The 288,358-nt window shown below is 39.2% G+C and overlaps 5 protein-coding genes, 1 long non-coding RNA gene and 1 pseudogene across 22 annotated transcripts; 2 read left to right on the forward strand and 5 right to left on the reverse strand.

Moving 5' to 3' along the window:
• Positions 1–3,741: 3,741 nt before the first annotated feature.
• On the reverse strand, positions 3,742–19,727 carry DUT (deoxyuridine triphosphatase). 9 transcript variants are annotated; one of them, XM_057544654.1, is made up of 8 exons: positions 19,576–19,727; positions 18,419–18,557; positions 16,340–16,431; positions 14,632–14,676; positions 9,528–9,602; positions 9,298–9,368; positions 7,284–7,354; positions 3,742–4,291 (listed from the first exon to the last, which is right to left on the reverse strand). In XM_057544654.1, exons 1-8 carry the CDS (start codon positions 19,598–19,600, stop codon positions 3,817–3,819), a joined length of 993 nt encoding a protein of 330 aa, XP_057400637.1. In that variant the 5' UTR covers positions 19,601–19,727; the 3' UTR covers positions 3,742–3,816. The 9 variants fall into 9 exon arrangements, with proteins under 9 accessions (XP_057400637.1, XP_057400638.1, XP_028019361.2 ...); XM_057544655.1 differs by having other exon boundaries at positions 19,522–19,647; XM_028163560.2 differs by lacking the exon at positions 19,576–19,727 and adding an exon at positions 19,063–19,507.
• A 22-nt stretch (positions 19,728–19,749) lies between these two features.
• On the forward strand, positions 19,750–157,339 carry LOC103000497 (uncharacterized). Of its 2 annotated transcripts, none has more exons than XR_450011.3 (8): positions 19,750–19,941; positions 39,055–39,143; positions 40,212–40,290; positions 102,967–103,131; positions 105,515–105,574; positions 119,658–119,775; positions 125,991–126,053; positions 153,356–157,339. It is a non-coding gene; the product is annotated as an uncharacterized LOC103000497 (long non-coding RNA). The 2 variants fall into 2 exon arrangements; XR_009007780.1 differs by lacking the exon at positions 153,356–157,339 and adding an exon at positions 141,503–141,593.
• SLC12A1 (solute carrier family 12 member 1) lies at positions 47,853–141,025 on the reverse strand. 6 transcript variants are annotated; one of them, XM_057544651.1, is made up of 27 exons: positions 141,007–141,025; positions 139,253–139,862; positions 128,993–129,124; positions 128,762–128,837; positions 123,349–123,444; positions 120,799–120,938; positions 119,635–119,745; positions 117,644–117,755; positions 115,561–115,688; positions 101,780–101,864; positions 98,526–98,677; positions 97,257–97,364; positions 96,815–96,938; positions 94,918–95,019; positions 92,843–92,998; positions 89,276–89,375; positions 88,387–88,498; positions 80,608–80,748; positions 77,033–77,139; positions 72,280–72,362; positions 62,857–63,000; positions 59,913–60,044; positions 59,562–59,673; positions 57,752–57,838; positions 51,321–51,456; positions 49,259–49,326; positions 47,853–48,185 (listed from the first exon to the last, which is right to left on the reverse strand). In XM_057544651.1, the coding sequence occupies exons 2-27, from the start codon at positions 139,670–139,672 to the stop codon at positions 48,050–48,052; spliced, it is 3,300 nt and encodes a 1,099-aa protein (XP_057400634.1). In that variant the 5' UTR covers positions 139,673–139,862; positions 141,007–141,025; the 3' UTR covers positions 47,853–48,049. The 6 variants fall into 6 exon arrangements, with proteins under 6 accessions (XP_057400634.1, XP_007170508.2, XP_057400632.1 ...); XM_007170446.2 differs by lacking the exons at positions 123,349–123,444; positions 141,007–141,025 and adding exons at positions 122,719–122,814; positions 140,872–140,919; XM_057544649.1 differs by lacking the exon at positions 141,007–141,025 and adding an exon at positions 140,872–140,919.
• Positions 145,440–154,332, reverse strand: CTXN2 (cortexin 2). 2 transcript variants are annotated; one of them, XM_007170447.2, is made up of 3 exons: positions 154,266–154,332; positions 153,784–153,898; positions 145,440–145,742 (listed from the first exon to the last, which is right to left on the reverse strand). In XM_007170447.2, exon 3 carries the CDS (start codon positions 145,683–145,685, stop codon positions 145,440–145,442), a length of 246 nt encoding a protein of 81 aa, XP_007170509.1. In that variant the 5' UTR covers positions 145,686–145,742; positions 153,784–153,898; positions 154,266–154,332. The 2 variants fall into 2 exon arrangements, with proteins under 2 accessions (XP_007170509.1, XP_007170510.1); XM_007170448.2 differs by lacking the exons at positions 153,784–153,898; positions 154,266–154,332 and adding an exon at positions 146,368–146,449.
• An 11,916-nt stretch (positions 157,340–169,255) lies between the features above and the next one.
• On the forward strand, positions 169,256–208,149 carry MYEF2 (myelin expression factor 2). 2 transcript variants are annotated; one of them, XM_007170449.3, is made up of 17 exons: positions 169,256–169,551; positions 174,472–174,680; positions 175,911–175,963; positions 177,184–177,191; positions 177,296–177,389; positions 181,407–181,598; positions 182,290–182,443; positions 182,983–183,032; positions 183,152–183,215; positions 186,962–187,063; positions 188,551–188,601; positions 188,898–188,966; positions 189,272–189,370; positions 189,673–189,744; positions 191,520–191,728; positions 191,808–191,859; positions 199,907–208,149. In XM_007170449.3, the coding sequence occupies exons 1-17, from the start codon at positions 169,391–169,393 to the stop codon at positions 200,068–200,070; spliced, it is 1,803 nt and encodes a 600-aa protein (XP_007170511.2). In that variant the 5' UTR covers positions 169,256–169,390; the 3' UTR covers positions 200,071–208,149. The 2 variants fall into 2 exon arrangements, with proteins under 2 accessions (XP_007170511.2, XP_007170512.2); XM_007170450.3 differs by lacking the exon at positions 189,673–189,744.
• SLC24A5 (solute carrier family 24 member 5) lies at positions 200,635–231,293 on the reverse strand. Its single transcript, XM_007170453.3, has 10 exons — positions 231,177–231,293; positions 219,071–219,221; positions 218,204–218,383; positions 208,431–208,514; positions 208,239–208,342; positions 207,792–207,892; positions 205,821–206,104; positions 203,497–203,703; positions 201,469–201,570; positions 200,635–200,957 (listed from the first exon to the last, which is right to left on the reverse strand). The coding sequence occupies exons 1-10, from the start codon at positions 231,291–231,293 to the stop codon at positions 200,635–200,637; spliced, it is 1,653 nt and encodes a 550-aa protein (XP_007170515.2).
• Positions 231,294–254,923: 23,630 nt separating this feature from the next.
• On the reverse strand, positions 254,924–256,292 carry LOC103005492 (ubiquitin-conjugating enzyme E2 R1-like; annotated as a pseudogene).
• Positions 256,293–288,358: the final 32,066 nt, after the last annotated feature.

Genomic DNA, 288,358 nt, shown 5'->3' on the forward strand with positions numbered 1-288,358 from the left:
TGGTGGTGCTGAATTCTCTTAGCTTTTGCTTGTCTGTAAATTTTTTAATTTCTCCATCACATCTGAATGAGATCCTTGATGGGTAGAGTAATCTTGGTTGTAGGTTTTTCCCTTTCATCAATTTAAATATGTCCTGCCACTCCCTTCTGGCTTGCAGAATATCTGCTGAAAGATCGGTTGTTAACCTTATGGGGATTCCCTTGTATGTTATTTGTTGTTTTTCCCTTTCTGCTTTTAATACTTTTTCTTTGTATTTAATTTTTGATAGTTTGGTTAATATGTGTCTTCGTGTGTTTCTCTTTGTAATTATCCTGTATGGGACTTTCTGTGCTTCCTGGACTTGATTAACCCTTTCCTTTCCCACATTAGGGAAGTTTTCAACTACAATCTCTTCAAATATTTTCTCAGTCCCTTTCTTTTTCTCTTCTTCTGGGTCCCCTATAATTCAAATGTTGGTGTGTTTAATGTCCCAGAGGTCTCTGAGACTGTCCTCAATTCTTCCATTCTTTTTCCTTATTCTGCTCTGCAGTAGTTATTTCCAGTATTTTTTCTTCCAGGTCACTTATCCGTTCTTCTGCCTCAGTCATTTTGCTATTGATTCCTTGTAGATAATTTTTAATTTCATTTATATTGTTGTAAGAACACTCACAAAAAGAGATAAAGAAAAAAAATATATATATCATTGCTCCCCAAGTCCACCACCTCAATTTTGGGATGGTTCGTTGTCTACTCAGGTATTCCACAGATGCAGGGTACATCAAGTTGATTGTGGAGATTTAATCTGCTGCTCCTGAGGCTGCTGGGAGAGATTTCCCTTTCTCTTCTGTTTGCATAGCTCCTGGGGTTCAGCTTTGGATTTGGCCCCGCCTCTGCATGTAGGTCACCTGTGGGCATCTGTTCTTCACCCAGACAGGATGGGATTAAAGTAGCAGCTGATTAGGGGGCTCTGGCTCACTCAGGCCGCGGGGAGTGAGGGGCATGGAATGCGGGGTGAGCCTGCGGCGGCAGAGGCCATTATGACGTTGCAGCAGCCTGAGGCATGCCGTGTGTTCTCTCAGGGAAGTTGTCCCTGGATCACGGGACCCTGGCAGTGGCGGGCTGCACAGGCTCCCGGGATGGGAGGTGTGGATAGTGACCTGTGCTTGCACACAGGCTTCTTGGTGGCTGCAGCAGCAGCCTTAACGTTTCATGCCCATCTCTGGTGTCTGCACTGATAGCCATGGCTCACTCATCTCTGGAGCTCGTTTAGGCAGTGCTCTGAATTCCCTCTCCTCACCCACCCCAAAACAGTGGTCTCCTGCCTCTTAGGCAGTTCCAGACTTTTCCCAGATTCCCTCCCAGCTAGCTGTGGCGCACTAGCCCCCTTCAGGCTGTGTTCACGCAGCCAACCCCAGTCCTCTCCCTGGGAACTGACCTTCGAAGCCCGAGCCTCAGCTCCCAGCCCCCACCCATTTCAGCCGGTGGGTGAGCAGACAAGCCTCTCGGGCTGGTGAGTGCTGGTCAGCACCAATCCTCTGTGTTTGAGTCTCTCTGCTTTGCCCTCTGCACCCCTGTTGCCGTGCTCTCCTCCATGGCTCCGAAGCTTCCCCCCCACTACCCACTGTCTCCTCCAGTGAAGGGGCTTCCTAGTGTGTGGAAACTTTTCCTCCTTCACAGCTCCCTCCCAGAGGTGCAGGTCCTGTCCCTATTATTTTGTCTTTTTTTTTCTTTTTTCTTTTGCCCTACCTAGGTATGTGGGGAGTTTCTTGCCTTTTGGGAAATCAGGTCTTCTGCCAGCGTTCAGTAGGTGTTCTGTAGTTGTTCCACATGTAGATGTATTTTTGATGTATTTGTGGGGAGCAAGGTGGTCTCCACATCTTACTCTTCCGCCATCTTGAAGGTCCGACCATTTTTTTTTTTTTAATTCACGTTCTTTTATTTATTTATTTATTTATTTATTTATGACTGTGTTGAGTCTTCGTTTCTATGTGAGGGCCTTCTCCAGTCGCGGCAAGTGGGGACCACTCTTCATCACGGTGCGCGGGCCTCTCACCATCGCGGCCTCCCCCGTTGCGGAGCACAGGCTCCAGACGCGCAGGCTCAGCAATTGTGGCTCACGGGCCCAGCCGCTCCGCGGCACGTGGGATCCTCCCAGACCAGGGCCCGAACCCGTGTCCCCTGCACCGGCAGGCAGATTCTCAACCACTGCACCACCAGGGAAGCCCCCGACCATTTTTAATATATTTTTCTTCATATACTTCTTGAGAAGATTCCCTCAGTGAAAATTTCAGTTTCATTTATATTTTTCCCTTTTCTCATTCTCTTTTCAGTAAGTAAAAGAGCAATGTCAGGGCTTCCCTGGTGGCGCAGTAGTTGAGAATCCTCCTGCAAATGCAGGGGGCACGGGTTTCCTCCCTGGTCTGGGAAGATCCCACATGCCGCTGAGCAACTAAGCCCCATGCGCTACAACTACTGAGCCTGTGCTCTAGAGCCTGTGAGCCACAACTACGAGCCCGTGTGCTGCAACTACTGAAGCCCACGTGCTTAGAGCCAGTGCTCCACAAAAAGTGAAGCCACCGCAATGAGAAGCCTGTGCACCGCAACAAAGAGTAGCCCCTGCTCACCGCAACTAGGGAAACCCTGTGCGCAGCAATGAAGACTCAACACAGCCAAACATAAATAAATTTTTAAAAAAAGAGAGCAACGTCAAAACACTGTGTACACAATCCATCCAAACGGAGATGTCTTTTCAGCAAAAGGCATTTTACTTTCACTTTTGAGAAATTGTTCCTCCCCACCTCACCTCTCTTCTCAGGATGATGATACAATACTAGAGGGTATTTCTCAGCTAAAAGGATCAGGTCAGTTACAAAAATAGTATATTTTACACTAATGAGCAGAAGATAAAATGGCTCCAAATGCCTCATCAAAGATCACAGTATTACCTTTACTTGAGTGATTACATGCCTCTTAGTGTGGATTTTGCATGTAAAGCTTTCTCTGCATCCAGGGATGCTCTCTGAATCTATAAATATTACTACAAAAATTATCGTTGAATTTTGGCCCAGATGATTTCTGTCCTCTGTAATCATCAATTCTTGTAACTGTCAATCTATCACCATTACCTTAAGGGTATATGCAGTAGAGGTTAGCAGTAGGAAAAGAAAGTTGTGAGGGTTGGGGGTTGGGGTGTGTGTGTGTTGGTGCTCTCCTAACAAGGACCACTGCTGGAGTTGAAGTGGAGAAAGAAGAGCAAATGAGAAGTTGGATCAAGTGTGATTTGGGGATGGTCAAAGCAAGAGGATCGGGGTAGGTAGGAGCCCTGCTGAGAATGGTCTGTATGGCAACTTGGACTCAGTACTCATGTAATTGTGTTAATATGTCCAAGGTCCATTAACCCCAAACACAAAACTCCAAGTACCTACATATCTCAGCCCTCTAGTCTTCTACCATTCTTTCACTGATAAGATGGAAAATGAATTTGAGGAAATAATCACTTGACATCTCCTGCCAGGTGGGATGGAGATGGTCATGTGGCAAGAAATACAGTACGTTCCCTACATACGCACGAGTTCCGTTCTGAGAGCACGTTCGTAAGTCCAATTTGTTCCTACGTCCAACAAAGTTAGCCTAGATACCCAACTAACTAACTAACAATCAGCTATACAGCAGAGGATTGTAATAGGTTTATAATACTTTTCACACAAATAATACATAAAAAACAAACACAAAAAATAAAACATTTTTAATCTTACAGTACAGTACCTTGAAAAATACAGTAGTATAGCACAACAGCTGGCACACAGGGGCTGGCATCGAGTGAACAGGCAAGAAGAGTTACTGATTGGAGGAGGGAGAGGAGGTGGGAGATGGTAGAGCTGAAGGATCGTCAGCAATAGGAGATGGAGGGCAAGATGCAATTTCACTCACGCCTGACGTTGATGGCAGAGGTTCTGGTTCCTTGCTGGATTCAATTCTATCTACCCTCTTGAAAAAACGATCCAGTGGTGTCTGGGTAGTAGCTCTTTTATTCTCGTCGTAGATGACACAGTAGCACTGGATTGCATTCTGAATGGCTGCTGCAACCTTTGTGTACCGTTCTGTGTTCAGGTCCTGTGCCTCAAAAACTAACAGTGCCTCCTCAAATAAAGAAAATCCCCTTGCCATTTCCTGCATCATGAATCTCTTTGGTTCTTCAGTTACTTCTTCTTCCTCTTGTCTCTCTTCATCCTTTCTCTGGGCCTCCAATACCTGGCACTTCTTAGCAGTACCAGCTACATCACCGCTGCTTTTATGCATGCTTCCGGACATCCTGGGCTTGAAATAAAGATACTGTACTACTGTACTCTATACAGTACTGTAAAGTACACAAAAGCAAACCACTTGTAGAGGATGCACATACGTGACAATGTACGCCAGACACGAACTAACTTACGTGATTGGACATGCAGATGCATGTTCGCATCTTTGAAAGCTTGCAACTTGAAGGTTCGTACGTAGGGGACTTACTGTACTGTGTAGGGAAGGTGCTCTGAAATCCAAATCTTGGGCCTTCCCCCACCTCTATCCCCCCATTCATTTAGGCTGCCTGTTTAAACACTAGTATGTAGCTTCCTCTACAGATAGCCACCAAGGGAAATTAACTGAAGGAGCATCAGATTAGTTTGTAGGAGTCTCCCTGATTATTTCTCTTCTGATGTATACAGCACCAAGGACAGGAGTGGATAGTGGGCCTCATTAGTGAGTGAAGCAGAACTGTCAAGGGAGAGGAAAACTGCCTAGTTTCTGCCTGGAAAGAAACTGAATGGTAATTGCTATTCAATTTGTAGTTAATTGATAATCAAAGTGCAGCCCTACATGTGAAAATGATGCTTCTCTTTGGTCATCAGTAAAAAACTGGTTTCCTTTGTAGCAGAAAGGAAGACTTGCCCTAATAAAGTGCTGCTTCCTGGTATTCCTTTGCTACCAACTGAATCTAGCTGATTGAAATAAGGCAAAGCTGAAATGAGCTCAGGAACCAAGCCTTATTAACATAGGGTTTCACTTCCTAGAAAACTGGTCCAGACCACTATTTAGGTGTTTCTATTCTGCAGTTATTCACTATTCCATCCACTTTTGTTTCATACTCTTTTCTAAACGTTGTACTTCATAATAAAACAAAGTAAAAATATTATAAAATATTTGAACTTTACATACATAACAGAGAAGATGTCTCCAATAATCCCAACCCAACAGACTGTATTGTACTCTTTCACATGGCATTTCCTTTTCTTGCTTTTTCCATATGGCATTTGCACTTTCTTTGCTTTTTTCACTGTTTTAGGCAAGTTCCATGAGTCTGCCCTATGCCACTGTTAAGGAAAAACAGCTTTTATCCTTCCTGTGTAGGGAAAAACCTAGTTCTTTCCTAACATCTTTCCTCCCTGTGAGTCTCCTTTACTACTCACAGAAAACACTTCACTTCTGGGCACCAAACGTGTGCAAGCTTTTTCCCACACCAAGCAATTCTCTGACACCAGCTGCATGTTCTACAATTTCTCAATTCTGACACTGTGTACTTGGAGATAGCCTCAGACACTGCAGGTTAAGGGCTCAGTCCCATAAGACTGACCACTCTCCCCCAGCCATCCCTCCCACCACCACTTCAGACACCAGCTGCAAGCTCAGGTTTTCACCTGTGCTTCTGACCAACTACAGAAGTTCCAAAGACCTCCTCTCCTTGGGGTCGATTAATTTGCTAGAGCAGTTCACAGAACTCAGGAAAACACTAATGTTTACTAGTTTATTATAAAAGGATATAAAAGATACAGGTGAAAATACAGATGGGAGAGGTGCAGAGGGCAAGATACGTGGGAAGGGGCACGGAGCTTCCATAACCTGTCCAGGCACACCACTCTCCCAGCGCAACCTGTGAGCTCTCTGAGCCCTATTTTTGGGGGGATTTTATGGAGGCTTCATCACGTAGGAACGATCCATGATTACTTCCAATTTCAGCCCTTCTCCCTTCACAAGAGAATGGGGCGGGGGGGGGGGGGGGGCACTGGGTGGGCACTGAAAATTCCAAGCTTCTGATCATGTCTCTGTCCGTCTTTCCAGTGACCAGCCCTCATTCAGGAGCCATCCAGGAGCCCACCCAGAGTCACCCCATTAGAACAAGACACTCCTACCACCCACAGAATTACAAGGGTTTCAGGAGCTCTGTGTCAGGAACAGAGGTCAAAGACCAATACAGAACAAGAGATGCTCCCAGTGTTCTTATCACCAGGGGGTCAGAGACCAATATCTATTTTCTGTTATCTCACAGCCATTCTCTTCTATAGATTAAATTCACTGATCCTAGCTTCAGTCCCTCAGGTCACATATGACAAGCCTAATTCCCTGAGTCTTTAGACTATAAGAACATCTATTATATCCCTGGGACCTTCTTCCACCCCCGACCCCATTCCTCCCATCCCAACAAATACACTTCTCCAGACAAAAACCAAAACTTAAGACAAAAAAAACTCTACACCAGGTCTCTCATCTATCCCCCGTGGATATCATTCTGGTCTCTAACTTTAGAGTAGCTTCAGATCTGAGCATCTTCCTTTAAGTATGGTACCAAGATGGAAACATATTCCGGGTATGAACAAACTAGAGGAAGATTTTCATTAACCATCTCTTCCATTCTATATTCTGTTTACCACTTGAAAGACTGAAGATACTGCAAAGAACATGAGCTTTGAAGCCACAGGACCTGAATTTTAATAGTGGTCATCATTAGCTGAAATGTCTCTGAGCCGATTTTTGTTATCTATTAAAAAAAGTGTTTTATCTGTTCTCCCACAAGCATGTTATGAGAAAGAAATGAGCAGTTTGTAAGTGCTTAATATAGTGGACTTAATGTTAACAGTGTAAGCTAAGACCATGTCTCTTGGTAGTCACATCATACTCTTTGTTCTTATTCAACTGTTACTATGTATTGGTCAGGGTTCAGAGAACCTGACTGGCTAGTTTAGCAGAAAAGAATTTATTTAAATTTTACTGACTTCAGAAATAATTTATACCATGACCCAGTACACACATGCACACATAAATATATAATTCAAATAATCTTCACAATATTTACCCATCTGACATGTTGTCCTCTGCAGTTTTTCTATTCAATTTTTTTTTTAATGCTAGTTATGACCCACTGAGTTGATTTCATGACTCACTAATGAATCGTGACCCATACTTACATTTCCAGAGTAATGGAAAACACTACACTGAAGGGTATTAAATGGCCTAGAGAATGACTAGAAGGACAGAAAAAAATCTCTAACCTGTGTTTCCAGGAACTGGGTGGCCAAAAGAGCTGCCAGCTCCAGAAGCATTCCATCTGTATGACCCACACCTGCAAAATGATGCCTTTTGAGTCTCACACTAGTGCATCTGATTGAAAAAGTCCTGGTGTAAAGGGATTTGGGAAATGCAGAAAAGGAAAGCACACCAAAAAGAAGGCTGCAATAGATGTTACTCAAGCTAATTCATGCTGCCGAGACTTACTCAAAGGTACTTGGTTTGGACAAACCCAGTGGCCTAAGCATACCTCTTTACATCTATTTATCCCTATTAAATTGTATATTTTCTTGGATGCAGCCTATTACTGCTACTTCAGTGAGGGAAACTCACATAACTACAGTTTACTTGATAGAATGAAATTCAGAAGAACCAACCAACTGGAAATTCCCAAGTTACATTTCCTTTCACAAACACACTTCTACCCAGTTAACCTGGGGTCTACAAAAAAGGGAGGTTAAAAAAAAAGGAAAAACCTAAAAATAAAAATAATAAGAGGATTCTCTTCTTCCCACCCTCACAAAGAATCTTAAGTTTAAAAAGATATTTTTTAGATCACTGAAGAGAAGGGAAGAATTAGGAATAATTTTAACTTCTTTTTATTGTCCTTCAGTTCAGTTCAGTAATTTGTATCTGTGAAAGAATTCAAATTTATTGAATGAAAGGCATTGCTTATGATATATAAAGCAATTAAAAAATAAGTTACTGAAGGGGTAATATATAGCGAATTAAATAATACAGGTTTGGGGGTAACTGATGTGCATTTAATTTAAAAGAAACTGCGTGAGGTCACCACACAGATTTATATAACAGTCAAATGCAGAAAAACACAAGAAAGTAAGTTTCTATGTGATCCCAACAGAGGTATCCTTTCCTTGATCATAAGAGAACCAAGTATTTTTAGAAGCTAAAACTGTTAAGTTTACAGAAGTGCAAAACATCAAAACACTTTAAGCAAAGTCTTTATTTTCAAGGAAAAAGTATATTTTCTCATTTTCTGTTCTTGGCATAAATTTTAATTATTTCCAGTGGAACCAAAACCTCCTGAACCCCTTTCAGTGTCATCTAAAACCTGAAAAGACATAAAGGTAGTAAGTAAGCCATGTAGTTAATTTCAGATCCTCTTTCAGTTCTCTCCAGCTCCAAATTTGTAAGACTTTTATTCTTGCTATACCATTGTTTCAAAAAGGAGATTACAGAAAATTAAATTTTTAAAGTGTCAGAAATTAAAATATTGAATAAGTACCAAAAAAGCTAAGGGAGCAGTAGAATTTCACAGGCTATTTCAGTGGTTTATTATCCAAAGTAATGCTGTATAAAAGCTATGGAAAACATTTCAAGAAATTCTAAGATTTTAATTTTGCCTAAAATAGGACTAGTCACATTTTCTACTACAGATGGTCCCCAACTTAGGATGGTTTGACTTATGATTTTTTGACTTTATGATGGTGCGAAAGTGATTTGCATTCGGTAAAAACTGTGCCCCAAATATTGAATTCTGACCTTTTCCTGGACTAGTGATACACGGTGTGATACTCTTGTGATGCTGGGCAATGGCAGCGAGCTGTAGCCACCAGTCAGCCATGCCATCACAAGGGTGAACCACTGATAACACAGCTGTTCTGTACTCATACAACCATTCTATTTTTCACTTTCAGCATGGTAGTCAATAAATTACATGAGATATTCAACACTTTCTTATAAAACAGGCTTTGTGTTAGATGCTTTTGTCCAACTGTAGGTTAACGTAAGCATTCTGAGCACGTTTAAGTTAGGCTAGGCTAAGCTATGACGTTCGGTAGGTTAGGTGTATTAAGTGCATTTTTCAACTTAAGATATTTTCAACTTACAATGGATTTATTGGGATGTAATCCCATTGTTCAGTCGAGGAAGATCTGTATTTAGTTACAAATACCATATTAAATCCTCAAAATTTTGTTTTTCCTTCACTGAAGATGTTACATCATTTATTCCCTATTCAGCTTTTATGATACTTACTTGAACTTCCTCTATTTCTGGGTAAAATATCCGTTCACAAATGAGCTGTGCAATTCGATCACCCTTTTTGACTTCAAAGGAAAAAAACAAAACAATTTATTACTGATATTGAGGCATTCTCTGTATCCTGCCTTGTACAGTACAATGAGAATTAGAGTAGTATGTGTTACTTAGACATACATAACTTGGAAAACTCACTGCACTTATGTGACTGCATGTATTTGACATACCTTCGAACTTTTCTTTGCCAAAATTAAACAGTACAACACCAACATTTCCTCTATAATCTTCATCTATGACACCAGCTAGAAAAAAGAAAAATAATATTAGCTTGGTTTACGGTACCAAAAGACTAAGGGTATATGATTACCTCAAAATCATTCCTAAGTAGCTCTGAGAGTTTTATCCTTACAACGAATATGTGAATCTTGCTCTGGTATTATGTAAAGCCTCAAAACTAAGAAATTACTAAAATGCAAATAAGAATTAAGAAAGTGGTCCTAATTTTCCAACCTGTCATCCTTACCTTTATGGTGACCACTATAAAATTGGGAGTAGGCACTTAGCATCTCAGACAAGTCATCCTGAATTGCTCTCTCCAATCCTACTGTCTATTTGTGGCACACCTGCCCAAAAGACTAGGAGAAAATTCTGATTTGGGTTTTAAAGGCTTCTCCTGGTAGCAACTTCCCACTAACATCCAGATTGAAATATGATTGAGTCATAAATAAAAATGTCAAAAAGCCTAAAGATCTGCAGTAGAGTAAGTCGATGTTAAGCAGCAGTCTAGCAAATATCAGAACATTCCATTTTTATAATGAAAATGGAGCTGAATCATTCAGTTCACATTCTTCTTCTCCTTTTAATTTAAGCTACCAGCCTTTCTCAGAGCATGATCTCTCAGAAGACATTAGCACATAAGCGTAATAATGAGTACACTTTTACACAGAACCGTGTGTAATTAGTACCTGTTTGAGATTATAAACACAAAGGCAGCAAATCTTTGCAGGGGACAAACTTGAGCCAGGGCCCTGCCTTGGCCCAGAAAAGTACATTTACCAGACTTGCTAGCATTTATCTTTGGGCCAAGAATCCAAAACATTTCCATAAACACAAGCACAGATAATATAGGTGCACCAGGCCTTCTCATTTCCTTTTTTAATATTGAGACATAATTCAACGGTTCTTAGCATAATCAAAGTTGTGCAAACACGATCACAATCAATTTTAGAACATTTTTATTACCACAAAAAGAAACCCCCTACCTGTTAGCAGTCACTCTCCTACCCCCTTCATCCCCCTCAGTGCCTGTCTCCTTTTATACATGTTAATTCTTTCCCCCCAGTTTGTAAAATGCTGGATAGGATTCATGTGAATCTAATTAAACGTACCTCCATGTCACATCTTACAGCTTCTTACTAACACCTCACTTCTTTAGAAAACAAAACAAAACTCTTATCAAAGAAGAGAAAAGAAAATAAAAAGAATCAGGAATTTAGCTCAATGGGCACTAATGCTGGTTGGTCAGACTCATAAATATTTGAAGGTCAACTGACAAAAATTTTTTTTTTCTTTTTTAGAACAAGGGTAAGCATCCCCTTTCAATTTTCTCATGTAGGGGTAAAAAAAAAGCAAAATTTAAAAAAGTTCCACCATGGGGAAAAATATTCAGAAAACCAACATTTTAGATTTTTCCAGTGGATTAGAGTAGAAGTTTAAATGAACCCCTGTGGTTTACGCATGAATTACTAGGGATAAGTGAAACTGAACTTAAGCACTTCTTAAAAGGTTCCTGATACAACACTTTTAAGAGTTTGAATTAAAGATAAACACATTTTTAACAGTGAGAAGGGTGAGTATAAAAGTGGCTGAAAGTGGTTCATATCATGTCTAGACTGAAGGAAACAGTATTCTTTTCTGGTTCTACAGCAATAAAACTTTGACCAATTCAAAAAATACTGAAGCCTGGCATCTTTCCCCACTGCCAGTTGATCATTAAATTAGTCCTTGATATTTATTGAAAGAATGGATATAAAAATGAGACCAGCTGTTTTCTATATTATCTAGATGTAGAAAGTTTCAGCTGCAGGAACAGTTTAGATCAGAGTTAATGAAGGAACCCCTCAGCAGCAGGTCATTCCGTGCCTCCCATGCCGGAACAAATGACCACACGAGGCCTTGGCATCTCCATGTGGGAGTGCTGAAGTACAGGCTAGCACTCATTCACCTAGAATGCATTAGATGAAGGCAATGTGGGCTGACTTCTGAACTCTTGTTTCATCACCCAAATAGTACAAATACATATGAAGTAAAGGCCAATAATGTTCCCCGACCCTCCCTCAGGTAGCCAATGTTACAATAATATATTTTACACATTTTTTTCCACCTAAAATATTATTGATATCCTTGGGGAGTAATATATCTAAAAGTCATTCTTTTAGATCCAAGATATGGAAACACAGCACCGTTATTTCTAACTATTCTCTTATGTAACATCAGACATTCAGGTCGTTTTCACATTTTTCCCATAATAATCAAGGCAGTCCTTTACATACGTTCTTGAGTATTAGTGTTTTTTATTCTCATCAAATAGTTTCAAAAAAGCACTTTCCTGGGTTGAAGGGTGTGTATATTTAAAATTTTAATGGATATCGCTAGATAACTTTGCAAAAAACGTATAGCAATTCAAATTTCTATCAGCGACATTTAAGAATGCCCATTTCCAAACTCCCTGACAGTACCAGATAGTAGCAATCTTTTAAATTCTGGCCAACCTGATGAGTAAAAAATGGTATCTCATGGCTTTATTTACATTTCCCTGATGACTAGTGAGGCCCGGCTTTTTTCCTCCTTATGTTCATCGCACATTTGCTCGTCCTCTTGTACATTTTATGATCAGTTTTGTTTTTTTCTTATCTGTTTGGATATTTAACTCTTTTTCATATGACTTGCAAGTATTTACTTGTTTACTTTATGGTATCTTCTACCATACAAAAACACTCCCTTTTGTAAAGGCCTTTGCTATGTATCTGTAAAGTAGTCCTATCACACTTACATGTTTGGGTGTCTTGAATTCTGCAAAGCCAGATTATCTACCTAGATTTTATGCTTGGCACACAAAAGTTTGAAAAGTCCTTAACTAAAAGAAATGAAGTCATTTGAAGTCAATTAAAATATATAACAAAAAAAAGGCCTTTCTTTTTTTTTAAGTATGAATGCCAGTAGTATAAAAAAAAATCTAATAGTTCTAAGTTCATTTATTACTTATTACTCAAAGGCAAACTGACCTTCAAGAAAAACACAAGACTTACTCCTTTTCTACGTAAGGGACATAAACATCAGGGATATTTCTCTTCATGAGAAAGCAGAAAGTATTTTGAAGTTATCACTGGAAAAATCATGCATTGGAACTGGCAGAGTGATTAACTGACTTCAGGCAAAAGTTTTACTGTGTCAAGACTTTGGCATGTCATTTGTTGGAAACCCTCTTTAGTGAAAACTATCCACACCTACCAGATGTGAATTCTGAACGGAATCCTGCATACTCAACTTTTCCCTTTGACCCTTATTTACAGCCTGGGATTTCTAACAACATCCCTCTTCTGAAATAAAAACTGTGGCCAACTATGATAAACTTGTGCCTAAGAGACATTTCTAAGATACTATGCATCCAAGAACACACCACAATGTGATTGTGTGAATAATACCACACCAACCACCAGGCAAACTAACTTTCCACTGCTTTTACATGAATTTTTTTCAGAGGATTGTTTTAAACAGAGCAAAAATTAGTAACAAAGTCGGAAAAAAGTTTCCATTTAAAAAATAAAAGATCTGATAAGTCCCTAAGGGACAGGAAATATTAGATACATTATCATTCAATCTTCCCATCCTTCAGGGACAAACACACTAATTTTCATTGTTACAGATGAGGAAACTGAGGCTCAGAAAAGTTAAGTAATAACTAGCTTGTTAGTCACAAAGCTGGGGCCCAAATCCTGTTGTTATTCCAAAGCTCATGTTCCTTTCACAACCCTTTGAAATTTATTTAAAAATATATACAGTCTTTTACATCCTTAAGTTATAGGCCTAAGTGACCATACTGACCTTGTAAAAGTATTTTTGAGAGTCAAGCATAACTGAACCCAGGCAATCCTCAGCCCCCAAGGTCCGTCCATCTCAGTCAAACTCTGCTCCTCCTCAGTCCCTAAGACCTACTTTTAGGCTCCCGACTTGCCCCACAGCACCATCTAGTGACACCATGGGGAGACAGCCCAGGGACAGGCCTCAGCCACATGTTAACCCCTGAAGTGCAGGTAACAGTGAGCTAATTCAGGGCAGGAGGGCAGGGCTCCACTGGTGGAGGGACGGGGCAGGGTGATTCACAGTATTTAACTGCAGTGGAAAGAACAAGGGGATTGGAATAATATGGATGGAGTCCAGTTTTTAACGTGTCAACTTGGGCTCATTTCTTTTTTTTAAAAATAAATTTATTCATTTATTTATTTTTGGCTGTGCTGGGTCATCGTTGGTGTGTGTAGGCTCTTCTCTAGTTGCGGTGAGCGGGGGTTACTCTTCATTGCGATGTGCGGGCTTCTCTTGTTGCAGAGCATGGGCCCTAGAGCGCATGGGCTTCAGTAGTTGTGGCATGTGGGCTCAGTAGTTGTGGCTCACGGGCTCTAGAGTGCAGGCTCAGTAGTTGTGGCGCACGGGCTTAGTTGCTCCGCGGCATGTGGGATCTTCCCGGACCAGGGCTCGAACCCGTATCCCCTGCATTGGCAGGCAGATTCTCAACCACTGTGCCACCAGGGAAGTCCCAACTTGGGCTCATTTCTGAGCTAGTTTCGTGGTCTGTTAAAAAGTAGCTTTGTAAAAACGGCAAGAGGTGGAGAATTTAGCATATGCACTTATCCGAGGGCCAGGATGTCTTGTTAGAGAAGCACTCACTACAGTTGCTTAAATAATGATATAAAAGCTTTTCCTTTCCTTATAATAACAAACTTCCTTCTATGAATAGAGTCATTTTTGGACTAAATGCAGATTATCACTAAACCAAGGCAAAATCCTATCTGTCAGATAGTGTCTAGCTTATTAGGAAAATAACATGCATTTCACATAATGGTCATTAAAAAATTACACATACTCAAATAGCATTTAAAACTATATCATAGTTGTAACTTCAGAGATAGAAATTTCTAAAAGGCAAGACACAACAAAAATCATTTTCTTTTCTTGATGATAAAAATAAAATTTGTCATTTGATTACTGCCTCTTAAGCAAAGACAAAGTAAGCACTTGCAAATTATTTACAGAATAAAAATGTAAATATATTACCTCCTACATCTATGAAGTGTTTTGCAGCCAAGCCAGAACGTGGAGCTACAAAACAAACAAGGAGAAATTGACTGTCTTAAGAGGGAAGGGCAATACTGAATATAATTGACAGAATTTAAGCATGTCACTCTCATCTCCTATAACATCCCTATCTTAATCTTAACCTTAGCAGATGGCTCTGAATTAAAAATGTATTTATCACATTGTATTACCAAAGTAGAAAAGAGCAGTTTAGAAAATGTTGACAAGGTTTGATTCAAAACCAAGTTAAACCACTCCAGCATGTCTTTAGGCAACTGAGGATCTATGGTGGGGAAGCTGTGGACTGCTGGAATGAACTGGGAGGTGAACAAGTGGGGACAACTGTAGACAACTCTGTCCAGACGTCTGGTCACAAAGGGAGGATGGTAGCTGGCAGGGACATGGGGCAGAGGAAGAGGACTTTTATTTTAAGGTAGGAAATCAGAGCATGTTGCAGTATGGGAACAGACATACATGGGAACATGCAGGATGGGAACATCATACTGGGAAGAAGGCAGAGAGAGAGAGAGAGAGGCATAAACGCAACCACAGAGTAGCAGAGCTTAGCCTAGAACTTGGAACTTCTACTCATAATTCAGATGCCAAAAGCCATGTTTGTATGAAACAAATGAACCAGAGTAAGAAGCTAAGTTTATACCTTATTCTTGCTGACTTGAGCATCAGACCTACCATTAATTACCCTAACTTCTAGTATTTTATTCCAGAATAACCTAAATCAGGCACTTTGTCAATAAATGCTACACCTTCCTGCCTTCACTGTTATTTCACCCCATCTCCTAACTGCCCCCCCCTCAAAATACACTAAAAATGCAGTCAGTGCTGCCAAAAAGAGATGAAGAGAGAGCTCATCTCATTTTTCTTTTAAAGGCTGAAGTATTAGCAGTTCTCTGACTCATGGCTAACAAGATTCCCCCGGGGATCACAGTTCCATTTGCTCCTTTATGTTTACTCTGAAGTTAGCAAGTAATTATGCTCTTGAAAAGAAGTTTTAAACTCTTTCTATAGTGACAACTGACTCGGGGCAGAAAAGTCAAACCTGTTGACCTGCCCTGCATTTTGTCCTCTCTTCTCCCACTGTGAGGCATTTTTCCCTCTTAGTGCACTGAAGTGCATCCCTTACCTAGCACACCCCATGAGAGGATACCCAAAGGGGGAAAGGCTAAGGGGCCTGATGTTTTCAGGGGTTAGAAACTTTACTCTCATAAGATGCCATGTGCCATTATCCTGAGCCTGCCTCTTTTTTCTTATAAAACAAATACCACCTTCACAAAGAAATCTGACTTCATATGCAATCTGATCCTTGAAGGGGGAGTTGGTGATAAGACTGGAAAAAGCACCAGTTAAAAATCACCTATACTTTCAGTTTTTCTCACAGTGAGTAGTTGTGAAAACAACCTCCTGGGCCAATGTGAGTGTGCTAAAAGCTTAAGTAAAGGAATTGAAAGAATAAAAAAAAAAGAAAGCAAAGCGATAGAGGCAAAAGTAGGTATGTAAAGGAAAGTTTTCAAATGACTGCAGTTGCCATCACAGGTGGCACGTCTTTATTTTAGGACACAGGCCGAGCAATACCCCTTCCCGCATTTATACCCCAAATGAAACTAAGATGAAAGAACGTATCACAAAGGAAGAGCCTGACAAGGAGTTACCTGTGTCTCAAATCACTTACCTACTCTCCCATAGCACCCAGAAGGAAGAGCTATCTGAATGTCTGTTTTCACAAGGGCTTTCTCCATAGGTGGTACTGTGTAATCATAGGCACTAGGAAAATAATGAAAGATAACTGGTATTTAGATATAGTAATCCTCTGTGCATTTTTTGGTGAAAGAGGTGACATGTAAATGTATTCTCCCCTGAACAAAATTTTGTTGGCAAATTGAGGTAATTATTTAGCAGGAGGGGGCTGAAAGGCAGACTTTAAAAGGTATATGCTTCACTAACATGGTATGAAAAGAGGAAAATAAAGAACCAAGAAAGAAGGGTAGATAATAGCAAATAATAGCTAACATTTATTAAGCCCTTACTGTGTGCCAGGCACAGTTCTGATTGCTTTGTATAACTCATTTTATTCTCACAACAATCCTCTAATCGTTAGGGAAAACATGTAGAAGGAAAGGAGAAAATAGATGGCCAACATAAATGGTGGTGGTGGCCAGGGGTAGGTTCAGCTGTGTTGCATCTGTTCTGGTCTTGGTAGTATACCAAGCTTACCAAGCGGTGGCCATGAACTTCACTGGCTGAGGGAGAGAGCTGACCACTGTGAACAGGCCCTGGAGATGGACACTACCGAGGAACTGATTCTCTAAGGTCCACCCACCAAATACTGCTACTTTGTTATTACTGTAGCCCTCTCCTTGATAGAAATTTAAGAGATTTTACAATAAGCAGAACTGGAAGTTACTTTTGAGCCCTTAATTAAGACTGGTAAAGTGGTGCTATATTTTTACTTCTTTCATTGGAATTTCCTCTCTTGAAATAGTTAAAACTCTAATTTATCGAAGAGATATTTCCATGTCTATTTCAGTATACAGAAAGTCACCTGTGTTAGGAGGATGCTTACAAAGTATCTTAAATCGAAGTCTCTCCTAAGACTCACAACAGCGCCCAGATATGGTGTAGCCAATGTACATCACTCTACTTTTATTCATGAAAATAAGGGACTGAACTATATCCATTTCAGCTACAACAGTCTATACCTCACTTTTCTTTTTCCTTCTTTTCTCCCACTATCATCACATACTCCTTTCTTCCCTTCTGTGGTACTTATGACTTAGACCAGTGGTTCTCACATTAGAATTATCTGGGATGCTTTAAAATAAATCCTAAGGCTTGGGACTTAGTCATGTAATCAATACCCCCTCCTCCCCAATATCACTTTTCACCTACCTTAATGGTTCTAAGAACTGGGGACAGTAGTCAAGTGGGGAAAAAAGCACTGAATTCAGGGTCAAAAATTCTACTATATTCAAGCCCTTGGGCAAGCAATTCATCTCTTCACGAACTCCCACATCTGTAAAAAGTACCACTCATCTACTTCAGGATTGTTGTTGAGTATTAAATACAATAGCACATGTGCCAGTTTTTAGTACAGGTAAAAAGTGCTGTACAAGAGAGAAGGTGGTAGTATTACCAACATCCCTGCTTTTTCATATTTGGACCCTTTTGGAAATTTCCAGTCCTTGGAGTGAACCTAAATATGGACATATAGAGAAATGTTACTAACCCTTAAAGGCAGAAACAACTTTCATTAATCTTTCTTAGCTACCTTATTACCTAAGAACCTAGGCTCCTACCGTGGCTTTTCTTTCTACTGAGCACAGCATCACTCTCAGGCCACTCCTTGAAGGCCAAAGTGGGCCTTCTTCATCTCCACTTTCCACTTAGAAAGGGCGCAGTAAATGTTGCAACATAAATAACACCTGGGCGGACATTCATTGGTACTTACCACTCCACACTCTGCCCAAATCCGTATTTAATTTATGCTAAAGAGGAAAGCTAAAATTTTCAACATTAAAAAAAGGCAGAAACCCTATATAACGCAAAAAGCGTTTGTTTCTGTACTTTTAAGCGGCTGTTTCAAGCTTTGGCAGCAGCGGGCTGGAATGTAAGCTAAGCTGAGAGCGCTATACCTCGGGAACTGGGACTTCTCCGCGAGAGGTAAGGATGACGGGACAGAAGGCGGCCCTCTCAGCCTCTTCGCCCGGGCCGGCCTTCCTCGGGGACGCGGGCGGACAGGGCGCCCACTCACCTGTATAGGTCATAGCCCGCGGCGCGCTCGGACCCCCTGGTCGGAGCGGTGGCGTGCTCCGAAAGCCGGACAAAGCGGAGCCGCATGCCGCCCTCCTCCGCAGGCCGGACCCGTTTGCTGGGGGAGATGACTTGTGCCTCTTGAGAGCAGGGCATGGCAGGGCAGAATGTGAGCACGAGGGAACAGGCGGAACAGGAGAGAGCAGGATGAGCGCAGCGCGCCAGTTCTAAACTTCCCGCCAACAACTCCCCGCCCCGCCCCCACCCCCTCGGACGAGCCCACGGTTCTGGCTGAGAGGGGAGATGGGTCTCAAATTTGGGGCTGGAAATCCTCCTCGGAAGAGATCTGGGAACAGAAAGCACTGAGCCTTTTAAAGCTTTCCAAACTCAATGCATGGATCCAAAGTTAGTGGCAGCTTCTCTGGCCTTGCCCTCACCCCAAAATAGAAAACCATTCCCCTTCCCCATGAGGAGACGCGAATGAACTCGCTCCCGCGCCGCTGGGGCTGCGGTCCCTCCCACTCCCCCCCCCACGCCCAAAGCCCAAGGGCTTCTTCGGGGACTGACTGTTGGCCTGCAGGCTCCCAGCCTCCCCACGCCGTGTCCTTCCAGCCTGGGCCCCGACATTACTGGCGCTGCGGCAACCTCGGCTCAGACTGCGGGCGCTGGTCAGCGGCCGGAGCACCGGGAGCTGCACGGCCCCCCGCGGGGTGGGATCCAGGGGCGAGCCTGGCCAGGAGAGCCCTGCGGCCTCCGTCCCCGGTCTTGCCTGGCGCGCGCCGTTAAACACAGAGCGGAGCAAAGACGGAAGGAAATGGTAGCCGAGCACTGAGCGAGGGCAGAGGGAAGTCATTTGCCCGGGTTTGGGCGCAGGTTGGCGCCGCTCCTGCAGGCGCGCGCCAAGTCTGCACCGAAAGACGCGTCCCAGTCAAATGACCTCGGAAGCAGTAACCGCCGGCGTCTGACGAGGGGCGCACGGAGGCGGCGCATCAACAGCCCTCGGGCGGGCGTAGGCCCGGGTTCTCCCGGAAAGCTGTGCACTCGGCGCGTCCTGAATCTCGCTGCTGCCTCCGGCTGCCTCTGCCTCCCTCTGTCGACCCTCACCTTTCATCTGGCGCTGGTTTTCCGAGGTCCGGACCCAGCGCTATGCCGATTTACCTGGGGCGGTGCAGCCCGCGGCCATGACTCGCCGGCTTCTAATCTCAGGGGCCCCAACAGCCACGGAACTGCATCACGATGCCCGTAACGGTCACCGCTCAGTGCTGCGCCCTAGGCGGTGGGCAAGGCAGCGAGTTCGATTTCCTTCCAACACTGAAGAGTGCAAGCTGGAGTGTTGTTTATTCTCAAAGGGGGCGGGGGACACAGTCTTGAGGATAACCACGGGGACCTCTCGGTTGAAATCCTAGCACTCTTTCGGATGACCCCACAAGAGCGCAGAGGAGGATCCCTGTGGCTGTGATTCGAACAAAGGTTCCGGGCCACACTGGTATAATTTACAGTGGAGATGAGTAAATAACTTTTCAGGTAATTGTAAATTGATTTTTCTAGGATACAAGTATCTCCACTTACCTCTGGAACTGACGCGAAAATCTCAAAACTAAATTGTAATGCATTTTGTCAAAAGAAATACAAACTATAGGGCAGTTTTAGGAAAATGACAAACAAAAATGTTAGGGAATTGTTGGGGAAGTTTTCAGACTTCCTGGCTGTGCCTTTCCTTACAGGCCCCACCTTTTCGGTCTCCTTCACTGACTCTTCCTCTTAAATGCTGGAATTCCTCTGTGCGAGGAATGATCTATTCACACTCTTCACCCATGGCTTTAAATATCTGTACTCTGAGGACTCCCCAGGTTTATACCTATAGCAAGGTGATCTGGGCCCTCTTCTTCAACCTTCTCTAGAGCCTTCTGGCTCACCCCTGTTGCTCCTGGCCACAGTGGCATTCTAACAGTTTCTAGACCCACCAGCCTTTCCTGCCTGGGAGTCTGTACACATCCTTCCTTGGTTTATGCTCCATGTGTTTCAAGTCTCACTCATCTCTGAAAGACCTTCCCTGACAAACAACTGAAGTAGCTGCCCTTTGTTTCCCTCACCACCATTTTCTAGCACACAATCAGTTTTTTTCTATTCACACCACTTGTTACTGCAATCTGTATCTCTTCTATGTATTTATTTTCTTGTTCATTGTCTATTTGCTCTAGAAGACAGAAGCTCCATGAGGGCAGGGACCAAATGTGTCTTCATTCACCATTGTATTCCTGGGGCCTAGCTTAGTGCCTGGCTCAGAATGTGCTTGATAACTACTTGTTGTATGAAGGAATGAATGATAAGAGATCTCACTGCCTATTCCATCGGGACCCTGCATATGATCTCAAAGTCTTCTGATTTTTCCATCCATTCCTTTAATTTTTAATCAAAAGTTTTCTCCATATAATGCTTTTTCAAGGTCTACACTGAAAAACATCAGTCCCTTTCCAACCCCTCCACAAATACCCTCCCTCAACTCTCCTCAGGGGCAATACTTCCAACTTTTTTTGGTTCTTTCTATTGGAATCTACCTCCTTGTTTCTAAATTATATGTTGCTATTTATTTTTTTTATGGCATAGAAATGACCTTCTGAATTAGAGTAGTTGAGGATTAAGTCTCTTAACCCCCTCTCCACCCCATTCTGCCAATAGTTTTGTAACAATTTTTTGTGTAAGTCAGCAGTTAGTATTTACTTTATCGTGACTGTTAAATATCGACTTCAGAGACAAGTAATACGTTAAGAGTATTTCATTTTTTTACACCTGTCCCCCTCAAGTTTATAACTGCCTTATTTTCCACTTTGCCTTTATTGGTGATGGTGTTTTTGATTCACCCATTGCTTGTTTTTTCCAAATGTTCCAGAGATCCTATACCTTAAACATCTATCACATCAAATGAAACACTGAAACTTAAATTCCCTATCAGTTTGAATTTTCCCTCCCTCATTCCTCTATTCTTTTGCTCTTGTCTGTGCAAGTGACCCACTAGTCCTGGTGAATAACTGTTATCGTGGGACTTCCCTTTGCCCCTATCTTATGTTGAAGCCCTGGTTTTATGGCTCTAGTATCTTCCTTTTAGTTTACTTCCTCATTTTGCTGAAGTACTTTCTCTAGTAATTTCCTAAGGAAGTTTGCATTAAAGATAGTTTGAGTCCTTGCATATCCTAAAATGTAGTGACTGTAATGACTTCCTTTACCCAGACCCACACAAAAATCTCACTTCATTCGTGAAACTTCCTTAGACCCAGTAGTGAGAGCTGCCTTATCTTTTATAACACTTACCATATCATTCATTAGCTATATACTCCCATGGTGTAATCATCTCAAGTACATGCATTTATCTTTCACATTAGTAAGAGTCATAAACTTTTATGAATGCTTCAAAGCACCTACTTCAGTATTTTACACTGGAAATGTTTTGTTTGGCTCCATATAATAGCTAACACCAAGAAAGTATTAAGCTATTTCTTCTATTGATGTGGAGACTGAAAATTATATTGTTGTCACTTTTTTTTTTTTTTAAAGGGGATGGATTATTGGGGGATATTTTTTTTTAATTAATTAATTAATTTATTTATTTATCTTTGGCTGTGTTGGGTCTTCGTTTCTGTGCGAGGGCTTTCTCTAGTTGTGGCAAGCGGGGGCCACTCTTCATCGCGGTGCGCGGGCCTCTCACTATCGTGGCCTCTCTTGTTGCGGAGCACAGGCTCCAGACGCGCAGGCTCAGTAGTTGTGGCTCACGGGCCCAGTTGCTCCGCGCCATGTGGGATCCTCCCAGACCAGGGCCCGAACCCGCGTCCCCTGCATTGGCAGGCAGACTCTCTCTCAACCACTGCGCCACCAGGGAAGCCCTGTTGTCACTTTTCATCTGAGTTTATTTTAGATTGAAAAGAGAAAAGGGAATAATCCAGCTGGAAAAGAGTAACAGTTTAGGGGTCTGAACCACTAAGCATTTAAAGAATATTCCTTATGACACTGAAATATAATTTTATATGAAAATACACCTTAAATTCAAGATACTACAGTAAAGAAGAACCAGACATGTTTATTTTGTGCTGTATATTGATCAGAATATAATTATCCTATCAGTCATGCTGATAATTTAGTTACTTAAATCTTGTGCCAGTGTGAACCTACTGAGAATGCAAGTCTGTACTTTACAAGCAAAGTTGTCCTTCCTATCTTTGCCATTTTAGGGACTTTTCTCTTTTTTTAACAAGGACACACATGGTGATTACTTTATATTCCAGGTATAGTCTAAGTGCTTTATAAATATTAACTCATTTAATCACAACAAACAGAGAAAACAAGTGTTATTACTATCCCCATTATACAGATGGGGAAACCAAAGCACAGAGAGGTCAAATAATTTGCCTAAGACCACACAGCTCACAACCAGAAAGAGATGGAGCCAAGATTCAACTTCAGGTAGTCTGGCTTCAGAGTCCTTGCACTTAGCCACTCTCTGGGTTTATATATGCCTAATGAGACTATGACAACTCTTCTTAATACTGAGCCTGGCCCTTGTTCTCCAGGTCTGGGAAAGATGTGTGTAGAAAATTAACCAGACATTCTTTTTTTTTTTTTTTAAATCCATATTTTTTTTTTAAAGAAATTCACGTTCTTATTTATTGATTGATTGATTGATTGCTGTGTTGGGTCTTCGTTTCTGTGCGAGGGCTTTCTCTAGTTGTGGCAAGTGGGGACCACTCTTCATTGCGGTGCGCAGGCCTCTCACTATCGCGGCCTCTCCCGTTGCGGAGCACAGGCTCCAGACGCGCAGGCTCAGTAGTTGTGGCTCACGGGCCTAGTCGCTCCGCGGCATGTGGGATCTTCCCAGACCAGGGCTCGAACCCGTGTCCCCTGCATTGGCAGGCAGATTCTCAACCACGGCGCCGCCTGGTTAGGGAAGCCCCTAACCAGACATTCTTCGTTTCACAGTTGACCGTGCCCTCCTTGTTGAAACATTTCTTCACGGAGACACACTCTGGTTTTCCTCCCACTTCACCTGCTGTCTCTTCTCAGTCTCTTTTCTGTCTCCTCTTCTCTTTTCAACCTTTTCTCTTGCTCAAGATAAAAAGCCTTAGAATCTTGCTTCCTCCCTTTTTCTCTCAGATCTTCCCTTATCTAAAAATAGTGTTCTTCTAAGCACCACCTAATGCTTTACCCTATTTGATTTTTCTTCATAGCACAATACTACATGAAATTATGTACATATTTATTCATTTCACTTGTATGTTTCTTCCACTAGCATGTAAACTCCATAATGGATTTAAATCTATCCTAATTTGGGATCCTTTCAGGTGTTCTCTGTTTCTTTTTACCCCTTTTGCCTTCTTTTAAATTTTATTATTTTATTATTAATTTTATTTAAATTAATATAATTATTTTATTGTTTCACTTTTCCCTCTATTTAGAAGTTTTACTCTCTGACTCTGTTGTTTCAGATAAATTAAAACATGCATGCTTAATTCATGAGTTTCAAAGGTCTAAAACTAAATTATTATCTTTCTCCTGGATAACATAAGGAACTTAGAATGCTTTAACTCCATTAATTTTTCTTTTGGCATATATACTGTTACTGTCTGGTACTTTAAACATATCTTTTTTTTTTTTTTCGTTATTTCTGAGATATACATTTTAAAGTAATAACTAGAATTATGACTTATAACATTATACCAGAACATATAAGATTTTTAGAAATTTCATGTAATGTCTGAAACATTTATATTAACATATTTCCATACAAATAACCCAAAGAAAGTTTAGTATTAGTTGTTTTTTTTGTTTGCTTGTTTTTTTTATACTGCAGGTTCTTATTAGTCATCAATTTTTTACACATCAGTGTATACATGTCAATCCCAATCGCCCAATTCAGCACACCACCATCCCCACCCCACCGCAGTTTTCCCCCCTTGGTGTCCATACGTTTCCCCCCTTGGTCTACATCTGTGTCTCAGTTTCTGCCCTGCAAACCGGTTCATCTGCACCATTTTTCTAGGTTTCACATACATGCGTTAATATACGATATTTGTTTTTCTCTTTCTGACTTACTTCACTCTGTATGACAGTCTCTAGATCCATCCACGTCTCAACAAATGACTGAATTTTGTTCCTTTTTACTGCTGAGTAATATTGCATTGTATATATGTACCTCAACTTCTTTATCCATTCATCTGTCAGTGGGCATTTAGGTTGCTTCCATGACCTGGCTATTGTAAATAGTGCTGCAATGAACATTGGGGTGCATGTGTCTTTTTGAATTATGGTTTTCTCTGGGTATATGCCCAGTAGTGGGATTGCTGGGTTATATGGTAGTTCCATTTTTAGTTTTTTAAGGAACCTCCATACTGTTCTCCATAGTGGCTGTATCAATTTACATTCCCACCAACAGTGCAAGAGTGTTCCCTTTTCTCCACACCCTCTCCAGCATTTGTTGTTTGTAGATTTTTTGATGATGCCCATTCTAACTGGTGGTGTGAGGTGATACTTCATTGTAGTTTTGATTTCCATTTCTCTAATAATTAGTGATGTTGAGCAGCTTTTCATGTGCTTCTTGGCCATCTGTATGTCTTCTTTAGAGAAATGTCTATTTAGGTCTTCTGCCCATTTTTGGATTGGGTTGTTTGTTTCTTTAATTTTGAGCTGCATGAGCTGTTTATATATTTTGGAGATTAATCCTTTGTCCGTTGATATGTTTGCAAATATTTTCTCCCATTCTGAGGGTTGCCTTTTCGTCTTGTTTATGGTTTCCTTTGCTGTGCAAAAGCTTTGAAGTTTCATTAGGTCCCATTTGTTTGTTTTTGTTTTTATTTCCATTACTCTAGGAGGTGGATTAAAAAAGATTTTGCTGTGATTTATGTCAAAGAGTGTTCTTCCTATGTTTTCCTCTAAGAGTTTTATAGTGTCCGGTCTTACATTTAGGTCTCGAATCCATTTTGAGTTTATTTTTGTGTAAGGTGTTAGGGAGTGTTCTAATTTCATTCTTTTACATGTAGCTGTCCAGTTTTCCCAGCACCACTTATTGAAGAGTCTGTCTTTTCTCCATTGTATATCTTTGCCTCCTTTGTCATAGATTAGTTGACCATAGGTGCATGCGTTTATCTTTGGGCTTTCTATCTTGTTCCATTGATCTCTGTTTCTGTTTTGTGCCAGTACCATATTGTCTTGATTACTGTAGCTTTGTAGTATAGTCTGAAGTCCAGGAGTCTGATTCCTCCAGCTCCGTTTTCTTCCCTCAAGACTGCTTTGGCTATTCAGGGTCTTTTGTGTCTCCATACAAATTTTAAGATGATTTGTTCTAGTTCCGTAAAAAATGCCATTGGTAATTTGATAGGGATTGCATTGAATCTGTAGATTGCTTTGGGTAGTATAGTCATTTTCACAATATTGATTCTTCCAATCCAAGAACATGGTATATCTCTCCATCTGTTTGTATCACCTTTACTTTCTTTCATCAGTGTCTTATAGTTTTCTGCATACAGGTCTTTTGTCTCCCTAGGTAGGTTTATTCCTAGGTAATTTATTCTTTTTGTTTCAATGGTAAATGGGAGTGTTTCCATAATTTCTCTTTCAGATTTTTCATCATTAGTGTACAGGAATGCAGGAGATTTCTGTGCATTAATTTTGTATCCAGCTACTTTACCAAATTCATTGATTAGCTCTAGTAGTTTTCTGGTAACATCTTTAGGATTCTCTATGTATAGTATCTTGTCACCTGCAAACAGTGACATCTTTACTTCTTTTTTTTCTGATTTGGATTCCTTTTATTTCTTCTTCTTCTCTGATTGCTGTAGCTACAACTTCCAAAACTCTGTTGAATAATAGTGGTGAGAGTGGACAACCTTGTCTTGTTCCTGATCTTAGAGTAAATGGTTTCAGTTTTTCACCATTAAGAAGGTTTGTCTGTATGCATGGCTTTGTTGGGTCTTCGTTTCTGTGCGAGGGCTTTCTCTAGTTGTGGCATACATACATACATACATACATAAATAAAAAGAATGTAAGCAGACAAGAATAGCATTAAAAAAAATTTTTAAAAAAAGGAAAATAATTAAAAAAAAAAAAGAAAGTTTGTCATATATGGCCTTTATTATGTTGAGGTAAGTTCCCTTTATGCCTACTTTCTGAAGGGTTTTTATCATAAATGGTTGTTGAATTTTGTTGAAAGCTTTTTATGCATCTGTTGAGATGATCATATGGTTTTTATCCTTCAATTTGTTAATATGGTGTATCACATTGATTAATTTGCGTATATTGAAGAATCCTTACATTCCTGGGATAAACCCTACTTGGTCATGGTGTGTGATCCTTTTAATGTGCTGTTGGATTCTGTTTGCTAGTATTTTGTTGAGGATATTTGCATCTATGTTCATCAGTGATATTGGCCTGTAGTTTTCTTTCTTCATGACATCTTTGTCTGGTTTTGGTATCAGGGTGATGGTGGCCTCATAGAATGAGTTTGGGAGTGTTCCTCCCTCTGCTATATTTTGGAAGAGTTTGAGAAGGATAGGTTTTAGCTCTTCTCTAAATGTTTGATAGAATTCACCTGTGAAGCCATCTGGTCCTGGGCTTTTGTTTGTTGGAAGATTTTTAATCACAGTTTCAATTTCAGTGCTTGTGATTGGTCTGTTCATATTTTCTATTTCTTCCTGGTTCAGTCTCGGAAGGTTGTGCATTTCTAAGAATTTGTCCATTTCTTCCAGGTTGCCCATTTTATTGGCACATAGTTGCTTATAGTAGTCTCTCATGATCTTTTGTATTTCTGCAGTGTCAGTTGTTACTTCTCCTTTTTAATTTCTAATTGTATTGATTTGAGTCTTCTCCCTTTTTTTCTTGATGAGTCTGGCTAATGGTTTATCAATTTTCTTTATCTTCTCAAAGAACCAGCTTTTAGCTTTATTGATCTTTGCTACTGTTTTGTTTCTATTTCATTTATTTCTGCTCTGATCTTTATGATTTCTTTCCTTCTGCTAACTTTGTGTTTTGTTTGTTCTTCTTTCTCTAGTTCCTTTAGGTGTAAGGTTAGATTGTTTACTTGAGATTTTTCTTGTGTCTTTAGGTAGGCTTGTATAGCTATAAACTTCCCTCTTAGAACTGCTTTTGCTGCATCCCATAGGTTTTGGGTCGTTGTGTTTTCATTGTCATTTGTCTCTGGGTATTTTTTGATTTCCTCTTTGATTTCTTCAGTGATCTCTTGGTTATTTAGTAACGTATTGTTTAGCCTCCATGTGTTTGTGTTTTTTACATTTTTTTTCCTGTAATTCATTTCTAATCTCATAGCGTTGTGGTCAGAAAAGATGCCTGATATGACTTCAGTTTTCTTAAACTTACTGAGGCTTGATTTGTGACCCAAGATGTGATCTATCCTGGAGAATGTTACCTTCACACTCGAGAAGAAAGTGTAATCTGCTGTTTTTGGATGGAATGTCCTATAAATATCAATTAAATCTATCGGGTCTATTGTGTCATTTAAAGCTTCTGTTCCCTTATTAGTTTTCTGTTTGGATAATCAGTCCATTGGTGTAAGTGAGATGTTAAAGTTCCCACTGTTACTGGGTTACTGTCGATTTCCTCTTTTATAGCTGTTAGCAGTTGCCTTGTGTATTGAGGTACTCCTCTGTTGGGTGCATATATATTTATAATTGTTATATCTTCTTCTTGGATTGATCCCTTGATCATTATGTATTGTCCTTCCTTGTTTCTTGTAACATTCTTTATTTTAAAGTCTATTTTATCTGATATGAGTATAGCTATTCCAGCTTTCTTTTGATTTCCATTTGCATGGAATATCTTTTTCCATCCCCTCACTTTCAGTCTGTACGTGTCCCTAGGTCTGAAGTGGGTCTCTTGTAAACAGCATATATATGGGTCTTGTTTTTGTATCCATTCAGCAAGCCTGTGTCTTTTGGTTGGAGCATTTAATCCATTCACGTTTAAGGTAATTATCGATATGTACGTTCCAATGACCATTTTCTTAATTGTTTTGGGTTTGTTTTTGTAGGTCCTCTTTCTTGTGTTTCCCACTTAGGGAAGTTCCTTTAGCATTTGTTTTAGAGCTGGTCTGTTCGTGCTGAATTCTCTTAGCTTTTGCTTGTCTGTAAAGCTTTTGATTTCTCCATCGAATCTGAATGAGATCCTTGCTGGGTAGAGTAATCTTGGTTGTAGGTTCTTCCTTTTCATCACTTTAAGTGATGCCACTCCCTTCTGGATCATGCCACTCCCTTCTGGCTTGTAGAGTTTCTGCTGAGAAATCAGCTGTTAACCTTATGGGAGTTCCCTTGTATGTTATTTGTCCTCTTTCTCTTGCTGCTTTCAATAATTTTTCTTTGTCTTTAATTTTTGCCAATTTGATTACTATGTGTCTTGGCGTGTTTCTCCTTGGGTTTATCCTGTATGGGACTTGCCGCGCTTCCTGGACTTGGGTGGCTATTTCCTTTCCCATGTTAGGGAAGTTTTCGACTATAATCTCTTCAAATATTTTCTCTGGTCCTTTCTCTCTCTCTTCTCCTTCTGGGACCCCTATAATATGAATGTTGTTGCGTTTAATGTTGTGCCAGAGGTCTCTTAGGCTGTCTTCATTTCTTTTCATTCTTTTTTCTTTAGTCTGTTCCACAGCAGTGAATTCCACCATTCTGTCTTCCAGGTCACTTATCCGTTCGTCTGCCTCAGTTATTCTGCTGTTGATTCCTTCTAGTGTAGTTTTCATTTCAGTTATTGTATTGTTCATCTCTGTTTGTTTGTTCTTTAATTCTTCTAGGTCTTTGTTAAACATTTCTTGCATCTTCTCGATCTTTGCCTCCATTCTTTTTCCGAGGTCCTGGATCATCTTCACTATCATTATTCTGAATTCTTTTTCTGGAAGGTTGCCTATCTCCACTTCATGTAGTTGTTTTTCTGGGGTTTTTTCTTGTTCCTTCATCTGGTATATAGCCCTCTGCCTTTTCATCTTGTCTGTCTTTCTGTGAATGTGGTTTTTGTTCCACAGGCTGCAGGATTGTAGTTCTTCTTGCTTCTGGTGTCTGCCCTCTGGTGGATGAGGCTATCTAAGAGGTTTGATGGGAGGGACTGGTGGTGGGTAGAGCTGCCTGTTGCTCTGGTGGGCAGAGCTCAGTAAAAGTCTAATCCACTTGACTGTTGATGGGTGGGGCTGGGTTCCCTCCCTCGTTGGTTGTTTGGCCTGAGGCAACCTAATGCTGAAGCCTACCTGGGCTCTTTGGTGGGGCTAATGACAGACTCTGGGAAGGCTCATGCCAAGGAGTACTTCCCAGAACTTCTGCTGCCAGTGTCCTTGTCTCCACGGTGAAACAGAGCCAGCCCCTGCCTCTGCAGGAGACCCTCCAACACTAGCAGGTAGGTCTGGTTCAGTCTCCCCTGGGGTCACTACTCCTTCCCCTGGGTCCCAATGCACACACTACTTTGTGTGTGCCCTCCAAGAGTGGGGTCTGTTTCCCCCAGTCCTGTCAAAGTCCTGCAATCAGTTCCCACTAGACTTCAAAATCTGATTCTCTAGGAATTCCTCCTCCTGTTGCCGGACGCCCCAGGTTGGGAAGCCTGACGTGGGGCTCAGAACCTTCACTCCAGTGGGTGGACTTCTGTGGTATAAGTGAGTCAGTCTGTGAGTCACCCACCCACCACTTATGGGATTTGATTTTACTGTGATTGCACCCCTCCTACCATCTCATTGTGGCTTCTCCTTTGTCTTTGGATGTGGGGTATCTTTTTTGGTGATTTCCAGTGTCTTCTTGTTGATGATTGTCCAGCAGCTGGTTGTGATTCTGGTGTTCTTGCAAGAGGGAGTGAGAGCACGTCCTTCTACTCTGCCATCTTGGTTCCTCCTCCTGGTATTTTAAACATATCTTTTCTTGAATCCCAATAAGCATTATTATTACTAATTTTTACAGTCATTTAAAAAAATGTTTACCCAGACTTTTATCATTTTCTTTGTTTTTCTTTCTGCACCTGAAACCTCCATCTCAGATTCCTGTCCTTTTGCTCAGGCTTCCTATGGAGAGGTTCTCCAGTAGGTGAACTTTCTCAGTTTTTGTCAGTTTAAACCAGGGGTCCCCAACCCCCAGGCCACAGACCGTTATCTGTCTGTGGCCTGTTAGGAACTGGGCCACTCAGCAGGAGGTGAGTGGTGGGCGATTGGGCGAAGCTTCATCTGTATTTATAGCCATTCCCCTGTCAGATCAGCGGTGGCATTAGATTCTCATAGGACCGCGAACCCTACTATGAACTATGCGTGTGAAGGATCTAGGTTGCGTGCTCCTTATGAGAGTCTAATGCCTGATGATCTGAGGTGGAGCTGAGGCGGTGATGCTAGCGCTGGGGAGCGGCTGCAAATACAGATTATCATTAGCAGAGAGGTTTGCACAGAGACCATAATAAATCAATTGCTTGCAGACTCACAGCAAAACCCTATCAGTGAGTGGCAAGTGAAAACAAGTTCAGGGCTCCCACTGATTCTGCATTATGGTGAGTTGTATAATTATTTCATTATATATTACAATGTACTAATAATACAAATTAAGTGCACAATAAATGTAATGTGCTTGAATCATCCCAAAACAATCCCTCCCCCCACCCCGGTCCATGGAAAAATTTTCTTCCACGAAAGCGGTCCCTTTTGCCAAAAAGGTTGGGGACCGCTGGTTTAAACAAAACTCTTGAACTCTTCTTCAGGGGTAGTTCATTCTTTGACAATCATTCAGGAATGGAAGCAGTAAGAATATTAATGGGAAAATATCATAATTCCCCATAACTGTACAATCCTGTAGCTGAATTTAGAACATCCCAACATTGGCAAAAATAGCTCATTTATCATGCCACACTTCATCTTGGCTAGAAATATGTGCAAGCCCCAAAATGGCAGAAGCCATACTTTGGGTTCTGGTACCAAAAATGTAGAAGTTCTCCTTTGTTTCAAGCCCAGAGTTTTTTACACCAAGGAAAAGCACCAGTTAGCCTGAAGTTGGTGAGTCATATGCCTAGCTTTTGTAAAAGGGCAATTATAATAAAGAAGATGGGAAAGAACTAGTATATAGGCAGATCAATTTCAGTAAAAAGTACATATGTATCACTATCTAGAAGTTCATTCTTTTAAAATTGTTTGGTCCAGAATGCCATCAAGATACCTCCTGGGATGTCTTTTGTTCCCCCAGGAGTATCTATAGCCCAATTTTAAAACACTAAACTAGCATATAGCTTGTGAAACCCACAAGAATGTTCCTACCAAGCTCTTGGGAAGAACACAAAGATCAGATAAATATATGTAGCCTTTCAGTTTCATAAAATCAGCACATGGATCTTAACCATAGAAGTAGCTCAGAAGGTTGACACTAAGGTGAGCAGCTGTTAAAAAGCAAGGAACTGGCCGATAGTCAACAAAACAAGTATTTATTGCTACAAAACTACTTTCGACTAACTCACGAATTACTGCCACAGAAGTTCAAGGGGATCAGAATAATTAATATACAAACTCAGAACTATAGTTCTCACTATGCACTGAGTACCCAATCTCTTAACATAATCGTGAAAAGCTGACTCTGAATTATGCCATTCTGTAAGGAGTACCAGAAAGTGAAAGTTCTGTAAATAACAGCCCAGAGAAGGACTATTGTTATTTCATTTTAAAGCATCATCAACTTTTCAGGAAGAAAAAAGCAGATGGCTTAAGAGCAGGGTACACGTGAGAATCATCTAGAAAGACTGGTCAAATGCACATGTCCAAACCATACTACAAACTGACTACTCGGGGTCTCCAGGGTGATTCTTGTTGCCCACACTTAGTTAAGGACCACCGCTTTAGGGAATTTATTTCTAGAGAATCTGCTGGGGTCAAGACTTGTTAGAAAGAATTTCTTCACATTTAACCAATATTATGAATTTTACCAAAATCACTGTACTCAGGATCATTTTGATAGAGATTACATTACCTTAAAAATAGAGGCAGGTCCAAGGCCTTTGTTCTTTTTTTTTTTTTTTTTTTTTAAGGATTTTCTTTTTAATTAATTAATTTATTTTTTTATTTATTTTTGTCTGTATTGGGTCTTCGGTTCGTGCGAGGGCTTTCTCCAGTTGCGGCAAGCGGGGGCCACTCTTCATCGCGGTGCGGGGACCGCTCTTCATCGCGGTGCGCGGGCCTTTCTCCATCGCGGCCCCTCCCGTTGCGGGGCACAGGCTCCAGACGCGCAGGCTCAGCAATTGTGGCTCACGGGCCCAGCTGCTCCGTGGCATGTGGGATCTTCCCAGACCAGGGCTCGAACCCGTGTCCCCTGCATTAGCAGGCAGATTCTCAACCACTGCGCCACCAGGGAAGCCCCAGGCCTTTGTTCTTAACAATAAATTTGCAATATAATTTTACTAAGAATAATTGCAGACCAGGCATCATTCAGAATATCTGCTAGTTTCTTGGTTAAGCCAAAGGGAGGCCATCAAAGCAGGTCACAAAAGGTGCTCCACCAACAGTTAAATAGGACTAAAAGGCTGAAACTTACTATAGAATGTAAAGTGAAAGTTTGAGCAGTAAGAAACGATATATTTGATAATTTTAATTGCAAGACTAGGAAAAGAGGAAAGGGTTAGGGGAAGGGATTATATGGATTAAACTGGAAAGTTGTCTGAGAACTAAGTCAGCTCTAGGCTTCTACTGTCTTTCTTGGCTCACATGATCTCTTTCAAATCATGTCTCCCTCTTTCGCCTTCGAAGAGCATCTGATTGGACTGGAAAATTAGCTATATAATATATTGTCATGTAACCATCCCTACTGACTAGCCCCCGGTTCAGAGATTAGTTGCATTGTCCACTCTGGCCAGGGTAGTAGAAATGGTTTCACCCCAGCACACTGACTGATTTTATCAGTAGGGCTGTGTAACTGGTAAATGCTGCAAGACTTTATAAACCAACCAGTGTATTCCTATTGTTCAGCATTGGTGATGAAGCCCCTGGAAAATCCTGTTGACCAGTCTCTCCAAGGACTCTTTTCAGTGCATTTTCAGCAGTATTCACTAACCTTCCACTTTGAACTTTGGCAGGTCCAGAAGAGGCACTTCAGACCTTTTGATATTTACAGGAGCTTAGTTTGAAAACATTGCCATTTGTAGGCTCTTGAACAGGGAAGTCGAATGAGTAGTGTGATAGTTGACAAGAGTTTGGTGAGTAACAGTTTCTAAGATGACCTAGAGACTTGAGAGCCTGGAGAAATTAAAAATTTTCTATTGTGCTAATCCAAGCTTGAGGTGAGGAAGACTGTCTAAGTTTTTACATTGCTGCTGTAACAAATGACCACAGCGAATTACCTTAGTGGCTTAAACAATACAAATTTATTATCTTCAGTTCTTTAGGTCTGAAGTCTGGCATGGGTCTCACAGGGCTAAAATCAAGGTGTTGGCAAGGCTGCAATCCTTTCTAGAAGCTCTAAGAGGGAACCCATTTCCTTGCCTTTTCCAGTTTCCAGAAGCTGACCACATTCCCTGCCTTGTGACCACCATCCTCTATCTTCAAAAACAGCAACAGCAGATTGAGTCCTTATGCTGCCATCTTTCTGGTTCTCTGATCATAGCTGGGAAAGTTCCTCCACTTTTAAGGAATCATGTTATTAGATTTGGCCCACCCAGATAATCCAGGATAATCCCTCTATCTCAAGGTCAGTAATCTTAATGACATCTGCAAAGTCCCTTTTGCCATATAAAGTAACATAATCACATTTTCCAGGGATCAAAGTGTACATATCTTTGGGTGCCATTACTATGTGTACCATAAAACACCTAGAACAGCTATTTTAGGCAATCAATAGGCCTTCTCTTTTAGCTGGGTTGATGGCCCATAGAGTCAGTTTGGTATGGAAACGGGGTGGAAGAGGTAAAAGAAGATATTGAGATCAAGCCTAGTCATTCGGGTAATTTCACCCCTTTTCAACCATTCTAAGATGGGTGAAAGTCTGTCTGCCTACTGCCTCTAAGAGGGCCAACCTGCTTCTCACGATAGCATGGTGTCGAGGGGAAGCTTCCAGATTTGTGATCAATAAGCCTTACAAAAGCAGGCCTGGTTTTTTTCCCAAATGTTCCCAGGGATGGGCTTATTTTCTCACATTCCCTGAGAGCACTGGTGCCTCTCCTGTTGGCTCCCAGTTACTGGAAGCCATCTGCCTTCTTCTTCTCCTCTTCCCTCACATGGGCCCCATCTCAGTCAGGCTTACTTCTTGGAGGGAGCAAATGGGACCAGGGAGCAGGATGTGGAGAATGACTGTGGAAGCAGAAGTCAATGTTGGGGCCACACTGGAACTGGTATGCTAGTGGAGACCCACTGGGTAGTTGATCTGGGTGCAGGCAAATGTTGTGGCAGTCATTCTGAGCAGAATGTGAGCACCAGAGCCTTTCTGTACCACTGGGAGTGGCTCCAGGAAAAAGGATGCCTAGCTAAGACACTGCCTCTGAGAGTTTTGATATCTTTATTTCTCAGTCTCATTGGTTGCGCCTGATTTCCTCCATGACATTAAACAACTGTTGTATGATTTTTCTGTTGGTAGCACACAATTTTTCCAAATTAAAAAAAAAAAAGACAGGAACAAAAAGGTTATGCTTTTCATCTGTGTCTGTGTAAACAAACCCAGTAATTACCATAACTCAAATTGCTGCTGAAGCTCTCCATATTTTAATGTGCACACTGTCGCTCTTGCTACTAAATCTCTGCATATATCCTGGGAAGTTAATCCTGAATTAGGAAACAGAAAAACTGATTAAAATAACATTGGGCCAAGTCCATGATTTTTATATTCATAAGATTCAAAATTTCTGTGAGGAAATGTGCAATGCAAATTGAATTACCTTCCAGAGTAATAAAAAAAAAAAAAAAGAAGGAAACCAAAACAATGGTAAAATATGGGTATCCATGCAGAGAGATGTATGAATTAGGCTTTCTGTGGTTTGCTTTGATTGTGATTCAATATTCCACTCCTCTGAAACAACCTTTACTTACCAGGCTGCATAAACTCAATTCTCTTCAGTATAAAGTGAATATTATCCAGTTTTCAAGTAGCAACATTTCCTTAAATTCTACACTTTTATCAAAAGAGGTTTTTCACTGAACTTTGAAGATAACATTATTAGTCCTTGCAAATGTTCTAATCACGGTCTTTCTTGATTGCCTTTAGGACAAAAGAGCAGTTGTAAATGTTCAAAGAAAAATCAGGAAGGTGAAAGGCCATTGTTTTTGTGCCTATTGTCATGGGGTAGGTGAAACTGAGTATTAAGGAAATAGTGTAGAAAATTCAGGTCTCCACATTTTCTTTTAATAAATTGGGCTAATTTTAACTCTCTACCACATATCTTTCTTTTTTCCCTCCATACCCACTCTTGTCCCTTTCTACCCTGTTTCCTGCCTGAGAAGGCTGACCTGTAGGAACTGAACCAATGAGCTCTCTTGCTCTCTGGCTTGCGTTTGGGTTTGGCAATAGACAGCCCCAGCAAGAGGTCAGAGGGAGAGAGGAGGGTAAGGTCAGAGTTCCCTCCACATGGCTGTGTCTCTCCGCTGAAGACCACTGCTCTTGTCATGGTTGCCCTTTCTTCCAGGCTCTGGAAACTGCTTTCTCCCCCTTTTCCTTCAGGCCTGGCACTGTTTGGTATAAGCTTCAGGGTACTGTACTCTCCTTTGTGGTTTTGGTTTCCCATATCTTGCCAAACCTTTATAAATACCCTCTTTAGTAAACACTCCTCAAATTATTCTAATTTGACTGAGCCCTGTTTCATATTTCAAACCTTACAGAGACAGAATCTGCCTCATCCAGCCCTATATCTAAATTCTTCCCATGTCCTGGGCCCACCAGGACTACTAACTGACCTTTCTACTTCTACTCTTTTTTTCCCCCCCCCCAAAGGGAACGCTATTTATTTATTTGGCTGTGTTGGGTCTTCGTTTCTGTGCGAGGGCTTTCTCTAGTTGTGGCAAGCGGGGGCCACTCTTCATCGCGGTGCGTGGGCCTCTCACTACCGCGGCCTCTCTTGTTGCGGAGCACAGGCTCCAGACGCGCAGGCTCAGTAGTTGTGGCTCACGGGCCCAGTTGCTCCGCGGCATGTGGGATCTTCCCAGACCAGGGCTCGAACCCGTGTCCCCTGCATTGGCAGGCAGACTCTCAACCACTGCGCCACCAAGGAAGCCCCATCTACTTCTACTCTTTATGGCTTGAAATCTTCTAAAAGTTTCTCATCACAAATATAATAAAGTCCAAATTCCCTACCATGGCCCAGGGGCCTGTCAGACTGTTAACATTCAACTTCATCTTGAGTCACGCTCATCTCCTAGGTTCTAGAACACACCAACTTCTCTTTTGCCTGAGGACCTTTGTCCATGTTGGTCACTCTGCCTGGGGTGCTCTGCTCCCCGTCCTTCGTATGGTTAGCACTGCCAAAGACAAAAAAAATGAGTAAGTGAGGAGATGGATTTTATTCAGGCTATTGCAATAGGGAAACACCTCAGATCTGAAGATTAGAGTACGTATTAAGTTTCTATGGTTGGTGTAACAAATCATTGCAAATTAGCAGCTTTAAACAATAGAAAGTTATCCTATTATTGTTGTGTGGGCCAGAAATCCAAAATGAATCTTACATGGCTAAAATCGAGGTGTTGGCAGGGCTGTGCTGCCTCTGGAGGGTCCAGGGGAGAATATGTTCCCTTTCTTTTTCCCACATCTAGAGCTGAATTCCTTGTCTCCTGGTCCCTTCCTCTGTCTTCAAAACCAGTGATGTAGCATCTTTTCTCTGACTCCGCTTCTCTCTGCTTCCATCACATGGCTGTCTTCTCTTTTATCTATGGTCGAGTCTCCTTCTGCGCCCCTCTTACAAGGATACTTGTGATTCTGTTTAGGGTCCAACCAGATAATCCAGGATAATTGTCCCGTCTCAAGCTCATTAATCACATCTACAAAAGCTCTTTTTCTGCATAAGGTAAGATATTCATAGATTCCAGGGATTAGGACCTGGATATCTTGTAGGGCCATTTTTCAGCCTACTACAGTGTGTCTCAGCAGAGGGGTTTGCCTTAGATTTTTATGGGGAGGAGTAGACAAGTTACAGGTGGGGTTATTTATAGTTGGGATTGTTTTTTCAATCAAAGGAAGTTTCCGTGGAACAGGAAATGCTTAGCTGGTTTCAGGGGAACAAACAATTCTAATCTTGGCTAATTATTCATGAGACAAAGAAGAAAGAGGATCTCTGTCTGACCATGTCAACAGATTCAGGTAAAAGGAGAATGGTCTGGGTTTAACCTTATCACCAGTAAAAATGGGAGCCATCTACAAATCTTTTGGGAGTCCTGAGAAAGAGTGGATAGCAAGTCTTATCTAAGCCATGTGGGGAATGGTGGTTCATTGCAGTTAGTCATTTTCTAGAACACAAAGGGGTGGGGGATTTGGGGAGAAAAAGACTGGGGAGATTTCTTAACCATCACTGTTTTCTGGGGGCATAGAAGTCAGGTAAAGTTCAACACTGTCATCACCTTCTCATCCTTAAATATATTTTCATAGATGCCCTCCCTGAACACCCTATGTAAGTACTGCCCTCTGCATTATTCTCTGTCATAGTTTCCTCTTTATTTCCTTCACAATATTTTTCACAATCCATAATTATTTTGTATACTTATTTGCTTGTCTCTCTAGACCATAAACTTTTTGAAGACAGGGAAAATGGTTGTCTTAAGAGCTTAGAACAATGTATCTTTATATCTTTACAGCCTGGCTCGTTTTTGTTGAATTGACAAAAGAAGCAATACCAGATGGCCAATAAACTCATGATAAACTGTCTAGTAATTACCTCATTGGTAGTGAAATAAATAAGGATAAAAATAACAGTGAGGTAAACAAAAGAGAGTCAGACATCGTAGGCAGCAGGACCCACATGTTCAGAGACACACAGTGGTGTGTGTGGAATGTGGGGCATGGCTGGTGTGAGATGGGACCTGAGCCTGGCAGGCTTTGGCTCCACAGTGAGTCAAAGACCAAACCTCAAAGGAGGTGGGGCTCTATACTCCTTATTCCCCTCAGTGCCTGCATTCATTCATCCTTTCAACAAATATTTTTGAATGTGTTCAGTTTGCCAGGCACTGGTCTAGACTTTGGGGACATAACAGAGAACGGACCAGACAAAAATTAGTCTGACTGTAAATAGAAGAAGTGATTAAAATAAATAGTGCTGAATGTTAAAGAGAAAAGCAGAGCAGGAAAGTGAAATGTGGAATGTAGGCTTGCAATTTAGAGAGAGTGGCCAGGGAAGGCCTCAGTGAGAATATGCTATCTGTCAGGTGTAGGATTGGGGGTGGAGGGCATGTAACCAAACTTGAAAGAAGTGATATTTGGGAGAAAGGTATTCCAGGCAGAGGGCACAGCAAGCACTCAGGTCCTGAGATGCAAACTCACCTGTAAGAAGGCTGGTGTGGTCTAAACAGAGTGACAGAGAGGGGTGCACAGTTGTAGGAGATGAGGCCACAGAGGCAAGGGGTGAGGGTTGCAGTTGTAGGGCCTTATAAGCTTTTGTAAGGACAGTGGCTTTTCCACTGAGTGAAATGGGAAACCATTGGAATAGTTTGATAAGAGGATTGACATGCTCTATTTCATTTAACAGGATTGCTTGGGCTGCTATTTTGAAATGAGACAGAAGAGGATCAAGGCCCAATGCAGGAAGACCCTTTAGGAGGCTACTCCGTGATCCAGGTGAGAGATGATGGAAATAGCACGTATCAGGGAGGTAGCAGTGGAAATGATGAGAAATGGTTAGATTCCGGATATACTCTGAAGCCACTAGAATTTGCTGATGGGTCAGATGAGAAGTGAGGGAGAGAAGTCAAGGATGACTACAAGATTTACGGCAAGGATGGGGTTGCCATTTACTGAGATTTGGAAGAATACTAAAAGAGCAGCTTTGGGAAGGAAGGTCAAGAACTCAGTTTGGGACACATTAACTCCAAGGTGCACAAGTAATACTTTTAAAAATAGAACTCATTTTGAAAATGTTCCTGTGAACATTAGGAAATTATAGAACTGGTGATCATCTCTCTCCAGTGTGCTGGTTGCGTTAGTTTAATATCTTTCAAGACCTGTTATTTCTTACTTCTCTGAACTTCTCACCTTCCCGGAGAATACTTCTACCACTTCTTTGTTGGGAGAAGTACAACAGGAAAATTAGAAAATCTAAGTATATAACTGCTTTGGAAATAACAACAGAAAAGTCTGTATGTGAAATATCTCCTTTTCCTGATCTCTTGGGCATCCAAAAGAGCAGATGAATTGAATTTGGAAGTTGAAGAAAGCCACCAGCTTTGGGGAAAGAGCTGCATCAGAACAGAGGCCCAGCTTTGGCCCCCAGGGCTCTGCAGCTGAGTCCACAGCTTGGCAGCTACCATGTCTTTCTCTAAAAAGTTGACTGCCTAGCTTTGGCCTCAGGCAACCCTGTGCTGAGAGATCTTCCAGGCAGAGAAAGAGAGCCCAGGCTCCTTGCTCCAGATGTCATTGCTTGTCACCTGCTCTGAAGTGATGACACTCATAACCTAGATCTTGGCCTTAACCTCTGAGTTCTCCTGCATCCCTCATCTTGAACTGCCCAACCTGAAAATACACTCTTTAAGTCTCGCACAAGAGCTCCATACACTCTGCTTCACTGCAGAGTCATTCCATGTAAATTAATTTTCCAGGTAACTGAAGCTTAGCTGTCCTTTGATGTCAACCATATGAAGGAAAATTTTTCTGAGGCTGAACTGTAAACATTCTTGCTTTCTTAACCAGGGCACCTAGAACAAAACTGAACTTTTGTGACGTTAGGCTGTCTCCTCACAACTTGATGATGCCTTCAGGCTCTAGTGAGGTATGTAGAGTCTGTGCCTACTACACTTACAACCTCAAACTGCTGTGTATTCGAGGCTTGTATTTTCTTTTTAAAAATGTTTTTGTTGTTTTGCTGCATCATCCCTGCTGCCATTGCTAGTTACTGCTTGATTATTTGGATGCTTCACAGACCATTTTTAACTTATTATCTGATTCCAAGCTTGGGTCTTAGTAGCTAAAATATGATCTTCAGAAATGCAAGATAGCATTTGTGGTCGACAGAATTGTAAGGTGGCCCCTTCATGTTCACACCCTGTGTAATCTCCTCCCCTTGAATCTGATCAGGACTTACGAATATGATGGGATGGCCACTCCAATGATTAGGTTACCTGTATGTTTGGCAAAGGTGAAGGGACTTTGATTATGTAAAGTCCCATAATCATTTGACTTTAAGTTAATCAGAAGGAAGATTGACCCAGGTGGGCCTGACTTAAGCAGGCAAGCCCTTTAAAAGATGATCTAGAGGTTAAGAGGTTTTCTCTCCTGTTGGCTTTGAAGAAGTAAACTACCATGGATTCTATAGCAGCAAAAAAATTAATTTGGCCAAAAACCACATGAGCTTGGAAGAGGACCCTGAGCCTCAGATAAGAACACAGCCCTGAGCAACACCTTGACTGCAGTGCTGTGAAACCCTGGGCAGAAAATCCAGCTTAAGCTATGTCTGTGCTCTCAACCCATGGAAACTGTGAGATAATAAATGGGTATTGTTTCATGCTGATAACGTTTGTGATAATTTATTATGAAGCAATAGAAAACTAATACAGTATCCTATTTGGATTTTGTATTTAAAAGGGTAAAAGCATACTGCACTTGCCATGCATGGGTTCATACAAACTTAATCACATTATTATAATTACCCCATCCTACTATGCATAATAGCAATTCTGAGTTTTATTCATCTCGGGAAATAAAACTCCAGAACCTATTAAGATTATGCTTGTCCATTCCTGAGCTTCAGCAAATAAAATATGCAGGGCTGTAGTGGAAATCCAACTCAATATTTCTTTTCTCTACTAATTTTTCTACCCAGGAGAGAATCATAAATTAGAAAAAAAAAGATCTCATGTTTTAAAAAAAAACTCAAATGGAACAAAACTAAACTTATCAGTGGCTATGTGGTGGGGTCAACTTTTTCTACGTGATATTTTAGTTACCTATATTATAAATAAGTGCAAAAAAAATCATGATAGTATAATATCTCTTATATTTTTGAGCATTTTATAAAACTTTAAAAAGTTTATTTCATACGACCTTCACAATATATGTCACTTCAAACACGAATTAAGAACTAAACACAGCCTAGCAGGCTAGTAATTTGTTTATTTATATATTCAATTTTTAAAATATTGTTTTTGAGTAATTATTATTGGTGCATAGTAAAAATCAAATCTCTCTTTCACAGCCACCTTCATTAATCTTGTTTTCCTCTCCAGAGTCAACTCTTACTGGTTTCTTGTACATTTTTCTAGAGGTATTCTCTGCAGTTACAAATAAATATTCAAACATGATGTGTTAATTTTAGTAATTTATATTTTACTAGAAATTGATATATTTCACTGGAATTTAAATAATTTACCGGAATAAAGTTTTAAAGGGTGTTCTTCTCCATAGTTGTACTCATAGTTCCTTGCTCATTTGTAAATTAGTACATTTATATTTTATCCTTCGACATTCCTTTTTTTTTTAAGCGATAGCAACAAACAGCACTTGAGCTTATCAGTTGTACTGTTTTTGTCTGTCCTGGTCTAACATTTAGTTAAGTACTTACCATAAAGTGCTCAGCCAGGTACTGTGCTCTGCTTTTAATACACACGATCTCATTTCCCTGCAACAACCCTCCAGGGTAGATCTTTTAATAATGCTCATTTTACGTATGAGAAAGTGGATTCTGCAGGAGGCCAGGTAATGAACCTTCCACTAGTAAGTGGGGAAAACTGAGACTCAACCCCTCTCTTTCTGACTCCAGAACCTCAGCTTTTAATTTTACTTCCCTGCTTTTCTTCCTTAATGTCTTCTTCATGCTTTCCTTTAATTATCTTGCACAGTTTCTAACTTCTTGAGTTGACCATTAACTTTCATTTTTCGTATTTATTAATAAATCCATTTATAGATATAAATCTACCTCTGAGCCTGCCTTATCAGCATAAACTATGTTTTGTTATGTGGAATTTGCAACGTCATTTTTGCTAAATAGTCAAAATGTGTTATTTCTTTCTTTTTTGACATGAGATATTTAGAATTTTATTTTCCCAGTGAGTAAGGTTTCTCATGTTGTTGTTTATATATTTGTAAATAATATTAGTTTTATTGTATTGTGATAAAAGCGTAATATTTCCTATTTCTACATGTTAGAATTTACTGAGTTATCTAATATATAATTTGTTTTCAAAAACATTCTATAGATTTCTAAAAGACAGTGTAGTGTTCGTGAGTGAGCACTATGGTACCTATTAAATCCATATTTTTAAAAAATGTAGTTTGAATTCTCCTATACTTGATCTGTCAAAGTTGGAGAAATAGGTGAGCTGTTTCCTAAGAAAATTGACTTTCTTAGTGACTCTCTCCTCGCTTCAAACGATTCTTGTGTTATTTATGTCAATATGATGTTATTTATTTAGATAAAGCTCCATTATTATCATAGCTATATTATGGCTATATATCTTTTATAAATATAAAAAATGATGCTCTCTTATCCCTCCTAATTCTTTTAATCTTAAACTTTGAAATTAAAATTGCCAACTCTATTCTTTTTGTTTGAATGTTTCTCTATATTTTTTTATTTTTTTGTTTTTAGCCTTTTGGATATATAATTTAGAATATTATGCTAGCAGATCAAATAGAGTTTGATTTTATTTATTTTTTATTAAATTTGAGAGTCTGTTTAAAAAGATAAACACATTTATATTTTCTGTTTATTTCTTATATGTTTGATCTGTCTTTTATTCTATTGTATGATTTCTCTTTTTTTAAATGATAATTTTTTTCTGACTTTTTGGGATTATTTTTTCCTTGTTTTTATGTTCTTTATGCATCAGAATTTACATACAATGTTTTAAATTCTGTTAGGAGACAAATTTAAGCTATTTAAAAACTGTACCCAAACCTAGAATTATCAAAATTATTAAAGCCAATGACAAAATAGTGTCCACTGGCTTTCTCTTGAGAGAAATGCTGAGTCACTAGTGCTCCTCCTGGCACTGAGGATCTGTCCTGTGAGAAAACAGACATAAAAAGAGTGGAAAGGTGAAAAGAAGAGTGGGACTTTCAAGTGGTACCAAATTTATTTCACTTATCTTTTCCTTTTTTTATATGCACAAGAATGGTATGTGATTTAAAAATCTATACCTACATAAGCCTAAAAAAAGGCATCTCAATTAATATAACAAAATGCCAAGTGATAGGATATTATGTCATAATTTAAATAGCAGAAATTTTTCTTCCTTAGTGGGACCTAAAATAGTGTGTTTAGAATGGTGTTATAGAGGAGATGAAATATTATATATTCTTTTTGAAAACACTTTTCTGCATTAAAAAAAGGGAGACTGAGATGGTTCTTTTCAGCATCAGAAATCCTAAAGAGGTAAGACCTACCAACACACCTTCCCTGGAGAGGAGATTTTGCCTGTAGACCAGGGCTGCCATGCTCTGGGGCAGCTGGTGGCCCCTTGGGAATGCCTGGGTCAGATGCTGGGCCCTGAGCACTCTTGGCTTGACCGCTTGGCTCTTACTGCAACTCATGGGGATGCCCTGATCTGTCAGCAACTGGGACATTTGAGTCACACCCAAAGAGGAATTTCTCCTGTTCTCCCCCTGGGAGTCCAGACAGATTTCATCCTTATGTCAACACGTCCCCTACATCTCTGCAGAGGAAAACATTAGAAATATCTAGGTGGACTGGCTCCAGGTGACCTGTGCAGCAATATCCAGCCAGCAAGGATCCTGTGGATGCTAAGTCTGACAACCAGCAGATGTGCTGATCTTCTGTGAATGACACCGGGACCTTCACCACATCACCTGGTTATCGTTACAATCCTCCTATTTAATTTTAGCTGAAGGCCTGGTTGATATCGACTTGCAGTGCCAGTTTAGGAACCCAGCAGCCTAAGAACAGTGAGACCCAGAGACAAGATTGTCCATCTCTGAGTTTTCTTCTCTGTACAGTATTAGGAGAATTGTGCATTGAGGGCTGATTTTCTCTTTGGCTCAGCCTCTATTGCTGGCACATATCTTTCTGGTGCCTTTCAAGGACACCTATGAGATGCTCCACTGCAATACCCATGTCTGCTTTGAGTGCTCACCAAGCATACCATTTGGCCTCTCCGGACAGCCATTTCTGAATATTCTCAGTATCCAACAAAAGGGATCCTACCCAGTGCTGCACTCTGTCTGTCATACCTTCAGCTTCTTACCTTCACCTGCACACTTGGGGGAGGGGTTAGTGGAATTCTCCCAGGGTCTCCTGGAACTATTTCCTGTGACATGTTGGATTTTTCTCAGGAGCATTTGTTGCAAGCTGACCTTTTCTAGCTTTCATCAATCTCATCCCATGTAAACTCCAGCTTGATTGTATTTCTAAAAATATTATCATGTGAATGGCATCCTTCCTTAGTTTCCTGCCATGATGCAGAACTTTCCTATTTGTATGTCTCTTTGGTCATTTCAGAAAGGATCTGATAGGCAATGGAGAAAGAGAAATAGATGTCTTTGCTCTAGTTGTGTGTTTTGTTTTGTTTTTAACAGAAATCTGGTCATTTTGCATTTAGAGTGTCTGCAGGATATACAAAGAGAAACACCATGAAAATTAGTGATTGAATATATGGAACTGAGACTTAGGGGAGCTCTGTGTTAGAAATATAAATTTGGGAGGCATCAGCCCATGGTGGGAGTCAAGTCACAGGAACAGGGAAGACTGCCTAAAGCAGGAGTTCCAAAATCTTGTGGATCATCAGAATATACAGATTCCTTGGTCCTTCTTCCATAGATTCTAATTTAGTAGGCTTATGATTGTCCTCAAGAATCTATAATCTTTTTTTTTAAAGCTTCCATTGAAAGAGCTCTAAACTTGAGTACTGAGGGAAGAAGTTGTAAGGCAATGCTCCCAGTGTGGTCTTCCTTACATAAGAAAGTTTTACGTCTATATGTACCTGGCTATGTTGTAGGGATGGTGGCAGGGTCATCAACTGAAAAAGTGATGAAGATTTTGAAAAGTCATTGTGAGAAAAGGGTAGGGATGCTGATGAGACACATGTACAAAGTGAGGGGACAGAGAAAGCTGGACATCAATGAGCATGAATGTGTAACCTTCTCCTTCTTGCTCAGCAACCTGAGTATAGACATAGAGATAGTAGGAGGTTGGGTTAATAGAGTTGGGGAGGTCAAAAGACAAGGACAGGACACTGAGGACTACAAAAATTTGTTGGCATCTGACCATAGCCCCCATCCTTTCAATTTTCTGCTACCCTAAACTATTCCCAATACAGCTGCTCTTGACCTCAAGATCACCAGTCCCTTACTACCACCCATCCCCGTTTTTCTCGGTCCACGTTCTCCTCCTTTGTTAACCTGGGACCCAAGGGACATCCCTTCAGTCACTCTTTTGCCAATAACCCTCAAAATATTAAATAACTAGTTTAAGGTAATACCACTAATAAATGGTGAGACTGAGACTTGAACTTAGGCCAGCCTGAGTGTTTGTTTGTTTGTTTGTTTTTTGACCAATACTTTATATCACCCCTGCAGTTGGCATGGTGATACCCCACCCAGACCCTGTTTAATGAAGGACTTATTGCCACAGCATCTGGGAGTGCTGTCAGCAGACAGACTTCAGCTGTCAGGCCCTTTGGTATGCCTCACCTGCAGAGAGTTGCCTCATCCAAGTTCACACTCCTTCCTGGGCCACCCACCTCCAATGACCGATAAGTGTGGGAGTATACAGTCCTGGCCCTCTCAGCCCTTCTTGGGACTACTCGGAAGGGACATTCTATCTCCAGAGCTCCCTGTGAGGTCACTGAGACTGTCCTTGGGACTGCATCACAGCTCACCTTTCCCTCACCCTTCCACAGGTGTTGATCCCAAGGGCACTCCTTAATAACCATGCTCCACGCTAAACTCTCTCCGAGTCTGCTTCCTAAGAGACCTAACATAACAGCTTCTTCAAGAAATGAGAGCCAGAATTTACTGTTATAGAAGTCATATGACTTTTTACCTTTTCCAGAGACCCTATCAAGTGTTTTAGGGAAGTGTCAGATCCAGATGAAGCCGGGTGCTCCTTGCCCTGGTCACCAGGATGGCATCTAGCCATTTGGATTTCAGGTACATAGGGCTCAAGAGAGAGGGCTAATCCAGGCCTCAGTTAAGTCCAATGGTGTCAGATTTGGAATAGGGATATCCTTCTTAAGCTTCGCTATTTCCCTTTTCCCTCCCTAGTCATCCTTCTGAGGCCAGAGTCTGGCCTGGAAGACTAATCTTGAATCCCAGCTTTAAACAACCTGCAGATGAGGCAACCGATTGAAAATTTCAGGCTCACATCTGATACACCATTGCACTGTGATTTTAGTGACTGAAAGGTAAAAACATGACCTAGGCCAGAGCAAATGAATTTGAGTGGTTTTATTTCAGGTTGATTTTTCCCCCTCATATTTTATCAGTTAGAATAAACAGTCATAATATGTTAGGAAAAAAAATAATCAAGCCATCCATCAGAAAAAAAATGTTGGTTGTTTTTTAATATGATTAAGTATTATAGGAACACTAACAAATGAAAAAAAATCGATACTTGTATATTCCAAATTTGCAAGTTTCTCCACTTCACATTTTAATTATTCTTTTAAATCTATACAATCACTATGTAAAGTAACTAAATATATGATTCAGGATATATTTCTTTATAACAGAAAATGTGTGGTATTTGGTTTTCAATTAAACATCTATGAAGACTTCATCTGTGCTACCCACTTAATTAGAAAAAAATATGCAAAGTAATACCATGCTGGAAATGTCTAAATAGGGAAAGCAACTAAAATTTACATATTAAGGATGGAATATATTGCATTTAATTGGAATATGTTGCCTCCTAATCCAGCTAATATATTTTTCAGTCAGCCCCAAATTGAAGCCATATGTTATCAGCGATCACTCAGATCACTCTAAGTATATAATCTGTGTTATATTAAATAACCTTATTTAGGTAACTGCTTTAAACATTGTGTAGAAGCAAGTACTTCTTAAAGGTTTCAGTTATTGATTTTCAAATCTTCTTTGTAGGTATAAGCTTCTCAGAAGGCCAAGCATAATCACGTTTCCTGCCCAGTTGGTCTTTTCCTTTGATAACCACCCATGGTTACGATACCAGCCTGTCAATAGTCATTTAATGAGAAACTGCTGGGGGCTGAAGCCTCTACCAGGGCCTAGAAGCAAACAAAAGATTAGGTGTGCCTGGAAAAGCTTACAATAAATTGGTGGTTTTCATGGGCATAAGCCAGCATGGGTTTGCTTAATTTTCTTGTTTTTCAACAGCAATGACAAGATGTTTTTCTAGGAGTAGCATTGGCTTTGACACCCCCTTAAGCTGATAGAAAAAAAAGAATAGCTCCTATTAAGTAATAATAAAAAAAATGACAAAGTTTACTTGGTCTCCAGAGGTTTGCATATCCACAGATCAGATTTATAACATGAAGTACTGAAACATGTCTCCTACGTATTCATACATTAAGTTAAAATGTGTTCTAATCCTTTATCTTTTAAGAATAAAATGTCAGGACATTTTTGTGATTTCCTCTAACTAGTAAGACAGGAGGGAGGTTCTTCGTGAGGATTTCCAACCAAGCCATGTACAACCAATCTGATATAGATCCTTTTCTTGCCACTGGAAGGCTCCTGACAGCATGGAAGAAAAATAAAGAACAAACGTGACAATTAGTACAGGCAGTAACATGGAAGAAAATAAAGAACAAACGTGACAATTAGTACAGGCAGTAACATCACTAGTTATCTGAGCTATGTAATAACAAGTGGCCTGAACCTTTTATGTGCCTCCCCGACAAAATGAAAGCATGGAAATTATTTTGAATATAGATATTAAATTGATATATTTCTCAGATAATATAAATATCTACAAACCAGAAAAATAGGCTTGGGCATTGTAGGGTAGAGGCAAAGCATACATATAATAAATTTTCACTCTTTAAATAGAAAATGTGATCAACCAATACCTCTCCCCATTTTTGGAAAAAATGATTTTTTCTAATAGTTTAAAGCTATTATATTTGGGAGAAACAGTTATTTGAGCCCTACCACCCAATTCAGGAGAACAATCTATGTCTTAAATGGATAGTCCTCCAGTGTAGACCTTGTTTGAAGACATACTTACCTTTGTACATAGGAGTCAGTTCATGAGGTATAAATGTGAAATTGTTGGTTTCCATGTTTAGCAATGAATCTTTAGGTAAACATTCATATTTTCAGCAGGTACACCCCTAACATTTGTGGAGTGGAGGGCAAAGAGTGGAAATGGAAAAGCCCACTCCTTTTTCTCCTGCCCTGGCCTCTTCCCCCATGGTAAAGAGCCTTGCAAACATGCTGTGGACTCCATACCTCAGGAGCAGCTATCTAGGGAAGGGGCCTGGGAACCTTGGTAGCCAACTTGGGGCTAATTAGGCAGGGAATTCCAGGGTCAGGTTCCCTGGAACCTGGGAGGAGCCAGGGTTCTAGATGGGCATTCACTATGCCCCTGGCCCTTTGGGTGGGGAACACCTGGTGGAAAGTCCAAATGGAGCCCTCTAAAGCCCATGGGCCTCAATTGTCAGTGTCTCAGGGTGGCCTTTATCTTCCCTCGCTGCCTAAAATCCCACATGTTCCAAATTTAACTTTCCACCTGAATAGTTGTGAGCTTTTAAATTCACAACTAAGGTTTCTCTGTAACAATCTTAAATGTCTGCAATGATACTTACAGGACTATGAGATTAGCAGCTCTTGAGTGCTCCTGTAAGAGTTCGTTCAGTCGAACTTGGCGGTAACTCTGTGGACAACATTCAGATTTTGTTGAGGGCAGTTTTGCCAGAATTATGAATGAGAATTTATCTTCTTACCTCAAATTATGGACAAGTAGAAAAACCTCATTTAAAAGAATTACAGTTATTTCATTCAGGTTTGGAAACTTAACGGTGTTTTTAAAACTCATGGGAAATTTTAGAAACATAAAGAATAAGACCATTGTGCTATAGTGGCTTATTAAATTCTAGAAGAATAAAACAAACAAGCAACATGGATAACGGTAAAAAGAAGATAAGAATGGCCAGCGCTGGGGAACAGGTTTGCAGCTGAAGGAAACTAACCTAATCTTGATACTAATTTGATATCCTAAGAACATAGGTTATACCCTAGTCTATCCTTATTTAAGCTCTTTGATTTTTACCAGCACAGGGGACTGGTTTCAATGAAAGAGTCACCAAAAGACACATTTGGAAAAATAACTACATTAACTATTTTGCAGTGATGAGAGTAATATTATTACATTTCACTGGTTCAGAAACCAAGGTTTAGATAAGTGATTTGCTCAATTATATGAAAACTTTTTGTTAGAACTGGGAAGTTTATCACACACAGAGCTTATGATTCTTAGCTCAGTATTTTTCCACTAAATTTGAAAGGCTTTTAGTATCTCCTGCTCTAATTTGTTCCAACTTCAGCTCCTAATATAATTTATTTAAATTTTGTAGTTTAGAGGTTCTTGTGGTCCTTTCCCTTGAATGTCTAATCCAATTCAGGTGTCAATTCTTCTGCCTTATTTATTTATTTTTTTTTTTAAGAAATTCACGTTCTTTTATTTATTTATTTATGACTGCGTTGAGTCTTCGTCTCTGCGCGAGGGCCCTCTCTAGTTGCGGCAAGTGGGGACCACTCCTCATCGCGGTGCGCAGGCCTCTCACCATCGCGGCCTCTCTTGTTGCGGAGCACAGGCTCCAGACGCGCAGGCTCAGTAATTGTGGCTCACGGGCCCAGTTGCTCCGTGGCATGTGGGATCTTCCCAGACCAGGGCTCGAACCCGTGTCCCCCGCATTGGCAGGCAGATTCTCAACCACTGCGCCACCAGGGAAGCCCCGCTTCTGCCTTATTTTTATGTCCCTGCCTTTTTCATCATCCTCACTATTGCAACTTCATTCAGCTCAGGCCATGTGGGTAACTCCCATTTTATTGGGTTCTCTAGAAGAGCCCACCATTTTACATCCATCCTACAAGATGTGCTGGATCCAACTTTCATATTCATTGCTCCAATTACATATTTTCTCAGATCCCTGTGTTAGTTTTTTTTTTTTTTTTTTTTTTTATTTATATTTATTTTTTTTTGGCTGTGTTGGGTCTTCATTTCTGTGCGAGGGCTTTCTCTAGTTGCGGCAAGCGGGGACCACTCTTCATCGCGGTGCGCGGGCCTCTCACTGTCGCGGCCTCTCTTGTTGCGGAGCACAAGCTCCAGACGCGCAGGCTCAGTAGTTGTGGCTCACAGGCCTAGTTGCTCTGCGGCATGTGGGATCTTCCCAGACCAGGGCTCGAACCCGTGTCCCCTGCATTGGCAGGCAGATTCTCAACCACTGCGCCACCAGGGAAGCCCCCTGTGTTAGTTTTTATAGCTAACTTTATCAGGTTAAAATTCTTTGTTATTGTGTCAAACTGTGAGTCAATCTATATTTACTTTTCATATGTATTGACTTAAATTATTTTAGACTGATGGGTCTGTCTCCTATAAAATTAAATTGGAAAGAAGACTTCACAATATGTATCAAAAACCTGTTTTTAACTTAAAAATTGATTTTATACTAAAAAATGAAAACAATTTTCTAAATCCTCATATTCAATAATATGATTGAAAAATCACTTGAAATATGGAGAAACCCTGGATCTTGAATAATGAAATTCTATAATAGATACATTACTTCTTGATCTTTAAATCAACCATTGTTTTCTTTTTCAGCTAGTTAAATAGCAAAGTAAAGGTTAAGGGAGACAAGTCCTTACCTTTTCCTTGACTGCTTCCAGCTCTGCATCTGTAATTTTCCACGGAGTTTCTCTCTTTAATTTCTCAGCGGTTGTTAAATCTTTGCAGCTTTCATGGAGACGATATGGTTCAATCATTTCTTCAAAGAATTTCCAGCTGAAATTGGAATTATAAAAGAGGCCTCACAGTGGGAAACCAACTCATTATTTCACAGATACTCTAGGTATGACTAGCTCTGCTGGCTGCAGAATCAGAGCTGAATGTCATGCAAATCTTTTAAGAATTATCTTTGCAGGGGACTTTCCGTGAGTAAAACCATGGCTATAGTAGTGCCTCCCTATCCAGGGAAATGCCTTAACGTGTGTGAGGCCTTGATAGCCTACTAGGCATTAGATCCTCAATATAAATACACAAACACACAGATAGTAATTATTCTGCAAATACATGTTCTACATAATATAGTCAAAGACACAGTTGTAACATAGACACTTCAGCCCATAAATGAGTTTTCCATCTGCTTATTTTATAGATTCTATGGGAGACATTCATGAGTTAATGTAGGAGATGAACTAGCATCCCTGAGAGTTGGATAGGGTTGCCCTCCTCACCTTTAGTCCACATGGCAACTCCCACTCATGGCAGGAGGCTGCAGGCAGGTAGGAGAATAGTAACTAAGAGGAGCAAGTAAGTGAGTTTAATGGCTGTAAAACAATTTGAATGTTTGCTGTAAATAATGTAGCCTTTGTCCTTCTGGTATCTGATGTTGCCGCCTGAGATTTTCAAATGGCTATTGTTCAGGTGCATGTTAGAGGAAAACACAAAAATCAATAATATTTTAAAATCTGAGGGCATTTTAGAGCGATTAAGAAGAAATCATTGAATAGAAAAGTAGGAGCAGTATCTCAGAGCTGTGGAACATTTTAAAAATTGCTGAAAAATCTCATTCTTGTCTTTCATGAGAATCTCATAAGACTTTTTTTTTTTTTTTTAAGTAGAGGGAAGGATTTTTTATTTAATTTATTTATTTATTTATGGCTGTGTTGGGTCTTCTTTTCTGTGCGAGGGCTTTCTCTAGTTGCGGCAAGCAGGGGCCACTCTTCATCGCGGTGCGCGGGCCTTTCACTATCGCGGCCTCTCTTGTTGTGGGGCACAGGCTCCAGACGCGCAGGCTCAGTAGTTGTGGCTCACGGGCCTAGTTGCTCCGCGACATGTGGGATCTTCCCAGACCAGGGCTCGAACCCGTGACCCCTGCATTGGCAGGCAGATTCTCAACCACTGAGCCACCAGGGAAGCCCCAGACATTTTTTTTTGATAGATTTATTTAATTAATTTATTTATTTTTGGCTGTGTTGGGTCTTCGTTGCTGTGCGCGGGCTTTTCTCTAGTTGTGGCGAGTGGGGGCTACTCTTCATTGTGGTGCGTGGGCTTCTTACTGCGGTGGCTTCTCTTGTTGTGGAGCACGAGCTCCAGGCACGTGGGCTTCCGTAGTTGTGGCTCGCGGGCTCTAGAGCACAGGCTCAGTAGTTGTGGCGCATGGGCTTAGTTGCTCCACGGCATGTGGGATCTTCCTGGACCAGGGCTCGAACCCGTGTCCCCTGCACTGGCAGGCGGATTCTCAACCACTGTGCCGCCAGGAAACCCCCAAGACTTATTTTTAAAATAGCACAAAACAAAGTTTATAATTTATAGGAGTAGTTGTCTTTACTATGCTACTGTAGGATGATCTCAAATATAAAGTTTTCTTTGGTTTTATATAATGTGGCTTACTTATAATTTAGTAACTTTGGAATGAGTGATAATTAGAATCAATGTGCTGTTAGGTTAAGAAATTAAAATATGAAGCAATGAGTTCAGTGATCTCATCAGTTGTCCTGATTTAGGATTTGTACAAAGTACAGAGATTACAAAGGAGTAGGTTGTCCCTACCAGTGTGCTTTTTTTAAGGGATTGAAGAGATACTTAATGCAGTAGATTTCTGATGCTTTGACTTATTTAGAATGGTAGACAATGACAGGGAAGGAATAAGACTGATAGGCCCTATTATTCTTTCAACCACACAATACTTTTATTTGCTATTCCTCCCAACAGTGCTGTGCTTTCAGAGACCTTGGCGGTAATCAGTGCAAAGCTGCTGGCCTAGGAGAAAAGAGCCTGGGTTCTTGCTCCAGCTCTTCCATTGTCCTCCTTGACCTGGATAGCCTTGCCTATAATAGGGGGTAAAAATGGCTGCTCAAAGCTGGCACGTGGTTGGTGTGAGTGTTAATATGATGATTTGGGTGACAGTGCTCTGAAAAGTATGAAGTGCCCTGTAAAAGCAAGGCATTCATTTTACTCAACAGCCATAGGACTGAGGTTAGCAATTGACAGTTTCTCTGTTTAAGCTCTACATATAATTATTTTGATCAGGATAAGAGTTTTCTTAGCATCTCAGCCCAGGTGCTTATTAGAAAGTGCAGTTCAAAAATAGTTTCCTAAGAAATGGAAAGTGGAAAGGCGATTGCTGGTTGTCCCCCCGGCATGCATACTATGTTTCTCCATTGTAGCTTGGGTGGGAATGACTCTATCCCCAGCATCAGCCAGTCAATACAACTCTATTCCTTCTGCCAGACTGATTGGCCAGGGTGGGCACATAACCCAGGAAAGCTTGACCAATAGACACCTTGCATTTTACTGACCACAGCAAGTGGCTCAGTGGCTTGGGTTGGTGCTACCTGAATGCAGCCAATGACCTGAGTTCAACAACTGGGGAAGAGACAAACTTTTTCTCCCACTGAACACAAATGAGCAAATATGTAGTTCTGGCTACTATGGGCAGTCATCTTGGTTTTATAAGCTAAATCAACTTTGATTGATGATTTCATAATGTAAGGTAGAGTAGAGAGAATGAAGGAGAATTAGTCCTTAATTGTAAAATTAACCGTCTAGATCAAGCTTCACCTGAAAGCCAAAATACCCTTGGATTTTTCAGTTAAGTTTGATAATAATTTCCATTATTTAAGTCACTATGAGTTAAGTTTTCTTTTCCTTGCAATTGAAGCATGCTAAGTGACACAGTAGGTTATAATGGGGCTATATTTGTTCATTTATTTTCTCTAAACTCTTACTGCTCCTTATCTATGTTTATCTTTGATTTCTTCATCCTAAGGCTCATCCCTGAGTTGGCCATTTTCCATTCTCCTAGCTTGGTGAACCAAACGTAGCTCAAGATTTCTATTTGATTCTTATTAAATCTGATCTTTCTTATAATTATTTTTTAATTCTAGAATAGTTCAAGTATTACATACTATTAAATACAAGTGAGAATTAATTTAATTAAAAAAATTAACTTATAGCTGCCCTGCCTTCCCCATCCTTGTTCCTCATAATAACGAAGTTAAAAACATTTTTTGACTGCATAAAAATTTCCCCCTAAGTTCATATAAGAGTTCTTCTCTCAAATTAATATATTTGTTGTTTTTGTGATCACACTAGCATCTTTCAACTAAATTATCTAGTTAATTGCTTCTAGTTTCTCTCTGATTTCTGTTTAAAGATTGCTGTTCTTTTGACCTATTACTTTTAATTCAGTCTATGCAATAAAAAATGAAATTTAACCACAAGAGCTTTTCAGTTTTCCCTGGCCCAATTATTTTTCTCATTAACTTTGCTTTTGTACTCCCTTTCACCCTTGCTCTACCATATTTATAGATAATATTTTTATGATAGAATGTCTCCATCAAGACTTACTCATGTTTTATGGGTAGTTGAAAGATCTATTAAAGGCAATTGAAGGGCAGTTAACATTAGCCTCCAACATGGAAATCACTGACAAACTATTTTCAATATTGTGTGAAAATAGTGACCAAGAAAGAACAGTGATCAGGAGATAGCTGTTAATGGTAGACAAGGGCTGCCTGACCAACAAGGCCCATGTGAAAGCTGAAGTTGAGACAGTGCTGTAAGCTCTGGGCCCTGGGTCTAGGGCTGCATCAGCCCAGGGGAAGAGTTCTCTTTCTCTTATTAAACCACTCAGAGGAGTTGCCTTTTAAAAATTATCACAAAGGTGCTAGGTGTGCTACCAGTGGCCATTTGTGAGATTTACTGAATGACCATCCTCTGTTCTAAAATTTACCTTCAAATATTGGAAAAGCCATTGCCAGCATTGGACATGTGGTTGTTTTATAGAGTAATAGGGCATCAGTTATAGCTGAAGACTGAAGAGAGAAGGATGGCACTTCCAGCACACCTCTTCTTGGTGGCCTTTTGTCTTCACACCAGGGTACATTCACTGCAGTTATTCTAGTAAGAATGGACTTTTTTTCCTGCATCTTCCTCAAGACCTTGAAATATCACAGAGAGAATCTCCACAATTGTGAAAACTAATTCATTTTTTTTTTTTTCCTGAGAAAGGGAAATAGATCTCTTCACTGCAGCATGTGGAGGATATGTAAGAAACACCAAATCAGAATGGTGTCTAAAGTCAAATTTAGATACCAGGACAAAGGCACAAATGCCTGGGTCCTTTGTTTCTTACGACTATGCATAGAGTTTTCTCCTTGAGAAGAGGAAACCATGGAACAAAGGTCAGGGGTAGGAAGATGAAGAGTGTCTAGCCTGTGATGGACACTCAAAGAAGGAAGAGGCATGGTTAGTAAAAGAGATACATCGGCATCCTCAGTGATAGGACAGAAAGGATGGGTATGCAGCAGGTGACCACGGCAGCTGGGCAGAGACTAGCACAAAAGAGAGGGAAGGAAACAGGAACTTGGGTAGAGAAAACCATATTGATGGATAAAGAGGCAAAGGATATAGAAACAAATTAATCAGCAAGCACAGACAGTCCTTAGCTGCTGATAAGACAAACAACAGCAAGAAGAATTCACCTACAAGAAGTAGGTGACTGATCTGTGCCCAGCACTGAGCCAGGGCTTATAGAAAATCCAAAGTCAGTAGGGGACACTGTGACTGTGCTCTAGACAACAGTAAGTGGTCCTGTACTTGCAGAGCGCTGGCAGGCTCTGGCCTGTTGCTAAGTGGCACATACTAGGGAATCACTGGACCTGCTGTGTTATGAAAGAGAATGCATTCCCACCAATTAGAGCTATAAGATGAGCCCTTTTGATCACATCACTGCAAAAGCCAAGAGGCAGCAACTTAGGAATTAAAATTCTTCAAGTGAAATGTGGAAGGCTACCAGAGGTTACCACATGACAGTTCACTTCATATCAGAATGTTAATTCCATTTACCAAGGAGGATGATAAATCTGTTCTTAATTTTTCTTAACTGTTTGTAACTGTAGAAATACAGGAATGAAAGGCATTAGTGGTATATATGATGTAAGGAAATACTACATAGTAATAATCCAGGTTAACCCTGTCAATTATAGCTTTCTTATCACAGTTAAGATGTTTCATAAAGCTGTTTTAACTGACCCATAATAACATTGGAGGAATCATGAATACCCTCAAACTATATGAAGTTCGAGGTTGCCATTTGGTCAGTAAGAATGCATCTTAAATCTGGATGATTTTCAGTTAGTTATTAAGCTCATCTGGGATAACAATGAATCAAAAGGAGGGAAGAGCAAGAAGGCTCAAGGAATATGGAATTGCAATCCATGAAGAACTGCAGGAGGAAGGAGAAATGATGGTCAACAGAAATGAGAAGAGGTCCAAGAGTCCAGCAAGGACCTAAGCCATACTGAGACCTTCGTGTCTCCCTCTACTCTAACCCTTGGAGACCCCATTCCACACCAAATCAAATGTATTAAACTGCATCTAGGTGCAACAGTAAATATGATTTTGGACTGTAAACAATGGAAAATATTTTATAATTGCTAAGTCATTGCTCTAAGTACTTTATAATTGGCTATGATTTTCAGACAATCTTCTTACACCTCTGGGGACTCCTTTTAAGATCTACCTACAAATTGTTTTCAAGTATCATGGAGTTGACAAATTTAACCATCAATGAAGTTAAAACGATGTTGTTTTGAAGACATTTAAACAATTATTTCAATGCTTTTCATTTAAAAATTTTGGAACCAATACATTTTCTTGCCAGGCTTCAGATAGTTTTAGAGACCCCCTTTAGGGGCTCTCATAGGCTTCCCATTCAGGATGCCCCACCAGTAATGTAAAAACTTACCCTGACTGCTCAGGTCAGAATTGTCTGAGCTTGTGCTTCCTGTTACTCTTGCCACCATAGAAACCAATAACATGAAGGGCAATTCTAAAATGTTAACTAAATGGTGTTTCAACAATTCTTCCTCTCAAGCTCATCTTCACCTTAAAACCTTTTCCTTCCATTAGAACGTGATAGCTCTGTGTCATGATTATTTGAAATCCCTTTTTATTATATCCTATCAGGAGTCACTGCAGTAAATCCATAACAGTTTTACCTTCTAATAATCAACACAGAAGAGGAGAGAGTACCACGAATAAACAATGGATCTTGTTAAATATTTCATACCTTTCTTTGTTTGGCTTAGTGTTGATGTCACCAATGACATGGATGTCTGCAAATTTTATCCTAAATTTGCTCAGGAGGGAAGCCATTCTGAAAATATAAGAGAGAAACACTTCATCATTGCATATTTAGCTATTTTCAATCAAAGAGTTTTGATTTCATGTCTTATTTCAGCTTAGACTTTGGACAAAGGCTTTGGTTAGTGTTTGATTTTCATTACAGTACTTGATAAATACAGATAAATGTGGACCAAGTTATTCCATTGAAGGCAAAGAGAAATTTCTGTAGGTGCAGTCACTGGAAACAGCAAACCCAGCTCTGCATTCATGTTTCAGGGAAGATAATGTGGAGCTGTCCACTCTTCCTTATCATTTGGGAAAAAGAGAGCAAGTTCCAATACTTATTGACTATTATGGATAATTTTTATAGAGTTACTGACAAACTACTGACAAACTAATAATTATTATATATTACATCATTATAGATTAAAGGTTTTTTCCCTTAGAAACTGAACATTTTGATATAATTTCAAAGTTACAAAAAAGTTACAAGAATAGTGCAAAGAAAGCTCAGATTCACCAATTGTTTATATTTTGCCCCATTTGATCTGTCATTCTCTTTTTCTCTTTTTCTATCTACATCTGTCTATCTATATATTTTTCGCTTGCTGGCTTTCTACCTCCTACCTATTTTCCATTTTAAAGTAAGTTGCAGATATCAGGCACCTTTACCTCTAAATACTTCAGTGGGTATTTCCTAAGAACAAGGACATTCTCTTTTATAAACAGAGTACAGTTTTTGAAATCAAGAAATTTAACACTGATGCCCTACTACCATCTAATCCACCAGCCATTTTCAAATTTTATCACTTGTCCCAATAAGGTACTAGAGGCTCTAAGAAAATATAAATTATTATAGACCTCATGTTAGTTTCCATTTTAGTATGACTCTCTTTACAAGGAATTAAATATTTTGAATACCTTTCTAAGAGGGGGGAGAAAATGTGAAAAACTACTGAATAAGAGCCAGTCATTATTTTGTGATTTCTGGAAGTAGCAGTTCCAGGAAGGGCTAGGACTTAGGCATGTCATGAGGGACCAAGTGCCGCCAAAGGTCATTCTCCAGATTTCCGCCAGAGACCTTTGGATGCACCACACTCTCGGCATGCTTGTTGCTCTCACAACTACAGATCAACTCTCCATGACTAAAGTAATAAGAAAGACACAGACTCACACCGTGGGACTTATTTATTTTTTTAATTAGAAGAGCTATCAACAGTCATCCATTTAAACACTTTCACACTACAAGTGAAAAACTGGGGACCCAGATATGTGCAGTGACTGTTGCGAAGTCCTGCAGCTTGTTGGTGGCAGAGTTGTGGCTTGGACCAGATGCAGTCTCTCTGTTCTCTTCTAAGTGTGCTGTGCTAGAGTGACTGCTGTGAATTAATAGGTTTGAATCTCCCAGAAGAAACTATTGGACACAAATGCCTTCAGGCTCTTCCTTTCTTGGATGCATTTATGAGTCAGAACAAAATAAACATTATACAAGATAATGATACTCTCATTCAAGATTTGAGATGAGGCTTCTGTGCCAAATGCTTGTTGGAAGCATTTGTGGAAGGGGATAAAAGGACTGAAGACAATGATTAGAAAAATTACACAGATAATTTACTGACCAGAAACAAGTAAGCTTGAGGCCTATCATGGTGACTTTGTCTTTAAATTTATTGTGCCTCAAAGATGCTTACAATTCTTAAAATTAAAGCATTAAAACAGCAAACATCCAAACACAGGAGTGATAAATTACTTACGTAATTTTTTCTTCTTCAATGCGATTGATCTTCCCTCCGACATAGATTCTTAATTTACAGTCTCTCCATTTTTTTCTGAGAGTCAAGATATAGGGGATAAGGAGTGTTAACCCTAACAACAAAAAAAGAGTAGATTATGACAAAAGAATGAGCATATCCAACTGAAAGGAAATGAGTAGCTTCATATCTTTAGTCTTTCCCACACTCATAGCTCCTGCATAATTTAAATCTTTGGAGAACACGGAAATGTTATTCTTTAACTGATATCGTTTCATATACGTTCCCATGCAGTTTGTTAAATTTATCAACATAGAAATTCTGCTCCCTAGTGTATATTCTGGAATTTTTTACCTCCATCATCAAACAACCACCAAACATCAATTGTGCCTTTTCCTTGCTTCTTTTTAAATTGGGTGCTGGCTTCCACCAGTTTCTGGTTGATCTCCCCCACATGCATCGACTGGATTGTGTTAATGCTGCTGTCTGTAATGAAAGAGAAAGTAGTACATCCATTTGTCTTTTGAGGAAAGAAGCAAAATAACTTTCTAATAAATCTCTTCAGGAAAATAGAGGAAGGGTCATGAATTTGTAAGTGTTTTTTATACTTATGGGTAAATATTGAGTCCTATCCTCCAAAAAAGGAGAGATAAAGGTCAAATTCCACAATAATTTAGAACACCTTCAATAGTTCAGAAAAACTTGATATTGATCTTATGATTACAGTTTTCATTATAAAGCAGCAGATTTTTTTTTCAGATCCTTAGTAATCTCTCTCAGAGCAGAACTATTATTCAGACAGGTAACAATGCTAAATTATCTGATACAAAAGCCAAAATATCCCGATTTTTCCAAATTTCAGGTATAACGCAACTTATATTTTCAGATGTACTTAAAAGTAGAACATGTGGTTATTGGTTTTCTAGAGATAAGCAGAAGAATCAGAAGTACTCCTTCACTAGACAATTTGTTCATTTGAGCGCAATTTTGGTGTAAATTCCATCAATGTCTGGATTATAAACGTTGCCAGGGACCATGAGCATCTTGACTCTCTATGACCCTTTGGTCCTAATGTGGGCCTGGCTTACTCTTCTGTTTTCTCTTCAAGGAATCTGTGACTCTAAGGTAAAGCCATTTGAGCTATTTGAATCTCTGTGAATGAGATGAAAAAGCCAGGAAATATGATTAAAAATACCTTTTCTTGAGTTATAGTTAAGAGTGTACATAAAGTACTTAAAAAAAATTCTTAATGCAATTTCCACCCTAACATGGACACAGCAAAAGTGTACCAGGGGACTAGGGCAGTGTTTGCTCAGAACCGTTGTTCCTATTTCCCAGTAGGGGTTTCTTTCCTACTCCATATATATTATTTCTCATTTCCACATCTTTGAAAGTTGCGACTTCATTGCTCTATTTCAAAGCGATGGTGTCAGCATAGTGCTTAGAGTAGAGCTGACAGCCTCTTCAGAGCTTCCTGTCTGATCTAAGAGGTTCTGAGGATGCTTTGTTCTGTCTTTTGTTGTTTTCATGTTTGGGCCTGTCGGTTCTGAAGCAATTATCTCATATTGTTTGTATCTCCCTAGGACCGCTAAGGGAGAAAGTTAAATATCTTTACAAAACGGACCAAACTCTGCCCCCACTGACATGCAAATCGAAGCATCCAGAGGACCGTGTATGAGTGCCTGGAGGCAGAGTTGGTCCTAACTCAGAAGAGTCGTCAGCTAACAAAGGCCTGGAGCAGTGAAGGGGCCTACTTCAGAGCTGTGTTTGAAAATTTAGGTGTTGGAAACAAAACATAACATAATCTTGCTTTTCTGAACAATGAGACATGTTGACTTTCAGAGGTGTACATTTTTGCCCAAAGTATTGCGATGCAGAAACAGCGTTCCAGAATAAATAAGTCCCACTTTCACTAATAAGGACCTTAATGCTTCCCTCCTCCCCATCAGCTAGAGAACAGTATGGGTTATGACTTCTGAATTTTCCATTGTTTTCAGATTGTACCGTTGCATAGTGCAGATTCAATGGATAGTTAATTCTTCTCATGGGTACACGAAATAATTGAAAAGGAAAGAAGATAGTAGTTAGTATCCAGATGGTCTTATTCTAATATTTACACCCTGAAAGACCTCATGTAACTCCAACTTTGGATTCAAACACATCATTTTTCTAGAAAATGTCCTTTTAAGGGGACAAAGGCACAGTAGGTTCTCCCCTAGTCCATGGAATGTTCCTGGCACCCAAGGGTACCTCTAGTGTTTGAAGAGGGGAAATGTTTGGATTTCCTATAATTCTATGTAAATATATAAAAATGTTGTATTACAGGTTAAATTTAGTCCTTGGGTCACAGTAGGAAAATAAGCAAACAGAACCAAACCTTTTCCAGGGTAGGAGACAACCTCTTTGAAGGGCCTCTTTGAAAGGTTGGCTCTTATTAACCTAGACCAGCAGCTAAGTCTCAATTTGGATCTTGCTACTTGACTTGGAGACCCTGCCAGAGAAATGATCTTTCCTGGGCCTTACACCAGTGAATGACTTCAGTAACTATATAGGATTATTTGTGCATGAAAGAAAGAAATGTTAACATTCTAATTTTCTACCAGCAGAGGTCGCTGTGGACCTCATTAAACTCAAACCGGCAGCGTTTCTGGAAAGAAAGCAATTTTCAAAAAAATCAGTTATTTGAATCACCTGTTTATTAAACTTATAACAAGGTCTCATTCTGTGGTCCTCCATTTCTGGAATGTATACTGAACATTCAGAGATAAGTGTACCATTCAGCCAAATCTGCAGGTAATTAGTGTCAATGAAGTTCCAAGTCCGGAATTCTGGTTTGTGACAGAGATGCATTTTTGAAATTAGAATTCTATCTGGATCCCTTATTTACCTGTACCCGTCGACTTTCAATCTCCTGAAACGTCTGCAAGGTGTGCGTGAGGTGTGTGGGTGTAGATAAACCAGTTTGGGGGCTGGGTCACGAATTTCTATCCCCTTTACATCTTAACTAAGAATTTTCTATTTTATGACATTCCATCTGCTTAAGCACGGTATGACTCCCAAACCAAATATTATTTTAAAACAAAGTTTTTACAGTAAGATGGTACAAAGGGGTGAATGTTGTTGATAAATGACAATAGCTTCTACCTTTTAGCCATACTATCTTCTCTTAAGGAAATATCTTTCAGTCCTTACCTACACTCAACGCCCCCAACGTCTTAGATGCTGACTACTGACCCCTATAGACACTCAAGTCGTGGCTTGTCTTGTAATCTTTCCTGTAAATTTTAAAGGTACTTACCTTTCTTGGGAGTTGGCTTAGTAATGTTCAGCTTGCCAGCTTTTTTAAACAAGCCTCTGAGGCCTCCACTTTCTTCTTCGCATTCATTATCTTTGATAGTGGCTTCCAAAGCCAGTCTCTCCTGTTCTAATTTCTCTAATTCATCTGATGAAAGAAGACAAAATCACTTACTCTGCTCAGAGCAACAAAGTTTCTAGGAACAATCTTATTAACGATTTTAATATTAAAAATGGTGTCTGTGCAATTAAATGATTATTTATACATAATATGATTTTTCTGAATGATTATTAAAATAACGTATATCACTAAATTGTATTCAGAAAGTAACAACTAGCTCAGAAAAATGACTCTATGTGTTGTTATAATACATGAAGACACTGGGTTTTTTATGTGTGAGGGCAAGGGAGGCTATTTAATGCCATCTTTATTTACTACTGGCAACACAAAATACCAGATCCACTGTAATAAGATCTTGTACACCGAAAGCTACTGATTTACTGACCTAAGCTACTGGGCCAGATATTTTACAACTGGGAGTGACAAAAATTACGGAAGTATACTGGGTGTATATCAGGCACAGAGCAATGCCTCCTGAATTGAAACATAAAACTAGAGAACAAGAATTAAGGAAAGAGAACCATATCTAATAATAAACCCTGTGGGCTCCAAGTACAAATTACAGTGAAAAATATCCACCACCAACAATTCTTTCCAAGAAGGAAAATACTTTCTGGAGTGAGTGACCAAAGCAAAAGAAATAAAAGCTGAGGTTTCTGTGTGCCTGTCAGAATCCACATTGCTGAAAAGGGCCTCATGACACTGGAGTCTGGAATAAGAGTCAAGCTGTGCCAAATGTCCTGTCCAGGGTTTAGACCTACTATCCAAGCTTTTATGTTGCGTTTAGCTGCCTTTTATCTTTTTTGGATTCTGATTGTGACGGAAAATTCCTAGCTGCTATGTAATCATTGCATCCCTCTCTGAACTTAACCTGTACTGAATCAGGGTAAATAAGACTTTAAAGGCAGTCATATGGCTGTGTTAAAGAATGATGGGCATTCTTGCTTCCAGTCGTAAGGTGGCACTCTTGTCAGAGTCCCTCATCTTCTTGCCTACTAAAGACAGAGCCTTAGAAAATGAGCCAGGTTCCGAGGAAGAGAGTAGAAAACCTAGATTCAGTGTCACGAAACACAGGTAGGGCTACTGTAAATGTCAACCCTCGGAGCCTGTTGCCTTATCTATCTGGGAAGTGAAGCTATACAAACTCTAGATTTATCAATTTTGTACTAACTAAATCTGTCAGGCCAGTCACATCCCTAGATGGTGCTGTTATTCAGCTACACAGAAGTGTCTGGCCCCTTTCCAGGTGCTAGCAATTAATCTTTTGCCAGTGGCATGAGATTTAAGGTCAAATCACCCATGTGATTTCCCCAAAGCTTCAAAGGTTCTCAAGACCAGCAAGCAGCTATAGAAAATCTAAGAAATCAGATAGATGGTATTAAAGCTTAGACAGGAGTTGCTTACCCCTGACTTTCAAAATGTGAACACAAGCTGCATTGCACTGGGGGCCATAACCTATTACAGCTCTGCTCCTGGCTTTATGTGACATTGGGCAAGTCATTTACTTTTCCTATGCCTCTGATTTCCTATCTGTGAAATGGAAAATTGTAACCCTTCGCCTTTCCCACCCTCCTAGTGTTGCAAAAAAGAATAAACAGCTCCTGAATAGTGCTTTGTTGCTCCTTAGAGAACGAAGCAATGAGTGCATTTCTATAGGCAGTGTATTGATGGAACTTCTGGAAATCGGCTTAGTCATGCAAAGCAAATCAAGTATTTTGAGAAGGCTGGGAGTTATTTTAGAATTTAATATTTATTGTACACTCTTGGGTGCCAGGGACTGTGCTGCATGTTATTCATTCCCAAACAACTCTGAGAAAGTTACTATTATTATCCTCATTTTGTAGATGAAGAAACTGAGGCTCAGAAAGTTTAAGTAATTTGTCTGATGTCACCCAGCAAATAACAGGGTTCCTGTGCAAAGAAGTCTGCTTGACTCCAAATTCTGTATGCTCTCCTCTATGAAGACCTTCTGCTGTTGGCTTATTGCTATTATTTCAGAGTTGTTTTTATTAACCTCCAACTCTTTATCCTCAGATGAACCTAAACACTCAGGCACATGGTGTAATGCCAAGTTAATTCCCCAAAACTGTGGTCCCCTCAAAATTGTCATTTTAAAGAGAAGACTCTAAGGATATGGGTACATATGTCATATGGGTACATATGACAGGCTGCATCACTCTCCTGGGTGATGGGTCACTAGCTATTACCCATTCTGTGGGTTGTTGCAGGGGTCAGCTATGGGGTCACCCGTTCTTTGCAGTCCTCTGGAAGGCACATATTTGTGAGCTGCTTTGGGGGCAACTGCAAAGGTTACACTGGCGAGGGGGTTCTTTTACTTTTCTTTTTTTAGCATACCCTGTGATTAGCCACTACTTGCCATGTTGTTTGTCCTCTAATTTGGACAAAGGAGGAAAAATAAATAAATCCTCCTTTGTAAGGATTCAGCTGGCTGAGTGAACCGGGAGCTGCTCCAATAATTTGCTCAAAGGTATGTACAGGGCAAACTGCAAAATCCCAGGCCTGAGAGACAAAACTAGACTTTGTGTGAATGAGTCAGATTCAGCAGTTCCCTCAAAGACGACAGAGACAGAGGGTGACAGAGTCAGTTCTAAAGGCTAAAATCTGCCTGCTTGAACATCTTGGATTTTCAGATCCACACGGTGGTATGACCACTCACAGTGATTTTGCAAATTCTTATTAAAGCGAATTCTTAATTATTCACTTTGTAGGTGATCTAAGGCCTCCTTCTGTGCACTCCCTCCTTTTCTCTTTTCAGTGCTAGGTAGAAGTGACATTTTGATTATCTATTCTCCTGAATTAGCTATCTGACCTACTGTTTGCCTCTGTTTGCATGAGAAATCACGAGTAGACTTTGTCCAAACATTTCTTTCAGCTGGAGTACTGGCTAGCTGACTTGCAAAAGTGTACCATTAATCACAGGAGAGATAAGTCCAGGGAGTTAGGAATGGATAGATGTAAACTGATTTCCACGAGGCTGACTGAAAACTACTCATTTCTTTACTGTTTCCACCACCACCACCATACACTGTGATGTTCAGGATTCACAATGCCCTTTCCAATAGTATTTTATTTCATCCCAGCACCAATACTGGGATGCAGGCAGAGCTAGTAGCATTCTCCTCGTTCTCCCCATTTTACTGTGAAGGAAACTTGGGTTCAGACTATTCAAGTGATTTGTCCGAGGTTGCATAGCTAGTGACTCAGGTCTTCTGTTTCCAATTCTAGTGTTCATCCTCCTACCGTCGTTCATCAGTGATATGCTCTGACTGCCAACACCTGTCTATTGAAAAAATACCCAGTATGCATTTTTTTGAAAAAACCATCCTCAAATTTCTGTCAGAGAAATTTCTGTAACACTCCATATTTCCATAATATTCTTCCTCAACCTTTATTCCACTAACTATAAGGGGGGTTGGTACAAAAGACAATGTTTGAAAGAAGTAGAGTTAATGCTACTCTATACAGAGTTATAAAAAGAGGGGCTGATAGCAGCTGATGGTACAAACTAGGCTGGAATGTGACAGAAGGTAGGACAGGTGGGATTAATCTGAAGAATGCGAGGCAAGGAAAGGGCCCCTTACCCTGGAAAGCGCCACCACCTGGGCATCTGGTGGGACTCTGAATCTTGCATATTAGTTTCATATTATATCACATTTACAAAGCCACATAGCTAGGGAGAGAGAGTAAAAGCCTGCCCTTCTCTCATGCCAAGATTAAGAGGATCCCAGAGGTTCTAATGATGGAAGAAAAAGCTTAGACTTTTAGGATCTATCAGTTGAGAGTGAGTTTCTGAGTCTTCATACTGAGCTGTATCCTCATGCAAATGCCAGAACCACTTGAACAGTAGTTTATTTTCTAGTCCTTTATAAACTGATTGCATGATAACCAACTGGAGTGACTATTTTGAAATTCAGTTTAGTTGTCAAGATTGCCTCGAATGGTCTATTTACAGTCTTTTTTTTTTTTCTTTTTTAGCAATGTCTTTTAGAAATAGGCAGGAGTCTACACATTGCATTTCAGTCTGAATCTGAAAGATAGAGAATAGTCAAATATCTGACAAGAAAAGAGAGAGCAGGGAAACCCACCGAGGAATCACGTATCCTCCAACTTCACAGCATGCTTTTTCTTTATTAATTATTAAATTATGATTCTTTCTTGATCAATCAACTCAAAGCTGTAAATGCTCACATGAATCAATGTGCCGTACCCCAGGTGAAGTCTAGTTGAATTGAAGGCAGGAAGGAATCCTGCAGTGGTTGCCTTCCAATCAAGTAATTATTTACTACACTGCCATCTGTCTTTATTTTGCTAAGCCACTCTATCAGACACAGCAGAACCCTCGTGCTCTGAGATGGTCATAAATCGTGCAGTACTTACATGGAACACTTGACCGCACTATATTGCGAATCACGTTTCATCATGTTATTTCCTACCAGTACAATTTGGACTCTATGTTGTAGTTGGCAAACTTGCTAAATACCCGTGGGAAGTGAACAATATGAAATACTGCATTTTTTTGTGTTGTCAGGCAATAAACTAATTTCTTAAGAGAAACTATCAGCCATCAGTATTGGATGAGTTGCTGCACTATACAAGTAATAATGCTATGAGCATCAATCTTATTTACATAAAAAGTTATTCTCCTCACATAAGCCTGAGACACAGTATAGAAATAATTGTCATTAGCTGGTAAATTACCTATAAAGTTGATTTCTATTCACTGCTTTATTAACTACAGTATATGGGCACTCTGAATTGCTAATATTTCCTTTAAATTATAATCTGTGATGACACTGTGGTGTCTGTTTTGGAAAAGCTATAATGATTATCATTAACATATTGTAATGCAATACTTAAGATTTATCAGGCTCTTATTAAGCCCTATATTATAGCATAATACAATGAAATGCAAGCTTATTTCTTCCAATTCAAAATCTAATATGAGGGTTGTGTCATAAATTACGTAACTTCAAAACAATGCATGGAAATGTGGGGTAAAGTTAATTTCTATCATTATGCTGTTGTTTTTCTGCATGTTCATGTATTTGTGTAACGCTGTTTTTTCATTTACTCTAGATAATTGGTACTTATAATTATTTTATTAGCATCCTACTGCATTTTCCCTTTCTTGACTAAGAAGCAAAAATATTTCAAACATCAAAGTTGATATAAATTAGATACATCCCTTGGGAAATTAAAGGGGGATGCAGTTCACTGCCAGGATTCTTTCAGAAACATGCAGAATTTGCTTGCTGTATTGCTTTATAGAACTAAATTGACGGTGCATTTTGGCAGATGGAGCAGCGAGGGGTGGGAGCTATATCACATCTTTCAGCTTGAAGAGATCAACATACAAAACAAATGCAAATGTATAATTTAATACAAATTGTATTTTGCGTTCTCATTTTTTTAGATGGAAAAACAGTACAGCACAAAAGGCCGAAAAATTAAAATAAAATGTAGAAGGTTAACAGAACAGGTCTCTTCATATTAGGTTCTTGTGATTGTCCTCGACATCATGTCTATCTCACCACAGTCAGGCAGCCTCTATGCTGCGTTTTTGAAGGAATAGCCTTGTTCCATTCCCATCTCTCGGATTTTACCACTGCTTCTCATTATGTAAGTCATTTCCTCTCTAGCTCTCCTTTTAGAAAGGTAGAATAGAGGCTTCAAACTGACATAGGTTTGAATATTAGCTCTACTAATTACTAGCACTGTGAATCTTAGGGAAGCCTCAATTTTATTAGCTGTAAAATGGGGACAATGATTGTATTTTCCTTATAAGGTAGTTGGGATGATAACTGTTACACGTGAACATGAAGCATAACACATGGCACATAATAAGTGCTCAAAAATTTGAGCTACTGTTGCTACAATGTATTAAGTTCTACTAGGAAGGAATATAAATGAATCATGAACACCATGTAGAATTAGTATATCTGACCTGGAGATATAAAGGGTCCATGAAAAAGAAAAGGGGCATAAAAAAGGAAGGCCGAAGGCACCAAAGATAACCTTTATATTGCAATTTTGCATAGGATGGACTGTACTCTCAGTTTTATTTTTTAAAGCTCTTCATACAAAATCATAGAGTATACATATCAGATAGTGGTTCTCCATCGTTTACAAGTGCTTGATTTCTAATTTCTTCTTTCTCCTCTTCCCTTGCAAGAAAAGAATTGTTGCATCACAAAAATTCACCTAATTCACTCATGTTCCCTTCTGTTAGGATGGAGACAATCGTGAAATGCCCAAATAGAATCTGAACCCATTAGGCACCTGCACTGTCAAATCTCTTGCAGGCTTTTCCTTTCTGTGAACCTATCCAGCAAAACCCTGATCCTCTTTACCCTGGAGACCAAGTGCCGCTAGAGAAAAAGCAGACAGCTAGCAAAATTGCTCCAACTACATAGAAAGAATTGAGACTATTGTGCATGATCTTCCTCAATTTACCACTCTTACAAATCCACAGACCTCTTCATCAATCCTCCCCTCTTCACTCTAATTTTAGAAGATGAAGCATTTTTCTTCTGTGTTAGGCCAACTCTTTCATTCATGCCCTTCCCTGGATTCTTCCTGTTCCTCCAGGGTCTTACTCTATGGTCATCTCTTTCTTTACCCTCATCTTCAATCTCTCCTACTCTCCTGAGCCCATCTTTTTCAGCCTGGAAACAAGCCTTTCTCCCATTCTAAGGTCTATAGGTCTCCCTGTAGGAAACCTCCTCAACCTCATTCCTCTCCTTAACTTCCAGACTTCTCATATGGTGGGCCACATCCACATTCCCTGCCTCATCATCACGTATTCTCTCCTTAACCTACTGCATTCTGGATTCTGCCAACACCGCTCTACAGAAATTGTTCTAAGATCATCTGTGCCATGTCAATTATATTTCATTTGCAATTTTACTGGTATTTTTTGCTGCATTTGGCAATGCTGATAATTCTTCTCATTCTGAGCACTCTGCTCCCGACTTCCATGACAACACAGACTCCTGGTTCCTTTACTTCTCTGGCCGCTCCTTTCCTGCTCCGCCTTGGGGACCCTTTTCCTGTGCCTTGGGGCTCTTGACTATACACACTTTTGGGGTTATATTTTCCAGTGTCACAGTTTCAGTTTTCACCTTAATTATGATGCCTCTTGTCTTAATTTGGTGGGGCTGTCATAACACATACCATAGACTGGACAGAACACAACCGAAATTTATTTTCTTGCAGTTCTGGAGACTAGAAGTCCAATGTCAAGGTGTTGGCAGGGTTGGTTTCATTCTGAGGCCTCTCTCCTTGGTTTGTAGATGGCCATCTTCTCCCTTTGTCTTCACATGATCTTTCCTCTGTGCTTGTCTGTGTCCTATCTCCTCTTTTCATAAGGACTCCATTCATATGGGATTAGGACCAAACCTACTGATCTCATTTTACCTTCCTTACTTCTTTAAAGGCCCTGTCTCTAAATACAGTCACATTCTGAGGTTAGGACCACAACATACGCATTCTGGAGGACACAATTTGACCCAAAACATCTAAATCGACATCTCCAGCTCAGATTTCTCCTTTAAGACCAGGACTGTCTAAATGCCTATTGGACAGTTCTGGTAGGATTTCCCACAGGACCTTGTTTAAAACTGAACCAGACATCTCTTCATTAAACCTGCTCTTCCTCTTGTGTTTCCCATTTCCATTGGTAGCACCACCGTTCATTGTCAGCCAAGGAGTATTTTTTCACTCCTGCCTCTCCCATACCCCACACATCCTATCAAACCTAAAATGCTGCTCTTTGTGCCTCCAAAGTACTCTGTCCTTTTCTCTCCATCCCCTGAGAGAGGCTGCTCTAGTCCAGGCTGTCACCTTCTCTGGCTTCGATTATTACAAAAATCTTTTTGATTTGTGTTTCTGTCTCTACTCTAGTCCTCTTCACGTCCGTGCCTCATGTAACTGAAAGAGTATGAGCTCTACAACTCAAATTTCACCATATTATTCCCTCACTTAAATCTCTTCAGCAGTTCCTCATTGTCTATAGAATATGGCCCACAATTTTTAATATGACAAATGAGCCTTTTAAAATCAGGATCTTATATCAGCAGCTTCATATTTCGCTATTTCACTATTGTCTGCTTCATACTTTTTTTTTTTTTTTTTTTAAGGGAGCTTCCCGGACCAGAGCTGGAACCCATGTCCCCTGCATTGGCAGGCGAATTCTTAACCACTGTGCCACCAGGGAAGCCCCATACTTTTCACTTCAGTTACACGAGTCTGCTTTCGGTTGCCCATATACCCCATTCCTCCACATTCCTGTGTCTTCACATCTTTTCTAATGCTCTCCTCTTTGCCAGGAATGCTGTTGCTCAAACTCTCATTTTTCTCTCTCCCAACATTGCCTGGTTAACTCCTACTCATGCACTAGATCTAAAATCAAAGGTAATTTCCTCCAGGAAGCCTTTTGGAGTTAAGTGCCCCTTTTCTCTTTCCCATAATACCCTATTATCACACTAACAGTACACCCATTTTCATCATGGGGCTGTGAGTGTCTTGAGATTACAGACTCTTATTAGTCTTAGTCTACCCAGCGCTGACATATACACCATGCCTGGTACACAAGAGGTACCTTTTGTTTTAGTGTCATCTTGTCAGTGGACTCTATTGTGAAGTTTAGCTAAAGAGATAAGTAATGGATTAGAGTTCTATCTTAATATTTTAGCGACTCTTTAGGTGTGTCCTTCACTCCGTACACGAGAGGATGTGTTTAAACTCTAAGACTAAACAAGTAGTATATTTATGGGAAATCCTCTACAGGGAAAAAGCAGAATCACTAAACTGAATTAGCGTTTCCGCCTCTGACTTAGATTGGTGATTCACAGCATGATACGTTCAGGCTCATTTCCATGTTAGCTACAAACGAGATTATAGACTCTTAAAAACAAAATACATGGTTTTCTGAGGAAACAATCTTCATTTTCTGAAACATCTTGCAAAAATCAATTTGGCAACTTATTTTACCAAAGGTATTTATTTTTAGTGATGCTAGCTTTGTGGTTTTGTGACGAGAAGAATAATTGATATCTGCCCCGAATGATTCTATATTTTTGGTTAGCAGGACAAAGGCCACTTGCATTAGCAATGAGGAAAACACTGGGAAAGTGTACACACCTCGTGTCAGCACAAGAACGTTAGCTGCACTGTTGGGGATTTTGTCTGTATTGGGTACTGTGCTATCCCCAGAACCTAGAACAATGCCAGGCAGGGAGTAGGTGCTCAATGAATATCTATTGGTTGAATAAAGAAAACACATACCTTGCACCTGAAGAACCTGGGAGATGTCAAACCCTTGGCTGATTCTGACTATGACAACACCAATCTCAAAATCAAACGCATCACTGAAAGTGGAAGCAAATTGGTTAGTGATTTAAATGACTCCTTTAATCCTCAAGATTTGGACTAATACTGAACTTGCTTCTAGGATTTTAATGTAATTAAACTACAAAAATTCACTTTCAAGCATAGCCAGGAGCTGATAGCCTTTTCTGTTTGTTTGTTTTCCCTTGATGTCTTTTAAAAATGTATTTTGAGTAAAGGTAACTAACTCTTATTCAAACAATACCATCAACTAGAATTTTGATTAAGATTAGAATTTTGATTATTTAAAATACTTGATTCTTTTCTAATGTAAACAAAACAATTGCTGAAATATTTAGAACAGAAGTTTCAAGGCTGCAAAGAGCCTTTGAAATTATCAGTCAAACCTCTTACCCATTGAGGAGGAATCCTACAACATTTTGGACATCAAGTTCCCAGTTAAAAACGTCTCCAGATCCTCTAGGGAACTTTTATCATTGACTTTGGAGAGACCATTTGAAGCAACACTTTTTCATGGCAACTCTATCCTGTTGAAATTGGCAGTTGTGCCTTCTCTAAACCCAACCCAATGGAATTAGATTATCTAGAAGGGAAAGAAAGCCTTGCTCTTTTAACTGTGTTCTCGCAGAACATTTTTTCTTTGCCCTTAAATATTTGGCAAACTGATTAGTACTTTGAGTTCATTTGAAATATTCTCCTTGGGAGTTCCTTTGTTCAATCGTTTATGGATTGAACGAAGCCCAAGGAACCTTTCCGTTCGGTTGTCCTTTCCCAGAAACAATGCAGTTTGTGATTGTCTCACGATACGCAAACAAGTCTCTAGCCAAAGTAAACCTGAATTTTCAAATGGTGATATAAATAAGTTCAGTATAATATGAATATCCATTCAAAATTTGAACCGTAAGTGAACTTCACTTAAAAAAATAGATCCATTCTAGCAAAAGTGCCACAAGGTAAATTTCTGATAAATCTTGTTTGAGGTGTCCTTGATTATAAAAAGTAGACAGTGTGTTCCACAAAAAATATCTGGATTCTGCGTTAGGCAGAATAATTGTGGATCCCCAAAGGCATCCACATTCTAATCCCTGGAACCTATGAATATGTTACTTTACATGGCAGAAAGGACTTTGCAGATGTGATTAGGTTAAGGACCATGAGATGGGGAGACTATCTATCCTGGATAATGTGGGTGGGCCCAGTGTAATCACAAGGGTCCTTAAAAGTGAAATTGGGAGGCAGAAGAGGAGGTCAGAATAATGTGGTGTGAGAAGGACTTGACCCATCAAGAGCTTTGCGGATGGAGGCAGGGGCCATGAGCAGTGGGCAGCCTCTAGAACCTAGAAAAGGCAAGCCCAGGAATTCTCTCCTAGAGCCTCCAGAAGGGAAAACAGCTCAGCCCACACCTTGATTCCAGCTCAGGAAGTTAGTGTCTGAGCTTTTTTATAAAATTGAAGTATAGTTGACTTACAATGTTTTATTTGTTTCTGGTGTACAGCAAAGTGATTCAGTTATATATATATATTCTTTTTCATATTCTTTTCCATTATGGTTTATTAGAGGATATTGAATATAGTTCCCTGTGCTGTCCAGTAGGACCTTGTTGTTTATCTATTTTATAAATAGTAGTTTGTATCTACTAGTACCAAACTCCTAATTTATCCCTCCCTCACCCCCTTTCCCCTTTGGTAACTAAACCTAAGTTTGTTTTCTAAGTCCATGAGTCTGTCTGTTTTGTAAATACATTCATTTGTGTCATATTTTAGATTCCACGTATGAGTGATATCATATGGTATTTGTCTTTCTCTTTCTGAGTCTCAGACTTTTAACCTATGTATTTGTAAGCTAACACATTTGTGTTGTTTTAAGTCATTAAGTTTGAGGTAATTTTTTATGGCAGACCATGGAAACTAATACAATTATTTTAATTAAAATTAAACCATACTTAAGAATATTACAGAAATTTAAAATCTTTTAGTCAAAGAAAAATGGTAAAATATTGTACTATTGTAGTGATACCCCTTTATGTTAATAATAATACTGTGCTTTACACCATAAAACAGAACAGAACGAAAAAGTTAGAAAGGGAAATACAACATGGATGTCTGATTGTCTTCCTTCTGTATTGACTGACCCCAGTGCTGTTGTAATAAAGTCATTTAACTTCACCAAACCAGCTAAGTTTTATACTATTACAAATCTGAGCCACCTTAGCACTGAACTTTATTACCAAGAAGACCAATCATTAATTTGGTATAAAAGCCAGAAGTCTCCTCAGCTTGATATTACTGGGTTTGATTATTTTGGTCCTTTGAATTTTTACAATGTTTTGGATGGTAGGGAGTTTGGAAGACGAACTCAGATAATTTTGTATCAACTGATGGACTCTTTGACTGAAGATTCACATATTTCTTCCTATTTGCTCCACCCTTTTTTGTTCCCAAAGGTGAGGACAACATTTTACTGAAGAATCTGGATGACAGAGTGTGGATCTAATGCATTTCTAAGAATGTCTAGTCAGCAACTGAGTGTGATTTAAAATATATCAAAATGCTGTTTGCTAAGCCTGGCAAAATTCTGTCCCTGATCACCTGGTTTAGCCTTAACCTACTGAACTTAGAGCACCAGCAGGAGCCAGATAGCAGCACGTGGCATCCAGCCTTATATGTTTAGGGAACACAGTTCAGGAGGATACATTTAATACATGGGTTCCCCAGGTTAAGAGGACTGTTAAGTGAATGTCTGTTTGGTCAGTAATGCATACAATTTCAGAAGATGAAAATTATTTTCTTATGCTTTTTTTTTTTTTTTAAGGAACTCCTTTATTTACTTGTTTATTTATTTATTTTTGGCTGTGTTGGGTCTTCGTTTCTGTGCGAGGGCTTTCTCTAGTTGTGGCAAGTGGGGGCCACTCTTCATCGCGGTGCGCGGGCCTCTCACTATGGCGGCCTCTCTTGTTGCGGAGCACAGGCTCCAGACGCGCAGGCTCAGTAGTTGTGGCTCACGGGCCTAGTTGCTCCGCGGCATGTGGGATCTTCCCAGACCAGGGCTCGAACCCGTGTCCCCTGCATTGGCAGGCAGATTCTCAACCACTGCGCCACCAGGGAAGCCCCCCACTATGCTTCTTTTAATAGAACTAATATTAGAATACTTTTGTTATGTTCCCTAAATCTCCCCCAAATAATGGTAAATGTGATGCTCATTCTAGCAGGGGCCGGAGGACAGATCCTGGTATAAGGAGCACTGCGTATATGCTTGCTTTGCAAGGATGAGGATTTCTTTCCTGTGTATTAAGGACTTTTAAGTGCAGCCAGACCTCTCAGCACATTCTCCACCCTGTGGTATGAAATCAGAGTGAAGTCAGAACCCAGACAGAGGAAATCTTCCATTTTCAGAGCTGTTGACACAAAAGATGGCTGTTAGGGGTAGCTAACATTGCCCCCCTTGAGACAAAGCTGGTTAAGTATGTTCAAGCCTGGAAGAAAGGCTCAATTTTCTAGAATGGTCACTGAGGACACCCTGAGCTTCTCTGTATGTGTAGAATTTGTTTTCTCTTACTCAAAAGAAGGAACCAAGCCAGGTAGTACTTTGTGTATATATATACTTTTTGGAGGTCGCATAGCATTGGGATCATTAGTTTAAACTTTGAATTCAGTTGGTCCTGGGTCAGATTTCCAGCTTTGTCACTTATAAGACTCTGTCATTTTCTGCATTTTACTTATTTATTTATTTATTTATTTATTTATTTACTTATTTATTTATTGGCTGTGTTGGGTCTTCGTTTCTGTGCGAGGGCTTTCTCTAGTTGTGGCAAGCGGGGCCACTCTTCATCGCGGTGCGCGGGCCTCTCACTGTCGCGGCCTCTCTTGTTGCGGAGCACAGGCTCCAGACGTGCAGGCTCAGTAGTTGTGGCTCACGGGCCTAGTTGCTCCGTGGCATGTGGGATCTTCCCAGACCAGAGCTCGAACCCGTGTCCCCTGCATTGGCAGGCAGATTCTCAACCACTGCGCCACCAGGGAAGCCCCATTTTACTTAATTTTAAATGTCTGTGTCTCTACTTTAAAAATGGGAACAGTACTTCCCATTTGAAGTACTTACTTCAAACGCTTCTTGTGAGAATTAAGTGGGATAATTCACGTTAAGGACATTAGCCTGGCACCGGCTAGTCTTTTAAGGATTATCATTATTATCCCTTTCCCAAGACTTCTTCAATTTTTAGATATTAGATGTCACATACCTTTTAGAACTTACTTTTTGTCTATAAACCAACACTGCTACCTCAGCAAAGGGAGAGCTGAGGCTCTGGGGTAGTGAACTCATTATCCAAGGCTCGGGATAAGACAACGACTGAATTGAGCACACCAGTCAACCGAAGATCCAAGTGTTTTGAAAGAACAATTCCTTCCTTACCTAGTTGTCCTTTGCTTTTGCTCTTATAAATAGGTTTTAAGATTGTAGCTCTTAATATTTACCTTTTTCTTTGACACCAAATTTCCCCAACCCTGCCTCCTCTGATGCTATGATTCCCTCAAGTTGTATTATGCTGGCAATGTTTTCTCACTTTGGTAAAGAATTCAGAGTACCAGGGGAATGTCTTCTTCTCAGGCAATTTATTCTGTACAACAGTGTCAGTTATGTACTGCCCTGGTTAGTGCTGTATAAACAAGAGCACGTCTTGAAAGCCATCACTTACTGTATGATTCCCACGTAGTTTTCAATCTCCGTCAGGGGAGCCTTCCTCCAGTTTTTTTTATATCCGATCACCAGAGTGTTTGGTTTCATTCTTCCTAAGCCTGAGGCCTAAACAGAGGAGATAAACACATGGGCAATCCTTACCAGGCCAGGAAACTACCACTGCAGATGAAAAATAATGTCCAAAAGAGCACTGAAGTAATGTTTGAAGATTCTGAAGATTAGATTACATTTTAGTGCATGTCCTTCATGCCTGTACTCAAGCATAAAATAGAAAGATTAGTTCTAAATCATCTCAGCCATAAATGGATTTTAGATGACAGAAATGAAGCTTTTCTAAATTAGCAGTCATTTGCATTTCTTCCGATACACTCATTAAAATGGTTCAGTAATTTAAAATCAAGTGAGGGTCGGCTTATCTGTTGGCATGCGTGTTGTAACTTAGTGGTTCAAAGCTCATTTCCACCTGCTGTATCCATAATGTCATTAGCAATAAAATCCATGTTTGGAAAGTTCTTATATAGAAGGATCGCTGAAACTTCTACTTACATTATTTATTGAAGAATAACTGAACTATGTTTCCAGAACCTAAATCTCTTACATGACAGTATCATGAATAGCCATCTTCCATATCAGAAGTTTCACTACCCCCATTAGATGACAGAATACGGCTTCCAGTTAATTAAATTTAATCCGGCAATATTGCTGAGCACCTATTAATTGCAAAGTGCTGTGTTAGGTGCTGTGAGAGAGTAGTGAGGCATATTCTTTGGCCTGAAGGAGCTTAGAATAAGGTTGAGGTGATGAGATATATAATAATTATAATTCAAGTGCAAATGCAGTAGGAAATCATATGGAAGCATAAAGGAAGAAAATTTGAATTCCAGCTAAGGATTCATGAATGGTTTCATGGGAGAGGTGGCATTTGTTTTGGATCTCGCAGGTTGGTTAGATGTTGCCAAGTAAAGGTAAGGAGAGCAGTGGAAGTGAAGGAAGGATATTCTGGGTTATGGGAAGAGTGAAACAAATGATCAGAGGGGGGTATTTTAGAGGGGACAGTAGCAAGTGGAAAGAGATAGGCATTGATGGAGGGTTCCTGAAATAAACTTTGCCTCCACCACATTTGGTGTATTGCCCTTAGAAATGTACAGGTAGCAGAACAGCACCTTAGAGCTGTCATCTGGCCCCTGGCAGATGCACGGCAGTATGGATGTAGTCTTCTCCATGACTACAATTTGGGGATGTGGTCATTGATACCATAATTTCTTTATTCAAAATGCTGTAGTTCGATTTTTTAGTTTTTTAAGGAACCTCCATACTGTTCTCCATAGTGGCTGTATCAATTAACATTCCCACCAACAGTGCAAGAGTGTTCCCTTTTCTCCACACCCTCTCCAGCATTTATTGTTTCTAGATTTTTTGATGATGGCCATTCTGACCGGTGTGAGATGATACCTCATTGTAGTTTTGATTTGCATTTCTCTAATGATTAATGATGTTGAGCATTCTTTCATGTGTCTGTTGGCCATCTGTAGAACTACCATATGACCCAGCAATCCCACTACTGGGCATATACCCTGATAAAACCATAATTCAAAAAGAGTCATGTACCAAAATGTTCATTGCAGCTCTGTTTACAATAGCCAGGACATGGAAGCAACCTAAGTGTCCATCATCAGATGAATGGATAAAGAAGATGTGGCACATATATACAATGGAATATTACTCAGCCATAAAAAGAAATGAAATGGAGGTATTTGTAATGAGGTGGATGGAGTTAGAGTCTGTCATACAGAGTGAAGTAAGTCAGAAAGGGAAAAACAAATACAGTATGCTAACACATATATACGGAATCTAAGGAAAAAAAAAAAAAAAAGGTCATGAAGAACCTAGTGGCAAGACGGGAATAAAGACACAGACCTACTAGAGAATGGACTTGAGGATATGGGGAGGGGGAGGGGTGAGATGTGACAGGGTGAGAGAGTGTCATGGACATATACACACTACCAAATGTAAAATAGATAGCTAGTGGGAAGCAGCCGCGTAGCACAGGGAGATCAGCTCGGTGCTTTGTGACCACCTAGAGGGGTGGGATAGGGAGGGTGGGAGGGAGGGAGATGCAAGAGGGAAGAGATATGGGAACATATGTATATGTATAACTGATTCACTTTGTTATAAAGCAGAAACTAACACACCATTGTAAAGCAATTATACTCCAATAAAGATGTTAAAAAAAAAAAATGCTGTAGTTGTCAGTGCTTCCCTTTAGTGCCACTCTGTCCTGCCCTTTTTGTCATGACCCCTCTGTACTCCACCATTTTTCTTTGAAGAAATTCAGGTGAACAAGCTTTATGCACTGTCGAAATTTTTTACAATTTCTTCTGGATTAGCATATGAATTGTTTTCCATACCAATGTCCTTTCACTCCCTCTTCTTATTTTGTGTCTGTCCTCTCGTTCCTAGTTGAAATTTATTATTTTACTAATCTTCCATGATAATTTTACATTAAATGTGTAACCTTCCCAACGTATTTAACCAAAGAGCTACTGAAAAGTAACTCACTACTGAAAGAAAAATCAGCATCTTGCAATGACACCTATTTCTGTGGTTTATCAAATTAAAAACAGATGAAAAGAGACTCATGGGGGTACTAGATCTTTCAGAAATGGTTTCTCTGCAGACAGAAATGCATCAAATACTCTTACTCTCCAAAATATTACAATTTAATCAACATGTTTTCTTTCTTGCCTGTACAAGCCATCAGAGTTACCTGGAAGCAATCCTGAATTTTGACACTCCTGTAGGTGGCAATTCTGAAACCTAAATACGTCATTTAGTATATGTAGAATCAGGTTTTCCCAACCATATTAAAGCCCAAATTATTAGAAAGCCAAGCCCTATAATTTCTGAGTTTCTCTTGGATTGTTTTAGGAGTCCCTGGCACTCTAAATTATGAAAATCAGAACTAGGGAAAGACTCTATATATTTATTATAGAAGGTGAGGAAAAAGGAAAGAATAAGGGAAAAAAGATGGAAGGACTGTGGGTTTTAATGTTGAACCACAGATATTATTACATTTTATTTAACATTCTGGAAATAATTTAGGAGGAGAGGGAGATTTTATGCCCGGGATCACCAGGAATTTATTTAGTCCAGTCTTGCAGCTGCCCTCACACCATTTGCAAAAGAAAAAAGGAAAAGAATGCCTGACTTGAGCATTGCTGTATTCAGTATGAGATGTAAAAATAGTTTGAAGTTTTAATAGGATCTTGAATGTCGTCAACGATCAGAACAAATTTGCATTTCAATAAGTATGGGGACAGAATATATGCTGTTGGCCAAAGGCAACCTCATTTTCCATTTCCAGTGACTCACTCATAGTTCATTGTAATAGAACCTCTCTGCTTCTGTTTTAGCTTTGCCTGTCCCCAGGAATTCAAAATGAATTCCTTAACCATCTGCATTGATCTCTGATGCTGGTCTGCCTAACTGGAGCCATTCCATTTGGGAGCTTCATTAAAATGGAGTGCTAATTGTCTTCTGCCTCTGTACTCATTCCCTCAATGCCAGCCTTACCTGAAGGAGACTTCGGACACCATCCCTGAAACAATCTGCCGCCACTGCTGCATAAAAAGCCTTGATTTTGTTTTTTATAAGCCAGGCCTGCTTTTTTGCCATGCCACTGTTCATCTCTTTAACACACAGCTTGCGCGGTCCCTGTACGACACAATCAGATATTGGTTAGAAGTCCTGCTATTATACATCACACTGCTGTTGTTTTCTAAAGGACAAAAAGAGCCAGCAATGCCCGCATTGAGTTAAGAAATGGGAAAGAGGGGAAAACACCTCAGTAAACAGGATTCACAGAAATTCAACCTTCTGGAGAGGAGCTGGGTTGCTCACATTTTTCAATTTCCATGCAGAATGTCTAGATGTATTAGCACCTACTTAATTAACTGCCTCATGTCGAAAGAAAGAGCTGAGGGCATCATGGCACATGAGAAAAATACTGAAAATGTGATTGAAGAAGTTGAGGATAAATTCACAATCAACCTTCGACTCTATAGCGAGAGCCACATTTAGGAACACCAAGGAAATCTCAGCTAGAGCCCAGTTTCAAGAAATGTGACAGCACTCCTGGGAGCCAAAATATGGTGAGTTGCAAATCCTGGCAGGAACTACCACATCTTGACAATTCGATTAGGCCCATTCATTGCTTTTTGTGTATGGTGAAGACACCTTTGTACCACTTTTCCCTGTGTAATGTTGACATACTCCTATTTGAATTAACATTTCCCACTACTCAATGAAGTTGGTGGGATTAGAAATTCACATACCTATGGCATAGGAAGAACAGATTAAGAGAGAAGGAGGCAGGTGTTGCGGCGGTAGATGAAGCATTTTATAATTTCAAGATTTGAGTTCTGGAAGCTCATTTTAATTAAGATTTCTGTTCCTGTTTCTTCTTCCTTAAATGTCCAAGCTAGCGCTAGTCTTTGCATGTTTCAAATCAATCCCAAAGGTATTTCTGATTATCTACCATGTGCCTGACAAAGGTAGAAATCTACTATTTTCCTGGAAAATTCTTTCAATTCATAGAGAGATTTGGTATCTTATTGAATTGTCTTAGATTTCTTACTAACCACCTCAGATCTTGGTAAAAAGCAGTGAACAGGACTGGAATGGGGCTTAAGATTCTGCATTTCTAACAGACTCCCAGATGACACAGATGCTGCTCGTCCTCAGATCATGCCTGGAGTTGTAGTCTTAGAGGGTCTTGGATTGGAGAGAAAGGGCGTGGTGTGTATGAAAAAGATACCAGGTTTTGTGGTCAGACAGAACTTGGGTTCTAAGTTTGGCCACTTTGGAGGTAGTTAATGATGTCTGAGCTTTGATAAGTTATTCTGGAAACGGATCAAATAGCTATCCTGCAAGGTCATCTCAAGCAGTCATGATAAACTACCTAGTATGATGTCTGGAATATAGTAAGTGCTCATCCAAAGTTGATTCTTATTATAATAAAAGAGTCCTCACAATCTTGTTGAAGTCCCAGACCTTATTCCACCACTGTGTCTGTTCTACAACAGAGCTGAAAGAGTGCTCAACTGGGAGCTAGAGTGTAGGGTTTAGATCTGGCTCTTGGCACTGTCTAGCTGATACCCTGGGTATGCCATTTGTTTTCTCTCAATGTAGGCTCTACATTTATAAGAATAAGGAAATTGTCTAGGCCATCACTGTCCAGTATGATTAGCCCTTATGCACATGTTGATATTGAGCATTTGAAATGTGACTAGTCCATACAGAGAGGTACTGGAAATGTAAAACATACACTGGACTTTGAAGCCTTAGTATGAAAAAAAGAATGTAAAATATCTCATTAATACTTTAATACTGATTGTATATTGAAATGATAATAATCTGGATGCATTGCATTTACCTGTTTCTTTTTACTTTTTTTAATTGGCTACTAGAAAATTTTAAATTACATTTGTGGCACATATTATATGTCTATTATACAACACTAGTATTCTCTGGGGTCACTTCCATTTTAACATTCTATTTAAATCGGGTCAGATTCTTTTTTGCACTTATTTTTACCAGAATGTTTTCTAGAACTTACCAACATATCAAAACAGTTTGGATAACTTACATTACAGTTAAAAAATAAGAACCTCCAATGAAGATGGAGAAGGTAAAGGCATAGGAAGGATAGTTATTAAACCAGAAGACCTAGCCTGAGGAAACATATGTCATTATAGATCATATTTTGCTCAGGGTTCTGTCAATGCATTTCAACCACTAGTCCTTCTTGGTCATCCTAGACACCATCAATTGCAAAAGAAAGAAATATTTTATTCAATGAAGCTGAATGGTAACAACAGCCATGACATAGAAGAATAACCAACAGCTAGGAAAGGTATCAGACTATGAGTATATTGAGTTGTACCACAATGACTTTGAACCCCTGGGGAAACTGGCATTTATTTAAATAAATATAGTCTAATATATATCTTTTAGTATTACAGAAATCCAAATTAAACATTAATTGTGACAGAGAGATTTACTTTAGTGCCTAAATTTGCCGTATTGAGAAGTCATAAAAATATTTCACGTAGAATCTCTCTTGGCTAAAAGCAATTATAATATCCTTGTAGCACACGTATTAATGTGAGGCAAGGCTACAATACAAATGTAGTATGGAAAAAGCAAAGTAACAGAAAGGGAAGACACACTGGAATATAATTATTCAACATTCAAATACGTCATAGTCACAAAAATGAATTTAACCACCCAATTAAAATATTATAGAGGTTAGCTCAGTTAGGATCCAAATTACGAGTATATAAGTTAATTCAGGATTTGAACAAAGAAGCTCTAAAATTTTTGTATATATTATAACTTTGACATTGATTGAGAAAGGGGTAAAGAAATTCTAATTATTTAGTCTGGAGAAGAAACTGATGTGACATTACTTCAAATAAATGAATATTATGAAAAAGAATTTGCAAAGGATTTCCAATATTATTGGGATCAAATAGAGGAATTTGGGCCAAATGCAGTGTTCTTTCCAACTCTTACATTTTAAAACATTAAGAGTCTTATTGCTCTGTCTTTGCTTTGCTTTCCTTGCCTTTCTGGTTGGAACTGTGGGAAAGAAAATTTTTCCTTTTCTGATTTGGTGCATATTTCATTTCACCGTGCATCCTAGTGCCCAGTCATAGGTCACTTCATTCTTCCCGTATTTTGTCATGTCATTATTTTATTAACGTCATGACAGAGACTTAATGACTATAAAAGAATCAATTCATCTAAAAAAAGCATTTTCTTCTAGACGGAGGTGAAAGTTGAGATTAAAAGAAGGATGACAATAGAAAAAAAAAATGGAAATTTTAATTTTCCCTGGGTTATCTATGCTTGAACTGCCCTCCATGAGCCATAGAGTTAAAAGTTGGTTGTCTTACCTGAATTTTCTAATTTTCTTAAGAGATTCTTTGAATTCAAAGAGAATTTTAGGTTTTATTAAGATATTTTGTAAATTTTCCAAAAAAAAGAGAGAGAGAGAGAGAGAAAGGGTAACAGGGTGATATCTTGTTAAAAGGGGATCTATATGAGGAAGCTGGTCAAAAGTTATTCCTTTTCTTCTTTACAGTGAGAGGGGAGAACAGGACAATCAAGGTTTAAAGAATATTAATGAGTAGGAAAACATTAATCAAAATAGATCTACATCTTGGTACACATAGGTGAAATGACTAGAAGAAAATCAATCAAACTCAGATAACATTGCCTTTGGAGACAGAGAGATCCCTGGGGCTGAGCAGCTATTAAGGGGACTTTAGCTTGATGTGCAATGGTTTATTTCACTTAAAAAGTGAGTGGAAGCATCTAAGAAAAATGCTAACTGTTGTTAATTAGGAGAAGTAGAATATGGGTGTTGTTTTATTGACTATAGTTTTGTCATATGAAATTGCCAATATTCAACAGCTTTTGACATCCAAAAATGTAAATTTCACATGATTCAACCTAATATTTTTCTTAATGCTTCAAAATAAAAAATAGAAGCAATCTAAAAAAAAAAAATCTTTATTTTTCAGCCAACACAACACAATGTACTTAATAAAAGATGCCACTGTAAACTTGAAAGCCTTTTGCAGTTTTAAGACAAAATTTAGAAAAGAAGTAAGTGTTGCATTTTCTGGCAATAATGACTTAATCTAATTGGCATTTTAAATCCCAGATCAATTGGGCCACCTTTCCGTATTTAAAGTATATTTGTTTTAATAAAAAAAAAACAACCAACCTTCCTTTAAATGCAAAACTGAGAAGTAGATGAGTGAGTGACTGCTGAAGCACGATGCCTTTTCTCTTGATGAACTGACAGTGTAATACTTTTAGAACTGAATGTAGTGTACCCAGAGAATTAAGGGTACATAAGTCCAAACTAAGTAATCTGCAATGATTGGTTTTACTATCTCTCCAGCTACTATGAATAAGTGAGGGAACTAACTGACAAAGAAAGGCAGTGTTTTTTAAGCCACGGTACATAGGGTAGAATTGGTGGCGATCACAACCCTTGACTTAATATTTGCCTGTTGCTGAGCCCACTGAACTTGCCTATGCTCAGAAATACGAGGGGATGCTAGAAGGTGGAATCCTACTCCTAGTCTTCATATGGTGAGAGGAGTGAGGCACACAAGAAAAAGAAAATTACTTACATGTTGAATATAAAGGCTCCTGGGATATAAGTATATCACTGACTTATTATAAGGTAATTTACAGGAGAAGAATAGACATTATTTTAAGTTACCAAGCTGCATTCCTTAAAAAGTATCCCCTAATTTGTCCTGATGAGGGGTCCCTCATCTGAAATCTTTAGGCTTAGTAGAATAAGGCAAGAGGTAGGAAGAGGCTCTGATGGGTGAGTGTAAGAGTTAGTTGAATAGTTGGAAGGCTACAGTGTGGGCTTGGGGCCCAGCAAAAGAATAATTCTTAATTTCAACTTCAGCAGCTTGTAGGGCTACAATGTCTAGTCCTTTAAAAATGCCTCTTTGCAGGAAATGGCAGCTGGGGGCCTGTGTTTTCTGTCTGCCCACCAGCATCGAAATGCCAGTGAGCTCTGTGCCTTGCTCCTTCCTTGTAGTGTATGGCACTTCATGTCAGCACGTCAAGGAACTGGAGGTCACCAGAGGGATGGAGCACAGAGCCTGCTGTCCGGTGATTAGTTGCGTGGGAGTGCGTATCTCACTATTCTATCCTGATCAAGCCATTGGATACCTAAGAGTCCAAGATCCAAAGTTTGGACCTGGTTTCTCTAAGAGAGGGTGTGTTAGGTTTCTGTTGAAGGGGATATATTTTCAGAATGAAAATGGCAACCATGGTATATCGAAAATATACCATAATAATGACAATATCAACAGTAACAACTAAAATTAATTGAGCATTTACTATTTGACAGACACTGAGCTGACTACTAGAAAGCTTATCTTACAGATTTCTCACAACCCTGTAACAAACGTAGGTGCTATCATCATCATATCATCATCATCATCATCATTATTGTGCCCATTTTATACCTGAGAAAACTGAGGCATAGGGAGACTAAATTATGGGCTCAAGGGACTCACAGCTAATAAGTGGCAAAACAGTGATTCAGAACTTGACTGTGTGTCTCAAAAGTCCATGAGCATGAACTTCCTAGAGTTAAAAATTAAATTGTTATCTCTCAACATCATTGTTACCATTTAACCTTTGCCACAAGGTTGGCCTAACCACCAACCGCTATGCTTTTGGGGAAAAAAATTTAATGGTAGGTCGACTTCCGCTACATCCCCTTCCATCTGTTTCTTTGCAAAGATGATTGACAACAGAGCATGGAGTTGAAAAATGCTGACAGCATCTGCAGCCCCAGGAGCTCACAGAGGGTAGCTAACTGGAAAGTCAGTAACTGATACAGTAACTATTTTCTGTCCCCAAGAGAACCTCAGCACCTGGGAGCAAGGCTCTTGGGCCTTACTCAGAGGGACCAGCATAGTGATGTATAAAGTGGTCCAATATACATGTCAAACAACCAGGGCCATTAGAGATACAGACCTAAGTACCTATTTCACATGAAATGATATTCCAGAATCATACTGTTTTATTATAGTTAAAACAGCAAAGGGTTAATTTAAAGTAATATCTCATCTCTATAAAAAGACCTTTTCTCCCTTGCTAATATATGACTGTTTATACTCCAAGTTCATTTCTCCTGTCCTAAAGATATTTTATTGCCTGCTAAACTAAGTTTTCTCTAAATTGCCAGAGAAGAAAAGCCCCCCAAACTGCTTATTCCATCAAAACTGGCTCCTGTGTTTTATTGGCCAAAATGAAATCCACTAATCCAGGGCACCAAAGATGAGAGAAGGGTTCTTGACAAGATTTTAAAAAATCCTCTGGAGTCACTGTTGGTCATTACTTAACCTGTCAATCTTATGTAGTCAGTAGGATTCCCTCTACCCACTACGGGATTATTACATTGAGTTATATTGTTTGAGTGATTATCATATAAGCACTGAGAGGAAAGAGAATATGACCAGCTTGCTTCATATTGCATTTTAGAGTATTGCCAAGTGTAAAAAGATGCTTAAGTGCTGGTCATGATGACATGTGGTGAATTAACCCCTGCATCATTGCACAGTCGGCTGGCCGCAGGGTTACGCAGCTTCCTGACAGCCCTATTCCCCAGCAAGTATTGGAAGTTTAGGGAGTGGTACCTGATTCTGACAGCACTCTCAGGGATACAAGTCTGCTAAGGCTTTCTCCTCATACTGTAACACAGAGCACAATTGGGTGACTTGGACCGATATGCTGGCTCTGCCTCTTTCTTGTCATGTGACCCTGTGCATAATTTAATTTTCCTGAATCTCACTTTTCTAATCAGTATAGTGAGAACAGGGCTTCTTTTCCTCTCTGCCTCACTAGCCTGTTATGTAGATTGAAATAAGAAAAACTGTAGGAAAATACTTTGAAGAATAGGTAAGTACGATAATAATACACTGGCATTGTTGAGGATTTTGAGTGGTATGTGTGCATGAGAGAGAGAGAGAAACAGGGAGACACATACACAGAGAGAGAGCACGTGAGAGCACACTGTGCGAATACAAGTAGAAGTAGCTGGTTTGGAGAATTTAGACTTATTATTTTGTTATAATTTTAATGCTTTCTCCTCACTTTATAGATTGGTGATTGGTCAGTAATTATGGTTAAATGTTTAGCATCTACTTTGAATACCTCCTGGGAAAACCACAAATAAGTTATCATTAGTCTACCACATACTTCCTGAACAAAAAAGGAACTCATTCAGCTCTGAGTATTTATCTAAGGCATGGAGAACTTGGTTTAACTCCCTAGATATCTGTAGTGTCATTAAGTTTATCCAAATATTTAATCTAGATTCTACATGCTTTCATTTAAGGCCATTCTGTCTGGCTCTCTCCTCATCAGTTAATCTATATAATAGTGCTCTCTGGCTCTATCCTTTCTATTCTATCCTTTCATATTTCTGGGAACAGTTATCACCCCAAATAATTTCATTTTATTTCTGAGCCAATTCTCTTTTCCTTGACTCAAAGACCATCATTTAGAAATATTTATCACTTTTAGTTGGTCTCTTGTGAAATCTGAAACACATTGTATCCACTCATTTAAATTCAGGATCACGGGCCCTTGCTAGTCCTTGTTATATGAATCAAGGAAAAGCGTCCTTGTCCAAACTGCCTTGCCATTCTCCAATCACTGTGTGTACCTGTTAGGCTCATCTAAAAGAACACAAGTGAGCAGGGAGGAAAAAGCACCTTCAGGGGAGGAAGTGGCTCTTACCACAAAGACTTCACAGCAGATGCAAAGGCCACTGTTCTTGGTAAAGGCGTGAGTTATATCCAAGAGAGCAGGTCTTGTCATGGGTCCCCCTGTTAAGACAATGCACTGGGGCCTGGAAGTGGAGAAGAAAAGATGTGAGAACTGGCCATGGCAAGAAGCCTGTGAGCCCAGAACCACCCCAATGGAATGGACTGGTACAGAAGGTTTGGCAAAATGGGACAACCGCTCTCCTATTTCTTGGGTTTCTCACTAGAAGTCTTGAATCATCATGACTTCCTGCGAATCTTGCCATCTTTGCATTCTTAGTTTAGTTAGTGACAGTAAAAATGTAAAGTAAGGAAAAGGTAGTCTTGGGTTCCCCCTGTCTTTTTCCTCTGGACAATACCCTATCCCAAATCCCCAGTACAACCTGTCCTTTTCCAACCAGTATTTTCATGTTATTTTCCTTCACCCTCCTTTCAAAGCTTGTGGTTTGAGGTTCCATTCAAAATAAGATATAACTAATGAAGAACTTAGAGTGTAACTTCTCCTAAGGGAATTCAGTAAGCCACAAAGCCTTAAGCTGAATGGAGACAGCAACAATGATTAATGTGTGTGGGGATTTGGGGACATCTCTCTGAAATCATGTCACTGAGATCCCCTCTCTATCTGTTCATGGACGGTGACAGCCAGCACTATGAGAGATTATAGCTGGGGGTGAGCATAGCTCAGAGTAGAAGAAAAGAAGCACTCATTCATAGGAGGTGCTGTCGTGAAAATGCGGCAGTTTTGTAAGACTGCCTATCTTAGAATATATCCATAAAGCGTGTAACTAGTGCATTGGTCTCCCGTAGAGGAAAGCTACTTCTAATGTGAAATAACACCAGGATGCCTGAGAAGCCAGTTTTACCTGAAATTTTTCACGTGGTCTTCCACTGTAGTTAGTTCCAGAGCATTGTCTAAAGCACTCACATAGGAAAGAGCCTGTGTGGAGGAGCCCCAGTTCACATCTGTGGACGAAGGAGAAATCTGGCATAAAAGCACCCAGCTTCCCTCTGTATACTGTGAATATTTTTATAAGCCACCCCCTTCTATGATTTTCCTTGGCTATGTCAGCAGTGACGAACACCCAAATAAGAGAAAACATAATGTAGTATTTCCTAGAAAGAGAAGTGTGTCCTTCTATGAACACTTTGTAAATTCTTAGAAGTGAGACCTCTCTTTCCAGCTAAGGATCAGACTTTAGAGCTGCAGCCTAAGAAACCTTACTCGGTGGAATAGGCTGTGTTATAACCACATTGCAGGCAGATAGATTTGGGAAAATGGTCAGCCCCTGAATAAATTCAAGAGGTCTTCACAAATTCTTAAACTGAAAAGAAAAGAGGCATTTCTGCATACATAAGACAGTGTGCAGTAATCTTTATATTTGAATCATGAAACTGAATAGCTCGGGAATTCTTACTTCCAGGTGTCCATGAAGAGGGTCAATCTTTAGCAAGCATTTTAGTTTAATTTTTTTAGGACCTAATCTTCATAACAAGGGAGGTAAGCACTGCCATGTCCTGACTTAAATTTAAAAAATTAAATATTAGATGGATCCTCTAAATTTTATAAGAAGTCCCTGATGGGAATGTACAGATTCATCCCAGATGGCAGACAGAACCATCTCCTCAGTCTTGCTCAGAATAGCCAGGAAAATGATGAGATATAATTATCTGGAGATAAAGAAGATTAATATTGATTGTGTTGACTATGCACTGGGCATTTAGCATAGCTTAGGTTCTTTCATTCTTTTAAAAGCCCTATTAATCAATTGGATATTTATATGCAAAAAAATCAGCCTTGAGCCATTCCTCACACTACAAAAATTAACTCAAAATGGATGAGACATAAATTAAAAATTTAAAGCATTAAAACTTTCAGAAGAAGTTTGTAACCTTGGATTAGGGAAAGATAGATTAGAAGCAAAAAGCCCAACCATAAAAGAAAAACATGATAAATTAGACTTTATAAGAATTAAGAATGTCTGCTCTTCAAAAAAAAACTGTAAGGAAAATGAAAAAACAAGTCACAGACCTGCAGAAAACATTTGCAAAACATGTACTGCTAAAGGATTTGCATCTAGAATATATAAAGAGGTCTTACCACTGAATAATAAGAAAACAAACAACTCAAAAAATGGGCAAAAGATTTAAACAGACACTTGACAAAAGAAGATATGTGGATGGCAAATAAGATGTTTGACATCATTAGTCATCGGGAAAATGCAGACCAAACCACACCGATTAGAATTTTTTTTAAAAAAATCAACTGACAGTAATAAGTGCTACCAAGGATGCAGAGCAAATAGGACTTCCATTCACTGCTGTTAGGAATGGAAAATGATACTGCTACTTTGGAAAACAGTTTGGCAGTTTCTCATAAAGTTATGTGTACACTTATTATATAATCATAAATCCCACTCCTAGAGAAACGAAAACATATGTCCACATAAAGCCCTGTGTGTGAATGTTTATAGCAGTTTTAGATATAATCACCCCAAGCTGGAAACAACCCAAAGGTCCATCAAAGGTGAATACATTTTTTTAAAAATTGAGATATATTCATACAATGGAATACTACTCAACAACAAAAAGGAACAAAATACTTTTACCTGCAACAACATGGATGAATCTAAAAACCTCATGTTAAGTGAAAGAAAGCATACACAAAGGCTACACACTATTTTATATGGTTCTGCATAATACTCTGGAAAAGACAAAGCTATAGGAACAGAAATCAGAAAAGTTGTTGCTAGGGGCTAAGTTGGGGGGAAGAGATTGCGCAGAATCTTTTAGCAATGACGGAAACGTCCTCTATCTTGATTGTGGTGTTGGTTACAAGACTGGGTAAGTTTGTTACAACTTACAGACTGTACATCTAAAGGGGGTTAATATTACCATACATAAATTATACCTGATGTTAAAAATGGATAAAGTGATAAAGAAAAGCAACAAAAGCACACCCTCCAAAGTAGTTACTACCTTCTCTATTTTACTTGTGGAGTAATGGTAAGGAGAGTGTGAGGATGGCTCAGGGCCTGTCTGGCCCCTGAGACTGGACCTCTGAGTACTGCACTCCTTAATCTCTAGCCTCTCCCAGCTTCAATCCATCCTTCTCACTGGTTCTAGAGGCAACATCCAAAGTTCATATCCAACTGAATGATCTATGGCAGCTTCTTGCTGCTCCATATTCTTTAGCACGACACTTAAGTTTGTTTATCTGGCCCAACCTACCCTTCCAGGCTCACCTTCAGGCCCCTTCTCCTCAGCACCCGAGGACTCCATCGTGGTAAAGGCCTTGGAGCTTCCTAAATATGCCACATACTTGCATGCTTCCTAACTTCACTCACACTTTTTCTTCTGCCTAGAATAACCTCCCCTGGCTCTATCTGATTAACCCATCCTAGTCTCTTGCCTTTTTTTTAAAAAGTAGCTTGTGTGTTCATTCAACAAATATTTATAAGTGCCTACTGAGTGCTTGACCCTGGGAACAAAAGCCATGAACCAGGGAAGTTTTCTTTTCTTTTCTTTTATAAATTTATTTACTTTATTTATTTATTTTTTTGGCTATGTTGGGTCTTCATTGCTGCACGTGGGCTTTCTCTAGTTGTGGCGAGTGGGGGCTGCTCTTCGTTTCAGTGCGCAGGCTTCTCATTGTGGTGGCTTCTCGTTGCGGAGCACGGGCTCTAGGCGTGTGGGCTTCTGTAGTTGTGGCTCACGGGCTCAGTAGTTGTGGCTCACAGGCTCAGTAGTTGTGGCTCGTGGGCTCTAGAGCACAGGCTCAGTAGTTGTGGCGCATGGGCTTAGTTGCTCCGCGGCATGTGGGATCTTCCTGGACCAGGGCTCGAACCTGTGTCACCTGCATTGGCAGGCGGATTCTTAACCGCTGTGCCACCAGGGAAGCCCAGGGAAGTTTTCTTGTACATCTCTACTCACAGTTAGTCATTTCTTCTCCTTTTCTGAGTAACTTGTTCATGTCACTCTCACGGTGCTTGCTATATTGTAGTATAGTTAATTGCTTATGTGTAAGACTGTGCTTCCTGAGGACAGGGACTATATCTCATTTATCAGGACTTTAGAAGGTGATATAGTGGACAGCTTGTGGGGTTTGGTATCATACACACTCTAGTTAAAATATCAGCTCCATCCCATCCTGACGGTTACCTCAGCGAGTGGTCATCTCTTTGAACTCCAGTTTCTTCATCTGTAAAATGGGACTAATAGTACCTAATATACAGCACTATTGTGAGGATTAAATGCGTACATTTAAGGTGCTCAACGAGTTTAACTATTGTTATCATAGTACATTATATTATTAATATCCACCATACACATGGCACACCTAAACACATAGAAGCTGCCAAATAAACATCTGTGGAGTGAATGGATAGTTAGAGAGTTCTTAGGAGACCCCCTGCAATACAATCTTATCTTACCTGGCTTCTTGTAAGTCACATAGATATAGAGGAAGAACTCAATGACATAGGTGATGACAGCTGCCCACCAGTTGATGACAAACATGACTGCACAGCACAAAATAGCTCCAAAAAGAGATACCCACATGTTGTAAATACCGTATGCAGGTCTCCATCCTGAAATTTAAAAAAAAATCTATGTGCCCAAGAAAAGCTTCCACACTATCACCATCATACCACTGTGTATTATTAGACTGTAGGTAACATGGTTTCTTTCCTAGCATAAAAATCAGAACTTTTACGTCAAGTTCCTAACTCTATTATTTGTTTTCTGTGATCTTGGTCCCTGGCCTATGAAGGTGTAATTACACCAAATAAGAAAGCTGTGAAATGTAGAAAATGTGTCAATCATAGCCCCTCTGCACTTCCTGCATGCCAGGATGTCTTCCCAAACAACGAATCCCTAAGCGTCTGATATCTATGCCATCAAGAGTTGAAAGGAGGCAGGAGAGATGGAAAGAGTGGGGAGTAGCTGGTGGCGGGGGCGGGTGCTTGGGGGATGAACACCTTGGTGGCTCAAGAAAGAGAAGGTTAAGACAATAGGCTTATTGTTCCCATGGGGAAGGCAGAGCAGTCATCAAAAGTCAATCCACTGACTTCGTGCTAGCTCTTCTTTTACTCTAAGAGTATCGTGCTTGCCCTTTCAGAAATAATAATCTATGGCAAAAGAGGGAGAAATTTTTCTGTAATGGCTTCTTAAACGTGATGCATTAATTTATCATGCATTTTGCAAAGAAAATATTTCTCACCATTCATATATGCATGGGGGTTTCCGTGTTCTATTAGTTCCCTGAAATGAAAGAAGCTGGGAGACAGTATGGTCAGGATAAAGGAGCTCTGATTTGAACGGCACATTTGGTCTACGGGTAAAGCATATTTTAAATTTGGAGTTGCCAAAACACAACAGAACTTTCCGTCTTCAGGAGCAATTTCCAAAGTGGCCACAAGATGGAAATAGCACTTCAAGAACATCACTGGAAATGCCTTTATTTTTCTCAGTCTGACTCGTGTGTGTGTGTGTGTGTGTGTGTGTGTGTGTTTCTGTGTTTTTCTGTTTTTCCTCTTTTCCTCCTTCCTTTCCACTCTTACCCCTGCCAACCTCAGTTACTTCACTTTGTTTTTTAAAAATGAACACAACATGGTATGGCAGCACACATTTCTATGATCTGCTGTATTCCCTGACTAGAACCTTCTGTTCTCTATTTAAAACAAGGCAACAAAACAGAAACAAAAATTCTTCAGTTATCTTCTGGAGCCTAGTGGCCTTGAGTGGATGAGGCTCTCCTTCCATGTATGTTTTGTCATATTTGCAGCAGGTTTTCCAAAGGAGGTTTGAGTTCCTGGCAGACCCTAATAAAGTGAAGATGTGTTTATATCCTTGATAAAAGTCCTTGTAGTGAAGAACTTTCTGAGGGCTGATAAAGACAAGTCTCTATTCTGGTGGAAAGGCAGAAGAAAATTAGAATTTCTTCTAACTGGCCAGTGGAAGCAAAGAAGAGGTGAGGGGTGACAAAGATAGGGCAAGGTTCTTTGGTGTGAAATTTTGCACCACTTTAAACAACAGTGTGAGGAGTGTAGGGATGTCACCAGCTTCAATGTGAATTTGCACTGACTGCACTCAGCAGGCAATTATGGGAACTATCATCCTTCTCTTCTGCACCATGGGCAGGAAACAAATTGATAGTAAGGAAGTTGCAAATACATACATTCATTCCACTTCTGTGGTCACTTTCACCCTGGAAATAAATGGTGGTGTTTTTCTATTGCTGAAATAAATGTGGTTTCTCTTGCAATGAATAATTTATTGCTGCAGGAGAAAATTGACTTTATGGTTGGTCAAAAAGGCCATTGCTCAAATGATTCTTTTTCTATTTCAGAAGTCATCCCCCAACTTACCAAAATAAAGTGAATTACACCACCCACTAGGATATAAGGAAACATATAAACACAGATCAGGCACGTTTCACTGACTTATTTCATTTTATTGAGACAAACTGTTTGCTTAGATTTATTTTAGTTTTGAAAAGTCAACTTACCTGGAGATTTGGCATAAGAGGCATGAAAGCAGGAGAAATTAATAAGTGCGTATGAGGCCAGGAAAAAGTTGGAGATGATGGGAGCAATGGTATTCAGTTCCGCTGTGAACGAAGCAGAATTGAGTATGTACATATGAGTGATGAGACCAGGGGCTGAACAGCTGTTATAGCCTGGAAGCTTGACTTTATTTGGAAATTGAAAGCATAGCTAGCATCTATCAAAGTTTAAGAAGTTAGTGATTTTTCTTTGGGGCTGCACTCATTTACAAATATATTTTCAGCCAGGGTTTCTATAAAGTAAGAAACGAGAAAACTTACCAATCAAAAAATATAGACAATCAAGACCTCTACCTACAGAAGATTCGAGTGGGAGTGGATAGAGTATTTGGAGACCAGGCAGATGACAAACTCCCCTGTAGCTATTTCAGAGGTACCAAACATAGTGTTCTTTATCTGCTTTGTATACAATCAAAAGGTTCTGCAGGGTGACAGGTTAGTTAAATACCAGTGCACCAGAATCATCTAATTGGATACATCTCTGCATATACCCAGCTTGCTCTCTCTGACTTTCAGAATTTTTGTTAGTCATTTGTACGTTTCTACATCTCTAGAGAATTCTACCTCTCAAGGCTTGCCAAAAAAAGTTTTACCTCAGTATCTAAATGTCCAATATGGTTGAATCCTAGCTGGGTTGTTTACTCTATGATATAAAAATAATTTAGAGACATTCTCATTTATCTGAAAATCAGACAGCTATCAACCTCAGTGATGCAAATGTAGGTGGCAGCTGGGTGTGAATCTAGAACACGGACGCCAGCAAGAAAGTAGGCAAAAATAGCTGCCACGAAGCTGGCGCCAGGAAGCTAAGCTACAGCGTTCTGGAAGAGTGACCTTTGAGAGTATTATTTAATTTATACGATTTTTAAAATTTTGGGCTATTTGATCACTTAAATGCAGTCTAGGACAATAATTTGAAGTCTTAAAGTTTAAATTACACAATTGAAACATATCTACACATAATCACTTTTTTACTTAATTTTAAAAAATGTTAACACACATAGATTTAAAAAAAAATAAACAGAAGAGTGATTATGTGTAGATATAGAGAGTCACTTCCTGAGTTTATGTGATGAGGAGGAGCCCCCATTGTTTGGCACCGCTGCTGAATCTGGCTCTGCCTGTCTATGCGTAGGTACCATCATCCTTGCCTTTTGCTTCTTCTCCTCTCATGTGCTCACCCACAGTCGTGGTACCCTAGGGAGGAGTGAGGAATGTGCGAGCTAACTATGATGCATGTGCCTCTCCAGGATTGTGTAGCTATTTCTATACTGCTTAGGGAGGAGCAGCCGAGATTATTGCTTAAGGAGAAAGAGCTGAGCTAAGTGGTTCTCAGACCTTAGTGGTCTGTGAATTTCAGAAACTTGTAAGAATCAGATTCCTTTATCACCAGAGATTCTAACTCTGGCCTTGGGCCTAACGAATCCGCACTTTAACAAACCCACAGGTGATTTTCATTCTGACACAGGTGGTCAACAGACCACATTTTGAGAGCAGACACTTCACCTCTCCTGCTGGCTGTCAGGAGATGTAAAGACAGGTGGCAGCTGGGGGACACTGTGGGATTAGACAATATTGGGTGGGTTGGAGGAAGGCTTCGGTTGCATTTGGTTGGATGGATTTCCCACATTCAGATTCAAAGAAGAGATTAAAGTCCAAAGCCCACCTCAAGTCCTCAAAGGCCCTCCACACACAGGATTTCTCATTTCCTTCTTAGACAGACTCCAGTATTCCCAAATGGGGTATTAAACATAAAACAGGTAATGTCTCGAGCTCAAAGGAAAACCCTATGAGTAATCAGAATTCTTTGGCTTTCAGTAAGAACAAGAAAACTACAAACCAATAAGAATGAACGCCATGGCTATAACAAAAGTGAGAAGGTATCCTCTCAGGGGCTCATTGTTTTTCCCATATCCCTTTGCAAAGAACTGCAGGGCTTTGTAGATGTTGTCCTTGCACAGAGCCTAATGGAAAAGAAGAGGAGAAATTCGTCATTTATATCTATGCACAGTCATTTTCCCTGGGTGATTCTAACAAGATTTGGGGAAAGACGAAGTGATACATAATATGAAGCACAAGTTAACACTGCAGTTTATCATTCTTTATATTATTTGAATTGATCTTGACTATGTGGCAGACATAGCATTGGAGCCAGGTGCAAACATTAAACTGCTTCAGAAAGTGATGGAAAATGATTGCTGGTGAGAATGGATATTTCAGCTTGATCCATGTTCAGTGGCAACAGAAGGAGGGAGGAGCACATGCTCTTGTGCCTTTGTCACCTGGAAAACTTTGGGTGCGCTGACGAGGGAGGCCAGGGCCGAGGAGAGTGTTGCAGAAAAGATGCCAGCAGTGATAAGGGGGCCAAACCCTGACACCATGCTCATGACCTTGAGGAGAGAGGTTCAAGTTAGGCGACTCAGCCAACAGAGACTAAAACAAAAAAAATTTAAGCCAAAATTTTATGCACATGCTTCCCTTTCCACTTTCTGTGATTTGGAATCTCTTTAATAAGCTATTTGTTTCTAATCATATATTTTTTCCCCTGCTTCATTCTCAAGTTCTTAATAATTGTTTTTTCCAAAATGGAAATGGCTTTGTTATTGTTTGTTCTTTTTTTTTTTTAAATAAAAATAATAAATGCTCACCACAATACATCCAGAAGATACTGTAAAGAATAAACAGGGAAATGATTTCAAGGATTTTGACAACATTTTCCCCCTCTGTCCTTTCTGGGCATCTGTTTCTTGGACAATGGGAAACTCTATTCAGCAGAAAGTGGTATTTTAATAAGGTTTGGGGAGGGACCCAGCTGTTTACCAATCTTTTTAAAGGCATTAGCCTTTCTTGTTCTTCCTGCACATAGAGGCTTTTCAAACCTTTGCTTTTTCTGTGCTCATTAAACATAATTTTAGATCTGAGACATGATGAGATTCTATCAATTTAAGTCATATTTTGGAATAATGACTTCAGCTGAGTTAATTTCTCTTTGTTGGTTGTTAAACTAGATGAATGAAGCCTTCACGATAAATTTGCTTCTCCCTCTGCTCACCAATCATTCAGACAAATTAATATGTTTTAAGTTCCACAGTTTCCCCAACTTCCCTTGTTCCTTCCCCCTCACTTACCTCCCCGCAACTGCCACTCACAGTTTCCCTCTTGGCCTTGTCCTCCACACACTCCAGGACCACAACAGAGGCTTTTCCTAAGCTGAAGCCCAGGCATGAAATGCATTCCTAGTGCTAGCTAATCAAAGTCTCTCCATCTCCCCACCAGGAAATCTTACACAATTGATTGGAAGATGCATAATGGCGGTGGTAATCTTTCCCTGGTGACGCAATTCATACAACTGCCTGTTCTCTCCCCACCACAGTGAGTGTAACCACATAATGAATGCCTGTATGACTCCCTTTGCTCCCACACGAATTGTTCCTTGCTGAATTCGAATCAGTCAATAACCAATCTGTTGCGGAGTCAGAAGTTTCATTATACATGATGTTCTAAAAATGGAAGCAGTATCAATAAACATTATTATTTTCTGAGGTTCGAACCTGGAAATTGTTCATCAGCCCATACTGACATGGTTCATGTCGACATCTTGAGAAGTCGTAGCCTAACCCACAGGCTGCTGAACCATTGCAGTTCATCCCAGAAATGACGGTGTCATTCATGCTCCCAGTGGCATCTCGGACCACACAGGCCCCTGGGAAAACAACGAAGCCTTGTCATTTCTTTACATGAAGGGTTCTGCTCCCTTAAGGTTTTTCTTCTGAAAACACACTTAGTTTACTTTGACCTATCCTGTCTTCATTGTCAACACTTCCTCTGACTGGTACCTGGAAGTTCGCATCCTCTGAGGCCTGGGAGTGACCCCTATCTCTAAGAGGTTGCCGCTTCCCCTGCCTTGGGTAGTTTAAGTCCTAGCTTTTTGCCTGCCTCTGGAAGACACTTGGGATTGAGACTCCCTTCCTTTCAGCAGTGCTTTGCACATAGTATTGATTCAATTCAAATTTCTGGGTTAGTGCTACTGATTGGGAGTTTTTCAGATAGAAGAATTTATTTTCTCATCTGTGAGAGAACCAAGGGATGACATTACTGAATTCTAGTGATTAGGAGAACTGAGCTCTTATTTTCAACTAATGATTTTCCTTGCCTAACTTTTTTAAACCATTATAATTTTACTTATACAATTTTAATGGTTTAAATGATACAGAAAATACTTTGAGATAAAATATTAAGAGTTCCTAGGTAATATTCATGGTCAAATAATATCCTATCAAATACTTATCTCAGTCTATCCTATTATTTTTATACATTTGGGTATTTCTGTTATTTTCCATTACAAACAATCCTATGAACATCTTTGCACATAAAATCTTTCTTCTGTAATTCGAAGCATTTCTCTAGGATAGATTCCCTAAAATGAGTTATGAACTTTTTAAAGATTCTTGATATATATTTTAATCACTGACTGTTATTATTAATTTTTCTAACTGTAATCTCTGCCATTATGTATTTGATTGGATTATTGAAAGGTATGAATATAGGTGTGAGATATAGATATAGATATAGATATAGATATATAGATATATATAAACTTTTCTGAACTCCCTGAAGGATAAATACTTTGCAAACTAAATGCCAGTCAATGAAACTGTTCATTTGGCTTTTCAGTCTCCAGGCAGGGTGAGTTCTCATTCCTTGCTAATTATTTTAAGAGACGTCCCAGCAACAGATACTAATGGGAACCCTCAATTATAGTCATGGAATTCCTGCTCTTTGAATCTGGGAAAGACTTAAAGCTTGTAGAATCTTTTAGTTGAAAGAGCCATTTAAAATAATCAGTGCAGGAATCCTTTTTATATAGCCCTGAGAAGTGGCCTGCCAGCCTCTGCTTAAGTACTTTAAAGTATGGATGTTGGTTACCAAGCAAAACGATCCATTTCAGATTTTACCTTTTTGCATTGTTCATTTATGTTGAGCTGACTTTTTAAAATCATGTGTTTTAACTTCTGCATAGTAGAACTCCCCAAATTCCTATGAAGCCAAGCCATGAACCATTATTTGCTCTAATGACAGGCCAGGGACCCCATGACTATCCTTTTCTTACCCTGGAAAAAGTATAGAAACACAGATTTTTCTACCCATAAGAAGCAATAAAGGAGAAGAATCTCTGAAGTCAGGTCTATTCCTTTACTCATTTCTTCCTCCTTACTTTGTGTGAGAAAGAAAAACCATTTGGGAAATTTAGGTGATTTCAATGTCATTGAAAAATGTTTCCATTTCCTAAAGCACTGGAATAAAATCTCTTTGCATGTAACTAAACTTGGAAATGTCACAACAATACAATTAACAACATTATCCAATTTCTTGAAATAAGAGACAGTGAGAGAAGAAAGAACCTAAGTTAATTGTTTTGTTTTTTTCTAAAGAATCCAACTCCAGATAGATGTACTTTCTCCGTTTCCTTTGTAGTAAGCAGAGGACAATTCGGGTGTGCCCTTTTGGATGGCCATCTGGGCTTCCACAGTGGCCCAGCCTGGAGCTGTACTCCTGAGCGTGCACAGAAAAGTTCTTCTCTGAATGTTCCGCATTCCTTCCTCTCCAATAATGGCATAAGCTTGAGGTGACCCCCAGCCAGGAGGAGGTGTGGCTGCAGGCAGCACGTGGAACAAAAGTCAGCTTAAGAACGGCAGGCGTGACAGACTCTAGGTCCATCCACCTCACTACAGATAACTCAATTTTGTTTCTTTTTATGGCTGAGTAATAAGACTGTCATACAGAGTGAAGTAAGTCAGAAAGAGAAAAACAAATACCGTATGCTAACACATATATATGGAATCTAAAAAAAAAGAAAAAGGTTCTGAAGAACCTAGGGGCAGGACAGGAGTAAAGATGAAGACGTAGAGAATGGACTTAAGGACACGGGGAGGGAGAAGGGTAAGCTGGGAAGAACTGAGAGGGTGGCATGGACATATGTACACTACCAAATGTAAAATAGATAGCTAGTGGGAAGCAGCCACATAGCACAGGGAGATCAGCTCGGTGCTTTGTGACCACCTAGAGGGGTGGGATAGGGAGGGTGGGAGGGAGACGCGAGAGGGAGGGGATATGGGGATATATGTATATGTATAGCTGATTCACTTTGTTATAAAGCAGAAACTAACACACCATTGTAAAGCAGTTATACTCCAATAAAAATGTTAAAAAAATAAAATAAAATAAAATAAATTTTAAAAAAAGAACAGCAGGCAAATCCACATATTTTATGCTCACTGAGCAATGTGGGGGCTGGCTGCCCACACTGCTGGCAGCTGGGTCTAGTCTGATTGCCTGCCAATTGGTGACAGTGGCATTTCCATATTAGGGACAGCAGTGCAAGGAGGAGACACAGTCATCAATTCTGTATCTTGTGTACTTTCCTAAGGCTTTCGTCATTGTTGTTTTGTTTTTTGGGCTTCTTTTCTCTTACTCTGTTCTCACCTGCCTCCTAAAGGCAAGGGAGGAGGGTGCTGGAAATGGTGGCTTCCTTGGCAGTGGAAATATCACCTAGAGCAGCAAAATGGGATCCTTTCTGTGTTCGGGTAGAATGACAATCTGATTACCTCTACTCTATCCCTGACCCAGAGACACCTGTGTTACAGCTTAATTGCATTCAAACTCCTAGAGCATCCAAGAAGGGAATTAAAATTGTTACCTATTTAAAAAATTTCAACTTAACGTTCCATGGAAAGCCCACTTGACATGAAAAACAACTGGACCCCTTGTAATTCTGGCATTCTGACACCAGAGACACACAACTTACCTACACAAATAGCAACTCCTATGTAGGCGACGGTGGTGATGAAGATGGCCAGCATGGTCCCTCTGGGGATAGCATCTTGGGGATCCTTTGAAAAAATAATGTGGAGGAATGAGGAGATAGAGTGGAATAAGAAACAGACATCACTTGGACTTAGTTCTGTATTTTGAAAATTTTAGGCTACCCTTCCTGAGGCAAGGTCTAAAGAAAAAATCAAGCAAATGGCAAAGTGGTGAGCTCCAGTTCTTTTTGGACAAAGACAGGGTGTTTAGAGAGAATAAAGAAATCTCTATAACTTTGTGCTGAACAGAAGAGATTTATAACTGTCCAGGAGGGAGTTTTTATAGAAAAGTAGACTAGTTAGTTCACCACTGCCTTCCCCTCCCCTTTATCTCCTGTGAATTTCATGCAGATGTATCAGACCTTAAAGTATTAGGGGGGACACACAAACATACCCGGCACATTGACGATATCTGTGTGTGTATTTGTTTTGTACTAAGCTTAGGCTTACTTAAAAAAAATTACTTTTGACTGAGCAAAAAGATGATCTGCTAAATTCTCCAATCCTTCAAATCTCCCATTTGGAATCTAGTTCAGGAATAACTACAATGGGAGATATTGATTTCCATAAGCAGGCATAAAGAAAGAGGCAAATTTAAGCTTATACCAGAAAATGGGCTTTTCTCTTGCCCATAAATATATATAAATTCACTGAGCTGAGCTCACATCATATATAATATACCACTTTATATCCTATTTTGGGGGCTAAATCATATAATAATCAATTTCCAAGCAGCATAACTTCTAAATAATAGAATTCAACTTAACAGGGATTATTAAATAGAGATTTCAGTGCATTCATTGCTTATAAAAGACAGTGCTGGCATATAGTAGGGGTCAATAAATACCGAATTGAAGAAAGCACAATCTCAGTAGACATCAGTTCCCCCACCAGAGGACATGAGACCCATCGATACAAGTGAGCAATCAATGCAGTCAAAGTCTGAGTTTTGTGTTTTGTTAACTTAAATCTGCTGATCAAATCCATCAGAAAAATCAACTCATGGTGAATGCAGACGCAACCTGACAGCTGGAAATGTTAACTAAACCAAGCAAATCTGCCCCCACAGGGGAGTAAGCCAGCCCTACGGAGCCACTCTGTAATCACTCATTCCTTCCCATCCTTGTAGGGATATCTGCACACGTGGTTTGTTCTGATACAGACATATCCAACCTCTTCATTCCAAACAACTGTCTCCAAAAGAGAATGTGGCAAGTGTGTGTAACTGAGTAGCACACAGAAGGAAGAAGAAGGCAACCGTGGCTGAAAGCGACCCCACTCAATCTCATTCATGGTATGTTCAAATTTTATTTTATTGATTAAGGATTTCTTGGGATCTGAGTGAAATGTGAAGAATTGATATAAGTGGGAAGAAAGGCAATATATATAAGGGAAAGAGGTATGAAGATGGACAGCAGTCTTATACCTAAAACACAAAAACTTAGTTTATATTTAGAACTATCTGCTACAAGCTCTAAATTTACTTATTTAGGACTTACATGAGGGTCAAACTTGACCTGATATAAATCGGAATGCCAGTATCTTAATGTCTGGTCATATACTCACGTTGTCTGCTCTGGATACATTTCCCCTAGACAGGGCTCAGGACGTAGATCCTTAGTTTTCACTCTAAATGTTAATTTTCGTCCCTTAAGCAGTAACCCAAAAGCTCACCTTCCTTCACCTTTCTTTATTAAATATTTTATTTTTTTCCTTAGGACAGAATGCAGTCTACTAGATTGCTGCTGGTTGAGTGTCAACCATATCCTAATCTTACATCTCTGAAACTGCGTCTTAACTGTCCTGATTAGACCTGGGTACCTCCCAAATCTTCTCCCAGGCACATATTTACAGATCATCAATACTGTGTTAACAAATAGAAGGTTCAGGATGGGAGCCTTGTAGCATCCCCTTGTGCTAATGCTTGTTAACTGTCACTGGCAGCCTGAAGAGCCATCTTGAGAAGGATTCTGAGGCTATGAGCAGAGGTAGAGTCTTGCATATCCCCATAGTGTAGAAACAATACATGTTTCCTAAATTGAACTGAATCTATTATGTTCTAGTTTCACTCTCAGAAAGAAATATTATCTGTAAGTTCTGAAGTTTCCTTGCCACTTCCCAACACGTGGTCACCTCTCAGTCCTTAACATGCTTGACCACTCTGGCTTTTGATCATGTTAATTACTACTTCTCATAGCATTCTTCTCTCTTGACTTTCTCTGTCTTGGGTTCACCTACCTCTTAGCTCTTTCTTTTTCTTCTCTGTGGACTCCTTTTCTACCATTTATATTTTGAATATCCCCTGGGTGCTACCTTGGTCTGCTTCTCTCCTCCTTCTTACCCAGACCTGGACGGACTTATCCATGCCATGGCTTCCAGTCCTGGCCTAGTTTCTTTCCAGAGCTCCAGACTCGTACTTGTAGCTGCCCATTAGACATCTCACCTCTGATGTCCTTCTGCCATTTCAACCCCAATGGCCAAATCTGAGCCTCTATTCACCATGGAATCAATTCACTAGGTTACTAGTCAGCATGAAAAGAATACAGTAGAATAGAACTGATGTGAAAATATCGGAAGACATCATTTGTAATAAAGTATTGAACTGTTTGGAGAAATTTTTGCAGGTAGGCACTTGGTTGTGATATATAATGTTTTCTTACAGCAGATCATAGTAAAAAAAAAAAGCATCCCTTCCATTTCCTCTCCTAACTCTAACAAAAGCTGACCACTTTGATCCATATTCCCTGCCATGGCCTTAATTCAGGCTCATGTCATCTCTTATCCAGACTACTGTGATATCCTCTAACTGATCTTCTGCCTCTGGTCTCCCTACCTATCAACCCCCACCCTCTAATCCATCCCTCACAAGCTGCTAGCAAACGCTTTAAAATGAGTATCTAATCATGGTACTCTCTGATCTAACTTCCTTAGTGTCTCTAACTAGTTGTGGGATAATATCCAAACTCCGCTGTCCGTAGTTTAAAGGATTTCTGAGTTCTACATAACAGTATACAGTAGTGTATGTGCTAAAAGTTAAACTTAATTGTAAAATCACCCAAGTATTTTTAAATAGAAAAAATGCAACTTTTTACAACAATACTATGACCACGTGTGCCCTAAAAATCATGATAGGACATCTTTACATGTAAACTCATTTTCTTTACAATGTAAACTCAAAATCAGAGGTTTCTCGGTACAGATTGATAGATAAATAAAATTCTTTACTAATACAGCAATCCTAAATCAAGTTAGCACTTATCTTGGGAGAAAGGAATTCTAAGCCTTGCCTTTTTTTTAGATTGGGATATCCTCTAGTTCTTTGCTTACTCCCAGAGTGCCTAGGACACATAGAAGTTCCTTTATAAATATGTTTATTAATATATTGATGAAAAGATTTTACTTGCATACCCCACTCCACACATAAAATAATTTCCATCAGCAGCATCTTTCTCTGAGCCTTTTTACAGTCCTTGTTTTCTGTTCCAAATGTCCCTCCCTTCTTTGTCCTATTGATGAACTCCTATTCATCACTTCAAATCTGGATTGAATGTCCCCTCCTCTGAAAGACTTCCCTTACTTCTCTGGGGACAGGCAGTTACTGTTTCATATTTCCCTTGCACAAGATTTTTTTCTTGTTTTTTTATGACTCATATAGAGTTAATCTGTCTCTCTCTTAGACCATGAGCTCCTTGAGAGAAGGATCAAGCAAGCTCTTCTTTGCTCCTCTGGTGCCTGGTGTAAGTAATAAGTGTTGGTTGAGCTGAACTGACTACTAAGCATCTAATAATAAAAACTTGTTTCTGAGGAGTCTAAAGAAAGCACAATATTCTTTAATTTAAATGTGGTCTTACAGTATACAGAAATGTATATCAGTGACCTCTGATACTTTTCCAAATCTGAGAAACCAGAAGCTCAACGTCCAGAGCTAAATTTTGCTAAGCAGTACTACTTACAACTTGAATCATTTTGAACAAGTTACTTAATTTTTCTGAGCCTCAGCATACTCTTTTTTTATGCCATATCTCTGCTCAAGAATTTACCGTGGAGAGACCTTCAAGATGGCAGAGGATTAAGACATGGAGATCACCTTCCTCCCCATAAATACATCAGAAATACATCTACACGTGGAACTGCTCCTACAGAACACCTACTGAACGCTGGCAGAAGACCTCAGACCTCCCAAAAGGCAAGAAACTCCCCACGTACCTGGGTAGGGCAAAAGAAAAAACAGAGACAAAAGAATAGGGACCGAACCTGCACCTCGGGGAGGGAGCTGTGAAGGAGGAAAAGTTTCCACACACTAGGAAGCCCCTTCACTGGGGGAGACGAGGTGGGGGAGGTGGGGTGGGAGGGAAGCTTCGGAGCCACGGAGGAGAGCACAGCAACAGGGGTGCGGAGGAGAGATTCCCGCACAGAGGATCGGTGCTGACCATCACTCACCAGGCCGAGAGGCATGTCTGCTCCCCCGCTGGGGCAGGTGGGGGCTGGGAGCTGAGGCTCGGGCTTCGGAGGTCAGATCCCAGGGAGAGGACTGGGGTTGGCTGCGTGAACACAGCCTGAAGGGGGCTAGTGTGCCACAGCTAGCCAGGAGGGAGTCCAAGAAAAAGTCTGGAACTGCCGAAGAGGCAAGACACTTGCCTCAGCTATCAGCGCAGACCCCAGAGAAGGGCATGAAACGCTAAGGCTGCTGCTGCAGCCACCAAGAAGTCTGTGTGCAAGCACAGGTCACTCTCCACACCTCCCCTCCCGGGAGCCTGTACAGCCCGCCACTGCCAGGGTCCCGTGATTCAGGGACAACTTCCCCAGGAGAACACACGGCATTCCTCACACTGTTGCAATGTCATGCCAGCCTCTGCTGCCTCAGGCTCGCCCGGCATTCCATACCCACCCCCGGTCTGAGTGAGCCAGAGCCCCCTAATCAGCTGCTCCTTTAACCCCGTCCTGTCTGGGTGAAGAACAGACGCTCTCAGGCAACCTACACGCAGAGGCAGAGCCAAATCCAAAGCTGAACCCCAGGAGCTGTGCAAACAAAGAAGAGAAAGGGAAATCTCTCCCAGCAGCCTCAGGAGCAGTGGATTAAATCTCCACAATGAACTTGATGTACCCTGCGTCTGTGGAATACCTGAATAGACAATGAATCATCCCAAAATTGAGGCAGTGGACATTGGGAGCAACTGTACATGTGGGGTTTGCTTTCTGCACCTAATTTGTTTCTGGTTTTATGTTTATCTTAGTGTAGTATTTAGAGCTTATTATCATTGGTAGATTTGTTTATTGATTTGGTTGCTCCCTCCCCCCTTTTTAAAATATATATATATATATATATATATATATATATATATTTCCTTTTTCTCTTTTTGTGAGTGTGTATGTGTATGCTTCTTTGTGTGAGTTTGTCTGTATAGCTTTGCTTTTACCACTTTTCCTAGGGTTCTGTCTGTCCGTTTTTGTTTTTTTTTATTACTTTAATTTTTTTTTTATTTTTAATTTTTAAAATTTTTATTTCAATAACTTTATTTTCCTTCCTTTCTGTCTTCCTTCCTTGCTCCCTCCCTTCCTTCCTTCCTTCTTTCTTTCTTTCCTTCTTTCTTTCATTCTTTCTTTCTTCCTTCCTTCCTTCTTTCTTTCCTTCTTTCTTTCCTTTCTTTCTCTTTCTCTTTCTTTATTTTTCTTTCTTTCTCTCTTTCTTTTTTCTTTCTCTCTTTCTTTCTTTCTTTCTCTCTTTCTTCTCTTTCTTTTTCTTTCTTTTTCTCTCTTTCTCTCTTTCTTTCCCTCTCTTTCTCTTTTTCTCTTTCTCTCTCTTTCTCTCTTTCTCTCTTTCTCTCTCTCTCTCTTTCTTTCTTTCTTTCTTTCTTTCTCTCTCCCTTATCTTCTGGGCTGTGTGGCTGACAGGGTCTTGGTGCTCCGGCCGGGTGTCAAGCCTGTGCCTCTGAGGTGGGAGAGCCAAGTTCAGGACATTGGTCCACCAGAGACCTCCCAGCCCCACGTAATATCAATCGGCGAGAGCTCTCCCAGAGATCTCCGTCTCAATGCTAAAACCCAGTTCCACTCAATGACCAGCAAGCTCCAGTGCTGGACACCCTATGCCAAACAACTAGCAAGACAGGAACACAACCCCACCCATTAACAGAGAGGCTGCCTAAAATCATAATAAGGTCACAGACACCCCAAAACACACCACCAGGCGTGGTCCTGCCTACCAGAAAGACAAGATCCAGCCTCATCCACCAGAACACAGGCACCAGTCCCCTCCACCAGGAAGCCTACACAACACACTGAAGCAACCTTAGCCACTGCGGGCAGACACCAAAAACAACGGGAACTATGAACATGCAGCCTGCAAAAAGGAGACCCCAAACACAGTAAGTTAAGCAAAATGAGAAGAAAGAGAAACACACAGCAGATGAAGGAGCAAGGTAAAAACCCACCAGACCAAACAAATGAAGAGGAAATAGGCAGTCTACCTGAAAAAGAATTCAGAGCAATGATAGTAAAGATGATCCAAAATCTTGGAAATGGAATGGAAAAAATACAAGAAACATTTAACAAGGACCTAGAAGAACTAAAGAGCAAACAAACAATGATAAACAACACAATAACTGAAATTAACAATTCCCTAGAAGGAATTAAGAGCAGAATAACTGAGGCAGAAGAACGGACAAGTGACCTGCAAGATAAAATAGTGGAAATAACTACCGCAGAGCAGAATAAAGAAGAAAGAATAAAAAGAATTGAGGACAGTCTCAGAGACTTCTGGGACAACATTAAACACACCAACATTCGAATTATAGGGGTCCCAGAAGAAGAAGAGAAAAAGAAAGGGACTGAGAAAATACTTGAAGAGATTATAGTTGAAAACTTCCCTAATGTGGGAAAGGAAAGGGTTAATCAAGTCCAGGAAGTGCAGAACGTGCCATACAGGATAAATGCAAAGAGAAACACATGAAGACACATATTAATCAAACTATCAAAAATTAAATACAAAGAAAAAATATTAAAAGCAGAAAGGGAGGGCTTCCCTGGTGGCGCAGTGGTTGAGAATCTGCCTGCTAATGCAGGGGACACGGGTTCGAGCCCTGGTCTGGGAAGATCCCACATGCCACGGAGCAGCTGGGCCCGTGAGCCACAACTACTGAGCCTGCGCGTCTGGAGCCTGTGCCCCGCAACGGGAGGGGCCGCAATAGTGAAAGGCCCGCGCACCGCGATGAAGAGCGGTCCCCACACCGCGATGAAGAGTGGCCCCCACTTGCCGCAACTAGAGAAAGCCCTCGCACGAACCGAAGACCCAACACAGCCAAAAATAAATAAATAAATAAATAAAGTAGCTATAAAATTAAAAAAAAAAAAAAAAAAGCAGAAAGGGAAAAACAACAACTAACATACAAGGGAATCCCCATAAGGTTAACAGTTGATCTTTCAGCAGAAACTCTGCAAGCCAGAAGGGAGTGGCAGGACATATTTAACGTGATGAAAGGGAAAATCCTACAACCAAGATTACTCTACCCAGCAAGGATCTCATTCAGATTCAACAGAGAAACTAAAACCTTTACAGACAAGCAAAAGCTAAGAGAATTCAGCACCACCAAACCAGCTTTACAACAAATGCTAAAGGAACTTCTCTAGGCAGGACACACAAGAGAAGGAAAAGACCTACAATAACAAACCCAAAACAATTAAGAAAATGGTAATAGGAACATACATATCGATAATTACCTTACATGTAAATGGATTAAATGCTCCAACAAAAAGACATAGATGGGCTGAATGGATACAAAAACAAGACCCATATATATGCTGTCTACAAGAGACCCACTTGAGACCTAGGGATACATACAGACTGAAAGTGAGGGGATGGAAAAAGATATTCCATGCAAATAGAAATCAAAAGAAAACTGGAGTAGCAATTCTCATATCAGACAAAATAGACTTTAAAATAAATACTATTACAAGAGACAAAGACGGACACAACATAATGATCAAGGGATCAATCCAAGTAGAAGATATAACAATTGTAAATATTTATGCATCCAACGTAGGAGCACCTCAATACATAAGACAAATGCTAACAGCCATAAAAGGGGAAATTGAGAGTAACACAGCCATAGTAGGGGACTTTAACACCCCGCTTGCACCAATGGACAGATCATCCAAAATGAAAATAAATAAGGAAACACAAGCTTTAAATGATACATTAAACAAGATGGACTTAATTGATATTTATAGGACATTTCATCCAAAAACAACAGAATACACGTTCTTCTCAAGTGCTCATGGAACATTCTCCAGGTTAGATCATATCTTGGGTCACATATCAAGCCTGGGTAAATTTAAGAAAATTGAAATCACATCAAGTATCTTTTCCGACCGCAACGCTCTGAGACTAGATATCAATTACAGGAAAAAATCTGTAAAAAATACAAACACATGGAGGCTACACAATATGCTACTAAATAACCAAGAGATCACTGAAGAAGTCAAAGAGGAAATCAAAAAATACCTAGACACAAATGACAATGAAAACATGATATGACCCAAAACCTATGGGATGCAGCAAAAGCAGTTCCAAGAGTGGTTTATACTAATACAATCCTACCTCAAGAAACAAGAAACATCTCAAATAAACAACCTAAACTTACACCTAAAGCAATTAGAGAAAGAAGAACAAAAAAACCCCAAAGTTAGCAGAAGGAAAGAAATCATAAAGATCAGATCAGAAATAAATGAAAAAGAAATGAAGGAAACGATAGCAAAGATCAAGAAAACTAAAAGCTGGTTCTTTGAGAAGATAAACAAAATTGATAAACCATTAGCCAGACTCATGAAGAAAAAAAGGGAGAAGACTCAAATCAATAGAATTAGAAATGAAAAACAAGTAACAACTGACACTGCAGTAATACAGAGGATCATGAGAAATTACTACAAGCAACTCTATGTCAATAAAATGGACAACCTGGAAGAAATGGAAAAATTCTGAGAAAACCACACCTTCTGAGACTGAACCAGGAAGAAGTAGAATACATAAACAAACCAATCACAACCACTGAAATTGAGACTGTGATTAAAAATCTTCCAACAAACAAAAGCCCAGGACCAGATGGCTTCACAGGTGAATTCTATCAAACATTTAGAGAAGAACTAACACCTATCCTTCTCAAACTCTTCCAAAATATAGCAGATGGAAGAACACTCCCAAGCTCATTCTATGAGGCCACCATCACCCTGATACCAAAACCAGACAAAGATTTCGCAAAGAAAGAAAACTGCAGGCCAATATCACTGATGAACATAGATGCAAAAATCCTCAACAAAATACTAGCAAACAGAATCCAACAGCACATTAAAAGGATCATACACCATGATCAAGTGGGGTTTATCCCAGGAATGCAAGGATTCTTCAATATATGCAAATCAATCAATGTGAAGGAGAAAAACCACATGATCATCTCAATAGATGCAGAAAAAGCTTTTGACAAAATTCAACACCCATTTATGATAGAAACCCTCCAGAAAGTAGGCATAGAGGGAGTTTACCTCAACATAATAAAGGCCATATGTGACAAACCCACAGCCAGCATTGTTCTCAATGCTGAAAAACTGAAACCATTTCCTCTAAGATCAGGAACAAGACAAAGTTGCCCACTCTCACCACTATTATTCAACATAGTTTTGGAAGATTTAACCACAGCAATCAGAGAAGAAAAAGAAATAAAAGGAATCCAAATCAGAAAAGAAGAAGTAAAGCTGTCACTGTTTGCAGATGACATGATACTATACATAGAGAATCCTAAAGATGCTATCAGAAAACTACTAGAGCTAATCAATGAATTTGGTAAAGTAGCAGGATACAAAATTAATGCACAGAAATCTCTTGCATTCCTATACATTAATGATGAAAAATCTGAAAGAGAAATTAAGGAAACACTCCCATTTAACACTGTAACAAAAAGAATAAAATACCTAGGAATAAACCTACCTAAGGGGAAAAAAGACGTGTATGCAGAAAACTATAAGACACTGATGAAAGAAATTAAAGATGATACCAACAGATGGAGAGATATACCATGTTCTTGGATTGGAAGAATCAACATTGTGAAAATGACTATACCACCCAAAGCAATCTACAGATTCAGTGCAATCATTATCAAACCACCAATGGCATTCTTCACAGAACTAGAACAAAAAATTTCACAATTTGTATGGAAACCACAAGACCCCGAATAGCCAAAGTAGTCTTGAGAAAGAGAAATGGAGCTGGAGGAATCAGGCTTCTGGACTTCAGACTCTTATAAAGCTACAGTCATCAAGACAGTATGGTCCTGGCACAAAAACAGAAATATAGATCAATGGAACAGGATAGAAAGCCCAGAGATAAACCCACACACATATGGTCACCTTATCTTTGATAAAGGAGGCAAGAGTATACAATGGAGAAAAGACAGCCTCTTCAATAAGTGGTGCTGGGAAAACTGGACAGCTACATGGAAAAGAATGAAAGTAGAACACTCCCTAACACCATACACAAAAATAAACTCAAAATGGATTAAAGATCTAAATGTAAGGCAAGGCACTATAAAACTTTTAGAGGAAAACATAGGCAGAACAGTCTATGACATAAATCACAGCAAGATCCTTTTTGACCCACCTCCTAGAGAAATGGAAATAGAAACAAAAATAAACAAATGGGACCTAATGAAACTTAAAAGCTTTTGCACAGCAAAGGAAACCATAAACAAGATGAAAAGACAACCCTCAGAACGGGAGAAAATATTTGCAAATGAAGCAACTGAAAAAGGATTGATCTCCAAAATTTACAAGCAGCTCATGAAGCGCAATATCAAAAAAACAAACAACCCAATCCAAAAATGGGCAGAAGACCTAAATAGACATTTCTCCAAAGACGATATACAGATTGCCAACAAACACATGAAAGGATGCTAAACATCACTAATCATTAGAGAAATGCAAATCAAAGGTACAATGAGGTATCACCTCATACCAGTCAGAATGCCATCATCAAAAAATCTACAAACAATAACTGCTGGAGAGTGTGTGGAGAAAAGGGAACCCTCTTGCACTTTTGGTGGGAATGTAAACTGATACAGCCACTATGGAGAACAGTATGGAGGTTCCTTAAAAAACTAAAAATAGAACTACCATACAACCCATCAATCCCACTACTGGGCATATACCCTGAGAAAACCATAACTCAAAAAGAGTCATGTACCACAATGTTCATTGCAGCTCTATTTACAATAGCCAGGACATGGAAGCAACCTAAGTGTCCATCAACAGGTGAATGGATGAAGAAGATGTGGCACATATATACAATGGAATATTACTCAGCCATAAAAAGAAATGAAATTGAGTTATTTGTAGTGAGGTGGATGGACCTAGAGTCTGTCATACATAGTGAAGTTAAGTCAGAAAGAGGAAAACAAATACAGCTAACACATATATATGGAATCTAAAAAAAGAAAATAATAATAATGGTTCTGAAGAACCTAGGGGCAGAACAAGAATAAAGATGCAGACGTAGTGAATGGACTTGAGGACACGGGGAGGGGGAAGGGTAAGCTGGGACAAAGTGAGAGAGGCATGGACATATATACACTACCAAATGTAAAATAGATAGCTAGTAGGAAGCAGCCGCATAGCACAGGGAGATCAGCTCGGTGCTTTGTGACCACCTAGAGGGGAGGGATAGGGAGGGTGGGAGGGAGACGAAAGAGAGAGGAGATATGGGGATATATGTATATGTATAGCTGATTCACTTTGTTATACAGCAGAAACTAACACACCATTGTAAAGCAATTATACTCCAATAAAGATGTTAAAAAAAACAAAAAGAATTTACTATGGCACTGCAGTCCTTAATATAACAAATCTAAATGCCTTTATTCATTCACTCAATAAATATTTTCTGAAGCTTTCCTATCTCCAAGGACATAGCAGTGAACAAATCCAAAGGCAAAGTCCCCACTTTCATGGAATTATATTGGAGGGTAAGCCTCTCTCGCTCAGGTCCCTTCCACAGCCTTTCTCCTTACCTTATAAGGTTACCCAGCCCGTCAAGACTTCTCCAGTTGAATCGTGCGAGACTCCTTACTGTCCCACAGTTTTCCCATTCCTGTCTGTTCTTTTGTTTTTTCTGCCTGGAATACCCTTATATTTTCTGACCTGTTGTCAGTATCCAGCCTTTGCTTTTAGTTCCTGCTCAAAAGTTACTTTGTTGAGAAAATCATCCCTAATGTAATTATTTCTTCATTATTTTTATTTCATAATGAACTTGAACAATGCATTCAGTTTTCATTTATACCTATCTCCTCATGACTCTTGCAAATATTTCTTGTCTTCCAAAGTTGATTATAAACTTATTGAGGTAAAACCTGTGTCTTCTACTTTTTTTCACGTGTGGTAGAGACTATTTATTGTCCTGTAATATACATTTTCACCTTCCTCCTTTTAATACTAGAACCCCCTAAAATTTTATCTGGTGACATAGTTGTCCAAGTAGAGATTACATTTCCCAGTCTTCTTTGCAACGAGTTAAGGTCACAGAGACTAAATTCCGGTCAATGGAATGTCAACAGAAGTGATTGTTTGCCCTCTACTTCCTTATCCCCCTTCCTATGGACTGGAATGTGATCTTGGAAGTGATCAGTCATCTTGGACCTTGAAGATGAGGGCAAACCCCAAGGGAATGGTAATACAAGAGAGGTCATCTGGGTTTTCTGGGCTACCTTTTGGAGCAGACCTTTCTTATTCCGGTAGATGGCCTATGGCCTTGAATTTTTATGCACTAGGAAAACAAACTTCTGTCTTAATTAGGTCACTGTTCTTGGCCTTTTATAAAACATTGAAACTAATAACCTAACTAATACAATGCTCCTTACACTACTTAACATAGAATATTATGAGTAGACTGCTAAATAAATACCTATTAAGTGAGTGCATGTACCTCTGAATTTAATGACATAAGTATTCAGTAATAAAGTGATTTGGTTTTGGTTTTGTTTTTTCTTGAATATTCAGTTCATTATGTGTTTAAAAGAGAAAGGGTGGTTCTGATATATTTTTTAAATAAATTTATTTATTTATTTTTGGCTGCATTGGGTCTTTGTTACTGTGCGAGGGCTTTCTCTAGTTGCAGCGAGCGGGGGCTACTCTTCATTGCGGCACGCAGGCTTCTCATTGCGGTGGCTTCTCTTGTTGCTGAGCACAGGCTCTAGGCACATGGGCTTCAGTAGTTGTGGCATGTGGGCTCAGTAGTTGTGGCTCATGGGCTCTAGAGCGAAGGCTCAGTAGTTGTGGCGCACAGGCTTAGTTGCTCCGTGGCATGTGGATCTCCCGGAACAGGGGTCGAACCCATGTCCCCTACATTGGCAGGAGGATTCTTAACCACTGTGCCACCAGGGAAGCCCAGTTCTGATATTTTTTTTCACTGAATTATATTCATTTTGTTGGAAATATGACACACTGTCAATATACTCTGTCCTTCTGATATCACTGAATAAGACTTTTGGAAGAACTATCTGGAATAGGATAGTTTGGCAGTAAAATGTGTCATTAAAGTGAGAAGTTTTAAATAAATAGGAAACCTTGCAGAAATCTTACAGTTTTGAAATCTATAGAGAAACATGGTCACTGTTGATGTCTGTAGCTCCTTGTCCTGTCCAAGTGCACCATTACCTCGCAGGATTACAAAGCAGAGGAAACAACATACCTCCAAATCTCCCGAGATATTGGCACCAGCAAGAATCCCAGTTGCTGCTGGGAAAAAAATGGCAAAGACAGAGAAGAAGCCTTCACCTTTTGTGAAGCTTGGCCCAAAGTTTTCTGCAAATATTGATGCTGCAACACAAATAATGAGAAAATTATCATGTAGACTTTCTTCACAGGTAGGAGATAAAGTTACATTTGGCTTTTATAGCCCTAAATGCAAAGTGTTCCTATAATCTAAATGGAATGAGCTTGAAGATATTGGTGTACTCCTGATGAACCTCATGTGAATATTTGCCAAGAGTCAAAATACATGTCAGAAGGTTTTAGATCTCTAGGACATACCCTGAAAAATCAATAATTTTCATGCAAACAGAGACCCATGCTGTCTAACTTCTTTGAATCTAGAAGATTGTAAAGAAGGAAATGGAAAATTCTCTCATGACCCTACTGGCATACTCACAAATATACCACACAACATTGCCCCACACACATACAGCTACATTCTCACATATATATGCACCTTAATCAGCACACTGCTTTTCTATGCCTTTTTAAAAAAAATTATAGGAGAAACTTGTGGGTGAGGCTGTCTTACGGTTTTTTTTACTAATGTTCTAACCTCCCTGCCCCTGTCTCTAGAGTTGGATCTTAGATCCTTATACCAAATTCTCATGTATAGGAGACTATATATATATATTCTCTCTTTATATATAATATATATATATGAAGAGAGAGAGAGAGGAGCTTTGGTCATAAAATAATAATATCCCACAGGTTGTCACCAAATTATTTAAATGAAAAGGAAACAGGGACTTCCCTGGTGGCACAGTGGTTAAGAATCCGCCTGCCAATGCAGAGGACATGGGTTTGAGCCCTGGTCTGGGAAGATCCCACATGCCGCAGAGCAGCTAAGCCTGTGCACCATGAGCACTACTGAGCCTGTGCTCTAGAGCCCACGAGCCACAACTACTGAGCCCACAGGCTGCAACTACTGAAGGCCGTGCGCTCTAGGGCCTGTGCTCAGCAACAAGAGAAGCCACCACAGTGATAAGCCTGCGCACTGCAATGAAGAGTAGCTCCTGCTTGCTGCAACTAGAGAAAGCCCGCATGCAGCAACAATGACCCAATGCAGCCAAAAAATAATTAATTTTTTAAAAAAGAAAAAAATTAAAATATAGAAAAGGAACAATGTAGAAGAAAAACAGAAAGAAAAACAAAGAAAGAAAAGGAAGGAAGAAAAATATGAACAAAAGAATCTAGGATGATGCAAAAATAAGGAAAAAATTTAAAACATAAAAATTACAGCAGGAGCTGGAAAAAGGGAAAAGAATCAAAAGGAAAAGGATTTGCAAAGCAAACAAGACAATTCTACAAAGAAAAAGAATCAGGAAGAAAGAAGTGATGTGATATAAAAAGGGAACAAATACTGACAACTGAGTAAATAATGAAGGGAAATGTAAAAAACCCTCAGCAGTGGTTTCTTGAGTAAGCTAGAGTGGAAAGATAGGAAAGAGTGGATAGGCAGAGTAGAATAGAAGAGAGAAGTCAAAATTTATGCCCAGTGCCATGCCATTATCACAGATGCTATATCTACAATCTTTTATGCTTGAAAACCTGACAGTGATGCTCAACTAGGTAACGCTATAAGAAAGCAAGGGACAAAATTCTAGCAGGAAGAAAAAAATGACTGTGTTTGACTTCAGTGCTCTCAGTGGTTGGACACATTGTCTGAGCTATGCTCTCTTTCTTGTACACGCACTCCACTTCTACTATTTGACAGAGACAACAATGTGTCCAGAACTTTAAGGTTTTCAAAGCACTTTAACATCTGCTATCTTACTTGCTTTTCAAAATCCCTTTAGGAAGTTGTTATCATCACCCCCACCCTGGCAGGAAAATCTGAGAAGCAATCATGGCAGTTTGCAGCAGGATTGAGACTCACTCTGGTTCTCCTGACTCCAACCCCAGGCTCTTCCCTGGATCACACTGGGATTCCAATGGCTGGGGTAGGAATCATGGGGATGGTGATGGGGGCAGGCAATGGAGAATCATTTATTGCAGAGCAAGTTATTTGTCGTATGTACCTTGGTAATTAAAGAAACCTCTGGACTTTTTGTCGTTGTTGGATGGAATGACAGTTCCAATGAAGAAGTTTACAATAGCAATGAGGAGAATGATCAGAAGAATCACTTGAGCCTGGAATGACAAAGTAACAGGAGGTCAAATTAGATTTATTCAATGACTTTTTACATAATTATAAAAGTTATAAGTGCCCACTGAAGAAAGACCCTATCTAATAATTCCAGTTAAGATTCTACTATCCAAAGTAGGTAATAAGTTATGTTCTCATAAAACGGCATCTTAATGAGCCTTATTTGGCCTGAGTATAGATGTTACACTTTCAATGGGTGCATGTGCTTGGGCACTTGAAGGTGACATTTCAAGAGCATTTCAAGTACTAAGTGGGTAACTTAGTGCAGTGTTCCTAAGAATATAAATGGAGCCAAAAGACTGAACACTGATAGAGTTGGTTTCTTTCCTAGGCAGAGCACCTATGGACTCCTCCCCTTCCCAGTAATAACTGCAGAAGGAGTATGAGAACACAGAATGATGCATAGAATTCCCATGATGCCTAGTGCACTTGACGTTGGGCTACCATACCAGTGTGTGCCCAGCATAAGCGGTCTGCAAGGTTGACCAGCCAAATCACTGTTGTTTAGTCCATCTGACATTTCATAGAGGTTACTGGCTTGGCATTCCCATATCCTGTTCCCTCTGATGGAAACACACTTTTCCCTGTACTTTGCAAAACTGTATCTTTCCTTTCATCCATTATGTATTAGTTACCTCCTCAGAGAGGCCTTTCTTGATCACTGAATCTAAACAATAACAGCTAATGTTCACAGAGGGCTTACAATACAACAGATGCACATCTAACTTTACCAATATTCTTTCAGGTAAATAATACCACCCACAACTGTATGAAGTAGGTAATACTGCTATCATCATTTTAAAGATAAAGAAACTGAGAAACAGAGAGGTGAAGTAATTTACTAAAGGTCATATAGACATAAACCAGGTTCAACTCCACTCTAACTACAGAGCTGGAGCTCTAAATTCTACCTTCTACTGTCATGAAACTACATTGCCTCCCTGGGGGAATAATCTAACGTATGTTCCCCCGTTATGTTCTATCTCAGTGCCCTGTTTATTTACTTTATAGCACTTTCACAATTTACCATTCCATATTTACTTGTTTATGTGCTTGTTTATTACTCAGCTCCCCGTAGACCATATGCTCAACTATGGCAGGGATTGTGCCTGTGTGGGTCACAACTGAACATATGGTGCCTAGCAGAATGCCCAGCACATGATAAGCACTTTGTCAATTTTTGTTTAATGTATGAATACATAATCTGGAAATAAATGCCAGGTGGGAATGTTTCCTATTGCCTTATGCAAGTGGGAGGCTTTTGCTATCTTTCCATTTCTGGTGACCACTTGATGTCTAGTTACTGCACCTCCAGGCACATAGGAACATAGGAGTTTCAATTGTACTAGTCACTGTAGAGAGTTACAAAGCAAGCAAAAGACATGCTCTCCATCATTCAGAAATTTACTAACTGATTTACTAATAGTTAAATCCAGATATTCTCTAGTTCCAGGGCTTCTGATGCCATCAAATTTGCTGCTGGAGTACTGGATTTCAGAGGGGAATGATAGTTTCTGCCTGTTATTTTCTCCCAACACACTTGCCATTTCTTGTGGGCTTCAGCACTCACAGCCAGCTTGGAAGGGGATACCAGGGTGTGAAGATGGCAGTAATCTTGTTGGCTGTGTTACTGTGACTATAGCATAAAGGACAAAGCACAGGCCTGATCACATGAGCTGTGAGTTACGACTGCCTGGACTTCGTGCTTTGAGGGCTTGGTGTTCCACCAAGCACTGACCTGGCTCCTTTTATCATAGAAAGTAATAATAGCAATTCTTTTTGAATATGGAGTTCCTTCTATTCCTGCAATTTGTTCGGGAAGCTGACTAGCAGTTGTTGGTAATATCATCTTGAGAAATTCACCTTTGCTTCCCATTCCATTCCAGCTACTGAAATTCCCAAAAGAATCACCACTGTGATGGAGCCTATTATCCGGATGTCATTGGTTGGATCCACCATCATCGAATTACTCTCCTGGAACAAAAAAAAAAAATCACTAAAATGGTTAGAAGCTTTTTTTGCCTATATGTCTTATTGTAGAATTTAACAGTAAGAAGAGATACCATGCACTAATGTCTGGGGCTACACAGGATAATGGAAAAATGAAATGCTCATAAATTGGAGAAGATAAAGAGTCTAATATTATTTTTTCCTGTAATAATAGGCCTTTGATAGCCAAGGTTAGGAGTTACAAATTTTAGGGATTCATTCTAGGCACAGCTTTTAAATCTACTGTAACACTAAGTAAAATTATGGGTACATACAGATATCATGTTTTGTTTCAGAAGAATGACTAGTTATTTTTATGTGTCAAGGGGAATCTTAGAAGAATAAAAATGAGTGGTTTCCAATGTGAATATCAAAAAAAAATAAGTGCTACTCGATTAAAGAACAAACTATGAACTATATAATCCACTCATTTATTCCATCTAATTTTCAAATAGAGGTACCAGTTGAATTCAGTGTCTGCCATCACTACCATGAAAGGAGGACCAGAAGTTAGCTCATATTCTAGCTAGTTAATGTGTTCACATATATACCATCCAGATGGGGCACCTAAACTAAAAAAGGCCCAGTTTCCTGCAGTGAGTTCTTCTAATGTTTGAACTTTTTTTCCCTTTGGAAATCTATAACCATAATAGTAATATTGCTGCTGACAATAATTCCCATTATCTTTTCTTTCATATTTTACACTGTATTTCATATACATGATTTCATTTGATCTGTACCACATTTCTGTGAAAGACATAAACAATATTATTAGCCCATACTATAGATTTGAAAAACAAGGTTCAGATGAACAGAGGGACTGGTCCAAAATCTCTCAGCTGGTAAGTGTGAGAGCCAGGACTCTGAGCCAGTTCTGATGCCAAGCCTAGGGCTCCTTCAACTATATTCAGCTTCCACATTCTGCAGAATAAATCTGTTTCCTCTCATCTTGCTATAATGATATCCCCTAGTGCCCTGAAAAAGCAAAATAAACCAAATTATCTTGCTTGGCTGAAGAAAAGAAAAGTTTTTAATTACCTTAAGAAGATCTACCACAGTCTCAGCAAATCCCACCACATACATAGCAACAGCCACTGCATTGGCAAAAGCAAAGATCAAGCCTATAGACCCACCAAACTCGGGCCCTAAGCTTCTGGAAATAAGGTAGTAGGCCCCACCTGAAACAAGAAATGAACATGCTTTACATTGAGGAACTTTTAGAGGATTTAGTTTATATGACCAAATAATTTTGAATGTCTGAGAACATTTAAAATACTAATTATTCTAATAAAAATATTATAAATCCTAGTAATTTTAGAAATCTTGTTCACTGTAATGAATAACTTAGCCCTGCCTTATGTTCTGTATATAATCTACAATAGAACTAATCTGACTAAATAAAATCCAATTTATTGAAACCTATAATACACAAATGCTACTAATAAGAATACAGCAAACTTTACCCCACAAATTCTTTGTCTTTTAAAAAACTTCATTGAAGAGTTCAAATTAATAATGTAACTGAAGTAAAATTTCATATCTGAAATTTCCAGGAACAGGCAGGCCCAGGCAGAAAATGAAGTGGATAAAGTTTATCATTGTCGTTCTAACTTCCTTTCTGGTATAATTTCTGGTACACATTTATTACATTAAAAAGGTACCTGTAAAGTGCTATGGATTATCCGCTCTATAAATCAGACTTAGTTTTGATGTTTTTAGCTCAAGAAGGCATGGTTATTGCCAAATACCCATATGTGTATGGGTGTGGCAAATGGGAATTACGGTAGGGAGGGCCTGGAACGATTGTTTCTCCCTTGGACCTTGAAAAGAAGGTTCTGCTCATGGCTGTATACTTCTGGGCACGGGAAAGACTGAGCCAGAATAGTTAACTACCTCAGGAGTTCTGAGAGCATGTTACTGAAGGTTAAAATGACTAGATGTTGAAAGGCCTAGATAACTAACTAGATGTTATCACGGACCATAGTGAATCAATGACTTCCTACACTGAGCTAGCCTTAGAAGTAGACAGAATTGGTAAAGGAATGACACTGAACACACATATCTACAACCAAAATTATCTTTCACTGAAAAGTTTTCACTGTTTCCTCCACTATAGTAACTCCTTTGGGTTAAGACGACAGCATCCTCTCTAAAAATGTAAACTTTTATTTGGGTGGGGCAAATCCCCATTACTTTCTTTGTCCTGATTACATTAAATCAGTTAGCAGCAAGTTACTAGGCTTGGTCAAAATGAGAGACAGGCAGGAGCTGTGAGAGGAGCAGTTTTGTAGGTAGGATGGTGTTTTAGAAGGCCCTGGGTAGGGAGATCTGGATAAGGTGCCCAAGTAGAGACCCCAGGAGCCAAAACAGAATTGGAGGGGGAAGAAAGGAAGCTAGAAGAACAATGAGACAAACTTCAACCTCTCATTCTCTGCCCAGGCCCACTTGTTCCTGGATGATTTGAAAGTAACTCTTTGTTTTATTTGTTTGTATTTTCTTTTTAAGAATCTTCTCAAGCTTATTGGCCATTAGGAGCATAGTGCTGGGGTGAACTCTGAAGGCTCACTGAGTAGGAAGAGTCAGCAGTGTCAGCTGGGGTGCTGGAGAAGACCCCTTCTGAGGGGCCCTGAGAGAGAGCCAGTGGGGTCCGTCCAAGGCACAAAGAAACCGTTTATTTCACTCTAATACTCTATGCTTTCTTTCTGGACACCTGGTCATTCTCTACTTCATAAACATGTTTAATCACAGGAAGTGGGCCAAAAAAATCTTTTCTGGAGATCTCTTAATTTTAGTTGAAAAGAATCATGCCTTGCTATTTAAATTTTGGATTATTTTGTTTTGTTTTAGGGCTTCTGGGGACTAAGTATCAATGTACAAATTTTACTTCCAACATTAAACCAACTCTAGACATTACTGCATAATCAAAGCTTATAGCCATAAGTACATGAATTGGCTTACCTCCTCTTACTACTCCATTTGTGCAAATAGCGGACATAGAAATACCTGTGAGTGTTGTCACTACCACACTCAGGCCAATGATGATGACTCCAAGACCTGAAAAATCCCCCAAGAAAGGTGTTTGGCTCCAGTACTTCAAGAAGTCACCAGTACTTCAGGAGGCAGCAGTCTGAATCTTGTCAAGGAAGGAACAGTCTCCCTATGAAAAACCTGAAACGTTCTAAAAGATCCCATTCCATCTAGGTCTAGGAAGGTCTAGGAAGCACCTGAAATGTACTAAACTTTAAAACTGAAGCTGTGTCGAGAAGTCATTTTCCAAGAAACACCAGCAAGAGGTGTGCAGTAGCCTGAAAAATAAAGCATTTACCCAAGGAATTTGAGCATCTGGAAATCATGACCTGCAACGTGCCAGAGAGGACCATTAGAAAAGAGACCATAGCTGACGAGAGTAGACCAGGACTATACACACAGTACCTTGTGTTTCCTTCTGTGTCCAGCTCATCCACATAGTTAGCCAGGCTTCAGGAACGTTGGGCTACTTTCTTGTTCCCACCAAAAAGAAGTATAATAAAAAGTTTTTGCCTACCCGTAGGAAGTGATGAGAGCATTTAGATATCTTAGAAATTTTACCTCCACGAACAAACCCGTTAGTTGCTATTGCAGAAGTTGACAACCCAGTAATAGAAGTTACCATGGTGGAAAGAAGAATTATGATAACTCCAAGACCTGTTAGCAATGAAAGACAGAAGATATTACATTTTACTTTTCTTCCTTGGATTCCCTATTGCTGCAAACTATACTGCTTTGAATTTAAGTGTTCACATCCAAGCCTTGGGCCCCAATGGAGTTCCTTCGTGCTAAGGAGAAACGGGTTTGCCTGGCGTAAAGACCAAGTTGGAAAACTGCTCGTTATGATGAAGGATGGTTTCCAAAAGCAAACACAATCTAAAATGCAGCCCTGGAAAGGAAAAGTTGACTTACGCTGGTGTCCTGGGAGAGAAACTACCCTGGCTGCGAAAAGAGAAAACATAACATTTGACCTTCTCTCTTGCTGGAGAGGAACCTGAATGAGAAAGTTGGAGGTTTGACAAAGGTTAAATCCTTCTCCATTTTTCTTGCGTCTCTTTTTGCCTGGCAGGGGGGGAAAAAAAAGGAACCAACTTGGATTACCTTTGAAAACACTCCAGAAAGGTCAGTGGTGAGCTATTTGAGCCTGTGTTGCCTTTACCTTACAAATGATCATGCGGGTCACAGGTTTAATTACCTCCTCTGACATATCCATTTGTAGCAATAGCAGAGGTGGATAAACCAGTGATAGCAGTCACTGTCACGGCTAAGCCGATGATAATCACACCAAGACCTCAGTTGAGAGAGGAAAAATAAAGGCAATTAAATGGTGGAATAACCCATTAGATCATTTACATAAAAGCCAGCACGTCTAGAGTAATCACCAAAGGACCATATCTGAGTTTAACAAGTTGGTCTGGAAATCACCACAGAGTAAATGCCTAGCATTGAAGTTTTCTGCCTGAAGTAGCACAGATCCAAGAAACTCAAGACCTAAGATGTGCAGTGCAAAGTTTCACAGAACCGAACAACGATGGCTGGTCAAAATTCAACATGAACCTCACTATTTATGAAGTTCCAGACACCCATAAACATAATAATTGGTCTGAACAATCCCAAGCTGTTAATATTACTAGAGTGTAGATGTTCATCCTTCCAGGGAACTATCTTTTTATGTATATTTGATTGTGTAGGAGTGGAAAATTACATATAGTATAGAAAATTGTTCATCTGGCAGATGAGTAAAGTAGAAAGAATCAAATCAAACTGCATTTACTTACTGGCTATGTGAACTCTGGCAAGTTACCTATTTTCTGAGCCAAAAATGACAATGAAATTAGAAAGAATGTGCGTGTAAAGTGGCCGTGTATAAAGAAAGTAGTGGCATGTATAAAGACAGAATGCATGTGTAAAGTAAAGTAGCATAGTGCATAGAACACAGTACATAATCAATGGCATTGCTTTTTGATCAAATCCACAATAGTCATAACAGCTGTTGTTTATTAGAAGCCAACTATATATCCAGCTGTGCTAGGCGGTATGTGAAATGCAAGGAAAAATAAAAATGAAAAAAGCTGCCCTCAAGGATCTTATGGTTCAGAATCATTTATTATGAGAGGGAGAAAGTAGACCAGAATTCGGAGGAAGGCAAGGCTGCTTTCAGTTTCAGGAAATACACAGCTAGGAGGACACTGAAGGGTAGCAGAATATGCTGTCCCAAAATTTGCCGCTTTAGCATAAGGATTATTTTGAGCTAAAGACAGTTGAAAAGAAGAAGATACCTCTTATTTGCCTAAAGGCAGGACATAAATTTGTAATGGTGTCTTCTCTTTCCTCTATACGGGGGACAGTTAATCAGCTAGAGACTGGAGACAGCTGGAGATGGTACTAGAGGAAATTACATAGACTTTACTAACTAGCCCTTATCTTCCATTAGTTCCCCCATGTATTTGCCTTCCCACAATGTGCCACTCTAGAAACTCAGTCTTTTCCTTTGTCTTGTTACTTCTCTAAAAATGTGTTGTTCTGTTAAGATGCTTGTATAAGCCCAAGTTCTAACCACCCCTTTGAGTTACTCAGTGCTGAAGATTCCCATGTACATGCACGATGCACATGTTAATAAACTTCTGATTGTTTTTCTCTTGTTAATCTGTATGTTGTCAGTCTACTTTACAGGGCCCTAGCCAATGAGCCTAAGATGAGTAGAGGGAAAACAGTTTTTCCTCCCCTACATTACCCTCCTCAGGGGAGATCAACCTCAAATTCAGGGAGAACTTGTAGGCACTGAAGTCACCCTGGCTCCAGCCAGAATGTGCTTGCCTAGGTCTGTTTGGTGTGTTCCTTGACATAAAGTGAATGCTTCATAATTGTTGTTGATAGCCTCGCTTGTTCCAAGGATGATAAGAAGGGCAGTTAGCCAAGAGAGGCTGTGATCTCTCTGACCATGCCCTAGAACAAGGGGAAGTGGAAGGAAGTTAAGGACAGAAATGGGAATGAGGTATTGGAAGCTGGCTCTTTTGATGCCTCCAGTTATATCCTGGCTCTAGCAGAAGTTTCTAGGCTATTTTACAGTTAAAGTGCAGTAGGAAGAGGCTAACCATGGGTATGAGGTGCAAACTTACACTGTATTGGTTTGGCCCCTATAGATTCCTAAACATTTGGTGTCGTAAGAAATGCTTGCACTAAATTCTTTGTATCTTTTGCAGGGATCCTGTGGTGAGCATCGCCTCTACATCACTGTGCAGTTTCAAGTCTGTGTGCCAGTAAAGGTGACTTCTTTTTTTTTTTTTTTTTTTTGCACTTCATTTTAACTCTTGACTTTATTTTGAGGAAGTTTGATACCAAATGTTTAGCTCACCCCAGCAACAGTAGAGAACCAAATAGTTTGCATTTCACGACATTAAACCTACTCTGACTTTTATTATTTCCCTACCCCTTATATTCCCTTTGCCTTTATTTTCCAAACAATTCTTAATTTATCCTTTGGCATCATATATATTTCTGTAAACCATTTAAAATCCTGGAACAAAGTTGCATGCATTTAAACAGCAAGGGATTTGCTTCCCTCTCACAATCAAACATAAAATCCCAGGGCAAAAAGCAGCTTAGAAAACATTCAGTTCATAGTTTTCTCAAACTTCAGTCCTTGAACCAACTGCTTCAGGAAATGCCTGGGGTGCTTATTAAAAATGCCCAGACTTACTGACTTTGGATCTGTCCAAGTGAATCCCAGGATCCTGCAGTTTTGTAACTATCTTCCCAGGTAATTCTTATGCACCCCACAGTCTGAAGATTATTGTTGAGCTACCCTCAGCCAATCTCAATCTGTGTCTGCCTGTTCAGCAAGGTTCTTTAGCTTTATCTTCAAAGAATTGTTTGGGAAACAATTAATCCAGCTCCCTAATTTTCAGATGAGACAGTGAAACGCACCAAATATAAATGACTTGCTTCAGGTCATACTTGCTTTTCATGCCCTTCTTCCTTGCTTGATGTTTAAGTTTATTGGATACCATCATGCCCCAGCCAAGGTGGTCAAGACAGAGAACAACTAGATGGCATTATCAGCTCATTCTACCAATTGCTTTTGGGGACAAGGCAGCCAGAACTTATAGCCCCAGATGGTTACCCAAGGACTGTAGCTACCATTACTCCTGGCTACAGCTTCCTTCTGGCTTTTTTCCCAGGGTCTGAGCTTGAAAGTGTATTCAGGTATCTTCCCCAGGCTACCCCCAAAGCCAGAAGGGGGTACTGCTTGTACTTGTTTGTCTTCTTTCCCAGTAAAAGGGACCCAATTTGGACCCAGATGGTGACTTAATCAACTCATTCAGCTTTAAGTTCGTGACAAAGTCCAGTAAAACTGAGTAAGGGTGATAGCAAGTTTCTACTACTCACTAAAGTCTATTTTCTCAGAATAAAAACAAAAACAAAAAAAACCCTCCATTCAAAGGAAAACCCACTGGACACCCATTGAGGTAGAGCTCTACTCTTTTCTGAAGTTGGATTTGACTACTTAAATAACAGATCCTTATTAAAACAATACTGATGTTTGAAAGTATAATAAACAGTTTAGCAGAAGATAGAATTCTTCATATTCTACAATTTTGCAATAAACATGAAACTGGGTTGACTGTGAAGAATAATGTAAGATCTGATTAAAGGTCAGATTATTACCCAAACATATGGATTTTAAATAAGTTGCATTAAAAAGAATCACTCCTGCCCTGGGCTACACTCACACCTCCAAACAAAGTAATGTTTCCTGATGCTCTCAATAAGTTACTAAACTGCGCTTAAAAAACTAATTTTGCATGAAACCCTGGAGCAATAACTTGGCAATATTAAGATGCAGATTTTCCATGGAATAGCATGTACTTATTTTGGACCCTGAGGCTGTAAGTGTTCATTTGATATGCATCATAAAGCCAGCAAGAAGCCCTTTGTCAGGAACCCAGCAGTTGCCAAACACACAACAAGGAAAAACTATGGGAACTGGTTCCAGCTCTTTCTTTTTCGCATTAAGTCTTCTGGTGATTCTGAATCTGTTTTGAGGAGCGAAGGCAATAAATAATGACCAAGTACCTTTTAAATGTGAATTGAGATACATTTTGGAGTAGAATCTGAAAGCACATCTGAACGTCTGTGTTCTTGATACTAATGATTTATAGGTGTGCCCCCCACAAAGTGAACCTATAATGTATTTTCCATATATAGAGTAGAACATCATTAATTTTTATCACATTGAATCAGAAACTTTGATATAATTCAAATAAATTTTTATATAAATTTTAGTAGTATACTCGCAATAAAAATATTTGCCACAGGAAACAATACATTAAATAAAATACAATATTTAAAAACATTAAATAAGCACTCAAAATAATTTCAACATCATCCATTTCCATTTAGAAAATTTATCAATAGCTATATACATTATCTTAGTCTTTTTACCTATCTTTTTTTAAGCTTCTATCTGGCAATAGTTTATTAACCTTTGTTTTCTTACTACTTGTACCTGCAAGTAACACTATTTTCTCTGGAAAATGTTCAACAATTCAGCATTTTTATTAGTCAAGTCACAGTTTCACCAGTTTTCCCACAAGTTATTTTTGTTTAGTGATGTTTTGCTAATAATCGTAAGGGGGAATACTCTGATGAATGTCAGTATGTCCCAAAATATGAATACTATTATTTAAAATGAATGTATCTCTATATACTTGTACACCTAAAACTCTATGAAAAGATGAAATATTTACTTGAGCATTTATCTGGCTGGCAAGCTGGAAAATTCCAGTCTCCCAGGAGTTAACACTTTACCTGTCTTCTCTGACAAACAATGTCAAAGAGGCAAAGTAAAAGAGCCCAAGTGCAGATTAATTCTGTGATCTTCATCTCACGTTCAGCGTTAATGGTGAAAACAAGTTGCTTATTGAGTTTTTAATTTACACTGAAAACTACATAGGAGGGAAAAAGTGCTTACCGATCCCAGCTTCTCCAACAATCCAGGAGAGGCGAATGAAGAGCATGACACCCCAGATGTTCAGCATACATCTTACCTGTGGGTTGAGGGAGCATGGAAAATGACATGAGAAGTGACGGTGGGGCAACACCCAGCCATCCTTGTAACTCTAGTGTTCAGGCCTTATTAACACTTAGTCCACTAGGACATTGAACAGATAGTTTCCATTTGTAAACACAGGAGCTTTCTCACCAGCACACCTTTCACCCATCCAAACTTCACGACACCGGCTTGATCTTCTTCCTTGTTTTCAGCTTGTTCATCACCAGGCATCCCATCACCGTTGGCAACCATGTCAGCTGAACCCGGGGCCACTGATACATTCTGCATTTTTACAGATAGCAAAACATGGTATTTGGTGAACACATGGTTCCATAAAACTTCCAGAGGCAAATCAAAACAATTGACATAAAACTTGAGAAAAAAAACAAACATATTCCAGTCATTTTAATAAGATGATTATTTTTTGCCCTGGGAGTTTATGCGTTCATTTTGTGGGTGATTTTAGGCACCACCGAGACTGTGAGGATGGTAAAGGAAACTGGGCAGTTCTTCTACTGTTGAGAATATTACCTTAGGAGAAAACCATGGGATTTGGATAAATTTAGAATACAAAAAGATCAAAAGAGAGAAGAGGGAATGCAAGGTGGGGAGGAAAGCTTATCAAGAGTGAATGAGGGTCTTTTAGAAGGCAAGGTAAGAGGGCCAGAAAGTTAACCTTCCTCACTAATGCAGTGTTTGGCCTTCTTTCCATTAACCTCCCTGGGCTTCATTTTATCCATCTAAAAAAAATGATAACAAAACTTCTCCACTCACGTCAGAGTATCTTTAAGAAGATTCAATAGAAGTAACACATAGAAGTGTTTTCTTTAAAAAAAAAAAAGTTTAGAGTATTCTTAAAATACTCTAGAGAGTTGTTTGTTCTTAACTTGAGAGAAATTCAAGTTGGTTACTTGGGTAACCAATGTAATATAATGTGATAAGAGTTATTGTATGTGAACTGAATTGGAGGAAGATGGTGGTATGGGTTATTTCTCAGTACCAAGGGCCTGCCATTCAGCAGGCCATTGATAAACAGTATTGAATTGAAGGTCACCCGATCTCTACCACTTAAAAGCAGATGACCTAGCTTCTTTTAATCCATTCTTGCCTCCTATTTCTTTTTCTTCCTTCCTTATTGGGTATTCCATTTCTCACTGTTTCCTCTGTGCAGGCCAGATTAAATAAGAGACAGAAAGGGAATGAATCCCAAGTCAGATCATCTTACTATTTTCTGACAGCATTAGGAAAAATTTGAATGGCATAGGAAACTGAAATTAAAAGTTAAAATTTAGTTTTGAATTACCTGAGAAATATCTTAATCTTAAGCATCCTCAGTCCCTATTTATGCAGATAATTGAAAGCTGACATCATATAGTCATATTAATGGAAGATATGGATAAACAAAGTCCATAGAAACTGAGGCTGAACTGGGCAGAAACTGGTGATTTATAGCAGCCACAAATGCAAGTCATGCATGTAATTCAAAATTTTTCAGTAGGTACTTCAAAAACAGTAAAAAGAAATTAGTGAAATAACTTGGGGTCAGATATGGATCCTTACATTAAAAAATACATTTCATTTTTGTAGAGTATCATATTTCCCATATTTATAATATAAATATTCATTAGCAGTAGGGGCACCCCACCTTGTAGGAGGGACCTGAATTACAGACTATTTTAATAATATACTTTACTTAATAGATCTGTATGAAATATTATGTCAGCATATGGTCATTATAAAAATATTGATGATATATTGTACATTCTTTTTTTCCATACTGTGTCTTTGGAATCCAGTGTGTGTTTTACACTGATAGTACATCTCAATTTGTACTAACCATGTTTCAAGTACTCAATAGCCACATGTGGCTAGAGTTATCATATTGGATCCTCACATGTCTATACAATACAGTCAATTACAGATGGATGAAATATTTGAGGTTCTTCTCCAGTCAATTAAAAATTATATTTTTCTCTGAAAGGATTCTACATTCATAAGGCAGCTGAGTAGTTCAAATGTAACTTTTATTTTGCATAACTGGAAAAATCAATGAGAGCAAGGAATTGAGGAATGTGTTAAAATACTCATGAATGTTAAAGAGATTACTTGGTCAGGAGATTCATTTATTTGATTTGATTTGAGAAAAACTTTTAAAATTGTCAATATTCTAGTTAATCAAGATCCCATGGCCAGGGCTTCCCTGGTGGCGCAGTGGTTAAGAATCCGCCTGCCAATGCAGGGGACACGGGTTCGAGCCCTGATCTGGGAAGATCCCACATGCCATGGAGCAACCAAGCCTGTGCGCCACAACTACTGAAACCTGTGCGCCCAGAGCCCGTGCTCTGTAACAAGAGAAGCCACCGCAATGAGAAGCCCACGCACCACAACCAAGAATAGCCCCTGCTCGCCACAACTACAGAAAGCCCGCGCGCAGCAACGAAGACCCAACGCAGCCAAAAATAAATAAATTAAAAAAAAAAAAGATCCCGTGGCCAGACCATCAGCGGCTACTCAATCAAGGAGAAGGCAATTTCCTTTTTCTGGGTTAATTGGGGAGTCCATGAGACAGAGCTTTAGTCACTCACTTTTTAAAGGCAATCTTGGGAATAAAACCCATGTTTCCTGATTAAGCCTGAACTTGAGGGTTTGGTCCAGGAAACTACTCTGCTCTCTGATGAATTCTGATGGTAACTTTGATCCTTAGATCTGGGTTGATGAGAATACCAATGATTGTAAAAAAAACAAAAAACAAACAAACAAAACAATATCTTACAATGTAGGCTAAAGAATAAATGGGATATTTTAAATTTCTCCTTAAGTGAACATTTCTATCTAATGGATACCCTTCTGGTTACAGTTTAACAGTTCTTCAGTTTATCACTGGGACATCACAATGTGAAGCAAAAATAATATTCTATGAGGGCATGTCAAGGAAATCATTATATATAGAAATTAGTAAGGCAATAATTTTCTGAATTATTAAAAAATAGAGTCACTGGGCTTCCCTGGTGGCGCAGTGGTTGAGAATCTGCCTGCCAATGCAGGGGACACGGGTTCGAGCCCTGGTCTGGGAAGATCCCACATGCCACGGAGCAGCTGGGCCCGTGAGCCACAACTACTGAGCCTGTGCGTCTGGAGCCTGTGCTCCACAATAAGAGAGGCTGTGATAGTGAGAGGCCCGCGCACCGCGATGACGAGTGGCCCCCGCTTGCCGCAACTAGAGAAAGCCCTCACAGAAACGAAGACCCAACACAGCCAAAAAATACATAAATAAATAAATATTTAAAAAAAAAAAAATAGAGTCACTGTAGGATTTTCAACTCTCTCTTAGGTAATATGTTCAACCTGCTAGAGTTTCAAAGTTTTAAATATATTTATAACACAGAGGGGAATAATCCCTCGAATGTATATTTCTTCCATTGACAATAAAGGTCTGATGGTAAATTTATAAGTACAGAATCCATTTCCATTCCTTGCTCTCATGTGGGAGCTGAAAAATCTCTGCACCATATAGACTAGGAGACTTGGAATCTAGTTTTGACAATGCAGTTAATTCAGCGCTTGACCTCCAGCAAGTTACTTTACCTTTCCTGGATACTGCCAGTGAGGATAAATCCAGTGGGTTTTCTGAAAATCTTCCTTTGAAGTAGTTTACTCTAAGGCAAAATCATTTCTCTATGCTTGCCATCTCCCTCTTCTAACATGTCAAAGCAAAACTTGGTTTCACTCTTTAATAAATGCCTCCTTTGTAAGCCCAAACAGCAATTATAAAGTTAACTTATCATCAAAGTACGGAAGGAGACTTCAGGTCGAGGGTTTGTGGGGACTTCATGGCTGTGAGCTATAACCGGTGGCTGGCAGACTCCTGGCTGGTGCATGTTCTTGGGACCAAAGTCTCAAAGACTAAAAGTTTTATGACTGCTACCTGAAACCAGTTTTTTCCATCATGCTTTGAATTAATTTGTCTGTTCACACTCCATTACCATATATGATGACCCACAACCTTTCATAAATGCATTTTAAATTGCATAGCTGTAGGGACTGATTATTTATTTACCAAGAGTTTTACCTGTGCATTAAGTATTCAGAGAAAGTAAAATAAAGTATGTTAGAAAGAAAGAAAGAAAGAAAGAAAGAAAGAAAGAAAAGTTTGATAAAGGACTTTCCCCCCTCCAATATTGATGAACTAGTAAAGATGCAATCACATGCAGTTTAAGTAAATTCCTAATGGATTTTTCTAGAAGATGAAAGATTAAATTATTTTATTTAGTATAAAATATGTGATTTTTCAGACCCCAGAAAAATGACAAATGCCTTTCTAGCTTTCATCAAAGAAGAAAAAAACACATATCTTTATTCTTTAAGTTCTAAAGAGATAATATTTGCTATGATATATGTTTTCAACTTTTCAGCCTTTAATCTCAGGATGGTGGAAATCTTAGACCATCAAAGAGGACTAGTTCCATAAATATGTAGGCCTAGGTGATTCCCTCCCCATTGTTTTAAAGTTTCTTTTACTATTGAAATATTTAAACATATGCAATAGTAGGGAGAATAATATATCTCATGTACCCATCATTCAGCTTCAACAATTATTGACATATTGCCAATATTATTCCACTTAAACTTCTCACACCCCTGCCACTGAATAATTTTAAAACCAATCCCAGTAAGGACCAGATAATTCCTAAGGTTCATTTCAGAATGAAAAATATGTAATTCTAATCATATTTCCATATCTTATTGATCAATATTATTATGTTTATACATTGCTATCCCTTTATGGTAAAGGGGAGTATTTTAAATTATGAAAATGAGAGGGATTTTTTTCTTTTTTTTTTTAATTTTTATTTATTTATTTATGGCTGTGTTGGATCTTAGTTTCTGTGCGAGGGCTTCCTCTAGTTGTGGCAAGCGGGGGCCACTCTTCATCGCGGTGCGCGGGCCTCTCACTCTCGCGGCCTCTCCTGTTGCGGCGCACAGGCTCCAGACGCGCAGGCTCAGTAATTACGGCTCACGGGCCCAGCTGCTCTGTGGCATGTGGGATCTTCCCAGACCAGGGCTCGAACCCGTGTCCCCTGCATCGGCAGGCAGACTCTCAACCACTGCGCCACCAGGGAAGCCCCGGGATTTTTTTTCTTGTTTTAAAAGTTACTATACACCATGCCACCAGTGGTCACACTTTATAATCACAGTATTTTTATTATATCTGAAAACACATAGCTCACACACAAATTGACTTGTATTTTTGAAAGCTGAAGCCAAAAGGTAGCTATGTATAATAAACCAGCATGAGAAAATAAAATTAAAAGATTCTTAACATTTTCCAAGTGCACCTTTAAGGGAACTCCCATTCTATTCACCACCTATCACTGAACTAGTTATAATGTGAAGTTAATCATTTTTTGTTTTTTGTTTTGTTTCCACAGATTAGTTTAATAGTGCAAGCTCCCAGGGGAACTGGTCTTGGGTACTAAGAAAACTGTAACAAGTATTGAAATGAATCCTTAGTTGCAGAGTTTCATTCTAACAAATATTTTAAAGGTACCTTCTGGTCATCACTGGCCTTCAGAGCATTTATTGCCTATTTTATCTGGCTGTCATTAAATTAGTGATTATTTATAAATTTGGATATCCCCAATTTTAATGCAAAAGTTCCAAATTTGAACTTTGAAGCGCTTTAGAAAAGATTATTTTCTAGAGAAAGCATTTGTAGATTTTTGTTTGTTCTTTTACAGAAGATAAGCACTTATACATTGATTTATGTGGTTTAATGTTTGTTAACTTGATTATATGTCCTTTACTTCTACCCATAACTATGGCTTTTGACTTATAAAATAAAATCCTAGAGAGTAAGGTCAAATCTCTTTAACTCATTTTATAGAGTAGGTCTTGTAAATAAGTGGCTAGTAAATGCTTTTGATAATGACAATGAAAATGACTGAGACCTACAATTAATTCTGTAGGAGAAGCAGCGTGGTCTCTTGCCACAGTGCCTCCAACAGGGAAGAAACTAGGATCTCCTGCCCAGCCCATCATGACTGAGTTGAGATTTCTTCCTTGTGCATGAGTTCTACCATTTTCTATAGCTGTCGAATGAGCTGAGGCAAAGTTCTGTGGGAGAGTAGGCTGAGGGTGGAAAATAGTGACAAAAAGCTTGGACTCTGGAGTCATGCAGCCATGGGTTCACCTTATTACCCATGTGACCTTGGCTTCCTGACCTTGGAAATTTACTGACTTCTTTAAGTCTTTATTTTCTCTTCTTAAAGAGCCTTAGGATTTTATAAAAGCTTCCCCATCTTTAAAATAGCAGTAATAGTAGTACCTACCTTGAAGGGTTGTCGTAGGATTGAGTGAGAATTTGTCAAGTGTGAGTGCAATGTCTGACACATAAAAATTTCTCAGTAAAATTTTTGTTATTATTATACCGAGTCACTCTTTTTTTTTTTTTTTTGGCCTCGCAGATTGTGGGATCTTAGTTCCGCAACCGGGGATTGAACCCGAGGCAGTGTAACTGCCGAGTCCTAACCACTGGACCACCAGGGAATTCCCCGAGTCACTCTTAATGCTTTTATTTACACATTATTTTTAGTTGCTAACGGCCTAAAGACCCAAATGTGAAGTCATTCCATTGTTTTTGTTTTAATTCAGTTTCTATGCAATTGGCTTATTAAAAATAATAATATTTACATCTTAATTTTCATAGTATTTTATACTTTTCATAGACAGTTTATTTCAATGACATGAGAACAATAACTTTAATTGAAAGGCTGTATATTTTCCTCAATCCTTTGTAATTGTATTTTTCTGAAATGCCAACAACAATGGTGGTAGTAAGGCTTAAAAACAGTTCCCTTTTCATTAGCCCTGTAGTTAGGAATTGTGTATAAAAAGGTGGGCACAAGAATTAGGTTGGATACTAAAAGAATTATTTTTACAAAGTAGAAATACTAGATTTTTTTTTGCCAGATGTCTAATAATCTTTATGCATGTTTTGATGTGGAAAGATCTCCAAAGTATGTGGTATAATGAAAACAGCAGAGTGCAGGACAATATTGTAAAATATGTCCCAATACTTGTTTGAAAAAAATACAGACAAAAAGTTAGACAGATAGGCCTATATGCTTGTATAGGCGTAGAAAATTTCTGGAAGGATTTATAAGAAACTCTCAGTAATAATTGCCTTTGAGAGAATAACTGAAGGTTTACTTTAGATAAGAGACATTTCAGTATATATTTTTTAGTACTTGTTAAATAATTTTTCAGTGTGTATTTTACTTTTTAAATAAAATTTAAAATAAAAATTATCTGGTATAAAAATTACCATGACCATCATGAATAATCATTCATTGAGTTTCTACCCATTATAGGTAATGTGCTAGACTTCGTCTGCATATAAACTAATATTCACAAGCATCCTGCAAGATCAAAGTTAGGTAGCTTGTACAGTACTGCAAGTAAGGGATGGAGTCATTTTTTTCTGATTTTAACCAGAGCTTCCAGAAATCTGTAATTCATGGCCACCAGTATAGGCATTTAGCTCTTTACTACATAGAAAATGAAAAGGATTTCTTCACTATGATCTCAAATCACTGGGATTACAAATTCTGTCAGTATCTATCACTCCTAGAGTTTTATTTAATGTAGAGACTTAAAATAATGTCTTTCAAACCGAGTTTTCATTTTACCTCTTAGGACAAACTTGTCATATAATTTTTTTTTCCAACTTGGAAGCTATAACCAGGATTTTCACAAAATTCAACTGATTTCTGACTAAATTTGTTCTGCCACTTAGTATGAATGTACCATTCCTACATGACTTTTAAAGCATTATATTAGGGATACAAAAAATATCTCCTAACTTATGTCAATTATTTTCTACTCTTACATTACTTAAGTAAACACTATCATTTTTTTGTATACAAAATCAGTGACATGTCTGAGTATTATTGTACAATGTTTGTTCTATTGATCATTTCTAGTTGTGCTTTGAGGAACTACCATAAAACTGTCAAGGGCCACAAGGAGGTGGCAGCATAGCTACATTATACTGCAGGTCTTCATCTTTTATTTGGGAGATGGGGGGAAAGCAGGGGGAATAGCAGAATCAAATTCACTAGCAAGGAAGAAATGAATTGAAGAAGGCCCAGACTGTTAATGTCTGAAGGAGAGTACAGAAGTAGAACATGTGGAATAAGTGCTCACAGGCTCAGCGACACTAGAATGGTCCTGGCTGTGGGAATGTGCCCATTGCAGATTCCATGGTTATATACCGATTCTGCTCCCAATTTGGTTATGTGGATAGTTCTGCATGATTTAATCAAGGTGAAGTACACAGAAAGAATAACTAAATTACTTGTTCAGAATTACTTGTTCAGAATAACCATACTTGTTCAAACTATACTTGTTCTCAATTCAGGGCATTGAGACTAAACCTAATTTTTAATGTATTTAACTTGCCATTCCTTCATATCTGAGAGAAAAAAATACTGTAAGTTAATGTTAAGTCCTTAGTCTCATTTTATCTTTTCAAAAATAATATGATATCCCAAACAGCCATCAAAACTGTCAAACGCAGCTATTGCATTCCTCCCGTTTAGTCATTCAGATGGTTTTCTAACAGCAGTGCCCTCAGAGCTTTTCTCCCCTTATATAAAGATTTACATAAACCGTGACTTTAGAAATTACAAATCAGCTGCTTTCCTCTCTCTAGAATATCAGTCCTAACAACAATGTGAGTTGACACCATTTCCTTTTTAATAGAATTAAAATTTTATTTTCTTTTGTTGTAAATTGGGGAAGGAAGTGAGAATATTTAAATTTTGATTGCAATTTTAACAAAGGATGCAGCTTTAAAAATTAATGAGGTAGGGTACCGTGGAATAAAATTTCAGGTCTATGAAGACTTTGGCTCATCTACCTCTTCAGAATAAATTGAAGTCTCTTCATAATGTTCTAAATTTCTCTTTCTGCCCTCCTCATATCTTGATATCTTGGAAACTCCTTGTGCCTTCTTCTCTCAACCTTCTTTTCCCTCTTTTCCTTCTCCCTTCCCCTTTTCTCACGTAGAAAAGGAAAGTGACACTTTAACTCCAGGAACTTCACATTGCCCCGCTTCTCAACAGTCTTCCTGGGGGCTGCCTTTTTGTCTGAAATCACTACATTGCTAACTTCTTTTGATTAAAGCAGCAGGTATCCCAGATAAAATCTAAATCTTAACGTCTATAAAGAAAGCAGCCATTTGGCAGAGTGCTGCTAATACAGTACACAGCACAAATAAGGCTTGGTGTAGAGAGGGGTAAAGAAACAGGGCATGGCTCCCTGTCTGGAAGTCGCTCAGTCTTCAGTGGTAGGACCCAGAGTCAGGGACCCTGAGCAGCCAAGGGGAACAGGTTATGGAGAGAAGTTTTCTTGTGGAAAGAAGGATGAGCAGAAACTAAAGGGAGCTTTTCACCTTTACTAGCATCTTTCATGAGAGCAGTATTCCGAGAATTCCCAGAGGGGGCAATCATTTAATTAAAAAATTGTTGAATGAATGAATAAATAGGAAAGGAATTGTTCCACTCATTTTTTTTCCTTACCTTAAAACCTGGGCAAGAGTAGACTGCATTTAGATATGAGACAACTAATTATTCTTCTTAGCAAGTAATTATATTCCATAAAGAATGCTATTCATTCCAAACTGTGGTCCAGCAGAACAGGAAAATAAAGTGCATCAACATATTTTAGAGCAAGTTACCGAAGAAGAAATCTACTAAGCTTATAAATGATTTGCTACAAGATTAGAAAAAGTGCTGCCTCATGCTTCTAGCAGATTGGGAACCCTGGCTATATTCCTTAAATAATGAAAAGTGTAGCCACTTCTGCTGCTTCTGTACTTTAGTTACTTTTATATGCTTAAGTGCCTTCAGGAGCCTCAGGCAAGGTTTTGAAGAAGGGGTAAAATGCTGAATCTTATAAATCGCTTCTCTCTCTTTAAAGAGTATAAAAAAATACCCATGTGCACTAAAGGCTGGTACAACAGTGTTAACTACAGCAAACACCAGTGACTTTTTTTTTTTTTTTTTACAACTGGTGTGGAGGCATTAATACTAAGGTGAAACCAGCTTAGTATTCAGTTTGATATGTTTAACCAAGTGTGAATTGAATAGCCTATAATTGTAAACAAGATAGCACATATTGCCTAACTTTCAGAATTAACTTTTTAGTTCTCTGTCCTCAGTCAGCAAACATTTGAGAAGCACTTTTGTCTATCTTCTGTTTATTGGGAACTAGGGACAGATGTGTAAGTAAGATGGACGGTTTGCAATAGACCTCTTCACCGGACACTTTTATATTTATAGTGTTCGTAAGGAGCAAGAGATCACCTGAAGGAGTAAGGAGGATACTTTCCTGTACCTTTAAGCTTACCTTTGCCAGTTGCTCGTGAATCTCAAGCAGGCTGGGCCGGTTGACCTTGGGCCCACTAACGCTGCCCGTGTTGCGATAGTACTCGATCTTGGGAACGGCATCCATGGTGTTGTGGCCAAAGGTTTGTAGGTAGTATGTGTTTGTGTGAGAATCGTAAGCATGAAAACTGGCATCTGTTTTAGCAGTTTCTCCAGTTTGGAGGAAGTTGTCATAGCGGTCCTGATTCCCAGGTCTAAAGCTGATTCTGAATCTGTTCTGGCCTTCATCCCCAAAAGAGGTTTCCTCATAATGTGGGGGGTCGGCGTTGTCATTCACAGCCACACTGCTCTCATGGCTCTCATTTATGACATTAACTTGAAAGCGATTGGTATTACCGGGCGCGGAATCCAGAAATACATTGGAAGAGTTGTTCAGTGACATCTTCCAAAACGGATTTTTTGAACTAAGCTGTCTGCTTTACGGTTGTTTAAAAAGAGTCTATAGCTTTCCTCCTCAAAACAAACACTAATGTGTTTACATTAGGGAGCTCCTGGCTTTTGTTCCAGAAGAACTCAATAAATAGATTCTTGATATATTGTCTCCTATACAAGCTTCAGAATGTTCTTCAAAGCTGTCATTGAAAAAGAAAATTAGACTTGTTCCAGATAATATAAATATATTTAAGCAGGGTTGGGGGGTATGAGGGAACAGTTTTCTTTCGTAAGACATACGATTTTAAATTCATTTCCTTAAAAATTACCTGTCCAGGAACCTTAGTTACCTGGGCAGTTAAATCCCATAATAAATAACTGGGGACCTGCTTCAGCAAACAGAATTTCCAATGGAGTCATTAAAATGTTACCTGCGTTTGTAGTATTTGCTTGTACTCAGTGCGATTGGATTCAATATGACTTTAGAAAAGATATAACTCTACCAGCTGAATAGGGTAAGAGCTGATGAGAATATTCTCAGCCTGAAACAGAGTTCATTGACAGTACTAAATGTGGACACTGCCAAGTATTTTGTGATTGATATTAATATATATTATATAATGAATACATTTAAAAAATATTTTTTAAACTTCTAAAACATACATTCTTGTCAGGTTATAAATATACATCCTGTCAAGATGTCTCTGAATTCTTGGGTCTTTTACTAGCCTTCAAAATGTTTCATTTGTTCATACATTTGTTTGTTTAACAAATGCTATTATGGAACCTTAAAAAAAATAGGAGTATTCAGGGTAAGGAAATAAATCTCAGTCCTTGATAAAGTTGTATGCTATATTTAGGTAGAATAATTATGCTCTACTGATGCCCTTTAAAGAAATGTTCTAGTCTTCAAGAGGTTTTTATTTGACTGTCAGATAGACTACATAATCATTTTCACAATCCACGATATAAGCCCATCTTAGAACATTCTTTCATCAGAATAATATCTCTTTATTGATACCTTAAAATTTGGCTTTTCAAAGAAAGTTCTACAAAGATAGATAAATACAAAAAATAAACAAAAAAACCCAGAAAACCTTGCTTCTCACCAGCAGTTATTAAAGCTATTTCTTTGAATTAAAAAAAAAAAAATCTCAACTTCAAGTCTCAAATAATCATTCCTGGAGAAATTATAAGTGAAACTATTACCTCTTTAGTTTTTATGGACCCTCTCACTTCTCTTCATTACCCTTGACATCCTCACCTTTACTCCACTCCTCAGAATCTACTTTATGACATAATGTTAAGTATGATTTTTACCCTGCCCAGAAATGTTTAACTTACCACCCAGGAGCCTTTTCAGGAAGCATAACCTACTTCAGCATCACCCAGGCATATATGCAGCACTTAGCTTTCACCCCCAAACCTTAGGCCTCTTCTTATTGGTTAAAATCTTCCTTGAAAAAGATGACGAGAAATGATTGGCCTGGATTAATACTGTAAGCCCCACCCAGCCATTAGCACAGAAGAACGTTAAGTACTACATCAGCTAGTAACCAGGAGTAAACCATTAATCCTTTTAGACAGGAAGACAAAGTTTCTTTAATTCATAAGGGGAGCAATCATCCAACAAAATATGAGCAGTGCTTCAGTCTGAGGCTAAATAAATTGAATCTCGCCATCTCATTTCACATGATTCCTAGTGACCTCCTATTGTTCAGGATATGCAGCAAAATATAGGCCTCCAGAGATAATTTCTATACTTTGTAACTAGACAGTGGTATTTGAGATTATTTTATCTTGCTTATCGCAGATATTATCTTGATTCTTCTCTGCACAGGAAGTGAGCAGATTGAGAGTATGATCAATGATTTATTGAAAATATTTCTACGTAATGGGAAAACTCTTTCAAGCAGAAATCAAACTATGGGTAAGTTTTCCAGCGGCACTGCTAAATGACCTTTTTGCCTCCACCTGGCAAAACGTTTTTATCAAAACTGGTTTTTGAGTTTTGTTGAGGGTAAGGTTTTGCTCAAATCTGTGAGGTGGTGATTATTAAGACAGCACAAACAATTCCTCTGTGCAGGTTCTGTCACTGGTTTTCAATCGGGATGACTGAAGGAGTCCTCCTCATGTTTTATTAGAAACTATTCAAGTGATTTCCAGTTGCCTGAGCAGCAGAGTTGTGGTGTAATACAGACATGAGGAGCAAGTCTCTGGGGTCAGCATGCTTGATTCACATCCTGGCCCTGCCACTTCCTATCTATGTGAACACTGGTTAGTTAGTCTCTTTGTGCCTTTCACTTTCTCATCTGTAAAATCAGTTGTGAATAATGCTGTGTTGTAGACTCATTGTGAGGGTTAAATGAGTTAATTTGTATAAAGGGTTAATGTGCTAATTTTAGAAAGCACCGGTTTGTACTTAGTGCTTGCTTTTACTATATCGGCAATATTTACAAGTTACTGATAACTTTTGCATCCAAGATTCTGGGGTGAATCAATAGAGATTGGTATAGGTACTATGCCTGTTAAAACAGGGGGAAAGGTAGGTTGGTGAACAGATAGCAGATTATAGAAAGGAGTCTGGAGATACCTCAGTAAAACCCCTCAGAGGCTCTTAGTCAGGTAACTGTCATGCTAATCAGTCAGGCTGATGTCATGAGGCTGTATCAGAAATTGAGACAGAATTACAGGTACCTATAACTCATTTTGCTCTTAAAAGGCCACTGGTACAAGGCATTTATCTGTTCAAGAAAGGGTTCTGACTTTCCATATGGTAGGTGTAGGGAGTAGTCTCATTTCAGACTCACCACCAGCTGGGTGGTGCTGGTTATTTAGATCAGCTAAGATGAGGCTGGGACTCAAAACAAGTCTATTCACCGGCCTTGTAGAGGAACTGGGAACTTACTTGCAGTTATTTCTGCCACTTCTAGTCTCCCTTTCCTTCAACTGTTCCCTCAACTCTGGTCCTCTTTCAGGAGCCCATCTATTTATTCCTCAACCTTTTCCCTCTACCAAAGACTATGAATGCCTCTGATAGCCATCAATTTCCTCTTTCCTTGCTGACTGACTACTTGACTATAGTGTAGGGTGAATTGGTTTTGGTCTTAGTCTTACATCAACTAGACATTTTCTTTCTAAGCTTTTTATCTCTAACTGTGAAATGAAAGTCTTTGTTCTCTATTAAGGGGATTCAGACATTCTGGAGCAGATGGGAGATGGTTTGGGGTATATGGATGAAATTATTACACCATCCATAAACCAACCTTGAAAGGCCTTTCAGACAGGTGGGTAAGGTAACAGGGGGAAACTGTCTGGAGGTACTGTCTATCTTTTCTCTTGTCCTCCTTGACAGGGCTCTTGGGAAAAGGCAGCTAGGGGATAATCTGACTATGACATTGGACATCTATTCCTAGAAGGGTTAGCATTTCATGAAATTTCCATGTTCTCCATGCTATAACCATCCTTTATATCTCACATTTTTTCTAGCTCTAAAAATACCGATTCTAACCTCTCCGTCCCCTCCCCTTTCCCCCAGGAAGTCTAAGGTACACAATAGGCCATGAATAAATGCTATAAATGAAGACACTTTTGGTTAAAAGAATTTCTCTTTAGTAGGATTAGAAATAATATTAAGGTGGGGTTGATGATATCTGAAAAGCTTATGGGTGTTGAACTTTCAGAAACAATGCTCATACTTCACAAAGTTTTCTTATCTTTGGTTTTTGGGGTCTTTTTTCTTTTTGAGATAAAGATGGGGCCTTGTTAACATCACAGGTCTAGTCACCAAAATGGAAGGTCTTGTTGGGTGTCTTCCTTGGGAGACAAATGGGAGCATCTGGTACTTGGGCACATATCTTAGTGAGTACTTCAAAAGCCGGGGTCACAAAGGAGATGACTAGCATCATGGACATTTACAGCTTTCAGTGTGTCCCGTTGACTTGGCTCAATGAGCTGTTCTTGGACCAAATTACAAACTGGCTACAAGGTATCCCAGGCTGACACTCCAGTACCTACTGGGGTTCAAAGAGTCTCCTTAAGGTGTGAGTTTGGTCCAGAAGATCCATAGCCAACACAGATGTGTTCTAAATCTACTAGGAGATGAAAAGTGTCAGGGACTCTCACTGAGACAGCTGGCTGTGGAGTGCCTTAGACCTGAGCAATAATCATATTTGTAAGATATGTAGAAATGTTGTGGACAGTGTGTGGGAGTATAGCATGATATTTACAAACAATGACTATGATTTTGATGAGAGTATAATTCCTAATACAATCACTCCCTAATTTGGTGACCTTGGGAAGTTACTTAATCTCTCTCAGCTTCAGTTCCTTATCTGTGAAATTGAGCTAATAAAATGGAAATAGTAGTACCAAACTCAAAGGATTGATAACAGTATCAAATTTCATAATAAATGGAAAGCACCTAATTTAGTGCTAACTCTCAGTACATATTAATCCTTTTTTTTTTTTTTTTTGGTGTGTTTGGCAGTTCTGTGTTCTCAAGTGACACAAATATTTTTGTATTTATTTATCTCCTGGTATATTCCTCCATTCAGTTACAGAGAGTCAGAATTTTGTAGTTGGAAAAAATTTTAGAATTATATGATTCTATTTTTTTTTAATTTATCACCTGAAGAGAATGAAAACTGGAGAGGCTGAATAACTTACACTGAGCCATTACTTCTTAAGGTTTGATAATCTCTTTAACAATTACCAACAAGGATAATAAATAATGATAGCAAGTTATGTTTAAACCGTGTTTTCTGGTTTTCAAATTACTTTCCCACTCATTATATGTAACTTGGTCCTCCCAACACTTTTGTAAAACATGCAGGATAGGTTTCTTTATCCTTGTTTTGCAGATATGGAACTTAAGTTCCCATTAGGTAACTTTCTAGGTCATATTGCTTTTTCTTGGCTAGGCAACATTAGAATTCAAATCTCAGAGTTTAGGCTCCTAAACTGAAAAACTTTTCATGACGTCTTAAAAATCCTCATTCATCTCAGATCCCTGGGTTTCCAGGTATATTTGTAGAGCTCATAGGGAACTAGAATTAAAAGGGCTGTTAAAAATCCTCTGGTTAGCGTCCTCAATGAAGTCTACAGAGATAAGATGACTTGGCCAAGGTTGATAGCTCTATTGGTGGCAAAGTGGAGACTGGACTTCTTGTTTCTTGTTTCCACCAGGTCATGATGAAAATTCCCTTTTTAATGCTATTTATAAAAGGAGAAGAGGAGGGGGTATCAGTATGATCCCAAGCTAGGGGATTTTATTGCAAGAGATCCTAGAAGGAGAAGAAATAGAAGGGTCAAATTGTGACATTTGGGGAACTTTATGGCCTATGGTTGCTTGTAGGGTTTGTGTGCACATTGTGGACCTATGGCTATTATTAGGAAAATCATATTCTATTTATTCTTTGGACTGAGGGGTCCTTATCTTTGACACCTAATTCTCTAGAGCAAGGGGGCCAGAGTCAGGAATATGGAGAGAGTGTCTGGGTGTTGCATAGGGGCAGATGCAGGAAGAATAAAGACATTATATGTGGCTGGAATTATCCTTATGCTCTATTCATTAGAAACCTCAATGTGAGGACAGAGGAAAGTGAGGAACCCCAACAATGGTTTATCACTTACACAGCATGGTGGATAAATTAACCATACACGTTTATTGAATTCAGTGAATGAAATGATCTTCCTCCAGCACGCTGAAGGAAATTACAGTTGTGTCCATCATGTGCCCCAGTGGTATAACCCTAAAAACTATAAAGCTGGAACACTCAGGCAAGTGCATATTCAAATGTCCCTTTATCAAACTCTTCAACTTCACCTTCCCATGTAGAGGAAGGCATGCTACTATATGGGTCTAACAGGATTTTGAAGCATCTGATGATAAGAAGTCCCAAGAAGATACACAAAATCCCAACAAAAGCGAAGCCAGTTTTTTGCTCCAGAGTCAACGAGAAAGCTGACACTTCACTGACACTCATCTTAGCTGAAGAGTTGCCACAGTAGGTACTACTCATTATTCACTGTCACATCATTTTGGCTCTTCAGAATTCCTGCTGGAGTCACCTCTTGGCCTAGATACAAAATTGGACTCAGTTTAGTTTTATCCATACATGGTATTAGGTAGGTAATTGTTTTGTAAAATCTGGCAGTTTTCAAACTCTCTTGACTTAACTCACAAAAGATGTATGAAAACATTATCAGATATGGATCAGGATCAAATTAGTATTGGAGATGCTACTTCTATTATAGTAATTAAAGAATTGCCTTTGTGGACACACAAAACTATACCTATGCACACTAAATATAAAATCAAGTATGAAGGGGAATAGTCAAATAATTAACCCTAAAAGCATTTGATTCATTGTGAGATGGTTAAGTCATTGCTTCTTTGACCCAAGTTGTCATCTAATTTTCATTTCATTTTTGTATGTATCAATAAAACTATCAATAATTATAGGGTGTAAGCTGGTCAAGCTCTCTAAAGTCCGTGTTTTAAGGTCTATCTCCAATGCCATTTTGTCTGATAGGTTCTGATCCTTTTAAATAGGTGTAATATCTTCTTTCTTTTTCACTCCCCTCCTTAGCTTTTAGACTTATGTTCTTGTATTTTCTTTTCCACTACCACTTCATACACTAAATGCTAATTTCTTAAAAAGAGAAATTGTGTTTTTAAAATTATGTTAGAAAGAGCAGTACCCAACATAGTAGCTTGCAAGTAACAAGCTGCGGTAGTTGTGGACCATTAACCATCTCACCACCATCTCCATTGGCTCTCACACCCTAAATAGACATAAAATCCAAGTTAAACAGCATGTTTTCTGTGAAATTCAGCTGCAAGTCAAGCTCCCCAGACCCCTTGCCAACCAGATTCCCACTATCTCTAAGCTCCTACTATATTGAGAGTCTAAAACTACAGCAAAAGTGTTCAAAAAGTGTGTGTTGAATTGAAGCAAAATAGATTTTTCCACTTGCTGTCTTAAAGTTAATTAAATTAACTAATGAAAAATCAAGATTAGTTAATTAAATGGTTACTAACCCACAGCTGCCCTTCTTGAGAGGACTGTCACCAAAAAGCTTGTCATCCAATAACTGAGAATAATAGACTGCTGGTGTTTTTGTCTTTGTTGTTGCTTCTTTTGATACTTTTAAGAACTGTGTTTATTAAAATGACTGACCCTTCAGGTTCTTTGGGGTTCAATTTTCAGAAAACAACTGAGACAGAACAAGGAATGGGAGGTAAGGAGTGGAGAAAGGGAGTGATTAATAAGAACAAGCCTTGTAGCTTTCAAAATTGTTCACCAACTTATACTTGAGTTAATATCAAACAATATTTATTTCATACTGGTTTGGATTACAAAAGAGCTCTGTCTTCAAACCTTAAGTGTTAGAAATATTCAGTACATTGTGGGATATGCTGGTTATTTGACTTTTTTGTTTAATAGAAGGAAAAAATGTTGTTTCAACCCCATTTGTTGAATTTCTTTACACCAAATCATTTTTCTACCCTAATAAGTATGGTATACTGAATATATTTTAAGTTTTAAAAATGTCAGATCACTTAAGTGTTTCAGAGTGATTTTTCTGAAGATTGAGCTCTTGTTGTACAATTTATCCTGTAGAAAGTAGGGGAGATTGGACTGAATATCTAATGACCTTGGGACTTAATTAGAACTTTTTTTTTCTGACCAAATCTTTAGTTTTATTGCTTTTTCATTTAAAGGTCTTTTGTTGAGATTCATACACCCTCTGGTTCATTTTTTTAATGGGTGGACAAACTGAAAAGAAGGATATTTCTACATGGAGATGCTGGATCAACTATTTGACTGATTCAGCCAAGTAACTTGTTGAATATTTTTTTTTCACAAGGGCCATGACCTTGCTAGGCTATACCATTTGACTATTTCCTGGGACATGTAGGTAAGAAGAGGCAATAAGCCTGGTTTACTGGTGGACACAGTAAACGAACTCCCTTCAGTGAAGGACTTGTTGCCCAGCACGTGGGAGGGCTACCAGCAGATAATCTTCAGCTGCTAGCTCCTTCCTTGGATTGCCTCAATAGCAGAGAGCTGCCTCTCTGTAACCCAAGGTTAACCCAAGGTTACTTCGCTTCCAACAGCAGACAGTTTTCAATGACTGATTAATGTGAAAATAAAAAGGCCTGGCCATCTTGAACTCTGAAGAACCATTCTAGGGAGGGAGATGCAAGAGGGAGGAGATATGGGAATATATGTATATGTATAGCTGATTCACTTTGTAATAAAGCAGAAACTAACACACCATTGTAAAGAAATTATACTCCAATAAAGATGTTAAAAATAAATAAATAAATAAATAAATAAATACGTAAAAAAAAAAAAAAAAAAAAAGAACCATTCTAGCTCTAGCGTTCATCATGGGGAAACCAAAAATCAAGGCTGTTCTTTCATCACAGTTCAAATTCTGCCCACTCCTGCTTAACTCCCCACTCTTCCACAGGTGTTGAGCCCAAGGGCACTACTCAGTAAACATCCTGCACACTACTCTCTGTCTCAGAGTCTGGTTTCTGAGGAACCTAACCTGCAACAATTGGTATCACTATAATTAAAACATCTGGGCAGTTTTAATGATCTGTGCATTTTTCAGCTAGTTCATTTTGCCACCATGCAGAAATAGCCTAAACTGAGTATAGTTATGATATTAGCTAAATTTATTTACATGTTTTTTAAAATCATGAAGTAGACATGTACACAGGGTCATAACTGATCATTAGAAGACTTAAGTCAGTTGGCTCTTAGCTTGTGATTAATCCACTAGACTCTGTTATTCTTTTAAAAACCCACCAACTGACCAAACAAACCAAAAGAGACATTTTCTAGCTGTAGCAACAAAACACGCAACTCATTTTTCACTATTAAATTAAAACAAGGTATTTTCCTACTTAGGGATACAAAATCCCTTAAATTTTATATTACTATTTGTCTAACGTGTGGCAGACATATGTTGTATGTCTGTCATACGTTAAAACACAGCATAATGTTTTGTTCCTAGAGTCTTAGGCAATCTGTGAATTGAATTACTTATTTTAATGGAAAAATAACTACTCCTCAAGCAGTTACCACAGTTTCTGGCATGTTGTAGGTATTTAATAAATATTTGAATTGAATTAAACTAAATTTATTGAAATATATAATTTTTGATGAATAAAGTTCTGGTTTTAAAAAATCTAATTTTTAAAATTCAGAAAACATATTTAAAATGAAATGAACAAGAAAACTTTGATTTAAAAAATATCAGCTTTGAAGATACACATTAAAATTCAGCAGCTCATTCAGAGTTCAATATTTTTGGTTTTTTAAAATAATTGATTAATATAGCATTCCCAGAAAGACTCACATGATTTGTAATATTCAAAGGTAGGGAAAGTAGATCTTTTCTATCAGCCTTGTTAGTTCCCTTTTATTATCTATGGAAAGGTATGTAGCCATCATATTATTTTGGCGTTTACTACCAGGAAGTAGATAGTTAAATTTTGTATTCAATCAGAATGCCTTTGTTAGCTTAAGACTTCTGGTATAATTATCCCTTCTTCCCCTGACTTTGCCTTCTTTATTACTTGGCTGCTCTGGTTACCCTTCGCTAAGAAGGGTAAGATGCTTCAAAGATACTTAGCTAAGATACTTCAAGAGCTTTTGCAATTGGGTAGAAGTACAAACCATGAATGGATATATGGAGCCACTGTTAGTAAATGAATAAAGTCACCATTTTTTATACTGTCTTGGAAGAACAGATAAATGGTTGTCTCGTGGCTAGTTTATAAGCCCTCTTTGGCTATCTATTGTTGGTACCAATATAAATGAAATGCAGGACAAAAACTGGGAGCTGAATGAGGTTAAGGTATTATATAATAATGATTATAGCAATTACATTTTAGTTATTCATTCATCCAGTATATATATTGAATATCTGCTCCATGTCAGCACTGTTTTTGGTCCTGGATTATAATGATGAACTACAGAACAATGTGCGCCTGCCATAATGAATGGAGGAGGAGACAGACTCAATTATTTTTAAAATTGTCTATCTATCTATCTATCTATTATATATCAGGTAGTCATAAATGCTACGAAAGAAAGCAAGCAAGTTAAGAGGAAAGAAAATGATAATGAATAAAGGGCACTTCTTTAATTAAAGAAATCAGCAAAGGCTTCCCTAGGGAGATGACATTTGACTTGAAGTCTGAATGATGTCAAGAAGGGAGCCATGAAAATATCTGGAGGAAGAGCATTGAAGTTTGAGGAAACAGTCATTGCAAAGGCTTTGAGATGAGAAGATTTCATACACAATATGTTCAGGTAAAGAAATTGACCAATAACACGTTAAACTCCCTACTTGTACAAGATGGTTTAATGGTATCAGTTGACAAAGAAAAGGCAGAAGTACTTAATCTACTTCTGTCTTTTTAACCCATGTAGAATGCTCTTTAGAAATGACCCCAAAATCAAACAATAAAAGGAGACAAGAAAGTAGTAGAATAACGTTTAGCTGCATTAGATGAGTTAAAACTCCCAGGATAAGATGATTTATAACTTGATGAGCAAAAACCTTTGAGAAATACCTGACCATGAGAGTGCTGCCAGAAGTATGGCCTTGGACAGACAAAGTCTCAATTTTCAGAAAGAGCAATGGGAAATTGTGAAAATTATATATTGGTAAATTGGAATTAATCTTTGTTACAAATCCATAATTAATTATATTAATTAATTAACATTAATTTAAATGCTAATTTGTTAGCACTTAAGAAGTCACTAAAAGTTAAGATGAGGTTAATAAGAAGTAATGCCAAATTCACTTCTTTTTTGGAAAGTTTACTACTAACATGGAATATCAGGGAAATAACATCGACATGGTTTAGTTGATGCAAATAGCACAGCAATGCATTTAACAGTCTCCCATGATATCTTTTTTGGGGAAGATGGTGAGATATGCCTGGATAATATTATTTTTATGTAGAGTCATAGTTCACTGAAGTATCCTAATAAAAATTGGGCTCTGTAATCATAGAGACAGCTCTCTAATGTAGTATCACAAAGGTCTAACTCTATCTACATCCTCTTCAGTGTTTTTGAACAGTAACTAGGTTGAAGACATTGAAGTGATGATTATTAAATTTGACACAAGTCAGGTCTGAAAACTATAAGTTAGCTCACAGAATCAAGATTCAAGACAATTCTGATGACTGGAATTCTGGATTGAAACCTGAACATAAAATTTAATTTAAAAAAATTTTAATAGAAACACTTCTCAAGTCCCATATTTAAGTGGGAGGGAGGGCGATACACCAAACTTAGATGGGGGACACTTGACCTGGAAGTTCATGTGAACAGATGTTTTATTAATATCTTAAAAGGAAGAACTTAGACTTTTATATTCATCTTAAAATTCTACCTTACACCAAAGGTGAAAACAAAATACAAGCCAAGGAGAACACCTGAAAGGGTAGTACTCAAATGATGAAAAAAAAAAGTCTGGCTATTGCTGCAGGCATTGTGTCCACACAAGCAAATAAGTAAAAAGCTAAGCAATTGCCTAACAACATGTTCAGAAAATAGATACCCTTGGGAATTTAAGCCATATATGTAGTGGTTAAAATACCAGTATTTCAGGCCTAAATTTTTCAAATATTTGCCCAAACTTTCCATTTTGCTTGCTCTATTAAATGAACGACTTGTCTCATTTCAACACCGAGTCTAATGTTTTTGAGAATATACTGCTTAAGTGTGCTGAGCTTTGCACCTTTCAATTAATATAGAGCATAATATAAGAGTAATAACAAAATATTAAGAATCAATAGAGGTCTTCAGATACAACACTGATTTCTTCATAATTAATAAGGTATCCAAAATTACTCGACAGCTGTGGATAAAAGATACATTTCTTTCACTTTCTCTAATCTCTGGAACAGAAGCAAAAAAAAAAAAAAATTAGCAGGTTCTGCAAAACAGACTTTTTTTTTTTTCTTAATACTTTTTTTTTTTTTTGGATTTATTTATTTTTGGCTGTGTTGGGTCTTCGTTTCTGTGCGAGGGCTTTCTCTAGTTGCAGCAAGCGGGGGCCACTCTTCATCGCGGTGCGCGGGCCTCTCACTATCGCGGCCTCTCTTGTTGGGAGCACAGGCTCCAGACGCGCAGGCTCAGTAGTTGTGGCTCACGGGCCTAGTTGCTACGCGGCACGTGGGATCCTCCCAGACCAGGGCTTGAACCCGTGTCCCCTGCACTGGCAGGCAGACCCTCAACAACTGCGCCACCAGGGAAGTCCCAAAACAAACATTTTAATGCCTACCTCAAAGGGAAAATATCATCTTAATATCCTGTTTATAGGGAAATAGAAAATGAAAGAAATATGGGAGAATTTAGACCATGAAGTTACAAAACTAAATAAACCCTTATGAGAAAAAAAATTTGAGAATAAAGAAATGAATTTTCAAAATAAGAGTAGAGTGTAAAATTATGTGGTAAAAGTTATCTTTAATATGCTCTGCCACAAAAAATGGGTAAAATTATCAACATTGTACAGTTTAAATATCAGTGTCTATGTGTGTTTTATGATTGAAGTATTTAAGTATATTTCTGTAGTACTACTGCAAATGATAAAATATTACCTCAAGCCGTGTTAACTGGAATCAATGTTTAGGTATTCTAGAAATGAGAAAATGAGTTGAAAGCACATTATTTCCTTCATGGCAATTGTCAGGAACTGGGATTTCTAAGTCAGGAACTGGGATTTCTAAGTTCTGATGAGTCATAGGATTGGGCCAAGGGTATACCTGTAGATGCCAATAGGCCCAAATCTCACTGAGCTGCTTTGTAGTTAGTAACCAATAAATAAGCAAGAACAGTCTTTCTATGACCAGTCATACAAATCATACTATTGTAAGTAGTCAAGCAAAGATAACAGTATTTTTACACCTGATTTATAGACTTTCATATACATGAATGTTATATGCGATTTTTTTTTCTGTGAAATAAGTTTATTGATTGGATATATAAAAATTTACTTTTCAGAAACATATAGTCATTTAATCATGCAACAATGTGTAACTGCAGAAACCAACATTGAAAAGTATGTGCCTATTAAAAAAAATTCCTGTATTTTATTTTAATAACAGGTTTTTTTCTCCTGTTTATTCATCTGTTAATAATATTCCAAACAATATATCTAAAATAACTATTATAGTGGAATATGGTGTTCTAGATGAAAACTATTATGATACTGGTCATTAGATATAATAATCTCTAATGCTAATAATATGAACATTCATAATTTAATGAAATGAGACATATAGGAAAACCCAAGCTTAAAAAATAATGAATTCTCCCATATACACACCCCTTCAAATATCGATTATTAAATCCCATTAAAAGAGGAAAAAGAAGCATTATTGAGGCCACATCTGCACAGAGCTAGTTAGTAATTTGGAATGGAATATGTTGGAATCAAAGGAAAACCTTAAATAACAAACCCAGATGTCTTCATCATGATGAAGTGCATAAATTTCAGGCCTCCCCAGGAATCCAAAACCTTGAGATATGCCAAAATCAACCTCCCCCCAACCTTTCAGATTTCAACCTTTAGAGAATTTCCCTCTTAAGAGAATCTTTGAATGGCTCCTCAAGGACTCTGACATTCCTTTTTTTTTTTTTCCCAGAAGCACTGGAAACCTGGTTTGAAAATTCTCAAAATGTCTCACTAGAGAAACCTGGACTGTCATTATCATTCTGCCTTGTTTGTCTCCAGTTCTCTTTGGACATATTAAACTTAAGAAGCATAGAAACCACCTACCAAACATTATGGAAGAAACATCAGCAAGCACACAGCACATCCACTTTTTTTTTTTTCTTTCCTTTTGTCAGCAGCATCAGCAGAAACATGAGGGCTCTTTCTTCTTTAGAATTTGAACTCAGCAGACCTACACACTCCTTCCCCCTCTCCTCCCTCCCCACCTCCTTTCCTGCTCCCCAGCTTCAGAAATACAAGAAAAGGAGACATGCTTTTCATCTGGACCTGCACTAGAATCCTGTCGGTTAATGCGAAGGGTAGGGGGAGAAAGTTACTCCGCAGGGAGAGGCGTCTCACCGTCCATGCTTGTTGCCATGGAGTTGAAATCCAGCGAGTAGATTTAAGTGTTGGCAGGTTTGTCTGTGTTCGCTGATCGGTTCGGTAACAGTGTAAAAGACGTGTCCTGGGGAACCTGCGTGGAGTCACAGTACCGCGGTTAGCGCTTTACCGGCCTACGTGTGTAAATGTCTGTATCTGTCAGTGAGGGACAGAAGACGTGGGCGCCCGCGAAGTACGTGTGCGCGCGCGAGTATATTTGCAGGAAAATGTGCACGGATCTCTTCCATGTGGCAGTGTGTAAATATTTGCGCGCGCGTGTGCGTATGTGAGGGCGTCTGACCGTGTGTGTCTGTGAGAGAGAGAAGCGGTGGGAAGTGAGAGGGGTTAGGGAACCGGCCACGGCAGCAACAGGCTCCATAGTCTTCAGCTCTGCAAAAAAATTTAAAAAGGCTCATTTTCACTCATATCACACTTGCAGGTTAGCAATCGGAGTTCATCACCTGTTTGTCTTTCTAAGGCAGTGGAGGTGTTAATTAATGTATTGTTAAAATACTTGTTTTCCTCTTCTGTCTGCATCAGTAGCTGTGCCGCGGGCATTTTGTTGTGCTCGGTGACTGCAGTCTCAGTCGAGGAGTAGGCAATAAATTCCTACGTCTTTCTTCTCATCCTATAAAGGAAAGACGTGGGTGACGGGTGTATTGGTTTAACTGGGGACCGCATGCGTCATTTGGAGTTATTTTTCCCTACCCTTCGCCTTGCCTATGCAAACCCAACAGCATCCCCTCCTCTTCTTAGGAGTAGGTGCCTAGGCGCTGTCCGTAGTGCTGAAACGTTGCGTAGTATGACCTAGCTCCCACAGACGAGCTGCAAGACAGCAAGCGAGGAACCCTCCGATAAAGCCCACAGGAAGTTGTGAGACACGTTTTCTGAACGGTGTTGAATATTTAGAAACCAAACCTAAACCACATTGAAAGCAAAACAAAACAAAACAAAGACAGGCAAACAAACTCAGTTGTAAGGTTCCGGTTCTATTCATCTTTGGATACTATATCCAGAACCTACAAGTTGCAAACACTTGTAGATTCCTTTAAAACTTAATCATTACTTTATGAATTATTAACTATTCAGAGATTGGGAAAAGTGTAGATGCAGAATTAGGTCATTATTCATGTAAAAAAATGCTGAAAACAAGTAAAAGTGTGCTATAGTTCAATAATAAAGTGAAGACAAACTTTATGTTCATTTAGCGTATTTACTAAATTAGGAAATTTCATGGTCTTACAAAAAATGCACGATGTATGACTGTGAGTTCATACAAGACTATACTCAAAAAAACTTACTCTTTTTCATTTAAAACTATTAAACACCCTATAATATAGGCCCACCAAGGAAGAGAGTGGAAGAAGTGTCTTCTTCTGGGAACATGTTCATTGCCATGGTTTTATTGACTCTTTTTTTTAAGCTTGCTAAGGGCCACATCCATTTTTGGTACTATATACTAGAGCAGTGCTTCTTGAAATTGAATGTGAATCCCCTGGGGATCTTGTTAAAATGCAGGTTCTCATTCAGTAAGTGTGAGATTGGGTCTTAGATTCTGAATTTCTAACAACATCCCAGGTGATTCCAGAGGTTGCTGGTCTCAGGACTAAACTTAAAATAACAAGGTTCTAGAGATACTGTGTTCTGGCCATGCAGTCACCCACAGAGTATGCAAAAGGAGGTCATTATCTTTCATCTATTATTCTCTGTATGTTTCTAGACTGTTGCAAGGATATGCTATTCAAATAAGTTCAGAGATTAACCATTTTATTTGCACAGTATTAACAAACTGTTTATGAATTTATCATTTGATTGACTTTGACATTGTCTAGACACATGCTACAGTTTGCTTCACTCTATATTTCCATACTATGATCTGCAATCACCCATTCTCTTTGCAAGCCAAGCTTAAGAAAGCAGAAACAAGTTACGTGATTCTACTACTGGTATATGGGCCCCACTCCAAGAATTTGTTATCATGATTGAAGACTTAAACTTGTCATTTTATGACTTTAAATATGGTTCTGTAGTAAATGCTCATGATACTGATTTTAAAAATTTAGACATTATAGATCTAATTCTCACCCAGTTTAGAAAGTGGAAGAGGACCATTGTTTCACAGACCTTTTGAATGAAATCTGATCTGTCATATCATTGACATAATACATTTATACTTAGATTTTGAAGAAATCATCCTCTGGATGATTTTCTGATTTTTAAAAAAATCCATACCTACATCAGTTGTACAGTGCTTTCAGTTAATGCTTTTGAGTTGATGCCAAAGGAAAGTTTTGACTATAAATTAGGTTCCTTGGTGTTAGCTGGTGCATGACCTTGACCTTTTTCAAGCTATATGAACAGTGGTGATGTTCTGGAAAGTCTGCAAAGTGGTTCATTCAGGAAAGTGTAATGGATTAAACATCAATTATGTTCCACTTCCTTTGCTATATGCTGGGATACAAAGATGAATGAGATTTGGTCTCTGCCCTTGATGAGGTATTTTGCAAAACAACATGGCAGATTCTACAAAGTTCTATAGAAGCACAGAGATTAATAATGTATGTTTTATTCTCCATTGCCAAAGAAGTGATGAAGAATAGCAAAATAGAAAAACCCAGGTGTATTTAAAATACAGGTGTATTTCAGGTCATTGCCAATGTCTGCTGCCCAACTTTTAATTACAAATTGTTGAAAGATATGATATATATGAACACTTTCCTAAAGCACATATGGTTAACCTGTACTTCTGGATTGTCTATGATTTATTTTCAGAGGAATCCAAATTATTAGAAAGGTAAATATATGGGTGGCATTGGTTAGACCTCCTCCCAAATTAATTGCCTTTACTATGCATTGACTTTACACTTACAGCTTATATGCAAGTATTTTATATAAAGCAATCCTTAGCTTACACAGCCTGCTCTATGTCTGGTATGCGATTGTTACTAAAGACTTGCCCAACACATCCTTTACTATTCCTAATATGACATCCCTCCAAAAACATTTCTCTCAATACCAGTTTCATGAATTGAACTCTCACACCCCTCCTCTTCACTTAAATCATCCCAAGGTAGGTGGTGTGTTCTCTTCTTATATACAGTATATATCCTGTAGCTGATCACATGTGCCTTTTCTTTTAGTTACCAGGGACGTCAGGGTCAAATTAATAGCTAAAAATTAGTAACTGTGTAAGATCTTCAGGCCTCTGTATGTGTGTTCTTTCTTTATTGCCTTGAATACTGCAATTTTGTTTGCTCAGGTATTGGTATATTATTTTCTTTTAATTATCTGTTTTAATGTGTGTCCTCATATAAATGTCCTCATGGAATCAGAAATGGAGTAAATAAATTAAAAAATAAGTAAATAAGTAAATATTTTCTCTACTTTTTGGCAAAAAAATGTTGACTACTGGGTGAATATATATGGTTGTTTTACAAATTTGTTTTTAACAAGATATTAAGTATAGAAGAAATGATTAGTTAGCTATAAAGATAAAAATCTAATTTATTATGACTAAAAAATAAATGTTAAGTTAGTAGAAGAAAATTTCACTTTATATAACTACAGATCAACTTTATTTCAAAACACATCGTTTCCCTGTTTCTCCTTCTATACACTAAATAGTGTCCCTTGTATGACTAGGACTTTTTCTTATGTCAGCGGGCAGAAGTATTAATTATCTACCTTGTTAGAAGATGTGGTAACTATAGAAATTTAAAGAACATGACATCCCCATTCTAATGAATATACTATAGTATGAGGGTGTCACAAAGGAACCGAAAGCAAGAATTTCCTCCAACAAGTCAGCTCAGGATTCTTTTCAGAGGAAAATTTTGCTTGCTATGAATTCTACTCACCTTGATTCCAGCTGACTTCTTGCTCTCAAGTTTTCTATAGTGGGATCCTCTCTTGAACTTATTAGGCCAACATGTTACCTCCAGCTTTTCATGGAAATCTACATCTTGTCTGACTTAAGTTTGTTTATTCTTTCTGAGCGAAAATGTTTCAGAGTAGCTCTGCTTTTCTATTTGAAAAATATTGTTATTTACTCAAATATTGGATATTACAACTTTCAAATGCACAACTTAAAAAATATATTAAAGACAAATGTGAATTACTTTTGTTATAAACATTAAAAAATTAATCCAATGCTTATTTAGCTTTACGTGGTATTAGATAATTAGCTATGTCCAAAAGTCACCTGTTTGCTTTCTAAAAATACATTCCTGTTTTGGAATTTTTAGGTACTTATGCCTTATTTTCTACATAAGTGGTTTTAATCTTTTTGGAGGATTAAGAATGATTTTGAAATTTCAATAGGAAATATACGCCCTCTCCCTAAAAATATACACACGCAGATAATTTCACTCACAATTCAGAGCGTTCATGGCCACTTGGAAATCCATTTTTGTAATCCCAGAGTAATCCAAGGAATGCTTTAAAAATTTCTGCTATAAATGAATGGTCCATGGTCTCATTCTCAGTTTCACAACTAAGTGTTGACTGTCTTAAAGTCCTGTATTTTTAAAACCACCCTATTAGTTTTCTATTTTCTTTCCTCGGAGTTCTTCCTCTAGGTCATTTTACCATCTCTAGAGAGTAGCCAATGCTGAATATGCTGAAATAGGATTAGAGAGTACTGTAATAAGATGATTAAATTTGATTACAAAATGACGGTGGGATTTTTGTCAACAGTGAAGAAATTATCTAAGTAAGTGGACTCATAAGTGAATTGAGCATATGACACTTCAGTGTAGATAATGATCTAATGCAAGTCTATTTGATGAGTCCCATTGAAAATGAGATGTTATGTTTTGCTGGTAAACTTTTCTGTAAAGAAAACTGCACTAAATGTGTCAGTTCAGAGTGAACTATTTAAATGAAGTTTCATTTAATTGATTTTAATTTTACTGCCCATAAGCCTTTCATTTAGACTGTACTTCAAGTCCTTTCTATAGTTACTGTTTATAATGAGTATGATAGGGTACCTTGGGCACAATCTCCATGAATGTGTGAGCCATAACCACAGTATAATATTTAATTGGCATAAGTTATTTTGCTGGGTTAAAGAAACAGAGAAATAGAATCAGTTTATTCTGCTACAGTGTATGTTTCTGTAATATGAATCAGTTACATGTAATTGACAAAAGAATGGGGATGTCAAAAGAATGTGAAAATCGGTTGGTTTATACACGATTTTCCCCAATACATTAGTGTCTTGACTACCAAATAAAAGCAGTTTAACTCTAAGTCCACTAACAAAGCTGAATGCAGCAAGTTGTGGAGGAAAGCAGTCCTATACACACTGCTCGTTCACTCTTCCTTCTTCCTCTTGGCTCAATTTGGCCACATGCTCTGTCTTGAAAATGCATATTGAGTAATTGTTCCTGATCTTTGTGCATTTGCCCTTGTTTTCATAATTCACCCTTTCCTTACACTTTTTCATCATTCTCTCTTAATTAAAAAATTTTTTGTGGAGTTCTAGATATATTGTAATGTATATTTTAACTTGTATTTTCAACTGTGCTAGTATTTTCATTAGGTTTATAAATGTTTTTGTAGTGTTTTTGTGAAGTTTCATAGGTTTTACATTGGTTTTTCCCCAACATGATTTTTTTCCCTAAATATTGCCAGTTGTTTTTTAAATTGAATGAACTTTATGTTTTAGATAGTTTTAGGATTATATAAAAATCAAGCAGAAAGTACAGGAAGTCTGGTAACTTTCCTTCACCATTGGTGGGAATGTAAATTGGTACAGCCACTATGGAGAACAGTATGGAGGTTCCTTAAAAAACTAAAAATAGAGCTACCATATGACCCAGCAATCCCACCCCTGGGCATAGATCCAGAGAAAACCATAATTCGAAAGGATGCATGTACCCCGATGTTCACTGCAGCACTATTTACAATAGCCAAGACATGGAAGCAACCTGAATGTCCATCAACAAAGGAATGGATAAAGAAGATGTGGTACATATATACAATGGTATATTACTCAGCCATAAAAAGGAATGAAATAATGCCATTTGCAGCGAGACGGATGGACTTCGAGATTGTCATACAGAGTGAAGTAAGTCAGAAAGAGAAAGACAAATATCATATAATATTGCTTATATGTGGGATCTAGAAAAATTGTTCAGATGAACTTATTTGCAAAGCAGAAATACAGTCACATATTAGAAAACAAACTTATGGTTACCAAGGGGGGAGGGGGGGAGGAATTAGGAGATTGGGATTGACATATATATACTATATATAAAATAGATAACTAATGAGAACCTACTGTATAGCACAGAGAACTCTACTCAGTGCTCTGTGGTGACCTAAATGGGAAGGAAATCTAAAAAATAGTGGATATATGTATATATATAACTGATTACTTTGCTTTACAGCAGAAACAAACACAGCATTGTAAAGCAACTATACTCCAATAAAAAAATAAATTTAAAAAAATCACCTGACATATCATAAGTAAAAAAAAAAAGAAAGTACAGAAAGTTCCCATGTATCTCTTTCCCCCTTACCCAACAGTTTCATCTATTATTAACATCTTGCATTAGTGTGGTACATTTGTTACAATTGATGAACCAATATTGATATATTATTACTAACTAAGGTCCATAGTTTACATTAGGGTTAACTCTTTGTGTTTTACAGTTCTATATGTTTTGCCAAATGCATGTCATGTATCCAGCATTATAGTATAGTTTCACTTCTCTAAGTATTCCTTGTGCTCCACTTACTCATTCCTCCCCTTCCCCCTAACCCACCACGTTAACCCCTGGAAGCCATTGTCTCTATTATTTGCCTTTTCCAGAATGTATGTATGGAGTCATACAGACTCTTACCTTTTTCAGACTGGCTTTTTTTCATTTAACAGTAAGCATTTAAGTTTCCTCAATGATGTTTCATAGCTTGATAGCTCATTTCTTTTTATCACTTAATAATATTCCATTGCATGGATATACCATAGTTTGTTTAGCCATTCCCCTATTGAAGGACATCTTAGTTGCTTTGAATTTGGGGGAATTAAAAATAAAGATGTTATAAACATCACATGCAGGTTTTTGTATGAACATAAGTTTTCAACTCATTTTGGTAAATAAATAAGAGTGTGCTTGCTGGATTGTATGGTAAGGGTATATGTGTCTTTGTAAGAAGCTACCATGCTGACTTTCAAAGTAGCTGTACCATTTTGTATTACCACCAGCAATAAATTAGAGTTCCTGTTGCTTCACATTCCTCATCAGCATTTGGTGTTGTCAGTGTTTCAGATTTTAGCCATTTTAATAGGTATGCAGTGGTATCTAACCGCCATTTTCATTTTCGATTCTCTCATGGCAAAAGATGTTGAATATCTCATGCTGATTTTTCATCTGTATATCTTCTTTGATGAGGTGTCTGTTCAGATGGTTTCCCACTTTTTAATTGGGGGGCTTGTTTTCTTATCATTGAGTTTCAAGAGTCCTTTGTATAGTTTGGAAATATGGCCTTTATCAGATACATGTTTTGCAAAGATTTTATCCCAGTCTGAGTTTGTCTATTCATTTTCTTAAGTTGCCAGATATTTTTAGGGAATGGTTTGGAGGACATGAGTTTTTGTTTTTGTTTTCAGAAATGCATGCATTGTTAAAGAAGAAACACTTGTATACTTGATATCAGATTTCTAAAACTAAACCAGCTAAACTGAGCTCACACCTCGCATAAGCAAAGCTAAGATGAATATTTAGTGAGATTGGCAAGGCCTACAAAGGGACCTTATCTCAATACTACATAAAAGTTGGTATAAAGTAAGTTGAAGCTAGTGGCTATTGTATAAAACAGTACTTGAAACTATGAAGATTTTAAGGACAAAGTATAAACCTGATATTTTGAGGGCTGATTAATTTCAATATTTTTTACATAGTATTCTATATACACAGTAATTCTTTTTTTTTTTTTTTTGAAGTTAAGCAACTTTATTGAAAATGCACTGGAGAGCAGGGAAAGATTTTTTTTTTTAAAGGTCAAGTCTTTATTTATTTTTGGCTGCGTTGGGTCTTCGTTGCTGTGCGGGGGCTACTCTTCGTTTCAGTGCGCGGGCTTCTCATTGCGGTGGCTTCTTTTTCTGCGGCACACGGGCTCTAGGCGCTCGGGCTTCAGTAGCTGTGGCACGCGGGCTCTAGAGCGCACGGGCTTAGTTGCTCCGCGGCATGTGGACTCTTCCCGGACCAGGGCTCGAACTCGTGTGCCCTGCATTGGCAAGCGGATTCTTAACCACTGCGCCACCAGGGAAGTCCCCACAGTAATTCTTCTATGACTGCCCCAAGACTTTAGATGATGCTCAAAGCAATGAACAGTTGGGAAGAGTAAGATCTGATTTTTCAGAAATGTTTTTGGCACTAGTTTCCAGAAATACTAGGAGTCCAGATGCAGAAATCAAGGTTGAAGTAAATGGACACTTATGCAAGCCTATATTTCCTTGATGACTTTGGGACTGTCAGACAGAAATACCATGCATAATCTGAGGGATACTTTGGGAAATTCACAATTGAGATTTGTTAATGGACTCAAAAGAATAACATAAGTTACAAATGTTTTTACATATTTAACCTTATTTAGAGATGCAGGGATTCCTACGTCTAACAGACACAATGAATGGATGGATGAACAAATAAATATAGTTATTCTCTCCTTTGTTTTGGGATACCTCAGAATATATACCGAATGGCTTAGACACTGTACCAAATATTACTCACTGATACTCAGCATCATCCTCACGCTTCTTTTTTTTTTTTTAATTAAACCTTTCTTACAACACTTCTTAATTTTATTTATTTATTTATTTTTGCTGTGTTGGGTCTTAATTTCTGTGCGAGGGCTTTCTCTAGTTGCGGCGAGCGGGGGCCACTCTTCATCGCGGTACGCGGGCCTCTCACTATCGTGGCCTCTCTTGTTGCGGAGCACAGGCTCCAGACGCGCAGGCTCAGTAGTTGTGGCTCACAGGCCCAGTTGTTCCGCGGCATGTGGGATCTTCCCAGACCAGGGCTCGAACCCGTGTCCCCTGCATTGGCAGGCAGATTCTCAACCACTGCACCACCAGGGAAGCCCCATCCTCACGCTTCTAATCTCTCCCTTGTATGAGACATTTCTCAGACTCTGTTGCCAGCAGTATTCCAACCTAAATTCTACTAATGAGAGGCACTGGTATAAAATTTAAGGGGAGGGAGAGGAGAAACCACCAATCTCAGCAGAAGCAACCTTGTACGCATCAGCAAATGGTAGATGAGACGTTATGCCAGCAGCTTCTGGGCATAAGGAAGTTCTGAAACTTATCTGCTGCCACATGAAACAAAGATAACTGGTGATGGTTCCCATGATTCCTGCCCTTCCTAATTTTTCAAACCCTAGCAATAGCTCCTAGACCTTTGCTCCATCAATCCTACTAATTATTGTGTAAACCTCTGTCTTTGTGCATTAGCTCCTACATGAAATATCTACGGCTGGATCAAAAGCTTTAATTCTTTCCCTGATTGACTACCGAATAAAGCAAGAAATGAAAATCATGAAAATATACCTAGTCAACTTTGTTTATATACATCTATATGTTTATAGTTGTGCGTATATACGTATATATTTTTAGCATGTTTAAACAGTTTGTGAATTGAAATATAATGACATGAAATCACTTCAGCCTACCATTCTACAATACACCATGAAAAAAATATATCACGTTTGTATACTACTGAAAAAATATTGTTTCCAACAAAGTAGGCTCATACGCAGCCATCAGGAATGGTGTAACCCTTGTTTTAAAGGGTTGCAAAAGGGTAGAATTTTTGGATTCTGTTCAGTTTCATGAAACTGAGGTAACAGAAATCTAATGCAATGCCTAAAGGCAATGGAGGTTCTTTCTCTCCCCAAACAAGGAGTTTGGATATAGGCAGTCTAGGGCTTACACAATGGCTCTGTGAGGTCATCGGTGTTCCAGACTCCCATTTTTCTGATTTGTCATCCTTAGCTTGTGGCTCTTGTCCTCAAACCTGTTACCTCATGGTTTCAGAGGGATACTTCACCCTCTAGCCTCACAGGAAACAAGGAGGGCAAAGAACTTATTAGGAAAGATCCTTCTAGAATCCAAGTGTATTTATCCTTACAACTTCTTAGATAGAGTTGTGTCCTATGGCCACTCCCAGTATTTTAGCTGGGCATATTGCTACTAGACAAAATTGTGATTCTGTCAGTAAGAAAAAAAGGGAGACTGGATATCAGGCAGGAAACTTGTAGTGTTCTACAGCATACAGGAAAGGAACAAATAAAAACAAACGTGAATGATGTCCTCAGAGAAAATAAATTTAAAGCAGTATTTGTGTGACCACACTGTAGAGGAAACTATTCAAGCAAATTGGTTATTACAATAAAAAATTATGACCATCAGGATTAAGTTCAACTGTGCATAATAGAAAGACTCCAAATAGTAGCAAATTAATCGGGATAGAAATTTTCCTCCTATTGGAAACAAGTTTGAGGTAGGAATGTGAGCGTTGTTACTGTGGCTTCATGATGTCATCAGAGACCCTAATTCTATTTTCCTGTTCTGCCATCCTCAGTACTTAGCTTTCAGTCATAAGGTCACTTCGTGGTCCATCACATTTGCTATTGCTGCAGACATCATTTCTCCATTCCAAGCCAGCAGCAGAAGGAAGCAAGAGAGGACAAAAAGGCCATTCTTCCAGTTAAGTCAGTTCCTTCTAAGGAACCTCCTACTCAGTCCTCACAACATTTCTGCTCATACCTTAATGGCCAGAACATAGTCACGTGACCATGCACAGTGGCAAGTGAGGCTAGGAAATGTGGACTTTTGGCAGTATTCACAGTCATCTAAAATAAATTTCTATTATCAAATAAAAAGAGGAATTGGGGCTTCCCTGGTGGTGCAGTGGTTGAGAATCTGCCTGCTAATGCAGGGGACACGGGTTCGAGCCCTGTTCTGGGAAGATCCCACATGCCGCGGAGCAACTGAGCCCGTGAGCCACAACTACTGAGCCTGCGCGTCTGGAGCCTGTGCTCCGCAACAAGAGAGGCCACGATAGTGAGAGGCCCGCGCACCGCGATGAGGAGTGCCCCCGTTTGCTGCAACTAGAGAAAGCCCTCGCACAGAAACGAAGACCCAACACAGCCAAAAATAAATAAATAAATAAATAAATTTAAAATGGTGTTCTGGTGAAATACAGTTTAAAAAAAAAAAAAGGAATTGGATTATGTTAGTTATTAAGTCTATCATCACCATTTATAGGATTATATTCAAATATGCAGAACAGTGTGTGGATTGAACTTTATTATTCAACACTCCAAGAAATGTATTTTCCCTTCTAAATGTTGTCATTGAAAATTGAGAATGATATTGCTAAAAGGGGCAATTATTTAAGTTAAAAACAATATTTGCTATAAAGTAACCATTTTCATTAATACTCTTTGAGTTAGGATACCAAATTTGGAATAGTTAAAAATATTACCATACGATATCCATGGCTTTGGGCAGATGAAGCCTAATTCATGGAATTACTCAAGAGGAGGGAGTAACTATGCCTATAGGAAGGGAGGTAGGGCAGAGCTGTTGGAAATTTGCTCTTCTGATCTTCCTTTTAATGGAGTTACTGGGGTGAGATTGAGGAAAAGGCAGGGTGATTTAAGTTAAGAAATTAGAACGTGAAGAAAAATTGAGACTCAAGTAAGTAACCAGAATTACAGCAGTCTTTAGTCTCCAAAGAAAAAAACTGTCCCAATATTGCTTACAAAAATCAATAGTAAATCTGGTAATGGGCAATGACCCTAGCATTGTAAAGTGGAAAAATGAAACAATTATCTAAGGAATTCAAGCAAAACTCTTGGTATTATCTGAATTATTTGAATAATTGAGGTGAAAGTGGAATTTCTGCCTGGATTATTCAGATAATTGCTTAATTCTAAACTTCTCTTGGCTAGTAGAGAACTTTCTTCAGTATGTAATTTTAGAATGGTGAATGCTAAAAAATAGACTCCTAAGTTAAGCAGAGTAACAGAAGGAGGGAGAAGAAGAGAGAGAGAAAGGGAGAGAAAGGAAGAGAGAGACAATAAGTAGTTAATTGTCAGAATAAACCTGTTCTTTCCAGTGACAATAGCCAACATCCACTTTTTCACCATAGAATTCTATGGTGAAAAAGTAAACTATATATGGATTTCAGTATAACCTGTTATATTTTTTAAAGTTATAAATTCCTTTCTAAGTTTCAATTCTCTAAAGTTTGGAAACAGTGGCTTCAAATCCAGCCATTTCATTTTGTAAAGCCAAGTAAACTGACTTAAAAATCATAGTATACTTTTTCTTTGACTTCATATTATTGGTCTTTGCCTTCAGTTCTTTAAGGCCAATTAAAAGGATGCTAGTTGCTACTCTATTCTCTTCTTTGGTAGCAGAACCCTAGGCAGTGAGCCCAGCTGAAACATTATTTGCCCCCCTCCCTTACAGCTGGGTGTGTCGTGTGACCAAGTTCTAACCCGTGAGTTGAAGTGTTGGGTGAGATTTCTGGATAGAATTCTTCTTTTCTGAACTGCTTCTGGCCTCCAATGCGACAAGATGCCTAGATCTCCTGTAGCCATCTTGGAACATAGGGTGACCTTAAGAATGTTAGCCACACACTAGGATGGTGAAAGGTTAAGATAGAAGAAACCTGAGTTCATGGTCATTGTGGAGCTACTGTATCTGCTCTGGAATGCCTCCCTCTGCACTGTTTTTACTTAAAAGGGTAATAAGTTCTATCTTGTTTAAGACACTGTTATTTCTAGGCTCTGTTACTAGCAGGTGAACACAATTCCTAAATGATACACATATTAAAGTATTATTTGAAAATATTTTGGAATTTTAGGGTTAAGTTTCCAGATATGTATAATGGTTCTCTCTCTCTCTTTTCCGCCTTCCTTCTGCTACTCTATTACAAACACCTGTAAACACACACATTTCAATTTGTAAGAGAGAAAACTATGTGAGGTTGTATCAGTAATACATTTTGTGCAATTGCAAAGGAAGGATTTTGCAGTAGGAATTGTGAGAAGATAAAAGCTAAAGCATTAACTCGAGGATTTTTCAGTATGTGTATATGGACTAAAAAAAAGTAAATAAGGAAGGAAGGAAAATATAGAAATGGATTGTAGTGATAGGATATTAGTAAATTTTTTATTTTTTTATTTTTTTCAGGTTTAAGGTAAGTACAATATTAATAGCAAGCGAGGGAGGCGAGATCAATCTACAGAGCACTCAGACAGAATAGTAGGTATTAATCATTTTCTCTTCAGAAGCTGCCCCAATTCTCTCCATCTTTTGAGATTCAGCTCTTCTATGAAGTTCTCACGGCTCCCCCTATAGAAATTAACCTCTGCTCTTTATGCATTTATCAAGACTAGGGCTAAAGTACAGTGAGGGAGGTGTTTGTCTTAGGCACACCATTTAAGGGCTGCCAGAAAGCTCAGTAATCAAGATAAATATTTTAATGAAATATTTTAATTAGCACATTACAGCATGCAAGCCAGTTTCCTCTTTTTCTAAATAAATTTTTAATTATACTTCACATTTATCTCTATTACAGCACTCAAATAGTGCTTTTTATAAATGTTCTCTCCCAACAGAATAGGCTGTACTCATTTTTGTATTCCTCATGTGCCTACTACTTTATTTTAAGCATAAAGACCTCCTAAAAATATTAAATTGAATCTACTGAAGGATTTTGCAAGAATGTACTATATTAGAGACTGCAGGGTTAAGTTTTTATCTTAAATTCAACAATAGCCAAAGAATAACAGAGTGATGAATGTTTTCAAAGTACCTACAATTCAGTTCTATGAATATCACCTGACTTCTCTTTGACTAAAACCCTGCTCAGCCTGGAGAAAGGGAATTGTAATACTACTTTATATTCATATAGCACTCTGCCCTACATAAAGTGTTTGCTTTTAATCCTCATCTTAATCTTGCTAAGTAGGTATTATTATCCTTATTTATTATGGAAAGATTGAGAAGTTATGTGATTTGCCCAAGGAGTTACAGGCAAAAAGTGTCAGAGCTGGGGTTCTAACCCAGGTTTTTTGTGTCAAAATCCAATGCCTTTTCTGTACTCCGAATGCTAAATCTTAGGGGACTGACTGAAGAGAAACAATTCATGCAGCATCTGTAATAGCCTGTGTTGTGTTTATGAAACAATGTCAGTAGCACCCTAAACAGCAGTATTTTACCAGTTGTACTCATCATGATTAAAATTGTCCTGATTCTTATGTGTGTGTGTTTGATGAAGTAGCTCAACTCTTCTGGCATAGTATTGGATGTTTTATGGCATTTTTTAGTCCAGGGAAAAAACCTACACATTGAAATGTCAAAGAATGGGGGAAAGTGAAGAAATTATGTATTACCTGAGTGTTAGTTTCTAATACAGCTTTACTGCTAATGTGTGCATGATATTCTGCAAAACATGTAAATCATACATGTTTGCCTCTTTATGAAAAGAAAGATTTGGTAAAGTCTTTGAACTTTTAAGCTGAAGAAGTTTCTTTCAACATGAAATATTATTATAGTACTCCCAAGTTAGGAGTTAAGTTTAATGGGTTTCTTTTTCATACTTAGAGGAAAAACTCTATGACTATATTTTAAAATTCCATATGGTAATTAAATTTGTTTGAGAACCTATAACTGCTTCAAATATAATTTCCATCAGCATATAATAAACACAACCCCAAACCAAAATGTCCATTACTGGCCAACCTAGTAGAAGATTTCTTATGAAAAGTATAGTTTCTCCTCATTGATTGCTACCTGGAGAATTAAAAACTTCAGTCTTTTTGTAAGCTCATGGCGTCATTCTCAAGAACAACCAGAACTCAAAGAAATTCAAAGCCATTCATTCTGGTGAATTGCAACCTGTCATCAATAACTATTTATTGAATGTCCACAGGGTGCATAGGCATTGAAGTGGCTAGTGATTTATTTGCATTATTCAAAGGATTTCTAAGGGAAGTCTGAAGATTTGAAGACGTTTTTAAAGATGGAAAGCTGTGTGTGCTACTCTAATTTAAACTGCCCCTACACGGAATGGTTAGAATAGTCTGGGTTTCAGAACTCTAGGGATTTCGAACACCCAGAGCCGAATTTTTAAAGCGAAGACCCCATTGGGTGCCAAACGACAGATGGGGCTGGTGGTCAGAACACGGCCCCACCAGGGGCTTCTGGACAAATCAAGCCCTCCCCAGGCTGGAGCAGGGCCGACTGCGGCCGCGTCGGTCATGACCTGCCACCCCATCCCCTCCCCTCCCTCCCCTCCCCCTCCCTCCCCTCCCCCCTCTCTCCCCTCCCCCCTCTCTCCCCTCCCCTCTCCTCCCCTCCCCCCCGCACTCCCACCCCCTCCCCCCCATCAGCTCACACCATCTCCCTGTCTCCAAGCCCGACCGGTTCTCGCGAGATCCGGGCAACTGAGCGCTCGGGGCCTTTTCAAATCGGGATCCGTTACCGCTTTCCTAGCCGCCGCCATTGTGGCGCTCGGAGCCCCTCAACGCAGGCGGCGCAAGCGGAGGCCGTGGCGGTGGGATGGCCGACGCCGACAAGCCCGAGGTGCTTAGGGCAGCTGGCGACGACAGCCCGCATCGGCAGCCCGCGGAGCCGCCGGGCGAGCCTCGGCGAGAAGCTCACCCGCCCGAGCAGGAGAAGCAGCCGCCGCAGCACAGCAGCAGCTCCAATGGCGTTAAAATGTATTGTCTTTTCCTCTGGGGACCGGGACGAGGTGGGGGGGGGGGGTCGGGAAGTCGACCGGGGGGGTGCCCACGCAGGGCTGAGCCTTGGGCCGTGGGCGGCGGGAGGTGCAGGTGCAGCCGGCCCTCTCCCGGACCCTCCCCGCCCGCCCCGAAGCGGGGGATCCCGGGTGTGGGCCTGGGGTCTGGCGCCCCTCCCCTGCTTCTGGCCCAGGACCGCGAGTCACCCCTTCTTCCCTGACTTCGGCTGGAAAACCTTTAAGCAGAGCTCTGCGGCCGCCACGGTTTGCAGAAAAATGGTCCCCCTTTTAAAGGCCAGTAGCTAGTGTTCATCACTAGGGAGTAACTAGGGATGACATCATCGGACATTTTCTCTTAACGAGCGAAGACGTTTGTAAAAGGAATATCCTCCCATCTCCCCGTCCTCATTCTGAGCTTTATAAGTTCACTGTTGTTGTTTTCTAAAGTATGTATTCATTTCTTAACTGATCTATAGCAAGAGGAAGTTTAGTAATATGCTGTGAGACTGAATCCATTGTTACCCTTGAATTGCTAAGAGGTACTTTAAAAAGGGAACTGTGCGTGGTGCCTTGCTCCGCCCACCTCAACTCCCTCCCCATGTTTGTCAGCCACGCAGGCTATTTAAAAAAAAACTCAGTGCGGGATGGTAGGATCTTAATTTTGGTAAAATGGTAAAATGAGATCTTTTTTAGTTGAAGAAAACCCACTACTTTTAAGATTGCAGCTGTCATCCGTACGGATAAAGAATGTAGTCGATTCGAGTCCATAATAATGCTGTGCTCCCCTTTGTTCTTGTTATATAGGGGGAATATGAAGTCAGGCATTTGATTTGCACATGCCCAGCTCTTTAAACCTGAAGTTGAAAGTATGTTAATAATTTAGTGAAAACACTAAATTTAGTAGAAAGTGAAAGTGAACATAATGCTCACACAAAAATAGGAAAGGTAAATGTTCTTACTTTTCTTTTGTATAAAAACCTGTATAAGAACAGACCTGGACCAGTCTGTTTAAGGGTTGACTGCAGATAAGATAAGGTAGGTCTCCCAGCTGTTATGTACTCTTGCTCTCAACTGGATTTGAGTAGGATAGGCAGTATCTTCTAGGCAAAACAGAGGTGGAACCTGGTGCACTTAGTAACTGAAGACCCAGAAAGTGAATGAAGCACTTTCTACCCTGCCTGCCAAAATGTGGGCTTTCAGGGATTTGGCATCATAAATACAAATGAAAACTAGTAGAATGATAAAAGCATTTTGTTTATACCTAAATATGGGCCTGCCACCTCCTGAACAAAAAGTACAGCCTTGAATTATGGAGAGAAGCCATGCTATACTTGGGTATGATTAGTGTAATAGTCTTGGTACAGATAAAGCTGGTATCTAAACCTCCATTAGATCTAAAAGGCTCTAATCCCTTTTAAAGTCTCACTGGGGTTTAGCTAGACAAAAGAGGACAGAGGTGGGAAAAGAATCCCTTTCACTTCTGATTGAGGAAGAGGAAAATATAAGGTGAAGCAATGTTACCAGTAAATACAAATGCAGATTCTTTTCAAATTGCTTATAATTCATCTCTCTCCCTTCCTCTTTTCCCAGTTGAGTAAAGAAGCCAATTTACTATCAGGGGTTTCTTGTACTGCTTATTCCTTAAGAACATATAATGGTCTATCATGGGTCACTCACACTGAATAGCTAGGGACATTTACCTGCATCAATCTAACACCCTTTTTTTTTTTTTTTGACCCTGGGCACCAACTGGAGTAGTTTACAACCCAACACATAAACCTTGAGTTGATTCACCATATATTTTTAATGATAAGAATTCATAGAGGTGATTAAAAATTACCAAATATTGCCTTAAAATATATGTTGCTTAGAAGTGGACAGAGTGCTGTTTGTCAACAAGACTGAAATGATTTTTACTGAGGTTAATTCATAGTAATTAAGGATGGAGGCAGCTATGTCAGAGACAGCTGTGTCTTACTCCTGTTTGTATTTCCCAAGTCCTTATATTTAAAAAGGCGCAGTAAACATTTAAGAAATGCAGAAGTGAACTTATATGATCATGAAACTCATGTACAGAGGATTTATTTGTCATGTTCACATCTTTTGACAAGAAATTAAAGATGTTTCCCTAGGTCTAGTCTTTTTCCTTATGCCAAAATGGTATACTAGCTCTCCTTTTCTTAAGTGAATGGGAAGAAAAATAGCAGTATTGTTATAACTCTTTATTATTCATGTGTGACTCAGTAACACCTTGGAGCATATGGAGATTCAGAGTTACATTACGGTGGTTGTATAAAATATTAAGTATTGCAGCAAGGTGTAGTGTTTGAAGTAGAGTAGTATTTTTTATTATATTAGGAGTAAAGAATGGAACCGGGCTTGATTTTGGATCTCATAGCATTATGCTTTTTAAGTCACATATTGAAACTGTGTGTCCTCATTTGATGTTGGATACTGATTTTTCAGAGATTGATGTTAATTCGGGTAGACATAATTCAGTCTTAAGAGTAGATAATGTTTTTGTGACTTAGAATCATCACAGTCTTTATTTCAAGTACATTACAAGGGAGATTGCTTAGATGAATAGTTCTGGAATTATTACATGGAATTCTGGATATAGTGCCAATATTTTGATATTATGTAGTATCATTTTCCTATGAGTTTTCACATATATCTTTACTGTCTTTCCCATAGTGTATTTATGACTTAGAAATGAGTTCAGAAATTGAGTAATTATAGTTCACTTTCTTAATAATCAGACTACACCTCTAGCAACTAAACTGATCTACCTTCCATAGTAATCTTAATTTATGCATTGTAGATGAGCAGTTCAGCAGTATCTTTAAGATGCCACTAATTGGGGAAAACTTGAAGAAATCTCTCCCTCTGGTCATCCCTTGAGTAATAAAGAACATATCCTATATGATAACTTTACCGCTTCTTAATGGAATTGTCAGATTGTTGTAAACTTACAACATCCGTGTAAGAATAAAAGAACATAGCGAGTGATTCAGAACTTTGTGCAATTTTCACAGTTGGTTTCATCTAGGAATAAAATAGGCAGGGGAAGGTGTATTTGGATAGGGACTGTATAGATGTCTGCTCACCTGAACAGAGACTTAGTTTATTTTAAAAAACCTTCATTGAATTCAGCCTATTATGTAAATAGGTTCTTTGGGGGATTAAAAAGAAGGGTTTGTTCTTGTATCTACTGTACTCAGAAACCAGAGAAAAGTGCTCTGTGGCTTTTTGACTGCTTGCTGCCATTTATAGGAGTGCCACTCTGTTCAGACAGGTCGGTACTTGCTAGAGTTGGACAGTTGAGAAGACCACTTCCAGGCATGCTGTTTCTGATGAGGGAAGATGTTTGATAGTGAAGGTGTCCCTGTCAAGGTCTGAAGAGGTAGCAAAGCATGTTTGGCCCTAATGTGTCTTCCTTGATTTTAGCAGTTTTTCTGGCAGACAGTAGCATCATCTATGGGTTCTTAATTGACTATTAATTCAAAAATTAATATTTATCGAGCACGTTACCACGCTAGATGCCACTGACACCAATGCAGATAGTTTCTGTTCTCATAGAGTTTTACATACTATATTTATGGCTGCGTTGTTACCTGCTCAGAAAAACAGTGTCTGAAAACTTCACTATATTGTGGAACAAATGACTACAGTAAGAGGTGTGTGTGGAGCACTGCAGTGTATAGATTCCCACAGTCGCTTGGTTTAGAAGATAATATAGAGCCTGGATTATGAAGCCTGATTGGTTGTCAGAATAATCCAGAAAGCTTTAAAAGATTCAGATTCCTGGATGTCATTCCCAGAGATTTTTCTTAATATATGTTTGTGAAAAATTGCTTTAAAATCGAAGTTTTAATTAAATAGTTTTAAATTCACTAGGGTAATTAGTGACTTAAAAGAAATCTATTGTTTCTTCTGTAAAAAAAAAAAAAATTACTTTTGAAAAGTAAATTGCATTTTTAAAATGTATCTCCAGATTTTTATCTTTAGGGTTTGCTTTAAGTGTATACTTAACATGTTATAGGTGCTTGGTGGATAGCATCATATAGTTGTAATGTGATTGCAGTCTTATAAGTTAAATATTTTTCCAGTTAGGACCTCATTAAAAAGTAGATTTGTAAAATTCTGGTTCATGTTGCATTTAAGTACTGCTTCCCTTCTCCATCCCATCCCACCATTTTAGATGATACTACTAATAAAAATGGCATGATTCTATGAAGTACGCTATACTAGTTTATAGGTTAAAACACAGAAAATACTGGGCATGAAAATAGGATACCTTATCATTTTTCTATGTTGACCAAATTGGGAAGAGACAAAAATTATGAGAGTCATATGGGAGTATATAGATAAAATTATGTTTTAATTATGTTCTTAAAGCGATGGAAGAGGAACGTTCTGGGAGGAAACCATTAACCTTTAAGAGAGAAACTTTTTCTGGGTGTCATTTTGTAAATTAATTTTTGTAGAGTTCTGAATGAGGCCCAGAAAGTTAATTCCCCATTAAAGGTGGAAGTTTTAATATACTCTAGGAATAAAATCACCCATTTTACCCTCTTGTTAGGTTCTAACAACGTTTATTAAGTAGTGTGATGGGAAAAACTGGGTTTGTTTGAATGCTGCAGCTGTTTAATACAGAAAAAAAGGAGGGTTGTTAAATGAGAACTTTGGTAATATGCCCAAATCATTGCTTTGAAAAGACATTGGGTAATTTCAAAGCCAGTAGGCTGAGTCTCCAGCTGCTTTGCTGAGGTCTAACTTAGGGGAGAATTTTGTGAAGTGAAGTGATAAACATGAAATATTTATTTAACGTAGACTTACATTATGGAAGCCCCACTGAGGTTTTCTTTTTGTTGTTCTGTTTTTTGTTTTTAATTCACAGGGAGAATGATGAATCAGTCAAAGAAGAGAAATCTGAATTAAAAGAAAAATCTACAGGAAATAAGAAAGCCAACAGATTTCATCCTTATTCAAAAGACAAGAATTCAGGCACTGGAGAAAAGAAGGGTCCAAATCGTAACAGAGTTTTTATTAGCAACATCCCATATGACATGAAATGGCAAGCCATTAAAGATCTAATGAGAGAAAAAGGTAACTATTTTTGATAAACCCATTGTTGGATTATTTTCATATAGAATGAGGAGGGAGTTAAGCAAACTTATTTTTATTCCTCTTAGCCACACAGACTCAAAAAATTGATTTTTTTGACACATAAATTAATCTTTTCCTCTTCGTTCACTTGACACAATTTCATTACAAGGTAGTATGGATAAATGAAGTTTTTTTTTTTTTTTTTTGCCATTTTAGTGGGGTAGTAGCAAGCCAGCATATGCATGCCACCAAGAATTTTGTTAAAGTGATTGCTTTGTCTAGTTGAAGTTTTTATAGATTTTTAAAGGCCTATTGCATTAGGTAAGCAATACATTTAGCGTGTTAAAGTATGAATAATAAGGTCTGATTATTTTTTTTTCCAAAAGCTGTTTTGTTATTATCTTGGTGGAGTCTGGAATCTGGCTGTGGAATTCATTTTGTTTGCATTGTCATGAATGCCATGATGCTGTCTCTGCAGTTCTATATTAAAATTGCGTTACTGCTGTTGCAGTTTTGTTTTCAGAATAACCTGAAAACTTTCATTTTATATACATGGTTGATTTTGGGGAAAAATATTTTTAATACTTGATCTTGTAAAAGTTAGTTTTGTTATCTCTTGAAAAATTGAGTTTCAACAGTCCTGCAAACTATGTACTTGGTTTTGAGGCTGATCTCTTCTAATAAATAAAAAAAAATTTGCATTGGTGTATCTGTTGTAAGGTGACAACTATTTGATTGGTTTTATTCATTGACTTTATTTAGAAAGTGTGTGGCTTGCTGTGAAGCATGACTTGTAAATTTAGTTTACTGACGGCAAACAAGATTGAAGACATTCAGGTAGAAAGTCACCTTAAAACAGCTGTTGTGTGTAGGCGACCAAAGTTATTTGAAAAGTGCTAATGTTGATGTTTTTAATATGATAGGCTAAGGGACCATTTGTATGTACATGTGCATTTGTTCACCAACTATATCATGCTGGCCAAAATATGATCTGTAGCATGAATTAGGTTAATATGGTTGTTAGCTTTTTTAGAGAATGTGGATGATGTACATTTCTGAAAATTAGTTAAATTTACATAGCCATTGACAGGAGGTATGTTGGTCTGGTTTTGATTGTTGGTGAATAATAGGTGCTTTTCTGTAGAGTTGTGCACAGGTGTGCAGTAAAGCAAGATATTGGTGTTTAAATGTATTGTTTCTTGGTATCTTCCTTTTGTATGTCTTATGTAGTTGGTGAGGTTACATACGTGGAGCTCTTTAAGGATGCGGAAGGAAAATCAAGGGTAAGTGCTGTGGGCAATAATCTGCTTGAGGTTTAAAAGTTCCTCAGCAGTTTACTTTTTGTATAATACTTGTACCAGTTTTTGGAAACTTAAGTTTCATTTTGTTTTACTTTATTATGAAAGATTTGAGGCTTTATACTAGCAAGTCTGACACTTATACAAACCAAACTAGCTGCCTTGAAGGGATGGGTTTTGTAAATGCTCATAAAGGGCATTCACTTTTCTAATGCTCTAAGGTAATGCTTCTTAGCCAATAGATTTTAATATAGGATTTTTTTTGTTGTGTTTTGATGTCTTTAAGGATATTTTAAAAATCACTGAATTGATAATATTTCCTAAGAGTTCTATGAGAGGCCTATAGCTTAAAGGTGTTAATTCAGAATGTACGTTTGAAACTTGCACTGAAGAGCCTGGCAGCCTGCAGGACTATATAAAAGGCAGTGCTCTGACCAATTGTTATGAATAACATTGATGATTAAATTGACATAGAAGGAATTGGTTGATAGTAGATTTTGATTTTTAGCAAGAAAGCAATATATTGAAGAATATAATGGAAAGCTTTTTAACAATGTTTAATTATACTAGCAAAAACCAGTTGGGTGCATGAGAAATAAAAACTTTGTCATCACATTCAAATGGCACTTTGAACAGTAATATTGACAAGGAATTATTTAAAAAATGATTCTACTAATTTGTTTCTTTAGCATAGTTTTTTTTTATATATACTTACAACTGGATGCTATTAAATTGTGTGCAGCCAGTTTTGAGAACTTTGTTTAACATTAGATTAATATTTCCTATTTTGATTTTAATAAAATTGAAAAATTTACATTAAAAACTATTTGTGTACCATATATCTTTCAAAAATATTTGTAACAATGTAAAGATAGGTATTTGAGAGCCTTCAGTTACTTCCTTGAGTTACTTTTGATTGAATTTGTGGAATGACATTACTTTAGTTTTAAAGAAGAGTCATCTAAAAGTAAAAATGTGCTCCAAGCTTGTTAGATGCTAGATTCTACAATCTTAAATAGATAGATCTAAAAATTTACAGAAAATTTGTGGTCACGTGCCTGTTAGGTTCTGGAGGTCTAAAAGACAAAGAATGATTGTATTATTGATTTTTAATGATTTAAATGTTAGCATCTGCCATTAACTTCGTCTACTGATCCAGAACTTTTTTTCTTTTGCATATATTGACAAAATCTACCTGGATATAGGGTTGTGGGTAAGAATTTTCTTTTTTTAAGTATCTTAAGTCAAATTTAAACTTATGATTGGAAAAAAAATCTTAGTACATAAACATTTCCTATAAATTTTTTCCCCATTAAGTGTGGTTGAATTCAAAGATGAAGAATTTGTCAAGAAAGCACTAGAAACTATGAACAAATATGATCTTAGCGGAAGACCCTTGAATATCAAAGAGGTAAGATTTCTTATATTTGGAATAATTTAAACATTTGAATGTAAGGACATGTCTTGTTTGGATTGTCATCTAGTAAGTTTATTTATCTGATTACAGCATTTTTTTTTTAAAGGGTAGATGCTTATTAAAGCATTATACAATTGATGATAGTTTTGCTTGTACATGATTTCCTATTTGCCCTTAAGCAGTATCCTATGTATATGATTTGTTCAAAGTTATTATAAGCAGGGGTATATGATTTTAAAAAATTATAGGACACAGAAATTTAAAGATGACAAACTTAAGGTGCTGACTTTACTTGGTATAAACATTTTCAGTTTTTAGACTGTTTTAGATTTAAGAAATATTGTAGATATTCTAGTTGATAATTAAAGTTTGCTTAATAATGCAAATTCCTTATGGATTTGAATAAAATTGATATTCACTTTTAATAAAATTAACCTGAAACTATGCCAGATTAAAATTTAAGAAAAGTTATAAATCGGTTAGTGAAATTTATAACTGGAACTTGGAAACCCCTAAAGTGGAGATGTTCCCGTTGTGTGAAACAGTGTATAAATATGTTGACAAAAGAATGATCAGAAGATACATGAAAAACTGTTTACAGTTAGGTGTAATTTACCTTGGAAATGATTAGCTTGAATAGAAGTCATTTTCATGTCTTTCTTTAGTTCATATTGTTGATCTTATCTGAATAGTTGATCACAGACCACGTATGTATATATCCTTGCTAAAGTCTATAGTAAAAAATGATAGAGGATGTAACTTTGGGACCCTGAAGAGTTTCCACCAACATGGATACAAATCATTGTAGAGCAGTACTGTGAGTCACAATTTAATTTAGTATGGTATTGGTTTGAGTCCCAGCTCTATCACTTTCTAGCTGTGTGACTTAGTTGAGTTATTCTCTAAACCTTAGTAATTATAATAGTATACAGATAATACTTACCTAGTTAGCGTTTTTATGAGGATTAAATGAGATACATTTATGAGGATTAAAAAAACTCAGGCTCTGGCATCAGAGAATCTGACCCAGGGCAAATTACTTAACCTCTCTGTTTTCTTATCACTAAAATGGGTATGATACTAGAATCTATCTGATAGTGTTATGAGGACTCAAAGAGTTAATATATGTAAAACAATAAGTGTTACATATTTGTTATAATTCTATTATATAAAGCACTTAGCACAGTGCTGAAAATATTGTAACTACATAATAAATGTTAGCTGTAATAATAATTTTTTTTAACTTAAAAAAAAATTTTATTTATTTATTTTGGCTGCATTGGGTTTTTGTTGCTTTGCATGGGCTTTCTCTAGTTGTGGCTAGCGGGAGGGTTCTCTTCATTGCAGTGCACGGACTTCTTATTGCAGAGGCTTCTCTTGTTGCGGAGCACAGGCTCTAGGTGCACTGGCTTCAGTAGTTGTGGCACGTGGGCTCAGTAGTTGTGGCTCGCAGGCTCTAGCGCGCAGGCTCAGTAGTTGTGGCGCACTGGCTTAGTTGCCCTGCGGCATGTGGGATCTTCCTGGACCAGGGCTCAAACCCGTGTCCCCTGCATTAGCAGGCAGATTCTTAACCACTGCGCCACCAGGGAAGTCCCTGTATTAATAATTTTGATTGTTGTTATTCCTGCCCAAGGTGGGAGTGTTACTGGTCCTTGGTCTCTTGTTCCTGGATATGAGGTGATAATAGCTTAAAATTAAAGGCCATGCTGCCAACAAATACAGGTATCCCATGTCCCTTTATTGGAGTCAGCTTCTGAATTTCTCTAATTCTATTTGAGCCTAGGGGCTTATTCTTTCCTTTTTTTTTTTTAAATATTTTGACTGAAATGTAGAAAATCGGTAGAGAAAGTTTAGACTGTTGTAATCTGTGCCAGCCAGCCATTTATTTGGTAATTTTTATGCGTAAGCCAGGACTAGTTTTCCAGAAATATGCTGATACCCTAATAATTTCCCATAAAGGTGACATTTGTAGAACAGCCACCATTTGGGAAATTATTATTTTGAGGATTATGACTTGCTTTTTTATGATGTTTCCTATTCCTCTTCAAATGACCAGTGTTATATGGAATTCCTTGGCGGTCCAGTGGTTAGGACTCTGTGGTCTCACTGCCAAGGGCCGGGGTTCAGTTCCTAGTCGGGGAACTAAGATCCCACGAGGCGCACAGTGCGGCCGAAAAAAAAAAAAAGACAAGTATTTTAGATTCTGTGTCTTTTTTTTTTTTTTAAACTGGAAAAAAAGTTTATTGGATGCTAAAGGCCAAGCCCATATTGTTTGTGTTCTTTTAAGTTTTAGCACATTGTAGATCCTCAGTAATATTTCAGAGACCCTACAGTAGAGTTATGTGATCCAAGTTGATATAGGATACTCCCATTTTTTACTTCCTAAAGAGAGAAATGGTTGAGTTTGGCCTGGCTAAATGATGAGGTGTTCTTTATTCAGTTAACTTTTTCGGATTAATATCTCTAAAGGTCCCTGTCTTGGAATTATCTGATTTCCACATGGGTGGCTGGGGTCAGTGCTGAGAAATACTAGTTCGAGTCTAGGGATAAGTATATTTCCAATGTTCATTAACAGATATTAGAATTGCATTTTTAAATTTAATTAAGTGAGGTTTAATAGCAGTTGTAAACTTATTATAGGCCCTCTCATAGCAATAGCAGGCAATGACTGGCAGGCTGACATCTAAGGAGAAAATAGGAATAAAAATCATGCTATACAGTAGGTGGTTTTACATAATTTGTATTTTATATATGTTTTATGATATATGTGTGTTTATATTTTTGTGTGTATATATGTTTATATATATGTCATACCTAAAAAAATCAAAATATAACAATATGTTTTATTAATGTTAAGATGTGAAGGACAAACAATCTGACTATCTTAATGGTTCATGAAGCATCTTCCCTGCTATGTCCTCCTCCTTACCCATAGGTAACCACTATTCTAAGTTTGTATTTGTGCAAGATTTTGAAACCTTAGACCTGAAGCATTTATTTATTAACTTAAAGAGTTTTATAGCATTCTTCAAAACATTAATTTCTTTGCTTTTGTATTTCTTTTTATTTCTTCATGGTGATGGAGTACATTGGATGCCAGAATACCTTTACTCTTACATTCACTTCACCTTCTATTTCCCAGCCTTCCTAGAAAATTTATTAAAGTCATCCAACTTTCTTTTTATTAGTATTCCCAGATGGAGGCCAGCAGAGTAGAGTTGATGGTTACATATATCATAATCATTTGGTATTGCAGGTGATAGTCTATCTGTGTGCTTATGTGGTTTTTGTTTTCTTTTTGTACTCTGCTTACTGAGATGAGTGAGAAGTATGTTTAAGCTTGCCTTTTTTGCTTTGTTTAAAGGCAGCATATTTCTCTTAAAAGTCAATGAACTAAAGAAAACAAAAACCAAACAATGTTTAGTACCATTCTTCATACCTTTCTTTATCTCCCTTCTCCCTCCGTCTCAGATCATAATCATTGTTGAGGATGGAAAGAGTTTGGAAAGTGGATAATTGTATTTTGTTTGGGAATGAAATTTACACATTATAACAGTTCCCCTCTACCCCAGTATTCCTGGGTTTTATAACAGGCTGTTCTGCTGTTGAAAACTTTGAGTTAGTATGAATTTGGCATTACATTGGGCATATAGTGGAGAGAATAAGAGTCACAGTAAGTGTTTTGTTCCTCTTTGAGTTACGTGGATTTATGTGTGTGTGCCATATGCTTGTATACCTGTATGAGGACAGAATTAAACTAATTTCAAGTTCTTAAGTGACTTTAGTGATTGGAAAGAGGTATTTAATTGACATCCCTGGAGACTGAAATCTTTTGTCTATCCACAGGTTTTTATGGGACTGAATTCTCTGGATGAGAAAAAAGCTCACTCTTCAAGAGGGCCACTAATTTGAGCCAGTTGGGATAGCTGCTGTAGAATTTGAAGTTGTTATTTTAGTGATATAGACTTACTGATGTATCTAGTGGCATTTAACATTCACTGTATGTTATAGGATCCTGATGGAGAAAATGCTCGTAGGGCATTGCAACGAACAGGAGGATCATTTCCAGGAGGACATGTACCCGACATGGGATCGGGATTGATGAATTTACCACCTTCCATTCTCAATAATCCAAACATTCCTCCTGAGGTTATCAGTAATTTGCAGGCTGGTAGACTTGGTTCCACAATTTTTGTTGCTAATGTAAGTTTAAGCTTTACTCTAAAAAATTGCCATTCAGATATTTAGTTCTAATCATGAGATTATTTAATTAGATGAATGGGTCATAGGTTTATAGAATATTTTGCTTGTTTTTAACTAAGCAAAACAGTAATTATTGTAAACTCAAACCCAATTTAAGTCCATAAATATAAGGTCAGAGTGTAAATACAAGTATTTAGGATTTTTTAAAACAGAACTGTGGAATTTATAAACACTTAAGCAGTTCTTGAAATTATGTACTTACATTATATGTGATTTTTGTTCATATTGGTAAATGGATTTCTTTCTTTAGCTTTGATATTTGTGAATGTGCATGTTGTAGTTGGTTTGTCATTTGTTCTAAGCTCTTGAAAGTCAGTGATATCAACCATACTTTCCAAAATCTGAATTTCTGTCAGTAAAAATAGATATGAAAGTTTCAAATGTACAAAACAGGATTGAGCAGCTCTGAGAGACTGTTTTGGGAATTAAAAAAATTAAGGGTAAGGAACAATGTAGATGTAGCTTAACCATTCTTTAACAGTTTAAGATGTTTCTACGTGAATACTATTGATATACTGTTTAACAAGAATTATAGTTCTTTATATTTTTGAGAGTTTAGAAAAGATTTGTATTATTTATAAGTGGGGAGAGGAGTTAATAGGTATGTAACTTTATATAATTTTATATTAAGCTTGACTTCAAAGTTGGTTGGAAGAAGCTAAAGGAAGTGTTCAGCATAGCTGGAACTGTAAAGCGGGCAGATATTAAAGAAGACAAAGATGGCAAGAGCAGAGGAATGGGCACAGTCACTTTTGAACAAGCAATTGAAGCAGTTCAAGCAATTTGTATCCTGATTTACACTTTAGCATTATTTACTAAGGTTGAAGAAGTTTGATACCATTTTGTGGGGATTATGGAATTTAAGGTTGCCTGGCTTAGAAATGTGTATTAGAATTTGGTCTCCAGCACATAAAACCTTTACTATGTCCAAGTACTAAAGTCACTCTTAAAACTTGAATTAGCCATATTGTATAGGCCTGGTATGAACTTTTTTCTACTTTCTCTTCCTACCACAACTAATTGTATACATGCTGTTGACAGTAATGTAATTCATTGTACATTAATACAGTTGCTTTAAATGAAGCCTTGTTAATTTTCTTTTTGCAGTGGTTGAATTAAAAGATATTTATAAAATAAAACTATAAAGCAAAGAACTGAAGATTTTTGAGTATGCGGAAGAGACTAATACAAATAAGTAAAATACTAAAGATGTTTTTAAAAATATTAGAGATAGTCTGATGGTAAATATGATTATTAAAAATGTGTTTGTGTTCAAGTATAATTTCATAGTTGCCTAACTGGCTTTCCTTGACTGAACCAACAGCTATGTTCAATGGGCAGTTTTTGTTTGATAGACCTATGCATGTGAAAATGGTGAGTTCCTGTATATCACTTCAACTCTCCAACCTCTTCAGATGTTTTATCTGCTCTCTTCTATGTTACAGATCTTTTTAATTATATATTAACCATATAATAAACTTTTTTGCAATTAGGATGACAAGTCTGTCCCTCATGAAGACTACCGTTCACATGATAGTAAAACACCACAATTACCACGTAAGTAAAAGCTATTATTAGAAGTAATACAGACTATTCTTTTTCAATTTCATTATATGCTAAGCAAAACTTTATTTTTGTGCCTACTTCCCAAGTTGCCCACAGTTTGGTGTTTGGAGTTATGGAGCTAGTTTGGCATAATTGATTATATGTGACACTTTTCTTTCTTTTTGTAGTTTTTCCTGATTATAAAAGCAATATATACTAAAAAATTTGTTAAGCTCATATGTGAGGGGGAAAAAAAATCGTTTTGATTTTACCACCCATAAGTAACCTCCATTATAACATTTTTGTGCATTTCCTTCCAGTTTTTCCTTCTAGGTGTATTTTTTTACCTAGTTGAGAACTACCATATAAATAATTTTTTATTTTTTTGTTTAACAAAAGCATTATTCTATGTTAAAAAGTCTTTCCAAAATTTATTGGCTATTAATAATCTATCATATGGATGCTCCATAACTATTTCACTGTTATGTATATTTTAGGTATTTTAACATTTTCCCTTTAATCACCAATAGGGTTTTTTCTTTTTCTTTCTTTTTGTATACAAATCTTTGGTATGTTTTTGGTTATTTCCTTAAGATAGATATCTTGATGTAGATTTACAGGTTTTCAGGTATGCTCATTGATCAGTATTATCAAATTGTTTTCCAAAGGATTATAAAACAGCAATATGATGTACTTAACATCTGTCTCTCACTACCCCATGTTCAAAATGAAGATGCTTGATAGTACCTACTTCATGGGGTTGGCATGAGTATTACATGAATTAATATATAGTATATGTAAAGCACTTAGAACAGTTCTGGCATAATGTAAGCACTCAGTAAATACTATCTCGTGTTCTCTATTTCTTTGGGTTTAGTCTCTTATTTTTGTCCTAACTCCTTAGGTTGAATATGTACTTCACTAATTTGCAGCCTCTTTTTTAATACAAGTAGTTATGACTATAAATTTGGCCACTGTATACAAGTTTTGCTATAGAGTGTCTTTATTGTGATTTAATTTTTATTAAATTACCATTATGATTTCTTCCTAAGTCATATATTTTTGAATTTCCAAATGTATACATTTTTTTCTTACTAATTTCTAACTTAACAGTATGGTCATAGAAGATGGTCTCTGTGATTCCTTGGAATTAATTAATTAATTAGGACTTTGCATTGTGGCCTAATATATGATACATTTTAATAAATACTCCAGGTGTGCAGTATACTGTTCTGTATATGTCCATTAAATCAAATTTGTTAATCATTTAAATTATATCTCTGCTAGTAATTTTGTCTGCTTGTGCCATCAATTACTGAGATAAGTTTATGGTAAAATCCCCTGCTTTAATGGTGAATTTGCATATTTTTTCTTGTTTTTACTTGAACTATTTTGAGACTAATTCAGTAGGTGCATGCAGGTTTAGAACTGATATATTTTCTTAGTGAATCGAGATTTTATCATTATAGAGTGATTTCATACTTAGTAACTACCTTTAAGTCATTTGTCTAATAGTAATGTAGATACAACAGCTTTGTTTTGTTTATTCACATTTGTAGATTTATTTGGATTAATTCCCATTATCTTATTTTGTGTTTTCTTTTTCTTTTTTTTTTTTTTTTTACAAATGTTTATATTTATTTTTCTCCTGTCTTTCTCTTTTGGTTATTATCCTGGATATTTTAATATGTCTATATAATGTCTGAAGTTAATATAATTATTCTCAATAGTAGAATGACCTTTGAATGCTCTAATTCTAATCACTTTCCTACTGAATTATGTGCTATTATTGCTCAGTGTTTTAGTTATATATTGCTTTGTTTCCAGTCCCACAAATTAGGCATTATTATTACTTATCATCTGCTTTCACAGGCCCTGGCACTATTTTTTCCCCCTGAAGCATGTATTTTAAAAGCTCTTTCAATGAGTATCTGTTGTCAGTAAATTCTCTTAATTTTGGTTTGTCTATAAATGTCTTCAAAGATAGTTTCGCTGGTTATATAGTTTAAGGTACTTATTTTCTCTCAACACTTTAAAAATATTCCAGTCTACTGGCTTCTATTGTTGCTATCGAGTCAGCTATCAGTTGAACTGTCCTTTCTTTATAGATTAGCTGTGCTCTTCATGTAGCTGATTTTAAGATCTTTGTCTTTGGCATGCAGTTTTACTACAGTGTGGATGTGGATTACTGTTTATAGGGCTTTCACAATTGAGAAATTAGTTTTTTAAAATAAATTCTCGAAAATGCTCAGCTTACATGTCTTTGAATATTACCTGTTCTCCCTTTGTAGGGCAGTCCTTTCCTGCCCTTCCTTATCACTCAGGGTGTCATCTTTTAATATCCTGGTTTTATAAAGTAGGGGCTTTCGATTGACTTTTCCACTGTTAGTACTTTTCAATTTATTTAGATTTATAAATTACATTCATACTTTTATATCTGTTCTTTTCAAGATTTATGGTTTTATGTACTCTATTGAGATGTAATATGAACTCATAGACTTTAACAGAATCAGTTTGTTGTTTTAGTTAAGTTAATCATTATTAACCTCCCTATTTTTTTCCTTTCTCCCCAACCCCCCACTTCTTTTTCTCAAATTATTATAACTTGGTAAGTGGGGGCCTCTCATTTCCTATGCCTCTGCTATTACTTTCTGGTGAAAATGGGATTTCCCAGATCCATGAAGATTTTTCTTGTTCAAAGACATGAGATTGGCCTACTTTCAAAGAGGCCTCGTTCCTTTTAGTGAAGAATGATATCAGAGATGAAAATAAGAGTTTTAGGTGTAGACATGAGCATTGTTGATAGTCAAGTGTGCTATTGCTTGGAACCATTTTTAGGGACTGAGCTAAAAAAGATATTTCTTTTACCAGGTCACATTGCTCTTTCTCCAATTTAACACAACATGCTTCTGTACTCTTTTTAAAAAAACATATATAGTATATGGTTTTCTCAGCCCTTACCACTTACTAATTGCTACATTGACTAGCAAGAACTTTTAAGCCAAACTCAGATTTAGTAGAATAAAACAGTTCCCACTGTCTTTAAGTCATCAGATTATCTTCTTACAGTCTCTTTTCAGTGAACTTAGTTTAAGAGAGAAAGTAAAAAGAATACTGGATTTAGAGACAGAAAACTTGAATTCTAGTCTTAGCTTAATCACGTAGTTAAATGGCATTGTACAAGTAACTTAACAGTCTCAAAAATTACCTCATCTGTGGATAATAGATGTGAAAACCCTGTATACCATAGTATATAAATAAATTAAAATACCATATAAATATAAATAAATATATTTATTTATATAAATAAATATGTCAGTGATAAAACTAGGTAGTATAACGTTTGCTTTATTCAATGTTTTCATGTTTGTTGACTTTTTAGTTTGATTTGAACCATCTGAAAAGTAATTCCGAGGTTTTAAGAGGGTCTACAGATTCAAGCAATATTCTTATTTTCAGATATGTATGTCATTTATAAGGTGGTTCAAAATCCTCTTGGTATTTCATTACTCTTTTTCAGTATGCCTTTAACTGGGATATAAGATGGATCTGCTTCATAAAACACTTCTCATTAGTAAATGATATTATAGTGAGGCTTCAATGTGCTGCATTCCAATGAAAAGAAGAACTGGTGCTCTTATTTACAAATTTGCCAAATTTTAGAAATACTACTACAGGCATATAGCTTTAAAAAATTTTTCAGTGCCAGTTAGTTGATCATATATAAGTTGGTAATAATATTCTTATTTGTGTTTTAGGTGGTCTTGGAGGCATTGGAATGGGACTTGGTCCAGGTGGACAGCCTATTAGTGCCAGCCAGTTGAACATAGGTGGTGTAATGGGAAATTTAGGTCCAAGTGGTGAGTATTCTAACTTTATTATTTCTTTTTAAATGATACATTTGCTACATTGTAAAGCTTATATTTACTAGTTTGTAATGATATTTAAAGGACTGTAGTTTATAGTTGAATATTTAAGATGTTACTTTAGTCAGAAAAAGGAATGAAACCTTGGAGAGCAGAGAACATGAAAGAGGTTGAACAGAAGGTCAGGAGGGTTCCTCTGAGGCCAGCCACGTTACAGCTAGCCTTTTAGCACTTTGGATTTTGAATTGTCTTTAAGGTAGAAGGAGAATATTCAACATAGTCTATGCCTTGTGTATCATGGATATACAGTATTTGTGGAATGGCTGAAATACTACCATATAAGCAATTAAAATTTGAATATCTAGTTGGGAGGGTAGCTTTTCAGATAGCTGTTTGACTATTCACGTAGACTAACCTACAGTTTATCTTTGAAGATTGATTTTTAAACTTTTTGGTTTCAGAACCCTTTTATAATCTTAAAATTTGTTGACCCCAAAGTGCTTTTGTTTATGTGGTTATATTTGTCAATATTTACTGTATTAGACATTAAAACTTAGAAATTTAAAAAAATTTACATATAACAATGATAAACCCATTATGTGTTAAAATAAATGTAATTTTTAAGAAAATAAATTGTATTTTCCAATACAAAAATTAGTGAGAAGAGTGATATTATTTCACCTTTTTGTACATCTGTTTAATGTTTGGCTTAATGCAAGACAGTCATGCTCTTACATCTGCTTTTGCAATCAATTTGTTACAGTGTCATCTATCATGTAGTTTCTGGAAAATTCCACCTTATACTCATGAGAAAATGAGAGTAAAACAGTCAATATCTTAGTGTTATTTGGATAATGAAGGAGTTTCAACCTATTGAACCCTCAGAGGTCCTTAGACCATATTTTGAGAATTGCTGTTTTAATTGATGGACTAATTAATGCTATCTGGTTTCTATTTTTGTTGAGATGCTATAGTTACATTTTAAATTGTGAGGGTAGTTATGGTAATCATTATGATCTAAACAGATGGAAATCTTCTCCCTTACTCTTAGGCCCTCTACCCTCCTAAACACATACTATTTTTATTCTTTCATTTTTTACTGCTCCCTTAGCTGCCATGTTTAAAGGAGTCCTTACTTTCTGACCTGATCTCTCAATCTGCTGTAGTGATATTTGTGTGTCTGAGCTGAAAAAAAAAAATGAACGATTACCTAGTCCTAGGTATTCTCTAACTGAATGTGAGTATGACCAGTGAATTTTGTTTTCTTGTCTAATAAATATTCAAAGAGGCCTTTTTGAAGACTCATGATTAGACAACTGCTGTGGCATAGCACTTTAAACCGTCCCATCTGTGCCCTGCTGCTTCTCTAGTATTCCACTGTGATTAGACCATTGGTATCTATTTTGCTGTGTTGCATTATGTCATTCTTCAGTCATTAAAATAAGATTTACTGAAAGTACATATTGTGTATTTTATTTGAGGTATGGGAATGGATGGTCCAGGTTTTGCAGGAATGAATAGAATTGGAGGAGGTATGTATAAGCATTTGATTTTTTTGTATGTACCCATCACCATGTTTAGTAAGTTAGAAACTATGTTGAGAATTCCAAGGGAAACAAAAGTCATGGTTTATTGTTGGCTCACGTCCTAAAGGCTGCTAGCAGAAATTGAGCCTGGTACATACTTAAGGGATATGGAAGGTGATGTGTTAGGAAGCAGTTGCACAAGGTAGGGTGGATGAAGAGCTTACTGATGAGACTTAATATTTACAAAATGTACCTTTCAGCTATATAAATGACAGATCTCAAACTTAATCTTTATTCCATAGGAATTGGGTTTGGTGGTCTGGAAGCAATGAGTAGCATGGGAGGATTTGGAGGAGTTGGTCGAATGGGAGGTAGGTAAATGTATATAGTGGGATGTGTATGCTACATTTCATTTTCCCCATTATTAAAAATGTCCCCCCTTTACTTAGGAATGGATACTGTAGATGCTTTCAGAGGATGTATGGGCACCAGGGGATAGGACCAGGCAGAGCGGGACTGGGATATCTGTGGCATGTGAAGTAGGTTGGGTAAATCATGGACTTCTTGTATTGTGACTTTTGCTGTCATTACAGTTTAGTTTCAATAAGTTCCTAAATGGATTACTGTTTATTGATAATACTTGAAAAAGGGTTAATTTGTTGCATAATCTTTTCAGAGCTATACCGTGGTGCGATGACTAGTAGCATGGAGAGAGATTTTGGACGTGGTGATATTGGAATAAATCGAGGCTTTGGAGATTCCTTTGGTAGACTTGGTAGGGCTGGCTGTTTACTTCTTTTCTTTTTGCAGGTTGTATTTTTCGAAGTTTGGCTGTCTTTTTTTGTATGAAAAATTAGAAATTTATAATGTTTCGTGCAATTTATTACTTGAAGAAAAATACTTCAGAGGTTTTAATGTACTAGCTCTCTTTTTCAGTGTCTTACATATTTGAACCCTATTTGTAGAAGACTTTATACTTTTCAGTTATTGTACATCTTCTGAGAGCATAATACCTTGGGAATTTTAAACTATGATTATTTAAATTAATTAGTATATTATCTTTCCATCCTTGTTTAGGCAGTGCAATGATTGGAGGGTTTGCAGGAAGAATAGGAGCTTCTAACATGGGTCCAGTAGGATCTGGAATAAGTAGGTTTAAATTTTACTAGAATTTTACAGTAATATTTGAATACTTGCAAAAAACTTTGCAAGAGTAGTTATTGTAGTGTTGTAATACTTTGTTCTTATATGTTAATATGACTTGTCATAATTTAGAAATAAATTTTGATATTTATTGAGCTTTACTGTTTTATCACTGTTGGAAATTTCTAAACTAACTTTGAATTTTACTTCTTTGACATTTCTAAACTAACACCAGAATATGTGTTAACTGTCACCCAATTCAAGAACCTTTATTCCAACTAAAGAATCTGGGGCTTTTTCTGATCATATGTCACGAACAACATTAGCTTTAGCACCAACTCTGTTTCTTTGCTTATTCTCTATAACTGCTATTGGAGACTAGCTTATTTCATCTGTGAAAAAAAATTGTGTCTTTTGGTAAACACAGGTGAATCACCTCAGATCTAACACTTCTGGAGACCTCCTGAGGTTGAGGGCAAGGTTAAAAAAATGCTTATTTCCTTGCTTCTTAAACCTTTTCTTTGATAGAATCAAGAGTACTATTGTTGCAAAACTGGGGAATGCCAAATTTCTTCCGTCTGTTTCCACTACCACATTTTAGGCCTTATATTAAGCCTTAACACAAGGCTTAGTTTTTGGCCCGTGTTGCTTACTGAACCATGTCTATGTGAGCTCTCCATAGTTACCGACTTCCTTTAATTGATTGAAATCTCACAAATAGGAAACAAAGTCTACTTGAACTCTTCTAAGAGTGAGTTAAAAAAATCTTGTCAGCTCAAGATACTTACTTCCATTGTACCGTGCTTCTCATTTTATTCCTTCTTTTCATCATCTTTTCAGCCTTGGCCATTTACCTGTTAGTTATAACTTCCCTACCTTCCTTTTTCACCCCAGTGTTTATACTTCTGTTCCCCTAATTTTATATTTGTTATTCACAGCATGCCAATTTGAGGGTGATGTTAATTTTTAGAATGGGGATATTAGGTAGGAGAAAAAAGGATACGATTGAGAAAGAGTAGGAGTGGAATAGTTAAAGGGGACTCAACGTATAAGAGTCAAGTGGGTACAAGCTACAAGCTAGATTTTTAAGCTCTGGCTAAAGGAGTGTGATTCCAGTTTTTGTTGTTATCTCCACAAGTTCTGTATAACATAGAGACTAAAAGTTAGGTTTTTCTGTGGTTATTGAAAATCGAATTGATATGAAAAGAGCAATTGTATGCGAAACAAGATACTGAGGTGAAAGGTAAGCTAGGAAAAGAATATTATGTAGGACAGTATGATGAGAGCAACAGTTGATGTGTTGGAGTTGTAATTATTTGAATTTACCCCATATGTCTGTGTTCTAACAATTACTGAGCTTGGTATTATTAAAAGATAAAAATGAGGATGCAAACTACTATAACATTAATGAATAAAATTCATAGAAAATAAAATTGATAGAAAATTTATGTAACTTATGTTTTATGATCAGAATATAATTTTTTAGAAATGTATATGTATAATAGAATGAACAGATTCAGTTAGCCATTAACATTCAACTAACTGAATATATACAAAATTAAAATCTGTTCCTTGGAAGATTGTTATATTGTGTATATAAAATAATTTTGTTTATATATTGTCTAATTACATAAATGAATTAATTTTTCTCTCTTTCTTTCTCAAAAATGATTCTCTCCCTCCTCTTTTTCTCCTTCTTCCTCTTCCTTCTCCTTTTCCTTCTGTTTTTAAAACAAAAACACCAAACTCCCAAATCCTCCCTTCCCTTCTTGAAAATCCAGGTGGTGGAATGGGTGGCATGAACAGTGTGACTGGAGGAATGGGGATGGGACTGGATCGGATGAGTTCCAGCTTTGATAGAATGGGACCAGGTATAGGAGCTATCCTGGAAAGGAGCATCGATATGGATCGAGGATTTTTATCGGGTCCTATGGGAAGCGGAATGAGAGACAGAATAGGCTCCAAAGGCAACCAGATATTTGTCAGAAATGTAAGCAACTAAATGTAAAGTATACTTAAAATTATTTTTCTCCTTGTATATCTGTTACTAATACCTTTTTTCATTCTAGCTGCCTTTTGACTTGACTTGGCAGAAACTAAAAGAGAAATTCAGTCAGTGTGGTAAGTATGCCAATGACTGTAGATATATTGATATTGATTATGGAGGAAAAATTGATTTTAAACTTTTAAATACTGCTTAGACCTTTCTTTTCCTGTCCAGATGCTTATTCCTGGGTAGTATGACAGGTTTAATTCCACTTCAAAGAAATGAATTATTTTGCTATCCTCTGACGTACAGCAGTGCAAATTACTACTAAATAACAAGATTTAGAGTAGAGTCTGTCATTGTCTCCTGTGGATAAAGAAAGGGCTTATTTTATTACCTGATTTTTAAATGGTTACCATATCATCATTGCTTGAATTTAAAAGGATGTTTTTTATGTGGGAAATACTAACGAATGGTATATTTATTTCTTTGTTTATAATGTAGTACAGTGCTTTGTCAACATGACCCAATGAAATGCTGACATCCAAGTGATACGGAGTTAATAGATGAGACCCATTCTGCGCACTCTGTCACCTATACAATAAAGGAAACTTAGTTGATAGCGTAGAACCCACTGCCTAGAATGCCTTCTAAGGTACATTCTGGTGGCCCTTCTGTTTTTTTTATAAACTGTTCTTGGCTATAATGATACTACCTATACAACCGTAATATGTTCATTAGGTCTGTAGTTGATTAGGTGGTTTATTACTTTTAAAAGAGGGCCTTTTTTATTGTAATGATGAGAGATTTAGTGTGAGTAGAACAAAGTAACAGATTTCCTGCTAGTATTTTTTTGCTATTGCATGGTAACCCAGAGAGTATAATTATTAATAGTACAACTATGTAGGTGGGATATAATGATGAAAAATAGCTAAGTAAAAGTGGTACATTCAACCTTTGAGAGTTAATGGAAAGTTAAGAGTATTTGGAATACATCTTTAATTTCTGGAGATCATGAAGGGGATAAGTTTAGTGTTCGCCCACAAAAGTAGCCTTTGTAGCCACTGTCACAAGGGATCAAAGTGATCCTTCTGGAAACTGTTCTCTAATGTGTTCTCAGAATACTTTATACCTAACTTTCTTGTAGTAATCTGTTCACATGTTTTCTTCCCTCCCAGATGGAGGCTCTTGAGGGCAAGAACCATCATCTTTTTATTCTAGCACCTTTCGTTGCCTCTGCACATATAGTAGGAGTTTATTAAATGTTATGAATGAGTTAAGCATTCTGAAAAGATCTTCATTCATTTATTTGGTTATTTATTAAGTAAATCTACAAATATTGCATTTTTGGTAGTCTGCTCGTCATTAGGATTAGAAAGGGGAAGAAAGTAAGATATTACCCCTGCCCTCAAAGAACATACAGTGTGGATCTGTCTACAGTGTTCTAGTGGCTCCTTTTTGTTGATCATCTTTTTATTTATATTTGTTTACATTTTATTCAAAGAAGAGAAAGATAATTTTTCTTGATAAAAAAGTTGTTGTAAACAAGTCAACTAGTAAATAGTCGCTACTAAGAGAAAGCAGAATTATCAAGTTGTTTTGAGGTGTTGGTAGTCTTTGTAGGAGTAAGGAGATCTACCAGGATGAGTAAGCAGCATCTAGCCATGAATCCCATAGGCTACAGGGGAAACGAGCATATTACGGCCTTAGTGAGATCCATCAAATGAGGAGCAGTGGCAGCAAGTATAGATAATCCCTGCTGTTGTAGTTTCAGTGAAAAAGAATCTCCAGATGACATATGACTTTATTTTAAAGAGTAGAAATGAAACAAGATAAAGAACAAGGTGGGGCAAACAAATGACGTTAGTGAAAATGTGACCAATACTGAGTTGACTGTTTCCTTGTACGTAGGCAGATTTCCTTTCAAGATCAGATATGAGCAAGGCTTGCAGCAAATTTGAGGTCTTTTGGTGGGCTTGTATACTTGTTGCTGGCATTGTTTTGACAGAAGGACATCAACAATTCAAAAACATTTTTTAAAAGCAAAAACTAGTCCCCAAATCTACATTTTAAAAATCTGTACAACATTTTAGCCAATAAAATAAAGTTCTTAACTCTGTTATTTTAGCTCTATTTTTTTTTTAAAGGAATTTATGTAATTTTTAAAAAAATTAATTAATTAATTTATGGCTGTGTGTTGGGTCTTCGTTTCTGTGCGAGGGCTTTCTCTAGTTGCGGCAAGCGGGGGCCACTCTTCATCGCGGTGCGCGGGCCTCTCACTATCGCGGCCTCTCTTGTTGCAGAGCACAGGCTCCGGACGCGCAGGCTCAGCAGCTGTGGCTCACGGGCCCAGTTGCTCCGCGGCATGTGGGATCTTCCCAGACCAGGGCTCGAACCCGTGTCCCCTGCATTGGCAGGTGGATTCTCAACCACTGAACCACCAGGGAAGCCCCTTAGCTCTATTTTTATGTCCCTTTTTGATCAGTCTGTATTATCTCATGAGAGTAATGATTTTTGTTTTTGTTTTCTCAATTCTAATTGTAAAAGCTTTTGACTTTCAGATTTATATTAAGGTAATACCGTTCTAAATAATTTCCTACCATCTTCCTGTTTTTAACCTTGAACTTACCTTGATGGAAAGGAAGATAAGTTACAGTAATAATTTATAGAATTAAGTGTCCAGCTATTGGCAACTATGGAAATTATCTGGCTTGTATGAACTGAACCATCTATTTTTCTGCCACACCACTTTATTAATTTTCAAATCTTAGAGCTTTTCCTTCTTAGAATGGAAAGTTTCTTTTTAACCTGCTCCAAGCCAGTAGTGGCCCTTTTCACAGCAGAAGTCAGTTTTTTGCTGTTTTTTTAACCCCCTCAGCCCAAGGTGAGTAAGTATGTTCTCTTGGTTACTTCTTAGTAGGAGTCTAGTGGTACTCCATGCTCTCCTCTAGACAGTAACTGCTAGTAAATGGCCCATCAGCGAACCCTCTGGCTATTAAGTGTCTAGAGTGGTTAATTGTCCTTGGCGGGGCAATTACAAAGATTGAGAAAATGTTGGAGCATGAGTTATATAACCCTCAATACAACATTTCCTTAGTGGGTATAATTCAGGAAAAAATGTGTTCAGATACCCCAAATATAACAAGATGAGAAGGAAGTGAGTATAGTAAAGTAGATCTTCTTTTATTTTGCTATATGTAATTCCTCAGAATACACATTTTTAAGAAGACTGAGTGTAAATAACTGACCCATTCAGAGTTGGACCCCACATTAGTTCAGGTTGTGTTAATGAAGTCAAATAGGTGTAGTTTTTCAAACTTCCATATTGTCTATGCACTTTAACTATACTCTGGCTTAGTATGTTTTAGAACTGCAGTGCAAGGAAAGCCCATTCTTAATTATTCCTGCTATAAACCATGCCAAATATAACGTTGTTCCACAGGTTTCCGTTATTTTCATTTTTTACATCAGTATGCTACCTGTTAACTGCATAGAAAATGGAGACTTGTGGTGGACTTTATTTACTAAAACACATGGTGCTTCAAGCATGACTAGTGGACTCTAGATGAACATAACAGTAAAAATAATGCAGTAAGAGTAAAAACAATGTATGAAGAATATTCATAGATAGTCACTTTCTTTTGTTTGTAAAGAAACACTCAAACTTTGTTTTTTGTCCCCCATATCATAATTATAGTTTCTTGTAGAATATCTGATTTTGCTTTCTTGTCCTGTGGTTATGTTACAGCTGTACTTTGGAAGTAGATTTTATTAAACCATTTATTTATTTATTTATGCTTTAATTTGGTCTGTTTTTAGATATGCTTTTACATCATCATTTTGCAGAGTATACCCCACAAGATTACTTAATAGGCTGAGTTAAATAAAATAGAAAGTTTTCTTTTATTGCAGGAAAGTCATTTTTTGTAGTTAGTATATGTAACAGCAGTATCTTTGATTACTGTAATACTGATTTCTCATTGCATACTCTTTTATCTTACACTGTTGCTAAAATAGCAGCCCTATTTTGTTTTTCTTGGAATCACATAAGATCAGTAGATATTTAAGTCATTTAAGAGTCCTCGGAACATGTACAAAACCAGAGAAGTCTGATTTTAATTAATTAAAACTAAATTTTTTTCTCCTCAATTATTTATCTTTAGAAAAGAAAATATCTCAATTGGTGTTTTTATGGGATTAAGAAGAAAGTTAGAATACAACTTTCTAGTTCTATACCTAGGGGTTTTTTGGGACAATCTAACTGTGAAACAAGTATCTATAAGCCACTTTCTCTATAAACCTGAGTGTCCAAACTGTAAGAAGGTTCAAGTATCTTAGCTGATAGACCTTGTCAGCTAGAAAAGCCTTGAGATCATTGTGAGGTCAGGAATTTGGTGGTTTGAGTCATGGTTCCTAAACAGAGAGGAAATTTAAGAGAAAGAGAAACTTGTCCTGGGAGATTAACAGATTTTGCAAGAGATTATTACATATTTTCCTTTGAAGTTTTGAAGATTTCTTGCTTGAGTGAACCTTAGTATTGCTAATAAACCTATGGTGGGATACTTATGTATAAGAAAAACAGGTAAATTTAGGATAATGAAGAACCTTTAACCTTAAAAGCTCTTGAAAATTCTCCACAGTCCTCTTCAAAATCACTGTAAAGTGCTCCCATTTACCAAGGTATGCTTCTTTAATTAAACTTGCTTTTTTTTCAGGTCCCAGCATTTGAGATACTAAGAGGACTCTGGAAATTGCTCTGCATTTGTCTTTAAAGCTTTAAAAAAATATATATATAGATAGATAGTCTCCAGTTTCATTTTATGATGTTTGTTAGAAAATGTGATTTCTGTATTTTTAAAAAAATTTTTTTCTTCCAGTCTCGTTGAGATATAATCGACATATAGCACTGTATAAGTTTAAGGTGTACAGCATAATGATTTGACTCACACATATAAAATGGTTATCACAAGAAGTTCAGTGAATGTCCATCATCTCATAGATACAAAATTAAAGACATAGAAAAAAAGATTTTCCTTGTGATGAGAGCTCTTAGGATTTACTCTCTTAACAACTTTAATATGTAACACTCAGCAGTGTTAATTATATTTATCATGTTGTACATTACATCCCTAGTACTTATTTATCTTATAACTCGAAGTTTGTACCTTTTGACTCCCTTCCTCCAATTTCCCCTCTCCACTCCACCCCCGGCCTCTGGTAACTACAAAATGATCTCTTTTTTTTCTCTGAGTTTGTTTCTTTGCTTTTGAAGTATAATTGACCCACAACCCTGTGTTAGTTCCTGTTACACAATATAGTGATTTGATATTTCTGTACTTTTCAAATGATCATCACGATAAGTCTAGTTACAATATATCACCATAAAAAGATATTACACAGTTACTGACTATATTCCTCACATTGTACATTTCATACCCGTGACTCATTTATTTTGCAACTGGAAGTTTGTACCTCTTAATCTTCCTTTCCTATTTCTTTCTTCTCTCCAGCCCCCTCCACTCAAGACAGCCACCTGTTCCTTCTCTGTATAACTGTTCCTGTTTTGTTACGTTCATTTCTTTTGGTTTTTAGATTCCACATATAAGTGAAATTATACAGTATTTATCTTTCTCTGACTTATTTACTTAGCATATAATACCCTCTGGGTTCATCCATGTTGTTGCAAATGGCAAGATTTCATTCTTTTTTATGGCTGAGTAGTGCAGGCTTAGGTGGCTTCCATATCTTGGCTGTTGTAAATAGTGCTGCAGTGAACATAGGGGTGCATGTATCTTTTTTAATTAGTGTTTTTATTTTCTTTGGATAAGTACCCAGGAGGGGAATTGCTGGATCTTATGGTAGTTCTATTTTTAATTTCTTGAGGAATTGCCATACTGTTTTCTATAGTGGAAACACCAGTTTACATTCCCACTAATGGTGCACAGGGGTGTGTTTGGTTTTTTACCTGTTGTAGGTTAAAAATTTTTTGGATCTACTTTAACCATATAATAATTTCTCTGGGAATTAGTCTTTTTTATACTTTTAGAACACAGTTAAAGACTGCCTGGCTTGGGTTACAGATCATGGTTTGGTTCAGTGTGATATTTATTAACTTGAACCATTTAATTAGTATTGAGTGGGTGAGTGATTACCTATCAGTTGGTTTTAAAAAAACACAGTAATGGGGCAGGGCGGGGATGGATGAATAAACAAAAGAAGAAAAATAGGGCTTCCCTGGTGGCGCAGTGGTTGAGAGTCTGCCTGCTAATGCAGGGGACACGGGTTCGAACCCTGGTCTGGGAAGATCCCACATGCCGCGGAGCGGCTGGGCCCGTGAGCCACAATTGCTGAGCCTGCGCGTCTGGAGCCTGTGCCCCGCGACGGGAGGGGCCGCGATGGAGAGAGGCCCGCGCACCGCGATGAAGAGTGGCCCCCGCTTGCCACAACTGGAGAAAGCCCTCCCACGAACCGAAGACCCAACACAGCCAAAAATAAATAAATAAATAAATAAAATCAAGTAAAACTTTAAAAAAAAAAAAAAAAGAAGAAAAATAGTCTAGGATGTTGTAGAAATCATTCAGATCAAAATCATTCAGATCAAAATTTAAACAGGAAAAAAAAATCTTACCCATGCATTGGGATTAAAAATTCATCCCATTGCCTGGAAAGGGCTTATGCAATTTTTTGATAAGCCCTTTTTAAAATTAATTTATTTATTATTTTGGGCTGCATTGGGTCTTTGTTGCTGCACGCAGGCTTTCTCTAGTTGCGGCGAGCGGGGACTACTCTTCGTTGCAGTGCGCAGGCTTCTCATTGAGGTGGCTTCTCTTGTTGCAGAGCACGGGCTCTAGGAGTGCGGGCTTCAGTAGTTGTGGCACATGGGCTCAGTAGTTGTGGCTCGCAGTCTCTAGAGCGCAGGCTCAGTAGTTGTGGTGCACGGGCTTAGTTGCTCCACGGACTGTGGGATCTTCCTGGACCAGGGCTCGAACCCATGTCCCCTGCATTAGCAGGTGGATTTTTAACCACTGTGCCACCAGGGAAGCCCAAGCCCTTTTCTTTGCCTTCCTCCCTTTTCCTTTTTTTGTCCTTTTATAGAACTAAATACGTCTGGCTCTTTGATTTTATTGCCAGACTAAAATTAGCCCATAGTGATCTGGCAACTATAATATTCAAGGGGAGGGAAACATTATGGTAAGTAGTCACACACCTCACATCTAAATCTGTGTGAACTGGGTTATCATACATCCTTGTATGCCTGGGGATAGTCTCAATGTTTACATCTGTTATTTGTGTGTAATTATTAATAACTCTCCCTTTTACTCTCTGAAGTTTCTGGTTTGGATGATGGATTTTTATGGCCACGTATTTTGATAAATGATATTCATTTATTTCAAATACCAGTCTGTATAGAGTCAGTAGTGATATTAACTATAAACAGAACCATTGTCTGGTTTTCCTCCTCCTGGAAGCTTCTCTAAGGTTCTTCTTTGTGCTCTTATCATCACTGTTTTCTACTTTTATTGATTCAACTATACAGTATCTCGTCCATGCCTGTTTCCATAATACACTTGGTGCCACTCTTACATGTGGAGTTCAAATTGTCATATTGAATAAATGACTTTGGCACTGTGGTTGAAAAGCAGAATTAGCGGAGCTCTTTGTGGCCTGGTAAAAATTAAATTTCTGGGCAGTTGCTACTATTTTCAGGGATAAAAGAGTGAAATGGAGGATAAAAGGGAAGGAAGAGAGATTAGGGGATTGGGCATAAAAGAGCAATTGTTTTTCTAAAAATAATTTTGTTTGAATTTGTAAGTTTGTTATTAGGCATGGTGACTTGGTGTCATTTTGTGCTAGCTTACCTTATCTTGCTATAAAATTCACTTTAGAAGTAAGGATTTAACATTAAAAAATTTTTATTTTAATAAAATATTAAATCCTAAGCAAATTTATTTTGATTTCAATTTTGTATATTATAACCTGTATATATTCATTACTTTATATGAATTGCATTATATTCAGAATATAAAATGATGAGAATAATGCTTATATGATGTGCTGTTTTAAAATCATTGATGTTTTTAGCCAAGTTGTCATTTCATTGGCTATGAGAAATTTCAAACCTGTGTAGTGAAATGGAACCTGTTTAAACAGACTAGTAATTCTATAATTTTTCTTTTACAGGTCACGTAATGTTTGCAGAAATAAAAATGGAGAATGGAAAGTCAAAAGGCTGTGGAACGGTCAGATTTGACTCCCCAGAATCAGCTGAAAAAGCCTGCAGAATAATGAATGGCATAAAAATCAGTGGCAGAGAAATTGATGTTCGCTTGGATCGTAATGCATAATTTGAAACCACGGTTGGAACATTCTTACATCTGTTTTGCTGACTCTCCTAGTAAAAGTCATTTTTTAAAGTAATACTGTATGCTTACAAAAGTTGTAAAGATGAACTTTTAAAACTCCCACCAGCTTTTAACAGTATAGTGTTAATATACTGTGATTTTTGTTAATCTCAAGTTTGGATTTTTAAAGACAGCAAGTCTGGTCATTCAGTTTAAATGAATGGTTATACTATTTTTAATGAAATAAGCCATTTTCTTGTTATTTTCAGTTCTGCATAGTGGGATTTGTTTGTCCAAGTGTCCCCAGCTTTTATCAACTTATTGTAAGGTAAAACATAGATGGTTTTTTCAAAACTTCTGTTTAATATATGTAATTGTCCTTGAAAAGAAAGGGCTCAGACAAATTAGGATATGATTTTGGTTGGTTTTAAATTTTTGTTGGTGATAAAGAATTACTGTAAGTAAGTTTTAGGTTCTAAAGTTCAGAATATTTTTTATTTGACTTAAATGGAGAAATGGAGTTTTCCTTCTCTGCCCTTCCCCATCATTCACATTTTCCACATAACATTAACCACCACAGCCCCTTATTTTATTATTTCCAATAATTCCAAGTTCATACAGAACTGATAACGTTGCAAGCCCCAAGTATAATAATAGGCAGACTGCTCCCAACTTTCTGTCTAGTTTCCAGCCATTAAGGTGAACTGCTAAGAAAAGAAAAATAACTGAAATGTTGAGAAAGATGGTTATGTAAGTTAGTCCTCTACTGTTCACTTCTACAGGAGCAGATGCATTTATAAATGTAGTTTTAATAAACCATGGAACTCCCAGGCACAACATATCGAACACGTTGGATCCCACGATGTTAGACATAGCCATATCTCCCTTGCCTGTAAAAAAAAAAAAAAAAAAAAAAAAAAAGCATGTTGTTAAAATATGCACACCAATACTGTATTTTATTAATAAGCTTCATAAGAAAAAACACTGGATACTTTCTCTGTTTGTTTTGGAAAATTGTTGTATTAGAGCAAAAGTCTTAATGAATTTGTATTTTTAAATTTGGGGGGGTTAGTATTTAAAGTCTTAACATTTATTTATCTAATAATAATTATCTTTATTTATTAAACCATTTTTCAATAAGGTATGTAGATTACTTGTTGCTTTTCATTCTAACATGGTTAGTTATGATTTAATGCACATTTCAGATGAATATTACTTGGGCAATTAGATTTAGTGAAATTAATCTGCTATTAAATAGTAAATCCTTCCTCTGAGTCACTCCTTTTTTTTTCTTCGAAGTATGTTACTGAGGAAATAAATATTTTAAAGGTACCTTTGCTCAGTGTATTTCAGCCAGGCTTTTAAGAATGGGCACTGCAGCTTGAGGGACCTACTTCTTACCTTTTCTTGCAACCAACACACTTGCAATCGTGTCTGGTATGCTTGTTCCTGCTGCTAATAAAGTAAGGCCCATTACTGTATCTGGAATTTCTAATGTTTCCCCTGTAATAAACATAGATATTACAAGTTACAAATCTTACAGATTCGCTAACTGTTCTCTGCAGATATTTCAGATATTTCTTTCCTGAAACAGAAAATAGGCGTATTTAGATTTCAGAACCAATATGTATTTACTTAGATTTTAGCTACCAAAATATTGAATAATATTGGTGAATTGGTAACCCAGGTAGCACAGATTTTTAATGACAGATATCGATATTTAATACACAAAATTCTACCAAGGAGTAATTTCCCTACCTGGTATGCTTACAGACGTTTTGGCTGTCCACTGTTGTCAAGGCTGTTGCTTAAAATATGCTAATGAGATTGGTCATTTTCTCTTTTCCCTTTTAAAAACATTTGCTAAAGAGGTAAGATTTAAGCAAATCATTTGTAGCTGTTCTTAAGCTGTAAATGTGTTAACACGGTATGCATTTTTAAATTCCTACTTTAGTGACAGACCTTCGTTTAGTGTTTTCTTTGGGAAATCATAAATCTGAGGAAAACAAAATAGGATTCGGCTTGAGTCTTTCTAACTTTATGGTCCCAGTTTAATACTTCTGTTAAATCTGATGTCAGTTCAACATTTTTCATAAATGTATTCATTTTGGGAAACAGAACTAGAGGGAAGTTTTTTAAAAAAAGTAATTGTAACTGCTCTTAATATTGTAATTGAAAACTTACTTTAGAATTTTTTTTTTCTTAAAATGTTAATTAAACGAACTTCAAGTAGCATATTTATTGCATGCTTATATATTGATACTGGAATTGTAATTGGTTGTTAATTTTGTTACTGGTTTGCCAGAGTTCATATGTACATAAATAACACTAATATTTATCATCTTGGGGACTGTTCTATGATCTAGTACTTCATTTTGTTCTTTTCTTGCTTTCCTAATGTCAAATGTGATCTGTCTGAGAAAATTTAGCGTTTTAATATGCAAGCTATTGGACTTTTTCATCGTGCTCTTAAAAAAAAGTAAAAAGAAATAGAATAGCATACTATTCTAAGTCATATATTAATTTGAGAAGAGTCAGAGGTCAGCAAACTTTTTTCGAAAGGGTGAGATAGTAATTATTTTAGGCTTTGCAGGCTATATGATCTCTGCTGCAGTTACTGAGCTCTGCCAGTGTAATGTGAAGGCATCCATAGATAATATATAAATGGATGGGCATGACTGTGTTCAGTAAAACTTAACTCTCAAAAGCAGGAGACTCAGCGATTTGGGCACACAGGTGGTGGTTGGCTCATCTATGATGTAAGTCCATTCAGCTTAACCTTTCTGGGAGAAATTCCTGATTTTTTTGTTCATTGTTTATATTCAGTTTTTCCTTCTGGACTAGGAGTTCTGTGGGACTAGAGCTGCTTATGACCAAGCAGTAATAGTGAAATCTTAATCATGAAGGTAGTAGAAACCTAAAATGAAACTTTATTTTATACCCTTTTTATTCATTTCATACTACGTTTATATTCCCATATTAAAAAGCAAAATAAAATGTAATCCAGTTAAACAGTGAGTACCCGTCGTTTTCTCGAAACACTGGCACCTTGCTATATTTTTTATTATGGAATGGAATTCAATATAAAGACTATATTGTGCACCCATGCAATGTGATTTAATTATTAGCATAATAGAAAGACATTCTGTGAATTTGATTTCATTTATAACATGTACATTCCTTTGACTTGTACCCCTGGGCTGTATAACAGTGAGAATGTAGTTGACATGTGATATACAACTCACAAAACCTGAATGAGCTTGTTGGTGTATTAATATTTAATCTTTCTGTAAATAGCACTTATCTTTAGTCTTTGCTGAAAAAAAATTTGCTCTTTAACTAGACTACACTTAGTGAATATATGCTTTGTTCTTATATAAAACTGATTATTTTATTTTTAAATTGTGCTCTTATACTTAAGATACATACCAGTTATTGTGACCATCCAAACCAGGATATATGTAAATGCAGATATCCACAGTGCTGACATGAAAAAGGTTATCACAAAGTAATTTTTCCAAAACTTTCTTCTACAATCTGGTGTGGTTAGAAAAAGTAGTATAATAATGGGAAGGGATAGTACCCAAAAAATTCTTTTTAAGTCTGCTTCAGGCATGTTGAAAACACTTGGTGGATCTGTTAGGGAAAAATTAAACGATTTTGAGTTTTCTCAAGTGGCCAATTAAGTTAGAAATGTTCATTTAGAAAGCTGTATTGAAATAAATAAGCTGTATCAGTTTTTAAGAGGCATTCTAATACCTCATTACTGATATTGCTGGCAAAGAGAAACTAATTGAGACTTCAGGGCTGATGGTGTAAAATGTGATACTCAGCGTTTCTTGATTTGGGGCCTTAAATCCATCAAGATGTCTTGGGTCACTCACTAAGTATGTTAGAGACATAATGTTTATGAAGTGTCAGTTCGCCCTCTCTTGGTTTTCTACAGTGTGGATGGTCTTTAGTAACTTTTGCTTATGGGATTGACCGGGTGTCTTAACCTTAGCTATCCCCGTTGTTTCCATTTCCCAATATTGATGATACCTCCAGCCTTCCCTATGTATCACATAATGTATACTTAGGGAGTATAAGATAATTATAGCATAATCTTTTTATTAAGTGGAATATTTCTAATTCTCATTGTAAGTGACTTTAGGGGACTTGTTTCATTATTTTCTTTAATTAATTTACCAAACACAGAATTCACCACAATTCTTAGAAAGAACCTTAAGAAAATAGGCACTAGTATAGAATCTACAATGTAACTTATAAGACTTGAGTATGTTTTTTAAATTCAATTTGTTTTATTAACTTAGTGGAAGACAATATATTGGATAAAAAGGGGAATTCACTTTAAAATTGTTTAAAATTTGTATGGCATTTATAAAATACTATACCCATATATTAGGTCACATTACAACTAATGCTAGTAAAATAACTCATAAAAAATTTTTTGCCAAGCCTCAGCCAATGGGCCAGAAAGTAACAGATATAATTTTAGTGTAATAAAAAATGTTTGGACTGGTTCTTTTGAGTTTCTTGTTAACAAAATTTAACTTAGACATGTGTACCTCTTGCGCCTGAAAGACTAGAAACTATAATTTTTGTAAGAAGGGGCAAAGTCATATTTTAACTTTTTAAGGTAATAAATTAGAATAAGTTCCCTGTCTAAAGTACTAAATAAAATTTAGAATCTGTTTCTTACAACCACTTTATAAAAAAATAACCACCAAATTTGTATTTCTGGCCGTAGCTGAATTCGACTTCCTACTAAATATATTTACTTAAGTGTTTTGCTACTGCTTCAGATGACATGTTTAAAATTCAACTGTTTCCTTCCTACTTTCTTTTTTCCCACACCAGCTTTTCTTCCTTAATTCCTAGTTTTTGTAAGTGGTGTTCTCATCTTCTTAGTCATTATCAAAAGCCTCAGAATTATCTCTGCTCCCAAGTAGCCCTTCAGTTGCCTGGTCTTGGTGATGCTTCCTTTGCAATGTCTCACATCTGTTCTCTTGTATTCCCCCTGCCTTCACTTTGTCTAGACATCTGCTAAACACATCAGTTGGTTTAGTAGCCTCTTAAAGACCTCCATGTCCTTTATCCCATATTTCAGTTCTGATAATTTCTCTACTCACAAACCTGCAAACACTCTTAATCTAGCATTTAAGACTCTTTCTATCCTCTTCCTTTCTATCCACCTTTCTTCTGCTTCCATTCTGCACATTCAGTGCTCCAGTTATGTTAGTACTCGAGCAGGCCTTTTGCTCATGTTACTTCCTTGTCAGTCCATGGAATACTCTTTACTCTTATCTCTGCATCATTTACTTATGACTAATAACTAACAGCTATTGAAGTCTAGACTTCAATAGCTGTTACTTATTACTCATAAATCAGGTTGTTAGTTAAAATCTTACTATTCTACAAGGCTTAGTTTTAATGCTCCCTTCTCCGTGATAATCTTTCCTATCTAACCATCCTTATCAAATTTTATACCATCTGTCCCATTTAGGAACCACAGTTATGCTTTACTTGTTTCTCTTTACAGTACTTAAATGTTCACATTTTAGCTATTTGGGTTTTTTTTTTCCCCCCTGTAGTATTGGAAGCTTCTTTAGGGATAGGTCTGCCTCTTGATCATCCCTGAATCCCCATAGTGTTTTTTACGTAGTAAGTATATAGTACTTAATGAATTAAGTGAAATGAAATTAAGTTTTGCTAGTGAATAGACTTAACAGTGGCCAGGATGTGGTTATTACCTTCAGAAACCTGACTAAGACCATGTAAACTTATAGAAAGCTGGGAGTAGCCAGAATCTTCATGAAATATTCCACTGTCAGTTCTTGATTGCCTGCGGATGAATGGTTGATCCTCCTCTTCCCATCCCATCAGTGGCTGCTGTTCACGTCTCGCTTCCATTGCTTTGGCAAGGCAGGTGCAACAAGGACCGCACTTCTTTATAATATATTGGTTAATTTTAATGTCAAAACACAGCACCAAAACATATAATCCGTATATCAAAAGCAGTGAAGTTCCTTCATACCTATAAATTAGAGAAATTTGTGTGTTTTTCAATTAAAAATGTGAAAGTTATTTTAGAGTTAGTAGCTTTTGGGCAGTATCTGCTTAATTTTCGAATGCAGCAATAGAATGGAAATGTTCTAGATATATTTTGGTTTTGTAGATGTGTCCACCTTTGGTTTACAGCATTATTAAAAATTTATTGATGAAAGCTTGACACTGTGCTTTCTGTATTTCAAAAACAAGGATTATAAATTCATTGTCTTAATTTTTAGAATCCTTCCGAATGGCAGGCATAAAAAGTTCTTTAAACATAATAGTAATTGTAGACTTCAAAATAAAAGTGAAACTAATGAATAGTGATGGGCATTCTCCACCTCAGTTCATTGGAAGAATATAATAATTATAAGAAAATATAGTATCTTCATTTCAATTGTTCTGGTATAGAAATTTTGTGTAAAATATTCAGAATATGTTAGACTTTGGAGCTTTTCAGTTTGCTATACAGAGATTTTTTGACGATTTTAATGTAAATGAGTTTGGCTTGCATTCACAAGAAAGCAAGGATGTTCTCAAAAATAAAGTTATACCTAAGGCACTGAGAATCGTTTTCCTGTACTCTGGTTTGCTGTTTAAAGGATTTTCATTAGCGAATACCATCACATTTGAACCTTGCATCTACCTTTTATTTTATAGCCAGTGAATCTCTGCTACAGCTTGAAAGCACAGAGTTCCTGATTTCCCTAATGGGGGGGAGCGTTAGCTTGGACGCTCTCACAGTGATTGTCCGCTTACAGACAACTGCTGAGTCCCAGAAGCATCCCCATTGTAACCAACAGTCTCTCCTTGGGAGACAGGCTAGATTTCAGGATGAGGCATTTAAGACATTTGCTCCCTGCGAGGTTTAAAGCTTTTTGATAGCAGGTATTGGTGCAGCACTGCCAAATTGTAGTATTCCAGAGGGATGCCATTTACAGTGTCTCCTATTTTTCTGGTGATCTCTGGCGTTGGGCAATGTACAATCCGTATGGCTGTGTTTTACATTTCTTTATCCGTTAAGATTCCTAGTGTAGTGATAAACACCTACTTGTTAGCTGAAACGGTTACTATCTGTTCACTAAGTCACCCCCTTTTTCATTTTCTTGGAACAGCAAGGCATGGGGAGATTATAAAGAAAGCAAATAGTTTTCAATATTGAAACCTAAACGTTTTTGATTTTTAGAGGAAGAAGGCTATAGTTCCTCTTACTAAATGAACATCAGGGAGAAAGTTGGAGGAATTTAAAGGAACTTCTTTTACTTCCTTTGTCATCTTCTCCAATCTTGTGACCATGGTCACTTTTAACGGAGGAAAGGTAAACCACCCAATAGATGAAAAAGCCACCTGTTGGGGCTTTAACGGGCAAAAAAGTTGGGAGATCTTCTCAACAGGCAGTGGGGAGAAAGAAGGGTGGTAACATCCAGTGGTTAGACAAAAGAAGACTGACTTGACTAAAGAATTGCAAAGAAAGGAGAAGACCCCAACTAGCAATCGTGGTGAGGAGGTTAGCTCAGAGACCTACAGGGAAAATGTACGGAAGTGGCGGATAATTGAGAAGTGATTGAAATAACATTTTTGAAAAAAAAGAAATGTAACTAAACCATCAGAATTTTATAAAAATCCTCTCTGTAATTGTTTTACATTAAGAATAATGATTATTTCAAGCTTACCAGTAAACTTGGTTGTCAAATATTATGGCAAGAACTGCTGCTACACTAATCACGTATGCTGCACAGTCTCTGAATAGGGGCCAACATGATAGCGTTGAAACCTATAAAAATAATTTAATGTTCTCCATTACACTGTAACTTCTTCAAGTACTTGCTTAGTGCAATAATAAAATTGTTTGTATATTTGTAGCTAAATATTGTTATCTTTTGCATATTGCATAGAGAAAGGAATTTTAAGAAAAATTGTGTTTCTAAACCTAGTCTGATTTTCATAAATTTGACCAAGAGGTATTTGTGGGTTAACTTAAAATTGAATACATGTTGTTTTTCGACCGATTAATAAATTTAACTGAACACATTACTAGTGCCTTGTTTGTTCTAGACTCTGAACGGTTCTTATAATTTGTCAAGGCAATAAATTTTGTTGAATAAAGTTTTTTTACATACCACGTTAGATAGTAAGCCACAGGCTGCACAGATGCCAAGGAGATTATAAATTGCAGATCCAAGAATGGTGCTAATGCCAATATCGCCCTTTGTGATAAATACACCTATAAGCAAGACAGTAACTAAGTTAGTATTGACTTGGAGAAGATCAAATCACATGGAGTAAGAAAAAATATAAGGAGCAATATTTACCTAGGAAAGCAGTAACTAATTCAGGAGCTGAACTACCGGCTGCCATAAAAGTTGCACCGGCAACATTCTGGGACAATCCAAAGTCTGAAGACAAATGAAATTATGTTATGCCTGGTAAAGTGACAAATGAAAGAGTATGTCTTTATAACTAAATAGATATATATCAAAGCTACATCTTCACAGAAAATCACTAATATTAACTTTAGCTGGAAAATAGCCGATAGAGGCAGCATGCTAGGCATTATTTACCCTAAGTCAGAAAGTTAGTGTCAAAGTTAGAACTAAAACTCAGGTTTCCAAGGCTTTGATAGCAATCCTTGGTTGATGTTTATTGTTTGCTATATCTACTGATATTTGACAGTCTTTCCAGACTCTCAAACTCTGGTGTGCTTTGTTGAGTCCCTTTCACCTGTGGTCAGTATTTCCTTATTCTTGCCTGTGGGGACCATTACCTGTCGCTCATTCTCAGGTCCACATCAGGTTCTACTTCTCTGCTGAGACATCTACCTTTGACATTACTGATTCCTTTTGTTGTTGGCGGTGTGACAACAAAACAAAAATAGCTACAATATTTCTGCCCACATGATTTTCCAGAACCTCTCCATTCCCTATCAAAAAACCAAAATAAAACAAAAAACAAGGTGGAGTTTATGTTTACGTCATCTGAGCCTAGATGAGCCTTTGTGACTGCTTTGACTAACAGTATGGCAGAGCCGTAATATTTCTGAAGCTAGGACATAAAAGGTGACAAAACTTTCTCATGGTTTTCTCTCTCTAGGAACATTTGCTTCAGAGCCCTAAGTGATCGCATAAAAACCCTGGCTACCATCCTGGAAAGACCTTGTGAAGAGCCCACATAGAAATAGAGATCCCTGAGGAACCCCGGCTGGTTCAGCCCCCCAGTTTTGAATCTTCCCATCCCAGGCACCAGACATGTGAAGGAGGGAGTTTTTCAGATAATTCTAGTCCTCTCTTCTTACTATAGCTGCATGAGAGACCTCAAGCAAGAACCACTCAGCTGAGGCCAGTAAACCCCCAAAGCTGTGAGAGGTATGAAATGATTGTTCTTTTAAGCTACTAGTTTTGGGGTGATTTGTTAAGCAGCCATAGATAACTGGAACACCTGACTATTGTTCATTTATTTGTTATTTATCTATTGACTACCTAGTATGCCAGATGCTTTTTTTATGTGCTAGGAATGTGGCAGTAACAAAACAGACAAGTGTTTCTCATCTTCTGGAATTTAATTATAGTGAGAACAGACAGACAAGAAAACTATGTATTATGTTAGAAGGAGCAAAAGCAGGGTGGGGGGATATAAAATGTCATGGAGGAAAGATTGTAATTTTAGATTGGGTAACCAGAAAGGACTTCACTGAGGTGGTAACTTAAAGACTTCAAAGTGAGGGAGCTAACCTCGCATAGACCCAGGAGTATTCTAGGTAGATGGAGTGAGTGCAAAGGTTTTGAGGTAGAAGCTAGCCTGTGTGTTCAAGAAACAGAAAAAGACTGGAGTGTCTGGAATAAAGTGTGTGAAGGAGAGCTGTAGATGATGAGGTCAAAGGTAATAGGTGGCTAGATCATGTAAGGCCTTGTGGATCCTAGCAAGGACTTGGGCATTTATTGTGAAGAATATGGGAAGTGCTTGGAAAGACATCCACAATATTGCTTGCTGGTGATACCAGCCGCAGTCATCTTTTTTATCCCCATGAGATTGTCTGGTCTCAGAGGCCCAACCAGCTTGTTGGGCCACCTGTTAAGCCTCCATTGTGAAAAATCCTCTCAGGATAGTGGGAATTATCTGATTCAGGCCCTCTATCCTATTCCTTACTATTTTCCTTTGGTCATCTTGCTTGATGAACATCTACTTGTGGTGACTAATGAAGGGAGAGAAGTAATAATTTATGTAAGTGACATTTCATAGCATTTCTTTTACTGGTTAGAGTAATTTTACATATAAATATGTAGCATATATATAGTATATAGAATTTATACTCTTACTACAACTCTGATATGTAGTAGGACCGATTGGCCATGAAACTTAAAATAGAACAAGATGAAGCATATTGTTCTGTTATTAACTTTTTCATTTTATGTATGAAGTAAATAATATCTTATATTCATGGTATACAGTTCACTATCATATACATAATTTAATCATCTCAGCTATCCTCAGATGTGAGTGATGGTATTTCCATTTTACAGATAAAGAAACAGGTCCAGAAGGTTCAGTAACTAAAAGTTACATGGAGAGTAAGGATCTTAAATGTGAGGAGTTAGGGCATAAACCACAAGTCTATTGGTTCTAAACCCAGTGCTATTTCTGTTTCATCACAGAAACTCAATATAATATAAGAATGGCACTTAGGCCAATTATGGGGGGCAATTGAGTCATTTTCTTTCCTGCCTCATGGTACTGGTACATAACTACCACTGTTCCATTCCTTGCTAGGGGGAAAATAGCTAATGGGAGTCAGGAATAATTTGGACGTTTTCCAGCATATTCCAGAGAATGTATAAATTTAGTGATATTACCATGAATTCTCTTCTCAAATCAAACCAGGGCTAGATAATATGTGGAGGAAATTGAAAAAGAACAAAGTGCTTTATCTTGAAGTAACTGTCTAAACTTGGGGCAGCTGAAGAGTGAATGGCCAATCTTCATTTAATGCTGGCTGAAGAATGCTTCATTAGAAAAATTCAGTCTTGAGAGAGAAAGGGTGATCCATCCGGCTGCTGCAAGGTAAGAAAATAGGTGGCCCTTTTGAGCACTTTCACTCTCAAAAGGCAGTAACAATAAAGCTTGTTGCTATTCACTGGGCTCTCTTTCAGTTATGAAAAGAAAGGTTCTGTACAGATGGATGTGTAAAACTTCAAAGATATTTTAACAAGTTATATCTTAAGGTTCTAAGCATATTTTGTAAAATGGTTTATACCTTTGAACTTTAGAATCGACTGGCTTTGTCTTCACTGACCCTTGGGTAGCATTTCTCTCTGCTATAGTTTATTATTAAAGATAAATTGTTCTGGTTTCCCACCCCCCTCCCAAGAGCTATTACTTTTTTCCCTCTCTATTACTCTAAAGGAATAATCATATTTCCTTCAGGATATAGTAGAAATGTTCAAGGTGAGTTTTCTTTATAGGTTTAGATATTACATTGTTTATATAAAGTGCAACTTTATGATAATGAACTGATTACTCATCAGTAACTCATCAGACTTTTTCTTAAGCATGTTCTCTTCTCTGATACCATGTTGGAAAGTTTATAACGGTTTTTGAAAATCCTCTTCTGGAAATATAGTAGAAAGAGTTTTAAACTAAAATGGAGACCTGGCTTCTGGCCTTGCCAGTACCTTAATGTGAGACTTTAGATAAGTCATTCAGACAAGCCTTGTATTTTGCCATCTGTAAAATGGAGGGTTGGACTACACAATATTTAGGTATCTTCTAATTTTATCAATTTTTACAAAAAATATAAAATATGAATTCTATGCCTTAAGCCTCTGTACTGCTTCTTACTGTTAAATAAATTCCTTTTATAAATAAAAATCCCCTTTGTTGCTGAAAATTTAGAAAATGGAGGAGAAAACAGAGTGGGGAGGATCATTTATAATTTTAACATTGTATTTCAACCACTGCTACCGTTCTTTATGTATTTCCAGCTCTTTTCACAATGTGCGTTTAATAGAGTTACAAGAGTAGGCTATAAGCAATTTGGTGTCTTCTGGCACAATTTTGTAAAGTCCTCAGTGATAGCAAATTTTCATGCTTTGTGAATGGATTTGAATTTTGGAAGCAATTAAAAGTCATTCAGACCCAACTCTAGTGACTAGGGTGGGTAGTCATGCTGAGTAATTCTATTCAAAATGAAGTATGACAGCAAACCAATGTCTTTTATGATTTGCAAAATTGGTTCTGATATTAATTCCAAATATATTCTAGAAATGTTTTGAGTGAAGTCAGCATCATGGAAATAAATGCCTAGCCTCTCAATGCACAACTGCATGTATATGCTCTGTGGTGCTTTTAACAGTAAATAAAAACATTTGAAGTAATTTATCATCTCATATTTTGTCTGAGCTATAATGGAATAAATTCTGAAACCCTGTATAATGTTTTGAAAGGCCTGATTCCACTGAAAAAGAAAGACTCCCCCATGGCCTAATCTAACAGCTTTAATATTAATTAATTTCCATTTGCCCTAAGTCTATCATATAAAGCATATGTAAGACATTTTATCTCCAAAGCTCACAATTACCTGAGTTTTGTCTCCGTAACTTGCCCAAGGTCACATAGGTAGTAGTTGCAGAGATGGGATGGGCAGCTAGACCTTTTTGAGTTTAAAAAGCTGCTCTTTCTGTTACCCATGTAAGTGAAGAGATTAATACATAGCTTTATTATTATTATTATCATCATGATCATCATCATTGCCTGTTCCTGAATAGCATCTTGGTAATATCCAGACCACTTGGCACTTATTTAGATCCATACACCTAGGGTAGATTTAGATGCAATGCAAGGTGACCACAATATATTTATTTATATTTTAAATTTAGATTAGTTTAGATCAGAGGGAAAAGAAAAACAAAGAGGATGAAAATGCTCTTAAGAGGAGAATGAGTGCCTGTGTGGCAGGGAGGAAGCACTATTCTTAGATTCTTTGTTCTTTGGGAAGGCTTTGCCTCTGTAAATTTCATCAGGATTAAGAATCAAACAATCCCCTGAAACTGTCGGCTATCCAAATGCCATACTCACAGAATTATTCCACTCCCTTTCAATTTTATCAATTTAGAATTAATTCTACCTGGAATTAAAACTTGCCTTTCTTTCTTATTGTCTATTTCTGAAACATAAAGTAGAACATGGGCAAATATTAGCTCAAAGCAGAGTGAACAAGAATAATTTTTTAATAAAAAAGTAAATATTTTGTTTAAGTATGTTTCTGAAAACCTTACTAAGATCATTTTCACTTAAGACATGTTATACTTCAAAGGATCAACATGGTGGAGGGATTAGAATTACCAACTGAATAGCATATTAGTGTAACATTTAAAAAGAAAAGTTTCATAACTAGCTCATTGTGGACTTTGGGCTATATCAAGTGACCAGTCATTAGGGGTTCTCATTTTTCTCTCTAGTTAGCTTAGGAAAAGTTAAAGAAAGGTGATTTAAACAGTGGTTAAATAACTCTAGGAGATCCCCATTACATGTTAAAACAGTACATAAAAAGGATTTGTTTTGACTTTATACTGAACTTTTGTGTTTCTAAAAATGAACTGCTTATAGAGATGAGAGGTAATAGTCCTACTATTTGGGCTACAAGTTAATATAGTTTATATTATATATAAATGTGTTCGAAGAATCATCTTTAGTCTCTTTTCCTTTAGAACTTAAATGGATAAAAGAGAAAATAGGATTAGAGGAAGGGGGTATAGCAACAACATTTTCTTGTATTGGTTCTACATAGTTAAGATGACAGCAAAATGTCTCAGGGTATGTGCTTGCTTTTCCAGTTTTGAGGTGGGGAGGAGAGGTTGTGTGACTTTTATGATCATGAGTTGAGCAAGAAAGGGAAAGATCCTTGTTGAAAGCCTCAAGTGGTGGTGGTTCTAATGGTAATTGACAGACCAGCATATATAGCTACAGACAGAAAGAGCACTCACTTGCCTGAGTTGGGCCTGGCCAGGGCATCAGCAAGAGGCTCTGCCCTCCACCACTTCCAACTTATCCCCTGCATGGAGACTCCAGTCCTGAGCCTTTTCTAGTCTTCACCTTGCTGAAGACCCTTGTGCTAACCAAATGAACCACTGTTAGTGATTTGAGGAGGGGTTCATGGGGTGATGGGGCTGGGGTGGGCCAGGGGTGTGCCAATTCAACCATTGTATCCTAGGTTGGGACTCAGACATGTACTCCATAGAAAGTCATTGCATTATACATGATGGTTTGGTTCCACAGTACTGCACTATGACTTCATATACATCATGGACAAAATGCTTAGTTCTCAGAGTCTAATTATTGCAGGTAACCATTTATAACATTAATTTACAACCCCCAGTAGGTTGCTAAAATTCTTAACTGATTTTTTTAAGTGACTTGGTGGATTCTCACTATTTTGTAGTATACTTCCTCTGTAGTTACAGTGAGTATTTGATGTATTTTTGTGGTCAAAATTTTCAGTGCCCTTGGGAGGAAAAATACCTTTTAAAATTGTTCAAAAAGAACAGTTCTTCTGAAACAACCATATTACGGCAGCTAATCTCAAACAAGGACGTGTAAAATTATATTACACAGCAATAGAAAACATTCTTGGGTTTTGGCATTAGAGAAACCAGGGCTCTCCTGTGTTCTGGCTGTGTAGTCTTGAGAAATTATATATTCTCTCAGCCTCGGTTTTTTCATTAGTAAAACCAATCTAATAGTCCCTACTTTATAGGGTTTTTGTGAAGACTGAATATAATCATATATGTTTAATATAGAACCATGCTTGGTCTTCTATAATTGTTGTATGATAAATAACTATAATAAATACATAAATAATTAATAGCATTCCAGTACATTGTAGAATGCTAGAATGCTCTGTAAATTGTTTCGAGGATTATATTAATACTTATTAGTTGGGTGGGACTATTATAGCTTGTCAAAGAACTATGGGGAAATGTAAAGCGTTTGCAGACTTTCTGAAGTTAGTTTCTGTGGGTGTAAAGAAATTCCAGAGAAATTGTTTTTTATTGCTGATGTCCGAATTTGGATAAGACCATGCTAAGACCTTGGAAAGAGAAACGACAGAATTAATTTAGAGGCATTTAAAAATGAATCCAGCTAGCACTATTTCTATTTCATTTCATTGCCAGTATTTTCAATGCTCAAGACCGGGGTCAATTCTTAGCAGCTGAAGATTTGGCAGTGATGTGGGCATCCATCAATCACACATCCATAATAGCTACTGTGTTATACTTCAGAGCAAAGAGCGATTCACTTGAGAAATGAATGTTTGCTGATGATGTTCCAAAGTAATTCCACAAATGGCATGGTGGAAGTCATTATTATAGATATTTTATGAAGTTGCTTAATGAAGATTATTTTGAAGTAGGAATCTAATTTTTAATGGTTAAGTGGTTTCTTCTGCAGGGCCAGAAAAGTTATCTATTTATTTACCACTCCCAAGACAGGTTTTTATTTTAAAAATTCTTGATGGATTTATTCTTTGACTGAAAGAAGTCAAGTCATTGTTTGGAAATGTGAAAACAAAAAACAAACAAAAGAAAAGTGATTTGTTTGTTTGCTTTCCAGGAAGAGAAGGATTCTAAGTGGGGATATAGTACCTTGAATTTTAAATTTCTTAGTTTTACATAATTAATATGATTTAGTTTTTCTAATGAGAAGTGCGGTACTGGCACAAACATGAACAAATAGATCATTAGAATAGAGTATAGAGTTGAGAGTATAGAAAATGGATCAACTTTTGGGAAAAATAGCATTGTATCCTATAGCAAAACAAAGTCTTAGTGGAAGAAATGAAAATATTAAATATAAATAAATAAATAAATGTAAAAAAAAAAAAGAAACTCTAAGTAGAAGAAAAGATGACAATTTTTCTGACCTAGGGATAAAAAGGTATTTCTAGGTATAAAACCAAAAGGGGAATCATAAAGGAAAATATTTGTAAATTTACTTAAAAATATGTACACTTCAATGTGATAAACACATAAAATACAAAACCAAACAAACCATAAAAAGTATATCATATAAAAATTATATTAGAAAGAGTTAATACCCTTATATTTAAAAAAATCTTGGAAATCAGTAAGTAAAAGACAAATACTCCCATATTAGAACATGGGCAAAAAACACAAAAGGAAAACCACAAATTTTAATACACATATAAAATGTTCAACCTCACAAATAATAAGATAAATACAAATTTTATAAAATGACTTCCATTTGAAAGCAATTAACAAAGACATTTAAAATGATCCCACTAAGAATTATTTTTAAAAAAGATATTATTCATGGTTTTCTGGAATGGAAGCTACCACACATCGTGGAGGTTTTCGTTGGCACACGCTTTGTGAAATGCTTTTGGCAATGTATAGTATAAAGCTTAAGATATGCATAGCTCTGTATCTTTATCAGGAAATGATCAGAGAAGTTTGCAAAGATCTGATACAAGTATGGACATAACATCATTTAGAACAAAAAATTAAAACTCAAATGTCTAATAAGATTAATAATTTTAAAAATTGTGATAAATTTCTACTGGGTGCTTATTATGTATAAAAACCAGTGTTGGGTGCTCAAATCGTTTACAGAATCAGGAACTATTGTGCTGCCATGAAGAATCATGTTTTTGAAGGGTATTTAATAATATAGGGAAATGTGCATGATTAAATATTATCTTAGGAAAAGGAAACGACCTCAAATTGTATATGTAGCAAGATCTAAAAGACTGAAAGGAAATACACCACATGATAACTGTGGGGATCTCTGGATAGAAATGTAGAGGAATTTGTTTTTTCTTCTATTCTGCTTGCATTTCATCAGTCTAAGTAAAAGTATTATGTTAAAGTAATTTAATTTCTATTAAGGAAAATATCAATGTCAATGTCAAATGTAGTATCAATGTAAAACTATAAGTTAAATAATAATTATAATAAACTTACGCTGACCTGTTCTATAATTATTTTTCATTAGGGAAATAGGTGTTGAGTGCCTCTGCTATTGCCAGATCCTGTTTTAAGTCCTAAGGATACTGCTGTACTGCACTGAACAAGAGAGAAAATGACGTATTTCAGCAGGGGTTGGGGGTGGGACCATGGGAGAAGGGAGAAAGGGAGAGTTTACATTCATGCTCTTTCCCTGTGAAGAAATGCTAGCAGTGTGTGTGTGTGTGGCGGGGGGATGCTATTTCTGTGTAGTCCTGGGAGTATGCAGTGGGAAATCTAAGCCTTAACTTTGACCTTCTCTGAAGTGAGCACGCTCAACCAATTAAACTAACTAATAAGCAGGAGACAGAGACTGGAAACGCTGGCACTTTTGCTTATTTGGCATAAAACATCACTGATATCCTGATTTTAGGGACCCGTGTGCTAATGTAAGGTCTGTGCTCAGAATTCTGGGCGATATACATGATTGAAGGGGTAGAACTGAGGGGCTTGGCAGATCTTATTTCCAGAAACCAGTAACTGAGCTTAATGTTTAATTACCTGATGCCAAAGGGCACTTTACATAAGATGCAGGACTTATTTATTTATTTATTGGTTCATAAACATGAATTAGTTTCCTTACTGGTAGGAGGCTGGGAAAGGAAGAGGGAGGAGGGCGGTCCTTAACGGTATTTTTTTTATCATCTACCTTTTTAAAAAAGTTACAGAGATTTTAGAGTAAAAATGAAAAAAATTTTTGAAGTATTTGATGGCAAGTATTAGGAGTCCAGTGTATTAGGAGTATATACCAAGTGCATGTATATGAAACTTGGAACAGCTTACTAACAAACAGCTAGGCAGTACAATAGACAAACTGCAAGTTTCTGGAAATAGGCACCATAACAATAGTTGCTTTGTACTCATTTAAAGATGTTCTGCTGCACATTAACTACAAAGAAAAACCATACTCACGCCAGTCCCTCAAGATACAGGACACCACAACGCAGAAGTCAGTGTTCTGCAGCCAGTTGAGATGGACAGGATTGCTGCTGAGCTACTCCAAAGACAGCTGTATATGTGTGTGGCACTACTGTTCTGGAAAGTTGTAGAGAAGATTTCCAGCTACTTACATTCACTGATGATTTCCAAGGAGGGTAGGAAGTACTCATCACAGACAATAGACATGGCCATGAACATGTAAAGGATAATTAGGAAGTAGATTATGATGCCTCCATCTGCACGCTCCTGTTTTGTGAAAAACCCTTCAGGGAACTCCGATGATGGGGACATAACACATTGGGTGCTATTTCCTGGTAAGGGAAAGGAGGTGAAAATTTGAAGGATGTTCGAGTCACACATTCCAAGCCCACAAAGAGAAATTCCTTAAGAAAACAGGAAGTGTGGGATTAAATCACTTTTGAATATGATGTAATTGTAGATCCTTAAAAAAAAATTAGTCTTTGGGACCTGAAAGAGGTGCTTTAATGAAATAAGATAATGATAGCAGGTGAATTAAAAAGAGGAAATAACGAAATCAGTCTTCCTTGTCTGCTTCATTACTAAAAGGGAATTCTGAACCCCTTTTCCTCCTCAGTTAGAAACTGTATTTTGAAGATAAAGATTCCTAATATCTGTACAATTTCATTTTCCCATTTCAGAGCCCAAGTTGTCCGCAAAGCCCAAGGCCCACAAAGAATCATCTGCTGTTGTAGAGAGAATTTCTAGGATGAAAGAAGATTTCTTTTTCCGTGATGAAGTCTCCAACAATAAAAATCAAAGACTCCTGCTTCATGACGTCTGTGAATTATTTCAGAGCTATCTTTGAGAACTTATTCGAAGGATCAAAAGTGTTTGATAGCCTACCAAATGCTAAAACTCAGAGCAAATACAGCAGGAAGCATAAGCAAAAGTGAGTCAAGTAAGAATTTCCCTCTCTTTGTCTGTTTATCCATATGTGGCAGCAGCAGCAGGGGTAGCTGACCCCAGCGTCCACCTACCTGTAGCCCTGGGCAGCCGCTGGGGCAGGGAGGCACCTGGGGGAGGCAAGTGTGCAGTAGCCCAGAGGATGCCGAGGAGCAGGGCCCTTCTTGCCCACCGTGGGCCCCCTTTGGTCTGCATTTCTGCAGCGGTCTTTCTGCAACGTGCAGCCTTGGGAAGGGAGAAGAGGAGGATTAAGCTGGATCATGTGAGGAGTCTCCTTCCTGCCCAGTGCCCTGCCCAGGGCACATCACAGCAAGGCCAGTGGACAAGGGAGGGTGATTGGAGCCAGCCGAGCTACTCTGATCAGGAGCCCTAAGCCCCAGAGAGGCTGGAGGAGGCAGGGAGGAAGCAGACAGTCCCGTGGCCCACGGTCCCCGAGGGCAGATCCAGGCGGCTTGCTCTTTACGGAGTGATTTTATTTATTGTCTTCATCCTGGCTCTGCTTTTGACTCTCTCTAGATTTGTAAGGACCTGAGCTTATAACTGCTTCCACCTCTCTCTCCAGCCCTTGCTTCTAGAATTTGCTGGAGCTCGTGTATGTGCCTTCTTTGGCTAGGCTGTCACCCTTTTTTTTTTTTTTTTAATTATTTATTTATTTATTTTTGGCTGTGTTGGGTCTTTGTTTCTGTGCGAGGGCTTTCTCTAGTTGCGGCAAGTGGGGGCCACTCTTCATCACGGTGCGCAGGCCTCTCACTACCGCGGCCTCTCTTGTTGCGGAGCACAAGCTCCAGACGCGCAGGCTCAGTTATTGTGGCTCACGGGCCCAGTTGCTCCGCGGCATGTGGGATCTTCCCAGACCAGGGCTCGAACCCGTGTCCCCTGCATTGGCAGGCAGATTCTCAACCACTGCGCCACCAGGGAAGCCCCTGTCACCCTTTTATATTTCTGTTTTGGCCTCTCGTCCTCTCTCCAATTAGGAGGCTCCTGCAATAATCTAGTGGAGAAATGATGGTGGCTTGAACCAGAACAGTGGCAATGGGGATGGAGAGAAGTGGGCAGCTTCAAGAACTAGTAAGAGTCGTAGTGCATGGAGGCTATTTGATCATTGGTTAGCTGTGCTCTCTGCCAGAGGTTCTAAAATGCAAATTGGACAAGCCAGGGAGTGTTCAAATATAAACTACTATCCTCCCTACTCTAGCATTTACTGGGCTTGCCAAGGTGTTAGGAACTTCTGGCAGTATAGTAACATGTGGCGAATAGCACAGGCTCTGTAGCCAGACCACGTGGCTTGAGTCCTAGCATTGCTGCTTAGTACCTATATGACCTTGGGTACGTTATTTAACCTCTCTGCTCCTCTGTTTCACTCTCTGTAAAATGGGAAGGTTATAGTGCCCTCTGTTTGGGTTGTGTGAGGATTACATAAATGAATGCACGCAATCTGCTTAAAACAGCCTCTGCCCCATGGTCAATGTTATCTATCTATTGTCTATCATCTATATTATTATTATTAATGTATTACTTTTGATTAAGATAGAAGCTTCTTGGCCATTAAGGAATGTTTTAGTTTTGCAACTCTCATGGTTCCTTTGCAGAAGAAGCATAAAAATTGATGTGCTTGCTAAGTTTTAAATTTAGAAACTGCGTTTTTCTGGTGGAAAGGAGTAAGTTTGTGATCTTGAGTTGGTAAAAATTCTCAAACACTCTTTTGTTTTGCTGGGAATTGCTACCCATTATAAACCTCTCTGAAACCGTCATTTCCAGGAACTGACTATCCAGATACGTGGTGTGGTTGTGAGGCTGGGATGGTGAGTCACCAAAGTGTAGCCCAGTAACAGAGCAGATTCCCAGCAAGCAGAGTTCTGGCCGCTGACACCTGCAGGAGGTGGCGCCCTGGACCACGGGCCTTTGGCCTCAATGCCTGCAGTGCTAAGCCCCAGGGAAGAGACCACTTACCTTTGTGTAAGTGCAAGTGTCTCATGAACCTTTCCTCTCCAAAATGCAGTAGTTCAATCAATTAATAGAACTGAACATTATAAACAAACAAAATAACAGGAAAACTCAAACCCACAGTGAAAGTGAATACTTACACAATGTATGTTGTTAATCCAGGAAACAGAGCAAGTATCTGAAGATATAAGCCAATTACAATGAAACAATTCCAGTGGACTCTTGCTCATAGTAGGTACTTAATAAGCATTTGTTGATTAGACTGTAATGATTCTTGAAAACACATTCCCAGAACACACGTATACTTGTTCTGAACAAACTATCCAATAAAATATAGGTTTACCAAGAAAAGAGAATTTAGGAGGCTCATTAGATTTGCTTTATACATTTATTCTTCATTTTTCAAAAGAATCTGAAAAAACTTTATTGTAAAATAAAACAGATTTAAAAAGCCACATAAAATAAATGTATAGTTATTATATTACTATTGTTGTTACTTAGTTTTATAAGATGGACTTCCTTATAAACTCCCCAGGTCAAGAAATAGAAGTTTGCCAGCCATCCCAGAAATCCTTTCATGTGCTCCAATCCCAACTTATCCTTTTCTCTGAGAGTCACCAGTCTCCTGGCTTCTATAGCAGTCACCTCCTTGTGTGTATATTTCTAATAGTTTATCGCTCATCCCTAATTGGGGGCATGTTAAGGACACTACAGCTTAGCTGTAAAAGAAGTCGTTTAAGTCTCTTTTAGTTTATAGGTTTCCCCTACTTCTTTTTCTTTTCCCTATAATTTATCTGTTGGAAAACCCCAGGGCATTTGATCTGTAGAGTTTCCCACAGTCCTGATTTATTGATTGTGTCCTATGGTACAGCTCAATATGTTCCTCCGTTTTCTATATTTTTGTTGATTGACAGCTGGATGCAGAAGTTGTTCACACTCAGTACTGCCCCTTTGGCAAGACTAGCTCTGCATGCTCAGAATCTGCTCTGCTACTGGGCTACACTTTGGCACCACTAAGGTGGTGGTGAGGTCTTTCCTTCATAAAGCACACGGTATCTGCTTCTCTCTTTTGTGGTGATTTTAGCAGCCATTCATGCTCATTAACTAAATCTATTAATTCTTTAGAGCTTGCAAAAGAATGGCATTCTTATTCTATAATTTCTTCTTCATTTATTACTTGGAATATTTTACAGTAAGGTGATTTCTATCATCCACTTTGTGGGTACCCAGGGGTACTCAGTTTATGTAGCAATGGCAATGTATATGCTTGACTCTTCTTTATTTATCACTCCTCAAGATGTTTGACACTCTCTTTTCCTTCCCAAATAACCAATTCTATTTAAACAATTATTATGAGTTAGTGTATTTAAATATATTTGATGGGTTCCAATTGTAATTATTATCCTTTCTGAAGTTCAAATTGTCTCATCTTTAGCCAGTGGGAGCCTCTTCAAATTGACTTCTGAGAGCCTTTGTCATGATCTTAATAGTTTTGGTAGCTTTCTTACTACCTGATATTAAAAGATGTTCTGGCCCATCTTATACCTCAAACCAGCCATTTCTCCAAAATGCCTCTTTATTTTTTTAAATGGAAAGTACATCAAGACCATGACCTAAGAATCTGGGTTGCTAGGCATGCTCATTGTCTCTCTGTCTCTGTCTCACAGACACACACACACACACACACACACACACACACACTCACACACACGCACACACACACACCTCTTGATAGAATACATCATGAGTTCATACTGGTACTTCTCATTCAAGGGTCCCAGTTCTCAAGGGTCCCAGTACTTAGGGGACAATAGAATATCCAGTGCTTCGTAATTACTCATTTACTGGTGCTATTTACATATATGAGTCTCAAAATAATGATATTGATACCACCACTACTCATATAATTACTGAGAAGAGTTTTAAGATTTTGCATATGCTCTTTCCATTCGCTTTCTATTCTAAGAGCTATAGCCTATCTGCATTGCCTGAGCATATAGTCATTAAATATATTCTTTCTCCCTTTAACCCTCATCTAGTCTTGGTACTACATGTAACTACATTTTTAATGCTTGCCACCACTCTTATGTTGATGTTTCTCTAGATATTTTGATGCCCAAATCTTATATTCTAGTAGATTCTTTGGAAGGGCTCATGGGAACAATATTCCCTGAGTTCTTTCATGTTGATAACATTATTAAACTCTGAACTGTGGTTTGTACTCACAATGATAATTAAAAGAAATAAACAGATAAAGAAGCCCAGAACAAGCCATCTGTTGAAATAGCCAAGTAAGCTAACCTGTTAAAATCAGTGCAGAGGTGGCTATTGAGTTGTGATCAAGGTATAGGCTGGTAGTCATGTTTTTCTCTTGAGGAACAAAACTGTCAAAATTATCTTCTTCAGCTCTTCCTTGCTCACTGACCAGCTTCACCCTCACAGTCTTCTCCCAGATACGTGGACCTCTGCTGAGCTAGCATCTTTTATGTTTGGAATCAAAGCTTACAGTGAAGTTATGTTTACTAAGCATGAGGTACTCATGTGCACTATTCAGTGTAATTCTCCCACTAACCCTAAAGGATAGAGGAGTAGTTTTCACTGGCTGCTCAGTAGAAGTATCTGTGGCTTTTAAAATTATTGATGATTTGACACTTACCCAGACCAATTGAATCAAAATCTAGGGAGTGGCTTAGGCATGGATATTTTTAAAAATTTCCCGGGTGATTCTAGGATTGTTGAGAACTACTGGGTTGGATATTTCTACCCCTGTTTTATGGATGATAGATTGAGTCAATTGCCTAAGATCTAAGGTTACATAGTTCCAACTAAATGTCAGAGCCAGGATGCAGACAAAGGTCTGTCTAATGCTAAAGTGCAGGAACGTCCTTACCTGCTAAGCTGAACCAATTCTTCAGAATGTAATTTGCATGCGAGCGAAACCGTGCCTATCTGATTTCATCCTGCATTTCCAGTGTTCAGCACAGTGTTGGGCATGTGATAGGCATCTACTAAATATTGTTGAATGAATGAATGAATGAATGAAATAAGGAATTCCACAATGATTTTTCCTTGACAACGTCCACAGGATAAGAATACACAGCATCTTCTATAAGTTGATCCTTTTGTCCCATCCAAGTGCCATCTGCTCAGTTCCCCAAGCATTTGTCTGAAGTGTCCCCTAACCAAGGGGGCTCAGTCAGCTCTCCAGCTCCACCTGCTGGTGCTCCAAACACGCTTGCGCTTTCCAACTTCCTGTTGGAGGGAATACGGAAAACCTACAATGAGGAACCCTGTGAAATCAGTCATTTGAAAAGAGGTTTCGACTTTCCTTCATGGAATGAGAGCTAGGAATGGTGGTCAGCCCCTGCCTTTTATTATCAGCACCCCAACCCTGAAATGAAGGTTTTTGTAGGCTGCCCCAACTACTGTGAAGACAGAGGAAGGGAAAGGAAGCAGGTGGCTAAGGCTGGTCCCAGGCTCTGACTCCAGCTTGTCATTATTACCTTTTTATTTTTTAACTTTTTGTTAAAATACATAATATACCTACAGAAGAGGGCACATACTTTGCCATTGCTTTTTGCTATTTAAACAGGCAGAGTCAAGCCCCATGGGCACCCCTTAATGAGATGAGTGATTGATTGTCACCATGTTCAGCACAGCCTGAGAGAGCTGGGGTGCAGTGAGTGTTGACTGTAAGTGCATCGTCATAGGGAGCCCTCTGTGTCTCAGTTGCTGCTGTCCCGTGAGTGACTGGCTCTCGCTCAGGCTGCTTTCCTAAGAGAGTAGCCTGGGAATCCTCATGACAAGGAGCTTTCAGCTCAGTCTACTGAGCTCCTTCATTTTTTATCTCTAACCATCACAGAAGTTGCTAGCTGGGGCCATAGCCATGGCTGTGAGTGAGCAGCAATCTGCTCAATGGTTCACATATTCCCAAGGTACCTGCCGATTTTCTCACATCCTCATCCTTAGTGAGTTTATCAGCAAAAGCCCAGGGTCAAGCACTGGCTGAGAGTATGACGGAACATTTCCAGTTTCCAACCTGGTTCAGATTGGTCTCATTCACTGCTGTGTGGGTCCAACTCGGTGAAAGTTATTTAAAACATTTTGAATTCCTAGAAGGTCTTCAAAGTTTTCTCAAAAATTGTATATTTTTTTCTTTTCCTGGAGGGCGTATTCCAATTCTCTGAATACTAAGGGGGGGGGTTCGCATTTTGCAGATAAAATATGATTAAAAATAAAAAACGTTTTAGAGTGGAAATAATTTTAGAATTAGCTAAACCTGGGTTAAAGCTCCCTCCTCCGTTCTTTCTGAAACTCAATAAATGGGGATAATATCACATGCTTTTTAGGCTGTGGGATTACAGACATAGAACATAAATATTCATCCCCTTTCCCTCTGCACTGTAACTCCATGAGAGCACGTTCTATGTCGCCAGAACTTGGCAGAGTGTTTAGTGCTCAGTGAAATTGAATACACTGGGCAGGCCATGAGCTGGGGAAAAAAATAAATAGATAAGGGATTTTCATTAGCTATATTTACCAAAAAATGGAATTTTGCTTTTAGCCTGCATTTTGATCCTTGTTCCACCCACTTCATTTGTGCTAGCCTTACTCTGTCTTTGTTCTCAGGGTTTAGATAGAAAAGCCTTCTGAAGTGTTTCAGTACTTGGTGGTTTAATGAGTGATCTGGAAAAGGGCCTGCCCCAACCAGGCTTTGTCGTTTTCTCTTCTAGCTCTATTTCATTGGGGTGTTCTGAGGGGGTGGCAAGTGAGACAAGAGGAGGAGGGACCCTGACTCAAACGTGCTGGAGTGAGGAGCTTTAGTTTCTTCACTTTAATATAATAAACCCCCTCAGGGTCTGAGCTAGCATCATCATTCTTCCTTAGTCTGCTCTGTGAAGGCTGCCACCCCTATGTAGGGAGATGGATGCCTCCTTACTCTAAATAATCGGTACAAAGGCATTCATCAGGGATTCTTCCAAATTTGCTGGGCTTAGAGTTTCTCCCCTAGGCTTGGAACTCAAGAGCCCTAGAGCTCATAAGGACAGAACATAAGAGAATCTGGTCTTGAAGAGGGAACTCCAGTAAGTGCTCCGTATTTCTCTCCATACTGGGATAGGCTATACACATCACCTCATGTGCTTCGAAGTCCTTCCTTAGCAAGTAGAGGTGGGAGTGGTCATAGCTCTGCCACTGTTGTTGTCGTGGAGGGTATGGAGCTAGAGGAGATGCGGGGGAGTTGACCAAGAGGATTGACCACTGTCATACCAGTAGCTTGTACTCCATGCCCATGCAGGCCAGGGTTGTTGTTGGTACTGTGACTGTGGTCATTCTTTGTAAAGACCTGCAGGCGTGGCTGGCACAAGTCTCTGTGAAAAGGATGCTTGCTTTCCAGACTGCGGGGCTACTCAGTCTGCTGTGTCTTTGGCTGGATACTCCCAAAGAACTAGAACTATGTTACTTTTTTCTAGAACCTAAGGACACACATATTTCACCTCTTGCCCTTCTCTCCCGCTTTTTCCAGTTCTTCCCCAAACCGGAAGTTCCCTGTAGGAGACATGGACGTGTACCTCCCAGATACCCCTCGAGGGAGGACTTGTTGCCCCAGCATGGGGGGTGCTGTCAGCAGATGGCCTGCAGCTTAGCCCCTTCAGGGACTGCCTGAGCTGCAGAGTCTCCTCACCTGAGATCACACCGTTCCCAGGGCAGCCCACGTCTAAGTAAGGCAGGGGTGTAGAAGCCCAGCCATTTGAGTCCCAAGCAGACCACTCTGACAGGCAGTGCTCATTTCAGAGCTCCCCACTGGTTGGACCAAGGCTTCATTGGACCTGCCTTGAAGTTCAGCTTCTTTAACTTCCAAATCCTGCTTCCTCCCTTTCCTCTCACAGGTGCTGAGCCCCAGTAAACATTTTATACCCCAAACGCCATCTAAATGACAGCTTCAGAGAACCCTACCTGTGACAGGCCCTAGACTACCTGATAGCTTGGTAGAGTTTTATGCTCAGAACTCCAAACTTTACCCTTGATACGTGAACAGTGAGTTGTAGATTTGAGAAAATGCCTTTCTCCTTCAACAAATCTTGGCTTTCAAAAATGTTGTCGTCCATGGATAGAAAAAAACAGATTGAATTTGAAACTCAAAGTAAAGGAATAACTCCTTTGTTTTAGACTGTGTGTACCCTTTTCTTGAAGCAATGAATGCCACTGATTCCATGGGCAGGTTTCTGGAAAATTTCTAAAGGTTGCATTGTATGCAGCCCATTTTCCTTCCAACTTAATCTTAGTGAAAGATACTGCCCTGGTTGTCATCCATGATTCCTACTTCTCCCATCCCCTGCCACCTCTGTCAATCACCAAGTCCAGATAACTCTTTCTCCTAAACATCTCTTGGGTCAACACACTCCTTTCCATATCCATTGCTACCATCATCTGTTGCCCAGACTTCTATAGTAGCCTCCTGACAACGGTATCATCTCTCTGGCCACCAGCTGTCCTTCCAACACCTGTGTGTCAAGTGGGCAGTTGAATATAGGAGTGCATAGCTCAGAGGTGCAGCCCGGTAGAGGAAGAGGAGCCAGCAGGTGAGTTTCAGAAAGAGGGTCACTGAGGCAAGAGGGAAAACCAAAGGAATGTGGTATTCCCAGAGCAGAAGATGGGCAGTTTTAATTGAGGACTGGTTAGAGGTTAAGGTGAAATACAAAACACAGAGCAGAGAGATCATGGGTGATTTTAAGAGGGAAGTTTCACTGGAGTCCTATGGGTAGAAGTAAAGCTGGAATAAACCATGAGAAGGAAAAAAGCGGAGGGTTTTTGTTTGTTTTACTGTATGTGAAAGAGAAATTGAGGAGCTGGAGGGGAATATTGGATGGGGGAATTGGGGTTTTGTTTGTGTGTTTTTACCATGGGACATTCTATAGCATGTTTGTGCATTGATGGGGATGATCCAAAAACAAGCACGAATTGAAAATGCAGCAAAGAGAAGGGAATCCTTGAGAAGGTGCTGGCGTTAGGGTTCTAGGGCTCCAGAGGGTAGATGGGCTTTTGTTGGAGAAGCTCTGCTTCCTCCATTGAAACAAGAGAAATGGAGGAGATGGATATAGATTCACAGATTAGGTGGGGAAGAGGATACATAAATTCTTATCTGATGGTTTCTATTTTTTAGTCACAAAGAACATTTTAAAAATCATGTTTAATTCATATTTGAGGAAGGTTTGAGAAGAGAAACTGTAGACTTTATGAAATAATCTTCATGATATTGGAAAAGCTAATTTACCAGGCAACCATAAGAGGAATGTTGAGTGTTTTGTTCAGGTTTTTGATCATGAATTTAAAGTGAAACTGGTCACCTATATTTTGTGTGTGTGTTTATCCTCCAGTAATATTCTAGTTTTAAAATGCAAGTGTGGATAAACTGGACTCCATCAGGCATGTTTTGTTCCAAGCAAGTGTTGACAGATGAGAGAGGTATAAAGGAGGAGAGGAAATTTTCAAGGAGGTGATTATAAATTATAGACTATGTGGTCTAAATGAATAAGAAAGAAAATAAAAAGAGGGGACTGACTGGTGGGTGATGAGAACATGGCTGATGGTTTGGGGATGTCAGTGAGGTTAAAAAATCATGAGGAGATCGGGTTTTCAGAAGCAGATTTGGAGGTGGTGCTGATTGCAGTAATAACCAGGTAGTGTGTGGTAATAAGACTAGATCGGCTGTAGTAAAGTGGAGGAAAAAGCAACTGGAAATGAGAAGGTCAGGGAGCTGGAAATCCAGAGTTTGGATGTCCTCTCATCTTGCACACATCTCAGCGTTTTGTTGTTGGTGGTCTATCTTTCCAACAAGTATGTTACTCTCTGAAGGAAGGGACGACGTTTGTCTTGTCAGTACTTCCTCCCTAATGCCCAGCATGGTACCTGACCCATAAAATACTCAATAAATATTTACTGAATGAACAAATAAGTCTATTATTTTAAAAAATTCTAAAAGTTATTCCCGGATTGAGAGGTGCATCCTGGGACACCACTGTCTCGACTCCTCATGGACCACTTTTTGTGAGCGGCCTTGTGGGTAATGACATTTACTACTGCTGTGGATGCTGTGAGAAGCACTCCTGTTTAATTCTCCATGGTATTTAGTATAGGGGCTTGCTGAGGAAGTAATTCACTCCCTTACGCATTATTCCCTCCATTAAGACCCACAAGGGAAATTTTTTCTAGGATTTCATTGCTTGGAAGACCTGTGACTCTCCTGAGTGAACAGACAGTTTGTGAGTCTCCTAAGCAAATATGTTTTCCTCTTTGCTCTGCCCATTACAGCCAGATGTGTGGCTGAGGCTCAACTTCAGCAAGTATGCAGGAAGATATGGCATCTGTTTGTTATGAATTATTTTACCCTTTGCTTTATCTGATTATCTTTTCCTGGTTTCCTCATCTTGGTGATTTCTTCTCATGTTTTTGTTTCTATTCTGGAATCTTTCTTGAATATTTAATGCTAGAGTGTTTTCCCAAGGTTCAGTCAGATAAAGTTTTCTCTTGACCACTTCAACTGGTGCAAACTTCTGGTGATCATGTCGAAAGCAAGCCTGTTATAAACTATAATAGTGAAGATTCAGATTAGGTCCATTTATAAACAGTACGCGTTTCTGAGGATTTATTGAGCTAATTTGAGTTAAGCTTAGAATTTCTACAATATATAATATTCAACGTGTCATCTGTCTTGGACAATACCAGGTACAAAATTGTTTACGAAAAAGTAAACACATTTCTGAAGATTTATCAGTTAAATCAAAGGCTCCTATCTGAGCCTTTATTAATTTAATTGAGGAATTTTACGAATTTTTGATATATATTTGCTTAATCAAATAATTTAAGAAGCGTAAAAAGAACTGAATCACGTCTAAAGACTCTGGGAGCCTTATAAGAAAGGCAAATGTGGTACTAAAGCAGAGATCCAGATGACACATATGGACAGAGGCCACTGCGGGAGGAGAAGAATAAATGGAAATGAGAAGACGAGTGAAACTCTATAGGACTAACCTCATGGGAACACTGAACACAAAGATGTACACACTGTAAAGGGAATGAAAGGGAAAAACAGAGGAAACAGGTTACAGCTGTGAGCTTTGCAGTACACCATAGTGGAGAGTCATTAAATACATTAAGCCCATTAAATACTGTCATTGTGGGAAACTGTATTCCAGAACACTCGTTGACACCTATTGTATTTTATAAGAGCTGCTTTCCTCAGATGGAGATGCGAAGCTGGCAGGACAGAGAAGGAGCGCAGCTCAGCAAGGGTGATCACACAGTGGGGCGGAGACCAGACCACTGCATGTATTTGTTGGGGACAACTGAATGCTTCTTTCTCTAAAGTTTGATCACTAGTCTCATTAAGTGTTGTGTATGAGAAGAATGAGATTGTTAATTGTGTTTGCCGTGAAATATATGAGTAAGCAAATAAAACACATTAAAAATTTATCGACAACTGTAAAAATATTCCAGAATGATGTAACTTATGTTGGTACAGCTAGTTTTACATATTTTTGTAAACTACCTAAAATCCTTTTTTGGGAGAAGCTGGGTTATTCATTAAAGAATATAAAACAGGACTACATAAAGTCATATTGCCACTATTGATTTTAAAAAATGACCCTAGGGATGGAATGTTTATTTATTAGTGTTATTAAAACTTCTAGTTATCATAGACTGTGAGCTTCTACTATGCTAAGCGATATGCTAGACAATTTTTGTGCATTTAATCCCCATAGCAATCCGATGATGGGTACAATCACTATTCCCATTCAGTCATTCAGCAAGTATTTATTGAGTTCCTAATATGTGCTGGCGACTTTTCTAGAGTGAGTGAGACAAAGACCTTGTTTTCTTGGAGCTTCCCTACTAATGGAGGACAATGAACAAATACTAACAGAATATAGATAGTCATAAATGCCAGGAGGCATCTAAAGCTAGACGAGGGGATGGAGAGTGGCAGGAAGTACCATTTTTGAGTGGTCTAGAAGGGCTTCTCTCAGGAGAAGACATTTGAGAAGAGACTTGTATACAGTGAGAGAGTGAGCCATTTTATAAAAGAGGTATCAAAAACTCAAAAAAGGCTAAGTAACTTAACTTGTCAAGGGTCACAGAGAAAATGGCTGAGCTGATTTGAAGCCTGGGGTATCAAACTCCGGAAGCTTCGCTTTCAGCCGTCATACCTCATGCCTCAAAGTTCTGGGCTAATCTCACTGCAGGCCTCGAGGGCAGTTTTGAAGGTAGGATCTCAGCTCCTGGAATTCCAGCTTCCCACATCAGGGTTTGCCGCTCCCCGAGGCTCAGTGGCAGCCCTGCTCTGGCCACGGCCATTTGGCGAGGCTACAGTTTCATGGCAAAAAGAGAAACAGATCTTTGATTAAAATCTATCGAAGAACAGCTGGGAATCTAATTTTCACAGTTTTGCTGTGTGGAAATTAGCAGGAGGGGAGTGTCCTTGGGAACTGCGTGTGCAGTGTTAGCACCTTCTAAAGCGTTACCTGATGTACCTGCAGATGTTCACACGGCTTGAGGGAAATTCACATTGGGCCCTTGCCTGAGTCCTGTGAGATAAAGCTGATAGTAGTAGAAATACATTTCCCCCTTTAATCCCCTCTCGTTTATTTTCCCTGTCATGCTGTAGTCACTGCTGGAAGGGCGTGCAAAGACTCTGTCCCATTACACTTACCAGACCAGCTTCGCTCAACTAGAATCGCTGGAACCCTCCCTTCTCTCCCTGGAACCCTCAGCGTGGATGGCAGATAGTCCCTGGCTGGTCCCATGGCACTGTGTGTATGGGCTGGGTTTAATCCCTCTCTTTCCCAGTCCAAGAATGGGAACTAGTAGTAGGTGCGTGTTCTTAAGAAGGAGGGAAGAGCATACTCTTGAGAGGAGCCTGGATCTGGGATAAATCCCGGAAGAAACCCTGGCACCTAGATGTGCAAAATAACAGTCTTCAAGTTGATGTAGATTTGAGTAAATCTCTGAAGTTTTTGGAGGTGTCACAGATGGACTCAGAAGAATTGTAACCTGTGCTCTTATCGAGTACTTATTAAAAGCACCTTGGCTATGCACATCACAGTTCTTAATCCAGGAAATATAGAGAGCACACAGTCTCATGGGAGGGACAGACATGAAGAAGATTATCGCATGATGGTGTAAGACAGGCAGAAACGGGGTGACGTGGGAAAAACAAAGACTGACTTTGGTTGGGGGGGGAATCCCAAAAAAGATTCACAGAGAAAGTGCTATTGGGGTTGGGCCTTGAAGGACGAGAATAATTTGCCACAGGAGATAGAAAAGGAGGGTGATATTCTAAGGTAGAGGGGATAGCATGTCCAAAGACACAGAATTCAGAAGTGACCTGGCTCCCTCGGGAAACAGCAAGCGGGCAGGAAGACGCTCCTGCAGGAACCGGTGGAGGGATGGCTAGAGAGGAAGCTGGGCCACATGAAGGGCCTTCGGTTCCCAGCCAGGGGTCCGGGGCCTTTTTCTCTCCCGTTGTGGAATGGAACCATATATTTTGGAACAGAGGGGACCTTAGAGAACATCTAGTTGATAAAGAAACTGAGACTCACACGGTGACTAGATTAAACTACATACTTAAAAATAGAACATGATTTAAGAGTTCATTGCCAAATGAGCATCTCCTGAAGATTTTTGTTTTGATTGAACACATGTATATTACTTATCAACATATTTTGTTTCTCAGGTATGCTCGTTTGCAAATGATGGACAATGTGTTGTTAGGGCTTCAGATTCTGACAGCCGTAAGAAGTTGGGTCTGTCAGTGCATTTACTGCACAGCATTAAGATTAATGCTTGGGACACGCACCCACACCATGCAGGTGGGAGTATAAGTTGGAACAGCTCTTCTGAAGGGCAGTTTTGTACATCAAAACAACTATGAAATCTGAACAGCATGACCTCAGATTCCTTTTTAAAGAATTTCTCTGAAGGGACTGGCCAGAAATGCGTCTAGAGTATATTCATTCATTGTAGCATTGTTTATAATGTCAAAAAACTGGAGATAACCTACATTTTCTAATAAATTATGGTATAATGGAGTGCTCCATCAGTATTTAAATGACTAAATAGAAATTTGTTTACATAAAAGTATATTCCTAAATGAAAAAATAGGTTACAGAATAGCATGTACAATGACCCTAATCTTGTAAAAATTAGATATGTAGTCTACTTATGTGTACATATGAAAAAAAGTCTGGAAAAATTTATACCAGGATGTCAATAGTGGTTATTACTGGGTGGTAGGATAATAGGCAATTCTTAATTTCTACTATTGGCTTACCCATATAACTTCTAGGTTTTTTGGTTTCACAATGAACAAGCATTACTTGATGACTTGCATAATAAAAAGTTACACATTATTTCCCCACGTGTGTGCAGACTGATTGTTTGCCTGTTTACCACACCTGTTTAAGACTCTTTGGTTGTTTCATCCAGGTCTGTTTGCCCAACAATTAGGGAAAATGAAAAAGAAGCTTGGGGACAGTATATTATGGCTGGAAAACTTCTGCCTGTGTAGGTTGTGTCTGAGATGGGAAAGATAAGCTAGGTTTATCTTCACTCCTTTTTGGAAAGCACAAATCTTTAGGTTAAGCACGGCTGGCCGACTTCCAGAATCCATTTCCTTAGCAACTGAGTAGCGTGATAAATTGGATAAATGCATCTGATATTTTTCAAATTGTCTATGTTGTGCAAAAGTCTCACCCGGACACCTGGATCCCCTTTCAAAAACTGTGATTTTTCATATTCTGCACATAGAGATGGAAATAATCTTGGGTTAAGCCAGTCCTCTTAGGGGGCATTGCTTATTTTGTTTTGTCCACTTATTTGGACTCTGGTGTTCAAGTGTGCATCGTCCAAATCTAGTGTCTGTTTCTAACACTTTTAGAAAGGATTCTGTACCTTGGGTTTTATGAAGATGGTAAATGTATTGTGGAGAATGAACTGAACCACCATTCAGTGTTCTTATGTATAGACTGTAAGCTGCAAAGGAAAGATATATAGCAGATTCTGCCCTTTTCTTTTTTCCCTCCTCCCTAAGGAACTTGGAGATAACTTTTTACTAGACTAGCTCTGGTCCAAGCTGGTGTCTTTTCTGCCTGTCTCATGTTCCTCTTATCTGAAAAGCTCCCATCTGCCCTGGGATATCTGCATCTTGCTCTTGCCTTTATTACAGAGTCTTTATTTATGGCAGAATAAAGGACTGATGTATCAACTGGTGTGAGTTTTCCAATTTTTTCTCCTCCTTCCCTGTTTCAGACGGGAAACAAGGTTGTTCTTATTTCTTTACCTTGGAAACTTTTGCAGGGCAGAGAGAAGCTGCTTGAGGTCCAAAACTCTTCGAACGTGTTTTAAAATCTTGAGCTCGTCACAGAAATGGTGTTGGGTGTTCTGGAGAAGAGAGATGCAGAGGGAGCATCTCAAGGACAAGGTAAGAGCAGGGAAATCCCAGGTATTAAGAAGGTCTGGAGGCTGGTTTATCTGGAGAGCAGTTGGGACCCATGCTCTGCTCCCAGTAGAGCTCTGGGACAGGCAAGACTTCTGAGGTAAAGGTCACTGGAGCACCTAAGCAGGATGGGCATGGGCTCTCTGCTTTGAGCAGTCAGACTTCAAGGGATCATGTGGACATAAATCTTGAATACGAAAGCGGAAATCATTAGAGAAATAAGGACTTGCCCCTACTTTCTGGGTTCCTTGTAAATCTTCCAAATACTGTAGGGGAAAGAAGCTGGAATAAAGTCTGAGAGGCATTGTATCTACAGCCCTGAATGACATGTGCTTTGAGGTATGCTTAAGCTGATGAGAAGAAAATGCTCTTTCTGGCCGTGCTGTCACTGGCTCTGAGTCCATCAGATGTACTTTTTAGAAGACCTTGTTTCCCTTCGATATTTCTCCAACATGCTGCCTATGGTTCGTAAGATTTCTGAGTTTTGTGGCTCTAAGAAGAGATGGATTAGACTGCTGCATTCCCTTTGTAAAGATGAGCAATTTGGGGGCCAGAAGCTGAATTTTTAAGGACTGTGGTTAGTAAGGAGGTTTGCATCCCTTTGTGTGAAAAAGTCACTTCCAGGTTGGAGCTAAGAATAGATAACCAATCTTTGTAGCTTCATGAGATTTCCTATTTCACATTATTGAACATCAGATCAGCCCTCTCCTCCGTAGCAGCTCCAGCTGTAATTGTTTCTCTATGCTTAGGAGCAGGTAATCCATCTTAGTTGCACTATTAAAAACTATGCCATTGATTATTTCTTGGTTTGTGTCATGGTTTCTGAGGCTGTGGTGATATAAAGTCACTGTAAGTTTGGATCTCTAATCGCTGTTGCTCATGCATCAAATGGGGCTGTTGATGCAGGCTGGAGCAATAAGGATGACACAACGTGAAAATGAACACGGATGACAAGCTACGGATGACAAGCTGCGGATGAGCAATAGAGGCGGCAGCCCTGACCTCAGGTTTCTGACAGCCCAGTGGAAAAGTTAGAGCATGGTCACCAAGACCTGTAACACACAAATAACCTAAAACAAGGCAGGAATTAATAAAGGCCAGAATCAAGTTACAAGGCATTATGGGCATTTAAAAAAGAAGGGAGTGTTTGTTCCTGGATGAAGTATTTGTAGAACAGTTTTGAATGATGTGTAGGATTTGTGTAGGCAGAAGGGAAAAGGTAATTCATATGTCTATTTTTGGTGAAGTATTGCAACTAAACTCTGTGGATTTGGTTCTTAAGTCACAGGCTACACAATCCGCCATATGCCATATTTTTCAACCATATCTTAAACTTGAGTTTGGGGTAGATTGGAACAAGGTAAAATCATGTTTCATATCCTTTTAGGAGAGCTTTAATTCCACTTCCTTTTTCCTTTTCTCTCCTTTTAACTGAAGATTTAACGGAGCCAATGGTGTAAATTCAGGCATTCTCCAGAGATGAGGGATGACTAGGGACGAGGGGAGGTTTGGGACCTCCTTTATCCCACACTGGCCCTCGCTATTCTGCCTGTGCTTAAGAGCAGTATCGGAGTAGAGCAGAGGAGGAGATATTAAAGGGTCCATGTCTCCAGGTTGTTCAGATATAAATTGCTGGATACCAAACATGGGAAAGACCCGAGGCAGAATGAGCCAGCGAAACGTGGGGAACAGTGATCGACAGAAATGTGCTTTCCACGCACAGATCGGATCATCAATGAGGCCATGGCGAAATGGAGAAGCACCTAGATAGGAAAGTCTTCAGATATAATAGTGCCAAGTCCAGTTGTTGTATTACAATATAATTATAATAGCTAATATTTATTGAGCACTCACTTGCTGCCAAGCTCTTGACGTGCATTGTCTAATTTACTCCACGTAACTACCCCATAAGAGAGATACAACTAACTGTTCTTCCTATTTTACAGATGAGGAAACTCAGGCAGAAAAGTTAAGACGATTGGCTAAGGTGGATTAGCTAGGAGCTAGTGGAGCATTTCAGTCTGGCTCTTGAGCCTCAAAGCATAATTCTTAGCCACACTGACTGTCTGATTTCAGGGGAGCAGAGACGGAGTGTGTAGAGAGAATTTCTGCTGGTGCTCGCAGTGTGCCAGTGGGTAATGGAGGTGTTGCTGGCTTTACTTGCATCATCAGAGATCATTTAAGGGACGTTATTAAAAACAAAAGCAACGGTTGTACTCACAGAATTCATGTCTCCCATTTCCTCAGATGTTTTCTCTTTTATCCTCTGCCATCAATCGGGTGGTGGCTAGATAGTGGCATTCTTGAAAAGCGTCAATAACGAATTAAAATAGCTTTTTGATGAGGGGCTTCCCTGGTGGCGCAGTGGTTGAGAATCCGCCTGCCAATGCAGGGGACACGGATTCGCGCCCTGGTCTGGGAAGATCCCACATACCGCGGAGCAACTGGGCCCGTGAGCCACAACTACTGAGCCCGCGCGTCTGGAGCCTGTGCTCCGGAACAAGAGAGGCCGCGATAGTGAGAGGCCCGCGCACCGCGATGAAGAGTGGCCCCCGCTCGCCGCAACTAGAGAAAGCCCTCGCACAGAAACGAAGACCCAACACAGCCAAAAATAAATATAAATAAATAAATAAATAAATAATTTAAAATGCAATAAAATTTTAAAAAAAGTGTAAGAGAGATGCTGAAGATTCAAATATAAATCCAGGTTAAAAAAAATAGCTTTTGATGGAAAAACTATAAAAGAGCAACACTCTTAACAGCTCACCTGAAATTGACTGAAGAGAGCAAATGAAACAAATTTGCAGCATGTTATATTTTGCTCGTTTCGTTTCTGAAAAATAAATAAGCCAATAAACTCTACTATTGAAGATTGCTGGCTGTGTATGTAGAGTTACAGGACTGTAATAATTATTCACCAATCAGGCAACATGAGTTTGCATTCCTAAACATGGCTTTGCTTCTCAGACACATATTTGTATAATTCCTTGGCTTCCTGTAGGAAGTGATGCTGAACCTATCTCTTATGTTCAATTGTTATTTACAAGTTCACAACCAGTTCTAGACTCTACCTCTAATACTAGAAAAGAGGAAACATTTCTAAGAGAACTTTCAAATTTTCATCTCCAACAAAGTTGTGGCACAGATACATTGGAATTAATTGGATATTTAACCTTATGCCCTCCTGGAGTTGGCATGCACTATTTTCTAGGACCCCGGTGTAGTGGATCTGTTAAGGGCATATATAACCTTAAAAAAAAACACACAAAAAAACCCTTATTTATGTTTTGGTGAAAAGGCAACGCATGCACCCAGCACAAAATACAAAAGGTGTTAATCATATAGCTTGAAAATTAAGCGTCCCCCAGCCCCATCCCCTGGCCACAGAGATTACTGTTTTCCTTTCTCGTGTCACATGACATCTTGATTCAGATAATTTGATATGAGAATAGTTTGACTTGACTGAAAAACAATTAAACTTTTATCTTTAAAGAAATTACCAAATAATAGTCATGCACAAAGCATCACTGCACTCCTCACATCCTCCTTTAAAACCAGTTCTTTCTTTACCACAACTCTACTGCTCACCCCATTAAGGGTGAGACAAGGGCAAAGGAGGGCGTAAGCGATACTGTGAGGCTTAGGGAGGGGCAAGGGCGAAGGGGAGTCAAATCCAGGTAGGATGAGAGATGGAGTAAGAACCCGGACTGTGTGTTGTGCAGATTAACTTTTAAAATGCACCTTTTAAAACTCAAATCGTCTGGTTCATAATGTTGTGCTTTATGTAAGTAAAGCTTTAGTGACCGCCCTCAGGTGAGCTTGGAACCTGACCGGGATATTTGGTTAGTCAACACAACAGGAGTTCGTGATGTAGCCCTGATGGTGAGTAGGCAGGTGTTATACTCGTCCCAGCCTCTTGTCACCAGTGGGCTCGGGCTGCACCCACCCTTTAAGCAGCGTGAACGGGGGAGGTAGGAGGCTGTTGTCGGATGCGTTCCCAGAATTCCCTGAAGCTCTTCCATGCCCACAGGCTATGAATGTTTTTGTAACATTTGCTCTTATCCTCCCCACCAAAAAAAAAAACACCCCAAAACAGTTTACCATCACTTCTAGTTCTGATTCATTACAATGTAGCATAGAGGAAGTAAATATATATATTTATATATATACATAAATACATATATATAACCGTAACCCTAACCTTCACCCTAGCCCTAACCTATGTGTGTGTGTGTGTGAATATGTGTATATATATATATACATATACATATATATATATTTTATATATATATGTGTGTGTGTGTGTGTATGTGTGTGTATATATATATATATATATATATATATATATATATATATATAGCTCGTTGCCTTTTCCAGCAGGACAAGAGAAGATGGAAGTATAGGTAGGGGACTAGCACGAGCCAAGGCATGGAGAAGTGACAGCCCCTGTGTTTGGGTGATGGGCAGTGGAGGCTGTGGCTAGAGTGTGGGTGAGGAGCACAGAGTGGCCCATGTCTCTAGAGGAAGCTTGGGCTGCATTATGCACGGCCTTGTATGACATGAGGAGCCTTGGGCCATTTGAATTCACAGAGTGGTCACGGTTCAGAATGACCTCTTTGGTCACAGCGTGGAGGGTGGCTTGGAGAGAGAAACCAGAGTTGTCAGTTTCTACCACGCATCCTGGCTAGCAGTCCTAAATGCTACTGTACCAAGAATGCAGGAATATGCTTAAAGCAAATCCTTCATCATATCCTCACCAGAGACATGAGGAATCTGAAAGCCAATTGTTGTCTTATGTATCGGGCTTTGCGAGAAGTGTATCCAGCCATCTGGCTCACTCTTTGGACACTAGCTGGTTTCATTACCATCTGTTTGGGGGTTGGAACTCAGATACTTTGGCCTTCTCCATCATGTCTCAGTTGTTTATGTTTTTCAGATCCCTGAGTTAAGAACTTAAGTTAATCTCTGTGATTGGGCAGGTCAAGATTGTCAGTTTTCAGGTGGATGTACCATGTCCCAAATAGGCTGGAAACATGCTTGTGCAATAATGTAGGCACAACAGCAATGGCAAAGGCCAAGGTGAGATTTCCAGTATTGGAGCTTGGCAGCATAGCTAACTCACTCCTTCAGAGCTGTGCTCGTGTGACCCAGCCCCACCCAGCAGGGCATGTGAGGACGGTGGGCCATGGACATGGCTGAGTGGTTCCTTAATGGTGAGTACAGGTGGGTAATATGGAGTGATGAGGAGAAATGCTAGGAGAACATGCTCCAGAAGAATTTCAAGAGGAGCAACACAAATAAAAAATGATGAGTGAGAAGCTATAAGAGCACAGTAAGCCAGCTCGCAGCACTCAGTGTGGCCCATCAAACTAACCACAGACATCTCCGGATGACCTACTGTGTGCTTGATACACAAGACAGAGGTGGGGGAGAGTAAGATATGCTTTCTGCCATCAAGCATCTCTCCATCTTAGGGGGAAGCAGAATAGGTGGTGGATACATGAGATGGTTTCTCCCTCAGAGCTTCCAGAAAGAAACAATCGTACCAACACCTTGATTTTGGACTTCTGGCCTCCTGAACTTTGAGACAATAAATTTCTGTTGTTTTAAGCACCTACTTTATGGTAATTTGTTACCATAGGAAACTAATATATAGATAAACTCCACAGTGGCACAGCCTCATTTCCCAGTAGAAATCAGGGTCTGACGTCCCACTGAGAAAAGGTTAGAATGTTCGCGATGCCAGGCACATGACAGCTTTGCATGCGTGGGCCCTGTGGAGGACCAGAGAAGGGGAAAAAAAGGCTTCAATATGAGGCTTCCAAGGGGACACCACATACAGAATTCAATGGCAAACAGCACATTGAAAGTAAGTGCAACATATATGGTAGGAAAATAAGGGTTAATTTCCTTATATGAAAAGCTGCTATCAAAATATCAATAAGGAAAAGATAAATACCCTTTAGAAAAGTCAGGAAAGTTGAGAAACAATCAATATACAAAGGAAAAATGGCAAATGACTAATGTATCACCACCTGGATGACCTGGGCTCATTGTGCATCCTGCCTCCTCTTAAACTGGTACTCAAGATTTGCTCTTTCCAGTGTGTCCCAAAGATGCACGTTCAGGACCCGGCTTGTGAAGACCAGAGAGAAGGCTTATTTCAGGCCAGATGAAGTAAAGGTGGGCACTGCACAGCTTGCTGCATCAGCAGGAGAGATGCTGCAGCACAGAAATGGTTGCAAACCTGGAGCAAAGGGTGTTGTGAAGTAGGAAAGCATCATCAATTGATGAATCAACACACAAGCATTTGTGGAAAACCTGTTTGGCTCCAGCACTGTCCTGTGTCTTGTGGGGAGCACGAGAACACCACGCTTTGCCCCAGCCCCACACCCCACCACGGAGGAGAAAAGACTGAGGGATAAGAAATAACAGGACAGCAAACCAAGGAGGAATGAATTCTTTGGCCTAGATTATATGAGTGGTTTCCAGTTCTGGCGGCACATTAGAATCCCTGGAGAGCTTTTTAAAAATACAGATGCCTACTGGAATGTTCATAGCAGCACTGCTTGTAAGAGCTCCAAACTGGAGGCTATCCAAATGCACATCAACAATAGTGGGGATAAATAATTATGGATTATTCGAGTAATAGAGTACCGCTTAGCAATGAGAATGAAAGATCGACAACTACATGCAACAACGTGGATAAATCTCTTTAGTGTAATGTTGAGTGAAAGGAACCAGATAAAATAGTGTCACACTTAAGTGGACCATTGCAATGTAAGTTGCTAACAATAGAAAAAACTGGGTGTGGGGTACACTCGAACTCTCTGTACTGTCTATGCTTTTTTTTTTTTTGCAAATCTGAACTGTTCTGAAATTTAGAAGTTTATTTAAATATAAAAGTCATACTGTATGGTTCTGTTAATGTCAAATACAAAGACAAACAAAATTCATCCTAAGCTATTAGAAGTCAGGAAAGTGCTTACCCTAGGAAGAGTGTGTCTGGAAGGGTACATGAGGGGACATTGGGGTGGTGGTAACATTCTGTGTCTTGATCCGTGTGTTGGTTACATGGGCGTGTTCCACTGTGAATACGTATCAAGCTAAACACTTATGTGCACTTTCTGTATGTAATATTTTATATCAATAAAATGTTAAAAGCTGTGCCGATCCTACCTAGACTGATTAAATCAGATTTCTTAGAGGAGGGCCTGGGCATTAGTATTCTTTAAAAGTTCCCTGGATTATTCTCATGTGCATCCAGGATGGAGAACCATTGCTATTTGTCCTGTGGGCAGTGAGAGGAGCCAGAAACCAGTACAGAGTGGAGTCATGGGTACAAACTTCCCAGAGAAGGCAGAACACGTATGGATTCTTAAAGGCTGGGAGGGATTGATGAGGCCAGCGGGGCTCCACTATAAATGAGCATTTCAAGCCCAGGAAACATTCAATTTCCAATTCTCATTTTTCTGTTTTTCTGGCGGTGGCTACACTTTTGCTTAGAAACTTGATTTCCCATCTTAAATGCTCTTGTCATGTGTTGACCCCTTAGGTTCGAGAGCTGTGAACAGGGTCTCACTGGGTTTCACACAAACGGAATTAAAAAGCAATTAGTCTTGTGTACCTTAAACACTATATTTTATCTAATTTGTACTCGCTTGTATTTCTGCTCAAGCCTCAGTAAGCCCTCAAGAAAGCATGCTTATAATAAATGACTGGCAAAACAAGCCTCAGCATTTACGTTGGATCACAGACGCACTCCCTATGGTGTTAGTAATCAACTGCTAAGACAACACGTTTAAGTGTACAAAACTGGGGAAGGGAGACTTCTTCGGGGCAAGGTGTGATGGATTCCTGGCTTATGCAGGAACTTATGTCTGAGTGTATGCCAATGCTGATGATTAGTATTAGTCCAGAGAGTCCAGTGGACTCTCTGATAAGTTTCTTACTTGTAAGGGGGGGGGACAGGATCTGTATGGAATATTCACTAAGAGCATTTGTGAACTTACTGTGCCGTTCTGTTCCGATAGCCATTACTTCCTTGGACTCATTCTAGGTAATTAATGATGGTAACGGCCGGCCCTTTTTGAGTGCTTACATCACGCCAGGCACTTTGCCAAGCCCTTTCCATGAATTATCTCATTTAATCCTCCCTTCAGTCTTATGAATCCCCCCTTGACAGATGAGAAATCTAATGCCCAGGATGAATAATTTACCCAAGGTCCCACCACCTGTCAGATGCAGAGCCAGTTATGATAAAGCAGTTGACTTCCAGACCATGCTTTTAACCATGGTGTGATACTGCCTACAGGTGTCCTGCAGCGTTAGGATGATGGAACCCTGTAACAATTTGTCCTTAAAGCCCTTCCCTCCGCTCCTTCCCACCTCACCATAAATCTCACGATTTGTCACCTTGCCCTTTCTTCTCCCTCTGACTTTCTTTTTCCCCCTCCTGGTACTTGCATTTATTCTGGAGAGCTGTTTCTCCTCCGCCCACTTCTCATCTCCAGAAGAGGGGATGATAAATTAAATCATGCTAAGACATTTGGGATTTGCTGAGTAATTTCTCTCAAGAGTGATTGCACTTGAAGAGAAACTCCACCAGGAGGACAGTGCTTACCATCCGTGAGTGCTTATGAAGCTAAGCAATGATGTAAGCTAGCCCAGGGGACAAAACCCGCAGCCTGCTGGCCAGATCCTGTTTTTTTTTTTTTTTTTTTTTTTTTAATTAATTAATTAATTAATTTATTTTTGGCTGTGTTGGGTCTTCGTTTCTGTGCGAGGGCTTTCTCTAGTTGCGGCAAGCAGGGGCCACGCTTCATCGCGGTGCGCGGGCCTCTCACTATCGCGGCCTCTCTCGTTGCGGAGCACAGGCTCCAGACACGCAGGCTCAGTAGTTGTGGCTCACGGGCCCAGTTGCTCCGTGGCATGTGGGATGTTCCCAGACCAGGGCTCGAACCCGTGTCCCCTGCATTGGCAGGCAGACTCTCAACCACTGCACCACCAGGGAAGCCCCCAGATCCTGTTTTGGTAAATAAAGTTTTACGGGAACACAGCTGCGCCCCTTCGTGTATTTCTTATCTGTGGTTGCTTTGGCGCTACAGTGGCAAGGTTAGGGTATTAGGACAGATGGTATGGACCACATAGCAAGCCTAAAATATTTGCTCTCTGTGCCTTCTAGAGAAACTTTGCCCACCCCAGGGACGCTATGGAAAGGCTCTACTGCAGAGCATGGTGCATAGGCGCTTTATAAATGGCAATTTCCTCTTCTGCAGGTTTCTGGTGTCTTCCTCTGGTGAATTCCGGGCAGGAGGAGCATTCTGAAATCACATCACATGGGTCACTGCTGCCCCTGCCCATTCATGACAGGCATTGGCGGCCACAATCCTCGCTGAATATTCATCTGTACTTCGGCAAGTGAAAGAGTGACAAGCGTCCTCACAGAAACAAAATGATGTATTATTCATTTTTCAGAGAGTGTTTCCTGGAGTGCAAGCAGCAGGAAAGCCCCAGCTGGGGTGGAAGCAGCCTGAGATCGGAAGCATCATCTCAGTGCCAGGACCAGTGAGCTGGACTACGGGATTGATGCCTCAGCGCCACAGATACAGGACAGTTATGTGTCCTGATAGCTGCTGCCTTACCAGATAAAAGGAGACAGTTACTTTCTCTTTCACATTGTGTTTAAAATCTCAAAAACTGAAATTAGTCTTGAAACACTTCAAGTTAACTGCTTGTCTGCTTCCTTATTATATTTTTTTTTAAGGACCACTTTCCATCATGCCATCCTTGTTTTCCACTGGTTAGCGGCAGGGGTGGCCCGGGGCTGTTGTAGACAGTATCAAATGGCCAGGCTGCACAGATACTGCTTCTAGCTCCAGTCAAGGAAGCCATTCAATTCAATCTCCCAGTTTCTCCATGAATTCTAATTTCTTTAATTTGGGGAAGTGGTTTTTTTTTTTTTTTTAACATCTTTTTTGGAGTATAATTGCTTTACAATGGTGTGTTAGTTTCTGCTTTATAACAAAGTGAATCAGCTATACATATACATATATCCCCATATCCCCTCCCTCTTGCATCTCCCTCCCACCCTCCCTATCCCACCCCCCCATCCCACCCCTCTAGGTGGTCACAAAGCACCGAGCTGATCTCCCTGTGCTATGTGGCTGCTTCCCACTAGCTATCGATTTTACATTTGGTGGTGTATATATGTCCATGACACTCTCTCACTTCGTCCCAGCTTACCCTTCCCCTCCCCATGTCCTCAAGTCCATTCTCTATGTCTGCGTCTTTATTCCTGTCCTGCCCCTAGGTTCTTCAGAACTTTTTTTTTTTTTTTTTTAGATTCCATATATATGTGTTAGCATACGATATTTGTTTTTCTCTTTCTGACTGACTTCACTTTGTATGACAGACTCTAGGTCCATCCACCTCACTGCAGATAACTCAATTTCGTTTCTTTCTCTGTCTGAGTAATATTCCATTGTATATATGTGCCACACCTTCTTTATCCATCCATCTGTCGATGGACACTTAGGTTGCCTCCATGGAAGTGGGGGTTTTGCATTTGTGGACCATTGTCTCCAGGAGCTGTATTTCCCATTCTAGGGATACCCATGTACCTGGATCTAATACTTTCTCCTGGATAACTTAGAAGGTCTTACCTTCTTAATAGGTCACACATGATTAGATATTCTCCATCGTGCCTCTCAGCACTCTCAGTAAGATCTAGTCTCTGTGAGGTTGGTAGAGTGATGGAGATTTGAATTAATATGAAATTTACCCTATTGTCTTAGCCTGGCTTCCGCATAAGCCCAGGCTTACTGGAACAACATAATTCCAGGGAGCAGGAGTGAGGGCAGAGGGCAGTGAGGCAGGAGGGGTGAGGTGGGGATGGACTGTAGAGCCAGCCTCCCCTAAGTTGCTTCATCTCATGAGGCCATTTTCTAAGAAGAAGTGTATATTGGATCTCGGGACAGTTGACCCTGAGGCGAGAGAGAGCGAAGAATTTATACCCCAGCTTCTGTCTTCCCCACCAATGCTTGCCTAAAAGGTTGACTCCATGGGTTCTTAATGCCCCTGTGCATCCTGGCTGCATGCGTGGGCCCTGGGTAGGGTCCTGAGAAGTCCCAGGGCTCCTGGTCATGAGTGTAGCCACTTGGCCAGGCCCTGCCATGCCCCTTAGTGCTCCCGATTTCCCTGTGCACCCTGGCTTTCTAGGCAAGCACCACCTGTAGCTCTCTGCTTTCTTGGGTTGAGGAGCAGGCCCCACCCACACACCAGGGAGTTAACGTCCCAGAGAGCCTGAGAGTCGCTGGTGGCTAAATACGCTAGCATCCTTGTCCTTGGGTGAACCAACAGTGAAGCCTGTGCTGCATGTTATTCCAGAGGCTTCCAGTGGTTGAGCCTCAGTTACCACTGCAATCACCTGCTCATTACCACACCCTTTATCGGCTTTCTTCTCCTCCCATCTCACTCCCGGACTCCCCTTTCAGTGTTCCAAGGAGCATCTCTGTATCCTTATCTCAGAGTCGGCTTCTAGGAGAACCCAGCAGAAGACCACAGAGAGGCGCTCAAGGAGGTGAGAGGCCCGGGACATGGGCACGCAGCAGGTGCTGCTCTACTGCACCTGGGCGAGTGCTCCAGCTGCAGTGACAGCTGGGGCAGGAGTCAGGGGAGGCCGAGAGGATCTGAGGTGGTGCAGCAGGTGTCCAATGGGCATGTGCCATCTGGCAAGAAGGGTTACAGTTCATTGATTTGAAGCAGGCCCTGGGTATTTACCGTGTGTGGAGACCGCACTGAGCACTGCCTGGGGCTCAGTGCACTTAAGGCTCAGCATTGGGAAGCAGGCACCGTTTTCATTGCCCACATTTTACGAATGAGAGAACAAGCTTAGAAGGATGAAGTAAACTGCCTAAGGTAACACAGCAAGAAAAGGGCAAAGGCAGGACTTAAAACCCGAGGCAATCTGCCTCCAGAGCCTGTCCCTGTTAACGGTTAAGGATGATGCATCTTAACCATTACTTTTTGCAGGTTTACCGTGACCCGATTTAATTTTAGGGGACAGAGCCATTCAGGCATCCTGTTCCATTGACCTCCTACCAGACTCAGTTCCTTAGTTGAGTGTGTGAGTGTGTGTGTGTGTGTGTGTGTGTGTGTGTGTGTGCGTGCATTGGGTGGTGGGAGCATGGGAGCTGGGGGTTAAAACGTAGAGACCGCTTTCCCCACAGTGTTACCCAGAGAAATAACCTCCCACTCTTTGCAATCCAAGCAGAAGCTGGTCTGAGTCTTGTGTCTGGGTTTGGGTCCTTTTCCAAGACCAGAGGATGTTTCTAAATTAGACTCTAACTTACTGGCCAGCAAATAGCACAAAACAAAACAACTTTTTTGATGATTTAAGTGTAAGTCAGTCAGAGGCAGAGAGATTAACTTTTCCCTCAAATACACAGGGGTTAAAAAAAATTATAGCCTCCAGAGAGGCTGGCTCCTTGAGGACTGAGTTTTTGCCAAGTCAGCACTGAATGTGCTGAAGAGTTTGTGACTCTCTGAAAACCCCAAGCGCCACTGGCTTCCTTGCCTTAGCTACTTGCTGAACCCAGGAGAAGTTCATCTTCCTAAATCCTCACTGTCTGTCAGAACTGAGAGCCCATTTCTGTGCAAGTGATTCATTGTTATAATTTGTGCCACCTCTTCACAGACTCAGGGACTTTTCATTTTTTACATCGATTCCTGTGTAGTATTTCAACAAGTCTCTTTTTCTCCCCTGCCTCCCTCTTGCGCCTCCACCGTCTCTCTGCCAACAGATTCAAAACAGGAGTTCGCGACAGGGCTTTCTTTGAGTCTAACCCCGAATCTCACTTTGCCTTTGGCCGTATATTTCTGACAGGTGCAGAGCAGGCAAGAGAAATGACAGCATCGTGCAGAATGCAAGCAAACATAGTACTGTGCATCATCATATTTTCTGCTGGTGTCCCTTTGGGTTACCATGAAATCACCTATTGGGACAGTTTTTGTTCTTTTACTGAAACAAAGGAGTCACTGTGGACATCATTCATCCCCCAACTCCACGTTGAAGAACACAAAAATTAGAAAAGGAATAGAATGATTTTGACTCTCTATGTTCCTTCCATTCCAAGGTTTGGGGTAACAATGTATCCCCCACTGTAGGGTGGCTACAGAAGTGACAGGGCAGGAAGTCCATTGAGGTGTCCCTGAATATTAGCCACAGAGGGTAGCGGGACCGCTTTTAGAAGGAGCACACCAGCTGATCGCTGTGAACACAGCACAAAGTGGACCAGCTTGCCTCAATTTACTCAATTGCAGGCAATTCTAGTTCCAAGGTGGGTGAGATGAACAACCTAGAGCCAGGAAAATAAACCTCTTCTCTTTGCATCTTAAAACCAATGAATACGGTTTCCAAACCTGAGCCACTGGCACTTGCCAATTCCTTTGCGTTTGGCGTGGGCTTTAATGGGCACCAGAGTGTAGTTGTCTCTCACAAGCTTTTTGCAGAGTATCCAGACGATGCCTCAGGAGAACTCCACTTGTAAAACCTACGGCGTCCCCACCTGCAACATTCCAGAGAGCTTGTCCACTCAGACGCTTTTTGTTCAGTGGCTCCTGGAAGACTCTTAGATCTGAGTGTGGAACAAATTCCAGGGACCATGCACATCAACTTGTCAAATGTTCTGCTGGGTTGGTGGCATACTCTGGCATAGAACCGTGCCCATTTAATGGCCTGCGTGCAGTTCATGAACTGCAGATTCTGAAGTGCAGGCTGCTCTGACACTGAGCAGCCCGCAGGGAAGCCATGGTAAACTTGAACAGCAGATGGAAAACTCCACCGAACCTTTTATTGGCCATATGTCACTTCTGAGTGTTGGCCAACAAGCTAAATTTGCAGCTAATATATAGTGATTTAAACAGCAGAAAGAGCAGCTGCACTTTGATTTCTGATGCCTTTCCTCCAGGCTTCCCCAGCTCACTGGAGTTTCTTGAGCTTCTTTCCTTAACCCTGCGCGATCGCTCTGAATCTTCACCAGGTGGCACCGTCTTCGGAGCTATGCTGTTGGCTGCATCCAGCTTAGCTGGTGTATCCCTCTGCTCTTTCTTCCTTGCGGGCAGTTTTCTAACTTTTTTGTGATGATGCTTATTTTTTAAATTTCATCAGAAAATGCTACAAAGCACAAGACTCAAGTATTTTTATACTTCTGCCTGCTTGGCTGTTTCTCTTCTTTTCTCAAGTCCCCCTGATTACAGGGCCCATTGCGTTCTCTTTCGGAGCGCCTAGGCTGGTCATCCGCTGAGGCTGCAGGGCTAGTCCTTGGAGTAGACTGTGGGAGGGCAGCTCGTTCTGATTTATGAGGACATGACCTGGGATGGAGCTTCTCTGGAAACATTCCGCTCTCTTACTGTCAGAATCATCTAGAAGGAAATGATTGCTAGCAGGAATAAGGAGAACAGGCCATCTCTTGGCTCTTTAGTCTCTCTGGCTCTTCTACCCCATGCAGTGGAAGTGCCAAGTCTCTACTCCCAGCCGTGGGCATGCTAAGCTGGCTTAGTGCTTGAAGCCTCACGGAAGGAGGCTCCTTGTTATAAGCTGAGGGTTATACAGTTGTTTCTGGGGTCGGGGTGCTGGAAACTGACAGGAAAGGAGTGGGAGAACAAAACCAATTTAAACTTGCATGACTGCCACCCACTAACCCAATAACTCCATTTAGGAATATAAGATCGCCGAAGCTGTATGACCATAAAATGGCTCTATAGTTGTCACTCTAATGAACTGCAACTCAGGTCTCTATATGAATTCCTGCAAAACTCAGCCACCTCCCTAATGTTATTCAAAAGACTTTGAATAGCACTGTGAATAAAAATTATAACTGACTACATCAAACTCAATGATTTCTATAACATCTGGAGCAAGGCACATTAAATGGGGAGTAAAATGCACATTCATCATGGGTGTTTGGATTTGTTTTCTATTTTTACAGAGAGAGGAAGTAAGGAATATCTTTCCTATAGGGATTTTTAGTTATCTGTTCCTGTGCTAAACTGGACACCTCACAGAAGAATTATAGCCTTGATTTCTGTGTTTATAGGTTGCTACTCTTTTTAGGTCTGATTAAGACTTTGTCCTGCAGGAACTTCACTTTGGGGAATTTATTCTACAGAAAGAACTGCTGTGTGAAACAACATATGTACATGGTTAACCATCCTAGCATTATTTATGGAAGTGGGAGATTGGAAACAACCCAAATGTTCATCAATGGTGAAGAGATTAAATTATAATATATCCACACACTGGAATGCAGCTGTATAAAAGAACGAAGATACTCTGTATATACAGAGATGGAAAGAACTCCAGGACGCTTGTTAGGAAAAGTCAGATACAGAATACAGTGTACAAAATGAACTGCATTTTAATCCATATAATATTTGTATATGCATAAAGAAAGTTTAGAAGAATACATAAGAAAGTAGGCTACTGGGAGAGCAAGAACAGAGCTCATAGGAGGGAATAAACCACTCATTTATTTATTTATTTTAATTGAATATATTTGACATATAACATTGTGTAACTAAAGTGTACAAAATGTTGCTATGATACATTAATATATTGTAATACGGTTGCCACTGTATCGATATTTATCACAATACATAATTATAGGACACTATTGTTGTCTATATTCATTCTATAGTACATTAGATAACTATGGCTTATCTACTACTCCTTTCAAGTTTGTATCCTTAAGCAACATCAATTTTATCCCCCCACTCTCCAGTAACCACCACTTTACTCTCTATTTTTCATGAGTTTGACTATTAGATTCTGCATCTAAGTGATACCATACGGTACTTGTCTTTCTCTAACTCACCTCACTTAGCATAATGTGCTCAGGGTCGAAATGGCAGGATATCCTCCTCTCTCATGGCTTAATAATATTCCATTTTATATATATCTCACATCTTTTTTATCCATCCATCCATTGATAAGCATTTAGGTTGTTTCCATATCTTGGCTACCGTGAAAAATGTTGCAATAAACATGAAAGTGCATATATCCCTTTGAAATCCTGTTTTCATTTCTTCTGGGTATATAACCAGTAGCCACTCACTTCTTAATCTCTTGGAATCTGGCTTCTGTATCCACTGTTCTGAAGGAAATTTTCCTTACTGACTCCCCTATAATGTCCTAAATGCCAAACTCTCGACCTCCTTAATGTCACTGCCCACTGTTGACCATACACTCTTCCAGAATGAAGTAACTCCAGGTAGTTGAATCAGAGATTCTGCCACTCCTTAGCTTTGTGTGCATGGGAATGCCACTTAACCTTTATGAACCTCAGCAGATACAGAGAGGAAAGAAGGAGGGAGCTAGTATTTCTGAGTGCTGGCTATCTTTTAAAAGAAGTATCTATCTTTAATCATTACAATTGCATTATGAGGTAGGCACTATTATAATATTATCTCCATTTCACAGATAAGGAAATTGAGGCTCAGAGAGCTTAATTGACTTGCCTCAAGCCATATAACTCCTAGGTGATGGAGTCAAGATTTGAACCTCAGATGACTAGCCTCTAATACAAGCTTATGAGGGCACTTTGTGAAGGCAGGTACAGCAGTGCTTTCCTTCACCACTGTCTTCTCTTCTCTCTGACTCTCCTCTGGACTATTTCTTTCACTCTAGCTGCTGCTCATTTCCTGATTCCTTTGCTGGCTCTTCTTTCTTCTTCTCCTCAAACAAGATTGTCTCCAAGGTCCTGCCCTCATCTTCCTCTCTCTAGCTAATCCCACTTCCCAGAAGAGTTTTGACTCTCACCCTATGGGTTCACCTTCCAGACATTTATTTCCACTTGCTTGACGGACGTCTGCACCTGGACATCTTGCTGGACCCCAAGGGCCAGTATTTCCCAAACCATATATATCATCTTTCTGTTCACAATCTGATTCTTCTCCTTCTCATCCTTTTCTGAGAATACTATCCCCAACCCCGTCATTCCTTAAGCTCAAAACCTTAGAGAAGTCTTTGATTCTTTTTTTTCCCCCTGGCTTCCAGTTTCTAATAAAGAAAAAATTCTGCTGTTTTGACTTCGACTGCCTTCATATAACTCAGTCCTGCATTAAATCTTGCCTGGGGGGTGCTCTTTTACCTGACCATCCCACTTCCAGTTTTGTTCCTCTCCTAACTAGCTAACTATCTGACAGATGATCTTCATATAGTATGACACCAAAAAGACCTATGTGAGGAAAACTTTCAAATGCTAATGAGAGACACACACACATAAAAAGACTTCATAGAGAAGGAAATAGCTGTCCCTGGGAGAAGGAGGATCAACAACCCATGGGCACCTCAAAACCATATTCACAAGAGTCTGGATTTGGAAAGAAAAGGACAATGTAAAATTTTACCTTCCTTTCTCAACCTAGTAGTGCAGAGATCTTGGAAAGCTGACCCTGAAACATAGGTGTAGAGAGACCTTCAAGATGGAGGAGGAGTAAGATGCGGAGATCACCTTCCTCCCCACAAATACATCAGAAATACATCTACATGTGGAACAACTCCTACAGAACACCTACTGAACGCTGGCAGAAGACCTCAGACTTCCCAAAAGATACATATTTTTTTTTCCTTTTTCTCTTTTTGTGAGTGTGTATGTGTATGCTTCTTTGTGTGATTTTGTCTGTATAGCTTTGCTTTTACCATTTGTCCTAGGGTTCTGTCTGTCCTTATTTTTTGTTTGTTTTTTGTTTTAGTATAGTTTTTAGTGCTTGTTATCATTGGTGGATTTATTTTTTGGTTTGGTTGCTCTCTTCTTTCTTTCTTTTTTTAATTACTTTTTAATTTTTTAATTTTTAATAATCTTTTTTTATTTTAATAACTTTCTTTTCTTTTCTTTCTTTCTCTCTCTCTCTCTCTCTCTCTCTCTCTCTCTCTCTTTCTCTCTTTCTTTCTCCCTTTTCTTCTGAGCCATGTGGCTGACAGGGTCTTGGTGCTCTGGCTGGGTGTCAGGCCTGTGCCTCTGAGGTGGGAGAGCTGAGTTCAGGACACTGGTCCACAAGAGACCTCCCAGCTCCATGTAATATCAAATGGTGAAAACCTCCCAGAGAGCTCCATCTCAATACTAAGACCCAGCTCCACTCAACAACCAGCAAGCTACAGTGCTGGACACCCTATGCCAAACAACTAGCAAGACAGGAACACAACCCCACCCATCAGCAGAGAGGCTGCCTAAAATCATAATAAGGTCACAGACACCCCAAAACATACCACTGGGCGTGGTCCTGCCCACCAGAAAGACAAGGTCCAGCCTCATCCACGAGAACACAGGCACCAGTCCCCTCCACCAGGAAGCCTACACAACCCACTGAATCAACCTTACCCACTGGGGGCAGACACCAAAAACAATGGGAACTATGCACCTGCAGCCTGCGAAAATGAGACCCCAAACACAGTAAGTTAAGCAAAATGAGAAGACAGAGAAACACATAGCAGATGAAGGAGCAAGGTAAAACCCAACAGACCAAACAAATGAAGAGGAAATAGGCAGTCTACCTGTAAAAGAATTCAGAGTAATGATAGTAAAGATGATCCAAAATCTTGGAAATGGAATGGAGAAAATACAAGAAATGTTTAACAAGGACCTAGAAGAACTAAAGAGCAAACAAATAATGATGAACAACACAATAAATGAAATTAAAAATTCTCTAGAAAGAATAAATAGCAGAATAACTGAGGCAGAAGAATGGATAAGTGACCTGGAATATAAAATAGTGGAAATAACAGAATAGACAGAATAGAATCAGAAATTGACCCCAATGCTTTTATAAGAATTCAGGATTTGATCAAGTTGCATATTTTAATCAGTGGGAAAAATTTACAATTCAATAAATGGTGTTGGGACAATTGGGTAGCCATCCGGCAAATAATAAATCTGTATTTCTCCTAAGTTTTATACCAAAATAAGTGCCAGATGGACTACCAACATGAAAATTAAACTACCAAAGTTCTAGGGAAAAATGTAAAAAAAATTAATAATCTTGGAATAGAGAAGAACTAAGCATGATAAAATTCAGGAGACATAAAAAATATTGATAAGTTTGACTCTAAAGATCAAACATTTCTGCAAGGTAGGAAACTCTACAAATCAAGTCAAAATACAAATCATAAACAGGGAAAAATATTTGTAACAAACTTGTCAGACGAAGGGCTAAATTTGTTAAAATATGAACTCCTACAAATCTATAAGAAAAAGATCAACACTCTAATAAAAAAAAACTGGCAAACAACATGAACAAATCTATCACAAAAGGAAATACAAATGGTTCTAAGATAGTTGAAAAGATACCTAGGTTCCCACACAATAAACAAATATAAGCAAAAACTGTATTTTTCACTTAATATCCAAAGTTTCTTAAAATATATTTTTGACTACCTAATTTTGACAAGGTTGTAGGAAAACAGACATTTATACATTTTTGAGGTATGTAAATTGATACAACCTCTAAAGAGGGCAATCTCAGAATATTTATCAACATTTAAACTGTGCATATCCTTTCACACATCAACTCCATGTTTAGGAATTTCTCCTACAATTACATTTAAGCTTGTGGCCGGAGAAATATATAAGTATATTCACTGCAGCACTGAGCGTAATAGTGTATTTTACCATCTCAAAAAAGAAACGAAGAAATAGTAAAGCATGGAGCCTGCCATGTTTACCGTCTACTTTAATCCCGTCATTGTTTTCCCTCAGCTATTGAGATTCTTGTGATCTGGCCCCAGCCTACCTTTTCTCTCTTGTATCTCGCTTCTCTCTACACCCCTTACACTGGGCCAAATGAGCAAAGCACATTGTTTGCCCTGCACACTCCCACCTCCGTACCTCTCTTTGTGCTGATCCTGTTTCCTGTTGCCTGACATGCACTGTTCCCAGCCTCTCCCCTCTTCCTCATCTATGACAATCCTAATTACCCTTTATAACCTCACTCACATGCTACCTTTTCCTGAAGATGTCCTTGGACCTTGGATCCTCTACAATGCCCTATCCTTAGTTGAAAATTTCTACCTGCTCTGACTTTTTTATTTATTTGGCTTCTCATAAAATCGCTTTATTTAGATTCCAAACAGACCAAAGCAGAGAGAAGAGGTGACCTCAAGTTAATCCGTCCACTCGCGAGCTGGGTCCCCAAGTCCCTGGCTCCAGCCGGCGGGAGCTGCAGACAGGCCCGGGGTCCGTGGCCCCCAGGCACCGCCTCCACCCCGCGCCGGCGCCCAGCACGCTAGGGGCCCGCAGGAGGCGACGGCGGGCGGGGCGGGGCCTCCCTCCAAAGCCGAGGAAACCCAGGGCGGGACCTGGGGACCGGCCCAGGGCCGGCAGCGCACACCTACCCGAGGAAGTCGAGGCGGCAGAGGCGCCCGAGGCGCCCGAGAGCCCATACGGTCCGTCCGGCTGAGGTAAAATTTGTTAAGCTTGTTGGTGGGGATGCGCTGTCAGGACTCTTCGTGGCCCGAGTCGTCCGCGTCGTCCCCGCCCCAGCTGCGGGCCTCGGCCTGGGCCTCGCCGCCCTGTAGTCGTGCTGGCAGAAGAGGTCCGAGCCCCGGTCGGGCACCGGGCCTGGGTCTTCCCACAGCCCTGGGCCAGCGCGGTGGGACCTTCCCGCCGTCCCGCTCCGCGTCCGCCTTGGTCCCCAGGACCTGCCTCGGGTTCACGTGCGCGTCCTTCCGGTCCTGCCTTCGCTCTCTTCCCGCTTCGTGTGCGTCACGAAAGCGTGCACGTTGGCAGGTGGAAACAGTGTTGGGTTCGCTGAGGAAGGTGGTGATGCTCAGGAAGATGGGCCTGTGTTCTGGGTGGGTTCCGCTGCTCTGAGGGCGGGTCCCCGCTCAGGGGGTAGGAGGTAGTCGAGCTGGGGTTGGAGGATGGAGACGCGCACGTCCGCAGCCTCGCAGACCTTGGGGCCCCGCATCTCGGTCAGGAACAGAAAGGCCGGAGGGAAGTAAGGGTAGTCGATGGCGATCTTGAGACGCGCCTTCAAGCAGCTAACCTCGGAGTAGGTGTTGGGGGGCCCGAAGATGGCCACCTCCCAGTTCAGGTCGCCCTTGTCCACCAGGGTCATCCGAAGCCCTCCACCGGCTCCTCCGGCAGCCCCTTGAGCTCCAGCAGCAGCGCCTTGGGCGACTGGGCGCCAGCGGCCGGGGGGAGGGGCCGCCTTCCTCCGCTGCGCCCCTGGGTGCTCCCCTGCTCTGACTTTTGACGTGTGACCCTTTTGTCACAGCAAGTTGGGACCGGCTCTGGAACTGGAATGGCAGTGATATTTTGATGTCCTCCCTTTGATGCAACTGTTTTAATCTGGGGATACTTTGATACAACCTATATAAGACAATTAATGTACATCCTCTCCCCAAATGAAAATATCTTCTGTTTCTTATTATATAACATGCACATACAGTTGACCCTTGAACAACGTGGGTTTGAACTGCGTGGGTCCACTTATACATGGATTTCTTTTTCAATAGTAACTACTACAGTACCACAGGAGTTGCAGTTGGTTGAATCTGAGAATTCGGAACCAGGCATAGAGAGGAACCCTGGATAATGGAGGGGCCACGTATACAGAGTGCCCTACTGGGTTCTCTGAGCAGCGGGTCGGCACCCTTAATCCCCCGAATTGTTCAAAGCTCAACTGTACTTAGAAATGTGGAAAACCTTAGGACTCACTCCCGCGTGTGTGTGCTGTGCTCTGTGTATGTGTATAATGGAATAAAAGAAAAATAAATTTCCCGAAATAAGTTACTGAGTTAAAGAATATACACGTTTAAAATGTTAACATACGTTGCCAAACTGATCTCCAGAAAGAGTCATGATTCATTCAGCATTTATGGAGATCCTAGTGTGTGCCAAGTACTGTGTACTACTTAGGGTACAACAGTGAGCAACACCAGGTGTGGTCCCCACCAGGTGTGGTCCCTGCCCTTGTGGACTCTGTGTAAGTATTACGAGGAGAAGACACATATACTGTTAGAAAGTACAGTAGTGTGAATTCCTTCTAGTTGGGGAGTTCAAGGATGACTTCCTGGGGGAAGTGACATTTCAGATAAGGCCTGAAGCTTAAGTAGGAGATAACTAGACTAATAGGGGAGATAAGAGCGTTTTGGCCTCAGCCTGTGCAAATGTGGCTGCTGGGGGAGTTGAAGAAGGCTTGTTTGGCTGGAGTGGAAAGAGAGGGGAAGCACCGGGCAAAATGAGGCTGGAAAAATGGGTAGGGAGCATGCCACAGGTGGCTTCACAGGTCTTGTTAAAGATTTTATTGTTATTCCAACAGCAAGGAGAGATAAAAGCAATGATTGGGGATCCTCTGTGTTTTAAAAAGATAACTTTGGCTGAGTAGAAAGAACTGATGAACAGAGGCAAGAATGAACAGAGGTTGACAAGTTAGGAGGCTATTATGGTTGTCCAAGTAACAGGTGATAACACCTTAAACTAGTTTGAAGTATAGATAATAGTAAGAAATCAAGGCAGAAATATAGGAAAATGGATGCTTTTATGACTTTTACCAGTTAATACCACTATTAGACTGAATATCATTGATCATTTTTGTCTTTGCCAATCCAAGGGGTGTGTGTAGAGTATAAATTATATATAATATGGATTGTAGATACAATTTATAATATGGATTATTTATACAATTTTCCTTTGATTGGAAAGTAAGGTTGGACTTCTTTTCCTTTTTCATTGGCCATATTCATTTTTATTCATTTCTTCTTTTGAGTTATCTGAACATATACTTTGTCCATTTTCTTCTGTTCCAGGATCCAGTCCAGAATCCTACATTGCACTTAGTTATCATTTCCCCCTTGTTTCCTCTGGTCAATGACAGTTTCTCAGGTGTATATTTTTATTAATCATTTGAATAAACCATTGTTACACTGATGCAGGGCAGAGCTTGGTAAGAATCTAAGTGCATAATCAAGGCAAACTTAAACCAACTTAAAAGAAAGCAGATGACAATCTGTGATATATGTTGCAATATCTTTCCAGTTTTTTTTAACTTGGTTTGTGTGTTTGTGTATATGTCTGTGTATGTGTGAAATCATAGTCAAAGCAATCAATCTTTTCCTTTATTATTTCTGCCTTTGGTATAATGCTTAAAAGTCCCTCCATCCCAACAGATAGAACTATTTCTGTGAGTTATCTTCTGTTACTTTTACAACCATACATTGTCAAGTTATATCAAATAAGATGCAAAACATACATCCTAACGCTATTCCTTATTCTCTCCAGCCTCAACTTCACTAGATGGGGCAATAAAAATCAGTACTTAGGTGGCACTTATGATATAAAATCAGCAATGTCAAAATGAAGATGTCATAATGTCTTGCTCTGCTCTGAATTTCTTTGTTGCACCTAACTTCGGTCCTGACCAAAGCCTTACCCGTGTCAATGCTATTCTTTAATTATCTTACCAATCCTACCACATCATGAGTTCCTTGAGGGCAGGAACCATGTTTATCTCATTTTGTGTAATACATCTGTGACTGGGCCCTCCTTAGTAGACTCTGCCAACATAGCATTTTAATGCATCTATTTCCATGAAGAAAACAGAAACTCGAAACACGTTGATGAAAATGTAGATTTTCTCAACAGTTTTGTGAGGCATTTATTGTAAGTAAGAGTCCATCATAAATCATACAGCAGGACAATCAAATTTCTACACCAGGCAGCATTTCTCTTCCCTTGCTCTACAACTTCTCTCTAGTGAGAGTAAAAAGTCTAGTCAGCAAAATAAAACTCTCCAAGTTAGCCTAATAAGCACCACGTATTTTTCTTCAAACTTCCCTTAGGGGTTCATCTTATCACAGCTGTGTCCCTTGATTTTTTTTTTTTTTATCAGAAAACCTTGGGCATGACAGAGAGTCAGTCAATGCTTATGGGAATCAATGAATTGGGCTACATTGCTGCTCTGATAGTGGATTTATGCAGTGACTTCTAGGAGGTAAAAAAGACTATTTACTTTTCTAATTCTTCCTTGTTTTCATTTTATGGAGAGCATTAGGACTCTATTGGAAACCCACCATAATTTTACGGGCTACCAGGTGAAGTTAATTATAATAAGGATCCATCTTAAATTCCCACCAAAGGGCTTAGTTACTGGAGCAGCATTTTCTTAAATGGGCCCTTAGCATAGACCCAGAGGACAGTGTTACGGAAAAACGAACAGATGGTCTGGATGAGCTGAGAATATGGATATCACCTGTCTATTCTGGGTGGCCAGCCAGAGGCAAATCCATCTGGAATAAAGCCTTTGGGCTAGAAGCCAACAGCCCCCAAATGGGATGTTTTCTCTCTTCCCTGAAGAGAGAGAAGAGAGGAGTTGAGAGGCTAGAGCAACCCTGGACAAAGTAGGTGTAAACAATCTCAGTCCTAAGGAGCAAGCCATGTGCACACAGGTGAGCAAATGAGATTAGAGGTGGCTGGGAAGGTAGCTGTTTAGCTTCACATCACCTGCTGCCTCACTCAGAGTTGGGTTAGGAGTGGAGCCATGGAACGTTTGAATATCAACTGAGCACCAGGGCACAAGGTAGGGTCCAGTTCAAGTTATTAGAAGGCTTGTGTCCTGGCACCTAAATTCTGGCCTAATGATGAGTGGGGTCAGTGCCCCTCTTTTCCTCCCCTCTTTAATTTCCTAATGGCTTCACCCTGCTTCCTAAGCCCTGCTCAGCCTTAATTTACCTATAACAAGTTCCCCTCATATGAACTGATCTCTTGGTGATAATGTGACCTCTAGAAAAGTCATTTTGTCTCTCTAAGCCTCAGTTTTCTCATCTGAAAAATATAAGGATAATAATGAAAGATAATGTGGGTAGAGCAACCAGTACAGTACTGGGCACCTAGTAGGTGCCCCTGTTGTTCGTCTTAGGAGAAGCTAAGGCTGTTTCCAGCTGTCGGGGCACCTGAGGCTTCACATTCTCTCAGGCCATTGGAGGGGGACGCCTCGAGCAGCAGGGACGGCAGGAGCCTTGCTTTTCCTGATTCTTTGCTGCATCAAAGCTCTCAGCACTTAGATTTCTTGCCTATTTTGATGCCCAGATGATGGCTCCCTGGTATCTCCTTGAATGCCTCAGCCCATGAGTTATAGCGTCTGCTGACCTCTCTGCAGGGTAGGACAATGGGCTAGCGACAGCTGTGGGAACCACGGTAAAGAGCCAGCAGAATCAAAGCTGCAACTGGGTTAACAACACTGTGGCGTTGGGGTAGCTGTCTTGAGGACTGTAAAAATAAGAAGAAAAGAAATCCAAGCCCCAAAACAAAGACAGATGTTGTGACTTAGGAAAAGAGCATAAAGGGATAACAGTTTAGAAATTTGTTTTCCTAACAGCAAGTAGATACTTAATTGTGTTAAAATAAATCGAAAGACATTTTATGTTTACATCGAAATTAACCAAAAAAGGCAGATAAATGAAAATCTAGTTTTTTCTACTCCTCCATTTCCCCTTTTCTTTCTTCATTTTCCTCTCTTCCTCCAATACAATAAAACATTCCTCCTCTTAATTATTCCACAGGGCTCAGGTAGGCTGGAATCAGTGCTATGGTAGATGTAATCCGTAAATGGGAATATTGGAAATTTCACCTCCCCCCAACATCTGCTGCTAAGTGTACTTGAATCTGACTGAGGCAGAAACCTCTATTAATATAAATGTGAGTTTAGTGTGCTAAACTCACAGTTAGAAGCCCATTCTGGGGACAAGTTGGGTTTAAAATCCAGTCTCTTCTCCCCTTGCCAAGACTCTGCCTGCCCAGAGAAGGTGAATTGCTGAGGCCTTGGTAATGGGCCTGAACAAAGGCCCTCCTGGAATTGGGGCAGAGATGAAGAAAAAGAGAGACATTTTTGAGAGACTGGGACCTGAAAGCCCCATGATGTGACTATGCTTGCAGGATGGTCAAGAGTGCCCAAAAGACAGGAGAAGTCTGCAGTAGGCAATACAGTCTAGGAGAGTAGAGAGGAGGTTGAGAGTCTAGTGGGGAGAGGAATCCAGGGAGAAGTCTTCAGGAGGCCGGGGAGGAGCCCTTCTCTGAATGTCAGGGTGCCTTGGAGCGCAGCCTGTCCTCAATGCAATGATAGGACGCAGAGAAGCCAGACAGGGAGGATGGTGCATCCCACCGGCCACACAGTGATGACAGATGTTATGTTTTGGCTGGCGTGGAGTGGAGGGCCAGGCTGTGGGGCTGGGGACAGGGAACAGGTGGAAAGAGGGTGGGGATAATAGTAGAACACGAGAATGAAACAGACTCCAAGCCTATGCTTTTAGGCCCTGTATAGCTGTGATTTATCTACTTTTATGTAGTTGTATAGAGTTTGTCCTTTAGAGAGTCTACACCCTGTAGGAAAGTGGATTTGCTTTGTGCCTCACTGAGCCTGACTGACTGGCCTCAGGTTGTACTTCAAGGTCCTAAGGTGGAGAGATGCTGAAGAGAAGTGATGGGGAAAGTGGAAGGCCCAAGGTGGTGTTCAAAATAAGAAAGACCTTCTACTTGGAATACCCTAGACCTGCTTTGTCTTAGAGGGTGAGATGGATTATGGCCTGCAAGACTAGGGCAGGAAATATGAAAAAAAAATTTTTTTTAAGTGACAGCAGAGAGTGAGGCTGTAAAGAGATGGGTAAATCCTAGACTGACTTAGGCGTCTTCAAAAGGGGAGTAACTGCGTTCCTGGATGTCCAAAGAGAAGGTTGGGGGCAAAGTAAAAAAGAAAGAAAGAAAGAAAATAAACTGCTTCCCCAAATACGTTCAGATGTGTAGGATCTGGGAAAAGTGGGAGAGATTCTGTTTGGAGAATCCAGGGCAGCAGATGGGTAGCTTAGGGTGAAAATACCATGGAGATGAGGTTTCTGACGTGGGAGTGGGAAGGAACATTGTCTGTAACGTTGTCTGTACTCAGAGCTCAGCCAGAAAGGCATGCTTTAGTCACGTGGGACACAAGGAGCAGCCAGCGAAGTAGGGTCGCTCTACAAACTGACCTCCACACCTGGCTGAGCCAAGCATCATGTGGGACTTGGTGAAACCCCTGTGTGGCTGTCAGTCCAGAGCCTGCACCCTGGACTCTCCCAACATGTGCTAAGGAGGTTTTCGTGTGAGCTGTGTGATCTGAGGGCCCACGTGGGGCTTAAGTTATCTGAGAAGGAAGTAGAGCTGGACAGTAATCCTGTTTTACCACCTGGTTTGGAGGCTGAGGAAGACAAGGGGAAAGATGCAAGGAGTTTTGTCATGGAGGGAAAACACACTGGGTTGGATGGATGAGTTAGATGGTGGTTAGCCCTTCCACAGGCAGCTGATCTTGTTTACTCAGTGGGCCCCTTGGTTTTGAAGCTTCTTTTCAGTTCTCTGAGACTGAGGCAGACCTCACCCTCACTCCCCTTTACTTAACACCCTCAGCCCGGTCTTCATGAAGTGCCAGAGGCTTGTCCATATGAACGTCATCCCAACAGAGGCGCCCCAGTCACCCCGCACGCGAAGCCAGTCTCCAGACTTCAGGGCCTGATGCGCCAACCCTGTGTGTCGGCCCTGCACGCCACAGAGTGCCCCTTTGTCATGGCCACTGCTATCAGTGTTAGCACACACTACCCAGAATCATTGTCTTATTTAGCAGATGAGAAGTTCAGAGTTCAGGAAAGGTAAGTGGCCTGCCCAAGGTCATAGAGCTGGGGGTCAGACCAGACTGTGTTTTTCCTACTCTACCTTATTCCCCCCAATTAAGTCCTTCTCCACACTCACTCCTTAAGTTGTCCTCATTTCCTCAAACTCCCCAATTGTCATTGCACAAAACAGCATTCTGTTCCTCGTAGCTAACTCTAATACCTCCACGGAAATACTGGTCACTGGAACAGACACACTCACAAAAACTCACCCTTGGAAAACATTGTCAAATTCAGATTTAGGCCAGAAAAGAAAATCAGACTAAATTATATTCTTATGTTTCTTTAATTCTACCATAAAACCAAAAACCTCCAATGAACCGGAAAATCTCTCCACACAAATCATTAAGTTAAAAATAAACTTTAAAAATTGAAAGGCAGTCAACAAGAATAATAGAAAATGTAAAACCTTCAGACTAGAGCAGTAATTATCTTATTGATTTGAAGGCTAAATGGGAAGAAAGGGAACTTGGGGATAGGCTATGACTAATGATTGCTGCCCTTTGGCTGGAAACTTCGAGGCATGATGGGTGATTAAGTTTTAGGATCCCAGATGGAGGCCACTCTCTCCCTACCTCCACCGTGAAGAAGTTTATTCAACAGACTGTACCCCAAAGCACTTTTGCTAGCAGTTCTAATGTGGCCATACAATCAAATAATGGTTCTTTGTAAACTATGATAGACATTACAAAGGCAGGTCGTACCTTATAAGGTCCTGTAATACCTTGGATCTGGACCACTGTTATATACTCAGAGGGCCTGGACTTCTTAAACATTTGTTGAACAAATGAGTCAAATAGTCTACAGATAACACCTTTCTGATATTACTCCTTCTGATTATATGCAAAGATTTGGGTGTGGGGTGGGGGCAGGGAAGATACTCATTTACCATCTATTTGCAACCTAAAAACTGCCCTGATCAACGACTGTGGATTCTTACCCTGCTTGGAAGGATCCTATAGAAAAGGAGTCCTTTTCCTGAGAAGGAGGTTGGAGAAGATGGAATTGCCAAGATTCTAGAATGTGGACTCATCAGGGTTCTCCTTGTGACACCACGTGATTTGCCCTTTACCTTGCTCATTGCCACCCCCCTCTGTAGCCTGGCTGGGCTCTCTCAGGACGTTCATTTCAGCCCCTGGAAACTCCGACATCACTTGATTTCTATGATCCAGTCCTTGGAGTTTTCCTTTCCCAAACACAAATAAATCCACAGAAAGTACACTGAAGAAGTTTTTTAGGTTTCTCTTGAGGATAAACTCCATTCACTCATTTATTCAATAGATATTATTGATGACTTACCAGGTGCCAGGCCCACGGCTATTACTGAAGATCCAGCCCTGAACAATACAAACTAGTGCCTCTTCTTAGGGATCTTGAATGTTAGTGACTGGGAGAAGGGCCCCAGTGAAGTGGGCTCTGCCGTGGCTGGGCTCCACCTCCCATCCCATCTCAGGGCAGGTTTTGCAATAGGAAAGGGAACAGTAGCAAGTCTGCTAACTTTGGGTAAGTAACAGAGGTGACATCAACAACCTCACTCTCAGCAAATTTAGGCTAGTTCACCTTGTGTTTTTTTTTTTTTTAATTAATTAATTAATTTATTTATTTATGGCTGTGTTGGGTCCTCGTCTCTGTGCGAGGGCTTTCTCCAGTTGCGGCAAGCGGGGGCCACTCTTCATCGCGGTGCGCGGGCCTCTCACCATCACAGCCTCTCTTGTTGGGAGCACAGGCTCCAGACGCGCAGGCTCAGCAGTTGTGGCTCATGGGCCCAGTTGCTCCGCGGCATATGGGATCCTCCCAGACCAGGGCTCGAACCCGTGTCCCCTGCATTGGCAGGAAGATTCTCAACCACTGCGCCACCAGGGAAGCCCCCACAGGAACTTCTTGAAGCTACCTAAATCCATTCTTGAACAAGGTGAGGTTATAAATACAGAAAATAATCAAAATAAAGAATTGGTGGTTGGTGGTAGGGAACCATGGAGGGAATGAAAAATTTCCACAAGATGTGCCTTCGCCGTAACAAGAATTTACCTTGTAGGGCTCTGTCCATTTCACCCTGTTCTGTTGCCTGATGATGTACACAGCTCTTTCTCAATAGCTTGAATTCTGCCTTCCTCTTTGCCTTTTCCCACCCCTCCCTTGAAGTGGGGAAGCAAACAACCAAAACACAAAAGGAACAATGTCCCAAACTATAAAATATTAATGGAATAGTCACTACAAATGAGATTTTAAAGAGGCACTTTAAATGCAGCAAAGACCTAAGCACTAACATCAATGTTCCTGTAAGCAGAAAGTAAAATCTACAAATAAAGTTTCAGTGGAAGGTGTATCATTTTATTTCATTAATATTCAGATTCCAAACTCATATACGCAATGACATAGAACTTCATGAGATAATTTTGCTCCTAGGAAACAAACAACAGCCTCAGACCAGCCTAATAAACATTCAAAACATCATCCACACCAGGCACAGGTGTTCTCCACTTGCCGCCTGTACTGATGTTTAGTGGGCTAGAGCTCTAAGCAGCGTCATAACTGGTGCTCTGGTGTTGCATCCTACATGCTGCTGGAATGAGATGGGCTGATTTGTCCTGCCTCTTTGTTGGAGGGTACAGGGTCTCCAGGATCTTCCTAGTAATATATGTATTCTGGCTTTCCATATTTGTGGTCAGAATGACACTTCTCCCAGCCTCCCCTGAGTGATCAAGGACAGGCTAACTCTGAAGAAAGGTGCTTGAGAGTCTTCTGGCCTCTGACTCACAGCCAAGCCCTGCTGAGGTCTTTAAACCTGGACTCCAGTGACCTGCTCTGTGCAGGTGCAAGGTTGTGAGATAATGTACATACCACACCCAGAACCAGGAGAGTTTGATTTTTTGATAAACTGACCAGGCCTTAGAGAGGATCTACTGGACTCTAGGAAATGATGGTCTTTGCTGCTTGTAAAGAAGGGAGATACTCACTGCATTATTCAACCTTCACAGTAGTGTTCCCGTTTTGCCCCCGAGGAATCCAGAAGTGACTTTTCCACTTTACAGGCTCAGAACACTGGGCTTTTGTTCCCAAGTTCAGTGTTGTTCTCCTCATGCCAAAGCTGCTCTAAAAATAAACTGAGGAGCATTATGAATTCCCAAGGGAATTTCGTCCACATTTAAATTCCTTGCAGTCATGTGGGAGGGAAGGCCAACAGAAGAGAACATTCAGATTAGAGACACAGGGAAGAAACCTGAGGGAAAACCAAGGATTTCAGCAGAATACATTTGAATGGGAAGGGATCCTAAAGACACTCCAGGGGGGAAAACCACACACATTGCAGCTGAGAAAACTGGAGAAGTGTCTGACCCAGATAAGTAAGGTTTGGTTTAACGTCTAGATTCTGGTTGCTTAATTCCCTGACTGTTTGCTGTCAGGTCTGCACAACTAATTGGCCTACGGAGATAGGGGAGCTGTTTAGATGAACATCGGAAAGAAAAAAATGACACATTCTCTGGTGGAAGTGTCAGCTTTTCTTAGCTGACAGGCAGGGAAGGTAGGACAAAGAGGAAACGCCTGAGGGTTCCACCACATTCCACCTAACTGGACAGATCCCTCTGACTTCCCGGAGCCTGGGTCCACTCACCTCTCCCCACGGGGTTGGGTGAGACTAAGGAGGAGGTGAACAGAGTGAGAGCGCCATGAACCCAGAAGGCACTGCAAGGGGGGGGCATAACTTCCTTATAGGTCAGGGGACTCAGCTTCACCCTCAAGGAGCGGAATAACAGAGTGCTTCAGAGCACAGGCATCTGAGACGGATTTTTTGGGGTCATGTCTGATGCTGCTCCTCTAACTTGGGCAAGGGCCTTAACCTCTCTGTGCCTCAGTTTCCTTTCCTGTAAAATGGGAATAATAAAGCTGATGTGCATGTGATCAAATGAGTAACCTTTGTTTACAGCAGTGCTTGGCACATAGTAAGTGTCATAGTTATTATTATGATTACAGCTACTGCTATATTTTCTGTGACAGCCTCCAACCAGGTTTCATTTATCCAGACTCTTCTGTTTCAATAGCTCCTCGCTGTTTATGGTTCCTGGACTCAATTGCCGATCTACAGAATCAGAATCTCAGTGGTAGGAGACTAGGAATCTGTATTTTAATCAATGTCCCAGGCAAGTCTGGAAAATACTGGTCTGCTGAGCAAATTCCTCATCTGGGCCCTGGAGCCAATTTAGGATCAAGCTTCCATCACTTAGGCCCACCTTGCCTCTCCTCAGCTACTCTGCCCACTGGCCGCATCTTCCTCTGGGACCATGAAGCGTTCTATTTTCTCATCCTTGTGTGAGGAATTGCTATTCTCCTCCAAGTACACATGGACGTTCCTGCATCCTGGCTGTGCTCAGCTATCCCCACTGCCTGAAAAACTCCCACTGCCACTCCTATTGCCAAGCCTTCCCCAGTTGTCACTTCCCAGTGTTAGGCATTTTTTTCTTCTCTGCCTCTTCCCCTGGTCCAGCAGAAGTCCTCATGCAGCAGAGCCAGCGGTGGTTGTCTCCTCCAGAGACCTGTCTCCCAGCTCATCTACAATCCCTTCTAAGCTGGAAATTGGATCATGAGAAACTAAGGAGCCCTGACCCTGTGTTACCAGCTGCTGGCTCTTCACCCAGTGATGGTGGGATGCAGGTGAGATTATCTTCTTCTCTCAGGAGTCAGATCCTGCACTTATTCTTACACTCGCTGGTACTGGGCCTGCATCACATGGCAAACCCTTGGTCCCTCCACACCCTGTTTAAGCCCTTTTCCTTGTGTTTGGCCCAGTTTCCCAGAACTGCTCTGTTGCCACTTTGCTCTGTCCACCATCACTGCCCACACAGGATGTGGGTGCCCTCCCCACTGCCCTTGCTCAGGGTTTGAAACAGCCCAATGTAACCACCACCTCGGTCTGGCCTGCCCTGAACTGGACTGCTGAGTGCAACCCTCCTTTCCAGGCCCTGCGGCCTCGCTGCCAGTGGGAGAGAATTCTGAGTCCTGGATTGCGATGCCCACCGTGATAAGGAGGTCAGGGAGGAGGCTTGGGACTGCAGCCCAGCCCCAAATGGCAGACCTCCCTGGAGATGCAGGAGCTAGCCAAGGGGCAGCCGAGGGGCAGGCATTCCTGGTGTTTTGGCTGCTGCCTTTGCCACCCTCTGGGGCTTACCACATGCTCTTTTAGGTCTGCTGTTTGGCCTGCTTTGTTATCAGGTCCTGTTCCCCTCCTCCCAGCCCTCCCTTTACTCTGTCCTCTGCCACAAGGGGGGTGAGAGTGGAGAACCTGGCAGTGGGGTGGGGAGAGATGCACTGTGGGGTGTGATCACGGTGCAGGGAAGCCCTCAAGGCTTGGAGCCCCAGCTGGGAAAGGTTCTCTATCTTCCCGCATTGTCACTTCTCTGAGGGCAGTGAGAAGGTGCCAGTGGTGGTGCTATATCCCAGGACTATTTATTAACTCCTTTTTGTACAGATTCTATTCTTCCTCCGATAATCAAAGCTGACCGTTTGCAAGAACAGATACATGACTTACCCTTTAATTTATTCTTTGATTCAGCAGCTATTCACTGAGAACTCACTGCCTGGGCCCTTGGGGTAGAGGTGTGGGAAGAAGGCTTGTGCAGTAGGTGAGACAAGCCCGTGGCTGACACAGTGCCTGGGGTTGAGGAGGCTCGGAGAATGGCGCTTAGATGGAATCAGGCCACCCTGATGAAGGTGCTATGAATAAAATATGAAAGGGTCAGAGGATCTTTCTCAGCTGCAGTGTCTGGGGGAGGTGTCAAGGTAGAAGCAGCACTTGGATTGGACTTGAAAGACAGTGGGTATGTGTAACCAGACAGGTGAGGTGCGCACCCCAGGTGGATGAATCAGCCTGAGGAGATACATGGAGATTGAAAGGTTCTGGTATGCTTGTGAAGTGAATAATGTTTCGCTTGGCAAAAAACCTCGGGTTTCTTAAGGGAAATAGTGAGTGAAAAGTCTAGAAAAGTTGGCCAGATCAAGCCTTTGGAAGACCTTAGAGCCAAGACTAGGGGTTCTGACTTGATTTGGTCAGATATTCTCTCAGAGATAAATGAATGACAGTGACCACATAGGCTGTTCTCTCATAGATAAATGAATGACAGTGACAACAAATTAGGCTTTAAGAAGCCGAATCTTGCCTTCTAGACCAGGAAGACCATCAGCAAAACAGCTTGGGAGGAAAGGGGTGATGGCAATGTGAATAGAAAGGAAAAGAGATACTGAGAGTGGTCCTAAGGGAGACTGAGCAAGATTTGGCGTGGATCAAAGAGAGCTGAGGGACCAGGAAACCATGTGCTTCTCTATAGATTCCAGTTGGCCAGAAAGCTTCTGAGATCAATATTCACAAACATTTTCTAGTGCTTACCATGTGTCTCGTGTGAGAATAAGCAATATAGGAACAACGAAGGTGAACAAAACATAGTCCTTACTCCAATTGAAAAGAGGACTTAGAGGAGAGGCCAGGTCGGCCTACACTGTTCTATTTGGAAAGAAAGTCAGAGATGATTGAATGTTTTCTTTAGTATCTTCTGTGAAGTGTAGTTGAGGGTAAAGGGATCCAGGTCCACTACTTCCCTATATAGTTCAGTGATTTTGTTTGGCTTTGTTTCATTCAGTAGCTATTTCCTTTGACTCTAATATGGGATATGTATTGAGTCACAAAGTTGAGAACTCCCCTAGGGTCTCCTAGTTTTGGAGGATGATCAGAGGCTCACACACAGAACTACAGGGCTGGAGTAAGGAAGAAGACACAAGCGATTAGTATGGGATTGAAAGGCAGGTCTTATGCCTCAGTTAGGGAAAGGAGCTGAGGGGAATCTTTGTGGGAGAAATGACATTTAAGCCAGACTTAGGATGGAGTAGGAATTCAATAGGCAGACATAGGGGAAGTGAGAGTGGCTTTCCTGGTGAGAGACTCATGGAGAGCAAGGGCAAGGAAACAGAGAACATGGGGCATGTTTGGGGAATGTTATATTGTCTTGTTCAAAAAGCTTATAGGCTGAGCATAGTTTTGTTTATACTAGGATTTTGTTTTGTTTTGTTCTGATAATGGAGTCAAGAATAACAGTTGGAAATCCAATTAAGTGGTTTAGAAGTTGTGGTTTAGTTGTTTCCAGTTATACAACGTGCTGGGCTTCTTGTTGCCCTAGAAGACATCCGTGTTTGTTAGCCAGCTGTCAAGAGTTCTTTGATTAGGTGATTTCTCCATTCCAGCCCGGAGGTATGTCTGTGGAGCTTTTATTTTTGGAATTAATGTATCTTTGAGAAGGAGACTCTGATTACTCACTATCCAAGGGGTGGAAATCATGCTGCTTTTAAGTCTGTTTAGTGTGGGTAACAGGACATATATGGAAATCACCAAGTTGCGTAAACATATTCAGGGAAACCGAAATGCTCAAGGCCAGGACCAGGCTGAAATTGGTCTTTAATACTCTCTTATTTCATCATTCTGGATCTTCCTTCTCTCTCAGAGTTGTTGATTCATCAAAGAGCAACTAGAAATATTATGACAACGGTATCTTTCTCATTCTAAGTAAGAGGACAAGGAGGACCACCCAAGGGTAAGAGGCATAATTAACCAACTTAATAATCAGCAACAAATTGTCAATAATTCTTAACTATGTTCTTTTGGTAACATTATGTGCTAGTATGACTAAAGTAAACACAAGAGTAGATTTTTTGTCTTTTTGGCAGGGCCTGGTAGGGGGATGGTGGTTGGAGTTGGGGAGTTGCTTGCCAAAACAGAAAGGATTCTAATAAATCCATTAGAACCAAATCCTAGACATGTCTTCAAGCATGAAAAATGGAACCTGGTACCTGATTGTATTGCTTTCCTAGGGCAATGGAAAGCAATACAATGTTTTGATGTACCCAAAACAACAAAAATTAATATTCTCACAGTTTTGGAGACCAAAAGTTTGAAATCAAGGTGTTTCCAGGGCTGCATTCCCTCTGAAGTCTCTCAGGGAGAACCCTTCCTTGCCTCTTCCAGCTTCTGGTGGCTCCAGGTGTTGCATAGCTCGTTGCTGCAAACTCTAATCTCTGCCTCCAGCTTCACATGGCTTTCTTCTCTGTATGTCTCTGTGTCTGAAATCTCACTCTGTGTTTCTCTTATAAGGCCATCTATCATTGGATTTAGGGCCCACCCTAAGTCTAGGATGATCTCTGAGATCCTTAGCTTAATTCCACCTGCAAAGACCATTTCCTAAATAAGGCCACATTCACAGGTTCCAGGGATTAAGAAATAGACATATCTCTTTGGGGGCCATCATTCATCCTATGACACTGAAAATGCATTCTCTGCTGGCACAAGAATGTGCCTCCGGATGTTCAACAAATCCTTGTTGATGACCATGGTTAGGACAGCCGAGCAGGGTTGGACTGGATTCAGTGCAAGAAGAATTGAGGTTGTAGCCAGTCTAAGTAAACTGCACTTGGAACAAAAGGAGTCATGTGATTTACGTATGGACAGATATTATAAGTTCATTTTACTAATCAGAGTGTATTCTGGAACCATATCAACTTTCCTGATAGACTCCAAGACTGAGAATTAGAGATCATCCAAAGAAAGCCATTTACATAGTACATTTTGTCATTCAGAAGGTATTTTGTTGTTTCTTGATTTTTTTCTTCTCTTTTAAAAATAGAAAACTTTAAGTTGATCCAGTTGGACGTCTGAAACTCTGAGAGCTCTGAAACACTGAAATGTTATGGAATAAAAAAGTACATTTTAAAGAAAGTCTCCCTTAAATAAATGGAAGACAGCCCAGTAATTGTACACATCTAAGAAATTTTCAAGTGTAATTAATGATACCCCATAAGGATCAGAGTTCCTTGTTTTTCGTATGGACGTACTAAGATGTAGAGAAGCCAGGGCCATAAATGCAAAGTCAGCTCCCTAAACAATACCTGCAAAGTTCCTTTTCTCTTCTACTAGCTGAGAAACATAGCCACGTACATATGCCTGCCACTGTCCCCCAGTCCTTTGCGATGGTACTGGAAAATTGCTGGGAGAGCACTGACTCACTGGAAAGGTTCTCCTTTCTAAAGTAAACAGCAAGAATGAAATCATGTCAGCAACATTTACCGATTTTATTTTTAATTGGTTAATATGCCTTTGATCACTGAAGGGGAATAAGTGAATGAGGGCTAGCTTAAGCCTAAGGACCAGCAATATTGCCTTGTATGTTCCTTTAGATCATTTCCCACCATCCACCTGAGATGCAGTTATTTATTAGCATAATATGGATAAGATCTATCCACAGGGCTTAAAGATGGAAATTGAAACTCTGTGATGATTTAGCTGAAAGTTACTGGAGCATTCATAAAGCTGTCAGAATTACAAGAGAAACCACATTAAGAAAATGCCAGCAATAGTTGCTATTAAATGGATATTCAAATATCATCAGCACTGTTAGCCATAGCGGGCTGGCCTAATTTATAATTTATCTCCTGTACAAGAGGATAATGGTAGCTGCAGGTTCAAAGGAAAGTGGATCATAGGAATGATATAAGGCAGAGTGATAGCATATTTTTTTTTATAAATTTATTTATTTATATTTATTTTTGGCTGTGTTGGGTCTTCGTTTCTGTGCAAGGGCTTTCTCTAGTTGCGGCAAGCGGGGCCATTCTTCATCGCGGTGCGCGGGCCTCTCACCGTCGCGGCCTCTCCTGTTGCGGAGCACAGGCTCCAGACGTGCAGGCTCAGCAGTTGTGGCTCACGGGCCCAGTTGCTCCGCGGCAAGTGGGATCCTCCCAGACCAGGGCTCGAACCCGTGTCCCCTGCGTTGGCAGGCAGACTCTCAACCACTGCGCCACCAGGGAAGCCCAGCATATTTTTTTTTTTTTTAATTTATAAATTTATTTATTTATTTATTTATTTTTGGCTGTGTTGGGTCTTCGTTTCTGTGCGAGGGCTTTCTCTAGTTGCGGCGAGCGGGGGGCCACTCTTCATTGCGGCGCGCGGGCCTCTCACTGTCGCGGCCTCTCCGTTGCCGAGCACAGGCTCCAGACGCGCAAGCTCAGCAGTTGTGGCTCAGGGCTTAGTTGCCCCGCGGCATGTGGGATCTTCCCAGACCAGGGCTCGAACCCATGTCCCCTGCATTGGCAGGCAGATTCTCAACCACTGCGCCACCAGGGAAGCCCAGCCCAGCATATTTTAACACATAAATCAGGACATAGGACCAAAGACTTTTCCCTGATTTGTTAATTTATTTACATCTTTAAAAGGTATTCTCAGTAATAAATTACATTTATAGAAAACAATAAAATAAACTGAAAAGGCACAAGCTCAACTTTTATTCATTCAACAAATACTTATTGAGTGCCATTTGTATGCTGGGCACAGTTTTAGGTGCTGGATATGATGTAGACTAAACAGACAAAATACTGTATTCGTCATTCTGTCCACAAACGTTTTCTGAGTGGCTGCTGCATGCCAGGCGTGTGCGACGGCTTATATTCTGTCAATTCACAGTCATATACATTTGTGATCATACATACTTGGGAAATGACGTGCTACTGATTCTCTGACCCTGACAATTCCTGGGAGTACCTAGGTGTCTCCTGTGAGTCAGCTGGGTACTCCTGACCATTGCCTACTAGCCAAGCTAGAGCTCCGTGGACTTGGGCCTCAATGAACAGAGTAGCTGTTGTGAGCCGAAATTTTACTCCCATTTACGTGGCTGCCTTGATGTCTGTAGCCTCAGTGGTGGTGGAGCTGGAAATCTGGGTGTGATGTTGGTACCCCTGGAATAGAGCCATGTGCCCCGATGATCTTGTCACGACTGTGACTGTGCTCCTCTCCAGCACACTGAGCTCAGGTTGCTTGCGCCCCCATTGTTACCGTGTTTAGCCAGGCGGTTCTTTCCATGATCTTTCCCAAGCAGAGACTCCATTGCAATCTTGCATCCCACCTGACACGTCTATACCCATTTCCTCAGCCCCATGTAAATCTAGGATGTTAAGTGTCTCTAAGGAGCATTGGAGGTACCTCCTCCACTCATTGTGAGCCCCTGAAACCTGGACCCCACCAGGCCAAGACATCCTGTTACACTCACATGCATCTTTGAAAACAAGATGGCTGGAAAAAATCTTGGGCAGGTGGATTTAAGGAATACAGCCACAAGGCCAAAACTGAATACCACAAAGTTCATGGTAGAAAAGCTAGTATTCTATGGAAATAAACAGTTAGGAAGATGAACCAGGAAGCAATTACTAAGGCAATAAACACATTTAGGTATGAGCCCCATACCCAGAATCGAGGTTGAAATTAGGGTGCAATAATTAGAAACATGGGAATTTGCACTTACGATTAAATTAAATTAGCAAAAACTTAATGAACTACACTTGGATCTTCACAAGGGGAAATTATTACTTACATTTATTCTGCCATTCAAGATATGGATACTGAGCTCTCCTCTGATGCAGACTCTGCACTAGGTGATGGGGAGGTAAGGATGAGTCCTTTCCTTGCCTTTAAGCAGCTTAGAGTCTAAGACAAGAGTCATAAAAGTATGGCCCTTGGGACAAATCCAGTGAACTTCCTGTTTTTGTATAGCCTGCAAACTAACAATGGATTTACATTTTTATATGGTCAGGAAAAAAAAAAATCAAAAGAGTAATATTCCTGACACATGAAAACTGTAAGAATTCCAATTTCAATGTATATAAAGTGTTACTGGAACACAGTCATGCTTGCTTGTTCATGTATTGTCTGTGGCTGCTTTCCTGCTACAAGGGCAGAGTTGAGAACTTGCCACAGAGACCTTAGGGGCCATGAAGCCTGAAATATTTACCCACCCCTGATCTGACAGAGGGCGTTGCACAGACAAAAGTGCATGACTTAGGGGAGAGTATGGAGGTAAAGATGTATCCAAGGATACTCTTAGAGTCCTGAGGAGGGGATTAGAAAGAGGCACAATTTTCAGTTTCTTTAAGGTCACTAGAGCAAATGTATACCCAATCAAAGAGAATTTTAGATTTTTTTTTTCCTCTGGTACTTAAACAAGGAGCCAAAGGAATAACAACAACAAAAAATTATTATATTTCCAGCTTAACTATTCTTTTATTTTTACTTATTTTATTATTAATAGTAACAATATTTTAGCTTTGTCTTAATACCAGTTTATACACACAGGTATAAATTATGCTTTATTACCAGTTGTCTTATATGTGTTATTAAAACATTATTTGTTCAAGAGATGCTGCATAGAATGGAGTTTAAAAAATAAAGATTCTTTAATTTTTAAGTAGTCTGAAAGCAGTGGCCTGGAGCAGCTTGGCAGGGCTGGTTCTCTGCACAAGGTTCAAATGGCAAGTCTCCCAGTTCGGCCTGAGACAGGGGTGCCCTCTGAGTGATGCCTTTTTTTAATAGATTGGTCTTCCTAGGATGGGGAGGGGTGAACCTTCAAGCTAGCAGGACAGGGGTATACCAACCGTGGCAGTTAGCTGTGCATGGCTGACGTCAGAGACATTTTTAGATAGGACCTCATCCATACCTGTCCCAGGAGAGCTGAGGAGAAAAAAAGAAGATCTGGGGCTTTTGATTCCCATTTTACTCTCTCACTTTTGGCTTCCTCTAGTGACAGTAGAAGCTCATGCTCTAATGGCAAGTGGTCAAGGACACAGGCCAATAGTCCACACTGCCTTATACTGAAGGGCAATATAGCATTGGTTGTGGGGTTCTGATGCCTGGATTTGAATCCTAGCTCTGACATTTGGCAGCTTTGTGGCTTTGAGAAATCCATTTAGCTTCTATGCTTCAGTGCTTTCTAAATGAGGAAAATAATAGCAGCTATCTCCTAGGATTATTGAGGATTAAATAAACTCATCCATGACAACCGTTTAGAACAATGCCTGGCACATGGGTGAGTCCTTAACATTTGCCATGATGATGATGATGACGATGATGGTAATTACTGTTACTTTACTCTCTTGGAGACACCCATTCAGAGTTAACCGTTAACATTATTTTTGGCTCTTGAAATTTTTCCTGGCACTCCATCTTCACAGGGGGAATCTTCGTCTCTTTCTGTTGCTCTCTTTTTTTTCCTGAAGTCCTCCCCCTGGATTCTTACCTCTTCCATTGTCTATTCTCTTTTGTCTTACTTCAATCTTGTTAATCCTGACTATAGCAATCTAGCATATATGCCCAGGCACTAACTTTTATTATCCATGTGAGGGGGAGCCCAGTGGAGTGATTAAATACTCTAGAGCAATACCATTGATGATCCATTTTGGGTTTTAAGGCATCAGTCATTTCCTTCGCAGCAGAGAAGGTGACCAGTACACATTTGTTGGACCGAATTGAATTCTATTCTTGCTCTGACAGTGATGAAGATCCCATTCTCAAAAATTTATTGCTGCTTTAAATTAGCCTAGAGCTTGAGAGCTGGACAGGTATCCATTTATGTACATTTAACTACCTGGTATCTTCTGCCTGAATGTTTTGCTCTGGGAAGCAGAGTTTGGAATCTCTGGCTCCTGATTTATTTAGGGTATGTGTTATGATCCTTTAGGCGGGCGACCGTTATCCACAATTTCCTGGGTGTCTTGCTTTAATTGTATCCTTACTAGGCTCCTTATCTGTTCACAACCAGTTTGCTACTGAGTCAGCTTCCTCCCTGTCCTTGCCCTTAGCTGCTCATCTCCGAGTTTCAGAGATGCTTGCCAAGGGCTGATTTAAGATTGTAACAGAGGATGAGTGAGTGTTTTAGTTATCTATTTCTATGTAAGAAATGACCTCCAAACTTAGTAGCTTGAAACAACAAACATTTATTATCTCACAGTTTCAGTGGGCCAGGAAGCTAGGAGTGGCTTGGTTGGGTTTTATGGCTCAGGATCACTCACGATGCTGCAGTCAAGGTGTCAGCCAGGACTTGACTGTGTTGGAGGATCCACTTCCAACATCATGAATGTGGCTACTGGCTGGGGGCTTCAGTTCTTTGCCATGTTGTCCTCTCCACACAGCTGCTCATACAGAATAGAAACTGGCTTCCTCCAGAGGAAGTGAGCCACATGAATGAGCAAAAGAATGCCTCAGATAGAAGCCACGGCTTTTATAACCTAATATTGGAGGTGGCATATTACTTGTTTTCTGTGTAGCATTGGACATACAGATCAACACTGGTATAATATAGGAGGGGTCTACACAAGAGTCTTAACAGCAGAACGTGGGTTCCTTGGGGGCCATCGGGGAGGTTGACCACCATATTCTGAACCTCTGGCCCCTAATGATGCACATGATTCCCCCATGAATACATTCATTCCTGCACAAGGTCCCCCCACATATCTCTTTAAAGCACCAGCTTGAAATCCAAAATCTTGTTATTGAAATCAGGTCCAGGAGAGGAAAAGTCTCCTCAGGTGTAGTTCCTTAAATGCAACTCCTCAAGTTCAGTTCCTCTTTTTTTTTTTTTTTTAACATCTTTATTGGAGTATAATTGCTTTACAGTGGTGTGTTAGTTTCTGCTTTATAACAAAGTGAATCAGTTATACATATACGTATGTCCCCATATCTCTTCCCTCTTGCATCTCCCTCCCTCCCACCCTCCCTATCCCACCCCTCTAGGTGGTCACAGAGCACAGAGCTGATCTCCCTATGCTATGCAGCTGCTTACCACTAGCTATCTATTTTACATTTGGTAGTGTATATATGTCCATTCCACTCTCTCATTTTGTCCCATGTTACCCTTCCCCCTCCCCATATCCTCAAGTCCATTCTCTAGTAGGTCTGCATCTTTATTCCCATCTTGCCCGTAGGTTCTTCATGACCATTTATTTTTTCTATTAGATTTCATATATATGTGTTAGCATACGGTATTTGTCTTTCTCTTTCTGACTTACTTCACTCTGTATGACAGTCTCTAGGTCCATCCATCTCACTACAGATAACTCAGTTTCATTCCTTTTTATGACTGAGTAATATTCCATTGTATATATGTGCCACATCTTCTTTATCCATTCATCTGTTGATGGACACTTTGGTTACTTCCATGTCCTGGCTATTGTAAATAGAGCTGCAGTGAACATTTTGGTACATGACTCTTTTTAAATTATGCTTTTCTCAGGGTATATGCCCAGTAGTGGGATTGCTGGGTTGTATGGTAGTTCTATTTTTCGTTTTTTAAGGAACGTCCATACTGTTCTCCATAGTGGCTGTATCAATTTACATTCCCACCAACAGTGCAAGAGGGTTCCCTTTTCTCCACACACTCTCCAGCATTTATTGTTTGTAGATTTTTTGATGATGGCCATTCTGACCGGTGTGAGATGGTATCTCATTGTACTTTTGATTTGCATTTCTCTAATGATTAATGATGTTGAGCATTCTTTCGTGTGTCTGTTGGCAATCTGTATATCTTCTTTGGAGAACTGTCTATTTAGGTCTTCTGCCCATTTTTGGAATGGGTTGTTTGTTTTTTTAATATTGAGCTCTATGAGCTGCTTGTAAATTTTGGCGATTAATCCTTTGTCAGTTGCTTCATTTGCAAATATTTACTCCCATTCTAAGGGTTGTCTTTTGGTCTTGTTTATGGTTTCCTTTGCTGGGCAAAAGCTTTTAAGTTTCATTAGGTCCCATTTGTTTATTTTTGTTATTATTTCCATTTCTCTAGGAGCTGGGTCAAAAAGGATCTTGCTGTGATTTATGTCATAGAGTGTTCTGCCTATATTTTCCTCTAAGAGTTTGATGGTGTCTGGCCTTACATTTAGGCCTTTAGTCCATTTTGAGTTTATTTTTGTGTATGGTGTTAGGGAATGTTCTAATTTCATTCTTTTACATGTAGCTGTCCAGTTTTCCCAGCACCACTTATTGAAGAGTCTGTCTTTTCTCCACTGTATATTCTTGCCTCCTTTATCAAAGATAAGGTGACCATATGTGCGTGGGTTTATCTCTGGGCTTTCTATCCTGTTCCACTGATCTATATTTCTGTTTCTGTGCCAGTACCATACTGTCTTGATTACTGTAGCTTTGTAGTATAGTCTGAAGTCAGGGAGCCTGATTCCTCCAGCTCCGTTTTTCTTTCTCAAGATTACTTTGGCTATTCGGGGTCTTTTGTGTTTCCATACAAATTGTGAAATTTTTTGCTCTAGTTCTGTGAAAAATGCCAGTGGTAGTTTGATAGGGATTGCATTGAATCTGTAGATTGCTTTGGGTAATAGAGTCATTTTCACAATGTTGATTTTTCCAATCTAAGAACATGGTATATCTCTCCATCTGTTGGTATCATCTTTAATTTCTTTCATCAGTGTCTTATAATTTTCTGCATACAGGTCTTTTGTCTCCCTAGGTGGGTTTATTCCTAGATATTTTATTCTTTTTGTTGCAGTGGTAAATGGGAGTGTTTTCTTCATTTCACTTTCAGATTTCTCATCATTAGTGTATAGGAATGCAAGAGATTTCTGTGCATTACTTTTGTATCCTACTACTTTACCAAATTCATTGATTAGCTCTCGTAGTTTTCTGGTACCATCTTTAGGATTCTCTATATATAGTATCATGTCATCTGCAAACAATGACAGCTTTACTTCTTCTTTTACGATTTGGATTCCTTTTATTTCTTTTTCTTCTCTGATTGCTGTGGCTAAAACTTCCAAAACTATGTTGAATAATAGTGGTGAGAGTGGGCCACTTTGTCTTGTTCCTGATATTAGTGGAAATGGTTTCAGTTTTTCACCATTGAGAATGATGTTGGCTGTGGGTTTGTCATATATGGCCTTTATTATGTTGAGGAAAGTTCCCTCTATGCCCACTTTCTGTAGGGTTTTTATCATAAATGGGTGTTGAATTTTGTCAAAAGCTTTCTCTGCATCTATTGAGATGATCATATGGTTTTTCTCCTTCAATTTGTTAATATGGTGTATCACGTTGCTTGATTTGCATATATTGAAGAATCCTTGCATTCCTGGGATAAACCCCACTTGATCATGGTGTATGATCCTTTTAATGTGCTGTTGGATTCTGTTTGCTAGTATTTTGTTGAGGATTTTTGCATCTATGTTCATCATTGATACTGGCCTGTAGTTTTCTTTCTTTGTGACATCTTTGTCTGGTTTTGGTATCAGAGTGATAGTGGCCTCGTAGAATGAATTTGGGAGTGTTCCTCCCTCTGCTATATTTTGGAAGAGTTTGAGAAGGATAGGTGTTAGCTCTTCTCTAAATGTTTGATAGAATTCGCCTGTGAAGCCATCTGGTCCTGGGCTTTTGTTTGTTGGAAGATTTTTAATCACAGTTTCAATTTCAGTGCTTGTGATTGGTCTGTTCATATTTTCTATTTCTTCCTGGTTCAGTCTCGGCAGGTTGTGCATTTCTAAGAATTTGTCCATTTCTTCCAGGTTGTCCATTTTATTGGCACATAGTTGCTTGTAGTAATATCTCATGATCCTTGCTGTCAGTTGATACTTCTCCTTTTTCATTTCTAATTCTATTGATTTGAATCTTCTCCCTTTTTTTCTTGGTAAGGCTGGCTAATGGTTTATCAATTTTGTTTACCTTCTCAAAGAACCAGCTTTTAGTTTTATTGATCTTTGCTATTGTTTCCTTCATTTATTTTTCATTTATTTTGGGCCTGGTCTTAATGATTTCTTTCCTTCTGTTAACTTTGGGTTTTTTTTGTTCTTCTTTCTCTAATTGCTTTAGATGTAAGGTTAGGTTGTTTATTTGAGATGTTTCTTGATTCTTAAGGTAGGATTGTATTACTATAAACTTCCCTCTTAGAACTGCTTTTGCTGCATTCCATAGGTGTTGGGTCGTCGTGTTTTCATTGTCATTTGTTTCTAGATATTTTTTGGTTTCCTATTTGATTTCTTCAGTGATCTCTTGGTTATTAAGTAGTGGGTTGTTTTGCCTACATGTGTTTGTATTTCTTACAGATTTTTTCCTGTAATTGATATCTAGTCTCAAAGTGTTGTGGTTGGAAAAGATACTTGATATGATTTCAATTTTCTTAAATTTACCAAGGCTTGATTTGTGACCCGAGATATGATCTATCCTGGAGAATGTTCCATGAGCACTTGAGAAGAATGTGTATTCTGTTGTTTTTGGATGGAATGTCCTATAAATATCAATTCAGTCCATCTTGTTTAATGTATCATTTAAAGCTTGTGTTTCCTTCTTTATTTTCATTTTGGATGATCTGTCCCTTGGTGAAAGTGGGGTGTTAAAGTCCCCTACTATGATTGTGTTACTGTCGATTTCCCCTTTTATGGCTGTTAGTATTTGCTGTATGTATTGACGTGCTCCTATGTTGGGTGCATAAATATTTACAATTGTTACATCTTCTTCTTGGATTGATCCCTTGATCATTATGTAATGTCCTTCTTTGTCTCTTGTAAGAGTCTTTGTTTTAAAGTCTATTTTGTCTGATATGAGAATTGCTACTCCAGCTTTTGTTTGATTTCCATTTGCATGGAATATCTTTTTCCATCCCATCACTTTCAGTCTGTATGTGTCCCTAGGTCTCAGGTGGGTCTCTTGTAGACAGCATATATACGGGTCTTGTTTTTGTACCCATTCAGCCCATGTATGTCTTTTGGTTGGAGCATTTAATCCATTTACATTTAAGGTAATTATTGATATGTATGTTCCTATTACCATTTTCTTAATTGTTTTGGGTTTATTATTGTAGGTCTTTTCCTTCTCTTGTGTTTCCTGACTAGAGAAGTTCCTTTAGCATTTGTTGTAAAGCTGGTTTGGTGGTGCTGAATTCTCTTGGCTTTTGCTTGTCTGTAAAGGTTTTAATTTCTCCGTCAAGTCTGAATGAGATCCTTGCTGAGTAAGGTAATCTTGGTTGTAGATTTTTCTCCTTCATCCCTTTAAATATGTCCTGCCACTCCCTCTGGCTTGCAGAGTTTCTGCTGAAAGATCAGCTGTTAACCTTATGGGGATTCCCTAATGTGTTATTTGTTGTTTTTCCCTTGCTGCTTTTAATATTTGTTCCTTGTATTTAATTTTTGATAGTTTGGTTAATATGTGTCTTGGCGTGTTTCTCCTTGGATTTATCCTGTATGGGACTCTCTGTGCTTCCTGGACTTGATTAACTATTTCCTTTCCCATATTAGGGAAATTTTCAACTATAATCTCTTCAAACATTTTCTCAATCCCTTTCTTTTTCTCTTCTTCTTCTGGGACCCCTATAATTCAAATGTTGGTGTGTTTAATGTTGTCCCAGAGGTCTCTGAGACTGTCCTCGATTCCTTTCATTCTTTTTTCTTTATTCTGCTCTGCAGTAGTTATTTCCACTATTTTATCTTCCAGGTCACTTATCCTTTATTCTGCCTCAGTTATTCTGCTATTGATCCCTTCTAGAGCATTTTTAAATTCATTTATTGTGCTGTTCATCACTGTTTGTTTGCTCTTTAGTTTTTCTAGGTCATTGTTAAATGTTTCTTGTATTTTCTCCATTCCATTTCCAAGATTTTGAATCATCTTTACTATCATTATTCTGAATTCTTTTTTAGGTAGACTGCCTATTTCCTCTTCATTTGTTACGTCTGGTGGGTTTTTGCCTTGCTCCTTCATCTGCTATGTGTTTCTCTGTCTTCTCATTTTGCTTAACTTACTGTGTTTGGGGTCTCCTTTTCTCAGGCTGCAGGTTCATAGTTCCCGTTGTTTTTGGTGTCTGTCCCCAGTGGCTAAGGTTGGTTCAGTGGGTTGTGTAGGCTTCCTGGTGGAGGGGACTAGTGCCTGTGTTGTGGTGGATGAGGCTGGATCTTGTCTTTCTGTTGGGCAGGTTCACGTCTGGTGGTGTGTTTTGGGGTGTCTGTGGCCTTATTATGATTTTGGGCAGCCTCTGTGCTAATGGATGGGGTTATGTTCCTGTCTTGCTAGTTGTTTGGCATAGGGTGTCCAGCACTGTAGCTTGCTGGTCGTTGAGTGGAGCTGGGTCTTAGCGTTGAGATGGAGATCTCTGGGAGAGTTTCGCCGTTTGATGTTACATGGAGCTGGGAGGTCTCTTGTGGACCAGTGTCCTGAACTTGGCTCTCCCACCTCAGTGGCACAGCCCTGACTCCTGGCTGGAGCACCAAGATCCTGTCCTCCACACGGCTCAGAATAAAAGGGAGGAAAAAAAAGAAAGAAAGAAGAAGATAAAATAAAAGAAAATAAAGTAAAATAAAAGAAAATAAAGTTATTAAAATAAAAAATAATTATGAAGAAAAAAAATTTTTTAAGTAAAACATAAAACAAAAAACAACCAGACAGAACCCTAGGACAACTGGTAAAAGCAAAGCTATACAGACAAATTCACACACAGAAGCATACACATACACACTCACAAAAAGAGAAAAAGGGAAAAAAAATATATATATCATTGCTCCCAAAGTCCACTGCCTCACTTTGGGATGATTCGTTGTCTATTCAGGTATTCCACAGATGCAGGTACATCACGTTGATTGTGGAGATGTAATCCGCTGCTCCTGAGGCTGCTGGGAGAGATTTCCCTTTCTTTTCTTTGTTCACACAGCTCCCGGGGTTCAGCTTTGGATTTGGCCCCGCCTCTGCGTGTAGGTCGCCTGATGGCATCTGTTCTTCGCTCAGACAGGTCGGGGTTAAAGGAGCAGCTGATTAGGGGTCTCTGGCTCGTTCAGGCCGGGGAGCGGGAGGGGTACGGATGCGGGGCGAGCCTGCGGTGGCAGCGGCCGGCGTGACGTTGCACCAGCCTGAGGGGCGCCATGCATTCTCCTGGGGAAGTTGTCCCTGGATCACGGGACCCTGGCAGTGGTGGGCTGCACAGGCTCCCGGGAGGGGAGGTGTGGACAGTGACCTGTGCTCGCACACAGGCTTCTTGGTGGTGGCTGCAGCAGCCTCAGCGTCTCATGCCCGTCTCTGGGGTCTGTGCTGATAGCCGTGGCTCGCGCCCGTATCTGGAGCTCCTTTAAGCGGCACTCTTAATCCCCTCTCCTCACGCACCAGGAAACAAAGAGGGAAGAAAAAGTCTCTTGCCTCTTCGGCAGGTCCAGACTTTTTCCCAGACTCCCTCCCGGCTAGCTGTGGCGCACTAGCCCTCTCAGGCTGTGTTCACCCAGCCAACCCCAGTCCTCTCCCTGGGATCCGACCTCTGACTCCCGAGCCTCAGCTCCCAGCCCCCGCCCGTCCCAGCAGGTGAGCAGACAAGCCTCTTGGGCTGGTGAGTGCTGCTCGGCACCGATGCTCTGTGCAGGAATCTCTCCGCTTTGCCCTCCGCACCCCAATTGCTGCGCTCTCCTCTGTGGCTCTGAAGCTCCCCACCCCCTGCTACCCGCAGTCTCCACCTGCGAAGGGGCTTCCTAGTGTGTGGAAACCTTTCCTCCTTCACAGCTCCCTCCCACTGGTGCAGGTCCCATCCCTATTCTTTTGCTTTGTTTTTTCTTTTTTCTTTTGCCCTACCCAGGTACGTGGGGAGTTTCTTGCCTTTTGGGAGGTCTGAGGTTTTCTGCCAGCATTCAGTGGGTGTTCTGTAGGAGTTGTTCCACATGTAGATGTATTTCTTTTCTTTTTTATTTTTTTTTTCACAAACACACACACTGTATTTTTACAAGAGATAAATAGACTGACACCAAGCATTGTAAATGGATGACCACAACAAAAGCAACAATGATTGCAATTACCAAACACGAAACACACTCATGCTATGTCATAATATTGACATTCAGTCCAGTAATCCTCCACTGTAACAGCTCCTTTACTTTGCAGTGAAAATTGGTTTGTATATTTTTTGCCTCTGAGTCCTTGTGGGATTTTTTTTTTTTATTCAAACAGAAAGTCACAAGAATTATAATCATCCTCATCAGTTCACTCAGTCTCATGTAATTTATTTTTTTTTATCTTGATCTTTTGTTAGCACTTTTATGAATTCATCAGCTTTCCATTAGAGTTCTGAAAATGCTTATTTATTCAGTTCAGCAGTATAGTCAGTTACCAGAAACCTGTACTTGTCAGAGTCTTTTCCATGAATTCCTTGAAGATGAAACCCTTTTATAGGAACATATTTGCAAAATCATCAGAGTACACCCAGAACTGTCTGTAAATGACAAAAGACTTAAAAATGACCGTGGTTAAAGATTTGATGAAAGTTCATAATAATGCAATTGACAAGGAAATTTAGTTATTTCTGAGACATACATTTTAAAGTAATAACTAGAATTATGACTTATAACATTATACCAGAACGTATAAGATTTTTAGAAATTTCACTTAATGTCTGAAACATTTATATTAATATATTTCCATACAAATAACCCAAAGAAAGTTTAGTATTAGTTGTTTTTTTTGTTTGTTTGTTTGTTTTATACTGCAGGTTCTTACTAGTCATCATTTTATACACATCAGCATATACATGTCAATCCCAATCGCCCAATTCAGCACACCACCATCCCCATCCCACCGTGGTTTTCCCCCTTTGGTGTCCATACGTTTGTTCTCTACATCTGTGTCTCAACTTCTGCCCTGCAAACCAGTTCATCTGTACCATTTTTCTAGGTTCCACATATATGCATTAATATACGATATTTGTTTTTCTCTTTCTGACTTACTTCCCTCTGTATGACAGTCCTTAGGTCCATCCACGTCTCAACAAATGACTCAATTTCGTTCCTTTTTATGGCTGAGTAATATTCCATTGTATATATGTACCACAACTTCTTTACCCATTCATCTGTTGATGGGCATTTAGGTTGCTTCCATGACCTGGCTGTTGTAAATAGTGCTGCAATGAACATTGGGGTGCATGTGTCTTTTTGAATTATGGTTTTCTCTGGGTATATGCCCAGTAGTGGGATTGCTGGATCATATGGTAATTCTATTTTTAGATTTTTAAGGAACCTCCATACTGTTCTCCATAGTGGCTATATCAATTTACATTCCCACCAACAGTGCAAGAGGGTTCCCTTTTCTCTGCACCCTCTCCAGCATTTGTTGTTTGTAGATTTTCTGATGATGCCCATTCTAACTGGTGTGAGGTGATACCTCATTGTAGTTTTGATTTGCATTTCTCTAATAATTAGTGATGTTGAGCAGCTTTTCATGTGCTTCTTGGCCATCTGTATGTCTTCTTTAGAGAAATGTCTATTTAGGTCTTCTGCCCATTTTTGGATTGGGTTGTTTGTTTCTTTAATTTTGAGCTGCATGAGCTGTTTATATATTTTGGAGATTAATCCTTTGTCCGTTGATTCATTTGCAAATATTTTCTCCCATTCTGAGGGTTGTCTTTTTGTCTTGTTTATGGTTTCCTTTGCTAGGCAAAAGCTTTTAAGTTTCATTAGGTCCTATTTGTTTATTTTTGTTTTTCTTTCCATTACTCTAGGAGGTGGATCAAAAAAGATCTTGCTGCGATTTATGTCAAAGAGTGTTCTTCCTATGTTTTCCTCTAAGAGTTTTATAGTGTCCGGTCTTACATTTAGGTCTCGAATCCATTTTGAGTTTATTTTTGTATATGGTGTTAGGGAGTGTTCTAATTTCATTCTTTTCCATGTAGCTGTCCAGTTTTCCCAGCACCACTTATTGAAGAGACTGTCTTTTCTCCATTGTATATCTTTGCCTCCTTTGTCATAGATTAGTTGACCATAGGTGCGTGGGTTTATCTCTGGGTTTTCTATCTTGTTCCATTGATCTATGTTTCTGTTTTTGTGCCAGTACCATATTGTCTTGATTACTGTAGCTTTGTATTATAGTCTGAAGTCAGGGAGTCTGATTCATCCAGCTTCATTTTTTTCCCTCAAGACTGCTTTGGCTATTCGGGGTCTTTTGTATCTCCATACAAATTTTAAGATGATTTGTTCTAGTTCTGTAAAAAATGCCATTGGTAGTTTGATAGGGATTGCATTGAATCTGTAGATTGCTTTGGGTAGTATAGTCATTTTCACAATGTTGAGTCTTCCAGTCCAAGAACATGGTATATCTCTCCATCTGTTGGTATCATCTTTAATTTCTTTCATCAGTGTCTTATAGTTTTCTGCATACAGGTCTTTTGTCTCCCTAGGTAAGTTTATTCCTAGGTATTTTATTCTTTTTTTGCAATGGTAAATGGGAGTGTTTCCATAATTTCTCTTTCAGATTTTTCATCATTACTGTATAGGAATGCAAGAGATTTCTGTGCATTAATTTTGTATCCTGCAACTTTACCAAATTCATTGATTAACTCTACTAGTTTTCTGGTGGCATTTTTAGGATTCTCTATGTATAGTATCATGTCATCTGCAAACAGTGACAGTTTTACTTCTTCTTTTCCAATTTGTATTCCTTTTATTTCTTTTTCTTCTCTGATTGCCATGGCTAGGACTTCCAAAACTATGTTGAATAATAGTGGTGAGTGTGGTCATCCTTGTCTTGTTCCTGATCTTAGAGGAAATGGTTTCAGTTTTTCACCATTGAGAATGATGTTTGCTGTGGGTTTGTCATATATGGCCTTTATTATGTTGAGGTAGGTTCCCTCTATGCCCACATTCTGGAGGGTTTTTATCATAAATGGGTGTTGAATTTTGTCAAAAGCTTTTTCTGCATCTATTGAGATGATCATATGGTTTTTATCCTTCAATTTGTTAATATGGTGTATCATATTGATTGGCTTGCGTATATTGAAGAATCCTTGCATCCCTGGGATAAATCCCTCTTGATCGTGGTGTATGATCCTTTTAATGTGTTGTTGGATTCCGTTTGCTAGTATTTTGTTGATGATATTTTCATCTATATTCATCAGTGATATTGGTCTGTAATTTTCTTTTCTGGTAGTCTCTTTGTCTGGTTTTGGTATCAGGGTGATGGTGGCCTCATAGAATGAGTTTGGCAGTGTTCCTTCCTCTGCAATTTTTTGGCAGAGTTTGAGAAGGGTGGGTGTTAGCTCTTCTCTAAATGTTTGATAGAATTCACCTGTGAAGCCATCTGGTCCTGGACTTTTGTTTGTTGGGAGGTTCTTAATCACAGTTTCAATTTCATTACTTGTGATTGGTCTGTTCATATTTTCTGTTTCTTCCTGGTTCAGTCTTGGAAGGTTATACCTTTCTAAGAATTTGTCCATTTCTTCCAGGTTGTCCATTTTATTGGCATAGAGTTACTTGTAGTAGTCTCTTAGGATTTTTTGTATTTCTGTGGTGTCTGTTGTAACTTCTCCTTTTTCATTTCTAATTTTATTGATTTGAGTCCTCTCCCTCTTTTTCTTGATGAGTCTGGCTAATGGTTTATCAATTTTGTTTATCTTCTCGAAGAACCAGCTTTTAGTTTTATTGATCTTTGCTATTGTTTTCTTTTTTTCTATTTCATTTATTTCTGCTCTGATCTTTATGATTTCTTTCCTTCTGCTAACTTTGAGTTTTGTTTGTTCTTCTTTCTCTAGTTCCTTTAGGTGTAAGGTTAGATTGTTTACTTGAGATTTTTCTTGTTTCTTGAGGTAGGCTTGTATAGCTATAAACTTCCCTCTTAGAACTGCTTTTGCTGCATTCCATAGGTTTTGGGTCATCGTGTTTTCATTGTCATTTGTCTCTAGGTATTTTTTGATTTCCTCTTTGATTTCTTCAGTGATCTCTTGGTTATTTAGTAACGTATTATTTAGCGTCCATGTGTTTGTGATTTTTACGTTTTTTTCCCCTGTAATTCATTTCTAATCTCATAGCGTTGTGGTCAGAAAAGATGCTTGATATGATTTCAATTTTCTTAAATTTACTGAGGCTTGATTTGTGACCCAAGATGTGATCTATCCTGGAGAATGTTCTGTGCGCACTTGAGAAGAAAGTGTAATCTGCTGTTTTTGGATGGAATGACCTATAAATATCAATTAAATCAATCTGGTCTATTGTGTCATTTAAAGCTTCTGTTTCCTTATTATTTTTCTGTTTGGATCATCTGTCCATTGGTGTAAGTGAGATGTTAAAGTCCCCCACTATTATTGTGTTACTGTCTGTTTCCTCTTTTAGAGCTGTTAGCAGTTGCCTTATGTATTGAGGTGCTCCTATGTTGGGTGCATATATATTTATAATTGTTATATCTTCTTCTTGGATTGATCCCTTGATCATTATGTAGTGTCCTTCCTTGTCTCTTGTAACATGCTTTATTTTAATATTTTATTTATTTATTTATTTATTTATTTATGGCTGTGTTGGGTCTTCGTTTCTGTGCGAGGGCTTTCTCCAGTTGCGGCAAGTGGGGGCCATTCTTCATCGCGGTGCGCGGGCCTCTCACTATCGCGGCCTCTCTTGTTGCGGAGCACAGGCTCCAGACGCGCAGGCTCAGTAATTGTGGCTCACGGGCCCAGTCGC

Source organism: Balaenoptera acutorostrata, chromosome 3 (assembly GCF_949987535.1).
Source record: "Balaenoptera acutorostrata chromosome 3, mBalAcu1.1, whole genome shotgun sequence".
In the NCBI taxonomy this organism is placed as follows: Eukaryota; Metazoa; Chordata; class Mammalia; order Artiodactyla; family Balaenopteridae; genus Balaenoptera; species Balaenoptera acutorostrata.

Coding starts and splice junctions, on each gene's coding strand:
- SLC24A5 (XM_007170453.3), bottom strand. CDS start 231,293: ATGGCCGTGGCCAGAGCAGGGCTGCCACTGAGCCTCGGGGAGCGGCAA. Junction 218,384..219,070: donor GCGGCTGCCCAGGGCTACAG/GTAGGTGGACGC, acceptor TTCCCTTACCAG/GAAATAGCACCCAATGTGTT. Junction 208,515..218,203: donor CTTGGAAATCATCAGTGAAT/GTAAGTAGCTGG, acceptor ATTTGTCTTCAG/ACTTTGGATTGTCCCAGAAT.
- CTXN2 (XM_007170447.2), bottom strand. CDS start 145,685: ATGAGTAGTACCTACTGTGGCAACTCTTCAGCTAAGATGAGTGTCAGT.
- SLC12A1 (XM_057544651.1), bottom strand. CDS start 139,672: ATGTCACTGAACAACTCTTCCAATGTATTTCTGGATTCCGCGCCCGGT. Junction 117,756..119,634: donor GAATGGAATGGGAAGCAAAG/GTGAATTTCTCA, acceptor TTGTCATTCCAG/GCTCAAGTGATTCTTCTGAT. Junction 63,001..72,279: donor CCAGGTTCTTCAGGTGCAAG/GTATGTGTTTTC, acceptor TTCTTTCATCAG/ATGAATTAGAGAAATTAGAA.
- MYEF2 (XM_007170449.3), top strand. CDS start 169,391: ATGGCCGACGCCGACAAGCCCGAGGTGCTTAGGGCAGCTGGCGACGAC. Junction 188,602..188,897: donor AATGAATAGAATTGGAGGAG/GTATGTATAAGC, acceptor TTTATTCCATAG/GAATTGGGTTTGGTGGTCTG. Junction 188,967..189,271: donor AGGAGTTGGTCGAATGGGAG/GTAGGTAAATGT, acceptor TAATCTTTTCAG/AGCTATACCGTGGTGCGATG.
- DUT (XM_028163558.2), bottom strand. CDS start 19,270: ATGACTTCCCTCTGCCCTCGCTCAGTGCTCGGCTACCATTTCCTTCCG. Junction 18,558..18,984: donor TGGGAGCCTGCAGGCCAACA/GTCAGTCCCCGA, acceptor CCTGCTCTCAAG/AGGCACAAGTCATCTCCCCC. Junction 16,432..18,418: donor GCGGGCTATGACCTATACAG/GTGAGTGGGCGC, acceptor TTATTTTCCTAG/TGCCTATGATTACACAGTAC.